The sequence below is a fragment of the Sceloporus occidentalis genome, unplaced genomic scaffold (genome assembly GCF_023333645.1).
Source record: "Sceloporus occidentalis isolate IW3139 unplaced genomic scaffold, rSceOcc1.0.p SCAF_4, whole genome shotgun sequence".
NCBI classification, from domain to species: Eukaryota; Metazoa; Chordata; class Lepidosauria; order Squamata; family Phrynosomatidae; genus Sceloporus; species Sceloporus occidentalis.
The window spans coordinates 177670910-177959267 of NW_028316984.1; the positions used below are offsets into that span (position 1 = coordinate 177670910).

General features: G+C 41.5%; 4 protein-coding genes across 9 annotated transcripts; 1 reads left to right on the forward strand and 3 right to left on the reverse strand.

Annotated features, from left to right (window-relative positions):
• Window positions 1-768: 768 nt before the first annotated feature.
• On the reverse strand, window positions 769-42824 carry DDX24 (DEAD-box helicase 24). Of its 5 annotated transcripts, none has more exons than XM_089522448.1 (9): window positions 42617-42824; window positions 24514-25208; window positions 21790-22170; window positions 20195-20348; window positions 16740-17255; window positions 9924-9999; window positions 6253-6441; window positions 3496-3625; window positions 769-1394 (listed from the first exon to the last, which is right to left on the reverse strand). In XM_089522448.1, exons 2-9 carry the CDS (start codon window positions 25199-25201, stop codon window positions 1150-1152), a joined length of 2379 nt encoding a protein of 792 aa, XP_089378574.1. In that variant the 5' UTR covers window positions 25202-25208; window positions 42617-42824; the 3' UTR covers window positions 769-1149. The 5 variants fall into 5 exon arrangements, with proteins under 5 accessions (XP_089378574.1, XP_089378575.1, XP_089378576.1 ...); XM_089522449.1 differs by lacking the exon at window positions 42617-42824 and adding an exon at window positions 42281-42329; XM_089522450.1 differs by lacking the exon at window positions 42617-42824 and adding an exon at window positions 42273-42289.
• A 16920-nt stretch (window positions 42825-59744) lies between these two features.
• On the forward strand, window positions 59745-212311 carry PPP4R4 (protein phosphatase 4 regulatory subunit 4). 2 transcript variants are annotated; one of them, XM_089522456.1, is made up of 25 exons: window positions 59745-60070; window positions 61566-61639; window positions 106264-106366; window positions 126413-126560; window positions 128226-128299; window positions 137374-137480; window positions 140310-140417; window positions 155268-155389; window positions 155534-155656; window positions 159067-159236; window positions 161997-162116; window positions 164548-164625; window positions 166685-166768; window positions 170000-170182; window positions 173651-173756; window positions 180519-180666; window positions 182743-182887; window positions 185248-185289; window positions 185373-185447; window positions 187089-187164; window positions 188178-188258; window positions 189711-189804; window positions 191187-191254; window positions 193985-194138; window positions 211212-212311. In XM_089522456.1, exons 1-25 carry the CDS (start codon window positions 59951-59953, stop codon window positions 211234-211236), a joined length of 2628 nt encoding a protein of 875 aa, XP_089378582.1. In that variant the 5' UTR covers window positions 59745-59950; the 3' UTR covers window positions 211237-212311. The 2 variants fall into 2 exon arrangements, with proteins under 2 accessions (XP_089378582.1, XP_089378581.1); XM_089522455.1 differs by having other exon boundaries at window positions 193985-194130.
• Window positions 212312-219914: 7603 nt separating this feature from the next.
• SERPINA10 (serpin family A member 10) lies at window positions 219915-241305 on the reverse strand. The gene is made up of 5 exons (XM_089523588.1): window positions 241236-241305; window positions 232903-233628; window positions 221778-222051; window positions 220590-220737; window positions 219915-220126 (listed from the first exon to the last, which is right to left on the reverse strand). The coding sequence occupies exons 2-5, from the start codon at window positions 233600-233602 to the stop codon at window positions 219935-219937; spliced, it is 1314 nt and encodes a 437-aa protein (XP_089379714.1). The 5' UTR covers window positions 233603-233628; window positions 241236-241305; the 3' UTR covers window positions 219915-219934.
• A 14565-nt stretch (window positions 241306-255870) lies between these two features.
• LOC149315076 (alpha-1-antiproteinase 2-like) lies at window positions 255871-264975 on the reverse strand. Its single transcript, XM_089522459.1, has 4 exons — window positions 264357-264975; window positions 261083-261350; window positions 258743-258890; window positions 255871-256122 (listed from the first exon to the last, which is right to left on the reverse strand). Exons 1-4 carry the CDS (start codon window positions 264958-264960, stop codon window positions 255931-255933), a joined length of 1212 nt encoding a protein of 403 aa, XP_089378585.1. The 5' UTR covers window positions 264961-264975; the 3' UTR covers window positions 255871-255930.
• Between the last annotated feature and the right edge of the window lie 23383 nt (window positions 264976-288358).

The following is a 288358-nucleotide window of genomic DNA, read 5'->3' on the forward strand; positions in this document are numbered from 1 at the left end:
GCCTTCTTTTGCTTGCCATTGAGCACCACCTCTTCCCATGTAACCCTAGGAGAGATTTCAAAACTGTCAGAATGACATAGGATTCCAGCCAAGGTGGTGCTTAAAGGCATAGTGCCAAGAGTGGGCAACTGTGGAAGGGAAAAATGGTGGAAATATATTTCACACTCCTAGAAGGCTTTGGGGCATTTTGGAGAACTTTTTTCAGCAATATGATTTGACTCTTGGGGGGCTGTGGACTACACTTTGCCCACCCCAGGTCTAGTTTAAAACACAACACGGTATTTCTTGCATTTCCAAGATTTTCATGTAGGGCTATTAGGCATTTTCTAGAAATGTACATAAATGTAAGAACTAATTTTAATTATTGGCCAGAACTATCTTCATTAAAATGTGGGGAAATAATAATTTTTAAAACCCAGAAAAAATAAAATTGCTCATTCATATTTTGAATCTGTTGTCTTTGGTTAAGCTAACTGTAGTAGTAAAAGCATCACATTATTTTAATACAATCATTTAATGTTGCCCTAGCTAGAAATCCTGCATTGGGGAGAGGTTTGGCTATGATGGCACATGGAGCCCCTTCCAGCTCTATGATTCTGTGATTGTGATATAAGTTTATTATGAGTCATCCAATATACTGTCAATTTCAAGCTTCAAATAAGCTCTATCTATCTATCTATATGGACTGTGCTTTCTAAAAACACAGTTTTATATACTTGCTATAGTATTTTTGAAACCTGTTATTTCATAAAAAAATTAAATGCTTAAAAGATTTGAAAAATGTTTTAATTAAGATTTCAATAAAGATTTCCTGTCAAAGCAGGAAAATGTACATTCTCTACTTTCTTAGAGTTAACACTTGTTTTTATCTTTTTTCCCTTGTTTATTTCTCCTCTTCCACAAAGTGGTGAGCCCCACTGCTGTATGGAAGGTAAATATAAGCATCAAATGCTGCTGTAAAACTAAAGAACAGCAAACATCTTCTCTAGGGTACTCTCCAAAACTGGAATAAGAATCTTAACTCATTCTGCATTTATAGCTGCAATCATTCCAGAACAGGATGTGTGCATAAAAAAGGTCTAAGCACCCAATGGCTGGGTGGGGCTAAGATTTCCTTATTTTAAAGCCCTTCAAGTCCAGTCAGTTATTTTACTTGGCTCCACCTTGTTGTTTCTTCTTCATCTTCTTGGCTTGCATCTTTGACACAGTGCCCAAAGCTGACTGAGAAAGCTCCCTTATGGTATCAGGCAAGAGTAGCTTTCCAGACTGGGTGGGATATTTGGTCTTCATTAGGTTCTTAAATACGGGCTGAGAGAGCAAGTGCTTCAGATGCTTCTTCATCCCCTTGAGCATCTTCTGTTTCTCACTCTCTTCTTGCTCGCTGGGCTTGCCTCCTGTTGGCACACACAGACAAATAAATGGCAGTGACTATCCAAACTTCTGCATTATTGTTCAAAGATGAATTTTAAAAAGTGAAGACTATATAACGCCCACAATGTTACATTAACGAACACATTTTAAAAGGATTTACCTGTTATTTTAAACAGTATTTTCAGTTATTAAAAATTGTTGAGGCTTCCAGCACAAGCACATTCAGTCACCTCTTAATCCATACACACAGAGCAAAACAAATGGGTAAGTATACAGCTTGGAGCCTGAATGACTATTTCTGCAAGTTTGACAGTCTAGGTGCAATTTTCTATCTCCAGTGAAAGGTTACTGTGGATGGATGTAGATATTCTTTTTCAGTATTTTCCTTATTCAACTAAAAGGGAAATAAACAGTGCAGAGCCTGTTGTCTAATGGCAACCCTATGAATGAGAGACTTCCAACAACCTTGGTCTTCAGCTAGCCCTCTCAGTTCTTTCAGACTTGGGGCTGTGGCTTCCCTGGCTAGTTGAGTGCCTTCCATTCATCTTCCAGCACTATCTTGTTTCATTCTGGACTTGTCTCATCATAGAGATTTTAACATAAAAGGCATTCGGGAGTGCTTTACCATTACTGTGCCATTCCTTCTAAGACCGATAAACTGCCGAAACACGCTAAGCAACAGTACTGGTAAGAACCAAGTGTGTGTGCACGCGTGCATCTTCAAATCACCTGCAAACTTATGGTGACCCCATGAACTTGATAGGGTTTTCTCAAGCAAGAAATGCTGAGGCGATTTGTCAGTTCTTTCTTCTGAAATGCAGCCTACAGCACCTAGTGTTTGTTGGTGGTCTCCCATTCCAGTACTAACTTGAGCTGACTCTTCTTAGCTTCCAAGATCAGACAGCATTTGGTGCCTTTAACAATTAGGCTATGCTAAAATAGATATATAATCCATTATGAGTGTAATGGATGCCCATTAGGACACTTATGGCTATCACAGATGCTGTTAAAATGTAATAATGCTCAAGGAGATTAACCCTTGGATGCTTGCATGTTCATACATGACTGCATAGAGTTGTAAGGTTCTTCAACAGATAAGAATGTATACCTAAGTAGGCAAATGTTCTTCTATGTAACTACTTAAAATCATGTTAAAGAAATGGAGGAAGTACCAGTCCTTAGGAAAGTGTAACATCTTAATGGTGATACGATGTAACAACATAATGAATGGAACCTTATAGGCAATGCAATGTAATGTGATGAAAGTTCAGCACCCAGACACTAGCGTGTCTGTGCTTCTCCCTGAGAGGAATGTACATATTTGTATATCTATGAAAGGATATAATATACATCCTAAACAAAGTCTGCTCATTATCCCATGTAAATATCCAGAAATTTCAATACTTCAGAATGCTTAAGTGATGCAGTAATGTTAATTCTCCCGACCCTCCTGACCCTATCTGGTTTTAACCAGCACCACAAACTGGGCACTTAGGCAGCCAGCTTATAACAGATCCCCAGACGGAATCCAGATCACCTGACAAGAGGCAAGGACCCTTAATCTCTCAATCTAAAGAGATAGGGATGAGGAACCACCCTGGTTTCAACTGAAACAAGCTTCTGTTGTAGTGGTTGTGTGTATTAAAATCATTTTTGACTTATTACGACCCTAAGGAGACCCTATCATGGGGTTTTCTTGGCAAGATTTGTTCAGAGAAGCTTTGCCATTGCATTCCCCTGAGGCTGAGAGAGTGTGATTTGCCCAAGGTCATCCTGTGGGTTTCATGGCCAAACTGAGAATCAAACCCTGGTCTCCAGAGTCATAGTCCAACACTCAAACTACTATGCCACATTGAATGCCTATACTACCATTACATTGTAACACATCCTGCTGAATTTGTGGTTTAACCTCCCCACTCTTCAACCACAGAAACCCAAACAAGCATAACTACACTTTGTTCAAGTAGTTGTAGGTATTTTAGGCCATGACAGACATCAGGACTAGGACTCTCAGGTGAATAGATGCACCTTAGTTACTTCATTTCTCTCTTCAGTCAGATTTGACCTTTATGGCACTTCTTTGAATTGTTCCTCCCTCTTATGCTCAAATCAACTCCTACTTGCCTATTAGCTCATCATCATCCAGATCACGTTCAAGTGCTTCTGCAGCTTGCTGGAGCCAAGAGTTGTGCTGTTTTGCTCGGCTGTTAAAATATTCCACCTTCTCAATTTGTCTTGCCAGGTTCACCCGCTCCTGCAACAAAACACAATGGTTACTGACTTTTTTTTTAGGATACTATGCAAAGGCAGAATATGCATTCTCAAAATAGAAGATGCAGAAACACATTCCCTACACCTACTGGAATAGGCGGAAATAATAATAAAGACAGCAAAACATCTGCACAGTGTAGATGTACTAGTACAGTGGATCCTTGTTATACGCTGGGGTTTGGTTCCAAGATCCCCCGTGTATAACAAAATCCGTGTATGCTCAAGTCCCATTAAGTATAATGACATAGAAAAATGGTGTCCCTAATAAAAAATGGAACATCAAGGTAAATTTATACTTTTTTGGAACATTTTCAAACCGTGTATGCTTAAATCCGTGTATAAAAAATCAGTGTATAAGAAGGTCCGACTGTACTATGGACTGCATAGAGTTGTTGGTCTCCATTCTTCCAATGACCTATTTTACCTTCCAGATGGACAAAGAAAGGTGGATGTGGTCTGTGCAATTTCAATAAGCTATTTTACCGATGCATTCTTCACCCATTTATATTGTACAATTACTTTTATTTGAATGTTGCCGTGGACAGCTGCTTTAAGTGCCATTTTTGTCAGCAGGGTGGGATATAAGTTTAATAAATAAACACATGTACTTTGAAATTAGACATCAGATATCTTCTGTATATTTTAGATCAAAAGTGGGAATAATCTGGCTCTCCAAATGTTGCTGGATTGAAACATCCAGCATTACTCACACTATTGGCCAGGCTAGCCAGGACTGCTGGGTGTTGCAGTCAAACAACATCTGGAGGGTTGCATGAGTCCTGCAAATGTTTTAAATTGACAAATAAGTCTGGATTTGTACATCTGTTTCAAAATGTGTAGAAAGACCTTTTCAAAATTACTAATGGTATGAAGAGGTGGGGGTTATTTTACTTAGTTTTTGAATTACAGTTCATCCTAAAATGCTGAAGGGCAGTAGGCATATGAAAGAGCTTCTTCACACATCATGCAGTCAACTTTGGGAATTCCCTAATACTAAATAAATTTAAATAATTTTTTTAAAAAGGACTAGACATATTCACATGGAAAACAAATATGTTAATAGCTATTAGTAATGATGGCTAACTAGGACCTCCATTAGAGGCAATGTATCTCTGAATATTAAATGTTTAGTATAAACAAGAGGCCACTGCCTACTCCCTCACTACTGAAAAACTTTCAGGAGCATCTGGTTGATCACTTCTGGAAAGAGGATTCTGGGACAGAAGGCACTCATTCAAGTCAGCCATTGCAACAAATTTGCTGCACTAGATAGTCACGAGAGATACAACAAAATCTTGACATTTCACATAATGTGGTTTACATTATGTTCTTCATAGAGGAATCTCCATGATGAGTAGGAGAGGGCTAATTCATCAGAATCCTTCTTGTGTGTTTTCTGTAAGCACCTAGTTGATCACAACAGAATATTGAATCCTGGACTGAATAGGCCTCTCTTCTGATCCAACTAGTTTCTTACATGTAACAAATCTGGAAGCAACCCACTGCAGCTCAAGAGCAAGTTTTACATGCCACTTCTCCCATGTTGGAATCATATGTGATTTTCCATAATCTGTTTCTCATGCTGAATTGGAAAACTGCACAGGCAAAGAGTTCATCTTCAGAATGTCAGGACAAGCACCATTGTTCAGTGGTAGAGGATATGCATTGCAAGCAAAAAACCCTGGCTCACAATCCTCAGCTTTTCCATGTAACGCTGAGAAATGATCTTATGCAAAACTCAGCCAATGTCAACAGTGCTAGGCTAGATGGACCAACTTTCCAGTTCAGAACACAGGAGTTTCCTATTTCCAGACTGTAGTTAAATTTCTCAAATTTATTATCTTGAGATCCAGTCTAGGTCTATTATAGAACTGGAAAGAAGGTAGAATGAGAAAAACATGTAAGTAACAATTCTTTATTTCAGTTTTGTTGTTGTTGGGTGCCTTCAAGTCATTTCTGACATAAGGTAACACTGAAGAAAATCTATCATGGCATTTTCTGAGCAATATCTGTTCAGAGGGGTTTTGTCTTTGCCACCCAAAGAGGCTGAGATCTGCCCAAAGCCACCCAGTGGGTTTCCATGGCCGAGTGGGGATTCAAACTCTGGTCTACAGAGTCATACCACTACACCAGACTGGGTCTCCTTTGTTTCAGTTTGCATTCTAGAATTTTCTGTGCACCTTTAGATTTATAGAAGCTGTTAAAACAGAGGATGCAACAGGTTGCTATAGGAACAGTTATTGAAAACTGAACTACTGCTACAACTAACATACATTCTATGACCAGGTTCCCAAATGTGATGTTAAAAATGTTGAAAACCTCTTGAGTGACTATGAAGAGCTTGGCATTCACACGCATACACACTATGTGTGTATATGTGCTTTTGAGTTGCCTGTTGGCTTATGGCAACCCATGAATTTCAAAAGATTTTCTTAGAAAAGGAATACTCACAGGTGGTTTGTCAATTCCCTCCTCTGAAATATAGCCTACAGCACCTGGTATTTGTTGGTGGCCTCCCTACCAAGTGCTAACCCAAGCTGACTCTGCTTAGATTCCAAGATCAGATGGAATCTGTTGCGTTTACAAAATAAACCAAAAAATACATTTTACCTGGATAGCAGTCATGCACTTTGTTTCAACAGGGAACAAAGGAAGCTCTTCATTCTTTTCCAAGGTCTTATAAATCCTTTTGAAATTCATCATGTCGCTTGGACCAATCAGCAACAAGCTCAGGCCCTCATTAGCAGCTCGGGCAGTCCTGCCACTTCTGTGCACATAAATCTCAGATGTACGGGGAACCTGCAACAGTACAAGTGATTACAACACAACCATGGTGATGAGTATGGAGCATTTAGAGAAAAGTATGTCACCCCACTGTAACCAGTGGTTTCATACCTTTTATTACACTGCTTTAGTCTCACAGGTTGCATGTGCTCAAACAGGTGAAGAGCACTTGGATGTGGGAGCAAAGGCCCTGTCCTTTGCTCCCACATATATGCTACAATTTGATGCAAAAAGAAGAAGAAAAATTCCAGGATTTGCAACCATATCAGAACCTAAGTGGTTGGGCTCCACAACCCATAAAGTAGTACGTGGTAGGCCAAATAGTCCAGAAGTAGACTAAAAGTCCAAAGACAGGTAAGGATCATGTCCCAAAGCATCCAAGATGGATACAGAAGTGCATATTGGAGGACTTAGTGTAAGGGCCCATTCTAGCAAGGAGAAGGAGCCACCCAGAAACGGGTTCATTCCAGGCATTGCCCATGTGAGGCAAGTGATGGTAGGTTAACTTGAGTTGTTCAATATCTTGATCCCTAAACCCTCCTTTCCAAACGCATATGGGGAAGTATACTTAAGTCTACGACAGCTTATGCTTCCAACGTTCTTTCAGAGGTGCTACAAGATCTCACTGCACACTGACTCTACAGACTAATATGGCTATATTTTTGAATTCCTCCTTTTCAGTTCTTTGCAAAGCTGAGAAAAAACAGGGAAAAGGAAAATCTTTTGAAAAGGAAAAGGAAAAACAATATTGGCACCAGAGGGTGGGGTTAAATGTTTCCTTTGCCTTGTATAGAACAGTAAGTCTTCCAATGCAACATTCTTAGACGGAGCCATCCACGAAAGGGAATTATCTTCCCTATGAAGGTTAACCAATCCCTGGGAGGGATGGCGGCATGAAATTATTGAAAAACAACATCCTATGACTGAAGGATGCATGATCTGAGGCAAATTTATCCAATCTGAGATGCTTGGTACAGGTGGAAGGAGTGACCCAGGTGGAGGTGCTACAAATTTCCTCTACAGGGACATTGTTGAGAAGACTACAGAAGTAGCTACTGACCTGGTAGAGTGAGCAGTACCATGTTGTGGCTTAGGAAGACTGAGGGATTCACAGGCTAAGAAGATACAAGACTTGACCCAGCATGTCAGAGTAAATGGGAAAACATGTCCCAAAGAGATAGGTAGAAAGGAAATTAAAAGTGCTTTCAACCTCCTAAAATGCCTGGTGCATCTAATATAGATTTTGGAAACTCGCTGGAAAGCTAATTTGTGCCATCATTTTTTAAAGGGTGGATTGGATGTGGACCAAAAGGAGAGGAAAATGAATGGTTGAGTCTTGAAAAGAAGAACTTACTTTTGCAAAAAATCCCAGATCAAACAAAAAGTAAACCGACAGAGCTTCAAACTTGCAATGAAAGGGTTCCACAGGCAGTGCTGCCTATTCTGAATTCCTCCTTATTGAAATTACAGTTGTCTCTCTATATTCGCTAGGGTTAGGGGAACAAGACCCCCGTGAATATGGAAAAACTGCAAATAACAAAAACACCATGTTTTTACCTGAAGGACACCTCTCTAGGAATCTCTAGGTCCTCCAGTGCAACTCTGTGGTCAATGTCCAACATACACTGACCACAGAATGGCACTAGAGTAGCTACAAATGGTCTTTCAGTGCAACTTTTAGTTAACGTTGACCACAGAGTTGCACTGGAGGACCTAGACAGTCCTAGAGAGAACATATTAATGAAATCCGTGAATAATCAAATCCACAAATATCAAAGCCGCAAATATGGAGGGATGACTGTATAAGGCTCGTACAGACAGGCCAAAATAATGCTGCTTCAGGTCATTTTGGAGGTATGCTGTTTCAATGATACATGTGTCCTAAGAGGCCAGAAGCCATGCTAAAGCCACGCTCCAGCCCTAAGAACTGGAGCGCAGTTTTGGTGCAGCTTCTGGCCTCTTAGGATGCATACATAATTGAAACAGCGTACCTCCAAAGTGACCCGAAGCAGCTTTATTTTGGCCTGTCTGTACGGGCTCATAGTTACCAGAAAAAGCACCTTAATGGAGAGAACATGAAGACGACTGGATTTTAATGGCTTGAAAGCTGGCTTGGCAAGGGCCGTGAGAACCTCACAGAGGTCCCAAGATAAGAAGCAACGAACTAATGGAAAGCTTAGAAAAGAGTCCCTTTTCAAAAATTTCTCCACATGAGGGTGAGAAAAGGGGGGATGCTGGTGACTTAATGATAATGTGCAGGTTAAGGCTGTGTCTGACTCCTAAGTAAGTTGGATTTCAGACAAGCATTCAGATCCCCTTGTAGTAATTTCCTTTACAGTGGCTGTGAGGAAAGAAATAGCTGATCTGACAGGCCAGCTGAAAAAAAGTTTTCTAAGGCCTGTTACAGACTGCCAAAATAAAGCTGCTTCGGGTCTCTTTGGAGGTATGCTATTTAAATGATGCATGGGTCCTAAGAGTCCGGAAGCTGCACAAAAGCTGCACTCCAGTGCTTAGGAATGGAGTGTGGCTTTGGCGTGACCTCCGGACTCTTAGGCAGTCTGTAACAGGCCTAAGTAGTCTTATATAGTCTAATGGTAGAACTACTCCTGAAGGCTAAAAGTGTGTTTACTATGTTATGTGAATAACCAATCCTCACATAAAATCTTTCATTTGCCAGATAGCTAGATGTAGCCAAGTTGGATTTGGGTGCAGAATAGGTCCTTGGCTGAAAAGACTGGACTTGATCGGAAGGAGAAGGTGGTCACAGGTTATCAGGGCTAGCAGATGAAAACCAAGGTCTGCAGGGCCAATGAAGTGCTATGAGATGCTCTTTCCTGAAGGACGGTGTGTGTGGCCATCCCTGTATTGTTGCATAGTAACTCCCTTCTATCTACCCACTGGTGAATTCTTGCTTGGATTGCTGGGAATTTCAGTCCAATAAATGCAACAATATTTAGGAGAAAACCCCTACAGGTGTATCTTTTCCCATCACTGAACCACGAAGTTGGGAAATGCTACTAAGTCTTGTAAATATGAAGGTTCTTTTCAGGGTACAAAGCTGGAAACCATCAGGAGCAGTGAAAAGGAAAAGATGAGTTTCAAACTGATCTGCACAGTCAAATCCACTATGGATGGAGGAGACAGGAAAACAGCATAAATTTTGGCCAAAATAGCCCTGCATTCCTCCAGTCAGATTGTGTGAGGAGGGACATGGTGATTGTCATAATTGACAATCTATTATTTGGCTGCCTTATGGCTCTCACTCCCACAGAGTAATGGCTAAAGGTGGCAGTGGCCCTCTTGGTCTGGGATTCTGGAAGCTAGAATCTTAAAAGGTAATTTTTCCAAGCTCTGCTCCAGTTCTCACCATGTCATTTCTTCCCTTCCTCTTCCCAAGGACAAGCCACATTTTAATATAAAATCCATTTTTTGTACCAACCATTTATGTATGGTATCATTTGCTAACGGGCGGAGGCAAGTGCATTTCCTTTTAGTACCTGGTAGTGAATAACATGTTGCACATGTGGAATATCCAGACCACGAGCGGCGACATCTGTCGTCAAGAGGGTGGTGCTGAAATGGCAGAAAGGAAAACAACAGCTGTTTATTCAACAGAGTGAAATACATTCCCTAAGTAGCATTAACACTAAATCTGATATTGCCACATGGCCAGGAAGATAGAAAATAGTGTTCATGATCATCTCACAAGCCTAACCAAGACCAAAAGAGTGGTAGAATGGGGTAGAAACCATATATGACAGTGTCCTACTATGCCTCTTAACTCTCCTATGCATTTCATGTTATAACTGAGAAACCAACAAAGATTATATGTTAATTTTGTATGTTTTCTTTGCATTTGCTTTAAATTTGCATTTGCTTTAATTCTGGGCCCATACAGACAGGCCAAAATAAAGCTGCTTTGGGTCACTTTGGAGATATTAGGACTGCAACGTAGCTTTGGCGCAGCTTCAGGCCTCTTAGGACACTTGCATCATTTAAACAGCATATCTCCAAAGTGACCCGAAGCAGCTTTATTTTGGCCTGTCTGTATGGGCCCTCTGTAAGCCACTTTGAGTCCTAGTGCTGAAGAAAAGGTGGGATATAAATAGATATAACAATAGATTTGGTGTTGTGTGCCCTCAAATAGTTTCTGACCCTATTATGGGCTTTCTTTGGCAAGATTTATTCAGAAGGGATTTACTTCCCTCTGAGGCTGAGAAAATGTGACCTGACCAAGGTCATCTACTGGGTTTCCATGGCCAAATGAGGACCCAAATCTTGGTCTCCAGAGTAGAAGTCCAATGCTCAGACCACTACACCATGCTGGTTCTATTATGACCAACAGGATATTTTAAATATGTTTTTTTACAAAACCCAAATACATACTATAGTCCAGCCTTCTGAAATTTGATGTCCTACAGATACATTGGACTAGAACTCCCACGATCCCTTGCTAATGTCAGTGGCTGATGAGAATCTCTCCTTCCATGTTCCAGCTCCCATGGCTGTGATCTCTGAGGTCAAAAGAGAGCTGTCAAAACTGGTGAATTTAATTCCCACTCTACAAGCCCCCCTTCCTTGTGTGTTATGTCTTATATACACTATAAGCATGCAAAGGGATCTTGTAGCATCTTTGAAACTAACTAAAAGAAAGTTGCATCTAAAGAGGTAGACTCAAGTCTATAAAAGCTCATGCTACCAGCTTCTTTCTTTCATTTAGTCTTGAAGATGCTACAAAGTCCCTTTGCATAGTGATTTTCCAGAGTAACATGGCTATTCTTTGAATTCTATTGACTATAAGCCTGAGGTCAAGAAACTGTCAAACTAATTATACTATAAGCTTATCTAGGGACCTTTGTGGTTTAAGGGTTGTGCATAAATACTCTTAAATAAATAACAACTATTAAGAGGAGTAAGATAAGAGGAGGAAGGTGAATGTAGGGTTAAAATAAAGGACAGAGTAGGAATCGGAAAGAATGGGAAGAGTAACAAGGGTAATGGAGGATTATTGAAGGGATAGGGAAAGAAAGGATAAGTAAGGTGAATGGAAGTATGAAGAAGTACAGTGCGCCCGTGCCATATGCGGGCGCACTATACGCGGCTATCAGCATACGCTGAAAGCCACAAGGGAGCCTGCGGGAATACGTGGGGTACAGTGTGTCCCATTAAAATTAATGGGGTGCGCGCCGCCACACCATGCATGAGCCCCATTACTTTTAATGGGGCTCAAGCATACACGGGGTTTTTTTTATGCGGGTGGTCCGGAACGGATCCCCTGCATATAAAAAGGGCACACTGTACGTAGGAGAGAAGAAAGGAAGGGGGGAGGGATCAATGGGGGAAGTTTGGTCAGGGCTCCCGCACCTGCCGCATGTGCTCCAACCACCACGGCCTCATCTGCAAATACAGCCTCAAACTGGATTAAATGAACACCTGGAGAAGCAGCTGCCAAGCCTTGGCCACGGAAGGACCAACCTTGGAGGTGGTACACATTCCTAGGATATGTTTTAAGAAGGGGAGTATTTTGAGTATTTGGGATGATTGTTGTTTGTGACATTGTTGTATTATTGTTTGTTTGTTTAATTATTTTAATTAATAAATTTTATTAAATAAAAATTAAATAAATAAATAACAACTATCAATGGAATTTATTTTTTTCAACTCCAGCTGTGTCCTCTGCTATGTGCCAATGTGATTTATGCCATACTATGTCAGCAATGCCCTTCAGCACTCTACATTGGGCAAACAGGCCGGTTTCCTGTGCCAGATTATAAATTGACATAAACCAGACATTAGGAATGGAAATACACAAAAGGTGGTTGCTGAACATTTCAATCTCCCTGGGCATTCCACCTTAAATCTCAGAACAGTGGTCCTTGAACAAAAGAACTACAAAGGAAGATTGGAAAGGGAAACAGCAGAGTTGTAATACAGTCGGCCCTTCTTATACACGGATTTTTTAATACACGGATTCAAGCATACACGGTTTGAAAATGTTCAAAAAAAAATATAAATTTCAATTATCAAACCTTGATTTTCCATTTTTTATAAGGGACACCATTTTGCTATGTCATTATATTCAATGGGACTTGAGCATGCACGGTTTTTGTTATACACGGAAAATCTTGGAACCAAACCCCAGCGTATAACAAGGCTCCACTGTATATCCACAGATACAGTCCATCAACAATGGGTTGAACAAAGATAACAGTTTCCTGGCACACTACACACAATTCAACACTACCTAGCCCCTATCCTCATGAGGGCACCCTTGACTCATTCATCACATTGCTCACCTACAAGCTACAGCTTCCACTGCCTTTGTTCATCAATGACTGTTCACCTTTCGTTAAAACTGGGCTTGCCATTTCATTTCCATACACAAAGGATTTTGAATTTGAATGAAAATTCTCACATGCCAATGGCATAGACAGGTCTATCCTTGGGCTTTTCACTCCACCAAATTCATCTGAGGAAGTAGACTTAAGCCTATGAAAGCTCATGCTGCCAGCTTCTTTTTTTCAGCTAATCTCAAGACTATCGATGCTACAAGACATAACATATAGCTGAGGTATCATTATTACTATTATGCTTTATTTATATAGCACTGTAGATTTACACAGCGCTGTATATACAAACAATAAAATAGATAACGTAAACATGCCCATGCCGTACAATCTAAGAAATAATAGCAGAATACATATAAATAATACATAACAATACAGGAATAGTCATGCAATGCCTGGGAATGCTTCTCTGAACAGGATGGTCTTCAACTCAGTTTTGAAACTGGTTAAAGAAGTGATGACCCGTGCTCATAGGGGAAGGAGATTCCAGGAGTGAGGGGCAGCAAGTGAAAAGGGACGAATCCGGTTAATCAGTTAAAAGAGAGTCAACATGGTGTAGTGGTTTGAGTGTTGGACTAAGACACTGGGATACTGGTCTGAATCACAACTTGCCCATGAAAACCCATTGGGTGACCTAGGCAAGTTGTGGTCTTTCAGCCTCTGAGTCTCATGGTCTCTCAGGAAGGCAAGGGAAAATTCCCTCTGTACAAATTCTGCCAAAAAAAACCCAAAAAACAAAAAACCCACCAAACAAACCCCAAGACAGGTTTGCCTTAGGGTCACCATAAGTCAGACAACAACAGCAACAAATCAGTTAATATGTTATGCGTGCCTGTTCCTCCTCCTCCCTGTTGTTTCCTGGTCTCCAGCTGTCTCTCCAAGACTGCTAGAAACTGGAAAATGGCACTGGGGAGAAGAGACAGCTGGAGGCCGGGGAAAGAGGGGGGAGGGTTCCTGCCCCGGAAGCCCTGCCTCCAGAGGACAAAAGCCCCACCCCTGGCACACAGCGCCCAAAAAGTTTGCCATTACTGCTATAACCTATTTCAGGGGTAGGCAACCTTTTTGAGCCGGGGGCCGGGTTGCTATCCCTCAGACAACTGGGGGGCTGAACTCAAAATGGCACCCAGAGCGGCACGGAAGCTACGGTGGGGGCGGCAATTGGCAGCAGGACTGGGCTGGGGCCAGTCCCAAGGCCTCGCCGGGCTGGATCCAGCTTGCGGGCTGTAGGTTGCCGACCCCTGACCTATTTCATGGAAGGGTTTCCTCTTATCTCCGATTCTTTATGGTAAATTATTACTAACTTGACACTCAATTCACATTAAGTTAAATATTTCTAATGAACTGAGGAAGGTTAAAAAGATAAAAAACCTTACTCAAATGTTATGAAACTAGCACAAATTTTGAATATAGCAGCATAGCAACAATGATAGCAGCTTCATTTATATACCGCTTCATACCGCCTAAGCAGTCTCTAAGCGGTTTATAACTGTAAGCTAGTTGCCCTAACGAGCTCATTTGTGTGACCTTCTCAGGCATTGCATAATCGTCACTTGCTATTTGATGTTCTTTTGGTGTCTGTTTTATTGAATCATTTCCTGTATTGCTATGTATTTTATATGTATTATCCTACTAGAGAGGCCCCTTCCCCACCACAACTCCCTTCTCCTTTTGTGTCGTGTCTTTTAGATTGTAAGCCTGAGGGCAGGGAACTGTCCAATTATAAAGATTGTATGTACAGCGCTGTGTAAATTTACAGCGCTTTATAAATAAAGGTTAATAATAATACCTCAGAAGGATGCAAGCCTGAGTCGAGCTTGAGCCCCTGGCTGGTATTCAATTTGTAACCTTATGGTTTGTGTGTGAGTGGCTGCAGTACAGGCATTTAACTACTGCACCACCAGGGCTCCTCAAATCTGTAGCATGAAAAATCAAAAGGGCATCTTGACCATCTCAATTCCTTGTTATATTCTATGGTGACACTGCAAGTCAGATGTGCGTTACCAGTTCCTCAAGGATATACTGATGCAAGGCAAATGACTAAGACTAACATTTCTAAAATTACGAAACAGGATTTCACTGTGTGTAGAGACTCAGGGAATGGAAGTAGTGCTCTTAAGGAAACCATGGAAACTATTTACAAGACTGTATTCTATCAATACATTACACCAATACTACAAATAGAATTCAGCATCCTGAAAAGCTACACTTTGATTCCGTCACTGGATTTATGTGTGAGAAATGGGATGGGGAGAAAATAGAAGAAGAGTATTTTAACTTTTATTTTAGGACTGTCACATAAATCTGAGTCCTAATAATTCTTATGAAATTTAGCTAAATCATCAATTAGTGCTGAATCCTAAATACACCTTTGAAGAACAAGGTGAGGTATATCTGTAAGTAAATATTTGTAATGCTTATTGATTTGTGCGCTGAAGATGGCTTTAACCAGAGGGTGGGTTGTTTTTTTTTTTGTTTTCACTGCTTTGTTTTAAGTGTGTATTTCATTTGTTTTTATGCTTTAATTATTAATTTTGCACTTTGTCTCTTACTATTGTTTGCTACCTTTTCTTTAGTAGCTAGATGAGATTATAAAGTTAATGAATAAAATATGCATTGCATTGTGCTGAAAAGCTGAACAGATTTGCATCCAGGAGAACAAGAGTTCTAAAAACAGAGTATGCTCTGAGAACTGAACAATGCAAGCATCTTCAAAGAAGCATTCCTCATAGTTCACACAGGCACTTAAGATGGCATTTACTGTTTGCAATATGGAGAAAAGGTTGTGAGCAGCAAAGAACACCCTGGCAGGTCACTCAAAAAGAAGTCTGGAGATGTATCCACACTACAGAATTAAATCAGTTTGACACCACTTTAACTCCCATGATTCTACCCATAGAATCTAGCAATTTGTAGTTTGGTGAGATTATTCAGGCTGATCTGTCTGAGAGCCCTGGTGCCTCACCAAACTACAAATCCCTGGATTCTGTATGAAGGAGCCATGACAGTGCATTAATTCTACAGTGTGGATACACCCTCAGGCACTCCTAGTCCTCACGTTCTGTTGGTTTTGCAGGACTACTAGTGATTGATCATACAATATTTTCTGCTATATAAAGATCTTGCCTAGCCTGTATGGTAGTGGTTTGAGCACTGGACTATGACTCTAGACCAGGGTTCAAATCCTGGCTCAGCTATGTAAACCCACTGGGTGACCTTAGGCAAGTCACACTCCTTCAGCCTCAGAGAATCGAGATGGCAATGGCAACCTCTCCCCCCCCCCCCATAGGAAACATGCCTAGAAAAACCCATGATAGTCGCTATAAATCAGAAATGCCTTTGAGCAACTCTAAGTCCTACCAAATTCATAAGGGTATGGAGCAAGAATACTTTAACAGACTCCATCCAAACAACTGCCCAGCCACTACGTTCAGTATAAGGCTCTGCTCTGTGCTCTACCTCCACTCCAATTATGTCTTTCTGAGATGTGAGAGAGGCCCTTCTCTACTATGACATCAAGCTGCGGAATTCTCTCCTTACAAAAGGTCAACGGCTCTCCCTCCTAACAGTTTATTTATTTTTCCTATTTTACATTTGCCTTTCCTTTTTCAAATCTGTGAGAAATTTCCTTTGGTGTTGTATTTTATACTGTCGTGGAGTTCACTGTATCTTTGTGGTTTCAACAAGTGCCTAGTGAGGGTTTTCTTTCAGGACTAAATGAGTAGCATACATGCAACAGTACAGTATGTAGCCTGGACGTAATTTAATACATATTTTAATAATTTTGTGCATGAAACAAAGTTTGCGTACATTGAACCATCAGAAAACAAAAGTATCGCTATCAGCCACTCATGAAAAAAGTTTTGGTTTTTTGGAATATTTTCGATTTCAAAATTCTAGGTTAGGGAGACTCAACCTGTATAATAAATAAGGAAAACCATTAAATATATTTAAATTAAATTAACTGACCTGTTGCGTTCAGCGAACCTCTCCAGGTTTTTTAATCTTTGCTTCTGGTGCATGTTTGCATGAAGAGGCAGAGGGTTGCAGTCCAATATCGTTAAGAGGGCAGTGAGTCGTTTGATGCAATCTATACTGTTAGCAAAAACCATGGTTCTCCCAGGGTATTGAAGGAGGAAATAATAGAGGTAATAGTCTTTCTCTTCTGTGTCGCAGTGAATTCTTGTCTCCGTGAGGGTCTCAACAGTGGCCTCTTTTCTTGTCAAGTCTATCACTTTCGGCTTGCCCTTGATCCCCACTTTTTGGATCAGCATTTCCAGTTTGGTTTTTTTGTCTATTCTAGTAGCATTTTTCTTCTGAAGAACTCGAACAGGAGCTTGATGGATCAGAGTCAAAGTGGCGGAGAAGACAAACGTCTGACGTTTTGGGTTATATTGGGAGGTGTTCAACATTTCCAGCAGCTGAGAGAGTTCCAAGAAATGTCCCCTCTCCACCATCCGATCTGCTTCATCAATCACCAGGCACCTGTCAGATGGACACAAGAGACAGCTTGAGGGTGTTTTATTCAAACTATGTGGAAATTCTGACATGTTTCCAAGGAGTTATGGAGCACAATGAAGATGACAGGCATGGCAGGCATCTGGCCTGATCCAGCAGGGTTTTTTTTTATACATAAAACATGGAACCTGTTACATAACATGGCTTCATCCATGTCCTTTTAAAAAATTCTGAAGTGGAACATGCTCCTCCAACTTGATGAGAGATCAAATGATATAGAATCAGAGAGTTGGAAGAGGCCATTGAGTTCAACCCCCTGCTCAATGCAAGATCTTTAGCTAGCAGCTACCAGCAGGTAGCACCTCTAGGCAATTGGTTCTATTGCTGAACAACTCTTACTGTTAAGAGGTTCCTTCTAATATTCAATCAAAATCTACTCTCCTGTAACTTCAAACCGTTAGCCCTGATCCTACTACCCTATGGGGCAGGAGAACAGGCCTGCCCTCTCCTCTTTGTCACACCTTTGGGATATTTAAAGAGTGCATTCACGTCACCCTTCAGTCTTCTCTTTACCAGGCTGAACATGCCCAACTCCCATAACCTTTCCTCTTATGTTTTGTTCTCCACACCCCTTTTCATCCTTCGTGGCCTTTCCCAAATCTTCTCCAACTTGTCTATATCCTTCTTAAAATGAGGTGCCCAGAACAGAACACATAAATAAAAAAATAATATATATTTTTTTAATTTCTATCCCGCTTTTTGCCAGGCAATCAAAGTGGCATACAACAAGTTAAAACACATCCATATATACATAGTGCCCCCTTTAAAACAAGATTAAGCAGTATAAGATTAAAAACTATATACTAAAATCCGAATAATCCAAATACTAATCATCATGGGCATAATTCAATACATGGGAAGTCTTATTCATGGCCAAGTATTTCCCCATGAGGCCTGACTAATGACAACTTGGAAACAATGTTTTCATTAATGCAGGATAAAATAGCATTCACCTTCTTTGCTTCCGCATCACACTACTAGCTCATGTTCAATTTATAATCAACAATAATCCCAAGATCCTCTTCGCAAGTAGCACTGCTGAACTATCTATCCCATATCCTATACCTGTTCATTTGGTTTTTATTGCTTAAATGCAGAATTTTGCATTTATCTCTATTGAATTTCATTTTATTAATTTCTGCTCAATTTTCTAGTAATTCAGTTCCTATCTTTCAATATATTTGCCATCCCTCCAAGTGCTATGTCATCTGCAAACTTATAAAGATCCCCTCCATCCCATCAATTCTAAGTCATTGATAAAAATGTTGAAGAGCCGGCATGCAATTCCCTGGGGTACTTTAGGATAGCAAAGCGCTGCCGGTGAACTTTAAAATAATAACAGATAACCTTTGTGCAATCATACCAAAGGCAGAGTACGAAGCATATAATGGTACCATTGGATTTCATTTTATGGTACATATTATTTCAGACAATGTTACACTGCTTGTCTCTATTAAAAACAAACAAACAAAAATGAGTCTACAATAATAAAAATCAACAAAACAATAAAAGTAATTACAAAATAATGGAACAAATAAACTATGGTCAAAATCCTGTTGAGGCACTATGCTAGAACAGTGGTCCCCAACCTTTTTTTATGCCCCACACCCTAGGAAACATTTGATTAGTATTCACACTCCCTACAAAAGTAATATTGCATTTGAAGATGAAGAAGGCTAATTTTCTAATTTTTGAACTACAAATTGAACCACATACAATACTGCAGATAAACAAATTGAACTTTAAAAAAATGATCTTTTGACTCAGTGCAGAAAATGCAAATCTAAATTGAGCAATTAGATTCTAATTTATACAGAAAAAAATGAACTCAAGAACACAAGTCATACTTTGTCACACCACAAGAAAATCCATCTCACACCCCTTGGGTGTGTAGACATCCTAGGTTGGGAATCTCTGTGCTAGAGTAACATTAGTTTGACCGTTTCACTTTCTAAGAAGTGTGTGCAGCCATTCCTTCTTCAAGTCAACAGTCCCCCTTTTAACTTGGCAGGTATGTATCCAGTCAACTGTTGCACAGTGGCTAGGTTCAAAAGCTTGGCAGTCATGACACAAGCAGTTATACTGTCTAACTATGGCATCCAGCAAAACTACTCTGATATCTATTTACACCAAGGATGGGGAAAGTGTGGTGCAGTGCCTGAACTCTTCTCACCAGTCCTCCAAACTCCCAATTTTTGCCAAAAAACACACAAAAATCACCACACAGACACAAGGATGCACAAAAATTTGACACATCCAAAAATATTGCAGAAAAAAACAGCCATCTTATACAGTGGGCCCTTGGTATCTGCTGGGGTTTGGTTCCAGGACCCTACTCCCAATCCATGGTTGCTCAAGTCCCACTAAATACAATGGCATGGTAAAATGTCATTTTGTAAAATGTCAAAATCAAGGTTTGCTTTTTGGAATTTATATATTTTTGCAGACTTTCAAGGTGTGGATGCTTGAATCAGTGGATAAAAAATTCATGGATATGGAGGCTGGCTGTACATAAAAATAGTTTGATGGAGTATGCAAGATTATTATAAGATGGCTGTTATGAAAGTTTACTTCTTTTTTTGCACAGAAAATAGCAATCTTGAAACAGAAAACTCATGTGGCTGTCTTGTCCAAACCCCCACAACTCTCACACACATATTTCCCAGCTGGAAAAAACTCCCCAAAACTCTGGATGTGTAAATGCCAGGCAATGACTGCATAAAAACATTTGTTTTCTCTGCAGCAGGGGAAATTATTTATCTTCACTGGTGAGGATGGAATAGTCAAATATTAACATCCCTAATTCAGCCCTTGATCTTCACCACAGGATTCTTTGCTGTGCTTCCTCCAACAGATGAATACAGTTATTGCTATGGAAATTAAGTAAGAGTAACTGTTTCAAAAACCTGAGCTGCCGTAGGCTTGCAAGATGGGGATGCTTCTCCTGAATTAACTCCCACAGGCGCCCTGGGGTCGCAATTATAATTTCTGGTTTCCTTTTCAAGATACGCTGTTGTTTCTGAGGAGCCATTCCTCCAACAAGAATGGCTGTTTTAATACCTGGAACATGAAATGGACAAGACATTAAGGTTGGCAGTCACTGTTTCAGTAACTTCACATCCCATTTACAATGATTCACCACATTTGTGAGAAACACAGATCTAATGAGCTGTGATGGTCACTGATCAGAGCATAAGACTGGGAATCCTCACTAAGCTAAGAAGCTCAATTTGTGACACTGGACTTGTTACTCCATTTTAGGACGAACAACCTTACATATAAGGTTGTACATATAAAGCAGGGAAGAGGAAAAACATGTATGCTGCATTGAATTCACTGGAGGAAAAGCAGGATATGATAACAGCAATTAACTAAGGACGCGTACAGACAGGCCAAAACAAAGCTGCTTTGGGTCACTTTGGAAATATGCTGTTTAAACGCATCTCAAGAGGCCAGAAGCTGTGCCAAAGCTGCGCTCCAGTCCTTAGGACTGGAGCAAGGCTTTGGCGTGGCTTCTGGCCTCTTAGGACACGTGCATCATTTAAACAGCATATCTCCAAAGTGACCAGCAGCTTTATTTTGGCCTGTCTGTACGGGTTCTAAATCAGGGTTGGCTGGTTTAAACCAAGTGAATTTTTTTTAAAAATCCACTTCTGTTTTTTAAAAAATTGATTATCCATATTTTTTTTTAAGTCTAGCTATTACATTTTCCAGCCATCTTACTGGAACAACGACTGTTTGGATTCAAACATTTTAAGTTTAACAGTTTATTTACTGCTGTTCATTGTTAGACCAGTATCCAGTGTTGCTTATTTTAGTCACCTTTTTAGTTCAAGATGTGCCATTCAGAAACAAATCCCTCAATTAATGTAAGTTGAACCAAAACAACTTGCTTCAAAAGACACTTTTTAAGAAAAATACTGCATATACTCATGTATAAGTCTAGAAATTCTAGTAAAAAGAGACCAAAAACCCCTCGACTCATGCACAGTTCAATGTAAGCACTATACTTTAACTCTTATAAAAGAAGGAACCATTGCTCTTTGGCATTGTTTTCCTCTGCTGCATCCTTCAGATCCTTTGTTACCCATAAGTTTTATCTTTGACTTATCCATGGGTCATGTCAAAATCTATAATTTTAGCCCCAAAACCTGCCCTCAACTTATACACGAGTCAACTGACAGTCAAGTATATATGGTATTCTTCAAGCTACTGTCCATAACATCTGAACTACACTGTGTCCCTTAATTTTCTGATTTCATTTAAATAAACAAAAATGGAAAATGTTCATAGCAGTAAGGGTTAGAAACTTGTTATTTATTTTATTTTTTAAAGAAAAAGAAATCTAAGGATTCTCTTAGGAAATTGGACCTGCTCTAAGTACACACATTTGCTGCTTTTCCTAAGAAGAAAATGGCATTTTGATACAGCCAGCAGCAAGATAAGAAATGGGAACCTGCCCCACATACGAAACTACAAAGCAACACAGGAACAGACCTACCTGTGTATCTGATCACTGCATCAATATGATGCTTTACTTGGACAGCCAATTCCCTTGTAGGAGTCAAGACCAATCCAAGAAGGGGATTACTTTTCCCTTGACCAGCATCACATTTTGAAAGATCCGAATCAAATTCTCCATCCGCCGATCCCTCCTCACAGTGGGTTAACAAAGGTTCAACACTGTTGGCAGCAGCACCACCAGCTTCATCTGAGTTCAGCCCTCCAGTTTCCTCATTAGCTTCTTGGTTTGACAGCTCCTCTTCATCCTCACCTCTATCTTCAGGCTGGCTCTTGCTTTCCTTTGATAAACCTTTTGATTTGTACCACTGGAGAATGGAATGGATCATTGGGATGGCAAAGGCAAGAGTCTTTCCACTTCCTCAAAACAAACATACAACCAAAGGTAAATGAGAGACTGGCTGAGGCAAAACAAACTGGGAGAAAGGGGAGGAGGGACTTATCCAGTATAGGAAGTCTTACATAGCCATTTCTCCCACATCCCAGTTTTCCTCTATGTCTCCTCCCACGTTCTTTCTCCTTGACCAATGTGATTTTCTCAATTGAACAAACCAAATCATAGTTTCACAAACCATAGCTAGCAGTTAAATTCAAATTAGTAGTCCAGTGCCAACTGTGGTTGTATATTCTGATTTGGAGGCTGACTCTAGTTTGAGGTAACTATGGCCCTGTACAGACAGGCCAAAACAAAGCTGCTTTGGGTCACTTTGGAGATATGCTGTTCAAATGATGCATGCATCCTAAGAGTCTGGAAGCCGCACCAAAGCCATGCTCCATTCCTTAATACTGGAGTGTGGCTTTGGCACGGCTTCCGGACTCTTAGGACGCATGCAACATTTAAACAGCATACCTCCAAAGTGACCCAAAGCAGATTTATTTTTGCCTGTCTGTACTGGGCCTATAATTCACTCAGTTCAGATGTTCCAGTGAACTATAGTTACCAAGAAGCAGGGAGGGATTGGGAGTACCGCCCTCAGGTGCAAAGTATGAGTGCCATGGCTTTGAAGATGAAGGTCATGCCATCTTGGTTGGGCCATTTTGATGATTACTAGAAATAAATTTCAGTCATACACACATATATGGACTTTACAGGATGCACCAATGAGAAGAAACAAAATTCTTCTCTTATACAACTGTACATTTTAGAGCAAAATACTTCACTGAGCAGAATAAGTGAGTTACTCTCTACTGAAATCATCTCAATTGGATTAATAAAGAAGATTTAGGAATAAATTAATACAGGATTTATTTCTTGTACCAACACTGTCAGAGATCATTAAAATATAACCCAACTTAATTATTTTGGGTAGCCCAGATCTATCTGAACAATATTCAGCAGCATACATCATCATCATCATCATTATTATTATTATTTATATAGCGCTGTAGATATACTTTTGAGATTTTTTAAGTAACTGATAAGTAATGGTGATTAGTATTAGAAGGATGGCATTCAACAATTTTATGTTTGATTGTATTTAATAACTGACTTGCAATGGTATTTATTATCTGACAGTGGTCACTGGGCATGTTAATTTATACCATTCATATATGATGTCTGTTAAAATTAGTTAAGATGTGTCAACGAATCTAAAATGGACATTTCAAAATAGAATGTCACTGTGTGCAATCAAGATCTCAGTGCCAAAATTCAAAAGTGTTAGTGCATTTCAGATTATTTGCAAATGTTGATTGATCTTCTCTTGTTTCTTCCTTTTCCTACATGGCCTTATTGTTAACGAAACAAACTAGTTGTTCCATGAATACAGCAACAGTATGAAAAGCAGCATAAGCTTAGTTCTGCTAACAGAGCAGCCCAGTTGAGCAATTAAATAAAACCAGGCAATTGTCTTCTACTTCATAGATTGTGGCATTCTCCAACCCCCTCCACACCATCCCCATATCTGATTAATTTTTTTTCTGCCAGCAGCAATAAAGAGATACAGCAGGAGCTATAAAGATCTCTGCTTTATTTGCCCTTGATGTCCTCCTTGGCCTTCTTCAGTTTTAATTTGACCTAAATATGTTAAAGGCACCAGATCCTGTCTGATCTTGGAAGCTAAGCAGGGTGACCCTTGGTTAGTACTTGGATGGGACAACACCAATGAATACCAGATGCCTGTAGCACAGGCTAGCTTTCAGAGGAAGAAACTGGCAAAACCATCTCTAAGTATCCCTTGCCTTGAGAAAACCCTATAAAATTCAAGGGGTCTCTGTAAGTCAACAGGTAACTTGAAGGCATCCACACATAGTCTGCATCCACACTACATAAATAATGTTGTTTGACAGTACTTTAATGGCTATGGTTGAATGCTATGAATTCTGACATTTGTAGTTTTGTGACAGATTTAGCCTTTTGTGTCAGAAAGCTCTGGTGTCATAACAAACCACAAATCCCAGAATTTCACAGGATGGAGCCATGACAGTTAAAGCAGTGCAGATGCAGCCACACATTTTTGCTTTTTTTACTTACATTATACTTGTTTTTTAACAACAACAACAAAACAACAACAACAACAACAGCTGTGATGCTACACTTTTGGGGCATACTTGTGGGTGTACAGAACAAATACCCATTTTCTTGGCTTGAAGAAAGATATTAGGGGCACTGCGCTCCAGTGGCCCCATTCCTACCTCTCGGGCAGATTCCAGATATACAGGACACAACTGTTGTACAGGACACAACTGTGGGATGAAAACATACCTGTTTCTGCAGCACCGAGGACATCCATGCAATCTCGAATTGCAGATGGCAGCGCCAGAGCCTGTATAGGAGTCGGAGCACTGAAACCCAATTCACTCAGTGCCCGAAGGACAGGCTTGGGAACAAAGAGACCTTTCCATGCAGAAATGTCCACTTTCTGACCTGAAGATGCAGATAAGACTTCTGCTGTCCAGTTTTTAGCCTTTTTAGAAGACTGAACTGGCTCAGGGGTATCTTGGGAAAGGCCCACTTTCTTCTTCCTCTCTCTCTTCTTCTTTTTCTTCACTTGTTTTCTTTCCAAGCTTATAGCATCTGCTGCCATACTCTCACAGCTAACAAGAGCATATTCATCAATTACCATTTCCTCCACTTCAAGTTCACTTGGGCGCTCCTGACTTTTCTCCTTCTTTCTCTTCTTTGGGGGAATGGTGCCGGAATCTTCCTCAGACTCTCTCTCCTCTTCATGCCTGCTGTTTGGTTTCCTCTTCTTGCTGCTTTCTTCCCCCACTTTTGAGGAAGACACCAACTTATAATCGGTGAGTTCCTCAAAACATACTAAGCCGCCAAGCTGCTCATCAGCAAATAGATTTGGGTCAATCTCGACAGCTTTCCATTGCCCTGTTATTTTGATGCCCTTCTGTTTAAATTTAGATGGCCTCTTAAATTTGTTTCCTCGTTTCAGCTTCATGACTGACCTTTGAAGAAGAACAAAGGAAATTATTGCAAACAGTGCTATAGGCACAATACAATTTGGGGTAGAAAGCAACAGCTGCTTTAGGCCGCATAATCCAATTTGATACCACTTTGACTGCCATGGCTCAGTGCTATGACATTCTAGGATTTGTAGTTTTGTGAGACATTTAGCCTTCTCTGTCAGATAGCTCTGGTACCACAAAGAACTGCAGTCTTAGGTCCAAAACACACTGAAGACATAATTCAATTTGAGACTGCTTTTACTGCTCTGGCTCAGTGCTGGGGAATCCTGGGAAGTGTAGTTCATTATGACACCTGAGCTCTCTGACAGAGGTTAAAGGTTTCACAAAACTACAGCTCCCAGAATTCCCTAGCACTGAGCCATAGCAGTTAAAGCGGTCTCAAACTGGATTATTTCTGCGGTGTGTTTTGGACCTTAGTTTCAAGTCAGGATAACTCCCAATCTCCTATTTTTCCTAGCTACCTGCATCTTATGTATCAATTCAGTGCTCTAGTTTCTTCTTCCCTCTAAATGCAGAGTTATATTAATGTGATACCACTATAATTGTAACAGATCCTTCCTAAGAAATTCTGGGATTTGTAGTTTAGTGAGGTACTTGGAATTTTCTGCTAGACATACTTCATTGAACCATATTTCCAATAGTAACCTGGGACACCTTCACGCTGCACAATTACAGCACAGTGATTCCATTTTAACTGCTATGGTTACATCCAATGGAAGCCTGGGATCTGTATTTCAGGGAGCAGTATTTGGAATTCTTAGTCAGACAGCTCTTATGCCTCACCAAACTACAAATCCCAGGATTACATAGTATATTGCTATGACAGTTAAAGTGGAATACAGTGTTATAATTGTGTAGTGCAATGGTTCTCAAACAGTGGGATGGGAGAGTTGCTCAAAGGGGGCATGAGATTTGGAGGCTCTGATCCCTCCTCCTTCTCCTCCCGCCCAACTTTTTATATGTAAAATTTACACACGCATTTAGTTAAATACTGAATTTACAGTCGGCCCTCTATATCCACAGATCCTTTATCCATGGATTCAAGCATCTATGGCTTTAAAATATTCAAAAAGTATGGTATATCAATTCCAAAAAGCAAACTTTGATTTGGCTCTATTATATAAAGGATACCATTTTACTATCCATCATATTTAATGGGACTTGAACATTCATGGATTTTGGTATCCACGGGGACTCCTGGAATCAAACCCCAGTGGATATCAAAGGCCCACTGTACCTAAATAAAACTGTTCTAATCTGAACCATGCTATTTCCTTATAAAATGTTGAAATATGAAAATACTCGATGTATGAATGAAAATATGGACACTAAATAAACAAACTATTCATATACTACATCAAGTGGGGATAATGGCCACATTTAGATGTAAATGGGGGTGCCAAGAGTAAATTGTCTGAGTACCACTGGTGTATTGTGAGAGGGATCCTGATTTAATTCTCAATCTTCCTCTCAGGATACCTTGGGAACTGATACAGCTACACCTTTGATTCTTTCATAGTTTTGGGCCATTCCATGTTTCCTTTGCCAGCAACTTCATGCTTCCCACTATATCCTGTGAATGTATATATGGTACTCCAAAAGTGATCATAAGGCCTAAATGAAACAGAGCCATGTTGAAGAAAACAGCTGGCTTAGACATAAGAAATGTTGTAAGTTCCTAGTGATTTCAAGTTAAACATGTACAAAATATCTTGACCATGTTCCAAAACATCTTGACATGTCTGGGTGATATGCTAAGACCTACAACACTGAAATAATATAAAAATAACAAGTTTGATGCACATAGTTTGCGAATTGATGAATTTGTATGTACAGTGGGCCCTTGTATGTACACTGGGGTTTGGTTCCAGCCCCCAGCCCCCACCCCGCCTGGAAATCAAAATCAGTAGGTGATTAAGTCCCAGTATATACAACGATGCAGTAAAATAGTGTCCCTTATATAAAATGGAAAAACCAAGGTTCACTTTTTGGGATTTAGTTATTTATTTTGAATATTTTAAAGCTCTGGATGGTTGAATCAGTGGATAAAGAATCCACAGAGAATGGCAGCTGACTTTTCAGACATCATAGTCTTTTTCGCTTAGTTGTAGCTACTACATGTTTTTGTAAGAATTCTGTACAGTATATAGTTAGTTTAATTGCTTGTTCTGGTTAGGGTTGCCATAAGTCAGGACCTCCAAACCGGGACAAATGTAGGACAACATTTTCAAATGTAGGACACTTTAATAAAATGGAGGACACAAAAATTGCTGGGTTTTTAAAAAATATATATAGGGTTAAATAGAAGGGAGGTTAAATAAGGGGGGTTGAGAAAGGGGGCTATAGAAGGAGGGCTACATGGGGTACCTAGAGGGGGTTAGGGTTAGATAAAGAGAAATAAGATAGAGAGGGGTTAGGGGGGCTTAGAAGACACTTAAATAAGGGGGTTAGATAGAGGGGGTTAGAGAGGGCTTAGATAGAGGGGGGTTAGATGGGCTTAAATTCTAAAACACCAGAGTTGTTCTCTCTGCAGGGCTCTCAGACTACATACACACTGCAGAAATAATCCAGTCTGACAGTACTTTAACTGCCCAGGCTCAATGCTATGGAATTCTGGGAAATGTAGTTCATTGTGGCTCCAGAGCAGAGCTCTGCTTGTTCAGTGCCAGGAGCTGATCTGCCTGTGTAGTTTGGCTATCTGTGAATTTCACAAACTGCTCGGATTCCCAGTGATTGGGCGGTATGTAAATAAATCCTATTATTATTATTATTATTATTATTATTATTAAATAAGGGAGTTAGACTGCAGTGGTTCCCAAACTGTGTCCTTTAAGAGATTTTGGACTTCAACTCCCAGAAGCCTCAGACATGTTACTCAATAGTCTGAGATTCTGGGAGCTGAAGTCCAAAATTACTTAAAGAGCACAGTTTGGGGATCATTGGGTTAGAGAGAGGGGGGAGTAGATAGAGAGGGGTTGAAGGGGGGTTTAGATGGAGAGAAGGTGTTAGATAGAAGGGGGTTAGAGAGGGTTCAGTTAAAGTGGGGTAACAGGGGGAGAGGGAGTCAGAGAGAGGGTTAGAAAGGAGAGAGGTGTGTGTTTGGGGGGCCTTGGGGAGGGGGCTTCCAATGTCCGACGGGGGCAATCCTGGGTGGAGCCTGGGGCCCAGGAGGGGCCTGGAAGGTGCCCTCTTGCCTCTCCCGGGTGCCAGCCCCTTCCTCCTCTTCTGAGCCTTGCCGAGGCTCTTCCTCTCCAACGGCTGGGTCCCTGAGGCGCCCCTCCCCTTTAGTGAGGCAGCTCTCCTGGCGCTTCAGAGCCCCTTCCTTGCAAGAGCAGGAGGAGGGCTGGGGGGTAGGGGTTCCAGAAAAGGGCCCTTTCCTTCCCCAGGCCGGGCTGCCCCATAGGCCAGGGCCCTTTCCTCCCCTTTCCCAGCGGCCTGCCTGGATGGGCAGGGGCCACTGCTGTTGCCGACCTGCCTGGCCCTGCTCCTCCTCCTGGCGCCTTGCTGCCCTGCCTGACTAAGCCTGCTCCTTGGGAGGGCTGGCCAATAGGGGCAAGGCAGAGCAGCAGAGCCCTCCCCTGCCAGCTCCAGCCCTGGCTGTTGCGCTCATCACAATATAGGGATACAGCAGGGCCAGGAGCCGGGCAGCCACCCGAGGGCCTGACGTGACCGGGAACGCCCCCTAGAAAGCGGGGGAGTCACGCCTCCCACCGGGTTATGGCAACCCTAGCTCTGGTAGTACCAACCTACCAAGTCAGAGTCCATCTGGAACTGTGCTATTAGTTGAACTGCTGGGTTCAATCTACTATCAGACTCCACTCACTAACCTGAATGGGTTTAACTTTATGAGCTGGTTAGAGCTCTACAATAATCTAGAGAGACTATTTTCTCTGCCCCATCCCCTTCCCAGGTTTGATAAGAACAAAGGAGAGGGCCTTTTTGGTTGCTGCTCTCACCCTTTGGAATTCTCTCCCTAAAGAGACCAAGATTACTCTGCCTTTGGTCTGCTTGTCAGCGAGTAAGAACAGTTTCACGACAATAGGCTTTTTAAAAGTGAGTGGGATGGGGATTTAATGCCGTGTGGTAGTGTTTTTAAGGTTTATATATGGTCTTTTAGTGAATTTTAATGTTTTTACTTTATAAATTATTTAATCATTTTAAAAATATTTCCTATTTTTATACGTTTATTAATGACTTTGTTCTCAAAGCTAAGATCAAACTTTGATCAGAATGGGGAATGAAGACAAGAAATCAGAAGACGACTAGGAATGAGAAAGGCAGCCATAATAAATAATAATAAGCTGTTTATTTATAGCCCGCTTTTCCTTGGTAGATCAAAGCGGGTTACACAGCCATGAAAGAACTAGCTAAGATCCCAAAGTGTAAAGATATTAGGGATGCCAAAACCCGGCGGCCCTCGTGACAAACCCGCTTTTGGGGGCCCCCTCCCGGTTTGGCCCCTAACCCCCGGTTCGGCCTTCCCCTGCCTCCTCCCCGCCGTCCTGCGCGGCTGTGCGCCACTCTCCCCACCTAGCGCACTGGCATAGCCTACAGAGCAGGTCTTCAGGACATCTGCCACTCAGAGCTTTTGCCCGCCCACGTTAGTATATATGCCTTGCATGAGGCCTTTCTTTCCAGGTTACAGTGAGAAAAGAAAAAAAAGGCCATAAATCGTCCATGTTTCACTGGGAGTCTAAATGCCTCCTCATCTTTTAAATGTATACCGCGTCAGTATTCTTGTAATTCTTTATCACAGGATCGTTTTTGAGGCCCTAAACACCTTTACTTGTAATATGCAAATTTCTCCCAAAGCTGACCAATGGGAAAGAAGCAATCAGCCCTTCACTTGGGTTGGTTTTCAATGGCTTGGTGAAGGAAGAGATTTTGCTTTGGGCTTTGGGGTAGCAAAAGGCTGCAGAAATAGTTTGACCCCCCCTTAAACATCCATGGCTCAGTGCTATGGGATTCTGGGAATTGTAGTTTCTTGTGGCACCAGAGCTCTTTTGACAAAAGGAGGCTGAATGGTCCACAGAGGAGGCGTTGCCTGGGGGCAGAGCCTCTTGCCAGCAGTGAGGAGGCTGCGATGATGAGGAAAAGCAGGGGCTCCTCCTCCGGATGGTCCTGGCCACTTCCCTTGGCTCTCTCCCTCCTCCTCCTCCTCCTCCTCCAGCCGAGGTGAGCTTCTCATTCACACTCCTTGGCTTTTTTCTCCCTCCCCCCCCTCTGCACTTTGAGACCCCTTTAACTGCCAAAGCTCAATGCTCTGGAATTCTGGGGTCTGTGAGGCATTTGGCCTTCTCTGTCAGAGAGCTCTGGTGCCACAATCAACTACAATTCCCAGGATTCCATAGCACTGAGCCCTGGCAGTCCAAGCAGTGTGTTTTGGACACAGAGATCCTCCAAATGAATCCAGTCCCTAGCTTTTATATCTCTCTCACACACTGCAGGAATAATAACCCACTTTGAGACTGCTTTAACTCAGTGCTAGGGAATCCTGGGAATGCGAGTGTTTGGGAGACATTGAGACTTCTCTGTCAGTCATGGCTCTGAGGCCACAATAGACTACAATTCCCAGGATTCCCCAGCACTGAGCAGTCTCAAACTGGACCATTTCCTCAGTGTGGATGCACCTGGGGAGGAATTCTGGGCACTGCAGTTCAACTACATTTGGAGGGTTATGGGACTCCCTGTCAGAGATAGCTCTGGGGCCACAATGTACTACAGTTCCCAGCATTCCCCAGCACTAACCCAGGACAGTTAAGTCACTCTCAAACTGGATTATTTCCTCAGTGTGGATGCAGCTTTGGTGAGGAACTCTGGGCATTTCAGTCCAGCATTGTTTTATTTCTGCAGTGTATTTTGGACCAGAGACAAGGTGACCAGGCATCCTCCTCCTTTTCCAGGACATGTCCTCTTCTGTCAAATTTCAAAATGTCCTCCATTTGGATCATGGCTAAGAAGCATGGATTTATAATTACATGGGTGTTTTTAGCTTTTATTTTTGGCCATGTCCTACATTTTTTTGCTTGGGTGCCCTACATTTTGGGGTGAGTGCATTGGTCACCTTGGTCAGATAGCTTTCCAGGGGTTTAACTGCCATTCTGCTGTGGAGCTGGAACAGAGCACCATTCCCAGAATTCCATAGCATTCAGCCGAGGCAGTTAATGTGGTCTCAAACCATATTATTTGTCCAGTGTAGATGCAGCCCAAGCCTTTTGCCTCTTTTATGCCTGAGATTTCAAAGCCCAGCCCTGGCACCACAACAAACTACAAATCCCAGGATTCCATAGGATGGAGTGATGAGAGTGAAAGCAGTGTGGCAGCAGCCTAAGTGTGCTTAATGCAGTTCTTAACATGGTGCATCTCTTGCCTACAGAGTCTCACAAGACTTTTTTGTTTAACTACTTGTACCCATTAACTCGTTTCATGTCTCCTTTATTTAGTGGGGAGGAATACAGACAAAACAAGTCAAAATGAAGGAAAACCAAAACTTCTGAGAAGTATACTTGGTGAGACATCTGAAACCGAGGGCAAATCCACTTTTTGTTTAACCATATTCTATATGCATAGCCATGTTAACCCATGTTCAGTGTTAAACCCAAAGGGTTTGGTTGTGGAATAAGCCTCTGAAATATGCAAGAGGCAATGTTAAAATAAAGCCATGTTCAATGCCCAAATGTGCTGTTTGGAATGGGGAGAGGGGGGTGGCCAGAAAGGGAAGTACATTTCTGCAATCTGTCTACGAATAATGTCAAAATGTCCTCCATTTTGATCATGCATAAGAAACATGCATTTATATTAACATTTCTAAAAAAAGCATCAATTTTTCCTCCATTTTAAAAAATGTGTCCTACATTTGAAAATGTTGTCCTGCATTTGTCCCGGTTTGGAGGTCCTGACTTATGGCAACCCTAAAAGATATACAACTGAGCACTAAAGTTAGAATTATCCAAGCAATTCTATTATCTATCACCCCATGTAGAATGTGAGAGGTGGACAGTGAAGAAAGCTGATAGAAAGGAAATCAACTTATTTGAGATTTGGTGCTGGAGAAGGGTGTGGAGGATACCACAGACAGCCAAAGAGACAAATAAATTGGTCCTTGAACAGATTAAACCTGAACTCTCCCTGGAAGCCAAAATGACAAAATTAACACTGTTGTACTTAGGCCACATCATGAGAAGGCCCAACTCACCAGAAAGGGTGATAATGCTAGGGGAGGTGGAAGGCAGTAGAAAGAGAGGAAGACCACATGGAGGTCACCAGTCTGAATCTACAGGAGCTAAGCAGAGCAGTGGGGGATAGGGAAGGGTGACCAGATGTTATAACTGCCAAGTAGGACATGGCACCACAAAATGTAGGACATTCAAAATTACAAAATACAAGAAAATGTAGAATGTTACAAAATAAAAGCTAAATATAAATTTATGCTTCTTAGCCATGCTCAAAATGGAGGATATTTAGAGATTCCTCCTGGACAAAAGTTTGAAGTGTAGGACATTTCCTGGAAAAGGAGGATATCTGGTCCTCTAGGATAGGGGTCTTGGAGATCTTTCGTCCACGGGGTAGCCATGAGTCGGGCGCAACTCATGGGCAGTAAACAACTAGAAGAAGATAGCTTTAATCCATATTGTTTTTCAATATATTGGTAGCTGCCTTGAATTTTCCCATTTATTGGGAGAAAGGTGGAATATAAATGAATTAAAACAATAAAGAAATACAGAAAATCCCCTTCAATTGTCTTCTCCAGCCCTTGAATCTCACTTTTGTGCTTCTCTTACCCACCTTCCCTGGATGATATTGGCTCCTCTGACAACACTTTTCCTAGATCTGAACAATCTACCAAAGAGTGATGTGTCCATCAGCCTGGCACCTGGCAGATTATAGTACCTGAACTGATGACTGCCTAAGGCTTCATCACCCCAACTACAAAACCCCCAAGTTCATTACAATATTGATTATTTACTCAAGAGTCAGATGACCAAACAGATAAGTACTTCCATTTTTAAAAACAAAACAAAATGTGGTTAGAAAATACAAGATTCTGGAGTTATTCTGGAGTTATTTAAAGAAAAGGACCATGGGTCAATGGTACAGTACATGTTTTGCATGCAAGAAGAATATTCTCACACAATAGCTTTATTCGCTTTTTAAAAAAATCCATACTGAGTACTTCAATTAGTCTTTAAAAAATTCCATACTGAGTAGTTCAATTAGAGTCTTGCTGATTAAGCAAGTAATTATAAAATTAATTATAAAAGCAGAACTAAGTACAACCACCCTGCCATTCCAGGTCATGAGGGAAATATAATATATAAGCCAAAATCTACCTTTAGTCGTTGTAGTAGAATGCGGGCCTAAAACTGTACACTTAGTAACAGAATTAACCCTATAAATTAACCTGTCAATTTGTTTCCCATTCCAGACAGGCTCCAGGTAGGGTTGCCATAGCTGAGGACCTCCAAACTGGGACAAATGTAGGACAAGGTTCAAAAATGTAGGACTTTTTTTTAAAAAAATTTCCTGGCTAGGAAATTAAAAAAAAAAGGGTCCTACATTTTTGAACCTTGTCCTCCTTCTCCTTCCCGGCTTGGGAGGAAGCCTTGGGCTGCTCCCAGGCCGGGAAGGAGCATGGGAGCCACCTGTCATCACGGCCATCGCCGCGGTGGCAAGCGGCCTCCTTCTCGGCCTCGCAGAGGCCTTGGAGGACCCCACAGCTGGAGCTCCGACCGCGGAGCCGCCTCTAGGGCCTCCAAAGGGGCCTGGGGAGAGCTTCTCCCAAGCCCCAGAGGCCTTGGAGGAGTGCTCCGCGATCGCGGAGCCGCTTCCAGGGCCTCCAAAGGGGCCTGGGGAGAGCTTCTCCCAAGCCCCAGAGGCCTTGGAGGAGTGCTCCGCGATCGCGGAGCCTCTTCCAAGGCCTCCAAAGGGGCCTGGGGAGAGCTTCTCCCAAGCCCCAGAGGCCTTGGAGGAGTGCTCCGCGATCGCGGAGCCGCTTCCAGGGCCTCCAAAGGGGCCTGGAGAGAGCTTCTCCCAAGCCCCAGCCTCCAGGCCCTCGCTGGGAGGGGGGTGTCCCGGGGGCGGGGCCAAACCGGGATCGTGTGGACCCGCCCCAAACCGGGAAAGTCCCGCCCCCAGGCGGGATATGGCAAGCCTAGCTCCAGGGAACTATGGGTCACTTTTTCAGGCCCTTTTCTTTTTTAACATGAGTCCAAGTACATCAACTAAAAATGGAAGATAATTTACACAGATGCCGAAGAGGGTGTCTTGTACTCAATCTGAACATCAGCCTGTCTGATGTTACACATAAACTCTCCTCGCCACTGAAGAACCCTCTAAATGTGTTGAACTACAGCTGCCATAACTATCCCATCAATAGTCATGTAGATAAGGATAATGGTAACTGCCTTTCTATGGTGATGAGATTGTTTACTCCTGTGAGTTAATACTCAGTGCATCTGAGGAACTAAAGTCTATGAAAGCTCATGCTGCCAATTTCTTTCTTTCAGTTCATCTCAAAGGTGCTACAAGATCTCTCCACATACTGATTCTACAGACTAACATGGCTATATATTTTAATTCTGTGCTGATGTTAGCATTGATATTAGTATGGTTCTCCCAAGTCAGACAGGCTTTTGCTGAAGAGACGGACTGTATGTGTAAAAAATCTGCCAGGCATAAGCACTGCACTAGAGGTTAATACTTGTGGATCTCTCAGAGACAAAAGCAGTGGCACCACTGTTAATTCTAACTACTGCAAAGAAGCAATGGTTAACAACTTCTAAATATCTTTTATCTTGAAAGCCCTATGATGAGACAATCCAAATTGAAACAAGAGAGAGTGCTAGAAGGTGAGACTTCAAGGTTGAAGGCATTCAACCAGGTACTGAGGTAGAGCAATGAGAAGTATGAGTAGCACCGTGATTAATGACACAAGCTGAAAGGATGTTCAGCTGCTGAGACACACAAAGGTAAAAGAAAAGCCTGGAAATACACAATATAAACTGTGGTCCTGAGTTTACAAGACCTGAATAGGGTTCTTGGAAGTCTTTCATTCATAGGATCACCATAAATCAAAGTTGATTTGATGGCAAATAGGAATTACAACAAGTTCAACTCATTTGCAGGACACCAGGTTAGGGAAAGACAACCTACACTGACTGGCAGGGATTGTCTGCCTTTCCCATTCTTCCTAGGGCTCTCTTTAACACTATGCATTATAGCACAATGATTCTACTTTAACTGCCATGTCTGCACCCTATGGAATGGATTTGCAGTCCGCTGAAGCACTAGAGCTATCTGTTAAAGAAATCTAGACAACTCTCCCTAAAACGCAAATCCCAGGATTCTGCAGGACAGAACCACGGCACTTAAAGTAAAATAATAATGCTAGAATTGTGTAGCCTGAAAGAGCCCAGTAAACTCAACATGTGAATTTTCACATGTAAATTACATGCACTCTGCCCCAGCAATGATCTTTCCCTCTAATGGTCACAAACCATGAGAGCATATATGTCAGGAACACCACCTCTGAGTATTCCTTGCCTTAAAAAGCCCTATGAAATTCATGGGGTTGCCATAAACCAAACTGTGAATTAAAGACACATATGTACACACAATGGATATCATAATGGCTCTCCCTAACACAGGGGTACATTCTTCCTATGATAGTCCTCTTATATAAAAAGTTGTAACAGCTATTGGGACTTTATTGATAAATTTTTCATGTGTGCAGAAACTGAAATCATCACTCATCTGAGCAACTCCTACTGCAACATGCCTCAATATGCCCTTAATGTGCTTGTCTTCTCTTCCTGGTTTTGGAACATTTGGTTCCACATATTTTGTTCTGAACATATTTTGTTCCAAATTTGGTATTAACGGTATTGTTTTTAAATACTTTCAGCAAGCACATGTAACTTATGCTGTAACTGGCAGCTGCCACCTTGGAATTTCTGGACTTGGAAGTTGGTGGAAGACACCGATAAAAGGTTGAAATGGGAATTATAGAAGAAATACATTTTTAGCATTACTTCTTAAATACACAGACAGAAAAATAAGACATGGAAGGATGGATAATCTTGGAGATGTCCTCCCATAAAACATTTAATGGAACTTACACAGGACTGGACATGTGATTGATCAAATACTGGCCAAATATTTTGACTGTGTTAAATGAGAACAGAAGATATCGATCAGCAGGTATGATACACAAGCAAATGATAAAATAATGTTAGAATCCTGATGTATTCTATCAGATGTATTGAAACTGTGGATGCTGGGGGGATGGGTTGCGCTTTGGCTAGGCTTTAGAGCAGGGGTAGGCAGCCTTTTTGAGCCGGGGGCCGGGTTGCTGTCCCTCAGACAACTGGGGGGCCGAAGCCAAAAAATAAATAATTAAATAATTTTTTAAACAAAATTAATTAAATAAATAAACCAGGCCAAATGTAGGACAAAATTTTCAAATGGAGGACACATTTTAAAAATTGGAGGACACGGAAAAAAATTTGCTGATTTTTAAAAAAATGTTACTATAAATGCATGTTTCGGAGGCTTCTATAGACAATTGCCCCCCTCGCCCACCTCCTCCTGATAGGCCAAAGGCCCCACGTCCTGACACAAGAGGCCAAAGGCTCCAGTGGCAATCGGCAGCAGGACCAGGCTGGGGCCGGTCCCAAGGCCTTGCCGGGCCGCATCCGGCTCGCGGGCTGCAGGTTGCCTACCCCTGCTTTAGAGATAGTGAGATGTAGTGCTAGGCTGGACCAGGTGTGGACTATCTGGTGTCCTTGAAGATCTGGCTCACCCAGGCTGGGAATGCAGTTTCGTTTCTGTGAGAAGAGCAGCTCAGGGAAAGGAATGGAGGATGGGAACTAGTGAGGGGAAGGAGGGGTCCAGTTGCACGGGCTTTTGCTAGGGGTGGAGCAGGGGGGGGGGGAATTTATGCATTGGTTTGGCTGGGAGGGGTCAGTCTCAGCTAAGAAGCTGAGTGATGTGGAATTGCTGATTCTGGAACTATCAATAAAGTGCTGTTGATTTATCAATCAAGCCGACTGGTTGATTGTCCAGGATTCTGGTCTCGCACTCTGACAAATAACTAGACAGTTATTCCTTTGAAAGGATGGCAGTAACTGCAATGTATTTTACTATACAGTGGTGCCTCGGGTTACGAAATTAATTCGTTCCGCTGTCAATTTCGTAACCCGAAAGGCTTTCGCAAGCCGAATTCCCATAGGCGCTAATGGGGAAAAGCCGCGATTCCGTGTGAAATCGCGCAGAAAAGCACCAAAAGTTTTTTCGTAACCCGAAAAAACTTTCTTAACCCGGAACAATAATTTCCTATGGGTTTTTTTCGTATCCTGAAAATTTCGTAACCTGGGTATTTCGTATCCCGAGGTACCACTGTATTTGTATTCTGTCTACTCTATTTGTATTTATTATATTTGTATTCTGTCCTAGATCTTGGACTGAGTTTTACCTGTATTTTGTTTTAACTGATATTGTGGACTGCCTTAGGTCTCATATGGGAAGAAATGTGGGGAAATAAATAAGCATGAACTACAATTTCCATAAGCCCCGAACAGCAAGGTTACGAGAGTTATAGTCTCAAAACATAACATTTCCTATCTCTATTTGGTCTTTTCTCCAAGGAGTCCACAGCAAAAAAAACAAAGGTAAACTCCTCCCATTTTATCTTTACAACAGTACTTCCAGTACGGTAGGTCTGAGTCTATTTACTTGAATTAACGTCACTTAATGAGTCAGTTAGCAAGGATTTGAATCTGGATCTTCCTATTCCTAGTGTGATACTCCACACACTAAACCATGGTAGGAATCATGTAAGTCTCCAAATGTTGTTGGAATGCAACTTCCAGCACTGTTGAGTAATGCTGGAAATTGCAGCCCAATAGCCTCTGGAGCATCAAATTATTCCTACCCCTGTAATATTGGGGAGCAACATTCCTCCAATTGGAAACATTGGTATGATTGGGGTCTATTTCAGGAGTAGCATGAAAGCTGCTATCACTCTTACTTATGTTTCCATACAGAACATTAGGTTTCCATACAGAGTGGCATCCTTGTAATATTTGTCCACAATGCCAACCAAAATGCAAAACTGAATTCTGGTTGAGTTTCCCTTATCCAACATGCTTGGGACCAGAAGTGTTTGGGATTTTTGAATATTTTGGAATATCTGCATATATATAATGAAATATCTTGCTGATGGGACCCAATTCTAAACAGGAAATTCATGTATGTTTCATATACACCTTATACACATAATCTGAAAGTAATTTTATGCACAATATTACAATTATGTTGTGCATTAAGCAAAGTTTTTGTACAACGAGCCACCAGAAAGCAAAGGTGTCACTATCTCAGCCATCCATGTGGATAATTTTGGAATTCCAGAAAAGGAAGACTCAATCTGTACACAATAATAGTGCTATGATTCTACTTAAATTCCATTACCTGCATATAATCTAACTGGTCTAATTTGCACTGCAGAATTAATGCAATCTGATACTGCTTTAAATGCCAGGTCCATCTTATGAAAACCTGGGATTTTTAGTTTGTTGTGGCACCAGTTCTGACAGAGAAGGCTAGATATCTCACAAAACTATAAATCCCTGCATTCCACAGCATTGAGCCAGGGCAGTTAAAACGGTGTCAAACTGCATTATTTCTGCAGTGCAGATTAGACCTATGGAATCCTGACTTTTGTAGTTTGAGGAGGGGAAAATAAATTATCTGCCAGAGAGCTCTAATGCTTCTTCAGATCCCAAAGGAGAAAAAAGAGACTTTGGCCTGTTACAGACTGCCAAAATAAAACTGCTTCGGGTCTCTTTGGAGGTATGCTGTTTAAATGATGCATGCACCCTAAGAATCCGGAAGCTGCACCAAAGCTGCACTCCAGTGCTTAGGAATGGAGTGTGGCTTTGGCGCGACCTCCGGACTCTTAGGACCCATGCATCATTTAAATAGCATACCTCCAAAGAGACCCGAAACAGCTTTATTTTGGCAGTCTGTAACAGGCCTTTGATTTTTTCCAAAGAAACTACCCAACAGCAACATAATGTCAGTGTTATCCATCACAGTAGCTGCATGCAATAACAACATTAAATTGTATTTGAAGATACATTAAAATTGACATAAAGGAGTCCAGTAGCACCTTTGAGTCTAAAGGGGAAGAAAAAAATCTAACAAAGATGTGTGGACTACAGCATTAATCTACCAGTACATGTTTTGTGTTGCTGTTGTGCACCTTCAAGTAGTTTCCAATTTATGGAAATTACTTCTAGAAAGCTGAACCTATCATGGCATTTTCTTGGCAAGATTTGTTCAGCGGAGGTTTGCAACTGCCTTCTTCTGAGGGTGAGAGAGTGTGACTTGCTCAAGGTCACTTAATGGATGTACATGGCTGAGCAGGGATTTGAATCCTGGTCTCCACAGTCCAATGATGAAACCACCACAATAACCTGGTGCTAGTGTATTTCTAGTCAATATAAAATCAACTCCATATACAATAATCAGGGATATGCAACTCATCCTAAGCGTTATTTTCTCAGATGTTTTATAGTCTTCAATGGGGATTTGCTTTCAAGGGCAAGTCTCAACTCCACGATGAAGCTGAGTTGAATCTGGGCTACTCATAATTTCTTGGAGCAATCTATCCTAAAGCCTTGTTGCAAGAGGAGGAAAAAAAATCAGAGTTTCCTGCAGTTTTGGAAGAGCAGTACATAAATGCAAATAATAAACATTTAGAAATGCTTAGAGACAAGACCCTACAAATGGTGTGATGAAAAAGAGACATTTCTCAGAGTGATCTACCTTAAAGGCTTGTTATGGGAGGATTTGCCCTGAACTCTTGGAAGAGCAGTATATAAATTCAAATAACATATCTAAAAAGGCATAGAGGCAGAGTCCTAAAATGGTTTGATGAAAAGGGGACATTTCTCAGCGTGATCTACCTTAAAGGCTTGTTGTGGGGCGAGAAAAAATACCCATATTTTCCTCCCTGGACTCTTGTAAAAGCAGTAAAAGAAGGTAAAGTTGAGGCTATCATACTTTGATCATGTTATGAGAAGGCATGACTCATTAGAAAAGACAATGCTAGGAAAGGTAGAAGGTACTAGAAAGCGAGGAAGGCTAAATGCCAGATGGATGGACTCAATCCAGGAGTTCATGAGCCTACAGGGCAATGGGGGATAGGGGACTTGGAGATGTCTCATCCACAGGGTTGCCATGAGACTGACTGGAGGGCAGCAAAAAAGAACAATAAAGAGAGCACTACAAATGGTTTGACAGAAAGGGACATTTCTCAGAGATCTGCTTTAAAGGATTGTGGCGGGAGGACAAAAAGAAAAAGAAATCAGTGGAGCAGTACATAAATGCAAATACTAAATATTTTAAAATGCTTAAAGATAGAGCCCTACAAATGGTGGTAGAATTCAAAGACATACCCATGTTAGTTTGGAAATTCACTATGCAAAAGGATCACATGGCATTCTTGAGACTAACTGAAACAAAGAAGTTGGTAGCCTGACCTTTCGTAGACTTGAACCTACTTCCTTGGGTTTATTTGGTGGAGTGGAAAGCTCAGGGACAGACCTATACAGCAGTCTGTGTCCTCAGCAATGCAACACTTTCCTGACACACTACACACATAACAGTAGCTAACCCCCCGGGCTCATGGAGGGTCTCTTGGCCTATTCATCACATCATCTTTTAGCTCCCACACTACCTCCCAATATCATAGGATTATCTACTAACCTTGGCTTTAGGCAAACATCCTTGCTTTGTCCCCCAATGACCATGAAATGCTATGAAATTGATAGATATAGGATGGGGGACACCTGGCTTAACAAGACTTCCCTGATTATGTACTTAGCTAGAAAAAAATGAAAAGCACAGATATAGGATGGGGGACACCTGGCTGAATGAAACTACGGGTGAAAGGGATCTAGGAGTCCAAGTAGATCACAAGTTGAACATGAGTCAACAGTGCGATGCGGCAGCTAAAAAGGCCAATGCAATTTTAGGCTGCATCAATAGTGTCTAGATCAAGAGAAGTAATAGTGCCACTGTATTCTGCTCTGGTCAGGCCCCACCCGGAAAGTGTTTCAACGTTTGTGCTGTTGACAAGGAAGTACAAAAACAATCCACCTCAGCCAAACATAGAGATACGTATTAGCATGCTAAATCCTTGAGACTGGGAGCTAACACTTAACTGGGAAACAATAGGACCAGAGATCAGGGTGACCAGATAGCCTCCTTTTCCAGAACATGTTCTAAATTTCAGCCTTCTGTCCAGGAGGAATTCCAAAATAGCTTCCATTTTGAGCAGGACTAAGAAGCATTGATTTAGATTTGTGGTTTTAGCTTTTATTTTGTAATGTCCAACATTTTTTTCTTGAATGCCCTGCATTTTGCAGTGCCTTGTCCTCCTTTGCAGTTAGGACACCTGGTTGCCCTGCCAGAGATTGCTATAAAGGTGATATCCCACTGACACTGAAAAGACATTGAGAAACCAGAGCGTGTCCAAAGGAGGGCGACTAAAACGGCAAAGGGTCTGCCCTTATGAGGAACACCTTAGGGAGCTGGGTATGTTTAGCCTGGAGAAAAGAAGGTTGAGAGGTGATATATTAGCCCTGTTTAAATATGTGAAAGGATGTCATATTGAGGAGGGAGCAAGCTTGTTTTCTGCTGCTCCAGAGAACAGGACCCAGAACAATGGATGCAAGCTACAGGAAAAGAGATTCCACCTGAACATTAGGAAGAACTTTCTGACAGTAAGGGCTGTTCGGCAGTGGAATGCACTTCCTCGGAGTGTAGTGGAGTCTCCTTCCTTGGAGGTCTTTAAACAGGGGCTGGATGGCCATCTGTCAATGGGAGTGCTTTGATGGGAGTTCCTGCATGGCAGAATGGGGTTGGACTGGATGGTCCTATCGGTCTCTTCCAAGTCTATGATTCTACAACCATCCTTAAAACATAAAAGGCCACCTCATCCCCACACCCACAAAGTTTTGCATTCCTATGCATTCTCACACACTGACTGGAATATATATAGGTCTGTCCCTGGGCTTTCGACTCCACCAAATGCATCTGAGGAAGTAGGTCCAAGTCTACAAAAGTTCTGTCTTTCCGTTATTCTCAAAGGTGGTGCAAATGGTGCGATGATGCCCAGAGGCAACAAATCGGAGAGGCAGCGTGGCCTAGCAGTTTGGAGTCTTGGAGTACAGCTCTGGAGGTCAGGATTTGATCCCCAGCTCGGCCATAAAACCCACTGGGTGGCCTTGGCCAGTCACACTCTCTCAGCCTCAGGGGAAGGCAATGGCAAGCCCCTTCTGAGCAAACCTCGCCCGGAAAACTCGGGGAGCCCCTTTCCTTACCTTCAGCCTCAACAGCTGCACTTCCGGAAGTCACAGCCACGCGGGCGCCTCGCGGTGGCAGGCGCGGCCCACTGACGTCATCACTCCGCGACCGGCAGCCTCCAAACCTCCCCTGTACTGGAAAAGGAAAGGCTGGCTGGGAGAGTCCCACATAATAATGAACTCCAGCCTGTTCATTTAGGCCAGTGGTCCCCATTCTGTGCCCTTTATAAGGCATTTTGGACTCCATCTCCCAGAAGCCTCAGCCATGTTGGCTAATAGCCAGGGATTCTGGGAGCTGAAGTCCAAAATCCTTTCAAGAGCGCAGCTTGGGGACCAGTGCTCTACATACTGGGTCTACATCAGTGATCCCCCAACTGTGCTCTCTTTAAGGGAATTTGGACTTCAACTCCCAGAATCCCAGGGTATTAGCCAGCATAGCTGAGGCTTCTGGGAGCTGAAGTCCAAACTCTCTTCTAAAGGGTACCGTTTGGGGACCACTGAAGAAGCCACAAGATCTCTCTACATGTAGTAATTTCATATAACATGTTAATTTTTAAAAACATGAATCCTGGAAGCTGAAGTCCAAAATTATCTTGAGACCTAAAACCATTGGCCTATAGTGGTTCCCCTCCCCCAAAGGGTGCTCTTTAAGAGATTTTGGATTTCAGCTCCCAGAAGCCTCAGCCATGTTGGCCAATGGTCTGGAATTCTGGGAGCTGAAGACCAAAATCTCTTAAAGAGCACAGTTTTGGGACAACTGGTGTAGAGAGATCTTGTAGCACCATCAGTGGTTCCCCAAACTGCAATTTAAGAGGTTTTGGACTTCAGCTCCCAGAAGCCTCAGCCATGTTGGCCAATATTGTGGGATTCTGGGAGCTGAAGTCCAAAATCCCTTGAAGAGCACAGTTTGAGCTTTCCTACACTTCAGTCCCATGCTGCCAACTTCTTTCTTTCAGTGAGTCTCAAAGGTGCTACAAGATCTCTCTACATACTGATTCTACAGACTAACACGGCTATATCTTCAAATAACAAAATCCAGGGATACTCAAGTCCCATTAGATAAAATGGCACAGTAAAATAGTGTCCATTTTCTAAAATGGAAAGTCAGAGTTTGCTATTTGGAATTTAGGACTTTTTTGAATATTTTAAAGCCCTGGATGCTTGAAAGGAGGGCCGACTGTAGTATATTTTTAACATATATGTTTCTATATAAAAACAGTCTGGGAGCTGAAGTCCAAAACTCCTGGAGGGGGCCAAAGTTTGGAAACCACTGATTTAGTCATATGTCATGGCTCCAGTTTATGGACCACTGTGGAAATAATCAGGTTTAACAAAGCTTTAACTGCTGTGGCTTGATGCTGTGGAATTCTGGGAACTGTAGTTTGTTGTGGCATCAGAGCAAACTGCAATTCCCAGAATTCCACAGCATTTTGAGTCATGGCAGTTAAAGTGGTGTCGAACCAGGTTATTTCTGCAGAGTTGGATGCAGTCTATGACTCTGGAGACTAGGGTCCAAAACACACTGCAGAAACAATCCAGTCTGAAACCGCTTTAACTTCCCTGACTCAATGCTAGAGAATCCTGGGAATTGTACTTTATTGTGGCACACAGAGAAGGCTAAATGTCCCACAAAACTACAGTTTCCAGGAAGCCCTATCATTGAGCCAGAGCAGTTAAAATGGTCTCAAACTAGAATATTTCTGCACTGTGTTTTGGATGTAGGGTTCAAATTCTGGCTGAGTCCTGGAAATCTCCTAGCTGACCTTGGGCAAGTCACACTCTCTCAACAAATCTTGCCAAGAAACCCCCAGGATAGATTCACCTTTGTTGTTGTATGCCTTTCGGTCATTTCTGACTTATGGGATCTTGAGGCATTTGCCTATCAGGGCTTTCTTGTCAAGATTTGTTCAGAGTGGGTTTGCCCTGGTCATCCTCTGAAGCTGAGAGAGCGTGACTTAGGGCTATCATAAGCCAGAAATGAGTTGAAAGCACATAACAACAACAAGGGGTGCTGTTACTGCTCCTTTTGCTTTCTGAAAGACTGAAGTCACTGAATTGTCTCTACGATTATAATTAGAGGAGGTTGGGGCTCAGAAACAGAAAAGGTTAAAACATTTGGGGGGGTTGCCTTACTGGATAATTTTGGATTACAAGTTCCACAATATTATTATTATTATTATTAACCTTTATTTATATAGCGCTGTAAATTTACACAGCGCCCCTCCCGGTCCGGTTTGGCCCCTAGCGCCCCTGGTTCGAGCTTCCCCTGCCTCCTCCCCGCCCTCCTGCTGCGCACGGCTGTGCGCCACTCTCCTCACCTGGCCACTGGCGTAGCCTAGAGAGCAGCTCTTCAAAACATCTGTCACTCAGAGCTACTGGCCAGCCCACTTGGTATATAAACCTTGCAAGAGGCATTACTTTCCAGGTTACAGTGAGAAAAGAAAAAAAGGCCATAAATCATTCATGTTGTCTGGGAGTTTAATTGCTTCATCTTTTAAATGTATATGGCGTCAGTATTCTTGTAATTCTTTATCACAGGATCGTTTTTGAGGCCCTAAACACCTTTACTTGTAATATGCAAATTTCTCCTGAAGCTGACCAATGGGAAAGAAGCAATCAGCCCTCCACTTGGGTTGGTTTTCAATGGCTTGGTATAGGAAGAGCTTTTGCCTTGCTTGTAAATAGGAAGGGCTTTGGGGTAGCAAAAGGCTGCAGAAATAGTTTGACCCCCCCTTAAACATCCATGGCTCAGTGCTATAGGATTCTGGGAATTGTAGTTTCTTGTGGCACCAGAGCTCTTTTGACAAAAGGAGGCTGAATGGTCCACAGAGGAGGCGTTGCCTGGGGGCAGAGCGGTGGAAGAGAGGAAGCTGCGATGATGAGGAAAAGCAGGGGCTCCTCCGCATGGTCCTGGCACTTCCCTTGGCTCCCTCCCTCCCTCCCTCCTCCTCCTCCTCTTCTCAGAGTAGCCACAGCCTGAGCTGCTCATTCACACTCCTTGGCTTTTCTCCCCCCCCCCCTGCACTTTGAGACCCCTTTAACTGCCAAAGCTCAATGCTCTGGAATTCTGGGGTCTGTGAGGCATTTGGCCTTCTCTGTCAGAGAGCTCTGGTGCCACAATCAACTACAATTCCCAGGATTCCATAGCACTGAGCCCTGGCAGTCCAAGCAGTGTGTTTTGGACACAGTCCTCCAAATGAATCCAGTCCCTAGCTTTTATATCTTTCTCACACACTGCAGGAATAATAATCCTGGGAATGCTAGTGTTTGGGAGACATTGAGACTTCTCTGTCAGTGATGGTTCTGAGGCCACAATAGACTACAATTCCCAGGATTCCCCAGCACTGAGCAGTCTCAAACTGGACCATTTCCTCAGTGTGGATGCACCTGGGGAGGAATTCTGGGCACTGCAGTTCAACTACGTTTGGAGGGTTATGGGACTCCCTGTCAGAGATAGCTCTGGGGCCACAGTGTACTACAATTCCCAGCATTACCCAGCACTAACCCAGGACAGTTAAGTCACTCTCAAACTGGATTATTTCCTCAGTGTGGATGCAGCTTTGGTGAGGAACTCTGGGCATTTCGGTCCAGCATTGTTTTATTTCTGCAGTGTGTTTTGGACCAGAGACAAGGTGACCAGGCATCCTCCTCCTTTTCCAGGACATGTCCTCTTCTGTCAAATTTCAAAATGTCCTCCATTTGGATCATGGCTAAGAAGCATGGATTTATAATTACATGGGTGTTTTTAGCTTTTATTTTTGGCCATGTCCTACATTTTTTTGCTTGGGTGCCCTACATTTTGGGGTGAGTGCATTGGTCACCTTGGTCAGATAGCTTTCCAGGGGTTTAACTGCCATTCTGCTGTGGAGCTGGAACAGAGCACCATTCCCAGAGTTCCATAGCATTCAGCCGAGGCAGTTAAAGTGGTCTCAAACCATATTATTTCTCCAGTGTAGATGCAGCCCAAGCCTTTTGCCTCTTTTATGCCTGAGATTTCAAAGCCCAGCCCAGGCACCACAACAAACTACAAATCCCAGGATTCCATAGGATGGAGTGATGAGAGTGAAAGCAGTGTGGCAGCAGCCTAAGTGTGCTTAATGCAGTTCTTAACATGGTGCACCTGAGTCTCTCACCAGTCAAAAACTGCTGGCTAACCAACAGGAGTCAACAACAGTAAATTATTATTTCTTACCTGTCTCTCCCCATGGATCAAGGTGGGTAACAACAGATTAACAAATCCATCAGTGTAAAACGGCATCAATTAAAAGCACACATCAGTGTAAAAGAACAAACACCACAATATTAAAACAATCCACATTTTAAAAACCATCATTTAAAATTAACAATTTAAAAATCATCAGGATAGGCCTACGGGAAGAAACTAATGCAGTTATCATATACAGCTGCTGAATCTGTTCCAGCAAGTCATTCCACAGTCTAGGAGCAGCTGAAGAAAAAGTTCTCTGGTTGACAGTTGCCAACTTAGTCCTGCCTGACTGGAGTAAATGTCTCCCTAGAGGAGGACCTGAGTGTAAAGGCTGGCTTATACTGGAAGGGGCGATCCCATAGGTAGCCTGGACTCAAACCATGTAGGTCTTTAAAGGTAATAACCAACACTTTGTACATTGCCTGGAAAATAATTGGCAGCCAGTGGAGTAATTTTAATATTGGTGTGATATTATCACTCCTGGATGTTGCAGGAACCAATTTAGCTTCCCTGTCCATGTTTTGAACTAATTAAAGTTTCTGAACATAGTGCAGAGGTAACCCAATGTACAGCACATTGCAAAAATCCAGCTTTGAGCTTACTGGTGTGCTTCAAGCCATAGTCTATTTTCTGGTTTGCAATTTTAGTTGTAAAATAGTGGCTTTTCCCAGGATTTGGGAGGTAATGGGGACCAAGAAGAATACAAACACATCATTGTGATTTGGGAACATTTAAGGCTGAAAATTTGGTTATTAAAAAAATTGGGTGGGTTGGGGGCTTCAAGCATTGCAGATTAAAGCAGTAAATGAAGCCCATGCTGCTTTCCCTCTTGTTCCTGAGAATTTGCCAAGCTCTTCTGTAATGCCAGGGAAACTGCTAATGTTAAGAACAATCATGTGCCGCAAGTCAAGTGCCTGGCTTGGAGAGCTGCAATGCATTGTACCAAAAACTTAGTGGCTGTGTTTCCACATCAACAAGTAGATTTTAAGAGTCTGAAAAGTTACTTTTTGGACTATAGCTCCCACATTCCTCAGAAATCTCTAGTGCGATGATTCACAGTCTCTGGACCTTCCTCAAGACATTTTGGACTCTCCGAATTCCTCATCATTGACTTTTCTGTAAAGCTTATGGTACTTCGAGTCTAAAGCATCTGGAGAACCAAAGACTGTCAAACACTGCTTAAGCTTCTTCTTCTGAAGACAGCCCAGCAGCTCTTCAGCAGAAAATCCTAAGTACTGAAACCACAGGTTTCCACTGGATGCAGACATGGAAGTTAAAACAGTATCAACCTGCTATGATGGTGTAGTTTACATTCATTATAAAAGAAGAAACAGCCTTTCTAAGCCTTGTTTGAAGACGTTGGAAACTGAATTTGGAACTGCTTGCCCAAAAGAGTGTGCTATGGTACAAACTAAACCCTTCCCTATATTCTATAGGTTGCAGATACAGCACTTAAAGTGGTGTCAAACTGCATTATTACTACAGTGAAGATCCACCCAACATCTCAGTGTTAGAATGAATAACTGAAATCCAGTTGAGAGTCCCTGCTAGAGAAGACACCTGAATCAATGGGCACCTTAGTTTTGACTTATTTATGGGACTTTACATAAAGTGGGCTTTATGCAAGTTCCCACTTGTGACTAACAGTTGGAATTAGGCCAGGAAAAGTGGCTGGCGTGTTTCTTTCGTGCACGAAACACTTATATCACTTTTCTTTAATCGTCAGACATTCTGACCCAGCGAGACTATTAGTGATCTTAATACAATAGCTGTATGAATTTAAACATCACCTGAATAAGTACCATGTTATTTTCTCTTACTTTTTCCATTGTTCTACTCCTTCTGCCCTCTCCCCCATGCTTTTCATTGAGAGAAGTGGCATGTGTGGAGTAGCACAATTGGTGTGTGTGTTGAATTGGGGGGGGGGGGGGGAGAAAATTCCAAGTAACTGTAGGTGGAAAACACACTGCAAGAAGACACAGCATGTTATTTTCTCCTGTGTGATAGAGAGCTCTTTGCAGGTTTGTTCTTGGCATAGGAGAAAAGTACAGTTTAAATTATACGCTACGATAATGGAGGATTTTTTTTAAAGTTCTGCATGAAGACAGACAGATGGCTTGAACAGCTTCTCTTACAATGTGACACACAGGCAGAGACAGCAAACAGGAGGTTTCTGGAAGAAAGATGTTAGAGCCAGACAGCGCAATAGAACTATTGCAATATTTAGCATGCTTTCCAGTACTGGAAAAATTGGGAACTATAGTATGGTATCTACTGTACAGTTGCTTCTTAGCCATCTTAAATAGGCCAGGGTGTTCCTGAAGTTTTCATCAGTGCATCCATTCTCTACTTAGCAAATTGTACCATCCCATCAACTCAAAACACATCTAAAATTCATACATAGTTACGTAAAATCATTGTTGTGTATTAGTCAAGAGCCATAGTAGCATCAGCTCTTCATAGAGAGGGAGAGGATTTTGTTTGGATATAGGCTCCCGCAATATTGGCATAATGTCTTTCATTTCACAGCAGAGTTTTAGTGATAGGTAATACTAGCCCTATTCAGGTATTCCCATTCATATGGTTTATAAATATATACAGGAGGGAATGTGATGTTTGACAGTACATGTCAGCCAGTTATTTCCCCTCTAACATTATTTATGCACTAGAAGGTACTGTAATCTGTAAATGGAAGCCTGCTATGTGTGCATAGGTCCCTTTGGCTGCTGCCACACCACAGAATTAATGCAGTTTGACACTGCTTTATCTGTCATGGCTCCTCAGAATCCTGAGATCTGTAGTTTGTTGTAGCACCAGAACTCTCTGACAGAGAAGGCTGAATATCCCACAAAACTACAAATTCCAGAAGTCCATTAGCATTGAGCCATGACAGTTAAAGCAGTGTCAAACTGCATTAATTCTGCAGTGCAGATGCAGCCCTAGTGATGTTGAGCCCCGTATGATCCTACATTATGAGAGGAAGTTCCATATGCATATACAGCAGGTTTGCCACTATGAATTGATCCTGTTTGACCAATGCAGTAGAGAGTAGAAGTGGTGAGGTTGATGCACCTTTCTTCCCCTGAACTGTGCAGGGGACGATAACTGAATAGGATTACTGTGCTTTTTTAATACAGTGCAGTCTGAAGTGTTTAACAGGGTAGGAGGTCTTGCATTTCAGAAAAAAATGAAGATGTTGACATTGAAATTAGTCAGACAGATTTTGTGACCAATCACTTCAGTAGAGATAATATCTTATATGTAAAGAACAAAATGAAGACAATACTTCTAAGGTTTTTTTCTGGATGAGTAAAACTTTTCACCTGGTAATTTAGATTAAATACCCCTTTTGACTAGGAATGGGAAGGGTAGCTATGAAAGAACTAGACAAAATCTTAAAGGTTAAAGATATATAACTGAGCACTAAAGTGAAAATCATCCAAGCCTTTGTATTCTCCATCACCATGTAAGGATGTGACAACTGGAAAGTACAGAAAGCAGAGAGAGGGAAAATCAACTCATTTGAGATGTGGCACTGGAAAAGATTGGTTAGGATACTGCGGACTGCCAAAAAAGCAAACAAAGGCGTCCTAGAACAGATAAAGCCAAGATGATCAAATTGAGGCTGTCTTAATTTCACCACATAATGAGAAGCCACAGATCACTAGAAAATACAATTATGCTTGGAAGGTAAAGGGTAGGAGAAAGAGAGGAAGACTCCATGATAGATTACTATACTAGTCAGGGAGACCACAGGCATGAAATTTGCAGGACCTAAGCGGAGCAGTAGAAGACAAGGGATCTTGGAGATGTCTCATCCATGGGATCACTTCACCATGAGTTGAAGTTGAATCGAGGACAGTTAACAGCAACAAATGCCATTATGGCAATTTTAAAAGGAACAGACCAATCAGAAATTCAAGAGGGCGTGTTGTTTCATTTTTTATTCTCAACCTACAGGGAAAAATAGCTATGATAGAATTTCAGTATATGGTTCAATTATTAAATATAGAGTTCCTTTATCAGGAAAGGAGTAGCAAGCCTATTATCATCCATGCCTATATAGCTATATCTACATATCTATTTAAGTGTTTAGGTAGGTGTGTGTGTGCATGCATATATGCACGCATGCACATGCAATCTTTGAGTAAAGGGGGGAAAAACTGAAATATCAGCCTGCACATAAATACCTGGCACAGAGAAACTATACTACCAATACACACAAGCCTTGATAAAAATAAGAACATTACTTAACACAGTTTCCAGTTTGTTGCTAAGAAACTGCTGCTTCATAGTTTCATTCTTGTCATTTGCAGAAACATTTCTGGTTGTTCCCTTGTATCCTAATGTCTGTTTGATATAAAAGTATAATTAGAATGCGCGTGAAGTCAAAAAACAGGCCATGCAGTTTAATCCCCCTTCCCCCAAACACTTGGGAGAGGGGTTAGTCGGTTTGTCATTTCTTGTTCTGTGGCAAGTGCTCTTCCAGAATATGACATAGAGGCAAAGAAGAGGAACAGAAGAGGTGATGCTCCCCCACAAAAAATTGTACTGCTGCGGCTGTTGCTGCTGCCATAAACCTACTGAAATAATTTCAACAGGGCTTTCAGCAAGTGCAGAATTGTTTCAGACTTGTAGCCTTAGGCTCTAATCCTGAACCTATTTGCATGAGGGGAAATTTACTTAGATCAATCCTGTTCTATTTGTACTCAGCACCATACCATACAACAACTGAGTCACTCCTTATCCCCACTTTAGCCTTTGCATGCATGCCATTCCAGTACCAGCTTCCACAGCATACTATTTATTATTTATTTAATTTATATGCTGCCTTTCTCCTGGAAAGAGACCCAAGGCGGCTCACAAATAGATAAAGTATTGTTTAAAAAAACCATTCCAATAAAATTTGGAAAAAAAAACAATTGAAATAATCTTGTTAAAACCATACAAAATCATATATATATATATATCAATAGAGCACACATACCATTTAAAAGCTTCCCTACGATGATTATATATTAAAAGCCTACTTGAACAAAAACATCTTTGCCTGCTGACAAAAGGAAAGCAGGGAGGGAGGGAGAAAGTGATGGATCTGGTGGCACTAGATAATTGGATAGGCTATGGTTAGAGAAAAGCAGGAAGCCATTTTAATGGGGAGGTGTTGTGTATTTATGTTTGCATGTGTAAATGTTACTTTCCTTTAATAAATTAATTTAATCAACAACATCAACAAAATACATTTCAAAAACATTTTCTAGTGTCGAAGCAACTGTAGCCACATAACCAAGAACGGATGTGAGAGCTGGACACTGATGAAAGCCAATAGGAAGAAAAAACTCATCTGAGATGCAGTGCTAGAAAAGCACCGAGAATACCATAGACAGCCAAGAAGACCAAAAAAAAAAAAAAAAAAAAAAAAATTAACTCTAGAACAAATCGAGCCTGAATGGAAGCCAAGGGCCCATACAGACAGGCCAAAATAAAGCTGCTTCAGGTCATTTTGGAGGTATGCCATTTAAATAATGCATGTGTCCTAAGAGGCTGGAAGCTGTGCCAAAGCCATGCTCCAGTCCTAAGGACTGGAGCGCAGCTTTGGTGCAACTTCTGGCCTCTCAAGATGCATGCATAATTTAAATGGCATACCTCCAAAGTGACCCGAAGCAGCTTTATTTTGGCCTGTCTGTATGGGCCCCAAGATGACTAAATTGAGGCTGTCATACTTTGGCCACATCATGAGGAAAAATTAATAATTACAAATGATGCTGGGAAAGGTGGAAGGCAGTAGAGAGGAAGCCCAGCTTCCAGGTGGTCAGTGACATCATTAGGGTTGGCATCACCCAGTGTAGTAACTCATGATGACACCCCTTATTGACCTCCTCCCATTCCATACCATACAGAATCCTTAGTAATGTTTCTGTACTAATGCTACTGATAAATCACCAAATGTAATCACCGTTTCTGCCAAAAGGCAGATGTTTGGGGAACAGTGGTCACCCCCTATTAGGTTGTCACCCAGTGCAACCTGAACTCCCTGCACCCACTAGTGAAGCTTTTGCAGATGGTTAGATTTAATCATGGAGGACATGGACCTTAGCCTGGAGGACCTGAGCAGAGGAGTTGAGGACAGGGGGTCTTGGAGATGTCTCATCCACAAGGGTAGTTAACAACAAGAAATTCAGATGTCTTTCCTAATAAACTTTCACAAAATGTTGATTTCTCATTATTGGGGCAATAAATACATGCATTATCTTGTCATTCCAGTTGATTCCCACAATTACACCTGTGCCTTGTGTCTCTTCAAATTTCAATTTAGGTTATTATGTTTGTGTGAAATATTAGTCTGTTTAGTCCAAAATACAGTGGTCTCAAACTGGATCATGCCTGCAGTGTGTTTTAGACTTATGTTTTACATTTCTCAAAGGCAAATAATTTCATATTTCGGTTTTTTTAAAAAGGAAATGCCATTTCTTTTATTTTCTGAGGTGAATTTAGTCCATTTTCATTTCATGAAATTACAGTGACCACTCCACATCCAGACTTGAAAATCCAAAGAGTGGCAACCGCAATTAACGCCAATGGGGCACGCACCCCATTCAAGCCTATGTGGCTTGAATATGCTTGAGCATCTCTGACATTTGTATGTGTGAAACATGTTCGAGAGTGTAATACAATTACATCCAAAATCCACAAGACAGGGATACCTTTATTGGACCAACCAAAATGCATAAAATACATGTTGTGAGCTTTTGAAACTCCACTGGCTTCTCCATCCAGCAAAGATGTTTACAGGAGGAAAAAACTAGGCCTGCATTTTTCAAGATGGTGGTGGTCTTCTGCATTGGAGTGTGTCCAGAGGAGGGTGACCAAAATGGTGAAGGGTCTTTGTATCTCTAAACTTAGGAACAACCAAAACCCTTAAGTATTAAAGACACAGCTGAAGTTCTAGAATGGACGTGTCTCATACAGGCTTTCCAGATGTTGATGGACTGCAGCTCCCAACATTCTTTCCCATCAGCCAATAGTGATGGCTCTTGGGACTTGTAGTTTGACAATACTCAGAGTGCTACATGTTGTTGTTGTGAGCTGGGTATGTTTGGCCTGGAGAAGAAAAGGTTAAGAAGTGATATGATAGCCCTGTTTAAATATTTGAAGGGATGTCATATTGAGGAGGGAGCCAGCTTGTTTTTTGCTACTCCAGAGAAGAAGACCCAGAAGAATGGATGCAAGCTCTAGGAAAACAGATTCCACCTCAACATTAGGAAGAACCTCTGGGCAGTAAGAGCTGTTCAACAGTGGAACACACTCCCTTGGAGTGTAGTGGAGTCTCCTTCTCTGGACGTCTTTAAACAGAGGTTGGATGGCCATCCGTTGGAGATGCTTTGATTGTGAGTTCCTGCATGACAGAGGGTTGGATTGGATGGCCCTTGGTGTCTCTTCCCACTCTATGATTCTATGAGACTGTACTGATAGATATTTATGCTGACATATTCCTCCTCTTTAATACTTTTGCCTGTTGAAGAAGCCAGTGGAGCTCCGAAAGCTTGCAAAATGCAAGACCCGTGACTAACATTGTAATTTTTCTCTCTCTTGTGCATACTTTCAGCTCCAGAAAACCCTGTGATAAGTTCTGCTGCCTTAGGGTCCCAATAATAATAATAATAATAATAATAATAATAATAATTATTCATTTCTATCCAGCCTATTCAATAAGATTGGAAACGACTTGAGGGCATTAAACAACAAATGATTTTTAACACCGTTGCCTAATGAAGAAGCCAGCAGAGCTTTGAAAGACTACGACATGTATCTTATGTATTTGGTTGACCTACTATAGGGAGACAGCCTGATATAGTGGTTTGAGTGTTGGACTATGGTTCAAATCCCTGCTGGGACATGAAAACTTACTGGGTGGCTTTGAGCGAGCCACACTCTCTCATCTTCAGAAGAAGGCAATGCCAAACCCCCTCTGAACAAACCTTGCCAAGAAAAACCCATGATAGGTTCACTTAGGGTTGCAACTAAGTCAGAAATGACAAGAAGCCACACAACAACAACAACATAGGTGTCCCTGTTTTGTGGATTTTGGATGTTGTTGTACTTTTCAAAGCCAGGTTTAGGATCTGAATCCTATTTTCCCCAACCTTGCTCTTATACTTTATTGTCCCATAAACAGGGTGACTTAAAAAAATGTATTTTGTCAAGAAAAATGTAGGCCATGACAAAATAAAAGCTAAAAACATTAATATGGATATATTAATTGCTAGTCACGCACAAAATGGGGGACATGTTGGAATTCCTGCTGGACGGAAGGTGGAAATGTAGGGCATGTCCTGGAAAAGGAGGGCATCTGCTCACCATGTCCGCCAGTGGTGGGAGACTGGTTTAGTTATGAGAAGATATTCAAAGCAGATTCCCTCAGCAAAGTCCACATCAAAAACAGAAAAGTTAGCCATCCAGGAGGAGCAAAAAATCAATAGTGACCCACTAGTTGGTAAAGTAAGGTCCAAAACACACTGCAGAAATAATCCGGTTTGAGATTGCTTTAGCTGCCCTGGCTCAGTGCTAGGGAATCCTGGGAATTGTAGTTTATTCTGGCGCTACAGCTCTCTGACAGAGAAGGCTAAATGTCTCACAAAACTACAATTCCCAGAATCCCCTAGCATTGAAACAGGGCAGTTAAAGCAGCCCCAAGCTGGATTATTTCTGCTGTATGCTTTGAACTTAACTTTCCAAGACGAGAATACTGTTTCCCCCCGAAAATAAGATACTGTCTTATATTTATTTTTCCTCAAGAAGACATACTATGGCTTACTTTCAAAGTATGGTACAGCAACCTACTTTTATTCAAATATAGGGCCCATACAGACAGGTCAAAATAAAGCTGCTTCGGGTCACTTTGGAGGAATGCTGTTTAAATGATATATGCATCCTGAGGCCAGAAGTTGTGCCAAAGCTGCACTACAGTCCTTAGGACTGGAGAGTGGCTTTGGTGCAGCCTCCGGCCTCTAGGTATGCATCATTTAATTAAACAGCATACCTATCCAAAGTGACCCGAAGCAGCTTTACTTTGGCCTGTCTGTATGGGCCCATAGTTGTCTTCTTCTGGAACATCGCCATAACTCTCCAAACCCGGAATTTCATCCTGAATTTCTTGTAACTCCATCTTTCTGCTTCCTTCCCTCCTTCTGTTCCGCGCCGGGCCTATCACTATGTCTTATTTTCAATGTATGGCTTATATTGTGCAAATGCTTAGAAATCCTGCCATGGCTTATTTATGGGTATGTCTTATTTTCAGGGAAATGGGGTAGATGAGGGAAGGGAGGAGGGCCAGTGTGGTGTAGTGGTTTGAGCACTGGAGAAGGACACTGGGAGACTAGGGTTTGAATCCTGGCTCGACCATGGAACCCCACTGAGTGACCTTGGACAAGTTACTCTCTCTCAGCCTCAGAGGACAGCCATGGCAAACCCTCTCTGAACAAATCTTGCCAAGAAAACCCTGTGATAGGTTGGGTTTGGGTCACCGTAAGTGGGAAACAACTTGAAGGCACACAACAATCAGTATATTATCAGCATATATAATTATTCACACACATATATATATATATATATATACACACACACACATATATACACATACTAATTATATATACTGATTATATATATATGTGTATGTATATATCCATACACACACACATTTATATGTGTATATGTGTGTATATGTATGTGTATGTATATATATATATATATATATATATATAAAATTATAATCAGGGAGACTTGTATAGGGAGTGTGTGTTGCATTTATGCTTTTAAACTTTTGTATGTTCAAAGTGGAGAGTCAGTGTGGCATCACGGTCCGAATGTCGGACTCTCACTCTGGAGGCCAGGGTTCGAATCTTAGCTCAGCCGTAAAAAAACCCATTTGTCCAAGTCACACTCTCTCAGCCTCAGAGGACGTTAATAGCAAACCCTGAACAAATCTTGCCAAGAAAACCCAATGAAAGGTTGGGTTTAGGGTCACCAAAAGAGGTAAACGACCTGAAGGCACACAACAACAATCAATATATAATCAGTATATATAATCATTCATATATATGTGTACACACACACACATCGTTCATATATATATATATATGAATCAATATACTGATTATATATTGATTTATATTCATATCTATCTATCTATATATATGTGTGTGTATATATACATACATAAAACATATGATTATATATACTGATTATATATATATACAGTACATACACACACACACAAACACAAATGTATATGAATAATTATATGTACTGATTATATATATATATACATGTGTGTACATATACATACACACAAACATATATGAATACTTATATATTGATATATACATATATCAATATATATATGTGTGTATGTATACACACACACACCAATAACAAAAAAGGCAGCAGAGTAGGTCCCCCTCTGCCTCTAGGCCGCGTTCGGATATTGGCCGTCCTTTTTTGCCCCGCCGAGGCCACTGTAGCGGCCGGTTGCTCAGGCAACGGCCTCCCCTTCCCCGCGCGCTCTCTAACTCTCCACCTGCGCGGCTCCCCAATCCCTCGCTCGTCTTTGGGGCTCCCCCTCTAGCGGCCGGAGAGGGAGGGAGGCTGAGGCGCAGGCGCAGTGGCTGCCTGGCTGGGCGCTCACTTAGGGGAGCGAGGGAGGGAGAGCCGTCAGCCCGCCTGTGGCCCATGACGCCGAGGCCCTCTTGGGAGGGGCCCTGAGTGGCCCCCGTTGCCAAGACAACCGAGCCCCCCTCGCCTTCCCTCAGGGAAAAAGGGAGGGAAGAAGGGCAGCAGCAAGCCCTTCCTCCTCCTCCTCCCACAGCCGTCCATATTGCGCTGCAGGAAGAAGGAACCAGGGGGAATAATAATAATAATTACCACTATTAGTAATATTAATTAATTAATTAGTAATCTCCTCACAATAATAAATACTGTACGTTCCCAAACAAATTCTGAAACCCTTCCCCTGACTCAGCCGTCTTGCCCTACTCTCTCTTCCTCCAATCCACTCCCAATTACTTCAGTTTATAGGGAGAGAATCCCAATTCATCCCCAGCTATTGGAGCTGAATGACAATTTACTTTTGATTCTTGGGACTGAATCCCAATTTATTCTCAGTTATTGGGAGTGAATCCCAATTTATGCCCAACTATTGAAACTGAATCCTAATTTACTTGCAATTCTTGTAAGCGAATCCCAGTTTACGTCCAACTATTGGGACCGAATCCCAAATTACTTTCAATCCTTGGGATTGAATCCCAATTTATTCTCAACTGTTTGGAGCAAATCCCAATTTACTTTCAGCTATAGGGACTGGATTCTAATTTACTCTCAACTGTTAGGAGCAGATCCCAATTTACTCCCAACTATTGTGACTGAATGCCAATTTACTTTCAATCGTTGGGACTGAACCCCAATTTACTCTCAACTGTTAGGAGTGAATTCCAGTTTATGCCCAACTATTGGGAGTCAATCCCAAATTTTCTCCCAGTTCTTGAGAACAATTCCCAATTCCTGGGAACGAATTCCAACTTACTCTGAACTACTAGTTATTCGGAGTGAATCCCTATTTACTCCTCCCTTTCTCTTTCTGCTCCCAGAGGAAGATTTTTATTTCTCTGGCCTCCTCTATTGCCCTGCATGGCCCACTAACTGCAACCCCCCCCCCCCCAAAGTCACACACAACAACAACCACCCAACAACAAATTTCCTTTGCACTCTTTGCACGGGGAGTTCTTTCTTCCCAGGCCCCCCAAAACAGCTGTTCAGAGCCTTCCTAGGGACCCCAAAATAAAAGTTAAAGAGTCCAAAGCCTTCCCAGGAGCCCCCAAACCCAAAAGTTAAGGGGTTCAGAGCCTTCTCAGTGGCCCCAAAGAATTAAAGCCAAAAGATCTCACAGCCTTCCAAGAGACCCCAAAACAAAAGCTCACACCTTTCCCAGGGACCCCAAAAACAAACTTCAGAGTTCAGAGCCTTCCCAGGGGACCCCAAAACAAACCATAAAAGAGTCCAAAGCCTTCCCAGGGACCCCAAAAGTTAAAGAGTTCAAAGCCTTCCCAGGGACCCCCCCAAACAAGGAGTACAGTGCCTTCCCAGGGACCCCAAAAGTTAAAGAGTCCAAAGCCTTTCCAGGAGCCCCCAAACCCACAAGTTAGAGTCCAGAGCCTTCCCAAGGACCCCAAAAGGAGTTCAAACCCTTCCCAGGAACCCTCCAAAACAACAGTGAAAAGAGCCCAGACCTTCCCAGGGACCCTCCCCAAAACAAACTTAAAGAGTCCAAAGCCCTCCCAGGAACCTCAAAACCCAAAAGTTAAGAAGCCTTCCCAGTGCCCCCCCAAAAAGTCGAAAGAGCCCAGAGCCTAGTTCCAAGGGACCCCAAAACAAAAGCTCACACCTTTTCCAAGGACCCCCCAAAAAACTTCAAAGTTCAGAGCCTTCCTAAGCCCCCCCAACAAAAAGGAGTTCATAGCCTTCCCAGGGACCCCCAAAAACACAACCCCAAAGAGCCCAGCCCCCTTCCCCAGCCTCTCCCTCCCTCCTTCCCTTGTCTTGAATCCGGACTAGTGCCAGGCGAGGGAGGAGGGCGTGTGCATGGCAGAGGAGGAGGAGGAGGAGGAAAGGGAAATGTTGGTGTCTCCTTCTCCCTGGAAACGCTGGGGCAGGGACTGAAGCAGCCAAGGGGGAGAAAGTTTCCTGGCCTGGAGGCGCCTGGGCTGCAAAGGCAAGGGATGCTCTTGGCGGAGAGACACAAGGAGGAGAAGCAGCAGCAGCAGCAGCAGCAATAGCAGCATTGGGCTGCTCTGGTGCCGCATTGTGTTTGCTGAGCCTCCTCCTGGGCGGCGGGGGCTCAGTAGCATCCTACCAAGAGGAGGAGGAGGAGGAGGAGGAGGAAGCAGCAGCAGCAGCAGCAGCCTCTCTGCAAAAGCAGGCTCTCTCTCTCCCCCCTCTCTCTTTTCATTCCCTCCTTCGCCCACTTCTCTCTTCCTCTTCCTCAGTGCAATGTGAAAGCTTTGCACCACTCAACAACAACAATAACAACAGCAGCAGCAACAGAAGCAGCAGCAGCAGCAGCCCAAGGAATTGGAGGAGCCTCAGCCTGGTACATGCATCCGATAATCATCTTCTCCTACAAAATGGATTTCAGCCAGAACAATCTGTTCGGTTACATAGAAGACCTGCAGGAACTTACCATTATCGAAAGGCCGGTGCGCAGGAGCTTGAAGGTACCTTTGTTGGTTTATTTTGTTGTTGTTATTATTATTGTTATACATTTTCTGAAGATGCCAGCCACAGATGCAGGTGAAACGTCAGGGCTAAACTCTTCTAGAACATGGCCACATAGCCCCAAAACCCCACCAAAAACTATTATTATATTTATTTATATATATATCCTGCCCTTCTCTCAAGACTGGGACTCAGGGCGGCTTACAACATTAAAGAAACACCATACAGTTAACAACATACAAAAACAATAAGTTAAAATAGGATTTAAATTACTACAATAAATACTACAGTAATTTTGTTCAACACTACAAACCCTTTTCTCTCCCACCCCTCTTTCAAGTCCCAAACGCAGGTTTTTCTCCCCTCCCTTCTCTCTCTCTCAGACTGGGAGCTGTTAAGCCAAGGATGCCTTTAGAATCTGCTCTGCTGCTTGTTTTAAATTAAAAAGATGGGTTTTGCACAGATAAGGCTTTCTGAATTCCTCTGGGCAATCCATGGCTTAACATGCTTTCAGAAATGGGGTTTGAGATGGGGGAGAGGGAAGTCAATCCTAGGTACTAACTCTTTGACTTTCATGGTTATATAATTTAGGATCTATCTTTTTATTGGTTGTAGGGCTATAAAGTACATCAAACAAAAAAAAAGCTGTTGTACATTAAGGAGTGGACTGTACAATGTTAGCAGAAAATCTGAGGATTAAAAACCAAAGGCCTGGAGTCAAAACCATCTACCCTGGAAGAGTTCATGGACCCCCAGGGGACTGTTCTGGCTTAAAATTTACAGCCTGTCATTTTGGTTTGGAAAATGAGGAAGGGGGCAGTGGGAAGCATATGCTCTGCATGCACAAAATACTAGATTCAGTCCTTGCCATCCCCTCTAGCTAAGCCAAGAAGAAGCCTTATCTGAGACTTTGGTGAGCTGCTGCTGGTTGGTATAGAAATAGATAGTTCTGGGCTAAATGGATCAATGCTCTGACTCATATAAAGCAGCTTCAGAGCCAATTAAGCAGGGACACTTCAATTCGTTTCCTGTTGGCGTCTCTTTAATTCCACGTACTCTGCTTTAACTTACTTGTCTTCTGGGCTGTAATACATCATTATCACAGTAGTTCCAGGTGCACTTGCTCTGGAGTAAATCACACTGATCCTGATGCCTAACAGTGTAATCGTATGCATCGGTTGGATTTGGATTTAATCACACTTAGAGTAAACCTACTGACAATAGTAGGACAAGTTAGTTAGGAATAACTTCAGCCCTACTTATTTAATTACTCTATTTTAAGCATGGTTAAGTCTGGACCCAACCTTACGCTATACACATGTAAGTCCCATTGAGTCACTAAAAGGCTCACTACCACATATGTGTGTATGGGATTGCAGCCTAAGTATCGCAATGATTTTGGCTTTAGAATGTCAGGATAGAGGCAATGTTTAATATCCCAAGCCCATGTTTTTAATTTCTAAATAATATTTGTTTGTGTTTCTCACTTGACAGACACCTGAAGAAATAGAGAGACTAACAGTTGATGAAGAACTGAATGATATTGAAAGGGCCGTTTATCTGCTCAGGTATTCCTTCAGAAACTGTTGTGGAATTTTTTGTTTGTTTTAGATGGTACACTTTAAAATTTAAATGTTCCCATCCCCGCACTCCATGTATTTCCCTTTTTGGGTTGGAATACCACTACAGAAGGAAGACTTGAATAGTGTGCGATAGTAACAGTTGATGAAACTTGCATGCATAATGTAGAAAAGAAATGTGCTTGCACAGCAACATTTTCTTGACTACATTGGCTGCCGTGGTGTAAATCAATGGTGGTATCAAAATAACAAAAATTAAGTATTTTTGTATTCATAGTAAAACTTGCACTATGATTATGCAGCCTTTGAGTTAATTGTCTGCCTCAGAAAATATAAAGTGACTAACATTTAAGAAAATTTGTTTGTTAGGGCCTGAGAGATTCAAAGCAGCAGATAAAACTGACAATTAATAATGCCTAGCTTTTAAAAATCTCATACCCTTCTTCCCATTAGCTTCAAATGCCTATACAGTACTTAGCAGCTGTGTAACTGCCTAGAACGTTAACTGTCCAGAACTTAGATTTCTTTTGATTTTCATGTAGATGTCATCTTTGAAGGAGGTGCAGTGCTGAAGGATTTTGATTTAAATTTGCACTTTTATACAATGCTCACTAATTGAAGTGCCAGCTGTAAGCTTCCTTTCAATCTGATAGGCTATTTTTAGAGCACTCAAGATCCACATCTTTTTCTTTAAAATGCAATGTGTACTCTTCAGATATTGGATGTGTCACTCTTCTAAGCCAGCACTTTTGCCAACTTGGTTTATATTTATATTAGCTCCTATCCAGTAATATATCTGTTATCTTCAACTGCATTCAAGTCGACCTCGACTTATGGCAACCCTATGAATGAGACATCTCCAGGATACCCTATCCTCAACTCTGCTCAGCAGATTTAGGGCTGTAACTTCATAGAATAATACAGTTGGAAGAGACCACAAGGGCCATCCAGCCCAACCCCCTGCCATACAGGAAATCCAAATCAAAGCATCCCCGACAGATGGCCATCCAGCCTCTGTTTAAAGACCTCCAAGGAAGGAGACTCCACTACACTCCGAGGGAGTTTGTTCCACTGTCGAACAGCCCTTACTGTCAGGAAGTTCCTCCTAATGTTGAGGTGGAATCTCTTTTCCTGGAGCTTGCATCCATTGCTCCAGGTCCTAGTCTTTGCAGCAGAAAACAAGCTTGCTCCCTCCTCAATATGACATCCCTTCAAATATTTAAACAGGGCTATCATATCACCTCTTAATCTTCTCTTCTCCAGGCTTCCTTGATGGAGTCTTTCCATCTGTAATGTGGTCTTCCTCTTTTCCTACACCCTTACCAAACATTATTGTCTTTTCTAGTGAGTCATGTCTTCTTATGATATTGCCAAAGTATGACAGCTTCAATTTAGCCATTTTGGTTTGTAAGGAAAGGTTCAGGATTGATTTGTTTTAGGACCTATTTTTTGTCTTTTTAGCAGTCCATGGAATCTGCAAAACTTTTCCAGCACCACATCTCAAATGAGTTGATATTTTTCCTTTCAGCTTTCTTCCCTGTCCAGCTTCAACCATACATAGTGATGGGAAATACAATGACATAGACAATCCAAACTGAATTGATATATCTTTGCACTTTGGGATCTTGTGTAGTTCTTTCATAGTTGCCCTTCTGAGTCCTAGTTTTCTTCTGATTTTTTTTTTACTGTGATCTCCATTCTGATCAGTGATTGAGGCAAGATGTGGAAAAACTTAACTATTTCAGTTTCTTCATTGTTTACCTTAAAGTTATATAAATCATCTATGGTTATCATTTTACTAATGGTTAGCAGTCAACCTGCATTAGCACTTTATTCCTTGACTTTCTTCAGTAATAGTTCCAGGTCTTCACTATTTTTGCTAGTAGTATGGTGTCATCTACATATTTTAAATTGTTGATGTTCCTTCCTCTGATTTCCATACTTCTGTCCCTGAATCTAATCCTACTCTATGTATAATATTTTCAGCATACAAGTTGAACAGATAGGGTGATAGGGTGCAGCCCTGCCTGACCCCTTTTCTGATTGGAAACCATTCTGTTTCTCCATATTCTGTTCTAACAGTAGCCTCTTGTCCTGGGTAAAAGCTATTCATCAGGACCATCAAATGTTGTGGCACACCTAGCTTGCACATCTGGCATTTCTTATTCCATATATGATAGAAGTCTTTGGTGTAGAATTTTGGTGATGATTTTGCTTGCATGAGAAATTAATGAAGTGGTCCAATGGTTACTACAGTCTTTTGTATTTCTGGTTTTGGGGACAGGAATGCATGTTGAGTGTTTCCAATCTTTGGGCCATTGTTTTGTTTTCCATACTTGTTGACAGATTTTAGTTAGAACTAGAGTTGATTCTGTCTCTGTAGACTGAAGCAGTTCTATTGCTATGCCATCTGTTCCTGGTGATTTATGCTCTCACAAATGCTCTGAATGCCGCTTTTACTTCACTTTCTAAAATTTGAGTTTTGTCTTCATATGGTTCTATTTCAAATGAATCTTTTATATTTTCACCTCTTTTATATAGTTCTTCTCTTTTCCACTGTCTTTTTACTTAATCTTCATCATGTATTGTGTCCCCCTGCTGACTGTAGAGCATCCTCACTCTTGGTTTAAATTTCTCTTTGATTTCTTAGATTTTGTGAAAGAGGTCTCCTGTTTTTTGTTTGTTTTTTGTTACCTACGTCTTTCTCTCTGCATTTTATTATAGCAGTTCTCCTTATCCTGGCACACTAGTCATTGAACAGTTGCATTCAGGGTTCTGGTTCTATATGTGTTACCTTTAATTTTTGCCTCTCGTCTATCTTTTGCTGTTTGAAGAGTTTTGTTTGTCAATCATGATTCTTTTTCTCTTTGGCTACAGATAGCATATTTCTGCATTTCTTCTTGGCAGTGACCATAGTTCAGTCCATAGTTCATTTGGTTCCCAATGAATTAAATTTGATAGTGCAAATCTATTTTTCAACAGAAAAGAAATTTCCTGTTCTGTTAGATACCAAAGTGCATCTTTAGGTTTTGGCCACTGTGTCTTTTCATACAATGTTAGCATATTGAAATACTACAGATACACTGTAGATGTTGGCAAGGAATTCTGTGCATGTGAGTGAGTGGGATGGCAGAATTGGGAAGAGTGTATGTGTCAGCCCCTGTTAGCATACTACTAGCCCTTTAACAAGGTAGTAATGAACTTGCTGTAAATAAGAAAACCATGTCTTGCCCTGAACAATTTTTCCCCAAAGTATTTTTTGTTAAAAGTAATTTCCCCCCAATCTGTATACATTTTTTTGAGGTGAGGTGGGAAGTGGGTATCAAATTTTTGTATGTTTTCATTGGGGGTGCTTTGCAGAACAGTGTCTGTTTGTCAGCTAGTGTAATAAAAGCCATCTTTTTGATAGTCATAAATGACTCATTCCCCACACCCACTTTTTTCTTAGTGTTTGGTCAGTCTGAGGATGCAAGGCAGGATTCTGTTGCTTTATGTGCCTCCAGAATAAAATAGGTGTCTGTCTGTTTATAATGAAGAACAAGGATAATGCTTTTACACTTTTTTGGCATTTAGGCCTTTAGGCGTTTAGATTATTAAGAGTCTTATTACTTGAGAGTTTAATAATTGCTGAGCTAGCAAAAGAGTGTTGAAGATTGATCTGTATGGCTTTTGTCTTTGATTTTTAGTTTAGTTTTGTGGTCTGCTTGATGTTTTCATTTCCTTCTGCTTTACCTTCAGATTTATTTGAGGCAATAATAGATATTTGATATCTGTTAAATTGTATTGTGATATGGTGTGGAAGACAAGCTAATTGAACCATTTACTTTTCCAGTTCTCTGCTTGAGATGTATGCATTTCATCTTTAACTCCTTTTACTTTCAAGCCATAGAATCATAGAATTGGAAGACACTACAAGGGTCATCCAGTTCATCCCCCTGCCATGCAGGAAAACACAATCAAAGCACTCCCAATGGATGGCCACCCAGTGAAATGTCTGTAGTGTTCAGCTGGGGATAAAGCAATCCTTAAAAACTCTCAATATATTATAATTTAGGAAATAGATCTGCTCCTTTTACATTTCCTTTCTTTCTGATAGTGACGTTGAGCTTATCTTCCAGTCTATTAGTTCCCACCTCCACCCCTAAATATATTCCATGGTATGTGGACTACATACCATGTAGACAGACTACATTTTTCAAAAGAAGCCTTTCAGTAACTCCTGGGGGAAAAACAGACATAACTTGGGTCCAAAGCACATTGCAGAAATAATCCCATTTAAGACCGCTTTAACTGCCCTGGCTCAATGCTAGCAAATTCTGAGAACTGTAATTTTGTGAGACATTAAGGCGGGTTACAGACCGCTGAAAAGCGGTGCTCTGCCGCCGCCGCCAGTTGATGCGTCCAGGAACCACAGCAGCCAAACCGCGCAGTTCCTGGACGCAGCGAAGAAGAAGCGCCAAAATGGCGCTTCTTCTTGCACCCTGGATGGGATGACGTGAGGCGCTACTTGCGGCGTCCCATCTGGGGTGCAACATACAGACGCTATGCATCCGATACGTCAAAATGGCAGCGCCCGTGTGTATAGGGCGCCACCACTGTTATGCCCCCATCACGTGCTAGGGGTGAGGCCGGTATGGACGCTAGCAACCCCTAGCACGCCGCAAAGGCCCGTTTGTAACGGGCCTTAGACTCCTCTGTCAGAGAGCTCTGATTCCACAATAAACTACAATTCCCAGGATTCCCTATCACTGAGCCAGGTCTCAAACTGGATTATTTCTGCAGTGTTGTTTTAGACCTAAGCTTGATAAGGTCAGTTGAAACCTAGCACCATGACTAATTTTAAAATGTGTATACATGCCTGCATGTTGTGCCGCTGCTTAGATCCTTCTTATGGAGGGTCTTTATTTGAGGTCTTGAAGTTCACTGATAGGTTTGGGGGACATATGGAATGCCCCAAATTCTGTCTTTCTTGATTTGTTGAGAATGCCAACAGACCAGCTCTCAATCACTTGGTATTCAGCAAAATAGAGTCAAATGGAGTCCATCTGTTAGGAGCATGGCTGGAACCCACTTGTCTTACTTCCAGCTCTAAGTGGAGAGTACATGAAGCAGGCCTACCTTAAGCCTCATGAGAACAGGGGCCAGTCATGAGAGTTCTGGGCTCCTGTAAGATCTCAAATCTCATGGGAACCTGGAACTCTTGTGAAATCTACAGTGGGCTATGTACTGTGTAGTATGCCAACTATATACTAACCAGTCTTGAGCTGCCTGGGAATGGAGGAGGTTGTCCTATATCAGGGTTTTAAAAAACCCTCACAACCCTAGCAGCTACACAAATATTTTTTTTAAAAATTCATTCTTGTCCTCCCCCCCCCCCCCCCCATCCAGTTGTTAGCAATAAATATTGCGGCCTAAATCAAGGATTTGAGTTGTGCAGTCCTCCATACCCCTCATCATTGGCTGCATTGGGGAGGCAATTTAACAGCATCTTACTCCAAACCCTTGCCTAAATCCAGTAGTTAATCCAAGCTAGACAGACAATAGGAGCTTGGCATGTTAACATTTACAAAATTATTGATTCAGTAGGCCTAATCTAGTTGGAGTTACCAATTGGATTTAAACCCATGAAATTGGGGGCAGGGGTCACATGCTTGAAAAGCTTGTTGTTGTTTTTATCATCATTATCATCCGCCCATCTCTGGGACTCAAAGTGGCTTACAGCATTTAAAGCAAACACAGTCACAATGGCTTATTAGTACCGTTCTAATCTAAACATCAGTCTTTAAGTACCATACCAGTCCTTACACTGGATATTATTTATTCCCATCTAACATGTCCTGTCTTTTTTGTGTTTTTGCATAAACTAATTTTGTTTGGTTTTTTGAAACTTCCTATTTTCTATTAGTTTGCTAATACCCATGAATATCTGTTGTCACATGTCTGGTTGATTACCACCAGCATTCTATTGGCTTGTTGACTTTTTTTGCTTTTGGATTTGTTACATTTTTATTTTCTAGTATTTTTGCATTTTATTGTTGTTATGGACTGAGTCACACTGTGGCCCAGAACTCAGGTTCTACACGTGGTATGGCAAGAATGACCTTTGGAGTGGCAGGCCACTGTGCATATGAACTATTTAGAATTCAGATTTAATCATTTATTAGCTTATGAAAGTAGGTATAGCTCATATGATCCATCTGTTCCCTATTCTACAGCCATATAAATCTTACAAGCCTAAGGATTGTTGCCTTGCTTGAAACTTATTCATGCAGAAACTACACTTTGGGGTGCTTTGGGAACTGGTCCAAGGTGAACAGATTGCTACTATCTACCACTGTCAGCCTATAATCTGAGTAGAGTGTGCAGATGACAGACTAATGATGCTGTATACTGACACCTTTCTCCAAATTAGGCCCAAGGCAGTTCACAAAAGATGCTTAAAAACAACAACAATAAAACAGCACAATTTTAAAACACAGTTAACATACCATATTAATATAATAAGTTAAAAATGTAAAATCCTTAAAAATACTAAGCTAAAAATATAAAATAATTAAAAACCTACTGAAGTAAACACCAGAATGCTTGAACAGTGGTCTTTTAAAAAAAATATTTTTGCCTGCCAGCAAAAGGAGAGTGGAAAGGGGGCCAGCCTAGCCTAGTCTCCTGTGGGAATACCAAAGGTGGTGGTGGGGGAGCAGCCACAGAGAAGGCCCTCTTTTGTGTCCTCATCAAACAAGCCTGTGATGGTGGTTGGACTGAGAGAAAGCCTTCCACTGAAGATTTTAGGGTTCTGGAAGATTCATATGGGGAGATAGAGTCTTTGCAATAGTGTGGACCTAAACTGCATAGAGCTTGCTTTATAGGTCGTGACCAGTACTTTGAATTGTGCTGGTAGTCAATGAAATTGTTTTGAAAAGGGAGTTATATGCTCCCTATAACTGGCCCTGGTCAGCATTCTGGCCACTGCATTCTGAACTCACTGAAGTTTCTGAACAGTTTCCAAAGACAGTCCCATGTAGAGTACATTACAATAATCCAAACAAGATGTAATCAAGACATGTTTCACTGTATCCAGACCTGATGTCTGGAATGAGTGCAGCTGGGGAACTAGTTTTAACTGCAAATGCAATTGCCACTGCTGAAACCTCGGCATCCAGGCTCAGAGTTGAATCCAGGAGAATACCAAAACTACAACCTGAGATTTCAGGGGGTGTCTAGCACAGGTAGATTCCTTGTTCCCTGATCTGTTTTTCAACTGACTAGGAGCACCTTTATCTTGTATGGATTAAGTTTCAATTTGTGTGCCCTCATCCAGTCCATTACTGACAACAGATGTTAGTTCAGCATGGAGATAACATCCTTGGAATCAGTTGGGAAGGAGAGATAGTATTCAGTGTCAACAGCATACTGGTGACACCAAACTCCTAAACTCCAGATGGCCTCTCCCAGCAGTTTCATATAAATATGAAACAGCATGGGGGGCAGCACAGAACCCTGAGGGATTCCACAGACCAATGGCAAGGGCATCTAACAGGGCTCCCTCAGCACCACCTTCTGTGTTTGCCCCTCTAAGAAAGACTGGAACCACCTCATAACATTGCCCCCAAGCTCGTTCTCAGGCAGCCACCATTGTCAATGGTATCAAAAGCTGCGGAAGGGTCCAGCAGAACCAACAGGGACATAGTCCCCCTGTCCAGTTACCCTTGTAGCTCATCCACGAAGGTGAACAAAGTTGTCTCTGTCCTATAAACAGGACTGAAGCTGGGTTGAAATGGATCTAGATGATCTGTTTCATCCAGAAACCCCTTGAGCTGGGAGTTCACTTATGCTCCAGAACCTTACCTCAAAATGGTAGGTTGGACACTGGTAGATAATTATACAAAATGGTGGGATCTAAGGAGGTCTTTTTTTTTTTTAGTAATGGTTTCACTGACATTTGTACTTATTTTTCCTACAAAATAAGTAATGATTTATATTTTATTTTGAAGCTCCAAATACTTTAATGTGAAATGTGTACAGATAAATTTTATTTCTCAGTTGCTGAGGAGTACACATGTGAAAGTAATTTGGCAGCCCCAATGGTTTGCTTGATAGAATAATGGATCTTTTGTTTCCCTTTTGTTACTCTGATTACATGTTTTATAAAGCTAGATAGGAATGCTATTAAGTTACTGAATTATCTATTTGTTAGTAGCTGCATCCCTTTTTTGACTAAGGCTAGATGATAGCATTTTGAAAGGATTTTAACACTGGTGAGAATTGTGTTTTTATCATTCTCACATTATTTTTATGGTCCTTTATAAAAAAAAAATTATCAAGACAAGTAAAACACATTTTTCTGAATACTAAAAATAAAAACCCAAAATCTAAATAAAACTCTTTAGTTGAAAAATACTTTAAATATGAATGTAAATCTATAGTTTAGTTCTATAATAAAATGCCATATACAGTATCTTTTAATAATATCTTTTATTAACGCTTGGATATCTTATAGTTGTATATCTGTAAATTAACTGGTGTTTAAAGTGAAATTATGTGAGGGTTGACATGGTGTAGTAGTTTCAGTGTTGGACAAGGACTTTGGGAGGCCTCCATTCACCCTCTGCTGAAGCATAGAAACCCACTTGCTGTCTTTTGGTACCATAAATCACATTTTCTGAGCCTAACAGAAAGGAAATAGTAAATGTCCTCTGAATAAAATTTGGCAAGAAAAACCTAGGATAGGGTCTTTATGAGAACCAGTGTGGTGTAATAGTTTGAGTGTTGGACTAAGACTCTGGAGCCCAGGGTTCAATTCCCTGCTGGGCCATGAAACCCATTGGGTGACCTTGAGAAGTCACATTCTCTCAGCCTCAGAAGAAAGCAATGACAAACCTCTGAACAAATCTTTCCAAGAAAATCCTATGATAAGTTCTAGGGTTGCCATAAGTCAGAATTGACTTGTAGGCACATGACAATAAAAGGGTATGGCCTCAAACAGATGGGCCAAAAGAAGCGGTTCCAGTCCACTTTAGGGGTATGACATTTATTATTATTATTATTATTAAACTTTATTTCTAAAGCGTTGTAATTATACACAGCGCTGTACAAAGTCAGTAAAATTAAAGAGTATATAAAAGCCTGCCCAAGGCGTACATTCTAAGATAACTATAAAAGAGGAATAGATAAAATTACCATATAGAAAAGAAAAAACAAATTAAAAACATCAAATATAAAACAAATCACATCACATCAAATATTATCAGACATTTAGATGACACATGTCCCAGAAGCATCTGGGAACAGCTCTGTGGCTTCTCTAAGGGGGGGGGGGGGAAGCTGGATTAAAAAGAGCCAAAAATAAACCGCCTTAGCAGGGGAAGTGTGCGCCTTTGACCGTGCATATGCACACCCCAATATGAGACCAGTCCCAAAGGAGCTGTCCATGCCAACCCTAAACTTAAACCAGCATATGGTGCAGGTGTGCATTTAAAAAGGACGAGCTGGCGATTGGGGTGGCAATGCAAACAAGGGAAAGTATGACACCTCCAATGGCAGTATGTACAAACCAGACAGTCCAAGAGGGGGCATGGGGTGAAGTGGGTTGAAAGGGGTATGTAAGGCGGGGGGGGGGGCAGGATTTTGCATTGCTAGTGTTTTACTGGGCACATCTCTGCTCCGATTGCAGGGTTGCAGGTGTGACTGTGTGTACGATCAAAGGGGGCAGCTATCCAGTGGGATGGCATCTAGGCAGAAACCTGTCGCCGGTGGTGTGTTTGTGCAATGATGTGCAGGGATGGTGGTGGTGGAGAATTAAAAAAACATACCCTGCAGCCTGTGGGAAGGGTGCTCACACCCTGCAACATATTGGACACACGTGTGTTCCAACAAACTCTCTCTTATAGGCACAAATCCACAAACATGCTTCACAGATGCTTCAAACTTTACTTCACAGAGTTCACAGATTCCCACCACCTAAATAAACTCTGCAATCAAAGGCAGTCTCTAGTTTCTTCACTGAGATTTCTCTTCGACCTCTCCCTTCTGAGTGGACCACGTCTCCAGGGTTTCTATTTCTTCCTTGCCTCTCTTGCTGAGCCTCGGACTTTGTTTTCTCTGTTCAGTCTATAACTCCCACCACTCTCCTTGTAGTGTTCCTTTCTCTTTCTGGCCAAGCAACTTTTCTCTCAGTGATGGCCCAGCTCTTAGCAACCCAGGCTTATCTTGCAAAGACCCTCAGTGTCTTTCACTCCCAGGACTCCTAATTACCTTCTCTGGCCTTGTCCAGACCGCCTCTTCGCATCCATCTCTTCCGCCTCTCGCCCTCCTCTCCACGTTCGCCTCTCCCTGACCTTTTATCCCCCTCCCCCAAGTCCACAGCCCTTCCTCCCGGGCCTCCCCTGGGTCCTCTCTTCTCTCCTGTTGCAGTTCGGCCCGATCAACCCTCCCCTCGCCCTCCCCTCCCTGACTACATAGCCATAGCTGATGACAGGCACACCTGACCGTCGCATTCACCTGATTCTTCATCTGAAGTGATGAGTCAAGAAGCACGCCCTTTGAAGAGAGCGTGAGCCCCTCTAGGACTGGAGATTGCAGCTCAATACCTGATTTGGGGGCCCCTAGCGTAAGTACCTCCGTTTTGTCTGGATTCAACTTGAGCTTGTTTTCCCTCATCCAATCCATTACTGCCTGAAGACACTGGTTGAGGGGAGAGATGCTATCTGTCGTTGTCGCTGATGACCGGGACATGGAGAAATACATTTGGGTATCATCAGTGTACTGATAACACCTGGCCCCATATCCACGGATGATTTCTCCCAGCGGCTTCATATATAAATGTTAAATAGCATCGGGGATGGGATGGCGCCTTGAGGGACCTCACAGTTAAGCTCTGTTTTTGAACAACAACTGTCCCCGAGCATCACCCTCTGGAATCTGCCCGAGAGGAAGGAGCGGAACCACTGCAATGCAGTGTCTCCAATTCCTAGCTCTCTCAGGCGCTCCAAGAGGATGCCATGATCTATTGTATCGAATGCCGCTGAGAGGTCTAGAAGCACCAACATGGTCACGCTCCCTCTGTCAATGCCTAGACGAAGGTCATCAGTTACATCGACTATGGTAGTCTCCACTCCATACCCAGTCCTGAAGACCGTTTGAAATGGATCAAGAAAATCGGCTTCATCCAAGACCACTTGGAGCTGAAGAGCAACCGCCCTCTCGATCACCTTACTCAAAAATGGTAGATGAGAAACAGGCCTATAATTTTTCATGTCCAGAGAGTCAAGGGAGGTTTTTTTCAAGAGCGGTCTAACAATCGCTTCTTTCAAGGAAGATGGTATATGGTATATGGTATATAGAAATGGTACAACATATATCATTTCACACACACACACCTAGCAAAAATTACTATTAGTCACAGTGCTGCAGATGTGCTGTAGCACACCAACTTTAGCTTTGTCATCTGTTCCTCAAAAGCAGAGTTACACCTTGTTTTTCCCCCTTAATGAAAGCTAAGATTATAAGGAGGTGAAATTATAATAGGAGACTATTCTAAAAACAATTTGTTAGTTAAGACATTATTGTAGGGAAAAGTATATAGCCTATGAGATTTTCCTATTCTTTGATTTGACTTTCATTTGTTTTACCTTGTTATTAACAGCCTGCCCCATATGTATTTTGAAGAGCCAATTTAGCCTCCGAGACAATCTAACTGTAATACATGCCCTAATAAAACTTTCCCTTTGGGGCTTACCTGCTGATTTGGGAGAGCCTCAATACATTTATTTTCTACTACCTGTCACGTGTGTTTCCTCAACCCTAAAACCAATCTAAGAAGACTTTATCCTTTTAAAGATTAACATAACATTTGTTTGGAAGGAAGCCTCTTGGGATATTTTGCCTTCTTATTAAAGATATTGAAGGAGAAACTGTACATTGTTCAGTTATTCTATGATGAATCATTAGAAGTGTCACTCAGAATAACAAAGAGGATGTTTATCTGGTCATACATTTATGACCCAAGATCATGTCATGAATATTGTGCTTCAGATAATCCAAATACTATAAGCAGTTCCCCCCTCTTAGCTCTTGTAACAGAAATGGACCACTTTCCTTATGCACTGTGGCTTTTTAGCTCAAAAAGGGAAAATAATTAAAAATGAAGGGGTTATAAAGCACAATTTGGGCAGAGAGAGTGATAGAGCAATATTATTTGGTCTCTTTCTGACAAAAGTATTATTTCATAAAAGGAAATATTTTTCTAACAGTGTGCATACACATTGATGAAACTCATGCAGTTTTCCACAACCTCAAGGGCTGGGGATACTCTGATTCAGATTTGTGGTGTAGAGGGATGCATGTAAGAGAATGAAGTTATGTGTTGTCCTTTATCTAATGCATATGTATTGTTTCTTATGCTGTAAGTCCCCTACAACTATTTTTCATTTTTCTGATATTCTTTTTAAATCCTACTGCCATAGCTTTCCAGTTGTATCATGTATTTGATTTGGCTTTCTTATATACATGGCACTTTGGAAAAGGTTACAGCTTCATTTTAAAGACTACAAGGCAACAGAACTGATCATAAAGGTGCTTGTAATATTAATACCCTGGGTGAACAGAATGGGAATCATGGCAAGGGAGGTCTTATTCTTTCACAAGATCTTCATGAATGATTGTGTGTTACTTTGATATGAGGACATCCAAATAGTTGGAGATTGAGAAGGATTAAAAATGGAAAACCTTGGTCAGTGTCCCCCAATTATATCCTGGTTTACTCAGGGTCATATACAGAGCGAGTCATGATAATGTGGACATTTCCTTTTAAAAAGGAGGGGACTGACATATTTGTTCTTCCTGCTAAACTATATGCAAAGGTAGTGCTCATTTGTTGAACAATACCACAGTAGCACCCATGGAAAATAGTGAATCTTGTTTTCAAAAATCACTGTTACTAGCAAACAAGATGTGTACACCTTTGCTTCTTTTTACCAACTTTGTTTCCAGGTGCAAATTCAGTGTTGGTTATGACCTAGATAGTCCTAGGTCAAGGCTAGCTGACAGATTGTATCACCCAATATAAACCTACCTAGAACTTGAGATCCATAACAGAGGCCCTTCTTCTCACTTCCACCACCTTCACAGGTATGGTTGATGGGAACACAAGAGAGGTCCTTGGTGGCTGCTCCTACACTTTTCAACACTTTTCCCGAGGGAGGCTAGACTGGCTCCATCCTAGCTGTCCTTCGTTTGGCAGGCCAAAATGTTTTTTTTTTTTTTTCATTCAGATAAGCATTTAGAATTGAAAAGGGGCTATAAGTGCAGCACTGATTGCCTTGTTTATTGTGGTTAAAATCTTTCAGAGTTGTTTTTTTAGAGAATGGGGTTCCTAGTTTAATTTGGTGTTGATGTGGTTTTTTGTATGCTTTTAATTGTAATGTATTTAATGTGTAAGCCACCTTGCATCTCAGTCTGGGGAAAATATGGAATGTATGCAAATAAAGGTGGTGATGATGATAGATGATGATAACAGACTGACAATGTTTGTTTTGTCTCCATTTCTTTTTTCTTTTTAATTATTTTTTTATTGATTTTCAAGTCTTTATAAGATAGTCAAACATTACAGTACAACATAATAACAAATATAACAATAACCGTAGGATATGATGTTACTCAGTGATTATCAGTTTGCAGGATTCCGTGAATGGGATTCATCTGGAGTCAGTTCAGTCTTTGCACTGAGTTGTAAATGGTCCTTCCAGAAGTTGCTGTGAGAGTGTGGAGGTTGGAGGTGGTGTGAAGGTTCATTTACAAATTCTATAAAGAGCCTCAAATTCTCATAAAAAGTGTCATTTTGAATGTCTGTTACAAAGTTTCATTGCAATGGAAATTTTTTCCATTAACCATAGGTTCCATACCCTTTCCCACCAACCTTCAATAGACAGATCCCTGTGTTTCCAGCATTTAGCCACCTCAAGTCTTGCAGCTGTGATGGAAAAAGCAATCAGTGTTCTATACTTAAGCATGGCATTTCTGTCAGTAAACATCGAGAGTAAAATCAGGGCCGGGCAAACGTACAGTGTTTCACGTATAATACATGAAATCTGGGGTAGAAGTAGGCACCAAAATTCTTGTAACTTGAGGCATTCAACCCACATGTGAATATAGGAGCCAGTGTCCTTGCACCCTCTCCAGCAGCTCATTGGGAGACTGTTGTGTCTCCTTTCCTGAGATTGTTCTAGATCCCACAGACATGATGAGCCTGGTGTAGATTAACATTTGAAAAAGCCATGATAAAATAAAAAGTATAGTTCATAATAATAACAGGCTGCCAATATCTGTTGCGTCCCATTTCTGAGATTGTCCTAGATCCCAGGGGCATGATGAGCCTGGGATAGATTAACATTTGAAAAAGACATAGAATAATAAAAAGTGCAATGTGGCAATGAAAGGAAAAAGAGATTTTATGTTTGCTATAATTAATTGTCACTTTTCATGCTGAAAAGAAATTAATTATCACTTCAGAATACATACTTTTGAACTAAGCAAGGGGGAGGAGAGAGGGAAGGACTCATGTGTATGCAGTGTGCATGGGCTAAGTATTAGTTATGTTGTCATGCTGGTATGAAGATGAAGCAGTTAATGTTTGGAGGAAGCTCAGAGAAGAGGCTTCTGATACTTATGCAGCTGAGATTTTGGATCACGAAGCTTTGCACTGATGTCAAGCAGTGGATGAATCACCAGCTCACTTGCTTGTCCTGAAATTCTACTGATAATTTTAAACAGTAGAATTCTTCCAATTGTTTTGATTAAGTATCATTTTCAAGATTAGTGGATGTACTAAGATGTTTCTACTCCTTAGTGTGAGTGGTGTTTAAAATGTATGTACACAAACAGATATGCATTCATGCACATGTACGCACATAGTATGCATGCATGCACACATATAACTGTTGTATCCTCTTCAGGAATCCAGCCAGCCAGCTGTTCCCCTTTCCATTCAATTCCTCCTTTTTTTCTGGTTTTCTAGTCTTCATCCATCCAAAATTCAGCATTCTGTAGCCATTGAAAATGCTCCAGTTCCTATTGACTGCTTTTATCCCCCACCCAATATTTTTGAGGGGGAGCCTAGCAGTAAATATTTTTTGTAGTTCTGGATACACTGGAATATTCTTAAGCTTGCTGATAGCTGCCTGTTGTGTTTGGATGGTGCTCTTTGGTTACATAATAATTGGCAGTGAAAGAATGACTATTGCCATTAATATATAAAATATATCATGATATGCAATGTATTTTGTATCAAGATCAAAACTCAAGTACCCCAAAACATATCTAGATGGATATGAATAGAATTTTCTTTGGCATATTCAAAATATAATGTTAACATATGTATTAACACACACACACACACACATGTATGTATATAGAGAGAGTTAAATGCACTTGAGTAACCTCGACTCAAGGCGATCCCAGGACCTCTTCTCCTCCACTGCTCGCTCAGGTCTTGTAGGCTCAGGCCCCTGGTCTCTCTGATCGAGTCCCTCATTTGGCATGTGATTCTCTCTCTTTCTACTGCTCTCAACCTTTCCTAGCATTATTGTCTTTTCTCACGACTCATGTCTTCTCATGATGTGGTCAGAATACGACAGCCTCAATTTAGTTATACTGGCTTCCAGGGAGAGGTTGGGCCTGATCTGTTTTAGAACCCATTTTTTTTTGAGTTTATCAGACAAGGGAAATTGGAAGTATAATCCAATGGCAATCCGAACACAATCATGGGGTTTAACGTTATTGCGTGATAGACTACCACACACAATTTTGGGCAATGGGAAGTCAGTCCGAACACAATCATGGGGTTTCATGTTATTGCGTGAGAGGTGACCACACACAATTTTGGTCAATGGTAAGCTATTTTCAGGCAATGGGAAGTCAGTTCGAACGCAATTCGAATTCACATAAATTCACTGAACTAGTGAATTCATGTAAATGTATTCTGGCCCCACTTTCTTTTCATTCAAAATTAAGAGAAATTCCTCCTACGTGATAAACTCTTTTGTCTTCTTGGCTGTCCATGGTATCCGCAGCAGTCTTCTTCAGCACCACATCTCAAATGAGTTTCCAAATACCTAAGTAAGCTCATCTTCTTCATTTTGCTCATTGCTGGGAGCAGACATCTACCAATGTTTGAGTGGGTAGGATTATGAGGGAAGGTGATACCACTGATTTCATTCAAAAGCCTAAAACTTTCTGCAGTTTCACATTTCCAGGTCAGTAGAGAAGCACTCTCAGATGCTTCAAGCTATAGAATATTTGCATCAGAAAAGGATTATATTATTATTATTATTATTATTATTATTATTATTATTTATTCCATTTATATACCGCCATTCCTACGATCATGGCGGTGTACAACAAATACAAAATACAAAATAGCCCAATCAAACCCCCTTATTAATACCAAACAGTACAATTCATAAAATCCATTATAGATTATAGAACTGGTTTCCTCTCAGGAGAGATTTTTAGGCTCTTACTCTCTTCTATTCTTGGTCCCAAAGGGGAAAAAAAGCACTGCAGGACCATTCTGAACCTTCACAGAGTCAATAGCTTTGTGGACAAGTGAAGATTCTGTATGGAAACCTTGCAACCAATTCTGGAAGGGATGCAAGAGAGGAATTTTTGGCATCTCTCAACTTCTGGGAGACATGCTTACACACTGCAATACACCTGGCACTAAAGAGGTACTTCAGGTTTGCTTGCCTGGAGGACCACTTTCAGTATAGGGCCTTCCTTTTCAGTCTGACAGCTTCTCTGTGCGTAGCCTTGGTGGCTCATCTGAGCTTAAGAGGAATGCATGTATATCTGAATGGCCTGTTGGTCTGTTCACCTTCTCTGCAGAAGGATGAAGAGGAAGTCTGAATCACCAGGGATTGTCTAGGGCAGTGGTCCCCAAAATCTGCTTTTTAAAGGATTTTGGACTTCAGCTTCCAGAATCCCAGGCTATTGGCCAGTGTGGCTGAGTCTTCTGGGAGCTCAAGTCCAAAATGTCTTAAAGGGCACAGTTTGGGGACCACTGGTCTAGGGTATCATCATTTTGTTATCAACAAGGAAAAGAGCCATCTGAAGCTGCTTCAGTGTCATCACTGTTACTCTGTTACAGATATATCTCTACATAGGATTTTTTTTCTCACGACAGTGCTGAGTCAGTCATCAGCATAACTGATGGCATTAGCCAGAGTTTTAGGTCTGATATTGATTTGTTTGGACTTGGTTCCTTGGGCAAGGGTCCATCTGAGGAATCTCCAGTGGTTTCTCCTGCCATACCAGAATAGGATTGTGAAGAAATAGCACCTGTGACTAAATCTTCCCCACATAGTGAAATGATCTTTGTGTTGATGCCCATTTGGGGCCTGAGGAGAATGGTAGTTATGACTCATGCCAGTTTGTGGGGTTGGGAGGTGCACTGCAATAGGCAAGTGGTGTAAGGCCTGGGGGCATCCAGTGAGATGTCAACTGACTGGAGCTACAAGCAGTGCATTTGGCGCTCCTCAGTCTGCAGTTGGAGGTTCAGGGTAAGCATGTATTCTTCTGGAGGGACAACATAAATAAGTGGCCGGGAGATGAGGATGCAGTTGTAGTTCCTGATGCGAGAGCCAGTGCACTTATTGCACTGGTGAGACTTATCCTTCTATCAGAAGGGAGTATCTGAAGGGTCAACTGAATTATCAAGCTGATTGGCTGAGTAGGGAAAGTCTGTGCTAGAGAGAACGGGTCTTGAACTGTCTGGTGTTTCATAGGACAGTGCAAGTGTTTGGTGTTCCTTGAGTGGACGTTTTAGCTTCTCAGGACAATCACAAACTCCTTTGGTTTGTATTGAGATTTTGGACAGCGGGGACATTGGTCTTCAGTGCTCTCACAATAACTTGGCTGAGGGTGTTTTGCTGCATCTTTCCTGCATTAGTGATGTTGTTCAGGATATTACAAAAAATAAGGATGGAGAGAGTGGAGGTGATTTTGATAGCATCTAGGTGGCCCCGTTTCCAAAATGATCAGCATGCAGGTTCAAGAGGTTTGGCCTCTTCCACTCTGTCCTGACCTGTTGCATCAAAACGTTCTGTTACATCCTGATCCAGTCTGGTTACAGTTATACTCCTGGAGGTTGAGCAGGAAAGGCTAGTTGCTGAGAGGTATGATGATGATGTCATTCAGATCATCTTTTCAGCTAGCAGGCCCTCCACTAAGCGCTTGTACTAGTCTACTTGGAGATCAAGGACCTTTAATTATTTAAATACCCATTGCCTTTGGGAAGGGGGTAAAGAAAATGGAAACTGAAAACCTGTTTCAACTGGTCAATTTCAGTCTGAAAATAATAATAAAAAAGAACAATGCTGTAAAATGCCAAGGAGAATAGTGCATGGCAGTGCATTTTAGCAGAGAACTGGCAGATAGGTGGGCAGATGAGCATTATTACTAACATAGTTCTTTGGGTTTAGATGCATATAGGGTGTGAATACTGCTCATCTACCCACCTGTCTGCCAGTTCTCTGCCGAAATGCACTGCTGTGCGAAGGCATATGAAACGGTCATGCATCCGATAATATGCACTCTCGCTGATACTCGAGTAAAAGTTCCAAATCCATTTTCTACAGACTTTGAGGAGCTTTCTGTCCTCCCTCCTCACCAGAAATCCCAAACACCTGTGAAGTGCATGTAGTGGGATCACATTCTACTTCCATAGAATGTGAATGGATTTAATTATGTAGACAAGCCTCATGTGGTTGTTGCATTGCAGGCACCTCCCCAGAAATAGCATGGCAATTGACCTATTTGTTTGAGCCCACTCTTTACCAGCCATGTATAAAATATATGACAGAGATTTTTTTAAAGAACAAAGGCAGTTTGTAGGTGTGTGTGTGCATGCACGTGCTTTTAAGTTGCCTGTTGACTTATGGTGACCTCTTGAACTTCATAGAGTTTAGTTAAGCAAGGAATCCTCTGAGGTGGTTTGCCATTGCTTTCCTCTGAAATATACCCTATAGCGTCGGATGTGCCTTGATGGTGCTTCATCCAAGTATGAATCTTAGCTCTAAGATCATATGGGATCTAGTGCCTTGTGGGTGAAGGTACCTGAACCTCCCTGCACCTGCTGTTCACTTCTCTATGTCCTCTTCCCCCAAGTCTTTTTCCCAATTGAGTTTATGTATGGTGTAGCATAAAGAAATAAGCTACAGGTAAGGGAAGACGGGTTGCAGTCTCCATCAGATGGCCATTTTACTGTTGGAAGATCCACCATATTCTTTAAACAAGTCAGTCTGATGCTATAACATATATGGAGTTTGAGCTATACTGTGCCACTGCATAAGTGACAGTGGGGTGCCACAAGGTTCTGTCCTGAACCCAGTGCTATTCAATATCTTTAGCAGTGACTTGGATGACAAAATTAGGGGCATACTTATCAAATTTGCAGATGACAGCAAATTAGGAGGAGTAGCTAACACCCCAGAGGACAGGATCAAAATTCAAAATGACATGAGTAAACTGGAAAGCTGGGCCAAAGCTAACAAAATGATATCCAACACAGAAAAATGTAAGGTACTGCACTTAGGGCAGAAAAACAAAATGCATAGATATAAGATGGGAGACACCTGGCTTAAGGAGACTACATGTGAAAGGGATCTAGGAGTCCAAGTAGACCACAAGTTAAACATGAGTCAATAGTGTGATGAGGCATCTAAAAAGGCTAATGCAGTTTCAGGCTGCATCAATAGAAGTATACTGTCTAGATCAAGGGAAATAATAGCGCCACTCTATCCTGCTTTAGTCAGGACCTACCTGGAATACTGTGTCCAGTTCTGGGCACCACAATTCAAAAAGGATGTTGAGAAACGAGCGTGTCCAAAGGAGGGCAACTAAAATGGTGAAGGGTCTGGGAACCATGCCCTATGAGGAATGACTTAGGGAACTGGACATGTTTAGCCTGGAGAAGAGATGGTTAAGAGGTGATATGATAGCCCTGTTTAAATATTTGAAGGGATGTCATATTGAGGAGGGAGCAAGCTTGTTTTCTTCTGCTCCGGAGACTAAGACCCAGAATAATGGATGCAAGCTGGAAGAAAAGAGATTCCACCTCAACATTAGGAGGAACTTCCTGACAGTAAGGGCTGTTCGACGGTGGAACAAACTTCCTCAGAGTGTAGTGTAGTCTCCCTCCTTGGAGGTCTTCAAACGGAGGCTGGATGACCATCTGTCGGGGATGCTTTAATTTGGATTTCCTGCATGGCAGGGGGTTGGACTGGATGGCCCTTGTGGTCTCTTTCAACTCTACGATTCTATAATTCTATGATTCTATAACTGTCTGGAGTTGTTTGAATGTGCCATAATCTTTGTGTTTGTCAGGAAATGCATCTCCTTAGGTACAAGCTTTGCTGAGCTCTGAGATGCTTTCTACATTCATATCGTCCTAGTTTTGTTCTTCAGATGGCTCCATTAGTAAAAATTTTATGGAGTGTGATGTCAAAAGATGAAAATGGAATAACTAGATACAATCAATTTTTATGAAATAGTTACTCATATTATAAGCATGTTATTCGGAGATGGAAATGCAATTGAGCAGTAGCGCAATGTAAGGAAGTTTGAAAGCATCTGTCAGCAAGAGGGCCATGGCTCATTCGTACATTTAAGAATAGGAGGCATTAATGGGATAAATGCTATGCCATAAATGAAGGCATGTTGCATGTATAAAACATTGCACTGTCCAACATTGCTTCTCTGTATGATCAAGATCCTTCTACACTGTTCACTCTCAAGCAAGGTTTTGTTGGGCAGAGATTCATTTTTATACTTACTAGTAGCAGCCTTTTATTAATTCCTCCTCAATGTGATGAGGGGGTTCATGGGGGTGCTTCCATTTCATAGACTGTTAATAAATGATTTTACATCATTATTATTTTCCTTTCTGAGCAAAATTGATATCACTGTACCATCCTGAACAACTTGATCTTATCTGATTTTGGAAGCTAATCAACCTCAGGCCTTTTAGTACCTGGATGGAATATGATCAAGGAATTTAGAGTAGAACTAGGAAAAAATCCTCTTTGAAATGCTGGGAGCTGCTCCTGTCAGCCAGGCCCATAACACTGGGTTAGATCGACCAAAGGTCTGATTAAGTATTAGGCAGCTTCCTAAGGTCCTAAAATATACCATACAAAGAAAAAAATATGGGTTGACTCTAAATTCAGATATTTTTATCTGCTTAATTTCTTCTCATAGCAGTTCCTCCAGTCCACTGAAACATGTACATGGAGTATTGAGAGTTCTGATAAATGAGGAGAGTTATGATGGAGAATGTAGAGCAATTTCCACACAGTTGGTTGGAGGTATTTTCTTTTGTTGAACAGAACCCTTGAACCTGAGGAAGGCAGATTTCTGTATCTAACCCAGTGAAACAAAACTAATTGTTAAAGCCCCCTCCCTGTGAGGAATAGAAGCTGGTTTATGAAGGGAATAGATCTCTGATCTCAAGTTGAGAAGAAAGCAATTAAAGTAGTGAACTGCAGGGGGGAAGATTTTGATTATTGTAGCTCAGAGAAGTTTCCGTATCATTGTCCCACTGTATTTTCACAGCACACTTCAGCTGTACATTAGGATAGAATTAGTTGGCCAAAGGTAAGGGCTGAGTGCAGACTTGAAACCCAACCATCTTAAATTCAGATCCACCCTTCCTTTATACTACAGTGCTACCTCGGGTTACAAAATTAATTCGTTCCGCGGCGCCGTTCGTAACCCGATACATTTCGCAACCCGAAAAGGCTTTCCGTTAGCGCTGGAAAGCCGCTAGCCGCGCTTCGGATTTGAATTTCGCGCCGAAATGAATTTCGTAACCCGAAAAATCTTTCGTAACCCGGAACAGTTTTTTTCAATCTAACTTTTTCGTACCCCGGAAATTTCGTAACGCGATCAATTCGTATCCCGTCACAAGCGTATGAGCCCTAATCCTGTAAACCAGAATTATACACCAAGGAGGCATTTGATTCTGTAGAATTTTTCAGCACGCAATTGTGTCTCCAATGAAGATAAGGAGATTAGAGCAGATCCATGCTTACCAACTTTGCCCTGCCTCTATTGAGTCAATATTTCTGAGGTAGCAAAGAGAGCCTACACACATTTATTTATTTATTTTATATCTTACTTTTCTCTCGGCATGGAAAACTCTGTACTTTCCAATTAATGTATGGAAATCTAAAGTGGCAATGGCAAGTCTATTCCTTTCTCTCCAGTTTTTGTCTAAGTGTGTAAAAAAGCAAAAGCAAACAAACAAACAAACCCAACAAAAAACAAAACAACACACACACACACACACACACAGAATTCACAGTTTAAGAATTAAACCTCACATAAGCATGTTGGTGTATTCCATTAACTTCTACAGTAAGGAAGCAGTATACCAGCTTGACTAGTGCCATTACTAGTAGAAGCTAAGCCTAATGCTTTCAAAGAAAAGAGAGAGTTAATTTCAGTATTTTCTTTTAATGTTACAGTAGTATTTTTCTGCCTGTTATCAAACAAAAATTAGTGTTTCAACTCTGTTGGAATAAACTATGAAAAAAAGAAATAGGTTACCATTGTATACTTAGTTTGGCAATGTCTCAAAGTAGTCGTTTGTCTGAAATACCCCATCCTTGCTGGCAGGTCTTCAGTCAGAAAACAAAGGAGTAGGAAACTTGTATTGAGCAAGCTGATCTTGGTAAACAAGGTTACCATGATACATAGTTACAGTAGCAGGCAGCCAGTTCTTGTTTTTATTTAATCATAGTTAAACAACAGTGGGCTAATCACGTTGATTATCTAATGGTAAATTAAACAAACCATTGAAATGTAAGGAGTCCCTTCTTTAAAACTGAAGGAGTAGGAAACCTGTGTAAAATTAGCCATTAAATAATTCAGACACCATCTCTGTGGAAGGAAAAGGGCAGTTTGTAACTAGATATCTTAATGAGAGTTAAGCTCAATAGAGAGCAGTTGTTCTAGTTCTGGAGACCTAAGAATCCCAGTGTAAGTAAAGAAGGTGAAATCTTTTGTTCTAAAGGTCTTCTAGCATTCATAGTGGGAAGTGGACGTTTTCCCAGAAAGATTGTGGAGGGCTGCCAGGTCGACTCATTTATTTATTTATTTATAATACTTACAAATTGTTTTTTTGGCACAAGTATTCTTGAAGTGATATACTTGAAAATAGTAGAACATTTAACACAGCACTGCATATATAAGCAAATAAACAGCGGTAGCTATGTTGCCACCACCAGCAATTTAAAAGCCTGAACTCCCAAAGGCATAGAGAATAAAACAATCTTTTCACTTGTCTTTGGAAGGATATATGTGAGGTGGATGAATAAGCCTCCTGTGTGAAGACTTTCTATAGTGCTGGGGCCACCACAGTGAAAGGAGATTTTTTTTTACCTCCCTCAATGACTGACTTGGGGTCAAGTCAAACATACAGAAACAGCAATATGACGAGGTCCTTCTTGACAGTACCACACCAGGCTTATTATATAGGTTTTTTTAATCATCGTATCATCAGGGGATTGACAGGGTTTCCTTCTCCCCAGTGTGCTGGGGACTTTATACTCGTTGATTATAGCTGTTCCTCTAGAAACTTTCTGTGGCCTGGCAGCTGGTAGCTTACAGACTTGCACCAGTCCAAGGACTACCACTTTTGGTAGCACAGCTCTAAAATAAGGTGTGTTCCCTCACCTTCTTTTAGGGAATAAAACCCTAAGTGCTATTTGAAAAACTGAAAATGACCTTCTGTTTCATTTGAAAGGTCTTGCACTGGAAAAGGGCTCCCCAGAATTTCCCCATTCCTGAAATATATCATCAGATCCCTGCAAATGCACCATGTATTATTTCTACACATTTTGTTTGGCTGCTGCTGCCAAAGCAAAATACAGTCATAACAGTTAGGTATAGTAAGATGTGTATCCATTTATGCTGAGTTGTGATATCCAGAAGGCAGTGGTCTGTTTCTCCATGCTTTTGAGTTCTTGTAATTCTAGAATTTCAGATATACTCCTCCCTACATTCCCAGAGGTATAGGCTTGTTCATTTGCAGGAACCAAAACAATAGAAAGTCCTATGGCATCTTAAAGACTAAAAATATTATTGCACTATTAAATGTCATTACTATAACATGCAGTGCCTGAAATGTTACTCAGAATGTCTCTGTCTCTCTCACACGTTATGCATTTATTGGGAGATTAGAGTGGAACTAAACACAGAAACTTATGAGAGTGATATATTATTAACACACTGGCCGTTTAGAAATTGGTTATGGTGAATATAAACCTCTTGGCATCACATAAGGGAATTCACACATGTGGCAATAAAAGAAACCATTATCCTGATTCAAACTGCTGAAGAATGACTAGGGATCTTTTGACACTACAGTTATAGCACTGATTTTCCATTTTAATTGCTGTGGCATCATCCTGTGGAATCCTGAGGTTTGTAGTTTGGTGAAGCACTAGAGCTCTCATGAGAATTTTAAATCCCTGAACTGCAAATTCTAGGATTCCACAGAATGGAACCATATCAGTTGAATTGGAATATACTGCAATAATTGTGTAGTGTGAACAGGCTTTGAACTTTCTGCTGAATTGTAGCTCAGCAGTCTCTTACTCTAATCTCACATGGAAGTTTCTTTCTGGTAAACCAGAGGGCCCTACTGAACCTATTGAAGGAATTTTATTAAGTAATGCAAAAACAAATCTACACAGACCAAACCACAGCTGCCTTGACCAGATATTATCCTCCAATCTGTTTGCCCTCAGGCTGAAGCCGAGTATGTGAAGGGAATCCTGTCAAGGGAGTAGTATGTTTGTAGGGCAATTGTGTTTTTTCTTCCATGAGCAGTTTCAAACTGTTGCTTTATTACCCCAAGGAAGCTCAACTGAGATTGAGCTTGCTTGTATTGCTATAGCAATGTGGACCTTAATTAACAGAGCAGGGCTCCTTCTCTTCTTTCATCTATTTTAATAGGGTAGGGGTTTAAAGCTCCCAAGAGGGGTTGCACTATGTCATTAATGATGCAGAACACCCTAGGGTTGCTTCTAGACTCAGGCTTTTGATGATGCAGAATGCTCCAGGAGTGCTTCTAGTTTTAGACAAGCCTGTTTAGAATCCCTGTTGAAAGCCACTTAAAAGACTGCATTGACTCCCATGAAGATTCTTGCTAGCCAAAGTAGACTGGGCATTAGTAGGATTATTGTGGATTGTGCAATCATAACCAGTTGAAAGAGTTTTCTCTTAGTGCTTTTCTAGATTAAGTCCCTAGTATATGTGGCTAAAGAACCTGGAAAAAGACCCATGCCTGAATCTTTGGATTGCCCCTGATTATGCCTGATATGGTAGACAGGATTGGACCAGATGGACCAGTGAAACTCTCATTCTCTTATATACATATACATGGACACAAGCTTATGTATACAGGTACACACAATGTGTTTAATCTGTATCTTCCTTTGAGTGATGAATGGGTCAGATGTGGGAACTATATATTATTGACAAAATAGTGGCAATAAATTTATAGTATCTCAGATAGTTTGAAACTGATACTATGGTTCTGTGCTATTGTTATCTATTTATTTAAGGTAAATAACCTCAAGGCATCGGATTGTGTCAGATTTTGGAAGCTAAACAGGGTCAGCCCTGGTTAGTACTTTCATGAGAGACTGCCAGTGCATACCAGATACTGTAGGCTATATTGCAGAGGAAGGAACTGGCAAAACCATGTTGAGTATTCTTTGCCTAAGAAAACCCTATGAAATTCATGGGGTCCTTATAAGTCAACAGGCCACTGGAAGGCACATACATACACGCAGCTCATCTTTTATGACCATGCCCTTAGCGAAGCAACTTCTAATGTAATTACAGTAATTTTTTGTCTATAAATCACTGTAAAATATGCAGTGAAACAACCCAGCAGTATTAACCACTGAAAATCAAAATTAAAACATTTTCAGAATCAAACCAGACATGAAGCATAATAAAATAATCTCAGGCAAAGGTGGCTTAAAGCTCTAAAGCACTGATGCCATCCATATCTCAGCTGGAATAATGTTCTGCAAACACTGAGAAGGCTCTGTCCCTCATATCTGTCAGTCTAATTGTTCTTACTCATGGGCACATAAATATGGACTCTGAGGGGATCTTTAAATGTGGGCAGGTTTGTATAAATGGATAAGATTCTTTAGCTAAATTAACCACAAAACCGTTTAGGGAAGGGTAGGAATTGAATGCTCTTCTACACAATGGTCTGCAATTTCCAGTACCCTAGCCAGTATAGCTAAAGGTAATGAATGCTGGGAATTGCAATCCAGCAACATCTAGAAGGCCTCATAACTTCCCTGGCTTAAGGTAAAGTTAGAAATTTGCACTTGGCTCAGAAATTGTATCAGAAAATAATGCAATTGATGCTATACTGGTGTCCCAAACTCCTTGGTAGTTCCTGATTCTAATATTTGCTTTAAGTTTACATGGAGCTGCAACCACATTTGGCATAACCTTTTGACTTTTCGTGGTGACATTTGTTGTTCTGAGTGCATCTGAATTAGAATAATTATTCTGTGAAGGAAAAATCCATATCTGTGTTAGCTTGACACCCTTGGGAAAAATTAGTGAAAGAAATGTCAGCCTTAAGTTTTTCTTGCCAAATGCATTTTGTAGTCACAAGTGATTGACTTGGCAGTAAGGGATTCCATCATGTTTAATACTTTGTTCATAGCTTTGTGAATTAAATAAACTAGATGTGAAATTCATGTTAGAATTCAAAGGCATCTAGTCATCCATAAACTGTTTTTTCATGTAAGCTGCTGAATCATCATTCCAGTGTCCATATACTTGAGCTATTATTTTAAAGAAGAAAAAAACACCCACATTTGCTGATGTTATAAAGGGCAATAATAGATTTTGATCTGTGCCAAATATCCAAAGAAATGGTAAACCTTAAAAAATCAACAACCAGGATCTGCCTAGATCCTTTTAGAATGTACCGTATCTACTCAGCTATAAGTCAAACTCATTATAAATTGAGAGCAGGTTTTACTTGAGAGTAAAACTTAGGGGCATATAACAAAGGATATAAAGGATGAAGCAAAGGAAAACAGTGCCAAAGAATTTACAAAATTCCGGCAGGCATAACTGTTTGTGCTCACAGTAAAGGCTGGATGAATGAGAGAGCAGAGGAGGTCAGTGCTTCCAGGACAGATTACCGTATTTTCTGGCATATAAGATGACTTTTTGACCCTCTAAAATTGGGTCAAAAGTCGGGGGTCGTCTTATATGCTGGGTTAAGCCTGGCAACAAGAGAGCCTTGTGGCCCGGTGCACGTGTGCGCTCGGACACCAGCTTCTCAGGTCTCCGGAGGCCCCTTGAAGCTGGGGCGCACGCTCTCGGGATTCTGAGGAAGAGAGGTAGCCTTATACGGTGAGTATATCCTAAACTCTATATTTTTATTCAAAAAGTTGGGGTGTCTTATACACCGGAAAATACGGTACACTCTTGCCATTCTTCAGGGGATTGGTCCTTTTTAAAATGAGAGTTAAAGTCCAGTACCTGCATTGATCCATGGATAAGTCGACTCAGATTTTTGAGTCAATTTTTGATTAAAACTTCTTGATTTATACATGCATATAAACAGCAATGATAACATAAAGGGCTGAATAGAATTGCTACTTTGAATGTGCTTGTTAAAAGTTGCCAAGTCAACTTTCACTGATGGTGATCCTAAGAATGAGAGACCTCGAAGTCATCCTGATATCAACACCCCTGCTCAGGTCATGCAGACTCAGGGCTGTGGCTTGTTTCATGGTCTTCCTATTTTCCTATTGCCTTCTATTTTACCATGTATTATTGTGTTTTCTAATGAGCCCTGTCTTTTCATGATCTGTCCAAAGTATAACAGTCTCAATTTAGTCATCTTACATTCTAGGGAGAGTTTAGGCTCTTGGAACCATTTATTTGTTTTTGAAATAAGTTTATTTTCCTCCTATCAACTTTCTTTGTTGTGCAGCTTTCACATCAATACATAGAAATCAGAAATGCAGTGGACTGGACAATCTTGACTTTGGCATTCAGTTTTATATCTTTACACGTGAGGATCTGGTCTAGTCCTATGCATTAGTCTAACTAGAATAACCAGTTTGTGAATGGTAAATCTTCATTTCTGTAAATCCCATTTACTCAGTGGGTCTGCTACAGTTGGGACTAGCAACTCGAATCCAGTCCATAAGCATTGATCTGCTTCCTACATTATTTTTCAAAAAGCAACATAAAGTATAGACCTTGTTCCAGCTGAGCATAGTCACAGTGCATTAATATTGGAAGATCCTTGTCTTCCTAGCAGGGAAGTACATGTACTGAAAATGCTCCATTCGCACAATTGCCATTGTGAGGCTAAATGCCTTGTCAGTGCTTTCAATTTATTCTAATGGGGCTGTACATCTGCATGAATGTAGGCTGGCTTCATATGTACTTCATATACTATTAAATTGCTAGGGAACTCCAAAGAGTTTGCTTTCAAAGAAAATGCTCAGTGAAAGAGGTTTTGCTATTGGGACTGCAAGATAGGAGTGTAACTGGAGGATGCTTTCCTCTACAGTTGATGAGGTAGAAAACTATACAGTTCTCCCTTCCTGTTATTGACAAGGGTGATAGTGAAACTACAGAAGGATCAAGCACCATTGCATTCTGGTGGCTTTGCCAGTGTGATTCATGGCTTTTCTTTGGCTGCCAGAAGGCTTTAGTTTTGTCTTTCTTTCTACCACAACAGCATGGATAAGTCAGACACCTAGACTTCCAAACATTGTTTCTCACAACATAGTTGATTTGCCTTCACTGAAGCTTAATGACAGGGCAGTTAACATGTTAGAAATGCTTAGAAAGCTGTCTATTAAGAAATCCTATATATACAAATGGAGAGCCTTTCCCACATTTTTGAATAGTAGCAACTCTTCCGTCTTTAATAGTAAGTACATTTAACATGCAAGTTTAGTATGTTCTTGAGTTCCTCACACACTTGGTGGAGAAAGGTCTGGGGCATTAATTTTTAAAAATATCTAAAAATATCTTTTACATAGTATTTTCGAACGGTTTACTTGTTTGTGCAGTTTCCACCTCCATCACTTCTTGATTTGTCCACCAACAAGTGAAGTCTTTCCTTAAAGGGTTTGTTGTTGTTGTGTGCCTTCAAGTTGTTTCCAGCTTATGGTGACTCTAAGGCAAATCATCGGGTTTTCCTGGCAAGATTTGATATATAATTATTATTACAGCCATCTCTAGTGCCTGTGTAGAACTTGCACATTGTCTTGCTATCCTTTCTAGGCAGACCATTTGAGCCCAGGGCTACATGTGACTTAGGTCTTCTGAATATTTAGACTGTATTTCTAGTTGCAGTTGTGTCTACTAAATGGGTGAGTGAGCTTGCAGTGTCTCCACAAGGTGGTGCACTGTCCAGATATCACTTCCCTCCCTTAGATAGTGTCCAAATTTAATTTGTTTCAGGATGACACACTTTAAGTGTTTTTTCAGAACTCTACCATGTGAACCGAGTCAGACACTCTGCACATATTTGGGGGGATTTGGCCTTTTACATAGATAGAACCAAAGGCCTTCAGTCTATTAACAGATTATTTATATGCTCTGAGGGCCCTAGGAAAGGTCTACTAGGAAAGGGTTATTAGTGTCTTCTCAGTGCATTTCCAAGTGGGTAGGTTCAACAACATGTTTCTGTTATGAATTAGTCTCAAGGTCTTTGCCTCTGGCCGTGATGACCCACTGCACCAGGCAGTTTTTATGGCTTTCCTGGTAATGTGCCTCTGCTACAGATTTATAAGGCTACAACATGTGCACAGACATTGACTTTCATCAAATACTATAGAATGGATGTCAGAACTTACAAGGATGCCAACTTCAGGAGAGCAGTCCTTACCATCTGTGAACTCACACAACCCAGATCCACCCACTGTGACTGTTTTTGCTTTGTCTCTCATGTTATCACCTACTGTGCCTTACAGTGTATGGAAACTGAGGAAAAAAGGGAAAGCATGCACATCACAGAAGGGGTGGGGCTACCACCAAAAATGACTTTACTTAGCTCTGGAAGTCTCTGACAAGCTCTGTGTAGACATGGACGTCCATATGTGTGACTTCATAGGAGACCATTTGAAGAACCACAGTTATACATAAGCAATCTTTTCTTTGCATTACAGCTGGATACCCTGAAGACAATTATTTAGTTTTACAACATCTAGCTGGTTTATAATATGCCGTCAGAAGTTAGCCTCCCTTCACCTTTCTATCATGCATATTTTAGCTGAGTGTTTGATCTAGTAAGATTTTATCAGCTGAATGCTACTCAAAATATACGGTGTAAAAGAAGATATAAAGTATAGGCATACCTCAGTTAACAAAGGCTCTGACAAAGAAGCTCCTTTTTACAAAGTCTTTTAATGACTGCCCTGCCCCCCCTTTTGTCCTTCTGTCTAGTTGGAAAGGCTCCTTTTTCCTTTTCTTTTCTTTTCAAGTTCATTGTCATTTGGAGGATGATGAAGGAGGGCTGAAGAAACACAGAGCTTTGGTGCTAGGGTGCAGCAGCCTATTTGTGGTAAACAATGCAGTAAAGCTTGAGCTGGGGAAGAGTTGGATTCTACTCTAGCCAATTCTACCGTAGTTGTGAATGCCTGTCTGCAACAGGCAAGATAAAATGCTCCAGAATCTCTGTGTGAATAGAATAGCAAAACAGAGCGGGCAAAAAGGAAAGCAGATTAGCCTACCTCACTAGCCTACCCCTAGCATATTAAAAGAACACACATCTGTAAATTTGGCCACCAAAATAGAAATATTGTATATACTCATGTATAAATCTAGAAATTTTAGTTAAAAATTTGACCTGAAAAGCCTAGGTCGACTTATCCACGGGTCAATGTAAATACTATACTTTAACTCTTGTTAAAAAGGAAACCATCCCCTGTTGAAAGGCAAGAGTGCAATCTGTCCTGAAAGCACTGACCTCCCCCTACTCTCTCTTCCATCCAGGCTTTAGTGTGAGCCAAAACTGTTATGCCTGCTATAATATTGTAGGTTTTTTGACATTGTTCTCCTTTGTTGCGTGTCCCTAAATTTTACCCTTTACCAAGGGTCATATCAATACCCATAATTTTGCCCCCAAAACCTAACCTCGACTTAGACTGTACATGAGGTTGACTTATAGTCGAGTATATATGGTAAGAAAAGTAGAGGCTGGTTCAGAAAAAACAAAGAAACAAAAACCATTCCTGAATGCATTTTGGAAAAAAGATTTCAGGTGGTTTCCAAAAAGTCAAAATATTTTTGCTTACTTATGGATGGGTTACTATGGCCCAGTTGTTTAATTTTGCACATGCATATTATTAATTTTGAATAAAAAGTTTGCTGAACTTTTTGTTGAACAATAACTGCTTGCTTCTGCTGGTGTCCTCCTCCTCCTTCATGGTATAAGAATCTATATCCCTAGTCTTTCCATGCTCTTTATGACTCTGGTACCATGTTACTTCATGTTATTTTTGCTATCTATGCATCTATGCATATCTCTCTCTCTCTCTCTCTCTCTCTCTATCTGGGACTTAGAGGACCGCCTCTCTCCATATAATCCGCCCTGCATTCTCAGATCGGGTGAAAGACATCTTCTAAGAGTTCCAGATGCTAGACGCGCCACCACTATACAAAGGGCCTTCTCCATCTCGGCCCCTAAGCTCTGGAACTCGCTCCCCGACGAGCTCCGCTCGACCCCCTCCCTAGAGCAATTTAAAAGAGGGCTGAAAACACATCTTTTCCAACAGGCATACCCCCAATAGCCCTGTTGTGATTCCTCTCCCCCTCACTGTTGTTATCACCGTTGTTATAACTGTTGTTATATTGATATTACATCCTGCTAGCTTGGAATTGTTATTGTCATTGTTATTTTTATACTGTGTATTTGTGATATTGTGATCAATGTTTTTATTGTAATTTTTGTGTTGCTGGATTGTAAAATCCACTACTGTAACCCGCCTTGATCTCTGGAAAGGCGGGCTAGAAATAAAGCTTTTATTATCTATCTATCTATCTATCTATCTATCTATCTATCTATCTATCTATCTATTGTGTGTCCTGCCTTTCTCTCAAGATGCTATTTAAGATGGCTTACAATAACTTAAAAAGATTATGCTAAAACATTAATTTACTAAAGTTAAAAAAGAATTAAAAACTCTTAAAACATATGTAAAATATAATTTCTTTTAAAAAGAGTTAAAAAATTAAGCCCACCACCTGACACACATATTTAAATTCAAAAGGACTGCTTGAATAGTCTTCCCAGCCACCAGAAAGAAGGCAGGGAGGGGGCCAACCAGATTTCCCCATGGAAGGGAGTTCCATCCACAGCCTGGGAGCAGTCACTGAGAAGGTGTTCTGTTCCAAGTCCTCACCAGCTGTGACTGTGAAGGGGTAGGACTGTGAGAAAACCCTCCCCTGCAGATCCAAAAGCACACACTGGCTTGTATAAGGAGATACAGTCTTTCAGATTGTCTGGAAAGAAAGGGTCAAAACTGGTTTGACTGTAGTGGCTGATGCCTGCATATACCTCAGACAAAGGGATTATCCCTCTGGCTGTCAAGCCCTTTTGTCTTACTAGGAGCTAATTCCATTTTCCTGACCATGATCTCATCACCCTTTCTCAAAACAAAAGGTGGTGTTGGAAAATTCCAATGATTGATTCTATGATTTCACCAAATGGGCGCTCTGCCCCCCACCCCACCCCCGCTGCTATCTTTTCAAACTTGCCGCTTTTGCTGTGAAATATTTCTGCAAGTCTTCAATCCAGGGTCAGCTTCAAAAGGGGTCAAATACAAGTCACACAACCAGTGTCCCTTTTAATATACATTTGATATAAAATATGAGGGGTGAGTGAGAGAAAGAGCTTGGGGTAACAAAGGATGTACCACCATAGCCAGATCTGACTTCTCAAGGAACAGATACAGCTGGCACACTAGTTTTATCTGTGCAAATGCACTCCTGACTCCAGCCAACACCTGGACATCCAGGCTCAGATCTGAGTCCAGAAGTATGCCCAAGCTGTGAAACTGAGATTTCAGTCTGTGAAAGATCCCTGTTCCTTGATCTACTTGAGCAACATCAGGGACTGCCTGAAGGACGAGACTTCTCCCTCCTTTAACTGTCACATTGTATTTTGTATTGTATTGCAATTTTTTACTGTACACCGCTATGATCATTGCGGAATAGCAGTCTATAAATAAAACATATGGTAAGAAAAGTAGAGGCTGGTTCAGAAAAAACAAAGAAACAAAAACCATTCCTGAATGCATTTTGGAAAAAAGATTTCAGGTGGTTTCCAAAAAGTCAAAATATTTTTGCTTACTTATGGATGGGTTACTATGGCCCAGTTGTTTAAAATTATATTTTATATTATATTATATTATAATATATTATATTATATTAATAATATTAATATAATATTATATTATAATAATATAATATTATATTATAATATAAATATTATATATATAAACTGAGTTGTTTAACGTCTGGGCAGCAATTACTGAAGGTGCCTGGGGCTAGGTTAGCCTCCACCACACGGAGGACATTCTCCACGGCTGCCCCAGCCCTTTGGAATACGCTGCCCACTGAGCTCCGCTCGACTACCACCCTGGCCCAATTCAGGAAGGACCTGAAAACCTTCCTGTTCCAACAGGCATTCCCCGACTAAAATCCTGTGGGCCTCCCTCCTCTTCCGTGGCCAAGAGGTTGGGCTATGGGGCTTTTATGCCTGTTATTTTAAATGGAGGGCTGATGTATTTGTATTTTAATCTTTTGTATTGTATGGATTGTTTTAATCTCTGTTGTAAGCCGCCCTGATCGCAGGAAGGGCGGGATATAAATAAAAATTTTATTATTATTATTTATTATTATTATTATTATTATTATTATTATTATTTTCTGACTGACCAAGGACATCTCTGCCTTGTGTAGATTAAGCTTCAATTTGTTCACTTTCATGCAGCCCATTACTGACAGCAGACACTGATGTAGTACAGAAACAGCATCCTTGGAATTGTTGGAAAGGAGTGATAGTTGTGTGTCATCAGTGTACTCCAAATCTGAGTCCACCCCACCAAGAAAGACTGAAGCCACTGTAAAACAGTGTTCTCTTTGTGGTCTCTGCGAAGCACACAAATGGGTTATTCTGCGCCTGTGCAGCATTTCCGGACCCTACTGGAATTGCTAGGGAAGACTTTTTGGCCATAGCTCCGCCCACCCTCTATATAGGCAGGAGGTCTTCCCACCCCTTCTCAGTTCCTTTTGTCTGCCTCGTGAGCAGCTTAGGAACCTCACTCAGGAATTACTCCTTCCTTAGCTTTCGCTTTCACTTACTGCGTTTGCTCTGACTTCGTTTTGCCTTTGACAACTCTTTGGATTATGATTTAGACTTGGTTTTGGACTCTGACTAATGGTAACAACTCAGACTCCTTGACCTTTCTCTCTCTCTTTGTCCCTTGGCTTATTGAAAAATGTCCGCACACTTCTTTAAAAAGTGCTCTGACTGTGGGACCAACATCCCGGCACTCTACGGACACTCTTTGTGTTTCCTTTTCCTGGGCGAGGGCCACGTCCCTGCATCCTGCCCTCATTGCGTGGCCTTCACTCCATAGGCCAGGAAGAACAGGGAGATGCACTTGAGATCCATGCTCTACGTGCAAATTTTGAGGCCTCCCGCTTCCTCCAGAGCCTCTGCCAAAGCCGCTGCCGCTAAGGGCAAGCTCTTATCTTTGGCTTCTGGGATCCCTGCCAAGGCTATTGCAGCCGAGGGCACTACCCCTTTGTCTACTCCGAGGGTCCTTGCCAAAGTTACTGCAGCTGAGGGCAAACCCCATACAGATGTCTCTGGGTCCCAAACCCCAGACAAACCAAGGTGCACGGACCAGGATGTGGCTGGCCACCCATCCTCATTGAAACGGAGTAAGTCTTCTGAATCCTCCAAACCGGAGAAGAAGAAACACAAGTCCTGGGACAAATCCAAGGACTCATCCCACCATTCCGCAAAAAAGCCTTGTCTTTCTGTGGACACCGACCGCCGGTCCCACACCGACATGCCACCCCAGCCAGCCGACACAGACCTGGCTTCAGTACCCAACCAGCACCTCTCACCGAGACGTCTCCTGATCCCAACTCCTAGGCCCGACTCGAGACCACCACCTTTTTGCACTCCCTCACCAAGCTCTAACAACTCTCGGAGGGCGAAGAGGAAGCTTCCACTCTTACCCATGTGATCACAGACAGACTCTCCCAGACTTCGGAGCTTGTGGATTTCGAGGATGGACAAGATTACGACACAGCCTCTGTCATTGCTGAACCCCCTAGATGGGATGTCATCTTTGATCAAGCTAAGGGACTGTACTTCCTGCCTCTTGATCCATCTGAAGTTCGTGGTGGCCGGTTCGTCTCAACCTTCCAACCGGTTGAACCCGCCTTGCCTCCACCAAGGTCAACTGAAGGATCCATCCCTCCGTCCCGCCTCTCCTCTGTCTCCCGAGCGGAACCGGCCTGGCTTGTGCAGTTGACCTCTGCCGTCTCCTTGCAAGTCTGCCCTTCGCTGCCGGTACCGATAGCCTCTCAGGCCCTCTTGGCCCAGACCAGAACAAGGTCACTTTCCTCTGAATCTGGGGATCAATCCCTTTCAGATTACACCCGGCCTCTCCAGCCCCGGTCCTTGGTGCTCCTTGAGACTCCCTCCTTCTCCAACGACATCTTCTCCTTTCCTGAGCAGATGATCCAGATGGGGAAAGCTATCAACATCAAGATCCTCCATGCAGACTCTCAAGCTCTCGACCCTATTGACGAAAGGGTTTGTGACAAGCTTCCAACTCCGACCTCTATTGCATTCCTGCCTTCTATGTCCAGAACTACAAAGAGTTTTTGGCCTACTTTGTCTACGGCCCAACCATCCACCAGAAAATTGGAAAATCTCTACCGGAGATCTGGCTTTTTGAACACCCTCGCCCTAACTCGGCAATCGTGGAAGCCTCCCAGGTCCGCTCTGCTTCAAAGACGGCTCTGACCCCGAATTACAAAGAGGGTCGCAAACTTGATTCCATGGCATGAATGTTCTATGCCTCTGCAGTCTTGAACCTTAAAATCCAGAACTATTCAGCGTGTATGGCTGCCTACCAGCAACAACTCTGGGAGAAAGCTCTTCCCCTTTATGAGCATCTCCCTGAGGACAAGAAACGGACTGTCATGGCCATCCATGCGGAGACCCATGCTTTGGCCTCACACCAGATTTCATCAGCCCGACACTCTGCTGACTGTGCCTCCCGACAGCTTTTGAGCTCCTTGGCCCTTCAATGCCATGCCTGGCTAAGGACCTCAGATCTCACACCTCAAGCCAAACAGGCTATTGAAGAGCTCCCCTTCGATGCCACAGGACTCTGTCATAAGGAGACTGATGAGAAATTAGATTTCAAAAACAAAATGAAGAATACTGCCCATAAATACGGTATGTCTTCTTCCTCCACCTCCTTTCTCTCAACGTCGTTCGGGATGGTAAAGACCCCCCCTACCCCCCAACCAGGGTATATCCAGCCAGTCCTCGGACTACCAGCAACAGCACTTCCCTTCCCAGCCATAGCACAAGCGCCAACAAAAACAAAAATACAAACAGCCCTTCCACAAGAAGGAAAAGTCAGACCAAGTCAAATGCTGTTTCTGAAGTTCTCCAGCGCACTCTATTCTGTCAACCCCTTTCGGGGCTTGCTTGGGCCACTTCCACCACGCTTGCGCCTCTATAACAACTGACTCCTGGGTGCTTTCAATCGTCTGTAGGGGTTATGCTCTGGAGTTGGAATCCCCCCTCCAAAGGGTACCATCCTCACCACCCTCCCCTCAGACACCCTTCTCGACGAAGTGCTTTCTCTGTTGCAAAAAGGGGGCCATTGAGCCTGTCCCCCCCGCCCCCGTCCTGGACCCAACACCATCTGTTTTCCAGATATTTCATTGTCTCCAAGGCTTCAGGTGGCCTCCGTCCTATCCTGGACCTACGTTTTTTGAACTCTTTCATGGCCTACAAGCGTTTCTGTATAGTAACCCTGGCTTCCATCTTGCCTCTTCTACAGGAGTCAGACTGGTTCACCACCTTGGACCTTCGGGATGCCTATTTCCACATCAGCATCCGAGAAGACAACCGGGACTTCCTTGCCTTCACTGTCGACCTCGACTGCTTTTGGTACCGAGTACTGCTCTTCGGACTCTCCTCCGCACCGAGGGTTTTCACGAAGTGCATGGCGGTCGTAGCCACATACCTCTGCCGACGAAGCATCATAGTCTTCCCGTAATCGGATGACTGGTTGTTTGTGACCCCATCCAGACGGATGCTCCTTTCCCATCTCGACCGGGCACTCTCCGTCCTTCAGCACTTGAGACTCATGATCAACAAAGAAAAGTCCACCCTCTGCCCAGACCAGCGGATGCGCTTCACAGGAGCCACCTTGGACTCAAAGACTTGCAGAGCATACCTCCCTCACGACAGGTTCCTCAATCTCAGGTTTGCAATCTGTCGTTGCCTTCTCTCCTGGCGCATCACTGCCCAAACAGCTCAGGTTGCCCTCGGCCATATGGCGTCCACCACATACATCACGCCCTGGGCCCGTCTCCGCATGCATCCTTTTCAGTCCTGGCTAATGGTGTTTAGGAGTATATATTCTTATTCTTTAATTTCATTCCATTTTTATTTCTTTCATTTTCCTGGAGTGGCTGCGGAGCACCTGGGAAGTGCTCCTTGGAGGACATATTGGGAACCAGTGATCTAGGCTGAATTTGTTTAAATTCGCTATGCTCATTATCTCTGTTTTCTTTATGTCCAACAATAAACCTGCCTTTGCACTTTCTTCCTTGATCTTCCTCTAGGTGTGTGAAGTTTTATGCTAGTAATACTGTATCATCTGCATACCTTAGATTGTTGATATTCATTCCTCCTGTTTTCATTCTTCTTCTGTGTTGAAGCCTACTTTTTGTATAATGTATTCTGCATACAAGTTGAAAGGATGCAGCTTTGCCAATTGGGAACCGTTCTATTTTTCTGTGTTCTGCTCTGACTGTAGCCTTTGGTCCCCAGTGCAGATTTCTCATCAGGACTATCAAATGTGTTGACACTTCCACATTTTTAAGGGAGTTCCTTAGTCTTTCATGACCTATGCTGTCAAAGGCTTTGCTATAGTCTATAAAGCACATGCTGATTTTTTTTTAAAAAAAAAATCCTTGGTGCGCTCTATTAGCTACTGTATGTTGCAGTGTAGTTCTTAGTGCCTCTTCCTTTCCTGAACCCTACTTGAACCTCTGGGATTTCTCTCTCCATGTACAGTTGGAGTCTATGTTGCAGAATTTTAAGCATAATTTTGCTTGCATGAGAGATTAGTGCTATGGTCCTGTAGTTGCTACAGTCTTTTGTGTCTCCTTTTTTGTGGATGAGCATGTACAGTAGAGTCCCGATTATCTGACATAAACGGGCCGACTGATCGTCGGATAACCCAAAATGTCGGATAATCCAATGATGGCACACACGCAGCGCACCGCCATTGGGGACAGAAGTCCCCCTCCCTCCCTCCCTCCCTCCCCATCTCCTTCCCTGCCTGCCTCTTAAATCCAGTTTCCTCTGCGGCAGCTTCTCCTTCCTTCGGGCTAAGGGAATCCAAGCCTCGCCAAGGACAGGCCTGGACTGGCGAGGCTTAGTTTCCTTCAGCCCCAAGGGAGTCCTTGGACTCCCTTCGGGCTGAAAGAGTCCAAGCCAAACTGAGGAGAGATCTGTGTGCTCGGCCCTGGCCTCTTCTTGGCAGCTTGGATTCCCTTCAGCCTGCAGGGAATCCGCGGACTCCCTTTGGGCTCAAGAAATCCAAACCGCGTGTAGGAGAGGACTCCCTTTGGGCTGAGGAAAACCGTGCCATTATCTGACGTCTCATGCTTCTTCATGAGCGCACACGCACGCTCACAAAGAACCATGAGACGCTGGATAATCTGGAAGTTGGATAACTGAGATTCGGCTAATCGAGTATATTGATCGTTTCCAATATGTTGGCCATTGTTTTGTTTTCCATATCTGTTGACATATGTTGGTTAACACTAGAGTTGACTCTGTCAGTGTGGATTGCAGCAGTTTGATTGGAGTATCATCTGTTCTTGAAAACATAAAGGACCTATAATCTTAATTTCAATACATGTCATTTGCCACCTTCACCAAACAGCCTAATGTGGATTGAGAATGCTTTCTTCCATGAGGTGCTAATGAAAACATGGAAAATTGTGTGGGATAAATGGAAGAGCTAGGAGAGGAGAAACACAGATATTAAAAATTTAGAGATAATACACCTTAATGCCATGAAAAAGCATTTCCTGGTTCCCACTGTGAAGCTATTGTGTGATGCCTCTAGGATTGTGGAAGTGATAGATGCTTATAGATGTCAATAGCAAAATCCAGGATTTTAATATAGCTGAAATTAGGCATATGTGTGTCTCTGCCTACAAATCCACCACATAAGCGTCAAAGAGAACTTCCTATTCTTTCTAAATCACTTTCCAGCAGTCTGAGACATAACAGTAAATGGTGAGGAATGCTGGGGGTTGCTGTCCAATACATCTGAAAGACTGCGTGATTTTCACCGCTGCTCTAGGAGGAAGCCCTATGTTGTAGGAGGAGCCAAATGAGGATGTAGTTTTCTTAGTGGCTGTGGAATTCTTACTGCCAATGAAGGTGATAGTAAATGAAGGAGAGCGGGAATGGAAAAAGGAATGAAGTGGCTGCATTCAGAAATGAATTTATTTCAAGATTCTTTGTTTGTCCTCTATATCCGTAATATTCATAGTGGTGATCCATGGATCAGTGTCAGCAAGCCATTGGCTGATGGTTCCTGGTGAGTTTCTAGGAAAGAAAAACAGTTAAGGTCAATGGGCACAAATATGGTACCAGGCTTTGGCAGGCTTATTATTATTTTAATTGGCAGTCTTCCAAATTAGATAGCTTGGAAGGCACGGCTTTGTAACACAATTTACACACTGCATAATGACTTTTGAAAAGGTATAAAAATATTTATCTCCCTGTTGCTTCCACAATATATACTTGCAGTACAATGGTTCAGAAGAGGTTTTTTTAATGTAAGGATAGGCTGTGTGTTACACTGAACTTGCTTCACCCCCTTTACTGAACAACTATCCTGTGAATATTTTGGTAGTTTTACATTGTTAAAACTGTGTGTCTGACCATAGTGTGGTAGATCATTTTAAATCTGAATAGCTAAAGCACAGAGGGTCACCAATTCTGCTATTTCAGTAGAAATAAAACTGAAATCTTCCACTGATGGAAAATTACAGCTTGTGTGGGTGTAGAAAAGCCTCTGCTTCACATTTTAAATTGGCAGCAAGCCAAGTACTCAGAGCCCTCCACCCCCCTTTAAGGAAAGGCCTTGTCTTTAGCATTGTAAAGTGCTTATCACAATACCACTCTTTTGCTTCAAGATTCTGTTTACACAAATCTTGTTTCCTCATTGTGCAAAAATAAATGACTGTTTTATCCCTCCCACTTAATTTATTGGACAATGCTTGATGCATGTGTTTTCAGTGCTTTGTGCTCAGGTGAGGATGATGTACCGTTTAAAGTGTGTAGGGTTTATCTAGTATACAATTGATAACAGGCTTATACATGAAACTTCAAGATAAATTTTGAAAGCAATTTAGTTCTTTGATATGGTGTCAGTAGTGTGCAGGGGATGCAGGCCACACTGAGTGACACCCCAGAGGGGGGTGAGGCTCAGATGGCCCCCCTGCCTCACCCCCAGTGCTTCTGGCCGGAAGGGATGGGGACTTCCGGCTGGAAGGGGTGGGACTTCTGGCCAAATGGGGCGGGATGTCTGGCCAGAAGGGGCATGCCCCCGCCCCTCCTTGCAACAGCCTGGTTTTCTGTGGCAGTGGGAAGGAGCCGGGCTAGCCACTGATACCTCCATGCCCCTCCTTGCCATGGCCCAGTTCTCTCTTGAGAGCCGGACCTAGCAAGGAGGGGTGTGGAGATGCGCACAGCCAGCCCGGCTCCTTCCCAAGGCCCAGTTCTTCCTCAGGGGAGAACTGAGCCACCGAAAGGATCCAGGCTGGCCCATGGCCCTTGAGGAACAACCATGCCACGGGAAGGAAGAGCATGGAGGCACTTGCATTCGTCCCAGCTCCTTCCCACAGCCTGGCTGCAGCAAGAAGGCATGGGGCACGCCCTTCTGGTTGGAAGTCCCACCCCTTCTGGCACTTGGTACGTCACTGTATGGTGTCACTGACAATATATACTTAACATTTCCAGCTGGCCTCCGTATAAATATGCATATGAATTTGCTTTTTGGGTGACATAGTTTGGTTGCCTCTCTCACACTATGTCTAAAGTCTCAGATAGCGGTCTTTCTTAGAAATGCTCTTTGAGTCCCCTTCCTTTGGTGATAGCACAAACTGGACCTTTAAGCTTGTATGTTCTGTGTCACAACAGTTTCTTAACACTAGTACAATGAGCCATCCACATTCTTGGGGTTAGGGGCACAGTGAAAGTGGGAAGATGGCAAATAAAAAAAATACCAATTTATTTTACCTGAGAGTAACACCTCTCTAAGAATTTTTGAGTCTTCTAGTGCAACTTTATGGTCAACATCCAACAAATCATGCTGGAGGATTACAAATGCCTAGAGAAGCATTTACTCTAGTAATATCTGAACAAGCAAGGATCTTAGACCACTTAATAAAATAATTTGTAGTTGGCCTACAAGTTCTGAGCTTGGCTACTTTAAACCACTATCCAGTGGCATCTAGCAGGGTGTGCAGACCACACTGGGTGACATCTGAGGATGGAGTGGTACACCTGGAGGGACTGGCATGGCTATTGGCTGAGTAAGAAATGGTGCTTTTCCGCTCACTCAGCAGCTGCATATGACTCTAAAAGGGCCCTCTGGAGTCTGCAGTGCCACTGGGGTGGGGTGGGGCGGGCATGTTTTCAGGTTCTGGCGTGACTGCAGCCACACTAGACCCTGAAGGCCTTTCCAGGTGGCTGGCCAGGGGTAGGGCAAGGCCGTTGTTTCTCCACCATCGGGTGAAAACATCCTCAGTGACACCATTGCCACTATCCAGATTCTCAAAAAGTGTTGTGTCTTCCAACTGTATGTATTCCCATGTGCCTCTATGATTCTATGATTCTGATTGGGGTCTAATAGTTGCTACTGTTGGAAATTAAAGAGATGGAAGTAAGTTTCACTTGACCAGAAGAAGTGCTTCTCTTGAGGCACAGTTAAGATGTGAAATTCAGTCATAGGATGTGTGAATGGCTACTACCTTAGATGGTGTTGAAAAATGGTTTAAGCAGATTCATCAGGATTGCAACTGCATTGCATTATGGAGTATTCCTATTCTTAAGAGTAGTTGAATATGGCAAGAATTTTTTGCATATCTTTCTCTGTTAAATCTATGTATATACTCTAGGATAGGTTTGTTTATATTATGGTGCTATTTATTTTCTAAAGATACTATCTTAAAAATACTTGGAAAGCATTTAATAAGTTGCTTGCTGACATAGATGGCAGATGAAGAACGTGTATCTTATTGCTAAAGCATTGCTCAATTTATTTGACTTTGAAATTTGAGTATTGTCTTCTGTGTAGTTTCTCTTGTGTAATTCTTTATTACAGATTAAGGTGATTAGTTGGCACAATGCTTGTGATTCAGGTATTATTGTTTCAAACCATATTGTTCCAAAGCCCATTCAGATTAGAAGTTGCTTAATTCATGATGTAAAAATATTTTTTGCTGCACATAATTTACAAAATATGTAATTTATTAAAATAGTCTCAAAATTATGATTGATCCATGATACTGTGAGAATAAATATATGCTACAGGAAGGTTAGAGGTGATACAGGCCCCCATTCCCACTGGCCCATTTGCCCTGGATGGAACTGGGCAGATCCGGGTCCCCCCTCCCAAATCTCTCTGCAAGCAAGTACCCACTATAATTTACCTTAATCAGGGTAATTTAACCCTGAATGCAATTGTAGGTCTTTGCAGAGAGTTCACATTTGCAGGTACCGGTTTAAAAGAAGGCTCTTTTGCTGTCAATCAAATTCAGTTCCTCTTTCGTCAAAGGTGACGTTTCCTACAGCAATTGGGCAACCGGATGGGTGCTTCCCCTCCTTTTTTTAAAAAAAACAAACTGGTGGCAGTGTGTGCATATTTTGTCAAATTTAAAAACCTCCAGGTGTGTGTGTGTGTGTGTGTTGTGTGTATTTGGGTCACTACAGATTATGGATCTTCCTCTGCCTCCGTTTTCAACCCGAAAATGCAATTTAATGCCATTTCTGCATCTTCCCTCCTTGTGACCCCAGAATGCCTCATACATATACAAGGGTAATAATAATAATAATAATAATAATAATAATAATAATAATAAATTCCTCACCTCGGAATGCCATCTCTGCATCATTTGCTTTCCCTCAACCACCCCAGAATTCTTTACAGAATGCAAAAGCATTCTGTATCAATTTGCCAAATTGAAAGAGAAACATTTGTAACATTCTCATTGTAGCATTCGCATATAAAAAATAATTTAGAAAAAAAGCCTCTTGCAAAGTGAGGTGCCTGTGCTGGGAGCAAGCTAATGAAAGGGAAATTTAGAACAAGCAGACACATTCTATCTATATATGTATCTACGTGTAGAAGAAGTATTTGCATAGTCTGTCAAAATAAAAATACAAGAGAAAGAGAGAAAGCTGCCTGCCAGAGCGTAGGCATGTTCCATTCCCTGCCCTCCCTCTGACCTAATTCCTCCCCTGAACTTGACCCTTCGCCCTGCTTCTTCTTTCTCCTCCTTAATGATTCTGCCCTTCATGGCCCCTTCTTTCCCCCAGCTCCTTCTTCCTCCTCCTTCGCCCCGATGAAGGGGAGGCATGTTCCGCCCTCCCTCTGACCTAAATCCCTCCCCTGAACTTGACCCGATCATGATCGGGGACAAGTTCATATTTGCTGGACCCGTTTTTTTCTCAAAAGATTCAGCTTTTACTCCACTTTCAAAAGACCTGTGCCAAGGGGCACTTGCCCCTGAACCGGTGTGAAAGCCTTGTTTTCACTTGTGGAAGGATCGAGGCCAATATGAACTTCCCATCGTTAATCCGGGATCTGATCCGGGGTAAAAGGTAGTCTGAATGGCCCCACAGTTTCCTGCTGTAGCTGGATATTGCTTCTAAATTGAGTAAATTAATTACAGTGGTGGTTTGAGGAGGTCTTGTGATTCTGTAAATTGAGATATATTGAATATATTTAAAGGACATTCCACTGTAAATAAAATACTTCTGTTGTGGTTTATGATAGTATTAGTAGATATTTAAATATTTCTGTTCTAGATGTTTGTCATATAATTACAAAAATGTTTCTATGATTTCTAAATTTGGATGATGTAAAGAAAAAGATTTACGTACAGTTATGTTTAATCGCTGTGTTGAAAGTGATTTCACTGCAAAACATTTCAAAGTAAATTTATTTGTTTTTAACAAGTTCTGGCCAGGATATCCAAGGAACAAGTGTGGTTGCAAGTCTTCCAGTGCTGATGCGACAGAATCCTGCAGAGACATTAAGGAGAATTTTGCCAAAAGTTCGAGTAAGTGCAACATGCTTATTTTGAATGCTTTCTTTTGTCTTCATTTTTAAATGATTCTCTTTCTCATTTTGTTCACGCTAATGAGACATCTCTCATTAATTTAATAGTAGTTTTAATAATTTAATAATAAGACTTTCAGTAAGGAAGACAGCAAAACAATATATCTTGTTCAGGTTAACCTCACCTCCCTGTATTGACAATTTATATATCGGAAACTTTTCATAACACACACACACACATACAGCGCGCCCACGTCATATGCGGCTTGAGCATACGTGCTCAAGCCGCGGGGCGCGCGCAGGGCGGAAGGGGCGGCGCGTCCCATTCAATTGAATGGCGCGCCCGCCCGTTGCGCCCTGCGTGCCGCCACGCCGCCGTGCACGAGCCCCATTGTTTGCAATGGGGCTTGAGCATAGGCGGAATTCGGAGGGATCTGGAACGGATCCCCGCGTAAGGCGAGGGCCCACTGTGTGTGTGTGTGTGTGTGTGTGTGTGTGTGTATTCAGGTTTTTGTGAATTAACCATATATACAAAGGCAAAGTTGCTTATATTCTATTTAGATGCATCTGTTCATTGCATGATACAAAGATAGTTTAATCTTTTTGAAAGTTCTCAGAATATAATTTCAACAGTGGTTTATCTGTGTGCAAGCCTATTTGTCCTATTGAAGTCAGGGGGTAGATTACAAAATACACAGTTTTCACACACACAAAAGAGGAACTGACTGAGCAGGAATTGCAATCCCCCCAATGAGTATATGTCTAGGAGAAGAGGTATCTTATATTGAACACGTTGAAATTCTACCAAAGGTTTTGTGGAAATTTACATTTCTTCTTCCAAGTCCTGATTCCCACCTAGGGAAACCTCTTCCTTCCTATTCAGCCATGCTACCTGTTTTCTGATATATGTCTTCTGTATATATATGTTGTGGGAATGCGGTGGCTCAAGTGGCTAAGACGCTGACTCTGATGACTGCAAGATCGGCAGGTTGGCAGTTTGAGGCCCAGGTGCTGCATGATGGTGTGAGCTCCCATCACTAGTTCCAGCTTCTGCCATCCTAGTAGTTCGAAAGCATGCAAATCCAAGTAGATAAATAGGTGCCACTCTGTGGGAAGATAAACAGCATTCTGTGCAATCATGTTGACCACATGATCACAGAATAGTCTTTGACACGACTTGACAACCTTGTCAACGGGGAATACCTTTATCTTTTGATATACGTCATGACTGAAAGAGAGGTGCAGGTAGCTCTGGGCACTCATTGTGTGAATCTTTAGCAGTAGTTCTCCATGCCAGCATTTGCATGAGTAACTGAACTCACCTGACTAGCAGAAAAACTGTAGAGATCAGTTTTTATTTTAGACCCAGCTATGTAGCATGCCAGTTCTACTGACTGAATGATTGTTCCAATGTGCTTTTAACTTGCAGGATTGTTGCTATTGTTCACAAACAGTCACTGTATACAGTTCTACTAGAGTCTCTTGAGGGGAAAGGAGTTTGTATACACACACTCATTGTGCTCTGTAGTTCCACCTGTCTTCAGTGAAACATAAGCACTGGCTATTAGTTGCACCACTCCACCTTCGCTCATTTTCTTACCAATACCAAATGTACATCCAGGTTCAGGAACTTTGTTATCCAGCTGCTTTCTGAAAATAGATTTTTGTGGGTTTTTCGGTCTATGTGGCCATGTTCTAGAAGAGTTTCTTCCTGACGTTTCACCAGCATCTATGGCTGGTATCTTCAGAGAATGCTTGCCTGGAAAGGACTGGGGTATATACTGTATATTGTGTGACCTGGAAAGGCAGGAGTGATTTGCATTTATATTGTTCTGTTGCTAATGGCAGGCCTCAGGGTGGGAGGGTATGCATAGGAGGATTAGTGTCTGCTTGATTAGTGCTCGTCTGCTGGGAAACCCCTGACCCTGGGAGATTTCTCATTTGCATTTTTTGAGTCTTCTTCTTGCTGTTTTTCAGGACTGGTAGCCAAACCTTGTTTACTTTAAAGGTTTCCTCTTTGCTGTTGAAATTGTCCAGGTGTTTGTGGATTTCATTGTGCATCCTGACATGGTAGTGGTTGGCATGGTCTAGAATTTCAGTGTTTTCAAACAGTATTTTATGCCCAGGATGATTTATAACATGCTCTGCTACTGCTGATTTTTCTGGCTGACTCAGTCTGCAGTGTCTCTCATGTTCCTTGATTCATGTTAAAACACTACATTTAGTGGTCCCTATGTAGACTTGTCCACAGCTGCATGGTATTTGTAAACTCCTGTGACCACGAGAGTGAAGAACCGAGGTGCTGGAGGACCTAGAGATTCTAGAGAGAACACGCTTCTAGGCATTTCTAGGTCCTCCAGCGTGGCTTTATTCTCAACGTCCGTCAGAAGCATACCACAGAATTGTGCTGGAGAACCTTGAAATTACCTAGAGATAACTTTATTTTCAGGGATGGGTGAGTGAAACCGTGGGTACCAGTCCCATTGATGCAGGAGCCATACTGTATTTACATTTCCAAGGTCAGGTTGCTCATTTCTCAAGCCAAGAATTACCTGTTTATAACTGGCAGGGCTCTGTAGGGCCCTAAGTACCATACATCAAAGGAGTCACAGACAGAATAGGCAAAGTGATGAGGAAGCACAACCTTCAAATGGTTTACAAACCGATGAAGAAAATCCAGCAAATGCTTCGCTCAGCCAAGAACCAGAGAGACCCTCTCACAGCCACAGGAGTTTACCGCATACCCTACAGCTGTGGACAAGTCTACATAGGGACCACCAAACGCAGTGTGCAAACAAGAATCCTCCTTTGCATACCCTCCCACCTTGAGGCTTGCCATTAGCAACAGAACAATACACATGCAAATCACTCCTGCATTTCCAGGTCACACAATATATGTACCCCACTCCTTTCCAGGCAAGCATTCTCTGAAGATGCCAGCCACAGATGCTGGTGAAACATCAGGAAGAAACTCTTCTAGAACATGGCCACATAGCCCGAAAAACCCACAAAAATCTATGGATGCCGCCCATGAAAGCCTTCGACTTCACTCTGAAAATGTTTTCTCTTATCTTGAGAAAGCATTGTGAGGATGCTGAAGAAACTGTGTTGGTACTCCTGTTGATGGGACTGTGTGGGAGAGCTCTTTTATGCCTTTCCCTCCTTTCCAGCTGTGTGTATTCTGTTCATCAAAGGAATTTAAGGGGATCTGAACTTCTGCTTGAAAGGTTTCGTAGAGATTGATAGCAGCAGAGTTATTGCAGGCCGTTGCAACTGATAATGCTGTGGTGGTATTATGTGTGATAATACATGGATCTGGGAACATGTTTCTGAGTACAATGGCTCCTACTCGCTCAGTTACTAATTGGAGAGCATTGATGGAATTTCCAGGAACTGTGTGTGTCATATTTGTACTGTTTCAAAAATTGTCCATGTTGTATGCTTTCCCTTGCTCTCAAAACACATTGGATGTGGCAGCAGTTCTGTTGGCACAGCAGATGTGTTTCTCTTTTGTTGTTGTTTTTAACTGTCCTTGAGCTGTCTCTGACTCAGGGTGACACTGTGGTAGAGGAGTCTTTCCCTACTTCTCATGTGATATGAGCTCAGGACTGCATTGCCTATTTTCTCAGTCTTCTTGTTCTGTCAAGAACCATTTAGATCAGAGGTGGGATTTGTGCAGTTCTCCAGATGCTGGTGAACTATGATCCTCAGCGTCCCAACTACCATAACCATTGTTAAAGAATGTTGGGAGTTGCAGTTCAACCATGTTAGGAGGACTACAGCAGTTTCCCCCTTCAGGTGTTCTTTTAGTGTTTTATACAAACTTTCAGTTGTACTTATATACTCATGTATAAGTTGACCTCATGTATAAGTCGAGGGCAGTTTTTGGGCCAAAATCATGGATTTTGATATGACCTGTGGATAAGTCAAGGGTCAAACACTGGGATATGTTACAAAAGATCTAAAGGGAGAAACAAAGCACCATTTCCCTCCCTACTGCTCCCTCTCTGGACCTTTCTCAAGGGTCACAGTCTTGGCATGGAAAATGGGGAAACAAACCTCACCATGCACACAAACATACTCTCTCTCTCTCTCTCTCTCTTCCCTTCACCCCCAGGATTTCCAAGGTTCATAGCTTTCAAAATGGGGTACAAGCCTCAGCATACTCTCTCTCTCCCTTGCCTCACCAGCTGTTTGTTAGCTCTGGCTAGGAGGGAAGGCTAAGGCACACAGAGAGAGACAGGAGAGTGTGCCGGGACTTAAACAGGGAGGCAACCTCCCCCCGCCTAGGTCTCCCATGTCTCACCAGCTGTTTGTTAGCTCTGGTTTTTATTTTTTTATTTATTAAAGTACTTATATCCTGCCCTTCAGCCCTAAAGGCTATCAGAGCAGTTTACAATTACAGCGGACCCTTGTTATACGCTTGGGTTTGGTTCCAAGATTCCTCGTGTATAACAAAATCCATGTATGCTCAAGTCCCATTAAATATAATGACATATCAAAATGTGTCTCTTATAAAAAATAGAAAATCAAGGTTTGATGTTTGAAATTTATACTTTTTTTGAACATTTTAAAACAGTGTATGCTTGAATCCGTGCATAATAAAATCCGTGTATAAGAAGGGCCAACTGTATTATTTTTAATTAGACAGTTCTCTGCCCTCAAGCTTACAATCTAAAAAGACACAACACAAAAGGAGAAGGGAATGGCGGTGGGGAAGGGATCAGGCCCAGCAGTTCTTCTCTCCCTCTGAGGCCTGGACCAAGGCAGATATGATGGAAGGCTGAGGGATAAGACACACACACGCACAGAGGAGAGCACACACGGGGACGCAAATAGGGAGCTGTTTAAAGATCCCTGGCTGTGAAGGAAGGGTGGGCACTTCTTTTAGGAACTTTATAAGCAGTGTTAACCTATTGCTATGTATATAAGTTGACCCATGATTTTGGAATCCATTTAGGGGCTTAAATTTCTCCACTTATAGTTGAGTATATACGGTATGTCTGACATCTACAGAAGCATTTAATCCGTTGCTAATTTTTAGAGAAACGGCCTTCTAGTAAGGAAGCTGTAGGAGTTCTGTTGATAATTTGCTCCTTTTTAAGTGGCTGAATGTATGTGACATTTTAAATCCTGCTGATTGAACTTCTGGAACACATTGGAACATTTGTTTGTTGGTTCTTCTTTCATTTAATGTTTGAATAAAGTGGCAGTTTTCTAATTGAGTCTAATGCCTCTTTAATACTGATATTTCCAGCTTATTCTTATCGACCTCTTGCTTTCATTTCCCTGAATTATTTGATAAGACTTTAAAGGACAACCATAATATGACTGTGGAGGCTTTGGGGGAAAAGATTGAACAAAACGAAAAGAAGCAATAATTGTAAGTGCCTGCAAAAACTTCAGAGTATCATTTTTAATCATCTGAGCTAATCTTTTGCACATTATATGTTATCCTTATCCAGTGTGGTAATAGCAAAGTACTTTATAAAAGCAAAGTACTTTATATGTTGTTTATATAAATGGCAGTATCAGTAGGAATCACTGACAGAAAAATGGCAGTTCACTATGGTACACTTTTAGGACAGGGATATTTTTGACTGACTTCAAAGAAGGTAGAAGTTTTGAGAACCACTTGAATGTAAAGTTTCTACTCTTGAAGAAAACTTATTTATGTTAGGACTGACTGCCGTTAGGCAGAACTGGTTGCCTTATCTGCAGATATTGGGTGGCATGGAGAGGACAGCAGTGGCATCCCCTTACTCATTCCCTTGTGTTGAGAGACAAAGCTATGTCTTCTAGACAACTAAAGCAGCTTTCTGGAAAGCATTCAAATTATATTGGCTTATATAGAGACAGTTTGGTCCTTGAGATTTTACTAAATTGAATTCAGGCTCGCTTGCTCAATCCCCCTCCTGCCTTCTTTTCTCTCCCTAGATAAAATAAGGGAACCCTTCTGCGCTTATCCATACAAGATAAAACAGTACAATCCAATAAATATTTGGGACATTCTTTATTTTCTACATGTGTTTAGTCGAAGGACAGAAGAAGTGTGTAAGTGTGAGGCTTGCTTCACACCTTTCGCTTAATAGAATCTCAGGACAAAATGATATCTGAAAGGGTGATGTTGTGACTTCTGGGAATTTTTTCTATTCTGAGTGGAACAGTGCTGCCATTAGTGATATTGCTCAAAGTTTGAGAAAAGCTTGTAATTACTTGTTACTTGTAATTACTTATTTCTTTCCTTTTGTTGTTGGATTTTTCAGAACTGTGACTCCTTGCTTATTGTATTTATTTAAATGTGTACCATATATACTCATCTGTAAGTAAAAAACATTAAGCCCAAAAATAGGCTCCAAAATCCTAGGTAGACTTATATATGGGTCAGTATGGTAATACTTCTCAGTGAGCCTTGTGAAAGCTGTGGAGAAGGGAGGAAGGAGGGGAAAGAGAGAAATTGGAGATCTGAGTTCCCCTTTTTGTAAGTTGTGAGGAAGGGAGGGAAATCAGAGGTCCGAGTCCCCCCTTTTGCAAACCATCAGCCTTGCGGAAAGTTATGGGGAAAGGAGGGAAATTGGAGGTCTGTGTCCCCCTTTTTTGCAAGCCATCGGCCTTGGGGAAAGTTGTGGGGAAAGGAGAGAAATCGGATGTCTGTGTCCCCCCTTTTGCAAGCCATCAGCCTTGGGGAAAGTTGTGAAAGGAGGGAAATTGAAGGTTAGTGTCCACGTTTTGCATTCCCAGACTGTGACCCTTGGGAGAGGTCCAGAGAGAGAGAAGGAGGGATCAAAATTGTGTTTCCCCCCCTTCCGTTTAGATCCTTTGTTACATGCCCCTGAGTTTGACCCTCAACTTATCCATGGGTCATATCAAAATCCATGATTTTGCCCCCAGAACCTGCCCTTGACTTATACATGAGGTTGACTTATGCATGAGATGCATGAGATGATCTGTTCTGTAAGCTCTGTGTGTTTAACTAGCAATTATTTTAAAAATCTAGTTAAAATGGAATCCAAACTAGCTTGAAGCACAACACATTTTGGATGCTCGGGTCTTTTGCACTTTTATTAATGCATTGTAATTCTTTCAAAATATTCACAGTTATTTGGGAAGGAATTTCATAGTTCATGAGAAGTTTTATGAGAAAGCCATAGCTGAGTTGAAATGGTATTTAAGTCAAACAGTTTAAATGCATCTTAGAATAAAGTTTCTACTTTAGCCATGAGTGTACTTGACTGTTTGATAATCCTGTACTTGCTTTTTCACAACAATAAATTAACAAGTCATCTGCTGTGGAACATCTAGGTAATGGCTCATTCTTAGGCAGTGAGCAGCAAGTATGATGTTAAAAACTATGACTAATTTTGCTTCTCTTCCCTTGTAGATGGCACATCATTCTGTTATGGCTGTAGTCTTGTTGGTATTATTTTGTAGTGTGGTATAGTGTGGTGATGTTGTCTTTATCATGGATAAAGAATGGCAGAGTTATGCCTGCTTGTGTACTTGCCCTTCCATTCCTGATGAATCATGGAAGGACTGTGATGAAAAACTTGCAAGCTCCTTACTTCACAGTGGTGTTTCTGTTTTCCCTTGATAGCCAGGTATCCTTCTAAATATTGGTATCAATGTCAATCATTAAGAACTTTACAGGCAGTTAAATTATTAATCAGTTTCTTTGGTTGGACTACAGTGTGCTCTTCTCTTAGACTAGGAAGTTCAGAGACATTGCAAGGCTCAGAAGAAGCAGACAAAGAAAGTTTGAGATTTAAGCTGCCTAACTAGGTTCAAATGACAGAGAACAATTTAAAACCAAAATATGTCAAGTCCTGTACATGATCATTCATCAAGCAAAAGCAAGAATGAATTATGAAGCTAAAAGTGCTTTGAAAAAGTCAGGATATAATTAAATACAGCAGCTCCTCCCCTTACGCACGAGATCCATTCCGGATCCTCCCGTGTATGGGGAAATCCACGTAAGCTCGCACCCCATTAAAAACAATGGACCACGTGCTCGCAGCTCGGGGCAGTGCGCAGCCCATGGGGCATGCACCATTGCTTTGGCGTACGGCTTTCGCGTAATCTGGAAGCTGTGTATATTGTGCCCATGTATGGCACAGGCGCACTGTATTATGATACTAACACTTTAAGTTCAGTTCAGAGTACTTTCCTAGACTCAGCTTCTACCCTTTAACTATTGATCCCTTTATAAAATAGATCCTCTGGTATCATCTGTCCTTTCCACATATTCTGCTATTCTACAGAAATCAGAAAATTGTGCCATTTATGCCATTCTTGCTTCTCTGCCCTCTAGCTGACTTTTCAGTACCAGGACCAAAGAGCAATTGCCAACTCAGAGGGACTGTCTGCTATTATAGAAGCATCAGACAATAGGGCCATCCTGGAATCAAGTCTGAATATAATGCATTATAAATCAAATCTGTAACACACCACTTTTGTTTGTGTGTGTGTAATGAAACTGTAACAGTTTTCAGTTTGCAAAATAACATGACTATTTAAACATTCTTTGGGGCAAAAATATTTTGATAGATATTTTGAAGACTTTGCCACCGCCCCTCCCCCCAAAAATGTTGGATCCTTTGCTTTCTTAATTCTGCTCCCGACCCCCCGGGGAGGGATCAAGAACGAATTAAGAAACAGCAAAAAGAAATGGGTAGCTTAGGTGGGGTGTAGGATTCTGCAACACATAACTCCAGAAAACTCCCTTTCTTTAAACAAGAAGAACTACTTTCAAAAAGTAACTTTCCAAGATCTAACTGGTACTAACCTCTTGATATTTCCTTCAAGGTACATCCTTGGCAAATGTCATATTTCTCTAATGGACAAGCCATTCTGAATTCCATGATATTGCCAGCTAGCCAGCTGGTATGTGGGAGGAGTTTGGAAGGACACATTTATACAGATAACTGTGAGCGAGCTAAATAGAAACTTTACTGACAAGAGGGTTTTGAGGCACTTGTGGTCCCTACCAACAGTGATAGCATTTCCTTGGTATTTGGGGTGAATTATTAGCTCAAAAAGATACCTGCATGAGCTGGGTAACTTAAGGGGATCTTTCCATAATACTGTATACCAGTATTACTGCAGAGGAACTCTGGTTTCAATGAATAACAGAGTTTATTTAGAAATGTGCAAAGGTGCAGGCAAACACACAAAACCTATCTCAGGAACCATACAAGGCTAACAGAAGCAAAGATGTGCAAGGCTGGAAAACAAAACTTAGAGGGGGTGATAGTTACCAGTTCTGGAAAAGGGGTTCCATGGAAAATAAAGAGTGGCTCAGAAAGAGTCTGAAACAGAGAGTGAAGCTCCATTCTGTGAAACACAGCCTCAGTCTGTAGCAGCAAATTGGCTATGTGTGGGGGAGATATTTATATCCTCTTTTGCACCCGCAAGGGGTACTTGAGATTCCCACATAGTGTAACAGAGACCTGATGGTTTTCTCATGGAATTGATAAAAGGAATTTGGAATGGCTGATAGCTTTAACTCTGGAGTGACAAAATATTGATTGGATTTGAGACAATCCCAGTAGTCAGACAGGAAGGGTGAATAGGGACACAGCCTGGGGTGAGGTATAGTTATGTTCTTTACCTGCTTTGTGATAGGACAGTCTCCATTGTAAGAGGATATGCAGAAAGCCTGGGGAAGGATAGAATAATCAGCAAACCCATTTACTTTTTATTTTAGTAACATCTAGGTCTTCCATATGTCTTCACGCCAGTATGCCTTTCCCATGTGAAATTTCCTAGTGTTCCAGAGGTCATCATGACTACTCAAAATCATGCCTGATGCTATCAAATATTTGATATCAAATACAAAACCATAGAGTTGGAAGAGACCATAGGGGCTGTCGAGTACAACCCCTTTGCCAAGCAGGAACATCAATCAGAGCACCCCAACAGATGACCACCCAGCCTCTGTTTTAAACCACCACCACACTCTGAGGCAGCATATTCCATTGTTGAACAGCTCTGACGATCAGGAAGTTCCTCTTGAGATTTAGGTGGAATCTCTTTTCCTGCAATTTGAATCCATTTCTCCTTGTCCTAGTCTCTGGAGCCTTTGGAAAACAAACCGGTTCCCTCTTTGATATGACATTGCTTCACATATTTAAAAATGTCCATTATGTCGCCTCTTAACCTTCTTTTCATCAGGCTAAGCATTCTCAGCTCCCTAAGTCTCTCCTCGTAAGGCTTGGCTTCCAGACCTTTCACCATTTTGGTTGCCCTTCTCTGGACACGTTCCAGATAATCAACATCCTTCATGAATTGAGGTACCCAGTACTGGACACAGTATTCTAGGCCTGACCAAAGCAGAATACAGTGGTACAATCACTTCCCTTGATCTAGACACTATCCTCCTGTTGATGCAACCAAGAATTGTGTTGGCTTTCTTGGCTGCCACATCACGCTGCTGACTCATGTTCAGCTTGTGCTCTACTAAGACTCCTAAATCCTTTCAACAGGAACTGTTTTCTAGCCAGGTGTTTTCTAGCCAGGTTTTTTAGCCATTCTATATCTGTGCATTTCATTTTTTCTGCCCAAGCATAGTATCTTATATTTCTCCCTGTTGAAATTCATCTTGTTAGTTTTAGCCCAGCCCTATGATCTGTTAAGGTCATTTTTAATTTTAGCAACCACTCCCAGTTCAGTAATATTTGCAAATTTAATCAGCATGCTCTCTATTTCTTAATCCAAGTAATTGATAAAGATGATGGACAGCACAGGGCCTAGTACAGATCTCTGTGGCACTCCACAAGTCATCTCACTCCAGGAGGAAGAGAAGCCATTGGTGAGCACCCTTTGGGTTTGGTCAGTCAGCCAATTAAAAATCCACCTAACAGCAGCACTGTCTAGGCCACATTTTATTAGTTTCTTTACAAGAATATCATGGGGAACTGTAACAAAACCCTTACTGAAATCAAGATATTCTACATTCACAGCATTCGCTTCATCTATCAAGCCTGTAACTCTATCAAAAAGGAGATCTGTCTGGCATGGTTTGTTTTTGAGAAACCCATGTTGACTCTTAGTAACGACAGCATTGTTTTATAAGTAATTACAAACCTCCGTTTAATGATCTACTCTAGAATCTTTCCATATAAAAATATGAAACCCCACAACCAGGGGTGTAGGGTATGCTAACACTGTGCCTCACATAAATGGGTCTTATGCTTGTGCAGAGCCACCACCAGAATGTTGTAGAGTCAGGTAGTAAAATGGGAATCCCACTTTGTCCTCTCTCCACACATATTCAGTTCTGTCAGCACTCCTCAGTTTCTCTCTGTTCACCATGAAAGTAATACCATATGGAATGATTCATATGAAATAGAAATCATTATTTACCTCTGCTTCTTATTATGCTTATTGATGTCATTAATTTTTTTGGCATAAGCTCTATAAGCCCTTTAGAGCAGACTGACCTTCCTATTGGGTTTGGCACAATTATTGAAACTACCACCATTGCAGATCATAATACCACTACCAGTATCAGAGTCACATTTGCTCACCTTACAAATTGGAACATCCTCCTGCTCCACCTCTGAGGATTCAATGATTTTGCCAAGACCTCTACCTTCACCAACGTCTAATTGAACTAGAGTGGTGTTGTAGCCTCCTCAACCTTCAACGTACAGCCGTCATCACTATAGTTAGTCTGATCTCCATCTCCACGATGACATTCTTCCTGTAGATGTGCCTCTGATGTCATCCTTGGTTCTGCTTGCTTCAGCCTTGAGAGTGCCCTCTTTGAAGTTCAGAGCCCTATGGTCTTGATGACTCCTGCCATCTCAGTTTTCTTAGCTTTGACATTGGTGTGTGCCTTGGTCTGGACCAGCTGATTGCTTCTTCTGAATACGACTGTGATTCATCATCACCATCATCTCCTTCATTCCTGACAATTTCTCAAATCTGGTTGTTGAGGATGGTAATCCTGTTTCCCTTCTAGACGACCTTCACCTTTATACAAAGGGCATAGTTTTGTGGATGGCCAAATCTTAGGGGCTAGATTTTGGGGCCGGATTTTTACACACACACCCTGGTGGATTCTGAAAGGACTACAGTATCGGAAGGGACTTCTGTTGATTGCTCTTCTTATTCTTATAAAACAGTTATGCCATAAACCAGCATTATTGCCTCCTACCTCTCATAAAATCATAGAGTTGGGAGAGACCACAAGGGCCATCCAGTCCAACCCCCTGCCATGCTAGAATACACAATCAAAGCATTCCTAACAGATGGCAATCCAGTTTCTGTTTAAAAACCTTCAAAGAATGAGACTCCACCATTCTCTCGATGGCATGAAAGGTTATATTTTGTCCAGCACCCATTTGACACCAAATTTAGTTGTAGAAGCTTTGCAGGCCAAAAAGAAAAGAAAAAAAAGCTCTTTCAACACTGATTGTGAGAGGCCATGATGGACATTGTCAGCCACAGATTCTATTCTTTTTCCACCTTGGCCATCAGAGTTGCTAATATGCAGGCATACTTGTGTGCAGATCAGAAATTTGTTTGGGAAAAGATGGTTTTATTCATTTTGTACCTTCTGGATGATTAAAAGAATGCTGCTATGCTTTTCCAATAGGAAGCTCACTGGTTAGCAGACTAACAGATTAAGACCATGTATCATGCACCTCATTGTGTGACAAAGGCTGGGGCTGTAGCCCTCAACACTATACTAGCTTCCATTCTGTGGACATTTCTGAGGACATAAGGAGGCAGGCACACGGAATACCTGTCTTCTGTCACAGGTGGGCCTTTCAATATGAAGACAACAGCCCCAACAGGAAGGGTTCTCTAAGGATCTATATAACTTGTTGTCCATTGAGACATGAAAGAAAGGATCTGCAGTCTGTCACTGGTGTAGGGACATGAAGTTTTAAACCTTTGCCCTCCGTTGAATTTTATCCAGATGAGTTTCCCATCCTTACTATTTTCTTGGGAGGGGAATCACATTGGCACAAATTGAATTTTCCCCCACATGCAAATAATAGTATTGAGAAAGCAGAGTGGTCATCTGTGCCCTCACAACCCCCCCTCGTGCTGACTTTTTCATGACCAGTGCTGCACTCTCAATGGACCAAGGAACTAAGGAAAGAAGTAGCCCTAGCAGAACTGAATATATGTGGAGAGAGGATAGGCTGGGGCTCTGTCCAGGGTTACTCTGCTCTAGAATATTATGTTGGTAACTGTGCACAGGAAGAAGACCCATTTATGTGAAGGCACAGATGACCACATGAAAGAACACAGTTAAGGGTATGCAGCCTGTTCTCTATTTGAGAACACAGAAGATGCACTGGAAACTTTAAACTTGTCTCTGACGCAGAACTCACAGACCTCTTTGTTGGAATGTAGGAGTGAGTTCCACAGGTAGTTCTCTATATTTTGAGGGCTGGAGGTGAATTTTGGTGCTACATCAGGCAAAGCAAGTGACTAGAAACCAATTTAGATAAATTTACCTGTGGTTGGAGTGAATAAAGTTCCAGTTTAAGATGGTATAAACTCTTCTTTCTGCATTGAAGAATACCATTGTTGGGAAGCTAAATTCAGTAATCTTTAAGCCATACAAATGCATTGTTTGCCATCCACATTTGTGGGGGTTAGGGGTTAAGACCCCCGCAAAAGTGGAAAAAACATGAATAAATGGGGGAAGGCAGGGAGATGCATGCACACACCCTTTCCAGCTGCTCCCGCCCTCCTGGTCTTTTTCCCCTGAGGGGAGAAGCCTAGGAAGGAGGAGGAGGAGGAGTGTGTGTGTGGACAAACTCACAAATAATCAAATCTGCGAATGTTAATCCTGCAAAAGTGTAGGGCTGACTATATTGATAATACTGTGTTTGGTTTTGTTTTGGGAAAGCCTGAGTTAATTTCTTTGGAAAATCTATGAAATAAGGTTAGTATGTTTTACAATCATTTAGGCAGTTAGGAACGATGGCACTTTCTCTTTAAACATCAATTTTTTCAAGAAAAAGGAGAATATTTTTTTTGTTTGAACCCTCCTTACTGATTTAATGAAACAGTCTTTTGTATTAGCTTTAAAAAGCAAGGATGTTAAAGATAGCACTTTCATTTATAGTCATAAAGAAGTCACTATTCTGTTTCATAGTGCTTCTGTAAAAGAAATTTAAGCTAATGTAAGTTTCAGTAAACATCAAACTGGGTTTATAATGCATGCCCATTATTTTAATTGAGATTTGATTTGAAATATAATTTACACATACATGTATACTCTCAGAATAATAACAAGAGCAAACATTCCACAATTAATGTTGCATGTTTTGTAGCAAGGATGTGTATTACTCAGTTCCTAAATTACATTGCACTTCTTAGGAGTTAGCAAAAGGACCACTGCATTTGTGATGGGTCCCTTGGAAGTTCAGTGCATGTACAGGTATGTTAGGGTTTAATCTCATGTTGTGTTAACCCTCATCCACCTGAACAAGACACTAGTCTGCCTAGAGCAGGGGTTCCCAACCTGTGCTTCAAGGAGCCCTTAGGGCTCTGCGTGCACTTCACAGGTACTCTGCAACCGCTCCAGGAAAATAAAAGAAATAAAAATTGAATGAAATTAAAGAATAAGAATGTATTCCTATATATACTACTAAACACCATTAACTTGTAAGACATAGTGTAGGGGCTCCGCCAGAGAAATAAGGGCTCCACGAGTCAAAAAGGTTGGGAACCCCTGCCCTAGAGACAATTTTTGTTGAAGACAAAAATAAAAGTAGGCATTTTACAACATTTTTACTTGTAGAGTTCCAGACAGTATGCCTACATTTTCAGTTACTTCCTATGTGTAGATTTTTAAAAAAACATACCAGAAATGGGTAGGTCAAAAAGTGGCCCCACAAACCTTGGTCCCCTTCCCATTGGGATACCTTTTTTGTCCCAGTCAATGTATTGTACTGGGACAAAAAAGTCCCCTCCTATTTATCAGCACGCCATGATGTTGGGAAGTATAAGTGACATATTTGCACTGTCAGTATTTGGGATGCCACTGTCATAATAAGTTAGGAAAATTTGTCTCTTCCCCTAACTCAAACCTAACTAGCCCTCATCTTTAATATATCAAAATTCCAGAGAATGCCACTATATTTACTCAGTAATTTTTTTCTGCATTTTCATCCCATGATTTGCTCTTCAGCCCAAGTCCTCTTGTGGCATTCAGCCTGGATTGCTCCACCCAGTGCTGTTACTGTGTTTGCATATGTGTGTGTGTGTGTGTGGGGGGGGGAATCCAGTATGCTTCAGTTTGGCTTTCTCTCCCAAGTGAATAATAAAGATGGGGAACTGATCTGGATAAGATTCAGCAGAAAGTGCAGGTTTAAAGCCTCATGCCTCCACAACAAAGTCCTAGTCTGTGGCAGCCCCCTCTTAAAAGAAACATCCCAAAATATGAGCTTTGGTTTGCTAAAACCCCCATGGGTCATAGTGCCAAAGCAGTCAGTATCCTTTCTTGTGGAAATATAATCAGATTATATTTGTAGAATAACTGCAGATTCTGTCTTTCTTGTCCCAAAAACTAGCCAATTACAGTATATGAATCCTTAGAGAACCCTTTCTCTTGAGACTGTTGCAGTGCATTTAGCAACAGCATTGTCTCCCACTTTTCTCTTTCTCTTTACAAAGTAGCTCTTACTCATTGGTACAGTCACAAAATATTTAATGGAATTCAGAGGTGCAGTGCCAGTGTGCATCCCTTAGTGACAAGCAAGAACAGGAGAAATTGTAAAGAAATTATTGTACTATGTATTTCATCCGGTAAGATGCTAAAGATAGTTCTAAATTGTACCAAGGCATGTGGGCAGTTCGATAAGCACACCTAAACCTCCTTTCTTAAAGGTGTATAATTGTTTTTCCTCGCAGTTACATATTCGTATTTGTAATTTTGGGCTGACATTTTCCTACTGAGCTGTCATAGCGGTTCGTCTTGCAAGGAGAAAATGACATTCACTTTCTGTTCATATAACAGCTGTGAGCAAAATCCTTAGGTCAGGTTGTTTTCTCGTGGATGTCAGATATTTTAATTTTCTGCCATCAAAATCTACTTAGGCCCAGATCTGTCTAAATAACATGTTTATCAAAGAAGGTAGAAACACTGATGTTATTATTATTTGATTATCTTTCTATCGATTTAAAAGGGCTCGACAGCTATATTGTCAGCTTTCTTTCTGGAAATATTCCAGAAATTAATGCTTGCTTCATTTACTTATTGTTAACCATTTAAGCAGGTTATCTTTGTTGTTGCCTTCAAGTTGTTTCTGACTTATGGCAACCCTAAGGTGAATCTATCATGGGGGTTTTATTGGCAAGATTTGTTCGGAGGAGGTTTGCCACTGCCTTCCTCTGAAGCTGTGAGCTTATGACTCATCCAAGGTCACCCAGTGGGGAATCAAATCCTGGTCTCCAGAGACATAGTCCAACACTCAAACCACTATACCACACTGGCTTAGAATATATAATTGCTATAATACAATTATACAATTATACAATAATACATAGAATCATAGAGTTGGAAGACTGTATATATACAGTGTTACTGTATATTAAAATATGTCTTGGGAGAGCCTATGTGGTGTAGTATTTCTACTGTTGATCTAGGACTTTGGAAGACAGGGTTCAAGCTGATGCTCAGCCATGGAATTTTGCTGGATGACCTTGGAAAGTCATACTCTCTCAGCCTAAGGAGAAGGCAGTGACAAGCATCCACTGAATAAATTGTGCCAATAAAACCCTCTGATAGGGTCATCATAAACTGGAGTCAGCTTCTGGGTACATAACAACACTGTCTTGCCTTCCCACATCCCAAATGTTATAACACCAAAACAGTAGCTTCTCTGTGGATTTGTTTTTGAGGTATGTGGTACATTTACATCTTCAGTTTAGAGGCACTGTGGTTTTTTTAAAAATAATTAACAATGCTATTCAGCGTACTGTACTTTAATTCACCAAATATCAGTTTGAGCTTTGAAGATGCTCAGCACGATAGCTAAAGCTAAACTTAACTGCCAGAATTAACATTTTACTAACATGCTATCAGTAAAGTCTCTGTCCTGGGCCTAGTGCTAGTCAACATCTTTATCAGTGACTTGGAGGACAAAATTAGGGGCATACTTATCAAATTTGCAGATGACACCAAACTAGGGGGAGTAGCTAATACCCCAGAGGACAGGATCAAAATTCAAGATGACCTGAAATAGACTAGAAAGCTGGGCCAAAGCTAACAAAATGAAATTCAACACAGAAAAATGTAAGGTACTGCACTTAGGGCGGAAAAATTAAATGCACAGATATAGGATGGGCGACACCTGGCTGAATAAAACTACACGTGAAAGGGATCTGGGAGTCCAAGTAGACCACAAGTTGAACATGAGTCAACAGTGCGACGCAGCAGCTAAAAAGGCCAATGCAATTTTAGGCTGCATCAATAAAAGTATAATGTCTAGATTGAGGGAAGTAATAGTGCCACTATATTCTGCTCTGGTCAGGCCCCACCTGGAATATTGTGTCCAGTTCTGGGCACCACAATTCAAAAAGGATGTGGAGAAACTGGAGCATGTCCAAAGGAGAGCGACTAAAATGGTGAAGGGACTGGAAGCCATGCCCTACAAGGAACGACTTAGGGAGCTGGGGATGTTTAGCCTGGAGAAGAGAAGGTTGAGAGGTGATATGATAGCCCTGTTTAAATATTTGAAGGGATATCATATTGAGGAGGGAGCAAGCTTGTTTACTGCTGCTCCAGAGACTAGGACCCGGAGCAATGGATGCAAGCTACAGCAAAAGAGATTCCACCTCAACATTAGGAAGAACTTCCTGACAGTAAGGGCTGTCTGACAGTGGAACACACTTCCTCGGAGTGTAGTGGAATCTCCCTGTTTGGAGGTCTTTAAACAGAGGCTGGATGGCCATCTGTCGGGGATGCTTTGATATGGATTTCCTGCATGGTAGGGGGTTGGACTGGATGGCCCTTGCGGTCTCTTCCAACTCTATTATTCTATGATTCTAAAGTGGCAGCACAGACTATATAATGAAGTGAATTCTACCTGGTTCACAATACAAGTTAAGTATCCCTTATCTGGAATTCTGAAATCTGAAATACTCTAAAATCGTCCATAAGGGTTGCTGAGATAGTGACTCCTTTGCTTTTTGATAGTTCAATGTACACAAACCTTGTTTCATGCACAAAATTATTAAACATATGATGTAGAAAATTACCTTCAGATTATGTTTATATGTATGTGTGAAATATATATTAATTTCATGTTTAGACTTTGGTGCCATTTGTAAGATATCTGATTATGTACATGAAAATAATCCAAAATTTGAAATCCAAATCAGCTCTGTCCCAAGCATTTTGGATTAGAGAGACTGAACCTATAACAGATTTATCTATTATAGAAAAACTATAATAAAGTTGGAAAACACCTAATGTTTAGGTTTACCAGATCTTATGGCCTGGCCCTGAATCTCCATTTTTCATGGGTCATCTCCATGTGGGAGACAAGTGTGCAAATTGTTTAAGATGCCAGCCACAGATGCAGGCAAAATATCAGGAATTATTATTATTATTATTATTATTATTATTATTATTATTATTAACCTTTATTTATGAAGCGCTGTAAATTTACATAGCGCTGTACATACAATCTTTTTATTTAGACGGTTCTCTGCCATCGGGCTTACAATTAACTCTTCCAGAACATGGCCACATAGCCCTAAAGCCCCACAAAAACTATGTATTCTGGCCATGAAAGCTTTTGATCTCTGTTTATGGTGGGCTCAGCTCCAACCAAGAGGAAAGGACTGTGTGCAAATCTTCAGCTCAGCTGAGAACACCAGCTTGATACAATTTACAAGGTTTAATTTGTTGCCACTGCTTTCAAACTCATTTTTAAGAGTCTGTATTTACTTAAGTTAGCTTCCTCCTTCCCTTCCATTCATTGTGGTGCCAGGACTCACCCTCCTTTCTGCTCTTCATCTGCCTTTTGGCTAGAAGCTAGTAGGGTACATTAAATGTTCCTAATCCTGTCTCCCTACATACTTGAGAAAGAACAAGCTGCTCATTTCACCTTGATTTGGAAACAGTCTTTTAAGCTAAGGCCTGTTACAGACTGCCAAAATAAAGCTGCTTCGGGCCTTGTTGGAGGTATGCTATTTTAAATGATGCATGAGTCCTAAGAGTCCGGAAGTCGCGCCAAAGCCACACTACATTCCTAAGCACTGGAGTACAGTTTTGGTGCAGCTTCCGGATTCTTCTGATGCATGCATCATTTAAACAGCATACCTCCAAAGAGACCCGAAGCAGCTTTATTTTGGCAGTCTGTAACAGGCCAAAGATTTCTCTCTTAATTTCCAAATAGGAAAATATGTTCTCTCCATGTGTACATTTGAAAGACAAGCTGAAAACAACCATGGTTGATCCTTAATGCTTAATGATATCACCAGGAAACCTCAGAGTCTGGGATGACCTGAACTGTTAACTATACTAAAGTTATACAGTTAATGATACAGCCAGAGGCTAGAAACTTCATGTTGAACAAACTGCCACTTCATATGCCCTACTGGGGTCACTGGCAGGGTGAATGACTCTTTCCCCCTTTTCTCTTCCTCTGTACTTTTTTAATTTAAAAAATGTCTGACGCTGATCATAAAGGGAAAGAAGATAAGGCCCATATCCTGTTGAACACCACTGGATTGGAAAGCATAGTAATATGGGATCAGCACTGCACATGTAGTGATCCACGTTCAGTGAGGTCATTGTGCAAGTGTTAAAAATTGTGCAGACCGATCACACTACAGTCCACTGCATTAATGGTTTGACTCAACAAGATCTTGGTCAAGTACGACAGCAAATATGCCAGCTCAAGAGCTGAAATAAGCTTCCCCCAGTCTCACCATATTCTTTAATACATGTTATTTAACTTTTACAGATAGGTTTTGGCCCAACCATGTCTTTTCTCTGACTATTGTATTTGCTTCTTATATAAATATATATCTTTTGCTTGGATTAAATCTTTCTTTCTTGATTACACAGGAGGTCTTGCCTGTTGCAGGGGTGGAAATGCAGTTAACCGCTGCTGTTTCACTTTTGACTATTCTACAAGAGGAATCAATATCCATCCATACTTACTCCCACTCCTTCCTACACATCATTTTACAGAATCTGGAGCACAGAGATGCAGGTTAGAGGCACACCATACTGCTGCTTTCTTAGTTTCTGATGCTTTTCTTTGTTAAGTAATATACATTTTAAAGCAGTGCATGAACCAAGAAAAACAAAACAAATTAAATGGTTAACCGTGTGTTCTGGCCAATGTTCTATGATGCAGTTTACATCTGATTAGTCATAATTTTCCTTCATCATAGTTAAAAATACATTAGAGCTTGACAGGCCTTCACAGAAGGTTTTTGGGTTGGAATCCCACAAACACTAACATGAGAGTATGCACCATTGAAAGTGAAGTGTACTTCTAAATGGATGAGCATGGGATTTTACTTGGGGAATGCAATCCTAACTCAAAGATGTGTTGTCTCAAGGAGATCAGGAATAGTCAAAAGTCTTTTGTGTGGTTGAAGTACCTTTAAGCCAGAATAGCCACCTTCTGTTGACTGATTTCAAAAATTAACTGTCCTGTTGATTAAAATCAACTAACGGAAGAGCCAGACAAGGGGTGGAGTGAGGGAAATGCTCAGTTATGCTAGTTTCAAACCCCAGCTACCTTAGGAATACAGCCATTATATCAGCACAAAGGCCAGAAACAGGTTGGTGCTAATTCATTTCCAGTACATCTTAGGCTTAGCACAACTTCATTGGTCTAATGTTAGCTCAACTGGCCCTTGACCTCCTTTGCCAACTGGATTGCATTGTTACTCTGTACCTTTTTTAAATTTATGATGGTCTGTATTCAAATAGCAATGACTTGTATCAGCAGATTTAAACCTCTCACCAAGTTTGTTAGAAAAACTGACTATTTCAATTAGAGCCAAATTTATCCTAAGAAAACTTAAGTAAATGGAAGTTAAAATGTGTGATGCCATTTACAAGAACAGTTGGCCCTTCTTATACATGGATTTTTTATACATGGATTCAAGCATCCACGGTTTGAAAATGTTCAAAAAAAGTATAAATTTCAAATACCAAACCTTGATTTTCCATATTTTATAAGGGACACCATTTTGCTATGCCATTGTATTTAATGGGACTTGAGCATACACGGATTTTGTTATCCACGGGGGATCTTGGAACCAAACCCCGGTGTATAACAAGGGTCCACTGTAAAATTACTGAGATTTTACCTGTAAAATGAGAGCCATTCAGCTGAACATACATCACAAGGTAAAGCACAAAAGTAAGTCAAATCTAATCCTATGGTTTGTAAAATAGCAACATTCTGTTAACAAGTACATAACATCATTATAACAGCATATATGTATGAGTGCAGTAAGTTGAGAATTACTACTAATAACTACAATACATGTCACATAGACTACAAAAATAGGAGTTAAGAAGGAAATCCTATCATTCAATGGGGTTACTGCTAGGTTAGTGTGAATAGGACTGTATCCTTATAGGGAAGTTCTCTACATCTACTCAGAAATAAATTTCATTGTGTTTAGTGGGGTATATGCTCAATGGGTATAGAATTGGACCTTTAATTGATTTTTTTAGGAGACTCTCTTTCAAATTCTAACCAAAAATTTGCCAAACAAAACTTGTAATAGATACTTGTTATTTAAGAACATTGTTAATTGAGGTTACAATCTAAAAACATGCTACAGATCCTTGTTACTTAAGAGCATCGTTAATTGAGATGCAGATGTATCTATTGATTATTTGTATTTTACAGGTGTTAGCAATGCCTGGTTGGAAACTCTTCTTGCTGCATTAGAAGCTTTGCCAAAAGAAACCATCAGACATGAGGTAAAGTAGGTTTCACTGAATGTGATTTAGGCAGGTGATATGTTGTAATCTGTAGTTTTCTGAAAGCTTGGTGTAGTTGTATATTCATTCAGGATCAAACCACAAATGATCCTCAGTTTTCAGGTGCATGCCCTATCACCCCCCCCCCCCAGGGATGTTAGTCTCTGATTAAATTTACCCAAAAATGATTTTTTGGGGGAAGGGGTGTGTCTCCTTACTGTCGGATGATGAGATTTGCGGATTTATTTTTACTTATTTTTCTGAGAGAAAATGTATGCATTCTCTAGACATCTGTAGGTCTTCCAGCATAATTATGTGGTCAATTTCTGGCAGATGTTGACCATAGAGTTGCACTGGAGTACCTAGAGATTACTAGAGAGGTTTTTTTTATTTGCAGTTTTTCCACTTTCACAGGGGTCCTATACCCCTAACCCGAGCGAATGTGGAGGGCCAACTGTACTTTGTATTTTTATCAGTTATTCTATTTCAGCTGATGTTATGTTCAGCTGATGAGACAGGTCTGATCCAACACAGCATTTCTTAGGCACTAAGAGCTATCTCATTTCTACTGTTTAGATATTGTGAAATGTCACATAATTTAAAAATGCTGGAAAAATAGTGAGCACTGCTGAGCTTATCCGCTTTGGCAGCGGGCCATGTATTCACTGTAGTCCCAGCCTGATTGCAGCCACTCCTTCATGGCTGTCTGCTTCGGGCTCTAGAGTTGTCAACAGTATGCTTGGAAAGGGACCAGAAGGAGAAATTGCATGTGTGTGTGTGTATGTGTGTGAGAGAGAGAGATTGAGAAAGATAAAGAGAGTTAGGGCCTGTTGTTGGGTGGTGTTTTACTCTTTTAGAAAGGAGACCACAGCTGCCATCATTTCTAGACAGCATAGCCAGTGGGGATGCTGGCTATTTTGACTGGCCATGATGGGAACTATAGTTTAGCATATCTGGATGGTCCTAGCTTAAGGCAGGCTACTTTAGATGTTTTCCCAACTGTAAACATCTTGTTAGAGCAGGTGCTGTCACGCAATTACGAAAATGTCTAAATTTTATGTTCATTTTATGAGAAAGACTGATGCACTAAGTTCCATATCACTATTTTAGACATAAGCTGTTCTTAAACAGACTTCTCTCACACAGTACACAGCTCAGAAAACATTTAAATGGCACCCGTTGCAAAGTCCAATTCATGTGAATGGCAAGTCTAATTTTGTCTGACTGGTTGTTGTGAACCAAGGATATACAGCTGACCCACTTAGCTGAACAAGTACAGTTCAGGAGCCCCCTTTTTATAGCTTGATGGACAGCCTCCCCCCCCCCCCCATTCCAAATAAAACAGGAAAAATAGGTCTGTTGGCAGCCCCCCTGCAGGTGCCCAAATGGCAGGCAGATGAACTGTGCTTTTTCAGCTAGCTAGGTAGTAAGTTGCTCAGGCTTTTTTTAAATTTATAAATACTGTAGGGAAGATGCAAAAAAATTGCTTTTAACACTTATTCTAATTCTAATATGTCTAAGATCCAAAACACACTGCAGAAATAATCCAGTTTGAGACCACTTTAACTGCCCTGTCTCAGTGCTAGGGAATCCTGGGAATTTTAGTTTATTGTGGCACCAGAGTCCTTTGACAGAGGCATCTAAATGTCTCACAAAACTACAGTTTCCAGAATTTCCTGGCACTGAGCCAAGGCATTTAAAGCCATCTCAAACTGGATTATTTCTGCAGTGTGTGGACCTAATAATTCTTTATCTTTCTTCTTTCCTTTCTTTTTCAATGAGGCTTGTAAATGAAAAGATATTAGTGTGTTATACACTTTCATTTATACATTTCTAGAGGTTGGGATGGCCACTTTACCAAGGAAAACTGTAATTCTCTGTATGACTTAATGAGCAGTTCACACACAATACTTTATCCCTTCACAAGAAGCTTGAGGCATGAGTCTGCTTCATTACTGCATTTAAATGGTTAAAGAAAAAAGATAGCTAAAAGCATTGGATTCAGGAGGTACAAACCATTTCTGTCTAGATTTCTATAATAAAATTCCACTTAGGAAAAATAATTAATTGACTTATTACATTTCCTCCCTGGAAGATTGTAAAACAAGATAATATTAACTTGCATAACTTGCGTTGTGCAGTATATAATTGTGTCAATATGGTGTGTAGGCATTTTCATAATCTAATTAATTAGAGTGAGGAAAGCACTCTCAAATTTTCATTTGCTCTAAATGTCAAGTCTTTCTTTGCAGGTTCATTTCTGATTTCACACTTTTCATTCACTGGAGTTTCTTGCCATGCCACTCATGAATGAGATAATAAAAGGGGAATGGCTTGTGTGATGCACCCAGGCCACTATAACTTTTTCAAATGTGTTTTTAAAGAGAAAATATCATGAGCAGTGACTTTTTTTTAGCAATGGGTTTTCTTTTGCAAATACTTGTATCTCATTAAAGAGGTGAAAATTTTATCTAGTTTTTGACAACATTCTGGTGCTGTCCTTCTTTTGAGTTGTTCTGTTCCCATTTTTTTTAAATGCCATTATATGTCTGTGCCCATTAATTAATTTTTTTAAAATCTAGCTACTTTAGTTTCTTGGAAGTGAGCTGAATCACAGTTCTGCCAATGAGGACTAAAACTGAAATTAATAAGGAAACACATATTTATTGAGAAATGTATAGATATATTGGTTTAGAGTGCAAATGCATGGATTTTGTATTTAGCAACAGCCACAGTTCAGGGAAGAAGAAACACACAGTGATAAATATGGTTCCTGGAGAATATATAATATTCTATTTTTTTAATTCATGTCCAGGTAGATGGGACATTTTAATCCCCAAAATTACTTTATGTTGCAAAATTCATATGGAACTAGAACTACAAGGTCAGGCTTTTATAGCATTGCCTGCTGAAGAGTTATAAACAGCATCTTTGAATTTCAGTAACCTATCATGTGCAGAAGGTGTTTCTAAAAATAAAAAAATAGGTGGAGGAAATTGCATTTGTATTAATTACATCTTTTTGAAAATAAGGAGAGCTGACAGCGCTATAGAACATATATTCCACATTGCTCATCACGAAAAAAATTGGCGTCCTATTGTGGCTTACTGGAATGATATATGGGGAATTAATAAAGAGTTGTTTTAGATTCTTTTTCACGGATGCTAATTAAGAAGGCGTAGAAACCCTACTGTATAGAAGTACTTGTTTATTTGCAAGGGACACTACCATGCCTGACTGATAGCAGGTATGGTGGCACCCCCCTTAAATTTATGTTCTCAAATGTATGCTATCATCTGTCTTTTTGGGTTGTATTAAATGGGGAAAAAATTAATAAAGATATGTTTAAAAAAAGAACATATATTCCACATTATGTGTACATGTATTTTTTGACTCTTGGTATTGTTTTGGGTATTGTAGAATTTTCTTAATTCTAAACCCACAAAACACTTCTATTCACATTTTTATACTGCACTATAGACTGGGATTCTCATTGGGGTCAAATATACTTCAGATTAAGGCAATTAGTGGAAGTTTTTTTTTAAAAGTATCTTCATTTGCAGTCCTGACATTAATGTCTGTATGACTGCACATTCTCCAAATGTATGCATGGTGTAGTGGTTTGAACATTGGATTATAATTCTGGAGAACAGTTTTCGAATCTCTGCTTGGCCATGGAAACTCACTGAGTGACCTTGGGCATGTCACACTCTCTGAGTCTCAAAGGAAGGTAAAGGCAAACATTCTCTAAATAATTCTTGTCAAGAAAGCTGGTCACTGTAGGTCAGAAACTACTTGAAGACACAACAACAACAACAGTTCTTAGCTCCAAAAAGTTAACACTAAAATAAGTATATGAGGGAATATTACATAAAAATACACATATTAAGGAAGGATGCACACAAAATGTGTATATAGAGAAAATAGCATGTGAAAATAAATATGATGGTACAGTTTTTTAAAAATGTAAAACAATGATGAAACTTATCAGAACACATTTACAATTAAATAAATGTAAATCACTGCCAGCCAATTAATCTGCTTATGTCTAATTTCTTTTCCCTTTTGCTCATCAAATCTTTCTATTGATGCAGCCCCGCTTAGCCCAAATAAGAACTTCTGTTAACTGCAAGAACTAAATAGTAGCTCCATATTCAGAAGCTCTGTACTTCTGAATACTAGGTGCTGAGAGCAAATAACAGGGGGATTCTGCTGCCTAAATGCCCTCTTTGTAAAATGCTTAAAGGTATTTAGCTGGCCCATCTTGGAAGCAGAAGACTGGATTAGATTGAAATAGATAACTTGCCCAAGGCTACAAGCTAAATGCAAGACAAAAGTATTTCTGAGTCTCCAGACTTTTAAATCCTAGATGCCACTTCCCCTTTTATTACTTTACCTGAAAACAAACAAACCCAGTTTAGTGCCCCCAAAGCAGTTCCCTTCCAAATAATTCATTTTGCCCTTCTTCTTCCTAACTAGTTTAATTACTCGTTACATTTAGATGTTACCTTTCTTCTGAAGCGTTCAAGGTGATATACTTGGTCAATACAAAAGCAATAGTGTGGCAAAAAGAAATGGCTAATAATTTTCTTAATAGACGTATTTGAGTCATAGTTTATGAATACCGCTGAGACTTGAAGTGTGGTCCTTTCCAGTATCTTCACTCCAGAATCTGCACTCTTTTCAGTGGGTACAAGATAGTCCAAACTAACAAGCACCTGCTGCATATGTTAAAAGGCCTGAATTTTCTCTCTCAGCTACCTGTACTTAGAGCCAGAACAGAATGGCAAAATACACCAACTTCCTGGCAGCTTGGGAGCGTGGTATGTGCACAGTGCACTTCCGCATGCTGGCAGGAAGCCTCTGTGAAGCCGCCCGTCCATTTACACGGTGGCAGCTTTTCGGAGTTCTGGTGGCACAGTGTTTAGACACCGCATGCTGCAGGAGCACCAAACAGACACAATGGAAAGGGCACCTTTTTCTGGTGCAAAAAGGAGTGGTATTTTGTCACTTCGTTTTGCACTAGAAAAAAGCCGAATTGGGGCTATGGCGTGCAGTTGATGCCCCTATCTGGTGCTCAAAGGGCCAGAGGCCATATGTTTCGGCCCTTAGTTAAGTATGCTCAACTAGTTAGTTAAGTATATTGAAGTCAGCACTGATATAGACCAGCACAATACCCTGGCTTCCTGGTGGTGTGGGGCATGGCGTACGAATAATGCACACCCCCATGCTGCCCCGAAGCCGGTGTCATAATGAACTCATTCCTAAATGCTGCATACTGAAAAGGCACCACTGCGACAGAAAAGCATTTTGCTGCCTCTTTTTGTGCTGGAAAAAAGCTGGAATGGGGCTGCAACATTAAGTTGTCGCAGTGCCGATTCGGCTCTTTGAGAGGCAGCGTCATGCCATTCCTTTGGGCAGGTCTGTTTTGGGTCTCAATAACCTTTCCTAGCCTGACATTTCCCCAAACCTGATGAAAATGTAATTCATCCTTGCTTCAGTGACTTACAGAATGGACCTCATTCTCGCCACGAAACTGATGTCTGGTAAAGTAGATTGTGATGGAGGAATTGTAATCATAGCAATAGTGTCAAAATCATGACTACATAATTATTTCGAATATGAAATGTTCGTTACTGTTTTGTGTTCTCAATTGCTGTTTGGTCACCATTTTGACATTATTGCCATGATCATAACTCCCACCCCAGCTACTTTACTGGGCATCAACTACATTGGAGGAAGGATTGGAGCATGGGTGAATGATGTTTCTGTCAGGTTTGGTGGGGTTGGTCCAGGAGACAGTATTTCACTAAAATATGCTTATCTAAGGGGCGAAAGAGATGGGCGGGAAAAAGCAGCTTGAAGCTGCCTTTCTGAAGCTGCATTGAAACCCCACCACTGGCTCCCAAGATGGCTGGAGCGTGCATGTCATTACCACAATGCGTGGCTTCAAGCCGTGCTGCTGGGTGCTGTTTTTTTTTACTCTTACTCCACCATCCCTGTGCAGCTTCGCGCACTGCGGTGTCACAAAGAACCTGCTTTTTATGGGTTCTTTTTGCCGCATGAGGAAGCTGCGCGGTTTGTCCGCTGCGGCTTCCTCATGCAGCAAAACAAGGTGCCAGCAGACGGCCCTTTTTGGGCGGTCTGTACCCCACCACAGTTTCTCTTTTGAGCATTGCTGCCTCCACCTCTTGGGTATGGTAGCTCCATCTCTTTTAAAACTGCTCCTGTGATGAGGCGTTTACATGCACAATTAGAGTTAGGTTTTGGAAAGAGCGCCCCTTTAGAGCCACCCTCGCATCGGTGCATGTATATGTACATGTGAAGGTGAGCACTTTCCAGGAAGAAGCAGAAAAATCCAGCTCCTTTTTAGTCTGGTCTTTCCCTCAGTAGCACAGCTTGGATGTACTTTCCAGATGGCTTCAAAATGTGCATTGTCTAAACGCCCTGGAACCAGATGGAAACCTGCTTATTTTGACCATCCGTTTCAGCACTCATCAGCTAATAGAGAATATAGGCTCAATTTTTTTTTTGAAATATGGCAAAATTTGGTGTTGCTTTTCAGGTCATTGTACTTGAGAGAAAATGGCTGCTCCCATGAATCAGTTGGAGCCATGATATTCCTCCCCCCCCGAACTGTGGTGAGCTAACACTGACATCATGACTGGTGTATGCGTATGTGTGTGGAGTGGAGATGACTGGTGTCCTTGGTACAAGGGGACAGACATCTCCACCTCCTCTGCCTCTCAATCTAATACAGTCCGTCCTCGCCTTACGCTGGGGATCCGTTCCGGATCCCTCCGCGTAAGGCGAATTCCGCCTATGCTCGAGCCCCATTGTAAACAATGGGGCTCTTGTGTGGCGGCGCGCACGCGCGCAGGGTGCAACAGTAGCACACACCCATTCAATTGAATGGGACGCGCCACCCCTTCCGCCCCGTGCGTGCCCCGCGGCTTGAGCGCGTATGCTCAAGGCCGCGTAAGGCGCGCCCGCGTATGGCGCGGGCGCGCTGTAGTCCAAGGGGTAACAGCACATCATAATATATGGTCAGTTTCTGCTATGTTTGCAGAACCGGTTTTAACCCATATGGCAGACGTTACACTTTTTAGTTGCTCCAAAGAACTTGAAATTTAAATGAAAGAAAAATGAAGGACAGCAGTTGGACCGCCCATATTTTTAAAAGAAAGTTTAAAATGCTTTAAATTTAGGTGAAGCTGTTGAAATGTTAAGGTTTCCCCCTTTAAAAAGTTGTTGGAAATGAACAGAACAGTTGAGGTTGGACGTGTGAAAATGAGATGGTAATGGACATAAATAGTTTGTTTGTCCTTAACCAATGAATTTTGTGGCCAAAGCAGGTTTGAACTTAGTTTTCTCACATATAGTCCAACATTCTATGCCACTCTGGCTCCCCCCCCAAAAGAAACATCCCCATCTCCTCCCCACCTGATCAGTCCAATTCTCTCTTCTTGGATCTCATAATACAACCACTAGAAAGCTGTGCTCTCGGCACCTCCTTCGTACTGAGCATATTACATGTTCTACCTTAGACATCCATCTACTAGCATGGCAGAGAAGTTTATTTGTAAGGCTTCCTCACTGCAGACGAATACACTAATGTATAAAAGATCTAGTGACAAGGCTAAGACTAGAGTCCATTTCCCCAGTGATGTTCCTTCATGTGACTAATGTGTCTTCAGCTTTAATAAGTTGAGTGTCAGCAACAAGGCAGAAAGGGCAAGTCCAGCAAATTGGCAGTTATCCAGGATATTTGGAGGGTATCCTGAGAGCCCCTCTGCCTCCATCACCATCTGTTTTTCAATTTGCAATAGTGCAGGTGTCCAGGTGACTTTCAACACTCTTCCATAATGGCAGGCAGGGGGAAAACAGTAAAAATCAATGCCCTATTTTTCCCTTTTTTTCCCCCTGGCTATCAAAATGATGGCTTAACATGCTTTGTGCATTGTGGGAGCATTGCTGAGTGGGGGCATATGTGTTAGGACTTGTAGTCTAGATGCATAGTCAAAACAAGAGGTTGGCCATAGCTGAGTAGGGCTGTGGAAACGAGTAAAGTAGACAATGAACAGGGTTACTGGTAAGATGACCAAGCAGGTGACGTGTACAGCATCTTGTTCTTTCATCTAAAAATAAATTTATCACCAAACAGCAATACCATTTTTCTGACCATTTGCTTTGGTGGTGATCAATTGTAATAGAGAGCCCACCAGCAACTTCCTCTTCCGTTGCGGCTGCCATGGTGAAGGCAGAGCATAAAATGCTTTGCTTGACTCAAGACCCCAGGTGAATTGTACAGTGTTAACTGTGTCATTGAGAAGCCAATTGAAATAAAGAGTGTTGGTTTAGCTGCATCTGTAAACTCCTGTCTTATGAAAGTGCGAAACAGAAAAGCCGAATAGTGTGGATCCTCCGCCATGAATTCTCATGGAATAATTTGCTGGAAATGGTCTTCAGTTTATGTATAATTTTTATTGTAGATAACTTATATCCATGTAAATACTGAGATCATTTATAGTATGTTAGTCGCAATTAGCAGACATTCAGGAGTAATGGAAGGTAAAAGAGCAGTCAGCAAGAAGGTATGTAGTTGAATATCGTATATACATCAAGTGGTGTTTTTGAACCTGATGATCTCAACTCATCTCTTAGTGAACAAGTTCACATCTTGAAAAAGTGTGGGAAGTGCTAATTTTGCAACATAATTACAAATGCCCTTGACTCGTGTTCTTTGTGATATAATAAGATGGAGAAGAACATCTCCTTTACATCTTTTAGTCTGTGCTTTAGAATTCTTTATAGCAGTTTTGCTAATATGAACATCCCACTGATTTTTTTCCCATGGAGAGCCATTTAGCTGAACATGACAGCATGTTGTAACACACAATTATTTCAAATGCAATGCAAGTGTTTGATTTGCTTTGCATACTCTTATTGGAAACCTGATACACGTGAGTATTTTTGCATTTGAAGTGTTTCTTAGTTCACATTAATGCGTACTTTGCTTCTGTTAAACTAATCTTATATATATTTTTAATTTCTTCTCCTCCTTCTCTCTATAGATCCTGAATCCACTTGTTTCCAAGGCACAGCTTTCCCAAACCCTTCAGTCTCGCTTAGTTAGTTGTAAAATCTTGGGAAAATTAGCTAACAAGTTTGAAGCTCATATGTGAGTAACTGCCATTTGTTTTGCATGTGCAAATGATTACAGTTTCTGTATGGTGATATAAAGTGACCTGCTTTTATATTGTGGGAAAAGGAGAGATACTAAAGAAACTTGTGAGTTGTCTTTGGTATAATATGCATCAGACCCAGTCAGCCAAATGCTGTTGTTTGTTTTCCTCACTCCATCTTAACTGCTGGGGAGAAATATAGCTTCCTGAACTGAACCTATAATACATACTGTAATACATGTTTTCTCACACTAAATGCATGATCCATCCTCTCCCCCAATTCTTCAGATGGTCATTTGCACTGATAATAAATTTCTGCGTCTTTTTAACATAACAGCTAATTTCAGCTCTATTTCCATAATTTCCCTACTATGTCTAGGTAGGTTTTTTTTCCCCTTTCCATGCCATGTCAGAGATTGTGAACTTGCATGAAATGGTTGCTTTCAATCCTGTGTGGAGGCAGTTTCAGTAACAGAAGGTGTATTTTTAATCTGCATATACCAACTTGTTTGCTCCTTTCATGATCTGGAGATCTGTTTTGGTGTTTTTAAATTATTAACAATCATAAGTCTTGATTGTATAAATGCCACACTAGATGGCCTGGGATTTATAAATGCTGCATTTTGGTTCCTGATGGTTTTGTTCATTTTCTTCATGTCTTAAAAGATGAAAGCTCTGGTTGTTCAAGATGTTATGGCTGTTCATTTTGCAGTTCTATATAAAGCTCCATCATAATCCCTCATAGGCATGACTTCAGCTGTGATTTATAGAATCTAGCAATTTATTCTCCATCACCCTGTGAAACATAAGAACTCACCAAGTATTTGGATGTGTTTCTTACATTGATTTGACAGTGGAATGCAGTTAAACTTGGGTATATTTTGCAGACAGTATAAAATGCTAAACATCTGTGTTGGTGCATTGCTGTGTGACATTGTTTCACCTGCAGGAATAATAGTAATAGTAATAGCAATAGCCTCATTTAATTACCACTATACCACCAGCAGTCTCTAAGCTTCCTTCTCTGATCACCTAACACCACTTCCCTGGTGCTGAAAGAGGAGCTTTTAACTTTGGATTGGAACAGGAAGGAGCTGTAAAGAAGTGCGGTTTGATGATCAGAGAAGGAGGAGGAGGATGGGGAGAGTAGGTTTTAACATCAGATTGAGAAGGGAAGGGAAATGGGGTTTGGTGGTCAGAGAGATCCAGAGACAGAAGAGGAAGATGGGCAGAGAATGTTTTAATCCAATTGAGAAGGGAAGGGAAGTGGGTTTTGGTTGTCAGAGAGATCCAGAGAGGAAGGGGGAGGATGGGGAAAGTAGGTTTTAACATTGGATTGACAAGGGAAGGGAATAGGGGTGTTTGGTGGTCAGAGAGATCCAGAGAGAGAGGAGGAGGAGGGGGAGAGGAGGTTTTAACATCAGATTGAGAAGATTAATCACCTCTTTCACATATACTCCCTGGCGAGGCAGTTCTTTCAGAAATCACTGCCAAGGCAGGGAGAGTGGGGCATTGGAGCAGAGCTTCGTTCAGGACCTTTCTCAACCCAGGATTTTAAGGTCAATTTTTGGGCATATATTTTTCTTTACTTATAGTCGAGTATATATGGTAAGCCAAGGTTAGGTGGAATCCTGAGCATGGTATAAGGCACTTCCTTCTTTGTACTGACATTAATTTTGTAACTGCAGCTGCAGCAGTGTTTAAGGAATATGATCTCAATAAATTCTAATATGAACCGACCTCATTCTCAATTTGCAGCTCAAAATGTGTAATACAGCTCGGACACCCATTGGGTTTTATACTTTCCCAATGGTTATGATACAGTTTTCAGTCAAAAGAAGATTCCCAAATGTGTATTATGACATAAAGACTATATTTTAAAACTGTGTTTTAAGAAGAATATAGTTAGAGATTTTATTTTGTGAGAGAATAATGCAAAGCAGGTTAAAATGTAAATTTTAGTGAGTACTTGAAAAACTGATGCAGAGTGGAAACAGACTGATCTATTTATCCTGTGAAGTTACTGTATCCTTATTCTCCCTTAACTAGTCATCTCTCCCAGTGAATTCTTAATTTTATTCACTGTTAAGAGCAGATTTTTCTGTGTACTGAATTATTGGAAGCTAAGTGGAGATATGGAAACACCAAAGAGTAGAAAATTATGATGGGACTGAAATAGCCTCATTCAGTTCCCTAGCCTCTTAATGGACAGTGAAGAAGCTCCTTTGGTTTCTGACAGACTGACTGGTATTTTCTGATACTAATCCTGGAAAATAGTGATCACAGTTGCTATTCTGTTTCTTCCTTTCTGTGTCAAGACTTAGGGTGGGAAGCATTGCCTGAAATAATGTTCATGATAATGCCAAGTATCATCAGATCCAGTGTGAATACTCAAGTAAATTGTTCTGTTCTAAACAAATACATCTATGGTTATTTTATGCCTCTTCCTAACCTTCAATTTAGTAATTTATATTTACCTTTTTTGTTGTTGTTGCAAATACTTAATGGTGACAAAATAGTGATCTGTATTTCTGCTTGTATGATAGCATTCTGATATTCAGCAGTATTTCATTATTAAACATTGTTTTAAATGTAATGATAGAAATGCTTTTGCATTTCTAAAATCTGAGGAATATAACCTTAGCACTTGTAACAATAACCTTTCCTTACTTGCTGTGCAGAAACCAAAAAATTTAAATATAATCCGTATATAAAATGTGGTGTGAAACACAAGCTTTTACCATGACATAATTTGAATCAACTGTCTCAGCTAAGTGGAATGAGATTTTCTTTATGTTAAATTATAAAAATTATTGCCCTTTCAGTGTTAAAAGAGAAATTCTTCCACTGGTGAAATCTCTCTGCCAAGATGTAGAATATGAAGTTCGTTCCTGCATGTGTCGGCAACTGGAGCTCATAGGTCAAGGAATAGGGTAAGCGCAATTTGTATTATTACTGTACATTGTAAATTATTCTGTTTTCTTTTTCTTCCCTTCTTTTGGTCATAGAAAGCATTCTCCCAGGGTGGACATTTCAGCAGAGGAATTTGAAGAAGTGGAGAGGATAAAGCTGCTTAATCCTTCCCCTTCCAACCATTTTTCCATTGAAAAAAATCTTCCCCAGCTACTTCTCATACCTGTATCATTTGCACTATGATATAGCTGGGGGTGGGGTGAGATTTTGAGGAAAATGAAATAAAATGAAAATAAATGGCCAAAAGGAAAAGACTGCCAACAGACCTTTAATCTGTCAAAGCTTACAGCCTCAAAGCCTGCTTCAAATTAAGAGACAACAGAAGATGTTTAGAAAGGAGGTACAGGTTGCTCTCTATAGACTGGCCCTTATTCTCAACCATTTTTGACTTGTCTCTTTTGTTAACCAACCATAGTCTTATCTTTCTATTTCTAACCCCATCCCCATACCTTATTTTCTAGCTAAATTCTAAAGGAGCCATCTCAAGTCCTCCATTTTAACCTGACTGCAAGCCCTTTTATACTACTGAAAATGTTATGTTTCTTTTAATTCTTGACTTGTCCTATCTTCTTCAAGCAGACCACCAGCATTTAGCTTGTCTTGGTTATTTCTTCTCCAGTTTCTGTGCACTCTCATCTTCCTCTTTTCTGTATCCAAAACAGCTGCCTTCTCTAAATTTGCCAAGTTCCTTTCTTCTCTCTGGTTACTGTATATACTTGACTATAAGTCGATCTTGAGGCCAAAATTAGGGATTTTGATATGACCTGTGGATAGGTTGAGGGTAAAACCTAGGGGCATGTAACAAAGAATCTAAAGTGCATGAAACAAAGGAAAACAATGCCAAAGAACTTACAAAATTCCATCAGGCTTAACTATTTGTGCTCATACTAAAGGCTGGATGGATGAGAGACTAGAAGGGGGTCAGTGCTTCCAGGGCAGATTAAACTCTATCACCATATATATATATATATATATATATATATATATGAGAGAGTTAAAATACAGTACTTACATTGACCCATGGATAAGTCGACCCAGGATTTTTGGGTCAATTTTTTAACCTAAATTTCTAGACTTATACATGAGTATATACAGTAAGTCTTTCCCCAGGATCCTGTTCTTCAGAAAAGCCTTTCTTGTACCTGTGTAATTCCATTGTATCTGCTGATCTTTTTCAACTTTTTCTCATTCCCGTTTACATTTACATTGAATAAAAATTACTGTTTCTAGTGAAATTTATTTCTAAATCAAGGCAAATTCACACAATGCAGATTTAACACTCAGTGACTCCACAGTTAAGTGATTTCCTAATGTGAACAACCCACACATATCAAATACCTTGAGCAGAAGTGACATAGGTATGGTCTGATTACAGCTCATGCCCTCCAAGTGCTAGAAAATACATTCATTTATGGGTCCTGCATTTATTTATATTTTTCAGAACCAGAGTGGTGCAGTTATTTTAACAGGGATGAAGAAGTTTTGACTTGCAATATATTTTGACCTGTGACTTCTACAGTTCCTTATCATTGGTAATGATAGTGAGTCTAGAAGCTGAAGTCCAAAATGTCTCAAAGGCCAAAGTTTCCCTATCTTGGAATAGATTAGTCAGGAGGTCCAAGTTTCCTACTGAACCATAAATCTCCCAGAGTTGGGTCAATTCATAACCCCCCCCCCCCCAACTCTGCTTTTCTTCTCACAACAGTTCTGTAAAAAATTGACCCCAAAAAACAGTCTACTTATTTACAGGTCAATGTCTGTATTATACTTTAACTCTTATTTAAAAAGGATCATCCGCTGGTGAAAGTCAAGAGTTAATCTGTTATTGAAGGAACTTCCGGTGGCATGGCGGAGTGAGAAGCACCCTCCAGGAGAAGCTCTGGAGGGAGAGAGCTAGTTGCGGGATGGGAGCTGTCGGGGTAAGGTAGCAACAGCTGAAAGTATCCCCCTCGGTAAGGGGGAGGCAGAGGGGCTCAGCAAGGATTCCCCCCAGGCTCGAAAAGGTTGAGTATAAAGAGAAAGAGTGAAGGAAAGAAACAACGAGCCGGGAAGGGGGCCTGAGCAACCATGCCCGCAACAGCAGTCGCGAGCTGCGGCTTGGCGACAGAGGCTCCGCCGCCATTATTTTATTATAAAGACACTGAATCAAACAAAAATTACCTACCTGTAATAAATCTTTCTACATGAGGATCTATCCCCGAGAAGGGATCGTGTGATCTGGGAGTGAGGAGAGGATTGGCGGAGAGGTTTGGAGAAGAGGAGAAAGGGAGAAGATGTGGTGGGGTGCGAGTGTTTGAGAGGACGCTGAAGAAGAACACACATGGTTGGGGGAGAAAAGAATGCGCAACCCAGGAGATTTACTACTCAACTTCATGCTCCCCCCTTCTATCGAGCTGGAGACTTAGGGTTTTGACTTTTCGGAGATTCTGGCTTGGAGTGGGTTTTTGTTCTGTTTTGTTCTGCTTTTTTGGGGTTTATATTTGACTTGGGGACCTGCGTTTCTTTGACTCTAAGACTGGGTTTTTCACTTAAAGAAAACTATGAACTGAGGAGAGGGAGTCTAAACGGAATAGGTTCGAAAACAAAGGAGGAACGTGAGAGGTGGAGTGTTTCGGTGAAGGCACGAAGAAATTGCTGAAGCAGAAGGAAAGAAGGAGAAGGCGGTCTGGAAGAACTGAGAGATACAGGAGAAAAGGGAAAGGAGCCAAAATAGGAAGGAGAAAGAGGACTGAGAAATAACTGAGAACTAATTGAGAAATAATCTAGGTGGCGAATTTGTGTAATAACCTTGGCAGTTCAAAGTTACAGGTTGGTGGACTTTAGGTTCTTGTGAAATTCTGGGAGGGAGAAACAGATTGGGAGTGAGGAAAAATGGCGTTGGGTAAAGGAAACAGCGTTTGAATACCTGGGAGTAGTGGGGAAGTGTGTAAAATTTGTATTGAGAAATTGAAGTAGGAGAAAGCTACATTGTAATATGTCAGGAGAAAATTGGTAACAAGGACAGCGTTTGATTGTAACAAAGAAGGGAAAGTAAGCAAAGGGAAGGGTGTTTGGAGGGTTTGGAAGAAGCTAACTATTTAAGGCTACTGTGAGGTCCTGTATAGTGGGAAAGAAAAAAGACCTGGCCACTTTTCCCTGACATCCTTTGATATTGGGAGAAAGAAGTACTAAATAGACAAACACTACATAAAACACAAATGGAGGAGGGAAATAAATAAATAAATTAGAGGGGAAGAGGACATAAAAACTTTACATTAGAGTAGATTTTGAGAGACGGTGGATAACATACAGTAGGAGTAATTTGGAAAAATTTTAGAAAATTTTGAAATCTCTAAATTATACAGGCGAACCAATTGATTTTCCTTTTCTAATTAGAGCCCAGTATATTACGACGAAATTAAATTGAAGAACTTATAGAAAATCTAGAAATAGGAATTATAAAGATAATTCCACCTTTGTACTTGACCCTTACCCCCCCCCTTTCCCATACCCCCCACTCTGACCTAGAATCTCTAACCGAATTATAACAGTACTATCTCTTCTTCACTAATTTTGAAGATGGTAGTGGGAACAAGGAAGACAACTGCACAAGCAACATCGGCATCTCAAAGAAGACCCTCGCTAGAGACTGGTAATAAGATGCCAGAAAGCAATGCATCACTTCTGGAGGAAATGAGGAGGCTTCATCTAGAAACAAATCTGGAGATTCAAAAATCAAGGGACGATTTGAAAAATGAATTAAAGAATGAAATAGGAGAAGTAAGAATAAGGTTAAATAAGATTGATGAAGATCTAAATTCTATTAATTCTAAAGTGAAGAAACTAGAAAAGAAAGCAGAAGACCTGGAAAAACAAATGGAAGAGATGGTAAGAGAACAAAGAGAAGACCAAGAACAGATTTTAAGAATGAAACTTCATGGATTGCCAGAAAAGACAAATGAAAGCTTATATGCCGACCTCTCACCAATTCTAGCGAAATTCATCGAGGAATCTGAAATTCAATTCCCGTGGGAACTGGACCGTATATACAGACTAAACTCCAGAATTGCGAAAATGAGAAACCTGCCAAGAGACGTAGTGGTGTACTTTGTACGCAAACAGACCAGAGACATGATACTCCAACAAAACTACAAAACAAAACTAATAGTGGAAGATAAGGAGATAAAAATCTTGAAAGACATCTCTGGAAAAATTTTGAGGCGACGAAAGGAATATTATTTCCTGACTGATAAACTGAAAAACTACGGGATCTTGTTTAAATGGGATGAACTGGAAGGAGTGCAAATGTTCTGGAACCAGAAGAAAATAAGAGTGAATACAGTAGAAAAAGCAAGGAGACTCTTGGACGATCTGAAGAAAGACATCGATAGGAGAGACAAAGAGGGAGGAGAGGGAGGAGGGATTGTCAGAAAATAAGAAGAAGATGGAGAAGGAGAATACTAAATATTATTTGATGAAGTGGATACATTCTTCCCTAAACAATTAATTAATTACTGTACAAGGAACTTGAATATTTCAACGGGTGTGATTCTTGGGAAGCAGTGTAATTATATTCAGAATCTACTTATTAATAAAGATTTTACTTGTGTATAAAGCTTGTGAGTGGGCTATTTGATAAGTTGACTAGTTCTAAAGGTAAGAACAAAGTAAGTTGCAGATGAAATTGTTATCCTGGAACGTCAAGGGGTTAAACTCCCCACAAAAAAAGAAAAAAGGTTTTCTTATTTTTAGAGAGAAACTATGCAGATGTGATCTGTTTGCAAGAATCGCACATCAGAAATAGATATACGATTTATTAAAAATGGCAAATTAGGAAAGGATTATACATCTGCAATTGATAAAAGCAAATGAGGAATAATTATTTATGTGAAAAGCTACATAGAATTAAAGGAGATATTTAGGGATTTGGAGGGCCATTATTTAGGGGTGGAAATCAATTTGAAAGTGGAAAAATATTATTATTAAGTATTTATGGACCTCAAGAAAATAAGAGTAAATTCTATAAAAAGATTCAAAAGAAAGTAATTGAATGTGAATATGAAAAGATAATAATGACGGGAGATTTTAACAGAGTAATAGAACCCCAAGTTGATAGAACTTCAGATAAAATAATAAAAGAAACACAAGGGAAATTACCCAAAATCTTTTTTGATTTTGTAGAGAATTGGAGCTTAATAGAAATATGGAGACATTTATATAATAATGAAGAAAGTTTCACCTTCTTTTCAGAGAGACACGAGTCACTGTTGAGAATAGACATGTTTTTTTGTATCCAAGACCTTAAAGATGTGGAAAAAATGGAAACATTCAATAGGGTGATTTCTGATCATAGCCCAATAATGTTGAGTTTGAAGGAACCATGAAGATAAATAAATGGTACTTAAATGAGGATTTGTTGAAAGATGAAAGGATAATAAAAGAAACAAAGGAGATGATGTTTTTTTTTAAAAAGAGAACTTAAACAAAGGAGTCCAGATATCAACGGTATGGGATGCAGGGAAAGCTGTTTTTAGAGGTTTCTTTACCCAACAAAATATTAGAGTACAAAAACAAAAGAAACAAAGAGTAACTTTACTAAACAATTTACTGAAAGAAAAAGAGGAAAAACAGAAAATGTACCCCACAAACAAAAAAGTACAAGAAGAGATAAAAATGCTCCAAAAACAATTAGAAATCAAAGCAGTGGAGGAATTAGAGAAAAAATTGAAAATGGCCAAGCATAAACATGTTGATCAGGCTAACAAAATAAGTAAATGGTTGGCATATAAATTAAGAAAGAAGAAAAAAGAACGATCAGTAAGATCCAAAAGGGAGGGGAAATTATGACAAAACAAGAGGATATAAAAGAGGTATTTACAGAATTTTATCAAGAGCTATATGCTGATAATATCTTATCAGAGGATCAACGCCAATATTTAAACCAACCAAGAAACAAGATTGACGTTGAAGAAGCCATTAGTAATTGCAAATTGGGGAAAGCGCCGGGAAATGATGGCCTAACAAATTTATTTTATAAAACATTTAAAGAAGAATTAAGTGAAATTTTACAATTGGTGATGAATGAAGCTCTAGTAGGTAATATCCCTGATTCTTGGAAAGAAGCGAAAATAATTTTGATTCTGAAAGAGGACAAAGACTTATGTGACCCAAGACATTTTAGGCCTATATCCTTATTAAATAATGATTATAAAAAAAAATCCATCTATATTAGCCAACTGACTTAAGAATTGTCTGAAAAATTTGATTGGGAGTGATCAAAGGGGATTTTTCTCCCAAAATATTTCCCAAAGAAATATGAGGGACAATACAAGAATCTCGGTGGATATGACTGAATATTATGATTGTCATAATGAGAAGAAATTAGCTATGTTCTTTCTGGACCTAGAAAAAGCATTTGATTCGATCAATTGGTCTATATTAATGGCATTGTTACACAAAATACAAGTGGGAAGTAATTTCAAAAATTGGATACGAAAAAATATATAGTAAGCAGAAAGCCCAAATCAGTATATATGGTGAAAAGACAAAATTTATAAACATCAAAAGAGGAACAAGACAAGGGTGCCCCTTATCCCCCTTTTTATTTCTATTTGTGATTGAGGCACTTATAAAGGAAATTAAGGGAGACAGTCAAATTAAAGGGATAAACTTGAAAGATAACTTAAAAGTTAGAGCTTTTGCGGATGACATTATCTTATTTGTTGAAAATCCTAGGGAAAGTACCAAAAAGATTTTAGAGATACTGGAGAAATTTGGGGGAACAATGGGTTGCAGAATTAATAAAGGGAAATCTGTTATTTTGACAAAAAACATGGATGAGAAAGAAGAGAAACAATTGGAGGGGGAAGCTGGAATCAAAGTAGGTAAAAAAATTAAATATTTGGGATTGCAAATAACAAAAAAGACGAATGAACTATTCAAAAATAATTATAAAAATTTATGGAGTCAGATTAAGAAGGATTTGATTAAGTGGAACAAGTTGCAATTATCGTTATTGGGAAGAATATCTACAATTAAAATGATGGTATTACCTAAGATCCTGTTTGTATTTCAAACATTACCGATAGTGATGTCTGACAAAATATTTAAAGACTGGGCAAAAGATTTATCACATTTTATTTGGAGAGGGGGGGAAGGCAAGAATTAAATTCAAAATAATGCAGGATGCAAAAGAAAGAGGTAGATTGAATTTACCCAATTTAAAATTGTATCATGACGCTTGTTGCCTACTCTGGATCAAACATTGGATAACACTAGAAAACGATACCCTATTGGATTTGGAAGGAGATGGGATGACTTTTGGGTGGCATGCTTACTTGATGTATGGGAAAGATAAACAAAATAAATCATTTAATAATCATTGTATAAGAAAACCACTAATTAAGGCTTGGAATAAATATAAAAAAAGGGTATTACCAAAAATAAAAGGTTGGATTTCCCCACATGAAGCCTTCCATAGGAAGGAAATGATAAAAGAAGGGAATTGGTATAAATATAGAGATTTATTAGGAAAAAGAGAAGGTAGATGGGAAATAAAATCAAGAGATGAATTGGTAGAAGAGAGATGGAATATCAGTTGGTTCGCTTATAGACAATTATTAGGAAGATATAGAGAGGATGATAAAACCTATGGATTTGAGGAGAAACAAGAGAAATCGGAATTGGAAAAAATTTTAATAGATGAAAAGGACAAATTGATTGGAAAATTATATCAAGTGCCCCAAAATAGATGATTGGTTGATGAAATTATACGAGGGGAAAGAAATGGACAGATTGACACAAGCTATGAGAGATAGGCCCAAGTGAGAGATGATTGGATGGAGGTTATCAAGTTTTTGGAACAAAGATGGGGAAAGGTAGCTGTAACAAATTTGTAAGATAAGAAGTTAGCCAATCCTAACATAAATAACTATCATGTAATTGAATGTGTGTAGGGGAAGATGGATCCGCAGATAAATAAATGGATGTTAGAAAGACAATCTTGAACACGATTAGACCTTAGCTGGTAGAAAGGAAGTCAATTGTATGTGATAGGTGATAGTTGTCAAGGTAAATAGAAGATAGATAAATGAAGAGTCAGATGAGAAGAGTCTGGATGGGAAGATAAAAGTATAAGGGATAAGTAGGTGTAGAGGGTTAGTGTAGGTAGGGAAAGTATGAGAGTAAGGTAGATAGTGAAGAAAATAAAGGGATAGAAGGAGGGAAAGATGGAGGGGAAGTGTGAAGGGATAAAGAAAGTTAAAGATGGAATTTAGAAAGGTTACTAGTAGAGGGATACAGATTCGAGATAAAGACAGGGAAAAGGGGGAAGACTCTTCATCTGATAGTTAATATTGAAGACTATTGTTAACATGAGTGTATGTGACAACTACTTGTATGTAGGTATGTTGATATGTATATGTATATGTTGTTTATATTTCTTTTAAACAATAAATTTTATAATAAAAAAAATCTGTTCTTGAAGCACCGATCCTTCTCTATTTTCTTATCCATCCAGCCTTTAGTGTTATGCCTGCTGTAATTTTTTAAGTTCTTTGGATCCTTTAGATCCTTTGTTACATGCCCCTAAGTTTTACCCTTGACTTATCCATGGGTCATATAAAAATCCATAATTTTGGCCTCAACACCTGCCTTCCATTTATACATGAGGTTGACTTATAGTCAAGTATAGAAGGTAGATGAGGCTGAAAGATACTATTCCAAGGTCATCCAAGCCTGAAACAGATGGGCCAACAGCACCAGTTTTGGGCCAGTCTGGGGGTGCAGTGTATATATGATGTATGCCCTGGATCGGGCCGAAGTTGTACTGCAGCTGCTTAAAGTGGCTCAAAACTGGCCACAAAAGGAGCAGAAAAAAGCGCTCCCTCCTGTCGGTCTGTTGTGGACCATGGCGGCAGCCGGCCTTGGAACTGCGACGCTTGGTCACCGCAGTCCCGTGCCGCTCAGGGTGCGCTCGGGATTAGAGTGACCAGAGGCTACTCCAAGCCCTTCGTCTGCTTGAGGCCCTAATGAGTTTCATGTCTGAAAAGGGATCTGAACTTTGATTTCCTCAGACATAGTTTTACCATTTGAACTACACTGGTTGTCAGTTGTTTTAAGAATTTATTTCATTAATTTTGCTTTGGGATGTTTCAGCATTTGACTGCTACAAATTTTAAAGCAGCTAAAAATAATATGTCTTTGGATGGAAGGAAGATACGTAACTTAAATCTATCTCTGTTTTGTTCCATGTTATCTGAAATATGTGTTTGTATTTTCCCCTGCCCACAAGGAGAATTGTCAGTTCTTGATGCAGGGAAATAGCATTCACATATTTTCAGTGTAAATTGTTCTGGATAGAAATATATGACACCTGAAGAATCGTGTTTACTTTCAGAGACCAAAGATTTATCTGAAAATGGCATAGAATTGTTCTTTATAGGAAACTGTTTGTTGAACAATACCACCAATGGTGTTAATTTACTGCTCTTCCATTTTTAATTTCCTTTTTCTTCCTTTCCTGTGTTTATTTGGAAAGTATGAGTGCCCCCTACTCATGGCCATATGTGCCCTTATTTCTTTACAGACCAGCCATCCAACAGCTTTCTGATCTCATTCTCTTTTTTTCTCTATTTCTGTGCATTTATGGCTCAGCTTAGATTCTTCTTGTTTCCTCAAGCATTTCACTGAGCCTCTCTAGCTCCACAGGGTAGGATTAAATCATGATGACTTAGAATTGAAAATAACCTGAAGGTGACACATTCTTCTGCAAATAGTTCATTTTTAAAGAATACAGATCATGCTGATAAAAATACTGAATATGGTTTAAGCAAACTATTGCAGGGAGAATCTAAATGTACATTATAATCACTGTATGTGTGAACTGTATTTCTGTTGATTTTACTATTTGAACTTCAGTATAATTTTTGCTTAATGTTGAATGCTGTCCTAAGTTTTTTAATAAAGGGGGATGGATAAAATATTCTAAAGGAGGAAAAAGAGTTTATTTGGTTTTGATGTGCCCCACCTTTCTTTCTCTCAGTAGGGGACTCAAGGCACCTGACAGTATACAGAGCAAATTATAAACTAAATTATTTTATAAATTATAAACTAAATTAACACATGTGGATTATGACACTGCTAAAATGGGTCACCAAACTCTGGTCCTAAACACACTGCATAAATAATCCCATTTGAGACCACTTTAACTGCCCTGGCTCGGTGCTAGAGAATTTTGGGGATGGTAGTTTTGTGAGACATTTAGCCTTCTTTATCAGAGAGCTTTGGTGCCACAGTAAACTACATTTCCCAGGATTCCCTAGTACTGAGCCAGGACAGTTAAAGCAGTCTCAAACTTGATTATTTCTGCAGTGTGTTTTGGACCTTAGTCTCTTTTCTTTGATGGTAGAGCCACCAGTTTTAAGGACAGAAAGCACACCAGCCCCTAATTTTAGTGTCTTCAGTACTACAGTGTACCAAAACACCAGGATTTAAGACGGCAACTTGAGTTTTCACCTGAAGGCAGTGGAGGAACTAAAGATATTTATTTATTTTGACATGAAAGTCATACTTTAATCAGAACTCATAAGGTACTTTGGTCCACCTGGGACTGTTTGAACAGTTACCTTAGAACTAAGCCTTAAACAAATATGGCAAAATTGGAAAGTTGTGTTTCTTCTTCGTGGTCTCTGTGAATCACACAAATGGGTTATTCTGCGCCTGCTCGGAATTTTCTAGAATCTCTGGGCAGAATGCAATGTATCTTTCTGCAACTTTTTGGCGGTAACCCCGCCCATCCGGTATATAAGGCCCCTGGTGGCCCGCTCCTCTCCAGTTCCTTCATTCCACCGCGCTAAGCAGCTCGAGGAACTTCGCTCTTTAGGTTCTATTCAATCTGACTATCCTTACGGACTGAAATCACTGGCTATTACTGGAACGGACTGGACTCTTGACCACTCTTTGGAATCTCCCTTTTGGACTTGTTTATTCGGACTCTCTATTGGTGTTGACTTCGGACCGGTAACGACTACCCTCTCGTCTACCCGTGTTGCTCATGGCCTCCTTCAAGAGGTGCGCCAAGTGTGGGGTCAAAATACCCATCTCTGACAGGCACGACAAATGTGTCCTCTGCCTTGGCGAGGGCCATATTCCCAGGACTTGCAGACATTGCAAGCCATGACGACTCAGGCTTTAAAAAACCAGGACCAGAAGCTCAAGGTGTACCTGTATGAGAAGGTCTTTCAGCCCGCGGCTGCCTCCGCGGAGGACCCTGCTCAGCCCACTACTTCAGCTTCTACCACAGACAAGCCGGACAAGTCTTCCAAGAGGAGACATGCCTCTATTACATCAGACTCTTGGGTACTCGACATTGTCCGGCGGGGTTATGCCCTAGAGTTCTTTGAGCTCCTGACCACTGGAGCCTTTACTTCCGCCATCCCCTCGGACACCCTTCTTGACGAAGTGCACTCCTTGTTTGATAAGGGCGCTATCGAACCCGTAGACCCCTCTCGGGTCCGATACTGCTTCTTCTCCAGATACTTCACTGTCCCTAAGAAACCAGATGGACTTAGGCCAATTCTGGACTTAAGTGCTTTGAACTTTTTTATAGTGTACAGACGTTTTAGGATGGTAACTCTTGCTTCTATTCTGCCACTCTTGCAGAAGGACGCCTGGTTTGCCACACTGGACCTGAAGGGCGCGTACTTTCATATTGCCATACGAGAACAACACCGCAGGTTCCTCGCCTTCGCCATCGGCCCTGACATCTTCCAGTACAGAGTCCTTCCATTTGGTCTTTCGTCGGCACCGAGGGTCTTTACAAAGTGTATGGCACCCGTTGTCGCCTACTTCCGCCATAAGGGAGTCACAGTCTTCCCATACTTGGACGACTGGCTTTTCACCGCTTCATCCGAAGGAGTCCTTCGACAGCAGGTGCTGTTCGATCAGGAGCTCCTCAGCTCGTTGGGACTCCGCATCAACCTGGAGAAGTCAAATCTCACCCCATCCAGGAAGGTCGATTTCATTGGGACACTCTTGGACTCGGAGTCTTCCAGAGCTTACCTCCCCCAGACGCGGTTCCTTTCTCTCTGCTCAGCCATGCGGGCTTGCCTCAGCCGGAGACGTCTTCCGGCCCGTATCGTCCAAGTGGCTATGGGTCATCTAGCTTCCACAACCTTCGTCACCTTGTGGGCAAGACTTTGCCTCAGACCACTACAGTCTTGGTTCCTCTCGGTCTTTGATCCCGTGCAAGACCCTCCAAACAAGATGCTCACCATCCCGAGGAAGGTTCAGAAGTCTTTATGATGGTGGCTCCAGCCCGACAACATCTGTTCAGGCGTGCCTTTTGTTCCATCCCAACCGGACGTCACATTGACAACAGATGCCTCCCTACAAGGATGGGGAGCCCACGCGTTGAGCTGTGCCATCAAGGACAAGTGGACAGAGACAGAGTTCGCCTTGCACATCAATGCGCTCGAGATGCTGGCGGTGGAGAAGGCCCTCAGAGCCTTTCAAACTTTCCTCTCTGGCAAGGTCGTACGTCTCCTGACGGACAACACCACGACAATGTACTACCTCAACAAGCAAGGAGGTACCAGATCGAGGACTCTTCTATTCATCACCCTTCGTGTGTGGGACTGGTGTATAGAACACAGCATTCTGCTACAGTGCATTCATCTTCCTGGGGACCAAAACGACTTGGCCGACCAGCTCAGCAGGTCTCCCACAACATGTCACAAGTGGAGGCTGCACTCGAGCGTAGTAGCCTCCCTCTTTTGACGGTGGGGTTCGCCAACGATAGACTTGTTCGCCTCCCCCAACAATGCCCACGTTCCAAGATTCTGCTCTCGGGTTCAAGGAGCCGGTTCTCTGGGAGACGCCTTCCAATTCCAGTGGTCGCAAGGCCTGATCAACACATTTCCTCCCTTTCCGCTGATCACCAGGGTGCTAGCAAAAATGATGGTAGACCAGATGGATGCAATCATGGTCACCCCATGGTGGCCCAGACAGCCTTGGTTCGCTCCCCTTCTGCAGTGGGCCCAAGAGAACTATCTCCGGCTTGAGTTCCGTCCCGATCTCCTGTCCCTACACAACAGTTGGATACTCCTGATATGCAGTCTCTGCCATTGGTAGCATGGCGGATTCAGCATTGACGTCTTTGCCACCTGATGTCCGTGAAATCCTACGAGCAGCGCAGAAACCTTCCACTCAAAGGTCTTACCACTACAAGTGGGACAAGTTTTTGGCCTTTCTCAATGGCAAGGACGTGTTGCCATCTCAGGTATCCATCCGGACAATCCTGGAGTTCCTGATGTCCTTGGCTGATGCAGGTCTCTTGCTAAGCTCCATTAAATGCTATTTGGCAGCTATCTCTTCGCACTATGTGTTTGACAGTAAACCTTCTCTGTTTAGGGATCCACTTGTGAAGAGGTTTCTTAAGGGGTTTAATAATTTGCATCCTCCCTGCTCCAATACCGACCCCGGCCTGGAGCCTACACCTGGTCCTATCCTGGCTTGCACTCAAGCCCTTTGAACCTATGGCTACTGTGGATTTGAGGCTAGTGACTTGGAAGACAGCCTTTCTGGTGGCTATTACATCTGCTCGCCGGGCTGGGGAACTTTGTGCTCTGCGGGTGGATCAGCCATATCTTCGGTTTCATAAGGACAAGGTGGTCCTCCGGACCGTCATCTCTTTCCTGCCGAAGATGGTGTCGGCCTTTCACATGAACCAGGACATTGTTCTACCTACGCTTGCCCCGAACCCAACTTCTGAGGAGGAGCGTCGGATTCATGCTTTGGATGTTAGGTGGGCATTAGCCTTCTACTCGGACAGGACCTCGGGCTCAAGGTCTACTAATAGATTTTGTTTGCTGTTCGGAGGCCAAAAAAGGCCTGCCTGTCTCTCCTCAGAAGTTTTCAAAATGGATAATGAATGTCATTTACTTGTGTTATGAACTCTCAGGGATACCCTGTCCCGAATGGGTTCGGGCTCATGCAACTAGGGCGGTAGCAGCATCCTCTGCCTTCTTAATGGGGGTCCCTCTAGAGGATATTTGTAGGGCTGCAGTTTGGTCCCAACCTTTGACATTTGTTAGGCACTACAGGTTGGATGCCAGGGCTAGACAAGATGCAGCTTTTGGGAGGGCAGTGTTACTTTCTGGTTTATACTGATTGCGTTCTTATAATTGCACTGATTTCTTAACACAGAGATTTTTGCAAACACTGTTGCTTATACTCTGTTGATGTATGTGAATAAATTTGAGATTTCTTAAGACACTTCCTCCTCCATTGACTTAAGCTTGTTAGTCTAACCCATTTGTGTGATTCGCAGAGACCACGAAGAAGAAGGACAGGTTGCTCACCTGTAACTGTGTTTCTTCGAGTGGTCATCTGCGAATTCACACAAACCCACCCATCCATCCCCTCAGTGTCTCGCTCATTAACAACGCTTGCTGCCGCACCGCTTGCAGCTCATTCAGAACTGGAGAGGAGCGGGCCACCAGGGGCCTTATATACCGGATGGGCGGGGTTACCGCCAAAAAGTTGCAGAAAGATACATTGCATTCTGCCCAGAGATTCTAGAAAATTCTGAGCTTTGCTGCGCAGGCGCAGAATAACCCATTTGTGTGAATTTGCAGATGACCACTCGAAGAAACACAGTTACAGGTGAGCAACCTGTCCTTCTACCAGCCTGGTAATACTTTTTGTGGGATTTAAGGGGGAAATTCTCAAGCCCCCTGCCTCTCACATGTCTCTGGATGGCACAGTAGCTAACATGTCTTCCCATCTTTGTTGTTTTACTTTTGTTATTTTTATTCCTCTTGTCTTTGTAGGACGGAGCTAACAAAAAATGTAGTGCTTCCTGAGCTGGTAGAATTAGCAAGAGATGAAAGTAGTAGTGTACGTCTTGCAGCTTTTGAGACCTTAGTCAATCTTCTAGAAATGTTTGATGCAGGTAAGATTGGGTTGATTCTCCAGAATGTGGAGAAAATTACTTTGGCAGTTTCTCTAGCTGTCACAATGTACTAATGCTTATGTTTTGATTAAATATTGTAAATGGCTGCTCTGTTCACCTTTTTAACCTTTTCTCATTTTTTAGATGATAGAAGTCAAACTGTCCTTCCATTGGTGAAATCATTCTGTGAAAAATCCTTCAAAGCAGATGAATCTATTCTGGTTTCATTATCTTACCACTTAGGGAAGCTTTGTAATGGACTATATGGTAAGACTGAGAGGTCCTTAACATTTTTGTTTGCTTGTATAAAAAGAAAATGCTGGGTAATGTTTGGGTTATAGTTATTTTAAATACTGCATTCACAAGCATGCTGTCCTTTTAATGGCATAAATGGGGCTGAACAGCCAAGATGAGGCAGAAAATCTAGTTTAATTATATGATTTAATTCACTGTAATTTTCTACCAAGAGAAGAATGATATTATGTTTAGTGATCTATTTGAATCTATAATCCACATTTGTCTCAAAGATTAGAGTTGCATAACAGCAGGATTAGAAAAAGATATTTTAGATATCCTGTTCAGAGCCACTTATGGTGTCATGGTTTGAGTGTTGGATTAGGACTTTGGGAAAGCAGGGTTTGAATCCCTGTTCAGCCATGGAAACCCATTGGATGACCTTGGGTAAGTCACACTGTCTCAGCTTCAGATAATCTTTTTATAGTATGGATTGAACTTTTTTCAGTGAAATATATTTTGCCCTGGAAATTAATGTGTGGAATTGGTGTACATGTGTAGTCACTAATAGCTTGGTACACATAATGCAGAGGCACAGAAGTCATTGAGCATTGAGTATGAAGACGCAAAGCAGAGGCAGAAAGAACCAAATGCCATGGCAACAGTCCTGTGCCTCCACACATTTGCTTATATCCAAGTAGCACAAGATCATACCAAAGACTAAAGTGAGTTTCCAGCAGAGTACAAGCAAAGATGTTCCTTAACTGATATGAGGAGGTGCTTCTGGGAGTGATGATGGAAAACCCATTTCCTCTTATGCTAACATTTCCTGATTCCACATTACGTATACAAAGGTCATAAATATATGTGACTGTCCAGAATGTAGAGAAAATTCCTTCTTTCGATATGATGTTTAGATACAGGTTTGCTGATGCTTGTCCTGTGTATGCTTAAGATAACCATACAAATGCTTTTGCCAAAATGTTGTCTCCACACAGGATGAGGGTTCAGCCAGATCCTTTCAACTACATTCTTTCAAACAGTGTGGCCAGTGGTCATGTAATCTGGGGGATATTGTGTCTTGAAATTCTGGGAATGGATACTTGTCAATGTGCTACTTGTCATAACTAGTGCAGAGGTTAGCTTTAAGACAGAGGTAGGGAAAGGGCATTTCTGAGAGGCCTCCATTAATCCCCTCCCAAAAGGCTTTGGAAGTGTGTGTATTTGTTCTATGGGATGTGGGCAGCAAATCTGCCATTGTTTATTTTGCCCACTGGGGCCATTTAATGCTGTGGGGAGGGACTGTTTTCAACAGTGTGAATGACTTCTGTTTTACTTGCTGGAGTAAAAAGGCCTCATCTCGTCTTAAAAGAGCTCCCTTTCATGGCAAAATTGCCCTACTCTTCCTACAGGATTTATGGGATATTTTAGTCATTTTTTTTAAAAAAAAAATTGGGAAAGCACAGCTCTCTGAGGGCTGGAGAAGGGTGTATGAAGGTCTTGGACCATAGGTACTGTGTTTGCTCATGCCTGCTTTAAAGGTTAGAATCATAGAGTTGGAAGAGACTACAAGAATCAGCCAGTCCAACATCCTGCCATTCAGAAATACACAATCAATACACTCCCAACAATGTCTGCCTTTGATATCTGACTTCTAAGAAGCTCCCATTCATCATGAACTCCCATCTCTTTTAGTATTCCTGACCAAGTCTAAAATGGGTGTCTGACTATACTTGAATTTCCTGTTCCTCCATATAACAAATTCCAGGAGAACATAGTCACTCCCACAGTTTGAATCAAATTGTTCCTGCAATGCTGTTTCACTCTCAGAGCTGTAGTGGTGTAGGACACATCCACACTAATTAAAAAGAACAGAAATTCCCAGATTTTGTTCCTTTTATTTCTGATTTTATTTTGGAGATTTTGGAGATAAACATATTTTATTTATCCCTGAATATTTTCTTTCAGCTCCTGGTACAATCAGCTATCTTTAATACCAATTCCCTAGGTTGATTTATTTTAACCCAATATAAAATTGGAAAGAGCAGAAACAAAATCTGGGACTTTCCAATAAAAGTGGATGCACCCATTGTTGTTTTCTACTTCGGCAATACATCAGAAAAGCCCCAGAGCGGAAATTAATATATACTTCTTGCATTTTAAATCTCCAAAAACTGGAGCAGCCTTTATGATTACTATCTAAAATCACATGCAAAACTAATTATTTTTAGATTTTTGCGGAATTGTTAAAGTATGTTTACAGTGTGATATGGAGGTGTTGGAGAAGAGAAGTCTTATTGGATATGAGGAAGCTGTCCCTATGCCTCAATGTGCTTGTTTGAAAACACTGAAGTTCTGGACCATGCCAACCACTACCATGTCAGGATGCACAGGGAAGCCATTGAGATCCACAAACATCTGGATAATTTCAACCAGAAAGAAGAAACCCTTAAAGTGAACAAAATTGGCTGCCAGTCCTGAAGAATAGCAAAATAAGGATTCAGCAAATGCAATTGGGAAACCATTCAGAGTCAGGGGCTTTCCCAGCAGATAATTTATCACCAATTAGCAGACATTAATCCTCGTTTGCATTAGCCTCCCAGGCTGAGGCCAGCCATCAACACAGAACAATACACATGCAAATCACTCCTGCATTCCCAGGCTCACACAGTATATATACACCCAATTTTCCCAGGCAAAGCATTCTCTGAAGATGCCAGCCACAGATGCTGGCGAAACGTCAGAAAGAAACTCTGCTAGAACATGGCTACATAGCCTGAAAAACCCACAAAAAACTATGCGCTTGTTTGTCTTTGGCCTTTTAATTTGCAGATGCCCTGTTTAAAAATGTAGAGATAAGAATATTATCCCTGCAGATTAATACTTCGATTGCTTTATTGCTCCTTCACAGGGTTTTCCCAGAGGGGATAGTCACATAAGAATGAATGAGGGAATTAGTTAGAAAAATTTGTTTTGGGTGATGTCTCTTGCCCATGGTTCCGAACTGGTACCAACTGGATGCAGGTGCAGTCTTCTCTGGAACTCAGGATCAAAGCAAATTCTAACACAGACTTCAGCTTGCTGGAACAATGTCTAGTGAAACAGCTGCTTAATTTGACTTTACTGCACACAGAACATTCAAGATGATTCGGACAAGAATTCATTTTAAATTCAGGACAGAATTGAACTGTAATTTCTGGGGCTCAGGAATTCATTTCTTGTTCCAGACTGAATATATAAACCTCACAACAACTGTGTGAAATAGTTTTAGCAGGCAGAGTGACATAACCCAATATTGGTCAATGAGAAGAGTGATTTAAATCCAGATCAAAAGGACCCCAAGTCTTATACTATCAGCTACACTAACCCAGCTCTCTTGACAGGTTATTCTTGCACCAGTATATGAAAGTAAAATATTGAACAAGTATTTTATTTGTTTAAAGGGATTTTTACACCAGAGCAGCATTTGCGATTTTTGGAATTCTATAAGAAGCTTTGCACACTGGGATTAGAGCAGGAAAATGGGCACAATGACAACCAGGTACAGCTCCAAACCCTAGAACAGGAAAAGAAGTACATATCAGTGAGGAAGAACTGTGCTTACAATTTACCAGTGAGTGAACTGCTATTTTATTTAATTTTACATTTATAATTTGTGTAGAGTCTTGTAAAACTACTCCTGGCTTTTAAAGAGTTGGAACATCCCCCTCCCCTGAACATATTGTTTCATGAATGAGAAAGAGAACCATAAGATTATTTTATGATGGCAGTAGCAGGGAGTGGGCTTCGAAAGAGAACCCTGGGCTGCAACTTGCCTGTTCACATTGTGACCTTTATTGCACATCCCAGATGACCAGGCAAATGGTAAATTACATTTCTCCCTGCTATTTTGCAAGAACAAGTAGAAAGAGAGACTTCTTGAAACCAGATCACACCAGTTGTCAATCAAGGAAGCCACTACTACAGTGGCTCTTAGGAGCTCTTAGCACCACAGAATTGCTTCCATATGTTGTGATAGCAACTGTTGTATAGTTTTCAGTTGTACCACAAAACTAGACTACCTTGGTTAGGGTAACTGTATGATGGAAGAATTCCTTTACTAATACTTCTCCATAAACATATTGGTATGGCAAGATTGAATACCAAACAAGGGTCCCAAAGGACCACATCAAGGGTCCCAGCCAAATACCTCTGGAAAACTCATAGGCAGGTGATGTGGAAAATAACCTTCTCACATTGTTGCTACTATTCAACTTGTTTTTGGTGGCACACTGCCTCTTGGCACAGAGGTGTTAGATACATAGAATCGAAGAGTTGAAAGAGACCAGAAGGGCCATCCAGTCCAACCCGCTGCCATGCAGGAAAACACAATCAAAGCACTCTTGACAGATGGCCATCCAGCCTCTGTTTAAAAACCTCCAAAGAAGGAGACTCCACCACTCTCTGAGACAGCATACTCCACTGCTGAACAATCCTTACTGTTAGGAAGTTCTTCCTAATATTTAGGTGGAATCTCTTTTAGTGTAGTTTGAATCCATTTCTCCATGTTCTAATCTCTCGAGCAGCAGAAAACAAGCTTGTGCCATCCTCAATATGACATCCCTTCAAATATTTAAACATAGCTATCATGTCACCCATCCTGACCTATTCTTTATTAATTTGTCTAATCTTTTTCTAAAATCTTGAAGTAGTGCCTGTTGTGGATGAGCTCTTGTAAGTTAATTATTTATTGTGTATAATTTTTTTTGGCCATTCCTGAATGTACTGACAATCACTTTTATCAGATGAATGAGCTTTAGTATTTTGAGAGGGAGAAGGACTGTTTTCCATCCACCTTCTTTAACATACATGATTTCACTCAGTTAGCTTTCGCTAATCCACTGATTAATTTAGGCCCATTCCGCACGGGCATAAAGTACGTCCCCAGGACGTACTAGGGTTAGGAAAGGGCGTGCTTTACGCACGCCCCTAACCCTAGTACATCCTGGGGACGTACAAAATGGCAGCGCCTGTTCTACACGGGCACCCCCATCTTGACGTCGCGGATGCCTAGGGTCTGCACATCGCGCGGCGCTAATGATGTCGCAAGTGCGTCATTGGCGCCTCGCGGCGTCATTAGTGTGCCGCAACAAGAAGCGCCATTTTGGGCTTCTTTTTTGTGGCACGGAGGATCTGAGCAGTTTGCCCGCTGGGGCTCCTCCGCGCCTCAAATGACGGCGCCGGCAGACCGCCGATTTCAGGCGGTCTGTAACGCGCCTTAGTCTTAGCAGTTAAGTAGTAGGAGATTCAGAGCAGATAAATGGAAGTACTTCTTCATACTGAAAAGAGTCAAACTCTGAATTTCACTTCCAAAAGATGTAGATATGGTTCCCAATTTAGGGGCAAAACAGACCACTCAAAAAGGGTCGATTGGGGGTGCCGTGACAACCACGGACCAGTGCTGCTATTTTTTCCTGCTCCTTTTCAAGCCGGCTTTTCTGAGTTGTGGTGTCATCATGGCAGCTTCAGGCCATGTTTGGGGTATGCATCGTCTAAATGCCATGCCCCCACTTTTGGCCTTTCTGTTTCGAGACTTAGATGACTTTAACAGGGGATTGTACAAAGTCATGGAGGATGGGGCTATCAATGACTACTAGTCAGGATTATATATAGCCTCCAGTATCAAAGGCAATATACTTCATTTGTTGTGGAAAACAAGATCAAGGGTGCACTTTCATGCACATCCTGCTGGGTGGGTGTTCTAGATTGATTGGCCATTTTATGAACAGAATGTTGGATCAGATAGGCCTTTTGGCCTGATCCAGCTTGTTTCTTCCTATATTCTTCTTTTATAAATTTCTGTCTTAGGCGCTCTACAGACTGCCCAAAAGGGTGGTCTGCCAGCGACTGTGCTTGCTGCACGAGGGAACCACAGCAGACAAACCGCGCGGTTCCCCAGCGCAGCAAGAAGAACCTGCAAAAAGCGGGTTCTTCTTGAGGCGCCGTTGTGACTCGCAAGGTGCCAATGGCTCCCTTGTGGCGTCACAAGGGTGCCAAGACATGCGGACGCTAGGCGTCCATCACGTCAAAATGGCGGCACCCATCTGTATAGGGCATCGCTATTTTGACACCCTCGTTACGTGCGAGGAGCAAGGCGCGTCAGGAAGCACCGGCCCTCGCGCGTAATGACAGCGCCCAGTAGGGCTCGTCCGGAATGTGCCTACGAAATGTTCTTTTTCATATCCAGCTCAATGGCACTTGTTTTCATAAGATTTCTAAACAAAGGTTAGTAAGCCTTTTTAGAACTCTAGTTGCAGTGTTAAATATCCAGTTGAGTATTTAAAACCTGAATGTGTTACTCTTCACTAAATACTGCATCATTTTCTATTTGTAGGCCATGATGGTTTTTGTGGATCCAAAAAACTTCAATTTAGAATTGTATTCTACATTCTTCTGTCTTTGCCATGACCCTGAAGTACCAGTCAGACACACTATGGCTATTGGCTTCTATGAAGTAAGTTGAGGAATGACATGCACCACTGGACAAACATTTATTTCAGTTTATTATCACTGTGATTTTTTCCCCTCAGCTTTCTGGATTTTTCTCATGTAGCTAATGTGCTTGTGGCAAACATTATATGCACTGCACTATGAAAAGGTCTTCATAGATTAAAAAAAAAACAGTTGTGTTTCATATAAATGAAAAATTGTCTGCCAGGATTTTTTTTTTAAAAAATGCAGATCTTTGGTGCCTTCTCTTAAAATGGCTACTCTGGTATACCACCCATCCTTTATAATAACAATCTACATATTTGTTTTACACAAAGTATTTTAAATGGACTGCATTGTACAGATGACTACACATTCCTTTTGCCTGTTTGATAGTAATTATGGTATTTAAAGAAATTGTTTCATCAAGTAACATTTTATTATTGCTCTCACACCATAACCAGTCAACCATTTTACCTTTTAAGATTCTAACCCCCAATTTTAAATTCAGTTGCTACAAGACACGCACCAAGGATGCTTGGTGATATCTTATTCACAGGGTCTCCATGGGTTGGAGTTAACAAGAGGGCAATTAACAACAAATAAAAAATCATGTATGTGATATATATATCACATATAGTGTGTGTGTGTGTGTGTGTGTGTGTGTGTGTATACATACACATACAGAGAGAGAGAGAGAGAGAGAGAGAGAGTTAGTTAAATGCAGGACTAATAAAATGAAGCAAAATTTAACAATCAATAAAGTATTCTCTGAATCAGGTTAGTGCTGCACTAACAATATTGGATATTGGAACACCTTCATGTGCTGTATAAATAAAAGGAAAAACAATAACAAAATTGTTTTTCTTTGAGAATTATAAATAAATAATCTTCCTAGAACCTTGGTGGCGAACCTATGGAACACATAAGAGATGGCATACGAAGCCATTTTTTAGGGCATGTGAAGGGCGGAAAGAGGAGGAACGGGTGTGTTCCTGTTTCTTCTCTTCCTGGCTGTCCCAGGCTTTCAGCTGTCTCCAGAGAGGTAGCTGAAAGCCCAGGAGGGTGTTGGGGGAGGAGGAGGAACAGGCATGTGCCTGCTCCTCCTTCCCAGGCCTTCAGCTACCTCTGGAGAGGTAGCTGAAGGCCTGGGAGGTTGCGGGGGGAAGAAGTCCTGCCCCTGAAGTCCCGTCCCCCCCAGAAGTCCTGCCCCCAGCACCAGGTAACACCCAGTGCCAGAAAGCATTTTAGTTTGGGCACTTGGTCCCTAAAAAGTTTGCCATCACTATCCTAGAACATTAGTCTAAGGCTGGAGCATGTGTCACAAAGCTGTGATTACACCTTTAAGGTGCATATTTATCCTAAGGGATGAGCTGTAGCTCAGTGCCAAAATGCATGTTTTATATACAGAAGATCCAAAGTTCAGTCTTTACCATCTCCAGTAAAACTGTCATATTACAGGTAATGAGAACCCCATTAGTAAAGATCCTGATAGGTTGATGCCACTCTGACTAGACATTACTGGGCTAGATGGACCAATGTTCGAATTCAGTATGAGACAGCTTTCTACCTCCTGTAGTAGCAGATTTGCTCACTAGATGTAGATTTTAAATGTTAGAGTGTTTAAAAAATAACACATTTAGTATCTCTACTATGGGATTTCAACATGCTCTAGGCTGTTCCCCCATGCTAGTTAATATAAAAAAATGAAACTGCTGGGAGAGATTTGAAGAGGTGTGTATTCTGGGGATGTATCATCATCTTTCCTGCTCTCCTGGCATAGGTTATTCATCATGGTGGCCAAGGTAATTCCAATTCCAAACTTAAGCATGAATTCCTAGTGTAGGCCTGAGATAAATATTGGTTACCAACATCACCTTATAGATCTAGGATTGAGCAGCCACCACCAAGTTCAGTACTTTGACCCAAAAAGGAAGATGTGTGATTATTCAAGGTCTCTTTTCAAGGCTGTCATGGCCATTTCCTGTCTTAGCAAAACTTTAGTTACCTCCCACACCTTGCTGATCAGTATTAGAAATGGTTCTTACTGTGGAAATCTCAAACAACAGAATCATACATAATATATCTGGCCATCAGATATATGTATTAACCTGGAAGAAATTACACATCAGAGGAATATTAAACTGTCTGAAAGATTTTTTAGAGAATATTTGCAGTATTAAAAAACTAGCAAACTGCCATCTCAGTACTCAAGAGCACAATTCCAAGATGCAGAACTTATGAAGTATGCTTTTTTGATGCTTCTAGTAACATGATGCTGTATTAAAAGCTATGAGGAAACATCATGTCCTCTGTGGCCTTGAAGAATGCTTGTTGGTATTAGAGAGCTGGTGTACACATTTGTTTCCTGATGGGCATTCAGGCTTTGTTGAAAAATAAACATGACCACATTAAAAGGACTAATGACCATGTTTTGTTGTTGCTTTATTTTTCAGGTTGCTAAGCTTTTAAATACCGATGTGTATTTAATACATAAAGAACTGGTAGCCCTATTACAAGATGAGTCACTAGAGGTAATAACATATTTGTTGATTACGTTAAGATCACTTACAATTATCCTAAATGACTCTATAGGAAGACATAGTAAGAAATGCTTGATGAGATGAATCATTTCTGTTTGTTTTATTGTGCAGTCATAATGGTAGGTGTTCAGTATAATTTATCTTTAAGTGATGATTGAAATCTTTTACTTAAGCACAACCCCAAGAGAGGCTGAAAATGTGCTGCTAAGTGTACTAGCATATATTAGACAAAAAATGGCTAGAAGAGCCCCACTCATAAAGTAGTGTCTAGCAGTGGCATAGCAGTTAAGACGCCAGGTCTGATAACTGCAAGATCAGCAGTTCAGGACCCAAGCACTGCATGGCAAAGCGAGCTCCCATCACTAGTCCCAGCTTCTGCCCACCTAGCAGTTCGAAAACGTATATTATTATTATTATTATTATTATTATTATTATCCTTTATTTATAAAGCGCTGTAAATTTATATAAGTGCAATTAGATAAATAGATACCCCTTCAGTGGGAAAGTGACAGTGTTCCATACACTTTGGCATTTAATCATGCTGACCACATGACCACGGAGTCATCTTTGACAATGCTGGCTCCCTCAGCTTAATAATGGAGATGAGCACTGCCCCCTACAGTTGGCCATGTCTTGGTAATCACATCAAAAGGGAAATCTTTACCTTTTTAGTGGCCTGATATCAAACTAGTTGGGTTGATCTTGGTTCAATGTCCATCAGTCCATCAGGCTTTATTGATGACCCGGGAATTGATACAAATTAAGAAAAGATTGCAAATGATTTTACAGCAGGCTACAATACCAAGATGAAACTAACTATTCGACAGTGGAACACATTCCCTCGTAGTGGAGTCTCCCTCCTTGGATGTCTTTAAGCAGAGGCTTGATGGCCATCTGTCGGGGATGCTTTTACTGAGAGTTCCTGCATGGCAGGGGGTTGGACTGGATGGCCCTTGTGGTCTCTTCCAACTCTATGATTCTATGAATCTATGATTTTATTTGGAGTGCTGTAGTCAGTTTTGTCACAAAACATGATGGTAAATCAAAAGCTCTGGTCTGACATTGTAGGAAGAAAGTTATGCAAGGAATGATCTGAGCATGTTTAGAAAAGTTTATTATGAGGACATGCTGATGGTTTCTCAGTATTCATGTAACCGAAAAAAGAGAAATCATTTAAGTATAAAGGTGGAGTAGTATTACTCTTAGTTCTTTTCTGCTGAATGTTTCACAAATATGGTTTAAAATAAGATAATGAAGACTGGGATAATGAATAGACCCAGAGTATTATAGTGGTCTGAGCATTGGATTATGACTCTGGACACCAGAGTTTGAATCCCCTCTCAGCCATAGAGTCACACACTCTTTGCTCAAGAGGAAAGTAAAGGCAAACTCCTTCTGAGCAAATCTTGCCAAGAAAAAAATCATTATAGGTTTGCCTTAGGGTCACTATAAGTCAGAAATGACGTGAAGGGACACAACAGCAACAGTGAAGATTTATGTTGAATGTTACCCCCCCCCCCCCCCAAACACAAAACCATGTACCTATGAGTGCAGTCACTGAATGGAATAAGTCCTTTGGAATGGTTATTTTAGGAATGATTTCCCCTAAGATTGGAATTGGTGATGAGACATTCTGCAAAAAGGTTTGATGAGGCAGTTTGCTACTTGGAACTGCTGGCTTTTACTGCAGGGCAAGTTAAGACAGAGTTAAGGCAATTTCTGCTTTTACTCATAAGAACTAGGAGGCAAGCAGTGCCTCAGCACCTGTCAAAGAAACAACAATGCTAACAGAAAAATGCATGCATATTCAGGTAATGGTGGGAATCTCTTGCCCACTGCTTGATGGCAGTGACTGGTAGTTCTGACTCTTGATCTGCTTGACTTGCCATCACTAATTCTGTCTTTCAGCAAGATTTAGATCACCATACCTTCCTAATTCTTTAATTCTGTAACCAGAAGTAAGTAACAGGGATCAATAATGTTACATATTTGTCACACAAGGATGCAATGGATATTGGAAATGTGAGTGATACTTCTTTTCTTTAACTAGGTGTTAGATGCATTAATAGGTCACCTTCCCGAAATCCTTGAATTGTTGTCCACCGGAGGGGAAGGTGGAGGATCAGACAGTAAGGTAAATTGCCTAAATTGAAAAGATGCATGTTTGCTACTTTCAACCCAAATGGAGAGGCATTTGAGACATTCAATGGGAAAACAGAAGTGGGGTTGTGAGGAATGTGAAACTGTAATTTCTGCCCATATACACTTTCACCCCTAAATGTGATATAGTGAATTTTTTAAATTGTGTGTGTGTGTCTGTGTATACTTGTCCCTCCCAATTCACAGACTTGAGGTATGCGATTTTGGTCCTTTGCAGATGGCAAACAGGGAGGGACAGAATGGGTGGTGCGCCTGCTGTCCGTGTGGGAACGCACACCCGTTATAACCAATGGGGCTTGTCTATCTGCAAAATTTCCGATTCATGGGGGGGGGGGGGGCAGAGTCATCTTTGACAGAATCAGGGGAAAATAAAGGATGGAATAGACATCTATGCTTCTTGTTCTAACCTGAATAATGATGGTGGTTCATCTGCAGTGCCTTCATGTCTGAAAGATACTTGCTGGATGTGGTAATGGTAAACTATTAACTATCGTTATGCCATCCAGGAAGAAATACAGATATCACTTGTCTGAGCAAGACCTGGGTGAATAAGGAGGAGGGTGTGCATCTTTCTAGGTTTGTTTATTAGGGACACAATCAATTATAGTTCGAAGGGGAGGGCATCCTTAGTCTATCAATATGCTGACTCTTTGCTTAGGTTTTGCCAATTTTAGGTACCTTTAACTGCTAATGGGAACCAAGAGAGGACTGAGATTCTGTTAGTGTTGTGTTCAGTCTAGTCTCATTGCACAAGTTAAGGGAGTCTTGAGGTCATGTTGAGAAACCCAAGCCTGAAGATACTCAGAGTTCTGCATCTGCACCACTGACAACTTGTCTAGAATGGTGAATTTGAAGGCTTTCATAGCCAGCATCCATAGTTTTCTGTGGGTTTTTCAGGCTGTGTGGCCACTTTCTGGAAAAATGTATTCCTGATGTTTCACCTGCAACTGTGGCTGGCATCTTCAGAGGGTGGTGGTATGGAAGTGTGAGGAGTATATACACCTGGTCAGTTTCAACAGAAAAGAAGAAATGCTGAAAGTAAACAAGGTTTGGCTACCAGTCTTGAAAAACACCAAAATCAAGACTCAAGACAAGCAAATGAATACTACCCAGGCTCAAGAGGTTTCCCCGCAGATAATGGATTACCAATTAAATACACAACCCCTCTTCGCATATCCCCCACACAACACACCTCCAGTCTGCGCTATTCATCACAGTGCCACACACAAACTCCACCATTAATATATAAAATCACTTCCTTCCAAACAAAGATCCCACAGGTATATATACTCCTCACACTTCCATACCACCACCCTCTGAAGATGCCAGCCATAGGCAATAAATTCTTCCAGAATGTGGCCACACAACCCAAAAAACCCAAAGAAAACTATATCTAGAATGACTTTGAATTTCATTGCTGTTTTAAGGACTATGACCTTTCCTTATATACTTGTCTATAAGTCTAAAAAATTCTGCCCAAAAATTGACCCCAAAATCCCAGATCGACTTAGTTACAGGTCAGTATGATAATGTGATAGCAGTTTTTTCAGATTTCCCCATGCTGTGGAAGACAGTTTCTTTTTCTCTTGCACCAAACAGAAAGAGTCCTGAGAGATTAATTGTTTTTAAATAAACAGAGACCCTCTCCCACCAGCAATGGCTGGCTGAAACCAATGTTGAAACAAGAGCCTCAATTAGAGTCTCTCTTGCTGTACACACATACACACACTGAAGGAGCCTCCAAGTTTTACCCTCGACTTCTCCATGGGTCATGGCAAAAGCCATAATTTTGGCCCCCAAACCTGCCTTCAACTTTTACATAAGGTCGACTTATAGTTGAGTATATACGGTATCTCAAATAATAATTCGTATTGCCCATTGCGCCACTCACTCTCTACATCTGGTGATCTAGGTAGAATTGAAATAAGTATGGAAGTCAGCAGTGACTTCATTGTAGTGGGCATATCATTATCTGGTAAAATTGGTGCTTTGGACTAACTAGTTTTCCCATGAGCAGAGGGCTCTGTGACTCCTTTCCACAGGCTGATGCATCCAAAGGGCTTTCTAAAGGGAGGGCTTTTGCTGCTGTCATAGCTGTCAGTTCTGTTGATGTCCTGATCTCTGTCTGAAATGGCTTGGGCCATAGTTAGGATTTTTCCTTAATGTCTTTAACCATATCAGTTTCTTGGTATTCTGGGGAGATGATGGGAATAAAATATTTAGGTTGATGGTTAGACTATAAAATATTAAAGACTCTTTTTGAATCTGACTGTACAGCGACAAGTACCCAATTTAGGGCTTAGTTTGATGAAGATTGAAATGAAGGAATCTGACTTCTTCAGCACCATCACAGCCTCACAATGTCAGCTGATAGAGCTGTATTGAATGGTGGAAAGTCTTATTTGCCCAGGGAATCAGATGACGGGACCATCAAAAGCCTTCTGTGAGCAGTTTGGTTTGCAATTGGCAGATAATACTGCACATTTTTCACAGAGCACTATAGCTTGTGCTGTCAGAGATGGATGCAGTTTGCTCACCATTTCTAGTCATCTTTTAAGGGAAACACATTTCAGTTTGTACAATGTAAGGACGTCGATAAGCTGCTTTGGATGTTTGAGGCCTACCCCATGTCTTCTGAACTTCATGGTTATTATGCCAGAATGAGTTTGAAAATGTAATATCAATGACCACATAAGAACTCCCTCCTGCTTTATTTTTTGGGGGAGAAGGTGCTGGTGAAGGTGGACTTTCAGTTGGCTATTTAGATCTCTTTCAAACTGGTTTGGGGATTGAAATAGTCTCAATGATGTATGCCAGAGAGTGGTTGGTAGGAATGCAACTCTATGAGTTCTACTAGATCTCGTAATGCTTTTGATATCATGAATGATGCTGATGCCTCATGGCCCTATAGTCCAGACCTTCAAACTTATTATTCCAGACTGTCTTTCTCTAATCAGTGTTTTTTATGCTGATAGTTTGCTGAGACTCTTAAATCATTTTACTTTATATTCTGGAAGCATTCATGGTACAGCTCATGGCTCTAAGCTTCTGTTTTATAATTTTTGTATCATGGTGATTAATAAATCTTACTGTATTTTGTTTTAGCTGTGTATACCACTTTGTGAGGGCTGTACCCTAGAAGGTAATCTTAAAATACCTTTCTTAACTAATATATAATTAGTATTTCTTTCTCTTTTTTCTTCAGTTGTTAAATTTTCCAGAGTTGATTCCAGCACTAACAAGAGCAGAACAGAGGGCAGCAACCTCTTTAAAATGGAGGACTCATGAGAAGTTACTACAAAAATATGCCTGCTTGCCTCATGTCATCTCAAGTGATCAAATTTATTATCGCTTTTTGCACAGAATGCTGACAATCATTATGACAAATGTGAGTTCCTTGTGACACCCCCCCCCCCCCCGTTTTTTATTTATTTCTTAGGTACCATGAGTTGTTGTGCAATCTCTGCCTTCTTCTGTATTTGATTATTGCTAGACTACTCACCACTGAAATAGCAAGCCTATGTCTGGGCTGACTGTTTTCATCTGCAAAATTCTTATGATTTGATGATCTTCTGTACCAGGTAAAAGCAAATCCCCACACAGAGGATTCTGGCTTCTACTGATCCTCCTCTTGATTTATGCCCCACAATTTCCCCAAAACTAGTACTCAGCTAGTACTAGTCAGTAGTTTTCTTGGAACGAGCAATATTTGTGTACAGGAACTTTAAAGTATGTGTGCTGTTATCTGTGATTCAAAGTGTTACTGCTCAAAGGTTTTATTATTTCAGTTACTTGTATCTGAACTGGTATTGGAACCAGTGGACAAAGGCCAATTATTATTATTATTATTATTATTATTATTATTATTATTAACCTTTATTTATATAACGCTGTAAATTTACCATTAAATTATGTTTAATGGTTCTTGGTTAGTATAATGGTTGTTACCAAGTTATGATGGGATCCAAGTTAAATTAGGCCAAGATCCTATAATGTAAAAATTATTTCTGCAGTCATCCATTATGCAAGTAGTTTGCACTCTTTCTACATATGGTTTTCCAAGCCACTCCTGCCATAATTCTTTGACTCTGATGATTGCTTGAAGCCAGACATTCCAGACATATGTGGTATGGCCAGATGCTGTCTCCTCTTCTTTCTTCTTTTTTTCCAAGCTACTTGTTCTTTTTTTTAAAAAAATCTCTTTTCCAGCTGTCTTCTCTTCCTCCTTCCAGATAACTACACTGTTGGTGGTATACAATCTTGACCATAGCCCACTTCTTCAGGGGTGTCTATTTTGTTTCAGTCCTGGTAACAGTTAAAAGATAAGGGAGTGCACATTGAAATGTAATGTAGGCAAGATAGCTGTACTGTGGTTTGAGATTTTGGGGTTAGCTATTTCAAGCAGTGGTATAGAACTGAGCTTGGATAGGGTTGTTTTCTTCTTCATTAATCAAGTCTGCAGTCTGCTTGCTTCTGTATGGTAGTAGTAGCCAAGCATGCTTTTTTAAAAAAATTAGATTTGTTCACCAGCCTTGGCCCTATCTAGAACAGCCAGGTCTACGCTTAAGTTATCCACACACTTGTCATCCAAGCTAAATCACTGTAATACTGATGTGAGGTTATATCTAAAAACAATTTAGAATCTTCCATGAGTGCTAAAGGCAATTACCACTGATGTGAAGATACTGTTACAATTTTATGTAAATTTCAGTATATATACTTTGGAGCTCAATAATAACTGGTGCTATTAAGGGAGTGACCAGGTAGGCCCAGCTCCATCAGGGCTAGCCTGAAGGAAGAGACTCCTCCCTCCATAACTGCCATCTTTTGGCCTGCGAGGGAGTTGACCAGGCAGGCCCAGCTCCATCAGGGCTAGCCTGAAGGAAGAGACTCCTCCCTCCATAACTGTCATCCTCTGGCCTGCAAGGGAATGACAAGGCAGGCCCAGCTCCAACAGGGCTAGCCTGAAGAAAGAGACTCCTCCCTCCATAACTGCCATCTTCTGGCCTGTGAGGGAGTGACCAGGCAGGCCCAGCTCCATCAGGGCTAGCCTGAAGGAGAAGAGCCCTCCCTCCAGGCCATCTGCCTTGGTCCAGGCCTCAGAGGAAGAGTAGAACCACTAGACTTCATCCCCTTTCCCACCACCATTCCCTTCTCCTTTTGTGTCATGTCTTTTAGATTGTAAGCCTGAGGGCAGGGAATCATCCAATTAAAAATAATAATTGTAAGCCGCTCTGATAGCCATTAGGGCTGAAGGATGGGGTATAAATATCATAAATAATAATAAATAATAATTAAATTCTCTATGGGATTGTTCAGACTGGCACTTTGGGCCGGCTTGGGGGGAGAGTCGGGGCGTAGCGTCTCCATGACGCACACCCCAGCTCTATCCTCAGGGTGATGTGATGCTACATGCCGTACTGTGTGGCATCACGACATTCCTCCGGCACTGCGTACACACAACATAGCCCCAAAGGAGCACTACCAAGCTGTGGCAATGCGGCTATTGCGCTATTTGCAGGGCACAAAAAAGAGCTGCTTTTTGCAGCTCCTTTTTGTGCCCTGAAAAGGCCAGATTGGGGCCACGGCATGCGGTTGCTGCGGCCCCGATCTGGCTGAAACAGGAGCTGTCTGTACAGCCCCTAAATCAGTTTTCTTGATCTTTTTGTGGGTCATGGACCTCTTTGAAAATATGATGAAAGAACTTTTTCCCCCCTCTCTAGAAAAATATAGAACTCTCCGTAGAAACCAAAATGACTAAATACACACAGAATTTTACACATAATCTGTTTTATTTCATTGGAAATTCATTTCTTTCACATAGGCAATCTGGAATGAAGAAATTAAAATAAATACTTGAAAGATTAAATTTTGTTATTAACAACCCTGCTGAGGTCTGCAAACTCAGGGTGTGCCATCTTTGATTGCATCTTTCCACATGTAATGCAACAGGCCTCATTTCCCACTGTCTTCTACCTTATGAAGCATTATTGTCTTTTCTCATGTTTCTTATTAGACCTAAATCTATTCTATCATTGAAATAGTATATAATAAGTTTTGAAAAATAAAAGTTTAGAAGAACTTCAGTTCTTTCGAGAAATGTGAAAGATACTGTAAGTTCTAATAATGTCTTGAAACACACACACACCTATGTTTTAAGCTTCTGAAATATTAACAACTCTATTCTCAATCTGCTCATTTAAAATTGAGACATGTGTGAGTTTAATGTCCATGATGGATAGGTTTAGGATCATGACATCAAAGGCATATGTTTTATTGTGTTAATTTCTGCAGAGAATGAAAATTGGAAACACAGGGTTTGCATTACTGCACAGTTTGCCTCTTTCACTTCAGCGAGTGGGGAAGATCAGCCTTTGCTCATAAATTCCACTGCTTTTATCTCTCCACTTCCTGACTGATTCATTAATGTGCAAAATTAAAACTCCCACCAACCTAACCCCCCCCCCCCCGATTCTCTTTCCATAGGAAAAATGTCATATTTTGAGAACTTAAGCATATGTCTTATGAGTAAAATAAGAGAAATGAAGCAAATTGTAGAAAGAAATAGATAAGCTGTGAGTGACTTTGAGAATTTACCTGCTGTCCCATGCTTGTGCTTCACATTTTAAAGATTATTCTTCTGATTTACTTGTGAAGTGAGAGTCAGTGGGACAGATTCCATACAAAGTCATATTTTAATCTTTCTGAAACTGGGCTATCAATGCTGTGCTCACTGTCTTTTTCTACACTATCAGCTAATATCTGCAATTCATTTTTTCCATTTAACAACATGTAACATTGAATACCTGTAGACGGTGTTATAAAATTAAATTTATTCTTTTCCTTTTCCATGAAGAATGTCTTACCCGTCCAAAAAGCAGCTGCTCGAACTCTGTGTGTCTACTTACGTTATAATCGCAAGCAAGAACAAAGACATGAAGTTATCCAGAAACTGATTGAACGTGAGTCCTGATTTTCTTTGTGTCCTAATGACAACAATGGAATTTTAACGAAATAGAGGGGAATTGTAGGGTACCAGGCTTTTCATGCTAGCAAAGCACTGTGTAGCTATACCATCTACTTTGAAGTAGTAATCTGTATAGCTGAACAAGCAGAAGATATTTACGGAACCAAATGTGCACTAGTGAGGGAGAAAATATTACACTGCCCCAATCCTATAGAATTATCAGCAAAGTGACTGCTATGTAGGAAATTTACAATAGATCTATCCAGCACTGAGATGCAGTATTTTAGGCAAAAATTCTCTGTTACATAATTATGGTAGCTTTCAAGAACTGTTTTTGTTGTTGTTGTTGTTGTTAATTGCTCTCGAGTTGAACTTGACTCATGGCAACCCTGTGTGTGAGACATCTCACACATATCTCCCAAATCCCATATCCCCCACTGCTCTGCTCAGATCGTGACTTCCCTGATTGAGGGGCTCAACTGATTGCCTCAAAAGGGTGGGTTGGAGCCGCCCGTTTTTGCTCCTGAGGGACTCCACAGCAGCCAAACCATGCAGCATCCCTCCACACCAAAAAGAACCCAGAAAAAACGGGTGCTTTTAGGTGTGCATGGCTGACGCAACGAAGAAAGCTGATAGCAAGAAAATCAACTCACTTGAAACGTGGTGCTGGAGAAGAGTTCTGCAGATACTGTGGATTGATAAAAAGACAAATAAATGGGTCCTAGAGCAAATCACGGCTGAACTCTCCCTAGAAACCAAAATGACTAAATTGAGACTGTCCTACTTTGGACATACCATAAGACATGACTCACTAGAAAAGACCATTATGCTTGGTAAGATAGAAGTCAGTAGGAAAAGTGGTGGATAGACTCAGTCATATAAATCACAGCCCTGAGTTTGCAATGACAGGGTGACTTGGAGGTCTCCCATTCATAGAGTTGCTGTAAGTCAATGTTGACTTTATGGCAAACAGCAACAAGCTCTTCAGAGTCATGGCATGTGCACTTGGGGTCTAAAGTGGTCCTGTAATGTTGTATCACTGTCTTTCACAAAAACAAAAAAAATAGTTTATTCTCATACATGTAAGTATGTCACCTGCATACTTACCTCAGTATCTGCAGACTTGTCATCCACAGATTTGAGCACCTGCGATGGCAAGCTCTTGTTGTCCCCAATGGTGGCATGTGCACACAGCTGCGCTGCCATTGGAAACAAATGCACTGAAGTCCTCCCTCCCATCCTCCTTCCCTCCCCTCCCCTCCCAGGCTTGCCTTCAGGGGTGGTTTGGAAGTGGCTTGGGTCAGCTGGTGGCTTGGGTCTCAGAGCCTGGAGATTTCATAATAAGTATTGGGCCGGGGGGAGACCCAAGCTCCAGCTCTCTCTGGCCAACGGGGTTCCAGCCTCTGCCTCCAAACTGTCCCAAAGCCAAGTTGAGGACAGAAGCCTTGGAGGGGGAGAGAGGAAGGAAGATAGGCAAAGGTATAGTTTTGCAGCCCCTGTCATCTAATATTAAATTGTAAATATTTCTCGTTCCTGTAATCTAATAGTGAACAATGTATAGTTTCATACTGAAATTATTGAAAAAGAATTAGTCTTTTCAGCTCCTGCCACCTAGAACTCTAACAGTCGAAATACATATGAGCAACATGCATTAGATTAGACCAGTCCCTGAGCACAGCACCTTCATGGACTTGTCATCTGGCAGTAAACAGAAATGGTCAAATTATATCTTTGTTCTTTAAGCCATCTAATACATGAGCTAAAAAAATGCATACATCTTGGTGGCTCCTCTTGTTTGTTAGTAAAACCATCCAAAAATTTATAAATAGCTCTGTCGTCCAATAGTCAAACCATTGGTGCCCTTTCATAACTCCTGGCAACTAAGAGTTAACTTTTTAAAATACGTAGCCACTATGGATTCTTTTTTCTTTGACAATCATTTTACCTCTTAGTTATGCCTGCTTCTCAGTCTTCCTTCTCAAGCTTACACAATTCTCTCTCTCAGTTTAACAGCTGAAGTAGAATTGCTTTATCTGTACTATTGCTGTTGTGCTTATTTTCTTACTTTGTGTTGCCATCTTCATTGTGTACAATTTGTTGGGTGCATTCTTTCCCTGTATAAGTACAGAGGGAAAACAGTTTGATTTGTCCTGCTTCCTTTCCAGTCACCAATATAATACACAGTACACTCTGTACCAAACAGTACACTCAGACTAAGTATGGCACTACCATAAGACTAGACAAAGCTGAATGCGGGAAGAATAGCTGTACAGCATTGGCTACAACATTTAAGCATCCACTGTGGAGTTCTGGAAGCAAAGATCTGCCTTGTATGTTCTGGCCCAATCAGGGTAGAAGAATGCTACAGCTGAACATCCTTCTTCTCCCCTGAAAGGATATAGTTCTAAACAGAGTAATAGTGATGTGTCCTCAATGCTTGAATGGCTTCTTTTCTTTTAAAAAAGACTGAGTGTTGTTTTATTTTGTTTTATTGATAAAATAAAAATAATTAAAACATCACAAAATCTACAGCACAAAAGTAGAAACCTCATCTCTGTGGTTCCAAGCTAAGATAGATATTAATCCATAAATTGTGGAAGTTGAATTTTTCTTTGTGAGTGTACTGTAGTTTACACAGTTTTCTCACACTCAAGGACATAGGTAGAAAGATAGATGACAAAGAAATTAACTTTTTGTTGTGCAGCTCTATAATAAAGCAGACAGTCTTTCACAATTTATTCCCCTTGTGTAGTTCATGTGTAGTAAAACCTTTTCATCTGCTGTTCCCTGACTGTGGAATGACCTGTCGGAAGTGATATGACAGCTGAAGGCATTTAAAACAACATTAAAGACACTTATCTTCCGGCAGGCCTACCCAGTTTTAAAACATGACTTTTTAATTTGTTTTATGTGTTTTCTTTTTAATTATGTTTTTATTTTAATATACTGTACCCCTCCTTGAGGAGAGGAGAGGGAAAGAAATAAATTATTATTATTATTATTATTATTATTATTATTATTATTATTATTACTACTACCTGTGGTCCAAGGTACAAACTGGGGAGGGAGGGTTATCCCATGTCAGGATTATGTACCACCTGCTTGGACTTGGTTATTGATGAAAAAAATACTCCCTTTGGCATGGCTCCAGGCAAAATAATTGAACCCTTTACAGTTGATTATGCTCACATGCCTGGCTGTGGACTGAAGTATGCTTAGAAGACTCATGCTTAAAATGTAGCGATCAGGTTTGTTAACATAATAACCCTGTTGCTCATTTCTGTAACAGAGATGATTTTTTCAGAGGGAGAAGCATGGCTTGTCCTTTTATGTCCATCCTCATTTAGCTTTTATTTGTTTATTTAGCGTATTTATACTTTGCCTTCAATCATAAGTCACTCCAGCATGTGTTCTTCCTATGAGGGGTGTCACTAGAGGGGTGCAGGGTGCACCAGGTGACACTCTAAGAGGGGTGACACTGCTCCCCAAACATCTTTTGGCAAAACAGTCTGTGATGTTTGCCTGTATCCCTTTAAAATGCTGTAGAGATGGTATGAGTGGGGTGAAGTTCAGGGAGAGGAGACCGAAGAGCCCTCAGTGTGACATATGAAGTGTTTTTGCTTCCTGCCTTCCCTACTATATCCTCAACAAGAAACAGAACTTAAGTAAAAGTAATAATAAACATTTAATTAATTTCATGCTTCATCAATTAGCCACAAAGGTTTCCATTGTGGGATTCTGTAGCCACTTCTCCATCAGCGCTGGACACCTTGTTTATGACCATCGTGACCAAATGGTACCACTGATCTCCAACTGTTGGATATCGTTAGCACCATCTGGTAGCCACAGATGAAAATCAGAGGGTCCTTTCAAGTTTCACCACAGGTCTCTGCTCACAACTGTAAACAGCTAGTTCAGGCACTGGTACTGCTGAGTATGCAGAAATCATCAGGAGACATGGAGCGCAGCGATATCAGTACGCTGATGGCACCCAAATCTATTTCTCTATGTTTCTGACTGCTGCAGTGATTAAGGATGCCACCTCTCCTTTGGATACTTGTCTTGGGGTGGTAATGGGCTGGATGAGGGAAAACAAACTCAAGTTGAATCCAGAGAAAATGGAGGTATTAGCGATAGGTACCTCAGGTCTAGGGACGGAAATTTGCCAACCAGTCCTGGACAGGGTCACACTTCCCCTAAAGGATGAAGTTCACAGTTTGGGAGTACTCCTGGAGCCATCTCTACAGTTGTCATCTACATTTGTAGATGCGATGGCCAGGAGTGTTTGGTACCAACTTCGCTTGATACGCCAGCTGCATCCCTACCTGGACCAAAAGGACCTTGAAGCAGTGGTACATGCACTGGTAATCTCTCATCTAGATTTCTATAATGCACTCTACTTGGGGTTACTCTTGTACCAAGTTTGGAAGCTTCAATTGGTTCAAAATACGGCAGCCAGATTGGTCATCAATACATCTAGGTTTGACCATATAGCACCAGTGTTAAAATCTCTTCACTGGCAGCCAATTAGCTTCCGGGCACAGTAAAAGGTGTTGGTTATTACCTTTAAAGCGTTACATGGCTTGGGCCCAAGTTACTTGCGGGAACACCTCTCCCTACATAATCCTTGCCGCACACTCAGAACATCTGGGAATAATCTATTGGAACATTATAACACAAAATTAATATTGACTTCCTATAGAGAATTCACAACCGCAGCCGCCACATTGTGGAATAGTCTACCGGAAGAGATCCATCTTATTACCACCATGGATGCCTTCAAGAAGGCACTTAAGATGGATCTCTTCCGCCGGGCATATCCACCTGATTCTATATAAAATCATAACTAATGCTCCACTCTTGATGACGTTTATAGGATTATAGTTGCTTGTATTTTAAGGAACTAATAGGAATGTTTAATTCAGTGTTAGTATTTTATAGTTCATATTTGTATTGTATTATATTTTTAAATGATGTAATCCCGCTTCGATCCTTGGGAGAAGTGGGAAATATAAATAATAATAATGCAGGGTCATATGTTCTGCTGGCCTTTTCTCTCATATTCCTTTAACCCCCAAAGAGAAAAGAAAACTCCAGTAATACAACATGTACTTTTCTCTGTTACAAAAGTGGCTAGCTAGGTAGGGTGCCAGCTAAAAATCAAAACCACATCCCACTCCAGTAGTGTGAAACAGGAATATTGCCCCACCCCTCTTTTTAGACTAAGGGATTGGGAGCCTTGCCACTTGTCAGTTAATTTGGATTCTGTCTGGGGCTCCATTGCCACCTTCTGACCATCTGAGTGCCCAGTTGATGATGGTTAAAACCAAACAGGCAGAGTTAACATCAACATTCCACTTACTCATTCTTAAATCATGGAATTTTAGTATATTTATACGGAGAATGAATAGGTTCCTTAGAGAGACCTGTTAGATGACTTCGCTTTGATCTAATTACAGTCTGTCCTACACATACGCAGGAGATCCATTCTGCCCCCCCCCCCCCCAGTGTATGGGGAAAATACCATATACTCAAGCCCCATAGAAAATAATGGGCTGTGTGTTCGTGGTGGCGCGGGTACGCACCCCATTACTTCTGCCTGGACTTGCCTTCCGTGTAAACTCAGAGCCACAGAAGGCAAGCCCACGTATGAGGAGGGCTGATTGTACATAGCATGTAAGGTATCGTACGATCATTATGTTACATCATGTGTCCATTAGGATGGTATACTTACATGAGGGCTGAATCTTTATCTTTCTTAATTTCTTGAACAATCTTTTTAATACTGTAGTTAATAGGAAATATTGCTTTCTTAAACAGTATAACTGTCTGTCTGTCTGTTGCCAGGTTCTTTCAAATTTTATGAAGGCTTTTGTATGTATAGTATTCTGTCCCTTCTATCATATCCATAACCATCTATAACCATCTATCCAACAAAGACTACGGTCTCATCTGTTGAGGCATTATGCATCTTTAAACCTGCATCTGCAAACACATAAGCATTCAAGGAGTTAAGATTCTTGATCAGCGCTATATATTAGCAACATCTAAACGTGCTAATACTAAACACGTTTTACACTCACAATGGGACATATGGCTACTCTATCATTAGTCTAGATATTTGTTTTACCAGTACCATCTTTTTCTTACCACAAAAATCTGTCGTTAATGGCATGACTGGGCAGTTTACCAGATATCAGGAGCAGCACAACTGTCACAGTATTCTTAATCTATTCAGACTGACAAAGGTGGGATACATACCTCCATTTTGTAGCATGGCAGCGGCGGAAGTAGGGTTAGGGAGTGCGCACCATTCACACTCTCCCTAACCCTAATACGTACTAGGCTAACCCTAGTACATACTGAGAGCGAAAAATGGTGGCGCCCTGTCTACATGGGCACCACCATTTTGACATGACGGACGCCTAGTGTTTGCACATCCAGCCGCGCTTGTGACAAGCACACTGCAAGAAGAACCCGCTTTTTGCGGGTTCTTTTTCTGCGACGGAGCTGCATGGTTTGGCTGCTGCAGCTCCCTCACGGAGCAAACCAGGGCAGCGGGAGACCACCCTTTTTGGGCGGTCTGTATCCCGCCAAAGACAGCCTAATCTGTTCTATTTTGACTTCTTTCATTCACTCCCTATCCTCACCCAGGCTGTCAGTTGTCCAGTCAAGACAGATACACTGCAAATTAAATTAAACTACAAATTAAATTGCATCGGTGATTATGCATTTCTTTTAAATATGTGTTTTCCAGAACTGGGCCAAGGAAAAAGCTACTGGAACAGATTGCGTTTTTTAGATACCTGTGAATTCATCATAGAACTCTTTTCCAAATCATTTTTCTGTGAATACTTCTTTCTCCCAGTGCTTGAACTTACACATGATCCAGTAGCAAATGTGAGGTAATGTATAAGCTGTGCAAAAATGATATGAGTGGTTGCTCAAATGGTTGACGTTATGTAATAATGCAGGTTGTTTAGAAGCATTTTACTTGTTTTTAAAATGTGTATAACTGGCATTAACATCCCTATATATTGACATGCTAGACCATATATGCATAAGCACATATACAGCTGTACATGTGTGGATGTGGATATTTTTGTATAACTAATTCCAAAGTTTCGTCTTTTTGTCAAGCCCTAGCATAACTATGAAGTTTACAAAGATGAACAGACTTAATCCTTTGGATACTTCCAAGTTGATATCTCCAGTGTTACCCTTTCAAATTAGGAGTAGATTTATCCCTAGCTCAGTAGGTTCCTAAGTAGATACCTGCATTTTTTTCTAATATAAGAGAATGGTTGTGGTGTATTTCTTTGTAGAAAAGAAAAGTGCTGCATTTAGAAACACAGTTAATGACAAGCCTAGAGAGCCACTGTGGGAACAGAATCCAGGATAAAATGAACCTTTGGTCTGATAAAACAAGACTCTTCTTATGTTCTTAGGTGGGGTACAGGCTGCCCAAAAAGGGCAGTCTGCTGGTGCCTTGTTTTGCCACGTGAGGAAGCTGCAGCAGACAAACCACGTGGCTTCCTCGCACTGCAAAACGAACCTGCAAAAAGTGGGTTCTTTCTGTGGTGCCCTTGTGACGCCACAGTCCGCCAATGGCGCACTCTCAACATGCGGACGCTAAGCATCAGTCGCGTCAAAATGGTGGCACCCGTGTGTACAGGGCGCCACCATTTTTACGCCCTTGTCATGTGCTAGGGGTGAGGCACGTATGGGCTGTGTGCCCTCGGCCAACACCTACACATGACGAGGGCACCCTATAGGCCCGTCTGTCCAGGGCCTTTTTCAGTTTTTAACCATCACTGTCTACAGCCTAGTGTTAGCGTTTCTTTTTCTAATGCACTAAATACAGCATACTGAAGAGCTGATGGGGTTTGATGCAGAGAAATAACTTGATTCTCAGAGAAGCTGGCTGTTCTGAATACAGTGGGACCTCAGTATCCACAGGGATCTGTTCCAGACACCACTGCCACCCCACAGATACTGAAAACTGCAGGACCTCAAGTCCCGTTGTCCCTAGTGGTGATTTGTGCTTACGACTGTGCCAACATTAGGGACAACAGGTAAGCCCTTGTTGTCCTGAAGTCCTGTTGTCCCTAATGGCAGTGTGGCCACGTGCACACTGCTTAACTCCTTGGATGGAAAGCCCGCAGGTATCGAGCCTCTACTTTACAGCTCTTTTGAAATCAGCTTCTAATATTTGTGTGATTTTATGTAAGTTCAGTGTTGACTTTCTAGCAAATAGCTATTTAACAGTAAAGAAAGTAAAACATAGTTGGAACATATACAAAACAGAATGCCTCATTTGATTGGAGTTGGTTTGAAGAGGTGGAAGTATTCACCCTTAGGTGGACAAATACTGTGTCACCCTGAAATATTCAGAAAGGTATTGAATACCTTGCCTATTTTAGCAAACATTAATCTTCCTATTGGTAGCTTGTCTGTTTCTTTATCACTTTCTACTGTACGCCAAATGGTCATTAAACAGCTGCCCAGATGTATTGAGTTCATATTCAGTCTCAGGACAGTGTGGCTCTCCAGCAGCATATATCATTTATTACCAAACATTTCTTTATTGTACAATATCTGTCACACTGTAGGGAAATACAGAAATGACATGTCTTAGCCTTTGAGGCTCTAATGTACAGTTCAGTGAGATAGGACAATACCCTAGGGAACAAAGGACTTTCAAAGTAGCAGCTAGAAAGGAGTTTAGAAAGGATTTGACCTGGAAAGTAGATACAAACAGGAAAGGTATATTTGAAGTGAAAATTTATTTAAAGAGAAGTACACTTGCTTCGTAGTATAGGTGTGTAGACATCTATACTATGAAGTGTTAATGGTGAATTTGCTTGAAAAACATCAATAATGTTTTTTATACACAAAAAATGCTGATATAGTGTTGCTGTTCTAAATGAGTTGCCTGTTATTTTCACTGTTTTCATATAATTTTACTTTCTCTCCCATAGAATGAAGCTTTGTTATTTGTTGCCCAAAGTGAAGTCTACCCTCAAGGTTCCTACAGATAAACATTTACTGCAGCAGCTAGAACTGTGTGTAAGAAAGCTGTTATGTGAGGAGAAAGACAAAGATGTCCTGAGCATTGTAAAAAAAGTATGTCAGGTTTCTTCTGTCATTTGTCCACTTTTTTCCCCCATTTCATTAGTACTAATGATAATGTAAGTTATAGGTTTCCAGAATCCTGTTCTTGATCTTTGGGAAAATGAATAAATTGAAATGTAGTTTTTTGTGGATTTTTCAGGCTATGAGGCTGTGTTCTAGAAGAGTTTATTCCTGACATTTTGCCAGCAGCTGTGGCTGACATCTTCAGAGACTGCTGGCAGGAAGAGAGTGGGATATATATATTGTTGTTTGAGAGGAAGTGATTTACATGTTAATTTGTTTATTGTTCTGTTGTTGGATGGCAAGGTGTAATTAATGATCCTTTGTCTGCTAGGAATACATCTCACCCTGGGTGGTTTTCATTTGCTGGGTCTTGATTTTGGCATTTTTCAGGACTGTTGAAGTTGTCCAGGTGCTTATGGATTTCATTGGCTTCCCTGTGCATTCTGACCTTGTAGTGTTTCCATGAATTGTAAATTTGAGCAACTGGTATTGCGCTATGGCCAGAAGTCGGCTTCATGAACTCTGGCAGCGTGTGGCATGTAAATACTGAGCTGCTGGAGTGTCATGAAGCTGTCCCCATGTGATTGGCTGGATGGCTTCCAGGTGGCTTCCAGGTGGCTTCCAGGCAGCTTGGGAGTGTGCAGCGTTTAAACACAGTGTTCCCAAGAAAATTTATGGTGGCTTAACTTGCTGGTCTGTTCCCGCCCCAAATTTAGTTTGAATTAAAATAAAACACAGTTCTTCAAGTTCAGACATAACAGGAAATGGTGATTTGTTTTAAGAGCTGAAGCAAATGCCTGTCCTCCCATGAGTGAAGATGTTGGAGATGCAAAAGCCAAAGTCTCATTGTGACTTATTCATTTGGGAAACATTTTTTTTTTCTAATTATGCCTGAATCAGCCCATTGTGTCTTAACTCATGACAAAGGAATGGAAATGAATGTTTTAAATTTTGTTTTGTTTGGAAAGCAAGGAAAAGGTAAACCACATTTTGTAATAGTGGACTGACTTGGTGTTAATAAAGTGCCTCCAAAGTGACTGGGTAAGAATATGAAATGTGTGTCAGTGGAGAATGTTGAAGTTACAGCCAACTCAATCCAGGCTGCTCAAAATGTTTTTTCTGACCAAATTTTATTACAGTGGACCCTTGTTATACGCTGGGGTTTGGTTCCAAGATCCCTCGTGGATAACAAAATCCGTGTATGCTCAAGTCCCATTAAATATAATGAAATAACAAAATGGTGTCCCTTATAAAAAATGGAAAATCAAGGTTTGATATTTGAAATTTATTCTTTTTTTGAACATTTTCAAACCGTGTATGCTTGAATCTGTGTGTAAAAAATCCGTGTATAAGAAGGGCCGACTACATTTCAGCACACAAGAATTAGAAACACTCATCAAAGTACTTCACTGTGTTTCTAATTGTTGTGTGCTGAAACCCATTCCAAACACTACACAAGATCCCGTTACTTCAGTGTGCTTTATGATAATCTGAATTGGGTTTTATAATGTGGGGCAGTCTAAATAATCTTTAAATTTGTCAAATGAAAGACTACATCATCATCCATTGGCCGTTCATTACACCAAAGATCTTACTTAGAATTTGGTCTGCATGATGGAATATAAAATATATTTCACTTATTTGATTGAGTATGATTTAGGTTTACTTACTGGAAAAGACATTTTTATTATGGTACCACAATCCAAAATCAGTATGCAAAAAGATCTTATAGCACCTTTGAGACTCAATGAAAGAAAGAAGCTGGTAGCATGAGCTTTTACAAATTTGAGTCTACTTCCTGAGATTTATGGAGTAGTGGCATTACTGACTGAGGTGTCACCTGGTGTGGTGTGGGGCTTCCAGGGGCAGGACTAAAAAGGCACTCCCCTTTACCTTGCTGCCAGGCTCTGGCTTACATATGGGTAAAGTGGTACCCGGCAGGGAGGGGGTGCTCTGGGCACTCTCCCTCCCTGCTGGGTGCCATTTTACTGATGAGTAAACCAGCATGCAGCAAGGTAGTGGGTGCTCTGGGCTCTCTTCCTCCCTGCTGTGTGCCAGTTTACTCATGAGTAAAATGGCGCATGGCAAGGGGTGTGCTTGACCCGGTGTCACCCCTCTTCTGGGTCCACACACCCTGATCCCCCCTCGTGATGCCATTGGCATGGAGTGGACTCCATGTATCTGAGGAAGTAGACACAAGTCTTTGAAATCTCATGCTATCAGTTTCTCTCTTTCAGTGAGTCTCAAAGGTGCTACAAGATCTATTTGCATACTGATTAGGAGACTAAACTTAGTTAGATTTTTAAAAAACTCATTAAAACATTAAATATAAACTTTTTTTTAAATAGATGGTGTTAGAACTGGACAGAATGGAAACTTCTTTGGATGCTGTAAGTATTTCTTAAGATGGCAGGAAAGAATAAACTGACACCATCACTATAAATCCTGACTGTTTAATTTCACCTTCAAACAGTTTCAGAAGAGATTTTATGAAAATGATCTGTTGGATCAGCAAAAGGAAAGAGAGGAACACCTTCTCTTAGAAATGGTATGTTTATTACAGTATACTTAATGATTCAGTGGTTAGTGAGCAAATGTTTAAAATTATAACTATTTACCCATAAAATTGGGTTAAAAAACAAAATTCCTCAAACATTTCCCAAATATATACTATGGGAGATGTACTGTGTCACAAACACTGTGTTTCTGAGGGGAAGGGGCCTTAAGTATGGATTGGGGAGCCTTTGGTACTACTTAAGATTTGCACTTCAATTCCTAGAAATTCCAGCTAGCACAGACAGTGAGAAGGGATTTGGGGAGTTGTAGTCAAAAACATTGGGAGGAAAAAAAGGTTCTATACCTCTTTTTCAGTAGCTATAGCCTGACCTGTGCACACATATTTTAAGTTATTGTTAGGAAGAACAAGGCCAAACAAGTGTGTGATAATATATTCATAATGCATTTATATAGTGCTTTCTGAGCATTCCAGATAATGTTATCTTAGGCGGGTTATAGACCGCCGCTTTGCGGCGGTCTCCTGCCGGCGCCATTTGCTCCGTGAGGGAGCCGCAGTAGCCACACCGCGCGGCTCCCGCGCGGAGCAAAAAAGAAGCTCCATTTTGGAGCTTCTTTTTGCGGCGCCTCTATGACGTCGCGAGGCGCCTGGGGCGTCCGATACGTAAAGATGGCGGCGCCCGTATGAACAGGGCGCCGCCATCTTGTACATATTCTATACGTACTAGGGTTAGGGGGGTGCGGAAGCACCGCCCCTTCCTAACCCTAGTACGTATAGAATACGTACGAAATGGCGGTGTGTAACCCGCCCAAGTAATTCATACAACAGGTCCTATAGGTACTCCTCAAGGTTTGTTGCACCATTCAAACACCAATTCTTAGCCTCATCTACTGCTGTCACACAACACCAAGAGGAGGTTTTGTCCCCCTCCTGCAAAGCAGGCCTTCTTTGTGGCTACAGCAAATTTTCATTTTACATTTTCAATCTGCATGTTACACATTTTTTGGTAAAAAAATCCAAATGTTTTGCCATATTTGTTTGGATCAAACATTTGAGAGCGCGTTTAGGTTGCTTTTAAAAGGCTGTAGAAATGCTTGCTGCCTTCAAATGGAACACCTGATTAAGGAGAACAACTGGTTAGCAGGTGGCTGATATACAGTAAGTGGGGAAGCTGATGTTTCATTTTCAGACTTTTCTTTATATTAGGAGTGAGGAAAATGTGCCTCTCAAAACTAGTTTTGGCAGCTCCAGCCTCCCGTTCCAATTTTTTTTTTTTGGGGGGGGAACCCCTCAACAAACAGTTTTGCCATCCTCTGCACTTTAGACTCTGGGGAGAAAGTTACCTGAGCTAGGGGATATGGGAAACCTTTGGGGCATTTTGGGGGACAGTTTTGGCATTCATTTTTTATGAGGTGTGGCAGGCTGGTGTGGCTGTATATTTAACTGGGTAGTGAAGTTTCCTGATCTGTGACAGTTGCCAAGTCCTGCTTTGTATACAAAAAGCAATGGCACCTCTTTGGTACTACTGGAATACCATGAAGGGACAGGGAGTTGGTATTTCGGCCTGTGTCCTTTCTCCCTTAAGACAGATTGATTTATGAAAGCAAGCTGCACCCAACAAAATCTAAACATCAGATTTATGTTACTACTCTTATTAAATTATTTCCATAACAGGAACAATTAGAAAAAGAGAAACAGCAAAATGAGAGCAGGTCTACCAGTATGAGCGATAAAATGTATGAAAAGAAGCGTAAGTCCTTTCTCTTTTGTTTCTTTTTCCCAAAACCTTAAATTCCTTTACTGGGGAATGGAGTATGCTGGGGTGGAGGTGAACTGTTTCTAAATTTAATTAATATTGCATTAGGGAACAGTGAGAATTGAAATTTTAGTCAGTGCGATCTTTTGGTTGCTACTAATTTATTACAAGAAACATGTTTCATAGCATTATAGACATTCATATCCTGACCTTATGAAATACTTCATCTGGAGTGGTCCAAACAATAGCTTGTGTGATTGAAGTGGAATTTCTTCCTTGGTAAATGGGCCAAATTTAATGCTTGTCAGGTGAAACGTTCAGCCGTCTAAATCAGATAACAGTAGAAGGCTTTTAGAAACTCTGAAAGCGTACCTGTTCTTAGAATGACATGTAATTTGGTTTGCTGGGAGATGTGGTAAATGAAAGACCTTGAACTTGCACCAACTATATACAGTCAGATCCTAGCTCTCTTCCTTTACTTGTAACATATATGATTTTGTGTGAAACCTTGTTTCAGATTGTAGTGAAGAGGCAACATATAGCTGGTACCTTCAAACTATGGTTTGGTGAGAGCCAGTGCTAATCTATAGCCAATGTCTTTTGTTCTGCCAACAACCAGTTCACAGTTCAGCTATAAATCCAGACCAAACTTTGCTAAGTGCTTTAAAGCATCAACTATATGATTGGAAGAAGTAATATGAGGTACCTAATCCAGTGTGAAGCAGAAAAAGCTCATATAAAAAACATAAAATCGTGTTCTGTTCTTCTACTGTTTTAGTCAAGTTTATCAGTTTTTTGCTGTGGTTAAATGCATGGTACTAATGAGTGAAGTGATAAGGTTTATTCCAGGTTAATATATTATATTATCTGATTTTTGTTGAGTTTCACTATAGTTATGTTTACTTAAAATAGCAGGATTATCACCAGTTTTGTCCAGTCTTTAGCTTTCCATTTAATCTGAGTGAATTGCTTTAAAAAAATCATTGTTTTTTGTTTTGTTTGTTTAGGTAGAGACAGTAAAACAGCAACAACTTTAGCCAAAACTATGTCAATGTCTGTTTCTGGAAATCCTTCAGGTGCTTCATCAAGTAAGGAAAAAAAAACTCCTCTTCTGTGCATTTAAAACACTTTCCATACTTCAGTGAACATAAGAAAATACAGGAAGAAAAACATTAAGACAGATAATCATATGGTACCTGTGAGTGATAACACAGGGGTACTTTAATTTCAGATTTTTCCTCTTTGATACTTGATGAAATACTCAATAATAAGGGATCAATAGGGCAGACCCATAATATCCCAGTTCTGGTGCATGTCCTTACAACTCCACACTGCTCAGAGAATGTGTGCTTGTAGTCACAGCTTTGTTATAGCTATGATTAACCACCAAGTGGTTGGGAATCAATGGGTCTCAGCAACCCCATCCACCTGTCGTCTTTGTCTGAGATTCAAGCAGGTTGTCCCTCATTTAACAATTTATTGTTGATCTTCAGAAAACCATACCAGCAGTTTCTGCTTCCTGATTCTCTTTACTTCCCCCTTCCTAGCTGATGTGCTACAGCTATGTATCCAAGTCATACAGTATACTGGTTGCAGATAGATCTACTGAGTCCATAGCACTCATATAAAGTCCTGCAAATTCTAGTAACTGATGCTTATATTGTCATTAGCACCTCTTCAGTGACCACAGCTTATGCAGTTTCCTAAGAATCCCATGCAATTATAATGGGAACTCTGGAGTAATGAAAACAGATTGTCAGAGTTCCTTGTCCTTTTTCCTGTCTGCCATTCCAACTGTTGTTTCACCCTAATGCTCAAGACCATTAGTTTATTAACACTTTGCTCTCATTGCTGTTATCAGAAGTATAAACTAAAGTTGGGAATAATGAAGCCCTGCAAAATGATGTTGGACTGCAGGGTCCAGCAGTCTTGACCAGCATAGACAATGCTAAGGAATCCTGGAAACTGCAATCCAACATCTCCTGGAGGGCCACAAAATTACAAGTCTGGTATAGACCATGGCCTATATCCTATTGTTAGTCCCATCCAGAGTAGATCAGTTGAATCATTTTTTTTACAACTCAGAGGACACTTCCTTATTAAATATTTGATTATGATATGATGGTTTGACCTCATCATTGTTTTTATTTTGTTTCATTATATTCCTATCACCTACATAATGCCATAAGTATAAAAATTTCCTACCAATATTTATTTCAAAATGATGGAAGTAATTTGAGAAAAAGAAAAAGGAAAGAAAGAGAAGGAAAAAGAAAATACCTCTCCTTCAAACTTAAATTTTGAAAAAGATGAGATGGGCATGGGATTTGCAAAAGTGTTGAGTCACAATTCAACAGTCGCTTCCATGGATCTACTCTCATTTGAATTACCAACAATATTCAGGCGTCAGTCCCATTTCAGACACTTATTATACTGGGGAGAAAACGAAGTGCTGATGTTAGCCATTATAAAATAGATATTTCTTGCTTTGTGTATTTTGTTTCTGTTATTATTTTTAATATGTTTCATTCTGGTTTTAGGCAAAGAAGTAAAAAAGTCTAAATTGGTTCGAAGCCAGTCTTTCAGTAGTCAGGCCTTGCACTCAAAATATAGCAACATAGACAAGTGTGCCAGGTATGTAATACTTGTTTTCTCTGTGTATCTACAAGAACGACTGTCTACCCATTTTGCACAGTAAAAGCTTGCTGGTGTTCTTGGATCAAAATGTATAGAAATGTAAAACAGTAATATATAAACAGGTCAGTTGAAAGTCTGTGGCCCCAGATTAGTACACAAATTATTCCAATGGAATCTAGCTCCACAGATTTCAATAGCATACCCCATCTTGACAATAAAGAATCAGGAATCAGAAACAATGAGGAACAAACTGGTATGGAGCTATCCCCCATTTCATACCTAAAATGCAAGTGGAAATCCTGGGTAAAATCTGGCATCCTTGGATAAATATCAATTGGAAGAACAAGACAGGATTTCTGCAAAAAGCCAGAAGGGAACTTATGCAACAGCTTTAAGTTCACAGGACATCCAGACAGACCCACAGAGATCAAACCATTTAAGAAAGCTTTTATGGGAAAAGGTTGCCTTCCTGTTTTCCTTGAATGCCCTGCCTAGTTTGTAAAATATAGACAAGACTTAAAGAGAATTCTAACAACCCAGCCCTACACCATGCCAAATATTATATTACCTAAAAGAAAAAAAAAAACCCTTTAGATGGCTATGGATATTTAACATCGGCAAATTTTAAAAAAAGCCTTCCAGCCATAAATTGCAGGACGTCACCTTGGAATATACAATTCACATCATTAGACAAAAATTTGGATTCCTTCATAAGGCTGTGCTCTATGTCTCATGGCTGTAAGAGGCTGGCTGAATCTGTGCTCTCTTTGCTGGCATCAAGGTTAGAATTGTTTTTTTTTAGGATGTACAATTGGCCTCACATACTGACATTTCACAAGCTAAGGTCTCTTTGTTCCATTGTATCTTCAAGTTAGTCTGGTTACTCCCTCCTCACTTTTTATAGTGTGATATTTTGGGTCTTTTTCATTTTAATTTATTCTGTCCTTTCTCATTGCTCTGTATAGTACATTGTGTTTTAAGTCACTCTGAGGGTCTTCAGACAGAATAGAAAACTTCACAATTAAAATAAATGAATAATAGAGATCATAATGCCAGCCTTCCCCTTTCAAATCAACTAGACAAGCTTTGTGCCAAGGAAACGGAATAGTGGAAAGGAGGGCAGGGGACTTGGACCTTATCATCCTTTATAATCTGACTTCAGTAGTGCACTGGGACTCAAACTTTAGAATAAGACCAGAAATAATACAAGTTGTTTTCCATTATCAGGGATTTGGGGATGTAGAATATCATTGGAGTGAGAATGTAGAATAACTGACAATATTCTAAAATTAAATGTGTAATGCGGGAGGAAACATTGTCAAATGTACTAATTATAGTGATGCCTTCTGACATCATCACACATTTTTATACCCCTGCAGCAAAAGTTCGTCAACAGGATATTCGTCAATGTCAACAGTAGGAAAGAGCTCTATGTTCTCTTTTGCAGGTGAGCAGCTCAGTTATCTTTTAAAAGAAATTTTATTACAGCTCTTCTGTTGGTTTCCCACTGTGCCTATCTACATTTAAAGCCCAGTTAAAGGGTAACATTTTGATGAAATGGCAAGAAATAAATAAGTACAGTTCTTATTTATTTATTTATACTATTAAATTACTACTGTATCATAAAAGTTTAGGTCCCAGCACAGAGAAAAACAAGGTTTAAATCAATATAACACATATAAACCAGTTTAAATAATTTTTGAACATTAAAACGATTCAAAACCACACGTACAGAAATAAACCATATATTCAGGCCAAATTCTTAGACCACAAAGTGCTTGGTAAAGATCCACTTTTTAACTTGGTACCAAAATGAAGCAACACAGACATCCATGTAGTGTATTGCTCCCAGTAGTGCAGTAATTCCCGAATGTTTTTGGGTTGCTGCCCCCTTTTCTCTTGAGTGAAAACCCTAGTGCTCCTGAATGCCATTTGTTCATATTAGGTCTACTGTTCTTGATCACTGCTCCCTTTGCATTCAGCCACCTTGGGCACAGCAGCCAAACAGCTAGTTGAGCAGTGACCAACAAGCTGGCTTTGTGGCAATCCAGTCTAGCCTTGTAGCAAAGGCCAGTGCAGGCAAGAAGCTTCTTGGTCACTGGTCAGCCAACTACTCGGTTGCTGCTCCCAAGGTGACCAGGTGCAAAGGGCAAAAAAGCTTTGCTCTGGTGAGGAAGGACTCTCAATCCTCATTCATCAGGGTGGAGAAGGGCACAGATGGTGTGTGTGTGTAGTCTTACAGTGAAGACATGCTGTGGACTGGAAACTGGCATGGGGAAAGGGAGATACTTTAACTATAGGAGCTGCTCCAAGGTGAAGGAATCTTTCCAAGGCCTGTTACAGGCTGCCAAAATAAAGCTGCTTCGGGTCTCTTTGGAAGTATGCTATTTAAATGATGCATGGGTCCTAAGAGTCCGGAGGTCGCGCCAAAGCCACACTCCATTCCTAAGGACTGGAGTGCAGCTTTGGTGCAGCTTCCGGATTCTTAGGATGCATGCATCATTTAAACAGCATACCTCCAAAGAGACCTGAAGCAGCTTTATTTTGGCAGTCTGTAACAGGAATCATCCTGGATGTTCCTCCTCCTTCTCAAGAAACATATCTTCCCCAGCATCAGGTGTCCTCCCCACCAAACATTGCTTCTTCTGCTTCTTCTTCTCTCAGGGCCCCAAATCTGAAAGCTCCCTTTTGTCACTGATTTTTCCTCACCATCATATGATCTAACTCCTTGCTCCAGTCAGTCAGTCTGTCCCAAAATGGTGCTGCTCTAAACCGCAGAAATGATGGCTTGCACTCAAGCCTTGCAGGTTTCCTGCCACTACTAGTGAAAGACGCAGCTAAGAGAATGAGTTTACGCAAGCAGAGCAAGAGCAGAAGACATCATCACAAAAAGTAAGGCTTCATGGTGGTTTTAAGGGACCTGAAAAGAGGTTCCATGCAACCCTCATCCCCACCATATTCCTAAAGACTGTTGGTTCCCCTTGTCTTTCTTCCACACCAGTATTTTAACTGAAGGCCCACACACTGCCCCCCTTTTCCCTCACTGCCCCCCTGATGTCCCCTTTCCTCATCATTGTCTACAGGGGAAATATACCGCCCACTTTGGGACTCACTGCACTAGTGGGACACAGAAAGGGACCTCTCCACAGACCACAATGTTCTGGAAAAAATATAGAGAGAGTTATGACCCTTGAGATATGGAGGTTTCAGCTGTGTAGGACTTAAATATCAGTACCTTGAATTTAGATTGTAAGTATATTGGCAGCTACTGCTATTCCTTTAAAACATCTTTGGTTTACTTTCCTTGACAGTCTTTTCATCAGTCTCCTGCCACATATTGCACTAGCTGCATTTTCTATGGTGTCTTCGAAGGTAGTTCCCATAAGTAGACTAAATAGGAAGTTACTAGCCCAGAGATTTGTCCAGGTTATCCCTGCCCAAGAAAGGCTGCAGATGGCAGAGCAATCAGAGCATCATCAGACACTGATCCATTAAATTTACCTGTCCATTCAGTGACAGAGTTGAATCTGGGAATATTCCCAAGCTGTGCATCTACTACATCCAGAGCAGGATGCTTACTAAGGGCCTGTACAGACCACCACTTTGGGGTGGCTGGAGGGCGGAGTTGGGGTGCAGCGTCTCCATGACACATGCCCTGGCTCCACCTCAGAGGTGCCATGGTGCTGCACGCTGCTCCACATGGTGTCACAGTGCTCCTCTGGCACTCCATCCATACGATGCCGCACTGAAAGAGGACGAAAAAGCTGCACCACGGTGGCTATAGCACCCTTTCTGCTTTTTGCAGCTCCTTTCTGCACCCTGGAAAGACCGAATCAGGGCCACAGCATGCGGTTGCCGTGGCCCCAATCTGGCTGAAGAAGGGGCGGCTGGAAGCCACCCCTTTGGGGCTGTTTGTACAGCCCCTAAATTTCCTCGTCTGAGAGCCATCAATCCATGTAGCCGCCACCTTGTTGAGATACAAATTAAGTTTATTGGCCCATTATAACATCCAAGCATTGGTCCAACATGTGCATGTCCCCACTTGACTCCAACAATGATATGATATTTCAGTAAGGTTTATAATATAATGTTGCTGTGCCCAACTACCGAAACTCAAAAATCCAACAACATCAGTGTTCCCCTAATGCTTGACTGACTTTTACTCCTTATCTTTCAGATGATTCCTTCCGTACTCGGCCTGGCAACTCCAGTGGGACTGCTGCTACTTTTTCCTCTACTACTACTTTACCATCTTCCTCTCGTAATGCAAGTAATTCAGTTGATCAAAAGAGCAATGGGAGTAAAGAAAGCCATTCGCGGAAGGTTAGCTTGTAAGTGCTCAACTAAAGCTAGGACAGAATGACAAACTGAAACAGGAACTTTGCAGCCTCACATTTTTAGTTTATATACACACACACACACACACACCATAAATGATGAATATTCTCAGTATAGACATTTTTCTCTGCCCCCTCTTCTCTCTCTCTCTCCCCCCATATATTTCTTCTTCGTGGTCTCTGCGAATCATACAAATGGGTTGTACTGCGCCTGCGCAGTGCCTTCGGAAACTTCTAGAATCACTGGGCAAAGTACTCTTTGCAACATATAGAAACTTTTTGGCGGTAGCTCCGCCCATCCCTTATAAAGCCCCTGCTTTCCCGCTCTTTCCCCAGTTCCTTTTTTCCGCCGCGTTTGCTGCCTTTGGGAACTTCGCTCTTCTTATTGTCATCGGAATCACTGGTAGCTTGACCACGGACCGTTTTTTTGACCATTCTTTGCTTGACCCTTGACTGCGTTCTTCTCCGGACTGACTCTCGTTATTGATCTCGGCTTGTTGACCACGAACTGTAAGCGGATCATGCCCTCGGTGCCTTTCAAAAAGTGCACCGTTTGCGGAGGCAAAATCCCCGGCCAGGACCCTCATTCGGCTTGTCTTCTTTGTTTGGGAGAGGCGCACATCCCATCATCCTGCGCCTTGTGTAAATCCCTCACTCCCCAAGTGAGAAAAAATCGAGAGACCAGACTAAAGGCGGCCATCTATTCCAAGGTCTTCGCCGCTGGTGCCATGTCTTCTCTAGGGCCCCCCTCCTCCACCGGGTTGGCGCCGTTACCAGCTCTTCCCGAGGCCCTGACCCAACTCATGGCCAACCTTCCAGCTCTCTCTGAGGTGGCTCCCCGCGAGGGACCGGACACCGATACCCCTTCGGTGGACGTTTCCCGGCCGTCCAAGAAAAATAAGCGCCCGAAGAGCTCTAAGGAGAGCCGCGCTTCTGAAAAGGACTCGAGCGCCCAGAAGGGGTTAGCCTCGAGATCCTCGGCCCCGAAGGCCTCGACCTCAGCGAGCTCAACTAAGGGCTCGGGTTCCACACCTTCGGTCCCGAAGCCTTCAGCTTCAGCGGACTCGGCTTCGAGGTCTTCGACCACCAAGGTGACGACTCCGGCTTCGGCTATCGCATCGCCCTTGGCCTCTAAGAGGACACATACGTCTCCCTCGGGAGACCAGCACCCATTGGCCAAACGACACCGCTCTGACAAGCGAGATTCCGATGGTTCCCGGCACAAGGAGACTTCTCGGGACCGCCCGGCCTCCAAGCGCACACCCCGGGAATCTCGCCCTGTGGACAAGGCCTCCAGGGTTGGGAGCTCCAAGACTACAGAGGCCCCCTCTATTCGTCCAGATCGCCATCGAAGCTCTCCCTCTGTGGGTCGTGCCCTGCCTAGTTTTTGCCACATGCCGGATGACACCATAGACGTCATCTCGGAACCCGGCCCCTGGCTCAAAAAGATTGCCTACCCCTGCTCTACAGGATTGCTCCTTCCACTCCCTCATGGCTCTTTGGACACCCGAGGCAAAGTTCAGCTATCGTCGAGGGCGCCCAGCGGACATCGATCCCAAAATCGTCCGTGATGCCAGGGGACAAGGAGGCAAAGAAGGTGGACGCTTTGGCCAAGAAGGCCTATTTCTCATCTGCCCTGGGGATCAGAGTGGCCAACTATAACGCCTGCATAGGGGCTTATATCCAGTGGCTGATGGAGAAGATCTCCCCGCTTATTCCCGACCTACCTGATGAGTCCCAGGCCACTCTTTCCGAGGTCCGGGATGAGGCGCACTCCATTGGGAGTTGGTTGATAACGTCAGCCAGGCACTCCACGGATTGCTCGGCGAGGTCCATGGCCGCGGCGATTGCCCTGCGCAGACATGCTTGGCTGAGATCTTCGGACCTCAACCAAAATGCCCGTATCACCATTGAAGACATGCCATTTGATGAAGACGGCCTCTTCCACCGGGAGACGGATGAAAAACTCAATTTCAAATACCGCATGCGGACCGCCGCAAAGAAGCACGGTATGTCTTCCTCTCCTCAGACTTCCTGTAAGCGTTTCACCGGCGTCCGCCCTTGGTACGGGCAAGGCCAGAGATCCTACCAACAGGATCGCCCCTACCAGCACCAGGATCAGCCCAGGCAGAGGTACCCTTCGCAGTCCTCCTCCTCTTCAGGTCGCCGTTCCGCTCCCAAGTATAAGAAAAATTACCGGAGGCAGGATCCCGACCAGAATAAAAAGAGGACCTGAAGCGGTGCCGCGTACTCCGTCGCCTCCTCTCCCCTTTGTTTTCTGGACAGACTGAGGCCCTTCTCCAACATCTGGGCCTCGATCTCTACCGATTCTTGGGCCCTCACCATCGTCTGTAGGGGATATGCCCTTGAATTCGAAGAGCTCCCTCCGACCGGAGCTTTCTTACCCACCCACCCCTCAGACACCCTTCTCGACGAAGTACGCACCTTGTTGTCCAAGGGCGCCATCTCGCCCGTCGCTGTTGCCGACATTCCTAGATGTTTTTTCTCCCGCTATTTTACGGTTCCTAAGACTGATGGGGGCATCCGACCCATTTTGGACCTGAGAGCCCTGAATACTTACCTCTCCTACCACCGGTTCCGGATGGTAACACTTGCCTCTATTTTGCCTTTGTTACACCAGGGCCTGTGGTTCGCGACCATCGATCTGAAGGACGCCTACTTTCATGTCAGCATCCGAGAGAGCCACCGCCGGTTCCTAACCTTTGCAGTCGGGACGGACGTCTATAGCTACAATGTTCTGCCATTCGGCCTAGCCACGGCCCCACGGGTCTTCACCAAGTGCATGGCACCGGTCGTATCCCATCTCCATCGCCGGGGCATCAGGATCTTCCCGTACCTGGACGACTGGTTGATAGTAGCCCCTTCAAGTCAAGAGCTTCACCGACACACCTCGGAAACCCTAACGCTTCTAAAGGACTTAGGGCTAGTGGTCAACCTCGAAAAGTCACAGCTCCTTCCCACCAAACAAATAAGGTTCATCGGATCCATCCTAAACTCCAACAACTGCATGGCCTCCCTACCCCTCGACCGTTTTGGGGCCCTTTGCGTCGCCATCCGACGGTGCACGGACCGAAGACGAGTTATCGCCAGAGACGTCCAGGTGGCCCTCGGACACATGGCCTCGACAACTTTCGTCACACCGTGGGCAAGGCTTCGATCCCGAACCCTCCAATCTTGGTTCCTGTCAGTCTTCGACCCGGAGACCGACGCTCCATCCCGTCGTCTCACCATCCCGAGACCAGTCGCCCGTTCCCTCCATTGGTGGCTCGACTCCCGGAACATTTGCGCAGGCATGCCATGTTCACAGCCTCAGCCAGAAGTGGTGTTAACCACGGATGCGTCGGAGGACGGGTGGGGAGCCCACGCTCTAGATCTCTGGGCGAAAGGCGTGTGGTCACCCGACGAAAGGACCCTACATATCAATGCCCTGGAACTAACGGCAGTGGAGAAGGCCCTAAGAGCATTCAGATCCTCCCTCTTCCACAAGGTCGTACAGCTCCGGACGGACAACACCACGGTGATGTACTACCTGAACAAACAGGGAGGCACCAGATCACGCACCCTCCTCGACATTACGCTCCGAGTGTGGGAGTGGTGCATCGCCCGAGGCATCCTGCTTCAAGCGGTACACCTGCCAGGGACACTGAACGACTTCGCGGACCTCCTCAGCAGGTCCCCGTCTTCATGCCACGAGTGGAGGCTCCATCCAGACACTGTGAGGGACCTCTTCCGTCGATGGGGGACCCCTCGGATAGACCTGTTCGCGACTGTCCACAACACCCATTGTCCCCAGTTCTGCTCCCGGACGCGAGGTGAGGACTCCCTTGGGGATGCGTTCGGATTTGACTGGTCGGGGGTGCTGCTGTACGCCTTCCCCCCATTCCCGATGATCACCAGGACAGTGTCCAAGATGGCATCAGAGGCCTCCAATGCCATTCTGATCACCCCGTGGTGGCCAGGACAGCCTTGGTTCCCGAGCCTCCTTCATCTCTCCCGGGACACCTTTCTCCGGCTCGAACGCAGGCCAGATCTTCTCACGGTTCAGGGAGGTCGAGTCCGCCACCCCGACATCGACACCCTTCCCCTGGTAGCATGGAGAATCCATCCCTAGCTTGCCTGCCAGAACTGGTACGCAGAGTGATCCTAGCTGCCCAGAAGCCGGCCACCTGCAAATCTTACTCCCAAAAGTGGACCAAATTTCTCAAGTTTCTGGCTGACAGACACCTCTCCCCTGCCCAGGTATCGACGCCGGTGGTGCTGGACTTTTTAATGTCCCTGGTCGACTCGGGCCTCTGCCTCACTTCGATTAAATGCTACCTGTCGGCCATTTGTTCTTTTTTCCAGTTTCGAGATAGACCTTCCTTTTTCAAAGATCCCCTTATTAAGGGTTTTCTCAAGGGCTATAATAACCTGAACCCGCAAGTGTCCTTGCCACCCCCAGCGTGGAGCCTGGAGGGGGTGTTGGGAGCCTTACAGTCTAAGCCTTTCGAGCCCCTGGCCACGACGGACATAAGGCTCCTGACTTGGAAGACGGCGTTTTTGGTGGCAATTACCTCGGCTCGTCGGGCTGGTGAACTTTGTGCTCTGAGACGGGACCAGCCATTCCTCAGATTTCATTTGGACAAGGTAGTCCTTAGAACTGACATTTCTTTTTTGCCCAAGGTGGTGTCACTGTTCCACATGTGTCAGGACATTGTGCTTCCTACCCTGGCCCCGAACCCGACCACGGATGCGGAAAGGGCCCTCCACACGCTAGATGTCCGAAGGGCACTAGCCTTTTATTTGGACAGGACTAAGGACTCCAGCCGTTCCGAGCGGCTGTTTCAGTGCTACTCGGGACCGAAGAAGGGATTACCGGTATCGGCCCAGAGACTCTCTAAATGGGTGTCAAACACCATATATTTGTCTTATGAACTCTTGGGTAAGCCTTTACCGGTCAGGGTCCGCTCCCATACCACAAGGGCGGTAGCAGCATCTTCTGCCTTCTTGTCAGGGGTTTCATTGGAAGACATTTGTAAGGCTGCTGTGTGGGCACAGCCCCTGACATTCATTAAACATTACAGGCTGGACACCAGGGCCAAGAGAGATGCAGCTTTTGGAAGGGCCATCCTGGTTTCTGGATTGCACTGATTTCAGCCTCCTTTAGGCTTACCAAGTTAATGGTTTAACACTTACTCTCCCTTTATGGGTCAAGGGTTTACAGACCTATAACTCAGGTTTCAATAGACGAGTCTTGAGACAATGTTTGAGCTTTTTATTATTGTTGTCAAATAAACAATTGTTGGTTATTTATGGTGTCAGGACACTCCCTCCGCCTTTAACCTTAGCTTGCTAGTCTCAACCCATTTGTATGATTCGCAGAGACCACGAAGAAGAAGGACAGATTGCTTACCTGTAACGGTATTTCTTCGAGTGGTCATCTGCAAATACATACAAATCCCGCCCATCCTCCCCTCGGTGTCCTGCTCTAATTTGGCTCACTCCTTGTCACCTACACGGCGGAAAAATTGTGGAACTGGGGAAAGAGCGGGAAAGCAGGGGCTTTATAAGGGATGGGCGGAGCTACCGCCAAAAAGTTTCTATATGTTGCAAAGAGTACTTTGCCCAGTGATTCTAGAAGTTTCCGAAGGCACTGCGCAGGCGCAGTACAACCCATTTGTATGTATTCGCAGATGACCACTCGAAGAAATACCGTTACAGGTAAGCAATCTGTCCATATATGGCGTGCGCACACACAGACACACACACATTTTATACAAACACACACATACATGCACAATTAACAAGCAGGACTTAAAATTATCAAGAGAAAAATATTTCTGCTTCTTCAGTTGCAAAAGAGGAAACTGGGCTGCATATGAGGTGGCAGTTTAGAATACTATGTCTTCAGCATTCTTGGTGGATTTTGGTATTGTTCTCTAGTTTTTATAAATCCATAAATTGTAATTTTTGTCCAAAATGTCTGAAGGAGACATTTTGTGCCTGTGTACATGCTTTAGGAATCATAAGTCTGCTATTCTAACCAGGAGGTTAGAGCAACCGATAGTCAAGCATTTCAAATTGGAACATCACAGCCAGTGTGATGTGCCCCTGTTTAGCATTAAGGTACCATTCTCTTCAGACTTTTTTGGCAACTGAAGAAGGCAGAAGCCAAAATGTTTTGCTCTTGGTATGTATTTTTAATTATGTTAATTGCTTTGATAAATATATATTTCTCCAATTATTAGCTACATCCATCTTGGTTCAAGGAAAAACGTGGAAGAAATGCAGTTGGTTTGCTTTTTAATCACACGCACATACACTCTAGTTAACCACACCTGTAGAAAATAAAGTCATGGGTTCACAGCTGTTTTGCTACCAATTCAAATTTGAGTGCTCTGCTCTATTTTGGAATTTCACACTCTGGAGCTAGTGCTTACTCTGATATTCTGTGAAAAGAAGGGAATAGATTTTTCCCCCAGATATGGGCTTGTTTCAGATATGAGAACTAGGACACTGGCAACCTGGCCAGCATGTAGACTGGAATGATCAGTGAAGAAGACTTCATAATGTTGTGGTCAGTAGAAATACTTCTATATTATTAAAAAGATTTTCCTCCTTCCATCTGAATCACAGGAAGTGTAATACTGGGACCTAGGCATCTTTTCACAGAATTCCTAGCACTATTAGCACACCATGATTTTCATGATATCTTCAGAACAATCTTTATCATTGTGAAGTATGCCTACTTCTTCTTCGTGGTCTCTGCAAATCACACGGGTTATTCTGTACCTGCGCAGCAAACTTTGCAAACTTCTGGAATCACTGGGCAAAACTTCAATTGCAACTTTTTAGCGGTAGCTCTGCCCACGCTCTTATAAGCCCCGAGTGTTCCTGCTCTTTCTCAGTTACTTTCGTCCACCATGACTAGCAGCTTAGAAGGAACTTCACTTTGGAATCGCTTACTTCCGTACTGTTAATTCGGATTGACCTCTGATTTTCGGACTTGACTTGGACATGGTGATAGACGCAAATTGATTCACCCAGACTGTCTGACTTTGATTTCGTTTACGATTTGAGAGACTTCTAACGGTGTGGAAATGACCACTCGATCTACCACCTTTAAGAGGTGCAATAAAAGTGGGGGCAAGATCGCTGGACAGGACCCCCATGCTAGATGCCTTCTCTGCCTGGGCGAATGTCACAATGTACAATCTTGTGCCCATGACCCCAAAAGCCTGTAAAAACTAGGATTGGAGGCTGAAAGCATCCCTATATGAACAGGCCTTGCGCCCTGCTTCCGCTCCCCCTGCATAAGCAGGACCCTGAAAAGTCTCAGGTCAGAGAAAAAACTAAGGAAGCACTGAAGGACAAGCCTTTGAGGAAGGATAAGGACAAGAAGTCCAATAAATCTGATTGTAGCTGGAGTTTGGGTTGCTTCAAGGCCAAAAAGGTCTCATAACGGAAGCATTCTGATGAAAAGGATTCGTTCCCTAGACAGAAGTCCTCCAATTGCTCCTCTAAAAAGGTGCACCCCAAACCTCATACTGTGGTGTCTTGTTCCTGCCTAAGACTTCATCAACAGCTCGGTACCAATGTGGATTGAATCCGTATGGATAGGCCAGCAACTTCTCAAACTCAAGAAACCTCCCCTGATTTGCTCCAGATTGTCCATGTCAATCTCGAATCCAAGTTGGAAGGGGAGGTTGTTGATACCAGTTTTAACTCTGAATCTGGATTTGTCCTTGTCTTCCCAATGTGTTTGGGCCCGATGCTCTGCATTGTCACAACCTCAAGCTTGACTCTCCGACTTTGTTGAGTTGCCTTGGCAGGACCTTCCACACTATCATCCTGATCCCATCCTTCAGGCAATGATGAGATGGTGAGACTGAGCACTATTTCATGCCTGTCAATGCTAAGGTTCTCTGCCATATGAAATGCCGGGGGTCACGCTTCCCTAGGCACCCTGCCCCTACCACGATCATCAACCAGGTGCAGGTGATCTGAGAACCTATGCCTACTGAGACCACACCAAAGCAGGCACTTTTGAAAGATATGCCCTTGCCGGTAACTCCACAGGTGTCTCCTCGATCCCGACACTCAACATGGTCGTCTTCTGTGGATTTGGATCTTGAAGCACCTTATTCAACTCAGTCGTTGTTCATCCACAATCCAGCCTCTCCTACTAATGATATTAAAATGAACAGGTAGTGAGGATGGCAAATGCTTTGGAAACTCTTGAAAATGATTGCCAAATGTTCTTGGGACACCCCCCGCCACCATCGCATCAACCTTTTAAAAGATTGCGAATTTCTACCGGATCTCTCCTTCAGCTTCATCCTGGTTATTTGAGCATCCAAAGCCGAATTTGGCCATTGTAGAGGGATCTCAATTAGCTTTCACTTCCAAGACGTCCACTACACCAATGGAGACAGAAAGCAAGAAGGTCAACAGCTTGGCCAAGAAGTTTTATGCGGCCTTGGTACTAAACCACAAGGTGGCAAACTACTTGGCTTGTATGGGAGCTTACCAACAGCACCTTATGGAGCCTATGTTACCCATTTTGGACAATCTCCCTGATGATATGTGGTCCTTGGCATTAGCACTTCAGGTCGAAGCCCACTCAACTGGAGGCCAACAGATCACTTCAGCCCGCCATTCTGTGGATTGTGCTGCAAAGATTCTTTCAGGAACCATTGCCCCTAGGAGACGTGCTTGGCTTAGGGCCTCAGATGTTACCCCGCAGGCTTGAGCTGCCATAGAGGATATGCCCTTCGATGATTCCGGACTCTTTAATAAAGAGACGAATGGGAAGTCAAATTACAAATACAGGATTAAGAGAGCTACCAAAAAGCATGGTATGTCAACCTCCTCCTCCTAGTCCAGTGATGGTGAACCTTTTAGAGGCCGAGTGCCCAAACTGCAACCCAAAAGCCACTTATTTATTGCAAAGTGCCATGTCCCTCTGGCTTTCTAGTAACAAACTGTGGCAAACTCTATGCTGGGGCGATGGCACATGTGCCCACAGAGAGGGCTCTGAGTGCCACTTCTGGCACGCGTGCCATAGGTTCGCCATCACTGTCCTAGTCTCCCTCACATTGGCGGTATAGGGGATAGCATCCTTGGTATCAACAGCAAAGGCAATACCATTACCAGCAATAGGAGCAACTCTACCAGGTCCTTGACCAACCTTGACAGCGTCATCCCTCACAGTTGTCTTCTTCCTCTGGTTGTCGGAAACCCATTCAACCTCTGTGCCAACAGAGCTACTGTAAGAAGGATGCAAACCAGAGAAAGAAGAGGCTCTAAAGTGATGCTGCATGGCCCTGACTTGGCCCTTTACAGACCAGTCTGAAAGGCTGGCCAGGAGCAGAGTTTGGATGCAGCATCCTGACGACGCATGCCTGGCTCTGCTCCCCCCAGGCAACCTGATGCCGTGTGCCGCTCCAGACACACACAACATCAAGGTGCACCTCCAGCTCTGCATTCAGATGATGCAGCACTGAAGGGGCACTATACAGCCATGCCTCAATGGCTAGGACACCCTTTACAGCTCCTTTTTGCGCCCTTGGAAGGCGCGACCCCGATCTGGTGCAAAAATGGGCGGCTGCAGGCCACCCCTTACTTTCAGCTCCGTTCAGGGATTCACTTCGGCACTTTTTGTACGTCTGGGTCATGATTACGTCCAACTCATGGGTCCTTGAGATCATCTGTAGGGGTTATGCTCTCGAGTTCGAAGAGCTCCCGAACACCAGGGCTGTCATCTCTACCCCCTTCAGACACCTTACTCGACAGAGTGTGCACTTTTGTTAAGGAAAGGCACAATCGAACCCGTGGATCATGCTCAGGTTCATCAGTGCTTCTATTCCCGATATTTTATTGTTCCCAAAAATGATGGAGGCCTTCAACCTGTCTTGGACCTCTGTCTACTGAACTCTTCTCTTGTGTACCGCCACTTCCACATGGTAACCCTTGCTTCTATTTTGCCCTTGTTACAGAAGGATCTCTGGTTTGCAACCCTCGATCTCACAGATGCATATTTCCATGTCGGGATATGACAAGACCTCAGGAGATTCCTTGCCTTTGCCACAGGGACTGAGATGTTCCATTACAGCAGTGGTTCTCAACTTGTGAGTTGCAACCCCTTTGGGGGGGGGGGTTGAACAACCCTTTCACAGGGGTTGCCTAAGACCATCGGAAAACACATATTTCCGATGGTCTTAGAAACCCAGCCACCATGATGGGTTTTATGGTTGGGGGTCACCACAATATGAGGAACTGTATTAAAAGCTTGTGGCATTAGGAAGATTGAGAACCACTGCATTACAGAGTGCCTCCCTTTGGCCTTTCTACAACACAAGAGTGTTCACCAAGTGCATGGCTCCCATTGTAGCCTACCTTCATCAACAAGGGATTATGGTCTTCCCCTATTTCAGCGATTGGTTCTTCACTGCCACATCCCAAGAAGACCTTCAGAAAGACATTGAGTTTGCTTTGCCTCTTTTGGACTCTCTTGTACTCGTAGTCAATATGGAAAAATCCAACCTGGCTCTGTCCAGACAGATCAGGTTCATCGGGACCATCTTCAATTCCGATGAATCCATTGCGTTTCTGCCATCAGATAGGTTTCAGACTCTCTCCAAAGCAGTTCGGAACTGTCTATCTCACAAATGAATCAGAGCTCATACTGCTCAGGTGGCATTAGGACACATGGCACCGACGACCTACCTCACTCCATGGACGAGGCTCCGGCTGAGACTCTTTCAAGCCTGGTACCTCTCAGTTTTCAATTCCTTGGAGGACTCCCTAAGCAAATGGCTCATGGTACCGAGGCCTGTGGCCCAGTCTCTTGGCTGGTGGCTTGATCCCGAAAATGTATGTATCAGGATGCCCTTTCTGCAACCTCAGTCTCAAAGCACCCTGACTACGGATGCATCCATGGATGGCTAGGGAGCGCACACCTCCAGCCTGATCAGAGATGTCCCTTCACATCAATCCGCTCGAGATGCTTGCTGTGGAGAAAGGTCTTCAGGCCTTCGAAGCCATCCTCCTAACCAAGGTAGTCCTTTAACTGACAGATAACACTACTGTCATGTACTATCTGAACAAGCAGGGAGGAACAAGATCCCAGACACTTCTTGAAATCATCCTTCACATTTGGAACTGGTGCCTCCCGAGGGATATACTCCTGCAAGCTGTCCACCTCCCCAGGGAGAAAAACGAATTGGCAGACCAGCTCAGCAGATTTTCAAATCATGCCATGTGCTGTGGCTCTATCCTGAGATGGTTGCCAACTTGTTCCAAACTTAGAGGAGACCAAATATCAACCTGTTTGCCACTCATGTCAACAGCCACTGTACTCAGTTCTTTTCCTGAATCTGGTTACCAGGCTCCCGAGTAGATGCCTTCCTGTTCAAGTGCTCAGGAAAGATGGTTTATGCCTTCCCTCCCTTCACACTCATTATGAAAGTTGAAGCCAAAATGAGAGTGGACCGCTCCGAAACCTTCCTCACCACATCATGGTGGCGAAGGAAGCCATGGTTCGCTCCTCTCCTTCACCTGTCCCAAAGAGAATTTCTCCACCTTGAGCTCCGTCCTCACCTCCTAACACTTCACAGAGGCTGAGTTCACCAGGATATCGAGACCCTTCCCCTCGTGGTAGGGAGAATCCATTCCTAGAGGCCCTCCCAGACTCAGTATGGACTGTCATCCTGGCTGCTCTGAAGCTATCGACAAAGAAGTCCTATCTAATCCAGTGGAACAAGTTCCTAGACTTTCTTTCTGCTAAGGACCTCTCTCCATCCTGTGTCTCGGTCCCAACTGTCTTAAGAGTTCCTAATGACTCTTGCCGACTCGGGACTCTGCCTCACATGCCTAAAGTGCTGTCTATCTGCTGTATGCTCTCACTACCACTTCAAGGGCCAGCCTTCCCTTTTCAAGGATCTTCTGGTAAATAAATTCCTTAAAGGATTTAGCAACCTCCACCTTCCATCCTTGGTACTAACCCCAGCGTGGTGCCTGGACCTTGTGCTTTCAAGTTTAATCAACCAAGCCCTTCGAGCCTATGGCAACTCAAACAGAATCCAGGTAAGACAGAGGTACTCGTTATAGGAAACCTGAGCCTGGGTATGGAGTTATGTCAGCCAGTTCTGGATGGGGTCACATTTCCCCTGAAAGACTCTATCCGCAGCTTGGTGGTGCTCCTCGACTTGTCGCTTCACCTGACAGCTCAGGTAGATGCAACAGTCAGGAGCCCTTGTTATCAGCTTCAGCTGATATGCCAGCTGCGCCCGTTTCTGGAACCGGAAAACCTTGAAATAGTAGTACATGCACTGGTAACCTCTTGATTGGACTTCTGTAATGCACTCTACATGGGGCTACTCTCATGCCAAGTTTGGAAACTTCAACTTGTACAAAATATGGCAGCCAGGTTAATTACAGGTACTTCTCGTAATGATCACATAACACTGGTTTTGAAATCCCTTTGCTGGCTGCCAATTAGTTTCCGGGCAAGGTACAAGGTGTTGGTGATTACCTTTAAAACCCTACATGGCTTGGGTCCAGAATACTTAAGGAACGCCTTCTTTAGTACTGTCCGTCCCACACTCTAAGATCCTCGGGAAAAATCTACTTCAGCCCAAAAAATCTAGACTAACCTCAGTTACACAGAGGGCCTTCTCCACTGCTCTCCGAAGCTATGGAATGACCTGCCAAAGGAGATCTGCCACATTTCTACTCTTACAGCCTTTAAGAAGGCTCTTAAGACAGATCTCTTCCAGCAGGCCTTTCCTACCTAGTTCCTCTCCCTGTTTACTGTGACTCACGTCACTCTGTCCACCAATTCTTCTCTTAAATTTAATGAGAAGAATTAAATTTAAATTAATTAAAATTAAATTCTTGCCTCAAGAAGAAGAGCCCTCCCTCCGTGCCAACTGTAATCATCAGATCAGAGAGGGAGTAAAAAAGACAGGCCCAATTCCATCAGGTCTAGCTGTGAATTCTGTGACTTACGTTGCTCTCTTTTATTTTATTTTATTTTATTCTCTGTATTTTTATTGCTGTAAACCACCCGGATTCCTTGTGATTGGGGGGTGTATTATTATTATTATTATTATTATTATTATTATTATTATTATTATGGCCATGATAGACTTGAGATTGCTGACCTGGGAAACAGCTTTCCTTGTGGTCATCATATCTGCTCGACGGGTGAGTGAACTCTGTGCCTTGCGTGTAGACCAACCTTACCTTCGGTTCCACAGGGACAAAGTGTTCCTCCATCCCGATATCACTTTCCTTCCAAGGGTGGTGTTGTCTTTCCATATCAATCAGGACATTGTTTTGCCTGCGTTAGCCCCGAACCCAACAATGGATGCCGAGCTCCACCTCTTGATGTCCGACGGGCGCTAGCATTCTATGTGGACAGAACCTCGGGTTCAAGGCGCCTTGAGAGTCTTTTTGTCTGCTACTCTGAATCCAAGAAGGGACTGCTCAAAGATTGTCTAAGTGTGTGGCAGGTACCATCCACCTTTATTATGAACTCTCAGGGAAAACACCTCCTACTTGGATTCAAGTCCGGGCTACTGACAAAACAAATAACACTGACAATTGTACTTTCAAAGTTCAAGAATTTATTGTTGTATAAATAAATACAACTTGTTTGAACTTTACAACTGGTGTCATGATACTCCCTCCTCCACTGACTGAAGCTCGTCAGTCTAACCCATTTGTGTGATTTGCGGAGACCATGAAGAAGGAGGACAAATTGCTTACCTGTAACTGTATTTCTTTGAGTGATCATCTGCAAATTCACACAAATCCCGCCCATCCTTCCCTCACCCGTGTCCTGTTCATTTTATTTCCTTTCTATCACTGCTATGCAGCGCACTTATGGAACTGAGAAAGAGCGGGAACACTAGGGGGCTTATAAGAGGGTGGATGGAGCTACCACCAAAAAGTTGCAATTGAAGTTTTGCCCAGTGATTTCTGAGGTTTGCTGTGCAGATGCAGAATAACTCATTTGTGTGAATTGGCAGATGACCACTTGAAGAAATACAGTTACAGGTAAGCAACCTGTCCATCTTCAGTGTATAATATGACTGCAATATCCATTCCAGACAGTAGTACTTGTATTTCTGATTTCTATGCATGGATGTGAAAGCTGGACAGTGAAGAATGCTGACAGGAAGATAATCAGTGTATTTGAAATGATGTGCTGAAGAGTTCTACAGATACCATGGGCTGCTAAAAAGGTTATTGAATGGGTCATAGAGCAAGTCAAGTCTGATCTCTTACTAGAATTGAAGATGACTAAAATAAGGCTGTCTTACTTTGGCCATATCATGAGACAGTGTGACTCATTGGAAAAGACAGTAATACTTGGTAAAGTGGAAGGCGGTAAGAATAGAGAATGAATACAGACGGATTGATGCAATCAGTAAAAGCATGGCCCTGACTTGGCAAAGACTGATCAGGGCAGTTGATGATTGAGCACTTGGTGGTCTCTCATTCATGGGCTAGCCAGTATGTCAGAGTTGGCTTGATGACAAATAATAACAATAAAGGATACAACTTGAGTGGCATCACCTTTGTGAACTGCTTTGGTGTATGAATGCTGTAGAAAAATGTGGGATTGAACATTTTAGTACAACAGCCTCTGGGTTTACTAAGTAATCCAAGTTTACTAATTATGTGTGATTCCACTTGAAAGTCTGTGTAATACTGCAGATATATCCCAGGGTGTATTTCAGTTCTACTCAGCGGGCAGCATTGGGAATTCCCAGATGTCTGAATCAGCCCTCAGTTTCTGTAGGTCCATGAATTTGTAACACATCATAGAACATAGAAGGCTTTCATCCAGTAAGTGCTTCAACCCACAAGAGACCCCTTCACATTAGAGTGTTTTTGGAATAAAACATGTTCAAACCCATTGCTAGCAAATCGACTGGGTGAAGTGAGTCATCCTCAAATAGACAGCAGATGTGAATCATAAACATTGGGAATAACAAAAGGCTTTATTCTGCTACTATTATGCAGTTACACTGGGTTTGGTTATATTATCCATTAGCGTCTCTGCTCATTGTGGAGAGCTTTAGAATTTTTCTTTCAACATAAAAGCTTATACTTACACTCCTACATAGCCACATATTCAAATATATATCTAGAGAGGAATCAGGTGTCCTTGCTTTGCAAGATGAATCACTGCAGAGAGGGTTAGGGTGAGAATGTGTGTAATAATTTGCAACATGGGCATACAGTTCTGAAGTATATGGCAACATTCTAATTAATTCCAGGAAGAGAGCATCACATTTCAGAAGAAATATATCTTTGGTGGGAATTCAAGGCAGATGTTCACATATAAGTGATAATCATGTTGCTTTTCATGTAACATTAAATACACATTTTTCATCAGGAAAACATTTGAACTGGAAGTTGAGAATTCTTAAATTCTTGGCCCTTCTGTCTAACACACTTGGGTTCATTGAAAGCCTTATGTTCCTTATTGTTACTGGAAGCAGCAGAATCTGACCAAAACCAGGAGGCAGAAAGTACCACATCATATTGCGACATCCTATTGTATACATGGAGTGCTGGATCCCCATTGATCTGATGTTGTGAGGAGAGAGTGACATATAAGAAATGAATAAAATATATGCATAACTAAGACTATGATTCAGTGAACTAATTTAGTCACCCTCAAGGGCTTAGACTTGTCTTTTGGAATTACTAATTAGGTAACATGTCATGAAGAAAGGGTCCCTACAAAACAAAGCCTCTCCCATTTCTAAAGCAGTTTGATGCAAGGTACAAAGCAGAGCCATTTAAGAAACACCTCCCGCCCAGCATTGAGATCTAGGTATGTTCTTTCTTGGATCTCAGCCAGAATTATACGTCCTTTAGTGAGGCTTCAGTCCTAGACTAAAGATAAAAGCCCTGGAGTAAAGATATAAAAGGCCATGAAGCACCTGCAGCAGTACTGTGGATGACACTATGCAAAAGCTGCAGAAGTACAGAAATGACCTTTTATAGTTCTTATCACTACCATGTCATATGTTTCCCCCAGTGAATGCTATCTTATATTCAGTCACATTTAGTCTAGATTTTCTACCACCAATTCTCGAATCAAAATAGCCCCTTTTTGCAAGCCAGGGAAATACGTGTTGCCTAGCTACAACTTCACTCAGATGCCCACGTGGTCCTGAGTGGAATTTCAAAGGGTGTCCACACTTTCTGCTTATATATGCACCACAGTATTATTACTGATCAATTATAAAACAATAATTTGGAAAAACAGAAATTTAAGATGCAGATGCTACAGTCCATTATAGTTTACTACCACATCTCAGAGGCCTTTAATCTGCCTACATTGCTTTTGCATGTGCCCCATCCCCTGAAATGAATAAACTCCCATATCCTATATAGTGTTTGAACTACAATTCAGCTTTGCTGAACACCCATCTGCTCTAAAGAATTAAAGTGACTGAAGTTTTATATCTCTCTTTTTGAGGTACCAAACTGATGGCCTTGGGAATTGTAGATCAGGGGACTGAACCAGAGCTCGCTAGTAAAAAATTCTAAATGCCTCACCAACTACAAATCCCAGAACTACCAATTTTAGATGGAGCTGTGAGAAACTGGAATGAACCTGATACAGCTTGTAGTGCAGATACATCCTTATTTTCGGGATGGTAATAGATGGACAAGTTATCTTCCACACAAATGAGAACTCTACATACAGTTTGGGAAGCTCCCTAGAGATTTCTGTGTGCCAAAGAAAGCATAGCAACTGAAGTGAATCTGGAATAGAACTGGGATGGGAAGAAAGTCTTATCAAGTTTGGGTCAAGGATATTCACATGTTTTCCCTGCTATTTTTAAGCCTGGTAAGAGAAGAGAAACCTTAGGCATTTTACTCAAAAGAAATATGTTCAGGATTTCAGAGAAAAGGTAACTGAAGTACATATGTCAACAACATTTTGTTGAGATATTATAGAGCAGTGATGTTCAGCAATTCTGTTTTATGCTTTTCCAGACCACATGTGGGTTCATGAGTTTTGTTTTTTAATAGGAAAAACAGGAAGTCCAACTCGTAGAGCTGAGGAAAGAACGAACGCACACCAAAGACCGCTGGGGGCAACATGGCTGAGGGCTTGGCAAAAACTGGAGTACAGTACAACCTTGAACATATGGACCAGAGAGGAGAGACTGACTGCATCTCACAGTGTTAACATCTTCTGTCAGTTAAATAAATTCCTCTGTTGTAAAATATCTTCATAGAAATAATGTAATATGTGCAGAATTCCAATGTTGTAAGTGAAGTGTTTAATTCAATGTTACTTTAGCAATGTGCTTAAAAACTGTTGCAGCTAAAGAGACAGGGTTTCCCTTCCCTCTGCCTTTCCCCCTTTCAATTATGCCTTTTAACAGTTCAGGTTATTCGATTTGGAATACAAGTGCCCTCTACTTTAAAACATACCTATTTTATGAGCTATGGGGCTCCTAATATGCCTTTGCTATGGAACTAGGACCATATAAGTGAAACTGCTCTGCATATATGATTAACTGACCCTTGACACTTTAACAAAAGCTTTTAAATATCCAAGAAGCTTTAACGTGGAGCTTGAACGCATGGACAAAGAAATATGGAGAAATGTATTCATATAAAATACAGTTGTGCTATAATTTTAAATAGGATTGCTTATCTGGTGTATAAAAATCTCAAGAGGATTTCTTTTAATCTTTTAACAAGAACAAATACCTCCAAAAACATATAAATTATTTCATTAGTTTCATATAGCAATTTTTGTTGTATAAACACATTGTTTTATCTTCTGGTATTTCAGGTTGTAGTTTCTCTTTAACCAACACTTTAAAAATGATGAATTAGTTTTTAATTAGTAGTTATTTCAAGCTATCATGCTTTTTGCTATGTCCACAGCATTCTGTTTGTATTCATGCTAACATTTCTATCAAAATTTGCCTGCAACATGCAGTTCTATTTAAAGAGTTCTATTTATGCCAATACTTGAGAGAGACTGTATGAAGCTATTGTCAGCTTCTCTATTTCACAAATGCAATCAGCAAAACTATATTGATATCAGAAATCTGTTTTTTAAAATATATTGGTGTATGATAAAGATAATCTAATTTGTGAATGAATATGCGTGTGGTTACTTTTTATACTGTGAGATAATGAATGCTTTGCATACAATAAAATGTAGGAGATTATAAAATATTTTTCTGTTCTGGGTGGTGGGAGAGATCAAATTTTCACAATTTAAAAAAATTATTTTTTTTAAAAAAAAAGATGGGCAAACTAATCCTATGTTCACTGTACCAGCAGCTATTCTTCCTGGCCTAAGAGCAGTGTCATAAATTTAGGATTCTGTAACCAACTACCAGCAGATTCAGCACTACCACAATAATTACTTGTAATTAAAAGCTAATTTAGTAATGTCTATAAAGGCTGTAATAATAATACACATGATTTGTGTACAGAAGGGCTCAGTTCAATCCTAGGCATCTCAAAGTAGATCTAGGAATCATAGAATCATAGAGTTGGAAGAGACCGCACGGGCCATCCAGTCCAACCCCCTGCCATGCAGGAAATCCAAATCAAAGCATCCCCAGCAGATGGCAATCTAGCCTCTGCTTAAAGACCTCCAAGGAGGGAGACTCCACTACACTCCGAGGGAGTGTGTTCCACTGTCGAACAGCCCTTACTGTTGGGAAGTTTTTCCTAATGTTGAGGTGGAATCTCTTTTCCTGTAGCTTGCATCCATTGTTCCGGGTCCTGTTCTCTGGAGCAGCAGAAAACAAGCTTGCTCCCTCCTCAATATGACATCCTTTCAAATATTTAAACAGGGCTATCATATCACCTCTTAACCTTCTCTTCTCCAGGGTAAACATCCCCAGCTCCCTGAGTCGTTCCTCATAGGGCAAGGTTTCCAGACCTTTCACCATTTTAGTCGCCCTCCTCTGGACACGCTCCAGTTTCTCAATGTCCTTTTTGAATTGTGGTGCCCAGAACTGGACACAATATTCCAGGTGGGGCCTGACCAGAGCAGAATACAGTGGCACTATTACTTCTCTTGATCTAGGCACTATACCTTTATTGATGCAGCCTAAAATTGCATTGGCCTTTTTAGCTGCCGCATCGCACTGTTGACTCATGTTCAATTTGTGGTCTATTTGGACTCCCAGATCCCATTCACATGTAGTTTCATTCAGGTCATTGATAAAGATGTTGAATAACACTGGGCCCAGGACAGAGCCCTGTGGGACCCCACTGGTCACTTCCCTCCAGGATGAAAAGGAGCCTGGAAGTGCCACAGTTTTTCTAGTTGTGGTTTACAGTCCACACAATCCCTTACCATGGGCAGTGCTGGCTGAGGCTTCTAGGAGTCTTGAGAGTTTTAACTACCAAAATAATAAATAAATAAATTGGGAATGTGAAGATTTCCTACTCCTTCTATAAACAGTAATGAATTAGAAGGACCAGTGCTCTTACTCAGTACAGTGAACCTACCTATTTTAATATATTTATTTATCTGTATGCTGCCTTTCTCCTAAATTGGACCCAAAAGATGCTTAAAAACAATAACATTTTAAAACAATTAAAAACATCAGATTAATATAACAAGTTAATAATATGAAATCGTTAAAAACACACTAAGTTAAAAATAAAATCATTAAAAACACAAAAGCAACCATCCTAATAAGAAGCCTCCCTGGGTGCAATGACATATTAAAAGTCTACCTAAAGATAAAAGTTTTGGCCTGCTGGTGAAAAGAGAGCAAGGAAGGGGCCAGCCTAATTTCCTGTGGAAGAGAATTCCAAAGGGTGGGAGCAGCCACTGAGAAAGCTCTCTCTCATGTCCTCACCAAGTGAGCCTGTGATGGTGGCAGGACGGAGAGAAAACTTTCCCCTGAAAATCTTGAGTTTTAGCAGGTTTGTGTGGAGAGATACAGTCCTTCAAATACTTACATGCCTTTGAAACTGTCACCACCCACGAATCATGGCACTGAACATCAGCCACATGTCACTTTTACCCATAAAGAGAATTATTGTTGGCATGCACCTTCAAATTGTTTCAAACTTATGGCTACCCTAAGGTGAACCTATCATGAGATGTTCTTGGCGAGACATGTTCAGAGGGGATTTGCCCTTGCCTTCCTCTGATGCTGAAAGACTAAGACTTACCCATGGTCACCCAGTAGCAAAGTTGTAGTCCGACAATCTAAAGATTACCCGATGCTGGCTCTTCATTGAGGGAATACAAGAATCCAACTATGGGAACCTGATTCTTCTACTGTCTAAAGCAGTGGTTCCCAACCTGTGGGTTGGGACCCCTTTGATGAGGGTCGCCTAAGACCATTGGAAACCACCTATTTAATTACAGTTATGAAGTAGCAACAAAAATAATTTCATGAAGAACTGTATTAAAGGGTTGCGGCATTAGGAAGGTTGGGAACCACTGGCCTAAAGCAAAACTATTGAGTACCTAAAAAAAAATACCCATGAGGATGAGTAAAGCATTTATTTGTGACCTTTCAGTCTCCCTCTGCCTCCAAGGGGATGCACAGCAGATAAAAACATACACACACAGAGTCCTAAATGCCCATGCTGGCTTTAAAGAGCAGAGATCATACAGAATAATAGTCTCAGCTGTCTACCTAAAGCTCAAAGCCAGCCTGACTCATCTTGGGGGGGGGGGGGGGGAGTTCCACAATTTGAGGTGCTACTGAGAAAGCCTTGTCAGATACACTGATCAATCTATCCTCTCAAATTGGTGGGATATCTCAAATTCTGTTGAATATCTTAGATTCTGGGCAGGTTTGTATGGGAGGTTTTTCCAGATAGCTTGGCTGCAAGCCATTTAGGGCTTTGTTGGTCAAAATCAACACCTTAAATTGAGCTCAGAAGCAAACCTGAAGCCTATCCAGTTAGTACAAGACCAGTAATACGTGTTCTCTAAAATGCATACTAACCAGAGTCTGACTAATGCATTTTGCACTAGTTGAACCTTCTAAATTCTTTCCAAAGACAGCCTCATTTAGTGCTCATTATAGTAGTCTAATCAGGAACTAATGAAAACAGGAACCACTGTGGACAAATCCATCTTTCCTAGAAAAGGATGCAGTTGGCAAACCAACCCAAGCCTGTAAAGTCATTGCTCACTGCAGCAGGCATGTGGCCTCCCAAAAACAATGCTGTGCCCAACTTGGCATTTCAGAGGGAGTGCAGTTCTAACAGAAGTAACAGGGACTCTCCTATCTAGCATCAAGGAGGGGAAGAAGTGTCTGCTAGCTGGCCTGAAAATGGAGGAAAGGGTAGGGTTGTGTGAAAATCTTTGCAAATGCCTCCTACACAGTGACATACTGAGCAAATGCTAAAGCTCATGAAAACTAGGTACAGCAATAATATGGTTTAATTCTGGAAGGGTCTTCTGAGGTGAAAAGGCATGGTGTTAGTGCATACTACAAAAAAATCCAAAATTCACAGAAAGAATGATACCTTTATTTGCTAACTGAAATGCAGAAAATACACCATTCAAGCTTTTGAAACTTCACTGGCTTTTCATCAGGCAAAGATGTGAAAAATCATACAGGAGAAAACAAGTGAAGATGTTATATGTCACAGGCCTACGTTCTTTCTCAGATGTTACTTTGTTGTCAGTTATGATATTGAGAATTTCAGATGCTGACAGAGCCCGCTCCTTTTTGTTTTTGGCTGTGTAAACACCAGGGGCAAAGCACGATAAAAGACAGGTAATAAAATTTCAACTTCAATAGAAAACTAACGGTGGTCGCCATCAGCTACACAAATGGATTCCTGCACTGTGCATCTTTTACAAAAGCATTTTGGTGGTAGCCTCCCTCCAACTCCAGCAGCACTACACAAGGGCCATCCTGCTGAAACTACCTATTCCTTTTCTACAGCCCCTGCAGCAGCATCGATAGGAACCATGTTCTTTAGTTTTGGCCATTCGGTCCTGGGAATACATCTGGTAGTTTGGTGGCGGTATCGGCGTTCAAGGCCATGTTCGCTCTCAAGGGCCTTTTTCTTGCTTTCATTCTTTAAGAAATGCATTTCCTGTGTCACTAACTTCCCAGAGTAGGATAGGCACCGGAAGTGTCATCTCTGCCTTGATGAAGCTCATGTGTTTGCTTCCTGTGTCCACTGTACTGCCTTCACACCTCAAGCAAGAACGAATAGGGACTGCGGTGGCAAGGCTCTGGCTACAGGTGTAGCACTATGAAGGCATGCTTGGCTTTGCTCTTCTATATTTTCTGATAAGGTGATCAAAGACTTTCACTTTGATGATGGGAGCCTGTTCAGTGCTGATACCAATGCAAAACTGGAGTGCACACAGAAGATGTGGTCCACTGTCAAAAGGTATGAGTTCTGTCCCTTTTTACAGCTCGGTACTGTCCAGATCTGCTGGAACAGGTATAGTTTGACCTTGAAGGGTGCCTACAGCTCCGCTTGAACTTGGTATCATCATACCTTTCCACTGCCTTCCTCTTCTGGACAGACGTCAACTGCTCCTGCCCCTAAGTTCAAGTCTGCCCATTTCAAGAGGCCCAGAGAGATTCCTCCAAACATCACTTTTGACTTCCTCCAGGATGACTGCCTTGCTGCCACTGGATCACCAATGACAATGTCACCATTTCACAACAGGCTCGAGAAATTCTACCCTACTGGGGCCACCATAACTTCATATTTGTGGGTTCCCGACATCATCACAAGAGGTTATGCCATCAGTTTCTTGAAGTGTCCGCCCTCAGGCATTTTTTGTAACCACACTTGACTCATCCACATTACTTCAGGAGATGGACACTCCTGCAAAAAGGGGCAATGGAACCTGTGCCTCCTCCTCAACTTTATAGGAATTTTGTTCCTGGATTCAATGTGGGAGGTTGTGTGGAGATGCCTTCCTGTTTCATTGTGAAGGAGTCACCATGTATGCTTTTCCTCCCTTCCCTCTTCTCACAAAGGAAACACCCAAGCTCTGCTGAGATAGAGTGACTTACATCCTGATCATGCAGTCGTGGCCCTAGAAACCATGTTGTGCCTCTCTTCTCTGCTTCTCTCAAGGAGTCTATGTTCGACTTCAATGTAGATCAGGTCTCCTCATCCTGTACTGAGGCAAAATTAGGCATCCCAACCTTCACACCCTAAACCTTCCAGTGTAGAGGATTGTTCACTAGCCTCCTTGCCAGTTGCTGTCAGGGACATTATTACTGCCACTCATTGACCTTTTTCAAGATTTCTTCAAGACTTCTTGAACCCCCTTCACATTTCTCCTTTGAAAACCAGGGATGCCAGGCTTTGCTTTCAATATAGCATACAAGAACAATGGGGGGGGGGGAGTTCACTTCCAACTGGGAAGGAAAACAAAAGATTTTGCTAATTTCTGATTACTTTTTTCGTTTTTTTCGGGTTTTTTTTTTTTTTTTTTTTTTTTTTTTTGTATTTTGTCTCTTTTCATGAAAATTTCTTGAAGCTCTCTGTGTGTGAAATTTCTTGGTGGGCTCTTCTTGGTGGGGTTGTACAAAATAAGTTTTGAGCAATATACAATAATCTTGACTGTTTCTATTATTGGCAGAAAAATACTTTTTTTTTTTTTTGGTTTTTGTTTGTTTTTGTGCACAATTTGTGTGTGTGTCTGCTGACCGTTTCTTCAAGGAGGTGTCTTGAATGTCAAGACTTAAGATACCCCTTTCCACTGAGAATGAGAAAATTTGTGAACATTTATTACACCCGTAGAAGAGATACACAAACAACATGATTGGCATTGATACCAGTTGGTTCAGTTGCATAACTGATTAATTTGTGCCCAGGTTGCCTTACAACTTCACCACCTTCCTCCATTTCTTTCTACCACATCTCTTCCAGGTAATTTTATTTTCTGAAAATACTTTATTACCTCACCATCCCTGAGCCATTCTGTGCCATACTGAGTGCTGGGGTTATTATCCCAGCAGTCATCCTGCATGAGAAGAGTGCAGAGTATTAGGGGAATGCTAACCTGCTAGGACAACTGTCAGCAATGCAGTGGGCAAGATATGGATGTCCATCCTTGGAATGTTTGTATAGTTATGGAAGGTCCATTTCCTCTCCCATTTTGTGCCCCCACTGAGTGGCATCACTGCGGGTGGTGTCACCTGGTACAGTAACTCATGGTGTCATCCCTCCATTGACCTCCTCCCATACCACACCATATAGAATCCTTAGTAATTTTGTTTTGTACTAATGTTACTCATAGATCATAATTCTCAACTATCACTGAATGTAATTGCAATAGTTGTGACATAAATAATTAGCAAAATTAAAATTATATCTTTAAATGAAAGTATCATGTGCACAGTGTGAATATATTTACAAGTACATAGTTTCATGTGGTTAAAGTAAACATTTGGTAAGATGTGATTTTTTTTTTTAAAAAAATTAAAGAATATTTTTTAAACGGAGGCCTTTCTCTTCCCACTCAGCCTTGCCCCACTTACACATTCTCTTCCATTGAGCTTCAGTGTTTTAAAGGGTTGCAGGGAATGCCACCACCTATTTCTGCCAAAAGGCAGACGTTTGGGGAGCACTCCAGATCCAATGGTTAGCAGTGGTACTCCTTGCATACCTCCCAATTGTCCTGATTTGGCAGGAGCAGTTCCAATTAATCCTGTGTTGTCCAACTTTTTCAGCTACTTTTAAAATGTCTCAGTTTCTCCACCTTTCCTCCTTTGTCCTCAGCTTATTTTAGGTGCTGCAAAGAGAATTGAAAATGCAAAACAGTTTGCACTCAATTAATTCAACTGAGGGGGGAGAGGAGATGAAGGGCAGAATCTTGCCCTTCCCAGTAGCTTTAATTTAAATCAAACTACAGCAGCCTCTCCTAGCTTGTGAATCTTCTTTCATTAATAACTTATGCCATCTTGACCACATTCTTATGTTGTTTAGCCACATGTGACATCTGGGAAATGTAAGAGGGTATGCCTTTGATTTTTCAGAGACAAGAGTTTAAGAAGGCTACTTTTTAAGACTACAGCACCCAGAATGCACAACCAGCATGGTCTCCAGCCAGCATGGCCAAGGTGAGCTATAGCCTCGAAACAACAACAACATTTCCAAAATGCTGCTCAAAAGAACTGGGGTGTGTGAAGAAGGAACTCAGATGGCTATTCACAATACTCGCCACCAGAATAAAAGGTCTAGTTGAACTTAATCTTCCTCTTCTCAGATTTAGCCACCGCACCTGAACAGTCTTGTGTTGAAAGAGGCATGCCATCTGATTTTCTCAAACATAGCTATACTCTAATCCCAGCATGGATAGAAAACCTCAAACCATATGTTACATTGCATGTTTAAATGTGCGTTGAACTGTGTACTCACACTCTTCCTTGAAGAAGCAGCCATGTGTGATCCTGGTTTGGGTCATGACATGGGAGGCAGTTAAATCTTTTCCTCTCAACTGCATTTTCTTGCCAAAAAATGCACTCTTTCCCAAGCTGCTATTCCCTCTACCTCCCATTTGCTGTTAACTGAGAACAGCACCTCCAGAGTCAAAGAGCAGCTTGTAGGTGGTGTTCCAAAGGAATGAGGTGACCTCTTTTCCCACAAGCTATTGCTCCAACTCGGATCAGAGTCCTTTGCTTTTTAGGGAGGGGAGAGGGACAGACAATGTGGCCATTGCTAAATCCATTTTAAAAATACCTTCTCAGGGTAACACATAGTTTGACTCTGAAGATTACAGAAATAGGAAACACCAAATGAAAATGTTTGGCTTTTATTCACAACTCAGTTGGGTTGATAACTCTGCCCATAAACAGCAAGGCATTTGATGTCTCTTCATAAATCATGAAAAGGAATGGCCGATTCACCCGTACTGTAGGAGGCAAGGAATATGCTATAATTTCTGAGCCACTGATTGCTGCGGCTTCGGTTCCTTTTTCATCCACTTCAATAACAGCTCTTTGGAGAACCTATGAAGGTTGGGAATACAAGAGAACACTCAGCATGGTGACTATATATCTTGTGAACATTTTGGTTCTTTGCTGCTACTGATCATCATTTAACCGATTCAAGATAAACATGGGAACCGTAGTCCCATTCCTCCGGTGTCACACCTACAAACATCGACTGCGCCATTTTCTTCACAAGAGGATGTACTCATGATACACTTGTGGTTCCCAAGTGAGGAACATCTTGGGGCCTGAGATTTCAAAACCTGAGATCTAGGGGTGAACCCTGGTGTTGCCATTAAGTATTATACATTAAGCATCAATCATAGTTCTTCAGAGCATTTGTTTGACCTATGGAGCCATTTGTTTGACCTGTGTAGCCTGACAGAGACTATGGTTTGATAGGGGAGGGGAGAACCATGTGGACAGTCTAGAGGGTCTATAGCAAAAAAGCCAGCAGCATGCAGTGAGAGGAAATACTTACCTGTGATATTTTCACGTATCTCTGATCTGTGAGGTGGCTCAGGTCTGCTTTGTAAGAAAAAAGGTCTTTAATTCCCATATCTTGAAGCAACTCTTCTATATGGTATGATTGATCTAATTTGAACTTTGGAAAGTAGATGTCCATTTTCCTGTAGTAAAAAAAATTGAAATGAATGGCAGATGTGCATAAAACCTGACCACTGTGAATATTGACTGACTAGAGATTGTAGAGAATATCCACAAAGGAACAGTCAACAATTGAAATTTGATTATTGCCAATGGGATGCACTAATGTGCTTTCCATCTTGTGGAACTGCCCACCAAGACAAAGATGAATGGTACTGAGACCAAGTTCTATGAAGAAATGGTAGGTTTATTTAGCCTGGTGGAAGAGACAATGCAAAAAAAGTCTTAGGTTATAACACAGATGACAGAACAAAAGAGGATTCTGAGTAAACATTAGGAAGAGCTCTCTGGTGGTCCAAGTAAACTGTTCAGCAGTGGAACAGACTTCCTCAGAAGGTAATGGAATCTCTTTCATTAGAGGGTTTTAAGCAGAAACTGGATAGCCATGCATTAGGCATGCTGTAGTTGTGGGTTTCCTGAATTGTGGCTTATTTGATTTCCCCCAACTATTCTTGGGGGAGAGGTGTTTTGTATACCAGTATCCAAAACAAGATTAAAGTGGTTGGGGTCTTGGAGTGTTTCCTCAAATAGGGTTCCCTTTGTGAGTGAGCTGTTGTAGAAATGATGATAAGAATTAAAATAGTACAATAGTACAAATCTTTCTGTGTGAACCCATTTTAGACCAGCAACATTGATAAAGGATCCCAGGAATATTTGTTCAGTTGTTCAATCAGCACACTGAATGTTAATAACTAAGTGAAAGGAGCTCAAGGAACTCAGAGCATTTGCACCAATTGCACCACTGAACCTTGCCAACATGTGTCCATTTTCAGAAGTACTGAATACAAAAAACTTGCCTTTGCAAGAGATCAAAGGGAAAGGATGAACCTCAGTGACCCATTCCTACCAACACCCATTTCTCTCCTTGTTTTACTGTCCTTCTGTCCTTCTTTCACACACTAGACCTATCATTCCATTTTGAGCACTATTCCAATTTGCACCAACATATTCTGTATCTGGAACCTAGCAAAGAAAAGCATGCCATTCCTGCCACAACTTGTACCTGATCTCCATGGCTTTCAACCAAGACTCCACAAGTTCAATTGTTAAATGGTCTTCAAGGTCCATAAAATCAGCTTCCTCCTCTGGCATGACAATCAGCATGTGCGCACTCCCTTTATAGGGAAGGTTTAGTACAACACACTGCAAGTTCTTATCAAATGTGGAGGCAACCCTCTCCGTTTTGAACATCATTGGCACCTGGACACTCCTGTAGTTATCTATATAGAAGGTTTCTACTTCTGTGAACCTGGTAGAAAATGGCTGTAGCCAGTTCCCTGAGAAAATAGAGAAATAAAACCTTTTATTTTATAATAGGGAAATTATCCATGCTTTTTGTGAGAAATGCGAGGGATCATCTGAATAAAGTCCCATCTATTGCAAATTTAACATGGACTGAACTCTCCTGTTGAAATCAATGGGACTTAAAAGAGTGTAACTGTGGCTAACTCATACTTACATCATTAAATGTACTTACCTGAACCTTAAGATCATCCTCAGAGACCCTATTCCGAGTGCTTCCCCATGGGTACAGGGGAGGAAGCAAAATGAGAACATTGTCCCTTACATAAGCATTCTGCCCTTCAAGGACATTTTTCTGCAGTCCCCAAATTTCTAGCATTACAAAAAATGAAATATTGAAAATGATTCACACCTGGACCTCTTCAATTTGCTGTATGGTGGGATCTTGATATCTTCTGGGGTTGGGTTTCAGGATCTTTGCATGGAAACCAAAATCCATAGATGCTCAAGTCCCATTAAATACAATGGCATAATAAAATGGTGTCCCTTATATAAAATGACAAAATCAAGGATTGCTTATTGGAGTTTATGGGTTTTCTAAAAACATATTTTCAAGCCATGGATGGTTAAAAACTTCATGGATATGAAGGGCTGACTGTATTTGCATTCCTTTGGTCCTCTGCCTGCCCCTTTCCTTTGGATTCTTAAACTGTATTTCTGAATGCTCAACTAAAGTTTTAATTTACTGCAAATCCTAAACATTTGGGGGCTAAAGGAAAAATTAATTTGGGAGCAGAATTCACATTTGTGGGAGCAATCTCCTCATTTTGCCCTTCCATAGCTACACGCCTATCTCACCACTGGGGGCTAGTGACTTCCATGTCAGTGTGGCAGTGAATCCATTCTCTCTCTTTTTTAGCCCAAACATAAAAGGCACTACATTGCATAGCTTCTTTGAAGATCCGATTAACATCTGGACTGGTTTTGCTGACATAGAAGCCACCAGTGATTTCCATGCAATGGATTGAAGCAAAGGACTTTTTCAGTAGTGGCACCCATTATAGAGCAGTTCTAGTCACCACACTCTGTTGTCACATCTATAGGGTTCATTTCAACACAAAAGGGAAAACTTTTTGGTTCATCCAGGCCTCCTTAGTAACTCATGTACACTGGGCCTCACAGCTTTCAAACCTTGGACGATATCACACGACTGAAATTGGAAGTATAATCCAGTGTCATCCTGAATGGAATTATGCGTATTCACATTATTGCGTGAAAGGTTACCACACATGATCGCTGGCAGTCCAAATGCACTCCAAACACAATCACGCGTCAATCCACAGTTAAGTAAATTTGGTGAACTAGCGAAGTCACAAACCCTGTTCCTAGGCAACTTCGCACTTAGTGCACTGTTGTTTGGTGTGATGTACATGTCTCCTTTCATCCTGTCCCCCCCCCCCCAAATCTGGAAGAGGGGGTTCCCATGGAGCCACGCTGCAATTCCACTTCAATTTTGCTTCCACTTCTCCTTCAGAATTGCTGGTGGAGGGGACTGGTGCCTGCTAATTAAGAGGCATGGACCCAGAGCTATTGGATAACCATTATATTCACGTTTTAACTTGACAAGAGTGAATATATGCTCATTTTAACGTGAATAGTGCATGTTCTTTCAACCATTCTTCTCACCGCCCCTCCAACCTCTTTTGTAAATTGTGGGGTTCCTTGGTTCCTCTCTCTCACTTGCCTAAATATGCTATGCTCCAGTCATCTGGAGTCTCACTGAGCATGCGCAAGAGTGCCAATTCGCAATTAAGAACCCACCAATATGATGGCTTACTTTGCACAGAATCTGGATCGCATTCAGGGAGGCCATTACAGCGAATTTAAGGTGTGATAAGTAATCACGTAATTGCGTAAATTTTCAAATTGACCTCGCTATCTTCTCTTTTGAAATTGAGAGCCTCCCGTCCCGTTTGATAAACTCCATAGTGTTAAATCTGGGATTCAGTGAGCTTTGTTCTATTGTATTTCATATTGCTTGTTATGGTATGGCTTTATGTGTGGTATGATTTTATGTTCTGTTTTGTATTTAATTTTTTTAATCTGCAGTTTTGGAGGTCATCCAGAGAACAAAGTCTTACAGGTCAGCATGCAAATAGTGCAAATAAATATATAACATGGAAAGACTGTGCTGTTTTCTGGCCCTGATCTAGTTGGATGGACTAACAGAGGCTGCATGTGAGTTTCCTCGCCCTCAGCCTGCTGTTCACTTGGATTCCTATTTGAAAAGAAGTGATTATTTGAGTCCCACCAATCAAGTAAGCAGTTCAAGAGTTGCCCTGAGTTCTGCAGCTCTTCACACTGCAGAAATAAAGTAGATTGACACCACTTTACCTGCCATGGCTCTATCTTATGGAACCTTGGGGTTTATAGTTTGGTGAGGTAGTCAGCCTGGTCTGTCAACTATGGTGCCTCACTAAACTACAAATCCCAGGATTATGTAGGTTAGAGTCATGACAGTTAACTTGTCAAACTGCTTTATTTCTGCAAGCAGTTTGCAGTGCAGTGATCCTCCAGTTTGGATCCAGAGTTTTTATTCTGTTGGAGAAAGTGACTTCAAACAGACTTCTAAGACTGTCCCCCTTGGCAGAGGCTGGTGAGTGGAATTTTGCCCCTTTTCCTTTGCTCTAAAGATCCCAATGGCATCTCCTATTGTTCCAGAGGGTCTCTTGACCACCAAAATAATGTGAGCAAAGGAACTTCATGGGAGGGGAAAATCAGGTCAAAAGGCTTCCACTGAAGAAAGCCTCCCGCTATCCACAGGAGGATTTTTCCTGGCTCCAATCTGTGTACATTTAGGCATACAGATACAAACTGACAGGCTGGCTCAAACCCACGTCTCATGGGTGCAGGATCAAACTGTGTGAACTCTCGCTAAGCAGAGTGAAAAACCCACATCCCATGATTTGTCAGGTCTGTGTAGACAGCAGCCCCATATGCATGAAAAGCACAGTCAAAATGGCAGTGATCATTTCACACTCAGGCACATTTTGCAGCCTACCCACGGAAATGAAGCAGCAGATGATCACGTTTGGACAGTCTCTCTCTCTCTCTCTCTCTCTCCCTCCCTCCTCTCTCTCTCTCTCTCTCTCTCTCTCTCACACACACACACACAGTCCCAGGATCCACATAAATGTAATACATTTATTATGTCAGCTTAAAGGACACAAAACGGTATGCAAGGAAACTTCCAGTATCCCTAACAGTTTCTGGGTGAAACTAAAAACCAGCCTATCACCTGCTGCAGCTTCATTTTCAAAAGTCTACAGCAGAGGTGGGCATTATGGAGGAACCTGCACCAGCTTCTCCTGAGAACTTTGAGGGCTGCACCGACCTCTGCCATTTTCTTCCCTACCATTTGTCTCCAAATTGGCCAATCAGGCATAGCCAGAAGCATCCAGGGATGCAAATTGCCATTTTGAGCAATTTTCTGCCAGGCGCTCAGCCATCATCATCATCGTCGTCATCATCATCATTTTCACCACTATCATCATATTCGCATACTCTCCAACTGTTCTGATTGATCAGGTCCTGATTAATCTTCTGCCATTCCACCTTTTCTGCTGCTTTTCAAATGTCCCAGTTTCTCTCTTCTCCTCCTTTCTCCCTTTGTTTCAGCTTGCTTCGTTTGGTGCAAACCAAACTGAGCTCAAATTGTAAAAGTAGTTGGTAGTCACTTAACTCAATAGAGGGAAGGAGAGAAAGGGGTGGAATCTTGCCCTTTCCAGGAAGCTTAGGCAAAAGCAAACTGCTGCAGTCTCTCCTAGGTTGTCAACACATGCCACGGTTTTCAATTTTAAAAAGTTGAAGGGTATGGGTACCACTCCCATTCTATTACAGAAACTAGCCACTCTGGTTGTTGAATCTTACTGGATACACCATGTGAAGGCAGCAGGCTTAGGAGGGATAACCAGGCTCATCCACCCATCAACTGTCTGCTATGCTCTGAACCAACAACCTACCTCCCCTCACCCTGGATTTGCTCCTTGAAACTGCTGATTCGCTTTCCTTAATGTCTGGGCCAGCCATATCTGGAGCTAGACAAAGAAGACATCTTAAAAAACAACCTGAGAACTGAGGATGACATGTAGTTGGCCTTGTGCATGCATAACACAACTATCCCATTGTTGCCATCCTGTTAGTAGTTTATGTAGGCATAGAGTCCTTGAGGATGTCTCATTGCTATGTGTTCAGCTATAGAAAGATAGCTGGATGATACTCTGCCAATTCCTTGCTCTCCTCTGATCAGTAAATTTGTGGTGGTGGGGTTTGGTGGTGGTGGGGGATAGCCTACAGTAACAAAAAGGAGTGTTTGTGGGGGGAAATAGAAGGGAGTTCCACCTATGTGGAATTTTACAATAAGTCTGCTGACCCAGCCATAAATATTCCAGAACTCCTGTGGGAGGTCATTGCTGACAATCTATAATCTACCAATCTACCATACCTTTGTCTGATTCCTGGCTCCAAAGATGCTTTCAAAGTACCTTGGACTCTGCATCATAAGCTGACCATGCTACTGGACACTTCCCTGGATTGACACCATGGATTTATTGCTATACCCTAATGACCTGGACTGCCTAGACTCTGAGAACTGTATATGTCTGGCTGGTAAGCACCAGTACATGACTGCAGCTGCTTCTGTCTCGGCTCTGACAGACTTTGTTTGATATTTTGCCTCTGGCTGGCCTCCAAGGACAGGACATTTCCTTCTACCCTGCTCTCCACCAGCCACAGAATGGCTGTTCAAAGGCGCTTCACAACACAACCGTGAGCCCTGGGGATGGTGAACAAGAAACATAGCAAAGTTCAGCCTGTGGAACTCTGATGCTACACTGACTAATCTAGACTCTCAGTCTATAGGGCACTATTTTAAAATCAGTCACCTTGTCTTTTCCAGACTAGTAGTTTAATTGCAAAAGGGGGACATCCTGCACATTTTGAGGCCACTTCAATTGCACTGAAGCCAATGGGATTTTAATCAGCCTCACTGTGCTGAAGATAGCAGCAACACTTGTCCTTCCTCTTGCCGCCCCAGCACACTTTATTGCAACTCAGCAATTAGTGAAGGACTGAGAAATCAGAACGGGAGCTAAAAATACAGAAGTGAAATTAGGGGGATATTTAATTGCAATGTCTTTTTTGGTTGCCATGGAGCCCTTTTAAAATATTCCTGGCAAGCAACACCTAGTGGTGGAAATCTTCATTTCAGCCCCCCTTTTCGATTATTAAATGGGTAGATAGAAACTATGGCAGGGAGGAAGCTTAGATCTTGATTGTTATGTGAAATGAAGTCAAGATATAGAGGCTGTAAAAGGTCAGTCAGGGTGTATTTGACATAGTCAGCTCCTACCCTAAAAACTAGAGGGAAAGTTATCATGTGCCTGCCCCTAAGGGCTGGATGTGGCATTAGGCAATTAGGATTGGGCATTAGGCAAGGTGCTGGAGAAGATGTTGTGCTGGTGAAGAGTGTTAAGGATACCATGGATGGTCAAAATACAAACAAATGGGTGCTAGAACAAACCAAGCCCGAATTCTCCTTGGAAGCCAAATTATGAATCTGAGACTCTCATACTTTGGCTGCATCATTAGAAGAGGTGACTCGCTAAAAAGATAATAATAGCTAGGGAAGGTAGAGGGCAGTAGAAAGGAGGGAAGACCACACTCCAGATGGATTGACTCAATCAAGGAGACCATGGCCCTGAGCCTACAGGAACTGAACAGAGCAGTTGAAGGTAGGGGGCTTGGAGGTGTCTCATTCATGTGCTTACCACGAGTTGAGGCCAATGTGAGGGCAGTTAACAACATTAGACAAGGACATCTCATATATAGGAACTTGTGGGAAAGGGGGGAGGAGAATTAAGGGGGAAGAGAAGGCTAAGAGGTGATATGATAGCCCTGTTTGAATATGTGAAGGGATGTCATATTGAGGAGAGAGCAAGCTTGTTTTCTGCTGCTCCAGGGACTAGGACCCGGAACAGTGGATGCAAGCTCCAGGAAAAGAGATTCCACCTCAACATTAGGAGGAACTTCCTGACAGTAAGGGTTGTTTGACATTGGAACACACTCCCTCGGAGTGTAATGGAGTCTCCCTCCTTGGAAGTCTTTAAATACAGGCTAGATGGCCATCTGTTGGGGATGCTTTGATTGAGAGTTCCTGCATGGCAGGGGGTTGGACTGGATGGCCCTTGTGGTCTCTTCCAACTCAATGAACTTTATTGCATGGGGTTAAACCGTTCCTCAGCGCGTTCTAACGGGGGCGCGCACGGAACGCGATGAGCACGGGATGGGGCCCAGAACGCGACTTTACCACACGGGGGGGGGGGGCGCTGCAGCCACCGCACATTCCAATTCGGTTCCAGAGGGCGCCATTTCTGGAACTGTTTCAAAGCGTCCCCAGAAATGGCGCCCTCTGGAACTGAATTGGAACGCGATGGGAATGTGCGGCGGCGGCGGCGTTCCCCCATGCGGTAAAGTCGCGTTCTGGGCCCCATCCCGTGCTCATCACGTTCCATGCGTGCCCCCGCACGCCCCCGTTAGAACGCGCTGGGGAACGGTTTAAACCCCATGTGATAAAGTTCAATGATTCTATCCATTCTTCCTGATCCCTATGCCCATTCTCCTTTGTTGGAGGGCAAAGCTATACATGATATACAGTTTGTCCCGCCCATCCTAAACTGTGGCTAGAAACTACCGGTGGCCATTACACCCTACCATCTGCCAGCCTGCTTAGCCCCCCACCAACTTTTAGCAAAAGTTTCTTTTCCCAAAAACCACACCTTTGCAGCTGACAATTGATCCCAGGGTTTTCCCCTGAGGACTCCTTTCTGAAATTGAGGAGGAGGAGGAGGAGGAGAAGAGAGAGGTGTTTTTCTAGGGACTGGAAGGGGGTTTTGGTTACGCAAAATGTGACCAGCGGAAATACTGCTGCAGGCTGCTAAGAATTTGGAAAAAGTCAAAAATCACACTCTGACATCTGGAGCATGCCTGCCCTTTCCCTGCTCTAAACTATTCTCAAGGGTAGTATTATTGACCCTTGTGTCACAGCACGGAAGTAAAATCCAAGTTCCATACCAATTTTCTTCTGGATTAGATTCTTTGCCTCAGGTATGCAACTGTCTTGGACTGCTCCTGCTACACTCTTAAGAGTTTAGAGCACAACTATTAAAAAAAAAAGCAACTTACTGTTGGAACAGTAACAAGCTCTACACTTGAGTCATTACAGAGCTGGTAACCACTATAAGATTAAAGCAGAGTTCCTGAGTGCAGATGACTTTCACCTGTGTGTGCATAGCTCTAATCAAGTTTTGACCCTTAATAAGGCTAGCCTTGTAGTGAGCTCTCTCTCTCCCTTTTTGCTCACTCTATTCTCAGCTTTCTTTTCTGTTACATTCTATTTGTGTTATTTGCTTATATTATGCAGTTTATATTATTTGCTATTTGTTATTATGTCTACCATTACTATTATGCTTTATTTAGTATCTTTTGTATATATGGGTTTTGTGTGATTCTGTTACATATATTGTTTGTTATCCTTTTAAGTATTTAGATAAAAGCATTTTATAGTACCTTGTCTGATTAGTCTCTTTTCAAATCCATTGTTCTAACACTTACCACTGCCGAATTCAATTCTAATTTGGGATGTAACCTGATTTTATCACCTGGATTTTGCTGCCAACATCACCAGCTTGGTGAATCCCAGATAAGTTCTGGGTAGGATATAAGCTCAGCCGGCCAATTTGCAAAGCAGGGAGCTTCCCAGTTTTGAAAAAAGGCTGGCTGAGCCTGGATCCTATTTGGAACTTACCCGGGATTCACCTGGCCGGTGGTGTCAGCGGCCAGATCCAGACGATAAAATCAGAATACACCCCGAATTAGAATTGAATTCTAGGTAAGTCACTTTTTTTTTTAGCTGTGCACTAAACTCCTTAGTCGAAGCCCATTTCCCACTTCATATTCATTGAACAGTTGGAACCCCTGACAACTTCTCTGCTTTCATTAGCCACTGTGGACTGAGCTTTATATGTGCAGTTTTTCTCACCTCTCTCTATGTGCATGGAAGCCAGGAGCAGAGCCAGTATGTGCAAGTCTACTTCACCCACGATGCATACACTAAACATAGTTAGAATGTAAGAACAGATTGCAGTATCATATATTTTAATGTATTTAAGCACCCTCTTTCCTATATTTCTGCAGCTAAGTTTTTTATTCTGGCACGCCTTTGGGGACTGATTTGTTTTTTTTTTGGGGGGGGAGGGGGGAATGGGCTTTGTTTTTGTGTGATATTTTTAAAATGGATTATATTTTAAATGGTTTTAACTTTAATTTAATTTAATATTTTTGATAGTTTAATTACTTTTTTGCCTTTGCCATATTATATTATATTATATTAATTATATTATATTATATTATATTATATTATATTATATTATATTATATTATATTATATTATTGGGGAAAGAAGATTTAAATATATTGGGGAAAGCAATAAAGAATCATGGAAAGATAAATGGGAAACTGTGATTAAGAACATATAGAAGATAAAATGGGATATGAAGAAGTAAAAAAGATAATTAATGATATTTTTCACATCTCCGAAAATGATTGTTAACTTGATTGGAATGTATTGATTGGAGAAAAGTATATTATGAAATATGGATTGTACAATTTGTATTATGTACTGTGTAATAAAAAAATTAAAAAAGGAAAAATATTATATTATACTAATTTTTATTATTATTATTATTTTGCATATGATTTTGATTTTTTATGTTTTAGCTATTGGAAGCTGCTTTGAGTCCTGAACTGGGGAGAAGATGGGATGATGATGACGACAGCAACAACAACAGCAACAACAACAGGATATCAGCGATGTTTGAATCTTGAGGGTTAGGTTTATTCTTTGAATTTTCTTGCTGTCAATGAGATAGGAGTTTTTTTTCCTGAGTTTTCCTCAAACATTCACATTGCCAGGTCTGTGAGTAATAGATGCAAAGAGACCTGGGATAAATTGGGATAAAGTTCTGCATGCCTTGAATGAGTTTCAAATACAGCTGCATCATCAACTTGATCTTTATTTGAGCGCTGACATGTGTGAGCAACAGAACTCATGGAGATGCACATAGATACAGTTCCCTTAAAAAAATAGTGTGACCAACAAAATAGGAATGGGTATTTATGTATAAAAAATAGAATTAATTAAAAGGCTGAAAGATTAATTTCCAGTCCAAAATGTTTGAAATATGTTAATTAAAAAGACAAAAGTAGAACTAAGTAAAGACAAGAGTTTAGAACTCAGTTGTAATAAAAGAGGATTACTAAAAAATTGTTCTAGATTTGGATGGCTTGTCTTTAGTTGTATTGTATGTTTGTATTTGTGTTATGTAATGTACTGTTATGATGTTGTGTAATGTCTGGAAACCATGTCCGATGAGGAGAGACTTAGGGAGCTGGAGATGTTTAGCCTGGAGAAAAGAAGGTTAAGAGGTGATATGATAGCCCTGTTTAAATACTTGAAGGGATGTCATATTGAGGAGGGAGCAAGCTTGATTTCTGCTGCTCCAGAGAACAGGACCTGGAAGAATGGATGCAAGCTACAGGAAAAGAGATTCCACCTCAACATTAGGAGGGACTTCCTTGACAGTAAGGGCTGTTCAACACACTCCCTCGGAGTGTGGTGGAGTCTCCTTCTTTGGAGGTCTTTAAGCAGAGGCTGGATGGCCATCTGTCAGGGATGCTTTGATTGAGAGTTCTTGCATGGCAGGGGGTTGGACTGGATGGCCCTTGTGGTCTCTTCCAACTCTACAATTCTATGATTCTATGATTTTTTAAAAAAGAAATGCATGACTGGGATTACTTGGATAGCCATGCTAATATAGCAATAGCAAGTACATTTCTATACCACTTATCAGTGCACTTCAGCACTCCCTAAGCAGTTTACAACTGTAAGCTAATTGTGCCCAATAAGCTGGGTACTTATTTTAGCGACCTTGGAAAGATGCAAGGCTGAGCCAACCCTCAGCCCCTGGCTGGTATTGCACTCACAACCTTGTGGTTTGTGAGTGACTGACTGAAGTACAGGCATTTAACCACTGTGCCACCCAGGGCTCTTAAAAAACAACATCTGAATAACCCCTCAGAAGTAGAAGTAATAATAGGGTTAGAGAGGCACGGGACAGATGGTCCCAAAGTGCCATGCTGTCGGTGATTCTAGGGTTAGGGACCGTGTACCAAACACACGGTACCTAACCCTAGTACGTGCGGGCGGCTTCCTGATGGCGGCCTCCTGTTCACACGGATGCCGCTATCTTTACGTAACGGATGCACTGCCCCGACGTGTCATCAGCACTGGATAGAACTCAGTTTATTTATATATTTCGATTTGGTTAGATGTTTTTGTAGATATTTAAGCAGAGCTGGGAAACATTACTTTTAGGACTGCAACCCCTAGAATGCCCCACCCAGCCTGGAAATTGGCCATGCTGGGTGGGGGATTTTGGGAGTTATCATCCAAATAAATAACTTATCCATGCTCTACATTTAGAGTTGCAATGCTGACTTCAAAGAAATTTGTTTGGAATTATCCTGGCCTTGGGACTGGCAATACCTGGGCATCTTGGATCCTTATGGCAACCATCTTGTCTTTCACTTTAAGAAAAGTATAAAATTCAGAGCAGTAGTCCTCTTTGTGAAATTTGGGAAGGAATATCTTGCTCACAACTCTTCATTCCAGTTTCAGAATAACTCTCCTGTTAAATCAGATGTTTCCCAGAACTCTCCCCTCTTCTCTTAAAGCAACAATGAGAATCTATGACAAAATAAGAAATTACCTCTAAAGAGAAAGTAATTCACCAGAATGATTTTAGCTTGCTGATCAAATGCATCAAACATTGCAGGTATTCTCCCTCTCGTCTTTTGTTTGATGTGCTCATTGACAATGTTTTTGGCAAGAGTAGAGTTGTGGAAATCCACCATCAGAAATTCCATATCAAAGTATTGTTTGGACAAATTGTGAAAGGCATCCTTGATTTGGAAGTCCTTCTGGATGAAAGAGAAGCTATTCTGCAAAAGGCTGAACTCTTGATTTTTGGTGATGTTGTCCCTTAGTTGTTGGCAAAATGCTGGGAGCTGGTTTTCTTTTCCTTTCAGAAGATGGAGGTTCAAAGAGTGAACTATTTGGTTGTGTGTTTCCCCATTGGAAGCCAACAAGAAGATTGACAAAACAAAGGTTAGTGACAATGGTGAGAAAAAGACGTTGTTGTCATGCTTCATTGCTATTTTCCTGTAGAGATTGAATCCAAAGTTGGTGTTCATTTCAGTGAAGCTGCTCATGGAGAATGCTAGTTTAGACTTTTCTCTGGACAGATTTGGCACTGTATTATGTGGATATTGTTCATCAGTGTGATTTGAAAGCAAAAGGCTTGGTTTGAAATTTTCCTGTGTCTCCACCACTGGGATTCCAGCTGTTTCATTTGATAAACACATATTGGCACACAGTTCAAATATGACAAGCAGAAATCCAGCTTTCATGTTTCAGTCCTGCAGTGAGCTTCTTTCTGAAAAATAAAATGTGGACAGACAGAGAAAAGCAATTTTCTTGTAATAAAGTAAAATAAAATAAAAAGCTAGACCTGGAAACAGGTAATTTGGAGACCTACCAGATGTCTGATACAAGTTAGTTATATTTTTCTAAGGGTTGTGTAATCCTTCTAGGAATCTATTGAGAGAAATTAATATGAGAGACATGCCTAAAGCTAGTAAATCCTGCATTTAAATGCTTGGCCTTGTGCTGATTGAAGACAATGCTAAATTGTCCAAATTATTTTATATTTAAAAGGTAAACTTTATATTTAAAATGAAAACCTGTGAGTATAAAACCTCCTGGTGCATATCCAAACAGGAAAGACTTGTATAGCCTTCACATCAAGGATCAGAAATAAATGTTGGAATTATACAGAAATAGGGATAACGCTTCCAGTTTGATTAGAAAACACTTTGTAATGGAACATTCTACATTTGGGCTTTGGAATATGAAGTAAGGTGTTGTTGAACTGTGCCAAAATACTTGTGGAATGGAAGGTAGGTGTTTTCTCCTTCTGAGGAAAGAGAGGGGATAGAGAAGAACTTGGTTTTAAAAAGCTGTCAGCTGTGTTCAGGTGTCAGTCAAACTCACTTTTTTAAAAACAAACAAACAAACAAACAAGGGAATGTGAAGTCAAAGGCTTTCATGGCTGGCATCCATAGTTTTTTGTGTTATGTGGCCATGTTCTAGAAGAGTTTATTCCTGATGTTTTGCCTGCATCTGGCCAGCATCTTCAGAGAATTCTCTGAAGATGCCAGCCACAGATGCAGGAGAAATGTCAGGAATAAACTCTTCTAGAACATGGCCACATAGCCCAAAAACCCACAAAAAACTAAACAAGGGAATGCCTAGCTCCCTAGTTCTCTATTGTTGTTTTCCTCAGATGGAAAGAAATATTTATGAAGAGAAGGAGGTGCTCCATGGGAGCAAGAATTCAGGAATTTGGTACACTTGAATAGAGCTAAGAGCCTTTCTGAATTAGGTGTCTGATGAAAGTGGGAAGCAAGAGGATGTAGAATAGGGTTATATACAGTATATTACATGGATATTTAAAAAAAAAACTGTGTAAGTACACATGCAGCTCCCACCAAATTGGAGTGTGGTGTAGTCTCCTTCTTTGGAGACTTTTCAACAGAGACTGGATGGTTATCTGTCAGGAGTACTTTAATTCTGCATTACTGCATGGCAGGTGGTTGCACTGGATGGCCCTTGGGGTCTCTTCCAACTCTTTAATTCTATGAAATCCTGAGCCTTTTAGCCAGTCTGGAGGAGCTCTGTGTTGCCTTCATGGAGTTAAAAAAATATGTATATACTGAAATACATTTCCACATATCATGAGAAGGCATGACTCATTTGAAAAGAAATTGTTTAGGAAAGGTAGAGGAAGACCACATGCCAAATAGTTGGACTCAATCAGAGAGGCCATGGGCCTGAGACTGCAGGACCTGAGCAAAGCAGTGGAGGACAAAGGATCTTGGAGAAGTCTTATCCATGGGGTCACCATGAGTCAAGATTGACAAAAGGGCAGTTAATAACAACAATACACAGATACTTGCTGGGAAGGTCACAGCACACACTACCAAGAACCTTATCAAGGTAGGTGAACTGATTCTATATTGTGCCATAAATTCAAAGGGAGCTATTTTTCTTTTTTTTTAATAGAAAATAAAATACATTTCAATGTGAAACTGAATTGAACAGAACTGAATACATGTGACAGAAAGCAAATATGAACTAACCATAGAAGAATCTAATACACTGATTTCCCCACTGGATTCCCCCTCCCCTCTGCAAATCTGCTTCCTGGGTTGACTCTCACATCTTTTATTACAGAAAAAGGAGAAAAAGAACATGCTAAACATTCCATCTGCTTTCTCTATCCTAGAAATAATTGTAGAGACCTTTTCCCTTCTCTTCTGTCATATTTTCTTTCTAAAGCTTTTTTTTTTAAAAAAGAAAGAAAAGGTCTCAGACAATTTAGCCCATCTAAATAGAGAAGGCTATGTATTCCAGAACCTTGACTGTATGCAGTCTTCTCAGATGTTTCACCTCAGGGGAACCCTCTCAACTTTACTTTGTAGCTTGAGGCAACATTTCATGCAGCAGTTCTACACAGGATGCATTTTTCAATTTACTCAGGACAAAAATATCCCCAAAGAAAGTTCACTACTAAGATTTGGTTCATCTTCTAGTGGTCTCAAAGCTACTTGTGTAGGTTTGGTGAGGGACTGGGCTGTTGTTGTGCTGAAATTTCAAGAAAGTTCCAGAAACTAGAATCTTGATGTGATGAGTGGTGATGTCTGTGTGCCTTCAAGTCACCTGTCAACAAATGATGACCCCATGAATTCCATAGGCAAGGAATACTCAAAGTGGTTTGCCCTTGCCTGCCTCTGAAATAATAGCCTACAGTACCTGGTATTCCTTGATTGTCCTCCATCGAAGTTCTAAGTAGGCATGACCCTGGGATTTGGTGCCTTCAAGGTATTTAGGCCTTAAGAACCTTGTAACAGATGTAGACTATCCAAAATTATCTCAGTTCTAATGGTAACAATCCCTACCCTTCTCCCTGCAAAGCTGCTGCTAATATCTGAGGAACTGAGATGGGCATGTATGCACAGTCTTCATTTCATACAAGGAACAACACACCAGTGTAAGCATGGGCAAGAAATAAGCCTTGAGCAGAGGTGGATGAACACCTCCACTACCCTCATTCGCAGCTATTGTCAAAAGTCCGACGCAGCCTAATTTTGTTACAACATTGAAAGCCCTGTTTGCCCCCTTCCCTTCCTAGAAGGAGTCTCTCAAAAGTGCAGGAAGATATAGTCAGCCCTCTGTATCCGCAGGGATTGCATTCCAACCCCGCCCTCCCCAGCACACAGCAAAAAGCACTGGAACTCATCCCATTATTGTCATTAGATGTGTGCTGTGCACAGACATGATCACATTGGTGCAGTCGAATGCATGCACCGTCATTAACAATAATGGGGTGGGGCCATCCATGAATGCTCCAATCCATGCATGGCTATCCCACCGATACTGAGGGTCAACTGTACTCATATTCTGATTATCAAGGTAACAAGGACAGAAGTTTATTCACTGTATTTGGAAAATATTGACAATAGATTAATTTTACAGAGAGGTCCATGGTTAAGTTAATTGAAATGAATACTTTCATTTTATATTTATGTAGAGCACAAGTTTCTTAACAGTCACTTCCTGATTGACATGAATTTTGACATGAATTTTGACTGTCCCTGTTTTGAAAGACTGGCAATCCTAAACTAGTTCAATGCAATCCCTAGCCATGGGGAATGACCCTGCATTGACAGTGGACCTTATCGCACATACTTTGGCCCCCGATCTGGGCACTGGCAGGGGACATGTGTGGCTGAATGAAAATGCATTTTATCGCATGCCACATTGTCCTCAAGGTGACCCCATGTCATCCCCCAATCCCCAATCAGGGCTCAGGCATGTGAATTTTGAAAGACGGAAGCTTTCCCATGGAGCAAAATCATGCAGCTGAGCCCTGATCGGGGATGGCTTAGTGCTGGGCAATGGCATAGGGCTGCCTTGAGGACAGTGTGGTATGTGATAAAATGCATTTTCACTCAGCCACACGCGTACCCTGCCCGTGCCCAGATCGGGGGCAAAAGTATGTGCAATTATGCTTCTAATACCAGACCAAGCATCAACACATACCATCAGTAAGTAGATGCTGATATCCTGGAATCAGCCCGCATATATTGCTGCTAACTCCTGTCCCATTTCCACTTGAAGAAACATCTGGCTCCAGGAGCCACCATTTATTTTCCCCCCCATGCCCTGGAGCAATCCTGCTTTGGGGATGTAGTGACCTATCAGAGGATGCTCTTTTAAGGACAGCTTCTTTGTGATCACTGTGTCTGCATGTCACTTCATATATAAACTAGCTTTAAATTGGTAGCTAGCCTGGCATTCCAGAAGGAAGCATTGATAGATTCCCAAGAGTTATGCTAGCTGCTTCTTCTGCTGTGGCAATGCTGTAGTAGAGCTAGGGATTGTAAGCAAAGTGTCCTTGGAGGTGGACACCAAAGTATAAGCACCCCACCCGCACTTCCTAGTCTGACAATAGGCCTCTCAAAGCTAGCCATCTGAGCTTAGCTGGACCTGTGGAAAATGATACTAGTGCTAGCTCCTACATGGATCCAGCCCTGCTCGCCACAGGAACTACAGGAAGAGTTTCCACTTCAGCATTAGGAAGAACTTCCTGATGGTAAGAGCTGTTCAACATATGCCTTGGAGTTTGATGGAGTTTCCTTCTTTCAAGGTTCTTAAATAGAGGCTGGATGGCCATATGTCAGGAGTGCTCTGACTGTGTATTCCTGCATGGCAAGAAGTTGGTTTGGATGGCCCTTGTAGTCTCTTCCAACTCTATGAGTCTGTGAGGAACCAGCAACTAGTTGAAAGCAGCTCACTGTTTTTGGCCTGAGTTGATCTTTTTTTTTTTAGCTGACCAGCAGCTAGAAGAGACAATATGATCCTAGGCTGCATCAGTAGGAGGAGTATACTGCTTAGATTGGGTGAAGTAATAATACCACTCTATTGTGCTTTGGTCAGACCTCATCTGGAATATTGTGTCCAGTTCTGGGTACCACAATTCAAGAGGGATATTGACAAGCTGGAATGTGTCCTGAGGAGGGTGACCAGAATGGTGAAAAAGCTGGAAACTACGCCCTTTGATGATTGGTTTAAGGAGAGGGGTATGTTTAAAGTGAAGAGAAGGTTAAGAGGCGACATGAAACTCATGTTTAAATATATTTGATATCGTCATCATATTGACAATGGAGCAAGCTTGTTTTCTGCTACTCCAGAGAATAGGACATGGAGCAATGGATTCAAGCTAAAAGAAAAGAGATTCCGCCTAAACATTAGGAAGAACTTCCTGATAGTTAGAGCTATTTGACAATGGAATGTGCTGCCTTGGACTTTAGTGGAGTCACCTTCTTTGGAGATTTCCAAGAAGAGACTGGATGGCCATCTGTTGGAAATGCTTTGATTGTGTGCTCTGGCATGGCAGGGATTTGGACTGATTGGCCCTTGTGGTATCTTCCAACTCTGCGATTCTAGATACAGCTCACAGCCAGGAAAGAGCTCTGGAAAACCTTTTTTTATAAAGCAAGTATCTTCTTTATTTCTCCAGGACAGAACCAGTGAATGTTTCCTCAGATAATTCCTGGTTACTCCCAGAAAGCACTATCTCTTGCTAATGTATCTAGTAGCGCTTTCATATTGTTGCAGAAATTTCTGTCGATTGCTTTGTTTTCATGCATATTTTTATGCATTTCTTCATGTTCCACCAGCACAATAATGATCAACCTCTGTTACTCTTTGCTTGTAAGATATTGGGCCTCAAATATTTTTCTAGAATAATTTTTTAAAATTATGGCTCAGGATGTATACACACTGCAAAATTAAAACAGTTTGACATCACTTTGGCTGTTATGGCTCCATCCTGTGTAATCTTGGGATTTGCAGCTTGTTGAGGTATTCAGCATAGTCCGCCAGAGAGCTTTGGTGCCTCAATAACTATAAGTCCCAGGATTCTGTAGGATAGCATGATGGGAGTTAAAGTGGTGTCAAACTACTTTAATTTTGCAGTGTGGATATGCCCTCAGATCCTATATCACAGTCTAAATTTCATAACTTTACCAATCTATAGCTACCAAAACCAGAGTAATGGCAACTTCCCAGAGGGTGTTTTCCGCTGCTGCTCCCGGGCTATGGAATGCCTTGCTAGAGGAGATTCATCATATAGCCAACCTAGACAGCTTCAAAAAAGGCAGGCCTTCCCAGAATAGTTCAATCTAATTTCTGTATTCTCCCTACTTTATGTAACCACTGCTTCTACTAGAAAATGGCTGTCATTTTAACAGGTTGAATTTTTAAACTGTATTGTATTTAATCCTGTTTAAAAAAAAAAAAGGGGTGTGCGTGTGTCAATTTATTTATTCAGAATATGTATTATTCCAATATATTCTAGACACGTAAGCCGCCTTAATTGCTACAACAGAAAGGCAGAATATAAGAATAAAGTTTATTTATTTTATTTATTTACATTGTAGAAATGCAATTAATCCCTACAAGTGAATTGCAGAGATCTACATCTGGGCACCAGCAAGAGTGGTCTGTTACACATTGGTCACTTTTGATGTGCACTGAGTACATTTGATGCACATCAAGCACTTCTGGTGCACACCACACACATTTCTGATATGTATTGGGAGCTCTGTTGTGCTCTGGCACTTCCTAGTTAGAGGCTCGATGTGCTTAGGGGAGCACCCCTATGAGAATCAGTGGCCATTGCACATCAGTCCATGGCACATCACTCATTCCACTGGCTGTCATTGCACAACAGACTCTAGTACACTGTGGCATCACAGCTGCTCCTAAATGAATACAAATGCCCAAAGCTACTCAGTTTCATTTTGAACAAACATACAGTAGAAGATGCAAGACCTAAGCAAAATGCTAGTCTGTGCTTTAAATTCTTGGTTTAATGACCAGTGCCCCTCAAAATGCTGTTGGACATGAATTCTGATCAGACATTGACAGCTTGAATAATGCTGAGGGGTGATAATGTGACTAATGGATCACCCACATGTGGAAGGCCACATATTCTTCAATATCCTTTTCATCTGGAACCAACCCAGGACTCCAGTGCTTCACTCATGCATGAAAAGCAGAAAGATTTCTGTGCCCAGAACCATTAACAGCCGAAAAACCAACCCACAGAATACCTGCATTTTATATTGAAGGGCTGCACAATCCACCACTTAGGAATCTAAGGCAAGGAAAACATGTTTAATTAAACCCACGTTGATCCAAGAATATTCACTTTTATTCATTTTCCTGGCCAAAAAAATGGGAAGCCCTGTTGGCAAAAGTAACACAGAGGCAAGAATTTTCAGCTTGGTATTTGTCCATGCCAAAGTGTTTTGAGAAATTGTTCTGCACATCAATACCTGTAGCAGTGTGTGCAAAATGGTATTTTGATGTGAAAATTTTTTTTTCATGCATACACAGAAACACAAAACTCTGTTTCCAGAAACCCTTTGTTTTTTGAACAAAAACATTGCAGAAGACAGAAGACAAAGGGGAACTTTAATCTCTGTTTCTCTATGTAGATCTTGACCATCAGTTTTATCCTGTAGTAATGGGGGACAGCTATGGAAATTATTCATCCTTGCATGTGAGTTCAAAATAATTGAAGATTTATGTTCCTATCTGGAATATACTACTATTCCTTGGGGGAAAAAAGAGCGCTCTAAACAGGAAAAGCATGTTGACATATTTTTTTTCCTGATAGTTTTTACAGAAAAATTGAGAGATTTTTCTGAAGGTTACAAGTCCCTGGGGCTACTAATATTTTGTCCCCTTGAAAATATTAAGGCGTTTAAAAGTAGAAGATACATTTGAAAATAAATTTGAAAGAAAAATCTCAGTATTTTAAACAGATCAATACATTAACTAGGGACTGCTTATAACTTATTTTCCTTCTATTGTATCTTTTAAAAATGAAATTAAATATATATGTCTTACCAAGAGGACAGCTTCTTTTACTTTTCTGAATCCACTGCCTGGAAAATAAAACATGTTACAAAGATGTTTTTCCCAGCGGGTGGGATCTTGAGAGGTAAATATTTGCTATTCCAAAGTGTAGCTCCATACTTTTGTCTGTTGTAAATTAACAGAATGACAAACAGAGATATACCAGAGTGTATTTTCTTTTTCTGGAGGAGTGGTAAATGCTGGAATAGCTGGGTTCCAGTAAGTACTTAGATGAGTAATAAAATATAAAGGTCTTTTAAGAAATGTAAAGGAAGCATGTCTAGGAACATAGCCTTGAATCAGTTTCCCATCTATACAAAGAACTGGGTGTTTTCAGTTGGCAACCACATTTAGGACAGCCAGCACAGTATAGTGGCTTGATAGATCTGAACAAAGTAGAATAGAGTAGTACTATTAGTTCCCTTGGAGGTATCTGTCCTAAGGGCCAGCTCTCTGGAGCCCTGTTTAAGTATTTGAAGAGGTGTCACATTGAGGATGGAGCAAGCTGGTATTCTGCTGCTTTAGAGTCTAGAGAAATTATCACACAGCCATTTTTACCTGCCATGCATGGGACAGGATGAGGCTAGAATGGGGAAGAACGGGGGATATCACACACAAAATTGCTGCTGTACTGCCACCCAACCATCACCCATCCCTCAGCCACACTTCTCCCAGCAATTTTGGTGGTATGGAAGCTTTTTGTACTATCAAATCGACTGGCAGAGTGCGGCTGGGGAATGGGCAATGGTTGGACGGCAGCGCAGCACCAATTTTGTGTGTGATATCACCCATTCTTCCTCATTCAGGCCCAATCCTGTCCCATGCATGGCTTGGGCAAAAATGGCCATGTGATAATCTCCTAGAACACAGAACAATGGATGCAAGCTACAAGAAAAGAGATTCCCCCTCAACATTAGGAGGAACCTCTTGACAGTAAGAGTTATTCCACAGTGGAACATACTCCCCTGGAGAGTGGTGGAGTCTCCTTCCTTGGATGTCTTTAAACAGAGCCTGGATGGCCATTTGTCAGAGATGCTTTGATTGAGAGTTCCTGCATGGCAGGGGGTTGGGCTTGATGGCCCTTGTGGTCTCTTCCAATTCTATAATTATGTGATTCTATAATTCTATGAACATTGGTTTGAAACACTGGAGACCTAATTTCAAACCTCACTTAGCCAAGTCATATTCCCTTAGCCTCAGAGATGGGCAATGGCAACCCCTCTTTGAACAGATCTTACCAAGAAAACCTTGTGACAGATTTGCCTTAGGGTCACAAGTCAGAAGTGACTTGAAGGCTTACAACCACTAGGATCACCACAACCACATTTAGAACTTTGATTCTCAAGGACCTGAAACTTTAGGCTACATCAATGCCTTTCACCACTGATGTTTCCTCAAGGCTGACTTGAGGAAACATCTCTGTTGTTTTTATTAGCACGATGAGGCAAATAATCTCACTCATGCATTCCGGGTTTGTTATTCATGCTATGGACCCACATTGATTTACATTGATCTGCATCTCTGAGAGTCCAGTTGTTCACACATGCAAGCATTGGAATAAAGATGGACCTATGATGATGTGAGTCCATTTGAAGCCCCCCTTTTTTGGGAATTCAGCATTTTATCCTGTGTCTATTTGGGTCTATTTGCATTGGTTATTCACACTATTGACAATGCAGATCTTTTTTAAAAACTTGGGGGGGGGGGAATTCAATATCAATTATCCCATATTAAGTGGGTTTTTGGCACCCCCCCCAAAAAAACTTAATCGGGTGGATTCAGGATGTGTGTGAACAACAGAGATTTGACCCGGACTCATCCTGAGTTACTTTCACAATGTGTATAACGCCTAGGACAGGCCTGCACAACATATGGCCCAGGGGCTGCATGTGATACACCAAAGGATTTTGGGTGGCCTGCATGGATGTGGAATGACTTCAAGACTCCTCCACTGCTTGGCCTCCTCCTGAGGAGAGGGCCATGTGGAGGAGGAAGGGCTGGGCAGAGGAGGATGGAATAATTAATTAATTAATTAATTAAAACTTATTTGTGGCCCTAAGAAGTTTAACCTATTTGAATTTTGGCCCCTACCTACTGTCAAGTTGTGCAGGCCTGCTCTAGGACATTAACCAATGGATTCAAATTATGAGCAGAGAGATTCTACTTAAACATTAGGAAGAACATCCCGATGGTAAGAGCTGTTTGACAGTGGAAAAATATATTGGCTCAGAGAATGCTAGCATCTCTTTCTTTGGGTTTTTTAAACCATTGGATGACCATCTCTTGGGAGTGCTTTAGTTGTGTATTCCTATAGGACATGAGTTTGGATGAGATAGTCCCTGTAGTCTCTTCCAACTCTGAAATCTATGAATCTACGATTCTAAGGGTAGACTTGTGCCAAACTTGGACTGCTTTCTCCTCATTGCTGCCATCTCTGTCATTTAACTTGTTCTCTTTCTTTAGACCCAATTCACACATCTGCTAGAAGGAAAAGATAAGGTGAAAGGAGTTCAATGTTTCTTGAATTTACTTTTTTTAATTGCTTCCATGCTTGGAGTGATGAGTGAGAAGAAAGATCAAAGGAAAGACGTGACAAAGAGGAGTAGGGTTTGGCTGTGAGTCCTCATTTGGGATGTAGGTCTCAGTACATGTTTAATGATGCCCATTTTGATACTAGCTTTGTCTTAACATATGCCCAATATGAACTGGATCACTAATGTCACTGAGCAAGTAACAGGATCATTGAAAAAAAATGATGTTATTTGCAACATGAGCACTGGTGAATCTTATGGAGTTTCTAAGCAATTTGGCTAAAACTTTCCATAGGCAGAGCAGTGACTAAGATGGTCATCTCCCCAGCTGCCAGTCACTAGGCTTTTCCTATTATGAACATCTGAATAATTGTTCATTCTCAGTATCAGTGAGTGATTGCCTCAGGATATGTCCACTGTATAGACTAACAACATGTCTTCCAGGAAGGCTATTTTGCCAAGATGTGAGACTGGTGTGCACTTTTCCATAAGCCAGAAATGGAACAGTGGTGAGATACTTCAGTTATTGCTTTCCTCTTCCATTCTAATCCTCTTTTACTTCTGTATCATGTCTGTGCCTGCAAAGGGACAGTCTTCACCTTGTACTATCTGTACAGTGTCTAGTAAATATTTAGAACTGAAGGAAAAAGAGGAGGAGGAAGACAAGAAAGAAACAGAGAGAGAAGAAGAAAAAGAAGGAGGAGCAGAGGAAGAGGGGGAAGCAAAAGAAGCAATATTTTGGTGGCTGCTGTATGTGGAAATCATAATCTAGCAATCAGGCCTGGATCTAGGAAAGACTGGTCTTGAACCCAGTTATAAGATTAACTCTAAGGATTAGATCACATTGTTTGTCTTCTGGTATAAGCAAGGCATGGGCTTATCCTCCCAAAGCTGGACACAATAGGCTTTAAGATTAAGTGCGATTTCATTTTTAAAAAGAGTATCTTTGGAAAACAGCTGGAAATGCCATTTAAAATGCTTTCGTTTATTGCCTTGTTTCTAGGGAAACTGCAGTTTCATGGTTCTTAAAACTGCATCATGCTTAATCACATTTTACAGTTTATTTTAAAAAGAATGCATTCAAATACATGCTGAGCATCTTCTGTAATGCATTGCACCTCACTAAAACCCTCTGAACAAAGCTGTAATTTTGTTTAGCTTTATATAATCCTGAGACAGGAGCATCTAAAACCTTTACTACGCAGCTTTAACTCTTCTATTTGCACTACTGCAAACTACTTTAGAAAATGGAGAACATGTACCCATCCAAATGGACAATATTTTAATATATAATATGCAGTTGAAATTCCATGCTCTGAGAGCTATAGCCTAGAATCCAGCTGGTGTTATATACAAGAAGAAGTATCCATATAACAGTGGTTGTACACCCTTGCAACATGCTTCTACTCTGAATTCAAGATGCTGGTAATGGCAGATGCTGGTAATGGCAGTCAAAGATCTAAACATATTGGACCTTGATACTTGAAGGAGTACCTTTCCCTATATATGCCTGCCGAGGATTTGAGGTCTGAGTGAAAGGTGTACCTCTGTGACAATACATTGTGGGAGGATGTGGGAGAAGGTCTTCTTGTTGTGACACCGCAGTTATGGAATATCCGCCTCCCATTAGAGACCCGATTGATGCCCATGTTGCCATCATTCCAACAAGTTAAAACATTGCTATTTCTGATAGCTTCTGAAGTTTGATTAATTTCATCAAAATATCTGAGTGGTTTTAAAAGGTTTAAACTATTTTTTAAGCTATCATGTTTTAAGTATGAAACAGTTTAACATGCTTTTGGTCTTTGTGTTATTTTTGTTGCTTTAAATGGTACAACGTGATTTTGTTGAATGCAACCCTGAGCCCTTAGATATAGGAATTTACTGCTTTTGTTGCTGTTAACTGCCTCGACGTCAGTATCAACTCATGACAACTCTTTGAATAAGACTTCTTCAAGTTCCCCTGTCCTCAACTGCTTTGCTCAAGTTTTGGAGGCTCAGGCCCGTGGCCTCCCTGATTGAGTGTAACCATCTGGTGTATGGTCTTTCTCTCTTTCTGCTTCCTTCCACCTTTCCTAGCATCATTGCCTTTTCTCATGTTGTGGCCAAAATATGACAGCCTTAATTTAGTCATCCTGGCTTCCAGGGAGAGTTCAGGCTTGATTTGTCCTAGGGCTGTTTCAATGAATTGACTAAGCAAATGCTTCTTTGGTGGTGGCACACTGGTTGTACCCTGTTCATTGTTGCATAAGCAGTGCAGCACTGTGTGCAAAAGATGGGAAGTTTAATACTTCCCTCCCACCACCACATCTTTCTCATGTGGCAGTTAGCAAGAATTTTTTAAAAGAAAAACTTCTCATTGGCACTAATGTGTGTGATCTTTTTTCTTTTTCTTAGCTGCTGTATAGAGGAATGGAGCCTGGAACTTTTTTTTTTGGGGGGGGGGGGGGAATTCAGCCCAAAGCATTAAACTGCCTCATCCTCCACACTGCAGTTTTAATCTGTTCAGGATCTGGGCTTATTTTTAAGCAGAAGAAAGTGCCATATGTAATGTGCACATGTTGAACTTAAGAGCCTGAATCCTATTGCTCCTGATTTTGTAAGGTGCTGCTGTAATCAAAATGACTTCAATTTATGGTGGCCCTATGAATGAGAGACTTCTAAGAGCCCTGGTCATCAGTAGCTGGGCTCAGGTCTTGCAAACTCCGGTCTGCGACTTCCTTGATTGAATCAATCCAACTCTAGTGTGGTGTTGCTCTTTTCCTACTGCCTTCCACTTTACCAAGCATCACCATTTTTCCATGAGTCATGTGTTCCCATTAACCTGTCTTTTCAGCAGTCCATCGTATCTGTAGAATTCTTCTCCAGGACCACATTTTAAATGAGTTGACTTTCATCCTGTCAGCTTTCTTTGGTGCCCAACTTTCAAAACCATATATATATAAGAATATTTGGGGCTGCTCCCAGAGTATTCTGGCCCTGAAATTGCCTCAAATTCCCCGATTACCTGCCCATTCTGGAACAATGCTGGGTGGCTATTTACACATACATCCTACTTAGTTGACCACATGACCTATCCACAAAGGAGGACAAAGCACCACAAAATGTAAGACATTCCAGAAAAAATGTAGGATATCCCAAAATAAAAGCTAAAAACATTAAATATAAATTCATGTTTTTAGTCACGCTCAAAGTGGAGGAGATTTTGAAATGTAGGACATGTCTTGGAAAAGGAAGACACCTAGTCACTTTGATCCCACTGTGCTGCCTAGTGCCATCACCGAAGTCTGAGTCACTCCTTATCAAGTAAAAAATGAGGCACCCAGTGGTGATCACATCGCGGGATGCTTTGTTGTGACCTCAGAGAGAGTGACTCACAGTGGGCTGGCATGGTGGGAACTGGTGCCCGGCATTGCTCCTGAGTGCTCCAGTTTTTCCTAGATTAAGATCCAGACTAAATGGTGAGTGGCCCAGATTTTGTGTAGAACTGGCTTTTCCACGTGAAGAATTGTGTCTTTGATCCTGCATCATCTGGACAGGGCAATATGAGAGCTGGAGGAAGCCGATGTAAATGGCCCATGTAAACATGCCCATATCCCCCTTCACAAAAAAGCAAAGCCCTTCAGTTTCCACCAAAACCAGGGAAGGATATTGACTACTATTAGTCTGCAGTTTGTCAGAGATTGTTCATCCTTGGAGATAAAAAAATAAATAAATCCCAAGAGTGTTGTCAGGCAATGAGACACAAATGAGCTTCATATTATCATTATTTTCAGGGTTAAGATTAACACTGCTTTTTGGGCTTCTTTCAGGTTTGGAAAGAAAAAGGGCAGTTGCTTTTCAGTCAGCTAAAGCCACTAGGTGTCACAGCAGACCTTTCTCTTTCAGTATTTGCTTTGCCAAGCCAGTTTGATTAGATACCCTTTTCTGGCCAGAAACAGATCACGGCCCCATTCATACTGGTCTAAAAGACCTGGAAGGAACTGGGCTGATCCGGATGCCCCTCCCCCGAATCGCTCCGTTAATAAGTGCCCACTACAAATTTGAAATCGAATGCATTTTGACCTGCAAATTAGAAATCGAATGCATTCTGTGTCTGCTGGCGAGGTGGCTGCTGCCAATCAAGCTATCGTCATGGTGACGTTTGCAGGGCATCGGGGAAAGTGTCCTCCCTTTTTAAAGAGCCAGGCACAGGGGTTTCAGCGGCTGAAGCAGGGAGAGAGATGCCTCTGTCTCTCTCTCATTTTTTATAAACCTGTGGGCTTTGGGGTCAGATCTGCCCCTGTCCCAGGCAAAGGATGGGATTGCCATGCATTTTTTTTATGCTTTTAAAAGCAACATTAGCTTTCCCTTTGCTTCCCTTGCTGTATCTGCTCAAGAAGACAAATCATGCGCATATTTGCTCCAAAAAAATTGTTAAAAATGTAACATTGATTGTTTGCAACATTTGTAGCTTCCCCCTCTGCAGAAGGCAAGGAGATCCAAGGATATAAAGTGCAAGCCCAGCTCCATCTGCCTCTGGAATACAAACATAATGTATTCAATGCGCATATTTGCTCCAAAACAATTGTTAAAAATGTAACATTGATTGTTTGCAACATTTGTAGCTTCCCCCTCTGCAGAAGGCAAGGAGATCCAAGGATATAAAGTGCAAGCCCGGCTCCATCTGCCTCTGGAATACAAACATAATGTATTCAATGCGCATATTTGCTCAAAAAAAATTGTTTGAATTTGAAAAGGGGGGGGGGTTGCCTGACGTGAGCTCCGTTCGTGACCTGAATTTTTTCCTCCTGCAAGGGAAGGAATGCCCAGCGACAGAGGGCTTTGGGCAGGGGATGCAGGGAAAAGAGGCTCCTAAAGAATGCCTTCCCTTGCTCTCTTCTTCCCAGGGCTCTTTCCTCCTCCCCCTCCCCTCCGATGAGGGGAGGAAATGCCTTGCCCTTTGCCCACCCTCTGACCTAAATCCCTCCCTCAATTTGCCTCGATTGTGATCGAGGCCAAGTTCTCATTCCAGGATCCGGGGTTTTCAAAAAGAAACGGTATTTGCGCCGATTTCAAAAACACCGCGCTAGGGGCCATTTACCATGGAACGGGTGTGCAAGCCTCGGATTCGCTTGTGTGAGATTCGGGGTGAGTATGAACTTCACGTGATTGAATCGGTTTGAAAACCGATTTTTTTTGTAGTGTGAATGGGCCCCACATTTGCCCCCTCTGCTCTGAAGTGTTGAAATGATCCAGTCTTCCCCAGTCTGGTGTCTTCTAGTTTTGTTGAACTACAATGTTCATTTCTTGGAAAAGCACAGGCCCTGAGAAAGCAGTGATCATGGTGCCACATTAATGTGAAAATTAAATTTATGATTACATAAATCTGCCACAGGACAACAAGCAAACAGATTTTACAGCTTTGATGACTTTGACACAGGAAAAGAAGTAACCTTGAACCTATAGTGGAATAGAATATGTGAAAAATACACACACACACACACACACACACACACACACACACACACAGGGAGAGAGCGGGGTGATATGTATACAGTCAGCCCTTGGTATCTGCAGGGATCCGTTCTGGGCCCTCCTGTGGATACCAAAATCTGTTGATGCTCAAGTTCCATTGCCCCCAATGGCAGTTTGTACACACAGTATAATGGGACTTCAATGGCAGCGAGGCCACATGCATGCACCACCACTGGGGAGAATGGGGGCTTGCCATCAGCAGATCCTTGAATCCATGGATGGCAAGTCCATTGATACTGAGGGCCAACTATATAGTGGAATATATATTTTAAACATATATTAAATTATATATATAATTTTAATTTTTTAAAATTATTTCTTTATGACAATAACAATAAAAGCAAATCACAAACATGTGCTGGCATCCTCTTTAGTAATTACAATGTTGTATGCCAAAAGTGCCCTCCAAATCCTGTCTTTGAAACCTTGCAGCTGCTCCAGCACAGCCATACCTGAGGTGCTGGAGAGCAAGGCAATAAATAATGAGATAGTCAGTACTCTCCAAGCTGAGGGGCCTCCTGAGACAGGCATCTGCTGCAGGATCCTGATATGAGCCTTCAGGGGTCTCTTCAGCTGCCTATCTCAAGCAGTGCTCCAAAACTGAGAGAGGACTAGACATGTCATTACCATAAGTTGGAAATGACTTGAAGACACACAGCAACAACAGCAGCAGCAGCAACAACAACAACGATATTAAAAAGATCATAAAGCCAGTGTGGTATAGTGGTTGGAGTGTTGCACTACAACTCCGGAGGTCAGGGTTTCAATTTCCACTTGAACATAAAAACCCACTGATTTTGAAGGATGATTTTGAACCATTCTTCAAAATTGGCTGCCAGGAATGGCTGGGGAACAGATGGGGAACAGCTTGGGGACTCTCGGCAGCATCAGTGGTGTTCTGTGTGGTAACACCCATTCTCCCACCACTACCACCACCCCGTTCCGTGCCGTTCCATTCTGTTCCCATTCTTGCAAGTGCCGTATGATAAACTTAATAGTGGTGTAGTAAAATGGTATCCCGTATATAAATTGGTAAAATCAAGGTTTGCTTTTTGGAATTTATATTTCCAGCCCTTGCGGTCTCTTTCAACTCTATTATTCTATGATTCTATGAGATGGTTCCCCAGACATTGCTGCTGCCACTATCAGGGGAGGTGGAGGAAAGAGGCACTGGTCATAGGGTCATGCTTAGTGAAGGTACCTTGCAGATTTCTCTTCAAAGGACCTAGCCTTTGGTCTTCTTTGCTCTATGTGGTTCTACCACTTTGATAGCACTTTAATTGCCATGGCTCCATCCTATGAAATCCTGGGATTGGTAGTTTTGTGAAGAATTTAGAATCCTTTATCAGAGAGCACCACAAAACCCAGGGTTCCATAGGATGCCACCATGGCAGTTAAAATGGTACCAAAGTGCTACATGGATGTAGTGTGAAAGAGATTCTGGTGGCTAGTGTTACACTCTTAGGGTTAGTCAAGCAGAGTGAGGCAATTAATTCAGATGGCAGCTGTGAGACATAGCTAGGGCAGTCTCTTCAGCTATTCCTCCAGAGTCCATTGAATCTTACCCTCTCTTGAAGGACAGAGGTTGATGTTCCAAACAGCCTGGAACACCCTAACCTAGTCTGCTGCCCTCAGGTGTGCAGAAAGACTCAACCCATTCCTGATGTTGAAGTAAAATTCAACAGTTAGTCCAGTCAGCTACTGTATATTGAATGCTGGGGGGATGCCATTTTGTCCTTTGACTCAGGCAGCAAAATGTCATTGGTTTGGACCTGTATGGCATGGATTAAAGTGACGGTGTTGTTGTGATGGAATGCCTCACCCTGGGCAGGATCTGTCCCTCATCCTGAATAAGCCTCCAATGGCAGCACGTGTAGATGTGTGATTTCTAGCGTGGGCTGTGCAACAGCAGAGCCAACAGTGTCCACCTTCTGTACAAATGGTTGTGTACTGGGAAAGGAGTTGTTACAATGTGGGAGTTAGAGTGGGAGGGTGTGAAGAAGAGCTGGTACAGAGAGGAAATGCGAAGAACAAATGTGATAGATAAATGTGTTCCTCCCAGGTGGCAGGAGATGTGGAACACAAGGCAGCAATTAGAAGAGAGGGAATGAAGCACAAGCACTAATTGCAATGGGCAGTGTGACTTTTGGCAGAGAAAATACAAGTGATACCTCAGCTGCTCATTTATGATCTGTGGTACCTGTGTCCAATGTACCAGCAGGAAAAAGAAAGATGCATGTAGAGTGCTTTGTTTAAATGCAAGTAAATGGGAAATAAAGGAGCAAGGGAATGGAATTGCTGCATTCTGCACATTAAATAATAATAATGTAACTGAAAGTCCATCCAAAGGACAGCAGACACACACATCTTTTTTCTTTTCAGAAAAGGGTAATGCTATCCTACATCTATCGACAAAAGCAGAAAATTAAGCAGTGAGGTCTTTTCATGACATTTCTGGCTTAAAGGAAGGAAGGTGTTTGATTTTAGCAAGACAGAGCAAAGGAAGGGTTGTTTTTTTTTGGAAGATGGTTCCTGTTACTCCTAGGTAATATGTGATCAGGGATAATGAGAGCTGAGGCCCAACAGCATCTGGAGGTTCACAGATTGCTCAGCCATTCTCTCCTGGAATGCACCTTTCATTTCAAGTTTCCATAATTCAATTTTAATGTTCACTTTTCATGTTTTAAATTGCATTGTTCATCTAAGTTGTAAGCTGCATTGGGTACCAATTTTGTGAGAAGCTGGATACAAATAAATATCATGATGATGATGATAATGATGATGATGATGATCATCATCATCATCATGATCATCATGATCATGATCATCAATATCATCATGTATTTTGAAGGCAGTCAGTGCTGTTGATCTTCCTTTGGGGTCCCTGAGCCATGAGGCAAACATCACTGTGGGGAAGGCAGCTGCTTGTTGACCCCCATGAGAGGAGAGAAGACCTGGGGCATTGAAGTGCAGGGAGCAAAGGAGGAGGCTATTTACGGGTCATTCAGCCCCTCACATGCCCTTTCTCTGGAACTGTCTCCACAGGACATGGAACTGTGGGACTGGTGAAAGAGTCTGCCCTTGGGACTGATATGGCAGCTTACTCTCTCTTGCGACATGACATCCTCCTGGAATGCCTGAGAGAGTTAGGAATTGGAGGCACTGCATTGCAGTGGTTCTATTCCTTTCTCTCGGACAGATTCCAGATGATGATTTTTGGGGACAGTTGCTCTTCAAAAACAGAGCTTAATTGTGTCCCCAATGCTATTTAACATTTACTTGAAACCGCTGGGAGAAATCATCCGTGGATATGGGGCCGGGTGTTATCAGTATGCTGATGACACCCAAATATATTTCTCCATGTCCTGGTCACCAGTGACAACGGCAGATGGCATCTCTCCCCTCAACCAGTGTTTTCAGGCAGTAATGGATTGGATGAGGGAAAACAAGTTGAAGTTGAATCCAGACAAAACGGAGGTACTTACGGTAGGGGCCCCCAAACCAGGTACTGGGTTGCAACCTCCAGTCCTAGAGGGGCTCACGCTCTCCTCAAAGGACTGTGTTCGCAGTCCGGGCGTGCTTCTTGACCTGTCGCTTCAAATGAGGAATCAGGTGAATGCAACGGTCAGGAGCGCCTGTCATCAGCTACGGCTGATACGCCAGCTGTGCCCTTTCCTGGAACAGGGTGACCTCGAAACCGTAGTACACGCACTGGTAACCTCAAGACTTGATTTTTGCAATGTGCTCTACATGGGGCTAGCCTTGTGCCTAGTCCGGAAACTCCAGTTGATACAGAATATGGCAGCCAGGTTGGTCACAGGAACAGCAAAGAATTACCATATAACACCAATATTGAAGTCACTCCACTGGCTGCCTATTAGTTTCCGGGCACAGTACAAGGTATTGGTTATCACCTAGAAAGCCCTACATGGCTTGGGCCCAACCTATCTAAGGGATCACCTTCTTCCATATAATCCGCCCCGTACACTCAGGTCCTCTGGGAGGAATTTACTACAGCTCTTAAAGACCAGATTGATGGTGACCTCCCAGAGGACATTTTCTGCATCCGCTCCCAATTTATGGAATGGCCTGCCGGACGAGATACATCAAATTACCAATCTAGAGAGCTTCAAAAAAGGCATTAAGACAGATCTCTTCCAGCAGGCCTTCCCGGAATAAAATACTCAGCCACAAATAAGACTTCCCATCTGTTGAACTCTGCCTATAGTTATTATTTGGATTATTTGGATTTTAGCATGTTAGTTTTAATTTTATACTGTTTAATCTTGTTTTAAGGGGGGTACTGTGTATATATGGATGTATTTTAGCTTGTTGTACGCCGCTTTGATTGCCTGGCAAAAAACGGGATAGAAATTAAAAAAAAATTATTTATTTTATTTTACAAAGTTGTGGGGCTTGAGAGGGAGCCCTTAAGGTTGGACTTCCAAAATGACTGTCTGAGATAGCAACCAATGTCTTTGGATTATCTCCAGGGTCTAGTGTAGTGTTTCACACAAGGGTTGCTGCGGAGGTGTCATAACTTGATATTTGTGCCTCAGTTAAACCCTTAGCAGGTTGCTTTGTTTGCTCAGCCCCAGGCCTCAAATATTCAAATAGGTTCTAGGTCAATAAAAATGCCCCTTGTTTAAACCACAAATATTGTATATGGTCTCATTATTTCATGGTTGGTCAATAATTAACTTTCTCTTCTTTATTTCATCTAGGTGAAGTTTCTTCATTTGAAAATGTACACGATTTTGCTAACAATCTTTGAAAGTTGGCAATTTACAGATTTGTTGTATCTGACAGTTTTGCAATTACCATTTTCATTTTTTGTCAATAAAATTTATTTCTTCTATCACATTCTTGGTTCCATGTAGGATTAAGACCAGGGTCTCCTCCCCCTTGGTTGCTCAACTGTTCTAGGGCACAATTGTCTAGTGTCCCTTCTTCAAAAGACAAATTTGATCTACATGAGCCAATTAATGAAAGCTCATGCTAGCAACTTCTTTATCTCAGTTAAGTCTCAAAGATGCTACAAGATCGCATTGCATAATGATCCAGACTGATCTAGATTAAGAGAGATTAACATGAACACAGATTAACACATTAATTTTATCATCATGAGTCAAATCATTCATCTTGGTATCAATTGACCTATTATTGATTCACATCATTCTGACTTTTAGTAACAATAATTTCCTTTTTGAATTGTGTTTTCCAGTACTTCATTTATTCTAATTTTTCTTGGAAATAGAGAGTTCTTGCAATACTTGTTGTAGTGTGTTTTAGGTACCTAGATGGTATCATTTATGGTACATGCTTCCTTTACCTTTTTGTAATGGAGGGTAATCTAGCATTATTGTACTTTATCTTTTGGTTGCCTCCCAGATTTCATTTTTCATCTTCAGATCACCATCACTGTTTTGGTCAAGTGGCATAAGTATGTCTACATAGTACTTAATTGTTTACAAGCCCTGATATTGCTACCTGTAGCAACTCTGTATAGTAATTCATATAGTGTGACACCATATCACTGTTTTCTATTTGTCCTTCCTGCAGTGTTTATAAAGCATGTCATTCACACATTGATTTGATGTGTCTTCCAAGAGCTGTTAAAAAATGGGAAGCCAAACTTTTGAGGCAGCTGTGCACTTCTCTCTCTGTGTATGTAGGGATACTTCAGTTAACATAGATGGAAGGACAGTATAGATGTCCTTATGTAATCCTACTCAGCCAGATGGTTGCTAGTGTGAGAAGAAGCTGACAGTCTTGTGCAGCCTCTGTAGAAGTTAATAGCAGGAAGCCCAGCTTGGAAGACTGATACTATGATTTATCATGCACCTACTATTGAACTAATACCATCCCTGGAAAGTAGAGTATTATTGAAGAGCACTCCCAATCTCTTTGATATTTTTTTAAAAATACCACAGTTCTGTGTAAGATGCTCCCTATCCATCCTTAGAGGGACAGTAGCCATCCAAAGATTAAACTGTATCATATATACTGCTTAGTTGGCACTTAAGTATGATATTATTGAAGAAGCATGCCCTGGTAGATGCTGCCATGTTTAAGTGTGACCTCCAGCCAAGGTTTCTCTGTGGGGAGCATTAAAAAATCATGTCAGAACCCTATATGACCTGTTACATTTTGTAACTTTATGTATACCTTGCTATGCAACAGCAGCACTAGGAAACCCTTTTACTGAATTGCAAAGATGCATAACAGCACACTAGCAAGAGTGATCAAAGCACATTGATGCTCTATGTGCATTGGGACTGATGCAATGCACATCCTGTTGTGCATCAGTCCCATTGTGCATGGGTCCCATTATATACCAATCACTTTTCTAGATTTGCTACATAACAGCAGTCTCTTCTGGATACAGACAGTATGGAACTGCCCAATTCTAATTTTCACAACAGGAATAAAGATATAAGACCCCAACAGGATTCTGGCCCCAGTCAATTAACTATAATGTGTGGCCATTTATATTTTTTCCTAAACACATATTGAGTTATGATCTCATTCTGGCTTCCTTTTGGTTTATGAGAATGGGAATCAGGGAGCAGGATGGCTTCAGGTTCCAAAGTGTTGTTTATTTTCAAGATGTATTCAGAATTTACTGTATTTGTTGCTTAAGGCTTAGTTGGGTCTACTATTTTGCCAATAAAAAGTGTACTGTTGGTGACTTCATCATACATCAGCATGTGAAAAGGACGGTTGAACTCAATGGTTGGAGGCAAAGACATGGGAATGATTTCGACTGCAGTGGCTGCAGCTGCCTCAGTACCCCTTTCATCAACAGTCAGCGCAGCTTTATGGGCAATCTAAGAAGAAACAAAAAAATGAGTCAAAGTTTGGGAAAAAGAACAAGATCATTTACATGAAGCTGAACTGGGTTGCTTCTTAAACAGGGTTGTTATCTTCATCTTTCAATCTGCTCAGATTTGACAATCTGTATGATTATTGTTACTAACTAAATTTCCTGTGATAGACTCACGGACAGTAATAGGGTGGCATCTGTTACTGATATACATAGATGTAAGTCCACCTTACACCTTCATCTGTCCTTTTTTTGGCTAGTGTCGACACTGGTATTCTATTCCACCCATCACGACTATCAAAACCCACACAGGATACACCGGTTTGCTGTTTTGTTTTCCATAAGTAGAGCAGGGTCTCAGAGAAGCATCTGGCTATGTTCCTGTAGGCAGACACAGAATGATTAAATCATCTTCTGAAAACTCAGGAGGACTTGGCAAATCTCAGTGGGATCATCAGTCTGCATCTGGCTATGGGATATAGCCAGATGCTTTGCTGATTTCCCCCAGTCTCTATCAGTCATGGAATGGTTATTCAGAGGAGCCATCACAGCAAAACTGCGAGTTCTTGGTGTGATGAGCCCCTAGTTGAATTCCATTTGCAAAACATTTACAGTACTCAGAACAGCGTTGAATCTCAGACACAGACAATAGTGTAGTGTTGTTGTTGGGTTTTTGTTTGAAGTGTAGTGCAGAAACAAATGCTCACTCTCAAAGAAATCCCAATAATGCAGAAAGCTTTGTTGATCTGTGTCAACAAACTAGTTCTAAGATTTTTATATGTTCCAGGAGCTAATGAAACTTAAATCATCAAATGAAGACCGAGGCACCCTTTATGAGAGGTATAGCTCCCAGCAATAAACCATTGCTGGAAAAATCCCTCTTTTCTCCCAGGCTGTTCTGTACATTGCAGTTAAGCTCTAAGGGAAAAAGAAGGCATGGAAGGAGTAAAACATGTCATCATCTTTGTTGTTGTGTGCCTTCAAGTGATTTCTGACTTATGGTGATCATAAGGCAAACTTATCATAGAATTTTCTTGGAAAGATTCATTCAGAGGCTGCTTTGCCTTTGCCTTTCTCTGAGGTTGAGAAAGTGTGACTTGTCCAAGGTGTTTCCATGGCTGAGCAAGGATTCAAACCCTGGTCTCTCAAAGTCCAGTGCTCAGACTGCTACACCATGCTGGGCATCATTCCTACATATAAAAACATCCTGATATTTTGACTTGTGCACCTTGGTTCCAACATAATAGTCAGAATGTGCTACACATTTATCTGTATTGCATACCTGATAAGAATTGTATGTGTGTATATGTATTCTGTGGAAACTGTTGGTTAAACTGGAATCTTTCTGGATCAGGACAGAGAAGGGTTAAATCATTGGTTGAAAGGAAATCTCTCTGATCCTCAAGGGAGCTTCCAGGAAAAATAAATGACAGGAATGTAATTTCTAACTGCTAACTACTCACTATACAATATTCTGATTTATGCACATGTTGTCTGTTGAGCTTAGACTCTTGAGTTCAGGCATCATATTAATATTGGTAAGTGATTTAATTTCAACAGAAGTGGAGAACCGATCGTCTTCTGGATGTTGTTTGACTCCAGTTTCTATTAGCCTAGCCAGCATACTTAATGATGATGGTAATGTAATCCAATGACATCTGAGACCCACAGGTTCCACATATCTGATTTACAAGTTATATTCTCACAGGTAAGCTAGTGAATTCTGGGCTAGACAATGCTACTGCCAGGTGGATTTGTAACTGGTTGACAGGTTGAACCCAAAGAGTGCTCACTGATGGTTGCTTTTCATCCTAGAAAGAGGCAACTAGTGAGGTGACTCAGGGTTCTATAATGGACCACGTGTTGTTTAACATCTTTATAAATGACTTACATGAGGGAATAGGAGGCATGTGTATCAAATGTTCAGATGATGCCAAACGGGTGGTGGTGGGTGAGCTAATACTCTAGTGGGATAAGATCACAATTCAAAATGACCCTGATATATTGGAGAGCTGGGCCAAAACTAACAAAATAAATTTCAATGGGGTAATTGTAATGTACTACAATGAGGCAAAAATAAAAAATAGAATACACAGAAATAGAATCAATGACACCTGTCTTGAAAGTATAAATGCATGGGGGGGGGGGGGGTTAGAGAGGTTTTAACAGACCACAAGCTTAATGCAAGTCACCAGTATGATGCCATGGCCAAAAAGGCCAATGCAATTCTGGGCTGCTTCAACAGGAGTATAATGTCCAGATCAACGGAAGTAGTAGTTCTGCTCTATTCTGCTTTGGTTAAACCTAATCTGGAATACTGTTTCCAGTTCTGGGTGCCACACTTCAAGAAGGTCCTTGATAAGTTGCAAAGTGTCCAGAAACAATCAAAGATCTGAACACAACACCCACATTTTATTAATTTAATTTCATCCAGTGCAGAAAGCAAGCCAGCTTCCAACATATATTAAAACAAAATACAGCAAAAAACCCCAAAACAATCAGTTATATTGTTATAACATGGGGAGGGAGGCCTAGAAGACAACCAGATGCATTATCGTTCTAAAACCAAGATTTTGGCTTAAATGAAACCACATGAATAATGGCAATTATTGTGTTAGACTTACTTTTGATACTTTCAAACTTTCCCCAGTGATTCCAGAGAGATCAGCATGGTCAGAGAATATATCAGTAATACCCAGTTTGGAGAGGGGCTCCTCTAGGTCATAGCTGACAGAAATATTAAACTTTGGAAGATACACGTTTGCTGTGTGACTGTAAGAAACAACACAGAGAGACAATAAAGTGATATTGATATTTAATTTTTTCAAATTAAATGATGAGATCTAAAACATCTCATGTACCCTTGAGTCACTAAGAGTGAAGTGGATTTAAATTACATCATTGCCCAACTAATGTTAACACAGTTTATGTAAGACTGCCCTTCCTAACAATTCAGGTTCTTTAGCTAGTGTAGAGTGCTAGGGTCACCAGATTTCATGGCTAGGCCCTGAGTCTCCAGTTTTCATGGGTCATTTCCACCTGGGAGATAAGGATGTATATTCTCCAGTTTTCATGGGCTCAGCTCCAGGCAAGAAGAAAGGGCCACATGAACATCTTCACCTCACCAAGTAGAGCAGCAGCTTGCTCCAATTTGCAAGATTTAATTGATTTGTTGCTCCAATTTGTAAAGACTCTCCTGGCAGTCTATGTATTATTACTTAGCTTCCTACATCCCACCCAGTTATTCAGATGCCAAGGCTCACCCTCTGCTTTGCTCTGCATCCACTGGAAGCTAGGAGGCTAGATTAAATGTTCCTTGTCCAACCTCCCTAAGTAAGTGAGAAGGAATAATCCACACATTTCACCTTGATCAGCAATATTCAGAGGCCTTTAGTTAAGATTTCTGTTTTAATGCCCTAACAGGAAAATTTGTTCTTAGTGTCTGTCTGTCTGCCTGCCTGCCTGCCTGTCTGCCTGCCTGTCTGTCTGTCTGTCTGTCTGTCTGTCTGAGAATGACAAGGTATGAACAATTGTGGCTGGTACATATTGTGTAACTCTTAAATATATCACATGGAGCCATCACTTAGCTCTCAGATTTTGTCCTGAACTGACAACCTTAATTGTAACCTGCCTTCTGATGAGGCAGGTCTTATCAGCTCATGACATTGGGAGCTCATAACAGTAAAGTGCCAGTGTTTGTGTTGGCTTCTGGGGGCCATTTGAGCAATATTCAGAGTCTAGTGCTGACCTATAAAACTTTGAATAATCTGGTCTAGTATACCCAAACCCTCCTCTACCATTTGGTTTCATCACAACACCTACAACTGACAAGGCACTGTTATCTTATGTACACCATCTGTGTACCATGTGGTGAATACAAGAGGCTAAGGTGATCTCTGTGGCTCTCTGCAAACAAGTCCCCCTGACCACTAAGCCTTACCTTCTAGGCCCCTGAGAACAACCCAGAGAAAAAGAAACAACCAGGGCCCAAAGAAAGAACTTTCAAGTGATGGCAAAAAAACAACAAGAAGAAAAGGCAAGTGTTCCCATGGTGGTGAAGCTTGCTTTTCAGAAGGACTTTTCTACCAATGCAAATAGCAAATGCAGGCTTCTTGTCTCAGGTGATAACTGCAGCCAGAGATTAAAGCAAGGATGGGTAAAGTGCAGCCCTATTGATGTACTGCCACTGCAACTCCTAGTCATCCTAGATAGCATGGTCAAAATTGAGGAATGCTAGGGTTTTCAGTCCAACAACATCTATCCCCTCCTGCCATGGGACAATAGGTTACAGTTTTCTTTCATCACCATCCAGATGCTAGTTCAGACTGAGCTCCTTGCTTTTGCTGTTTGCTTTTTAAAGCTGTTTACCCAGAACCCAGGGAGAGCTTGTATGAACAGTGGCACATCTAGGTTCCTTCTCAGAAGGAAGAGCCAGTGGCCCAGATCTTACACATTTGTATATATGCTTAGGATCACAACCTTTGGTGGTTTTGATGTTGCCTTGAATCCTAACGTTTGTCTCATAGAAGAGGATCAGCACCCTATGTCTTGGAATGCTTTGCTTTACAAGACCAATCCTTTTGACTCAACAGTTGAGTTGGAGAGACCTGTAGAAATCCCTGTTCAGTCATGAAAATCACATTGGGCAACAATAGATTTGCCACTGTACTCTTGGGCAGGGAAGAAGGAATGGAATCAGGCATGCTAGCCCTAGTCTTAGCCTTGCGGCTTTTGAAAAGAACCTATCAGTTGCAACTTGTGGCTTTCGTGCAGGTCAGGGATTTCACTCAAGTATCTAGTTCAGGGGTGACCAGTGTGTATCCACCAGGGTAATTTTTGGGGCCTTCATTTCCCTCCCCTCGTAGCTACAGTCTTCAAAAGGTCCAAATCAGGAAGAAAGATGGCTCTGCTTGTAAAAGTCCTTTTGCTATAACTATCTAGAATAATACATTAGTAAATATTACCGTCGAACACGTTCAGCCCACTTGGTCAAAACACCAAGTGAAATTGCCTTATCCAGTTCCTTGCTTTTCCCAGCTTCAGGTAGGACAAAAAATGCTGTAGCAGTACCATTGTAGTCAAGCTGTAGCACTGTGCAGGAGAGCTCAGCATCAAAATAGTAGTGAAACCAGCCCAGCCTGTGCATCATTGGGACTTTGACAGTTGTCTCATGATCTACAAAGAAGTCTCTTTCTGTTGTCATTGCTGGATCAAAAGGTTTCTCCCAGCTGCCTAAAGGGACACAATCAATACATGATCATATTTAGGAGGAATTATACTGCTTCTCCAACCATTAAATGGACATAATTGCCATGTGCTTAGAGCAGACATTGGACTGTTTCACAGCAAGAGCTTAAATGAATAGGTGCTTTAGACTGCAACTTCTACAGTAACTTGTCATTGATTATATTGGCCAAGGCTTCTGGGAGGTGAAGTACAAAACATGAGGATGAAATGTTATCCCTTACTGCTTCAACCTATAGATTTGTTCTGTTTTCAAAGATTCAAGGTAAATGACAATTTTTAAACCAAGGTTCACCTGACAAAGAAAGGGCAATCCACATGCAAATGGAAGGGACAATCCACATACTTCAAATGTTCAGCATTTTTTTCTGGTTTGAGACATACAGCCAGTTAAACAACTGGTTTGCATAAAGAGGTCTCCAAGACCTTCCTTGGCAAGTGTTTCCCCAGGTTGCATAACAGCCCACAGTCCTCTTGGAAAGAAGCATGGGCATTACTCTGACCTCTTTCCACAAGTCTGGATCCCTCAATTACCTTTCAGTCCCATGGAGTTACTTTGACATAATGTAACACTATACCAGTTATCAACAGGAATTCAGAGTGTGGTCAGAGCATTCCTTATGGAACTTAGACCACTTTTATAATGCTGAGAAGACAATTGGTGCCGACACCATGCCAACTAATTTGGAACAGGAAAGGTTGTGTTTTGTCTATACTTCTGATTGGTTTTGTCAAGACATACACCACTTACTATGTGCAACCTCAAAAAACAGTGATTTTTTAAAAAAAATGTTGTTGTGTGTTTTCAAGTCATTTCTGGGGGTTTCTTGGCAGGTTTCTTCAGAGGGGCTTTGCCATTGCCTTCCCCTGAAAGCAAGAGAGTGTGACTTACCTATGATCACCCAGTGGGTTTATATGGCTGAGCTTGGAGTTGAACCCTGGTCTCCAGAGTCCTAGTCCAATGCTCAAACCACTATGCCATGCTGACATTATACCTATTACAGAAAAAATGTGACTGAACTAGACTGGATGGTGGAAATCTGTGGATTTCACTACATTTCACCTCCCCCCCCCCCACACACACACCTTAAAAGAAACTCTAGAAAGGAAATTAAAATGGAAGTACACTGCTGGAGAAGGGACCTCTAATAGTTTTTTGTGGGTTCTTTGGGCTATGTGGCCATGTTCTAGAAGAGCATGGCCACATAGCCTGAAAAACCCACAAAAAACTATGGATGGCAGCCATGAAAGCCTTCAGACCCATAATAGTTCATTGTTTAGCCTAGCAAGTCATAAGGGATTTCCCCCTACTCCAGGAAGTGGGGTTTTCAGGAGGAACATCCCCAGCTCCAGTTGCTTGAACGGGAGAAAAGCTAGAAAAGTATATAGAGCAGATTCTAGGTCTTTTATGTGTGTTTGACTAGTCAAGCCTTAACTTACTGCCTCGTTTTTGTATACTGGCATCAGCAGTGATGAAGGATGAACTGGGAACCTGTATAGTGTCCTGGGATCAGAAACATCTGAGGAAGTATGCTCAAATCTACGAATGCTCACGCTACCAGGTTCTTTCTTTCAGTTAGTCTCAAAGATGCTACAAGATCCCTTGACACATAAATCATAGGCTAGTTTTCAATAAATGGAATGATTTACTGAGGTGATTGATTAGATTTACTCAGTTTGCTGTGAACTAGTTGCTGTGTACAATCCCACCCTACCTTCACTAACTGAAGAGCTGACTCTGGTTTACTGAATTTCAGTACATAAGGACACCAGAAGCTATGTTCTAGTGCGCTGCTGTATTCACATAGTTGCCTATGGAAAACCCACAAATAGGGTAGTGAATATAACAGCAACCTCACTCCACTGCTTCCTGTTCCTCAGCATTCCTGCTCTTCACATTGCCTCTCTCTCATCATGACTAATACATCTTGAATACAGATCCATCTTTCATGAATGGACTTGATCCTCTTTGCAAATAATCTCTCCTGCTCGAGGACCCCTCTTTGTAGGGGATCTGGCATCCCCAAAACAGGCAAATCTCCAGAACTATTCATGCCAGAGCTCTTGGGGGGGGGGGGCAACAGAGCATCCAAACCATGAGTAAGAAGGTCAGGATTCAGAGGCTGAAGTGGAGTGAATATGGAGTCCCTGAGAGCATCAGCACCTGCAGAATGCAGATGCTCCTGATAAATGCTCAACTACATCTTACACTGGTATAAGGGTCATGGATCCCATGTCAGGGGGCAGTTGAATCCTCTTCAGGTTTAACACATTATGTTAAAGGAATTATCCAAGGTGCTGAACCTATTTTGAGAATAGGGTTGAACATCATGGATAAGTCTTTTAAAGGTCTGGTTAAAATGTAGAGAGAATTCATCACCCCATCAGCATGCTGAGGAGGATTTAAGAAGCCTCAGTTGTTGAGCCTTGTGTGGATCTTTGCCAGTTCCTGCTTAAAACCCTCAGCTGAAGAAATAATGCTCCTCTTTCTAATGTGCTGCTGTGTCTTTGTCCACCTTGCTGCCATAGATCATGGCTATTGCCTGCTTGTTTGTCTGAACTTAATTTCTGAAACATTTGCTGACTTGAATCTCAAGCAGCTTTTGACCTTGCCTCTTACCCGAACCTTCTCTCTCTCCCACTGTACTGTTTACATCTTGTATCTGAATTTTCTACTTGCTTTTGATCTCAGGCTGCCTTTGACATGATTGCTGCCTGAACCTCAAATAAAAATCATCTCAGCTTTATGGAAGGGACTACTACGCACCATCCTGGAACCATTCAAGTTTGAAACTCTTTGCTGAATTAACACTATCTAAGTTGGCAGCCATCACTACACGTTGTGGTTGTGAGTTCCAAAGTTTCTAGCATTTTACAAAGAAGTATCTCATTTTACCTGTCCTGAAACTTCCACCATTCAACTTAATTGGATGACTATAAGAAGATTTACACATCAGTTTGGCTGAAGAATCTTCTCAGATATTCATAATTTACCTTTAAAGAATATGTAGTTAACCATAACTATAACAGTGGTTGGATCGAGACCTTTGACCAGTTCCACAATTTTCCCATGGGTTTTCTTCTCCACATATTCATTGATCTGCTTCTCAGCTTCTTTGGGCTCCTGGAAATTTGCTGATAACATTTCTGCTTCATAGAAGGCATGGGCATCATCCAAAAATTTCTGTAGTGGTTTTTGGTCATCTTTCAGAAACAGAGCCTGACCAATATCAATTTTGACCGCATTGTCAGGGTTAGTTATCACAGAAAAGATGTTATGAAACCCATCATGGATTTCCTTTTCCTGGATTTGTGTCAGGTTAAAGCTGAGGCCTTCCAGAATCTGAGTGTGGGTGGTTGATCTTGCCCCCAGTGACAGAAATGCTAAGATAGAAGAGATGCTGATAGGTGAGAAGAAAATATTCTTGCCAGGTGATGCTGAAGAAATCTGTTCATACAAATTAAGTCCAAACTGCGCAGTGTTGGTATAGATCTTCAGAGCTGCAATACTTGAATTATCATGACCATTGAGATGGTGGCCATAAGTGATGGTGGGAAGGCCAACCAATAGCAAACACAGATAGACAGCAGAATTCATTCTTCTTACTGGTTTTTCTGTGAATTAAAAGAGAGAGCAAGAGAAAGATTATTATTATTTTACCATCTTGTAACATTCAGGGTCATAAGAGCATTTTGACTCTTGAAAGCCATCATGAAAGAAAGATAGAAAATACATTGCATATTGATCTATTTCAGACAATACTGCAGCATGGGATGATTATATCTTTCTGATTACACTCCTAATACAGAGCAGACATCAACACCTGCATTTTCACTCATGATTTGCATTTTTTGATCCATCTGCCTGTTTACATAGATTGGTGATGTATTAGTGTGCATTTGATGCTTAGCTACAGATCAGACTGGGGTGTATCTGTACTGCACAACTATATCAATTTGATACTGCTTTAATTGCCATGGGTTCACTCCTCTGGAATCCTGGGATTTGTAGTTATGAGATATAGCGAACTCTCTTTGCTAGAAATCTCTTGTGAACGCCCCTGATCTACAGCACTGAAGCTCCCTATCTGATAGAATTATTTCAGAATGCCAGAGGAAGGAGCCATAACTACAAATCCTTTGTTCCTGCTGTGATACTCATCTAGATTCAATCACAATATCTGTTTATTTGCACTTCAGGGAAAACTTATTTTTGAAGCAATGCAAGTTACAGGTGTGTACCATGAACAGATCAGGACCAAAATCTGTATGTGTGTGGAGTTGCCAGGGTTCCATCTGGACTCTGCTTTTCCTCAACTTCTTGTTTGGTATTTACTTTTTAACAAGCATTAAAAGGCACACTAATTGTTTGGCTAATAGATTGTAAACCATGATCATAAACTGCTAAGTGTTTTTTGTAAAGGCAGTGCATTAATGCATTATATGAAGAAAGCACTGACTGATAGCAAATGTACTCAGAAGGTTGTTAGCCATATCATGCATATTCTACTTGGATTTCTGCTCATCCTCTATAATGAGAGAGGTTTTCAGCTCTTACATTGATAGCTCACATTGATTTAGTCTCAGAGTAGTTCTGTTTTGGTTAACCTATTTGTTCAGTTTTGGGGGGCTTCAATGGAAACATTTCTTCCAGCAGTCTAATCTTAGTGAACTAATCCTGACATGTTGAAATTTTTAAAACAAATAAACCCTGAGCAGCTTAATCAAACTCACCCTTTGTTCCCCTAGGTACATGTGCAAATATTTGTTACAGGAAACAAATATTTGACTCTAGGAAATACTTTGAAAAACATCTTACATGGCATCATTTTTAGAAAGACAGCCATACCTTTGGATAACCTGCCTGGTGCCACTGAGCTGTTGTTGAGATGATTTAAAGTGACAGACATGCAATTATTACAGGTTAGGAAAAAGCAAATTCTAGTGAGCCAATTAACCATGAAAACATCAGTCAGTCAGTTTCCTGACATGAATCAGGATTTCTTAAAGGGTTCGACAAAGTTTATTCTGTATGATTTTTTTTAAAAAAAATGGCTTTGACTTTTCATCTGTAAATTCACTACTAAAATTTTACATTAATTTTGTGATGAAAAGCCAAACACACAATTTTTTCTTGTATTTAATTTTTTAAATATTTTGATGATTGCACCACTTAGAAAAATGATAGGAAATGTGGAGATTTTAGGGAATGCACATTTTTGCACTTTTTGAACTGGATGCCAATTTTTAAAATGTCAAAATAGAGTGGTGGCTTTTAAAATATGTGAAATATATATTTATGTGAGCTTTTAAAAATCTGTAAGAAAAGTAACTGATGTTAAGGAAATTTAAGAGTCTTTCTCTTTTGATTGCGTGTGCCTGCACACCCTTCATGCCAAAGAGTAACTTAGGTCCAGGCTATTTGAAAAAACTGTGTCTCCTCATATGAACCTGCTAGAACTCTAAGATCTTCAGAGGAAGGCTTCCTCTTGGTCCCATCACCATCACAGGTGATAAAACTTTTCCCAAATACTGAATCTGCTGAGACATAAAGCCAAACTGTGACAGTAGCTGACCTATGCTGTTAAAGATGGGACTGCTTTCATCACATATAAAGCAGAGGAAAAGGTGTGATGCAAAGTGTGAGATGCATATGTGAATATGTGGAAGTACGGTGGTGCTGCACAAGTCCTTCCTGCCTTTCTCTCCCTCTTTCGCTTTACTGCCACTTTCCCAGATATGTTCTTACTCACTGTGTTCACTTCCAGTACTACAGTGCAGTTAGGAGAGGGGAAAAGACTTTGGGAGGCTGAGTGCATGGGGTGGGCAATTCCATGTGCATATTTAACAGCTGCCCCTTCAGCTTCCTTACTTTATACATGACAGACCTGAGTTCAAAACAGATGAGTCACCACTTCCTTCAAATATGACATGGTTCTTATAAGATGTGCAGCTTCTGATCATGTGTGTCAGTCCAATAACCTCAAGTAACTAGTATAGAGGTTTTTACAATGTTGGAAGTGCCATTGATAAGGTTGTGTGTGTGAGAGAGAGAGGGGGGGGGGGTTGTGTATAGGGTTGCCATAACTGTCAACCTCCAAACCGGGACAAATGGAAAAAAATGCTGGACAAATGTAGGACAAATTTTAGCCCCAAATGTAGGACATATTTTTAGAATGGAGGACTCATGAACAACTTTAAAAAAGCATTAATATAAATGCATGTTTCTTAGGCATGCTCAAAATGGAGGACATTTTGGCATTATTTCTACTGAAAGGAGGAAGAGGAGGAGGGGAAAGAGGAAGAGAAAGAGGGGAAGAAAAAGAAGAAGAGGAAGAGGAAGGGAAAGAGGAAGAGAAAGAGGGGAAGAAAAAAAAGAGGAGGAGAAAGAGGGGAAGAAAGAGAGGAGGAGGAGGAGGGGAAAGAGGAAGAGAAAGAAGGGAAGAAAAAGAAGAAGAGGAAGGGAAAGAGGAAGAGAAAGAGGGGAAGAAAAAGAAGAAGAGGAAGGGAAAGAGGAAGAGAAAGAGGGGAAGAAAAAGAAGAAGAGGAAGGGAAAGAGGAAGAGAAAGAAGGGAAGAAAAAGAAGAAGAGGAAGGGAAAGAGGAAGAGAAAGAGGGGAAGAAAAAGAAGAAGAGGAAGGGAAAGAGGAAGAGAAAGAAGGGAAGAAAAAGAAGAAGAGGAAGGGAAAGAGGAAGAGAAAGAGGGGAAGAAAAAGAAGAAGAGGAAGGGAAAGAGGAAGAGAAAGAGGGGAAGAAAAAGAAGAAGAGGAAGGGAAAGAGGAAGAGAAAGAGGGGAAGAAAAAGAAGAAGAGGAAGGGAAAGAGGAAGAGAAAGAAGGGAAGAAAAAGAAGAAGAGGAAGGGAAAGAGGAAGAGAAAGAGGGGAAGAAAAAGAAGAAGAGGAAGGGAAAGAGGAAGAGAAAGAGGGGAAGAAAAAGAAGAAGAGGAAGGGAAAGAGGAAGAGAAAGAAGGGAAGAAAAAGAAGAAGAGGAAGGGAAAGAGGAAGAGAAAGAGGGGAAGAAAAAGAAGAAGAGGAAGGGAAAGAGGAAGAGAAAGAAGGGAAGAAAAAGAAAAGGAGCCCTCTCCAGCCCTTGGCCCGCACGAGGGACGAAAAAGGAGAAGCTACTCCTGTTGAGGCTGGCTGGCAAATGGGGGAGAGTGGAGCTGGAACAGCCCCGCCCCCTGCTAGCAGTCACAGGCTCCTGCAGCAGGGGGCCTGGGTAGGCTGTCCAGCCATTGGCCGGCCAGCCTGAAGAGAAGGAGCTTCTTCTCTGCCCTGCGTGCGGCTGCACAGAACAGTAAGCGCGTGGCATGGGGCAAGCGCGGGGATTGTGGCCAGGCGGCGGGCGGTGAAGGTCATGTCAGTGGTGGTGGTTAGAGGTCGCAGGCCACAGCAACAGCCACATTGGTGGTGGCGGTGGCTGCAGGAGTGTCTGTTACGGTGGCCAAAGGCACTGCCATAGTGGCGCCCTAACAAAACCTGGGGCTGGGGGTGAACCCAGGACAAGGAGCAAACTGGGACAGGACCTTTGTGACCCGTCGAAAACCAGGCAAGTCCCGCTGCCAGGCGGGATATGGCATCCTTAGTTGTGTAGAAAAACGTGCAACTCCTATGTAGTTGAGCCAATCAATCAGAAGTCAATCAGAAGTGTACCCAATCATAGAATCATAGAATCAAAGAGCTGGAAGAGATCACAAGGGCCGTCCAGTCCAACCCTCTGCCATGCAGAAACTCACAATCAGAGCACCCCTCACAGATGGTCAAACTGCCTCTGTTTAAAAACTCCCCCCAACACCGTCTGAAGGAGTATGTTCCACTGTGAAACAGGTCTTACTTTCAGGAAGTTCTTCCTAATGTTGAGGTGGAATCTCTTTTTGTGTAGTGTGAATCCTTTGCTCTGGGCCCTATTCTCTGGAGCAGCAGAAAAGAAACTTGCCCCAGCTTTAGTATGACATCTGTTCAGATATTTAAACCGGGCTATCATATCACATCTTAACCTTCTCTTCTCCATGCTAAACATACCCAGCTCTCTAAGTCGTTCCTCATATGGCATGGTTTCCAGGCTCTTCAGCATTTTGGTTACCCTCCTCTGGACACACTCCAAATTGTCAACATCCTTTTTGAATTGTGGTTCCCAGAACTGAATGCACTATTCCAGATGAGGCCTGACCAAATGATTGTACCAAATAGAGCTGGAAGAGACCACAACGGCCACCCAGTCCAACCCCCCTGCCATGCAGGAACTCAGAATCAAAGCACTCACGATAAATGTCCATCCAGCCTCTGTTTAAAAACCTCCAAAGAAAGGTACTCTACCATTCTCTCAGGGAGTGTCTTCCACTGCTAATCAGCATTTACTGTCAGGAAGTTCTTCCTAATGTTGAGGTGGAATCTCTTTTCCTGTAGCTTGCATCCATTGTGCCGGGTCCTGCTCTCTGGAGCAGCAGAAAACAAGCTTGTTCCCTCCTCAATATGACATCCCTTCAAATATTTAAACAGGGCTATCATATCATCTCTTAACCTTCTCCAGGATAAACATACCCAGCTCCCTAAGTCTTTCCTCATAGGGCATAGTTTCCAGCTCTTTCACCATTTTAGTCGCCCTTCTTTGGACACGCTCCAGTTTCTCAATGTCCTTTTTAAATTGTGGTGCCCAGAACTGGACACAATATTCCAGGTGGGGTCTGACCAAAGCAGAACAGAGTGGCACTATTACTTCCCTTGATCTAGACACTATACTTCTGTTGATACAGCCTAAAATTGCATTGGCCTTTTTAGCTGCCGCATCACACTGTTGACTCATGTTCAACTTGTGATTTACTAGGACTCATAGATCCCTTTCACATGTAGTCTTGTTAAGCCAGGTGTCCCATATGCTTTATCTATGCATTTCATTTTTGTGACCTAAGTGCAGTACCTTACATTTCTCCATGTTGAAATTTGTTTTGTTAGATTTGGCCCAGATTTATAATCTATTATGGTCATTCTGAATTTTGATCCTATTCTCTGCGGTATTAGCTCCTCCTCCTAATTTGGTGTCATCTGAAAATTTGATAAGTATGCCCCCAATTATTTCATCCAAGTCACTGATAAAGACGTTGAATAGCACTGGGCCGAGGACAGAACCCTGTGGGACCCCACTGGTCACTTCTCTCCAGGCTGAAAAAGAGCCATTGTTGAGCACCCTTTGGGTTCAACCAGTCAACCAGTTACAAATCCATGTAACAGTTACCTTGTCTAGCCCACATTTTACAAGCTTGTTTGCAAGAATGTCATTGGCGGGTTACAGACGGGCAAAAAGGGGTGTGTTCATGACGTCATGAAGGTATAGCCTTCAGACAGCCCTTACCTGAATGCCGCCATGAACACGCCACCCGCACGCCCCAAGCGGGAAGAAGCGGCATTAAAAAGGTGCTGCTTTTCCCCGCTTCTTTTCTATATACTGCGCAGCTGCGCATCTCCGTCTGTAAGCTGCTGCACCGGTACGCCAGAATTGTTACGCCGCTAATTTAAGTTGCCCATTTAAAAGCTCCAAGTCAGCTGCGTCGCATAATGAGTCGGGGTCCTGGAACATGCGCAGTTTGCACCGAGGCTCTAATTAGAGCGTCAGATGCCATGCAGATGTGGAAGCTGCAGCACAGTTGCACTCTATTTTAATGCTCGTAACCCTAACCCTAACCCTAACCCTAACCCTAAGCCTAACCCTAACCTTAGAGCAATATGTACGCATGCGCTGCTAGAATTGGGGAAAGTTTGGACTTTAAAGTGAGCCCCTACACACATTCCTGTGCCATTTTCACCTAACAATAAAAAACCCCTAAAACTTTAAATATTTACATATGTACAAGGGAGGTGATGGGGGATGGCAGGGGGACAGCGGTGGCAGCGGCGACAGCTGTGGCTGTGCATTGCAGATTCAGCAAGAGCGTGGGGACCAAAGGAGAGGAGGCATCCATGATTCTGGTGACACTACCAACGTGCAAGCGGACAAGGATGCCAACACCAGCTGATCACCAGCTGGCAGGAGACCACCATTGTTCTTGGGCAGGGCGAGGAAAAAAGTTTAAAGGGGCCTGGGCACTTTAAATGTGCACATAGGCTTTCTGCCGCCGGTGCTGAGCACCGCAGTTGCGCAGGTGCGCATCCGCCAGCCGGCAAAAGAAAAAAAAAGCCCCGTTTTTGGCCGCCCGTGCAGAAGCTGCCTCTCTCTTTGCAGCGTCCTCCGAGGCGGCGGTATGGAAAGTGCGGGTCAGAAACGACCCCAGGTGAGGCGTCTTCACTGCCCCCCATGTGGAAGCCCCATACACCTGAGCCACGCCCCCAGGGCGGGCGGTCTGGAGGCTCCGTATTCAGCAGAATACACCTCCAAGACGTCTTCCCCTGTCCGTCTGTACCCCGCCATTGAGAACCTTGTCAGAGGCCTTACTGAAATCAAGATATACTATATCCACATCATTCCCTTCATCTACCAAGCTGGTAATTTTATTAAAAAATTGATTGGCAGAATAAGCTATTGGTAAAAATAGAGTTAGAAGAGGAACAGATAAAATAATGTATGATCCAATAGGCCCAGAAGTTTGGCTATAATATTGAATTGGAAATATGGGAAAGGATATGGCAGAGAGGCTTAAAGTTTACATTGTTTAATAACCTTGAAGAGACTTGTTTTAAGATGATGTTTAGATGACATTTAAGTCTGGAAAAATGGCTAACATGTACAAGTGAAAAACAAGTGTTGGAAATATGAATCACAAGAAGGATCATACTATTATATGTGATGGATCTTCCCAAAAGCAATAATAGTAATAATAATAATATTTCTATTTCTATTATTTCTATTTCTATTATTTCTATTATTATTATTAATAGAAGTTGATGAGGTGTATCATGAGGTGATACAGAAAATCCTCAAGACAAGAGTAAGCTTTAAGCCTGAACTTTTACTCCTGGGTTTGACAGATAAACAAATAAAAAGACAATGAGGAAAACAAATACCACAGTATATGATTACAGTGGCAAAGTTGTTATATGCAAACAGTCAGAAAAGTACAGAGATTCCCTTAATGGAAGATCAGATACTTAAAAAATGTTTGATTTGGCAGAGATGGAGGAACTGATTACTTTATTGAGAAAGAAATCAATAGATAATTTTGTGAAACAGTGGCAGCCTTTCTTGCAATTGATGCAAGATAGAGGAGAAAAGATGACATCTGCAGGTTTTGAGAACTAAGTATATATAAATGTTGAGTTGTTAAGTGTAATGAGACTTTTCTATTAATATAAATTCCAATGATGAGAGAGTGGGAAATTAAACTGTATATTTGTGTAAATATGTTTGTTTATATGTATATATCTCTATTTTCTGAATATATGTTAATAAATGGAATATTAATAACAATATTTTTTAAAAAAAGAGAAACTGTGTAGAACTTTGAGAAACTGTAGCTTTGCTATAAAAATCTACTTGTGCAGTCTTTCCCCTGTTTATATAAAATGAGCAGCTTTTTGAGAAAATAACCCCACTCGCTTTCATTATTTTTCACTATGTAGTTGCAGTACAAAAAATGTAAAGTTTCCAAGCAGAATCTGAGCATAGTAATGTAGACCACAAATATTATAAATATCACTGTAAGATTTGGGGTCACTTATATGATCTCATTTAAAGGGCAATTTAATTAAAGGACTGGAAACAAGCAGCATTATGCAAGGAATGACACAGACCATTAAGAGGAAAAGATGAATACTTACAGGAATGGCAGAGAAACAGCTTGCATTCAAACAGGCCTCTGATCTTTATGTTCTGCTCTTTATATCTATTCAATTGTCCTGTGAATATGGAATGTCCAGTTAAACATTAACCAGGAATGTTCAAAGTATTTATTTTAAAGCATTGCCCAAATATTGGCAAGTGAAAGTCGCTTTTGCAGATTTGGCATGCACCAAAGGCCTAATTTTATTTTATTTTTTTTAAAAAATGGCCTTGGTACAGGCAAGGCTTTCACAAATAATTGCTTATGTAGCTACTCTGATAGAGAGGTAAAAGGTAGAAGGGCACTTATACATTTCTTTGAAAAGAGATAAAGCTTCACCCAGGATGGACTTTGTGGTCTCTTCCACTGCTATGATTCCATGTTTCAAAGATTAAAAGAGACACATATTAACTTAAAATGTGCATACATTATTTTATATACACAGTTGCAAATGTAGGAGCAATCATCATAATTGACATAGAAATACAATGTGTATCCTCAGAGTGCAGAAACCAAGACTGGATAACCAGTATGCTCTTCAGTTGCTAACTCTTGCTGAGGAATTTCATGGCTTTTCCACACTGGTAAAAGATCTCAAAAACTACCACGAGCAAAGCTCACTGGGGAAAATCAAGTTTTGCTGCTCCCTCACATTTCCCTATCAGAATATTAACCAGGACTGTTCAAAGGTATGGCGTGGCCAAAAGGAAAAACAAGTAGAAACAATCAGATAGGAAAGGTGAAGGAGGCATGAAACACACTCAGCTGGTACCCCAAGTTGCCAGCCAATAGATGCACTACTGAGTTTGTTTCTCCTTAAATCTTGACTACATAGGGAAGATGAGGAAGGAACAGAATGGCATGGCCTGAGAGTGTTTTGCTCCCTCTCCCTTTTTACAGAGGTGGAAGAACAAAGGGACTGTACAAAAGTTCAGTATTCTAAATAGCTCCTTTGCAATTTGGATTAAAACCCAGAACAAACTCACCGAGGTCCAAAACACACTGCAGAAATAGTCCAGTCTCAGACCTTTTTAACTGCCCAGGCTCAATGCTAGAGAAATCTGGGAACTGTAGCTTTGTGAGATGTTGAGCCTTCTCTGTTGGAGAGGTCTGGTGCCACCAAAAACTATAATTCTTAGGCTTCCCTAGCACTGAACCAGGGCAGTTAAAGCGGTCTCAAACTGGATTATTTCTGCAGTGTGTTTTGGATCTGAATCTCCTAAATCTCTTCAGTCTGTCAAGTAAAGGATGCAGAGTTTTTCTATAAAATGAACCATTCAGCTTGGGATGGCTAGATGGTTTACTGATCAGATAGAGCAGAACAAACACTGATGAAATATAACTGGCACAGCCACCCACACAGATTTATTGAGTTGCAAAATACCTAGCAACTGAGTTACACAATGCTTAGTAGATTATAAAAATCACCGGATTACTGCCAGACAGCATGACCAATGGTATATAGGCAGTTACAGACATAGGATTTCTGGGGGGAAAAAAACCTGGGGCCCATTCACACTGTGCAATTATGGTGCTATTATTCCACTCCCATGGTTCTGTCCTTTGGAATCCTGGGATTGTGAGTTTAAGGAGGGGTGTTTAGAACTCTTGCCCAGAGAGCTCTAACGATTCACCTGTTACCTCAAGGTCTAGCTTCCCTCTGTACCCCCTCTTTTTGATAGTAATTTGATATTAAAGGGATGTTTTAGGCAGGAAACTAGCCATGCCATATCAGAACTTCCATGGGCATATGTAGAGATCCTGCTGGTTCAGCATGGGGGAAGCTTGGGCTCTTAAGGGCTATACAGATTCCCCCTAAGGGGCAGCATGCAGCTGCCCCATTCCTGGCCAGATTGGGGCCGCGGCGACCTCATGACGTGGCCCTGATTCAGTGGCTCCTTATTGCGTCCTCCAAGGAGCACCATAGCTGCAGCAGTGCAGCTTTATGATGCCCCTTCGGCACTGCATCATGTGAATGCAGTGCCAGAGTCATGCCATGATGCCATGCGTCATGACACTCTGCGGGTGGAGTCCAGTGTCAGTACACTGAGCCCTGACTCCACTCACAGGCCAGTGCTTTCTGCCAGTCTATACAGGTCCTTTGCAGGGATAGATAAAGTAAAACCAGAATCTGCACAATCCCTTCATTGATAGGAGTGATGTTGGGTGATAGACCTTGGTCTTACATATGAACAGAATTCCAAGATTGCCTCCCTCTGGGAGTGAGAATCCTTGTGTAGGGACATTCACAGTGATTGTCCAGCTATTTACACTCTTCCTGTTCTATTCTTTCCTTCTGGGAACTACAGCTTAATCCCAAAACTGCCCTGGAATATGTTTTGGCCTGTAAATATATCTGCTCAAGCACTACCAATTTGGTCTTGTTTTGAGGTCAGACAGACACTCTGTCTGTAGATCACCTGACTCCTCAGCAATTATTAGCCCCCCAGATCCACAGGCAGTGTACTGAGCCACTTTCCTCTCACATAAGACCCCAAATTGAGCATTTGTGCATGGAATTGTAGAGTATCATCCTATGCAATCCTAAAAATCACTATATGATACAACCTTTTATATCGCTAGTTCTTGTATGTGTGTATGAGTGTGTGCTTTGGTGTTAAAGTTGATTTCCTCCTTTGCTGTTATGAATAAAACTACATTTGGACCTTGTATTCTGGAGTTCTGTTTCTTGGAACTGGTATACATAGGCTTGACTTGAGCTAATAAAATTCCCCTGATTAAATACTGGTTGTAGGTGCCCTCTGGGACCCTGGCATTTTGGGAAACACACCAAACTACAATGTAAAAGTGGAATAATAACATTATAATTATATAGTGTGAAGGGCCCCCCAGGTCTATGAAACAACAAAGAGAACATGAGGGCTCTCTGCTGTAAAAAACACACTAGAGAGGAGAATTACCTCACTTTCTTTGCTTACTTTACAACCTTTATTATGCAAAAGGATTTTGCAGCACCTTAGAGACTAAAACTGTGCAAAAGAAGTCATAGCAGGAGGTTTTATAGCCTTGGTCTACTTCCATAGATGCATGGGGTGAACTGATGCCCAAGAAGGACCCTTACTGACTGTATGAATACCCATGGAAATGTAAAACTGTGGGTATAGTGATGAAGTGACAAATTCAGTTTTTAAACAATGGTGTTGAGGGACAAAAGCAGGAGGAAAGATATTGCCCAAGGCCAGGGTAGGTGGCTGTCCCCCATGAATGGTGGAAGGAGTTTTGGAATGTGGTGCATTTAGGCTGGAAACCACAAAGGAGGCACAGTATGTTAAATTGGGTAGAATATCCAGCGGATCAGAGGCAACTGTAATGTGCTGCTCATTTAAATGGTGGCCTAAGATGTTAATTTACAAGGTTCCCATTTTTTTGAGGGTGGGGAATGGAATTATTATACACAGATTTTGTTCAGAGACATTTGGTCCTCAGATCCATTTCTGAAAACAAAGCTGAACTTTGGGAAAGTTATATATGCTCATGGAATACCTGCATCTTTTGGAACTCTTAAATATTATGTGAGGTGAAAAGTAGTGAAGAAAAGGGGTCACGTGGTTCAGAAAACACCTTGGGTTGCCTTTCTTGCTTAAATGTAATAGTGTATGCCAATTCTACTGAAATACTTTTTGTTAGTTTTGGTTCAGTTCTCCAATTTCTTAGACAGAATGCTGACGGAAAGAGGTGACATTGGCCGTGCACTATGGGCTGACAAATAAAGATGTACAATAGGACACATTCTCGGTACATTTGCATCACAAATGGAAGGCCCAGTGTGATAACAACCGTCCTCATGTCGTCTAACAAATGGCACATTTGGGGGACATGGACGGAACTGGAAAAAGGCAGGTGTGATAAACTCCTAAGTCTGTTTCAAGCTTTTGCTATAGTTTAAAGGAAAAACTGGAAGCAGTTCTATAATGGATCAGTGTGGCAGTATGCACCTGACATTTTGGGCTTTGTGGTACAGAAAAAGATTACTTTGTGTGAAGTTTATTAGAGTTTTTCTGCTTCAGTTGGAGAAGCTTATAGTGCCTACCACCTAAATCAGAGTGTACAATACTCGAGGCTAACCATGTTATTGTAGTACCTAATGCACACAGTCCCACAAATTCATCTCCAGCATTAAAATACTCCTCCTCTTGTACTGTATAGTGAACAGTTTGGAACCCTTTCATGACACTCAAAATTAGTAGCCTGTGGCAATTACTACATTGTGTTTTATGGTAGGGCCATGACTCCTTCTTTGGTCCAAAGCACACAGCAGACATAATCCAGTATGAGACCACTTTACCGGCCTGGCTCAGTGCTAAGGAATCCTGGGAAGTGTAGTTTATTGTGGCACCAGAGCTCTCTGACAAAAAAAGGCTAAATGTCTCCCAAAACTACAGTTTTCAGAATTCCCTAGCATTGAGCTAGGGCAGTTCAAGCATTATTTCTGAAGTGTGTTTTGGATCTTTGACTCCTGGGCTTCTTATATTAATCCCATTCTTATCTCAATACATATACAGTCATGCCTTCTGATTCACGGGGGATCTGTTCCAGACTCCCATGCAAATTGGGAAAATTGCCAATATTGGAGCCTCACTGATTACAATGGGGGCATGCTCCCATGCGTGGTGCTGTGTGTGCACCTCAGGCACGTGCGTCACTATATCCCTACTGGCTTACCATTTGCAAAAGACCGAGGCATGTGAATGGCAAGACTGCAAATTGGGAGGGACAACTGTACATTGAAAAATATTTATGTTACCAATAGTTCCTGTATGAAGATTTCTCCTGCAAATGTACATACTTGTCCACAGGATGGCACTCTAGGGTTGCCAGAGTGGAAACTTGGAGCCTGCCCCTGTGACTTTAACAGCTGTGTAAAACAGAGAATTTCAGCAGTGTTGATTGTAACCTGGTTGTGACAAGCAACCACTGCAGAAATTCCCTCTTCTATAGGAGAATTAAAGTTACAAGAGCTGTATCCAGTTTTCTATCTGGCAACCCCTTTGCATGTGATTACAAAGAAATATTCATATTTCTCAATATGAAAGCAGGTCATAAGACTTTCCTTTATTTTATTAAAAGACGGGTCCAAAGCAGGGATGAAGAAGGATTTCATTTGCCCCATATTGCAAACAAATTAGCCGTTTAAGTAAAATGCATGTGTGGAGGTGAAAAGTGCTTTGTGAAAATGTATTCAAAATAATATGAATGTTCATGTACGTATCTTTAAAAAAGAAATTCACAGATTGATGCAGAAATGGGATAGAAGTCTCTTATGAATGTACATACACAAAACAGATATGTCTGTCCATCTGTTGCTTGACAGACATAACCTGACATATTTGTAAAATCCAAGCACCAAATTATGTTTTATTTTGGTTGTAAAGGAAAAAGTTCTGTGTCTGAAAAACACAGAAAGGGGCAAGAAAAGGGACATAATAAAAAGGGGGAAGGGGGAACAATTTTTTAAAAACATATCTGCACTGAAGTTTTAAAGTAATGAATACTAGGTTAAGGAATATTTTATAAAGAAATTGTATCTCATTTTTATAACAGTGGAAACATATTATAATTGGATTATGTATTGGATTAATAATACATTCAGCATAGTTTCTGTGAAATGTTTTATGCAAATAAAGAAGTTAGAGATATGAATAAATCTGATGGATATATGTATTCAATGATAAAAAGAAAAGTAAAAATAGCGTTAAGGATAAAAATGTTCTAAAGGGAATTTTTGTGGAAAGGCTTAGCAGCCCTACATAACAGGCTTGCTTCATGAAACATAATTTATTTGGATATGTTGATGAAGAATTCTGTATAGTATAATGTACACATTTAAATTATCATTGTTTGTGCTCATTAGGGATTGGACTTGTGAAGGCCCTCAGTGGTCATTATTTTTCTTTTCTTTGCACTTCCTTCTTTGATCTTCCTTAGTAGGTGTTTCATGTCTGTGAGGTTTTCTGCTAGTATTATGGTGTCATCTGCATATCTTACATTCTTGATATTCCTTTCTACCATTTTCATTCCTCCTTTTCCTGTGTCCAAGCCTGCTTTTCTTATAATATGTTCTGCATACAAGTTGAACAGATAGGTTGAAAGGATACAGCCTTGTCTGACTCCTTAGCCAATTGGGAACCATTCTGTTTCTCCATGTTCTGTTCTGACAGTAGCCTCTTGTCCTGAGTACAGATTCCTCATCAGGACTATCAGATGTGTTGGCACTCCTATGTCTTTAAGGGCATTCCATAGCCTTTCATGATCTATGCAGTCAAAGGCCTTGCTATAATCTATCAAGCACATGCTGATTTTTTTTTTAATTCCCTGGTCCTCTCCATTAGCCATTGTATGTTTGCAATGTGGTCCCTAGTGCCTCTTCTGTTCCTGAACCCTGCTTGAACCTCTGGGATTTCTCTGTGCATGTATGGTTGGAGTCTATGCTGCAGAATTTTGAGCATGATTTTGCTTGCATGGGAGATCAGTGCTATGGTCCTATAGTTGCTTCTGTTTCTTGTGTCTCCCTTTCTTTGGATGGGGATGTATATGGATCGCTTCCAGTCTGTTGGCCATCATTTTGTTTTCCATATCTGTTGACATTTGTTGGTTAGCACTAGAGTTGATTCTGTCAATGTGAATTGCATCAGTTCAATGTGGATTGCAGAGTAGATTCCCCACTACTCTTTTATACCTTGATAAATTAATTCATGAGAGCCAGTGTGGTTTAATGGTTTGAGCATTGCACTATGACACTAGAGACCAGGGTTCAAATCCCCACTCAGCCATGGAAACTCACTGAGTGACCTTGGCACTCTTTCAGCCTCAAAGGAAGGTGTGGGCCAACCCCCAGCAAACAAATCTTGCCAAGAAACCCCCGTGATATTTGCCTATGGGTTGCCATAAATCAGAGATGACTTGAAGGCACACACCAACAAAATTAATTAATTAATTAATTAATTAATTTCATATATATATATATATATATATATATCTCCAACTTTTTCCTTGTACAGGACCCAATGTAGCCTGATAAATACTAATTAATAATGCTAATGACTAATTAATAATATAGCAGGAGAGAAATAGCAGAGGGAAAAAAAGGCTTACTCATGTGGAAAAGTTGTCAACCAGTTAGCCATTCTCCACTTGTTGCATTTTATCTTCATCTGGGAAGATGAACAAAGATGTTACATTTCCTCTGTAGGGCTTTGCCACTACCCAACCAAACAGTTCTTCATCTTCCAAATACCTATGATAATGTACTTGGTACATCATGTTAACTTTCACTGTTGTTTTTTATGGGTTTTTCAGGCTATGTGGCCATGTTCTAAAAGAGTTTCTTCCTGAATTTTTGCCAGCATCTGTGGCTGGCATGTTTCTCTGAAGATGCCAGCCACAGATGCTGGCGAAATGTCAGGAAGAAACTCTTCTAGAACATGGCCACATAGCCTGAAAAACCCACAAAAAAACTATGGATGCCAGCCATGAAAGCCTTCAATTTTACTGTTGTGGTTGCATCAATAAAAAAAACCCCTTCTTCCTTGGTTAACTGAGGGTCAAAAGGCTCTTTCCAGGAGTCTTAAGAAAAAACAGATAACTGAGATGCATAAATACCAGTACCTATTTAATTAGACACACACACACACACACACACACACATGGAGACTAGTAGCACATTTTACTGTGCTAGTGAAGTAAACAGAAAAGGCCAGGACTTCTGTTGAAAATCTGAAATTGAAGCAGGGAGAGCTGGTGGATTCCTGGTCAGTGGTGCAGTCAATCTGTTCCATATTTTCCTCCACTCTTTATTATTATTATGTTTTTATGTTGAAAGGGGGACATTTTTTAATATTTATTAACAAAAGACATATTACAATAGCCAACAACAAACAAAACAACAACAAAAAATGATAAACAACCAAAAAAAAAAAAAAAGAAAGAAAAGAAAAGAAAAGAAAAAAGAAGAAAGAAAAAAGGCTTCCCCCCCTCCAGACATTAAGGGAATTATCCAAAGTGTTACATGGAAGCTTCCCACTGTGGTGGAAATATTCCCTGTTGAAATAAAAAGCTATAGAAAGATGGAGTCACCTTTGTCAGCCAGAGAGATGGTTTTTGAAATAAAGGCTTGGAGTTTAGGAAAACTAGAGCAAAGGAATAAGGAGTGCATCTTGACCTGGATGGAAGCTGGCACCAGTAAAAAAACATAACATAAACTACTGAGATAAGGACATTCAGAAGCAAGGTTAGGAGGAAAGCCACTGAATTCCTACAGGAGGGGGTAAGGAGTGATGATGCAGTTTTAATGTATGCATGTATTTCTGTTCTGATTGTAAGAATTCTGTATGTTTAAATTGTAATTAGCCAATCCGGTGTATTGAAGAAGCTTCTTTGTCTTGAATAATATAAAAAGAGCCATTTTGTCTTGTTCTGGGTCTCAGCTTTTGGAACTTGAATTCCACTGAGTTCATTGTTTTCCTTTGTCGACAATTGGAAATAAACTTATGGATTTTCAATTACTAGGTCCTCTTGCCAATCCTATTGCTCTGCAAATCCTAGAAATTTAAGTTTCCTGAAATTTCTGTTACATATTTGGCGAGCCAGCCAGGAGTAAAGGCAAGCAAGAATTGGCAAAGAGTGGAAGAACTTATCTTCCTGCAGGCTCTGTGTGTTTTTGGCATTGAGCGGACCCTTGTGAGAAGGCCCTGGCGCCATCCAACATTTTGATTGGAAGGGCTGAACATAAGGATTGGCTCAGTGGTAGGAACAGAGTTTAGCCTATGTGAGACCATTTAGTAATTTGAAAATTCACTGGGGGAAAAGGAAAGGGAAAAAATAGAAAAAGAATCATCTCTTCAGGAACAGGTAAAGTATAAAATATAGGGAAAAGTGCACTAAAAAGGGAGCCTCGTTGACCGGTCCAAATCTTTGGATGCGAGTGGGAGAAAGGACCCCCTCCTTGTGTTAGCTGAGCCAGTAGCAAAGGTTCTGCCCAGAGAAGCCTTCTTGCCAAAACTCAGGAACCGGGCCCCTAGGGAACATAAGCAAGGAACTGGGAACTGAAAGGAGGTAGATTGTGGTGTAAGTATTGATTGCCAAAGTGTAGGATCAGTGTGGAAGTATAAGGCACTTGCTCAGTTGTGCTGGGGGTAGTTAATCTACTGATCTCCAAGTGCCAATAAATTGTTTTACCTTTTGTGTGGTGGCAAACCTTTCCCTTCTGTGGTATTTTGTTTTAAATAGCTAGAAGTTAGGTGCTGGTGGAGAGTTGGAGGAGAGCATTGGTCTATTGTGAGTATAAATTATGGTTGTGATATTTTGTTTCATTCTGTCTGGTTGTGGTGGAGGCTCCAGTAAAGACTGTTGAGCTCCAGTAAAGAGTAAAACGTGGGTATATAACGTGTGGAATTTGTCTGTATGTAGTGTCTGAGATTTGTGGGTTTTGCAATCTGTCCAGTGTGTACTTTTAAATCCTAATCCTATAGTGTTTGCGCCTGTTGAAATTGTGCTTGTGGTCTTTTGTTGTTTTGTGTCTAAGGATGGCTGAGGAAGGTAAAACTCCTTTGGATTACATGGTTGGTCATTTTGATGAATGTTTTAGGAAAGGCATGGGGAAACATTTGAAAAAGGAGCGATTAATCTTTTTGTGTAAAGATGTTTGGAGTCAGATTTTGCGAAATTGGCCGAGAGAGGGTAGTGTAGATATTGACATTGTCTTGCAGTTGTATTCTAAAACATTGGAGCCAGAAAGAGGGTTACTCAATGATTATTTGTATATTTTCTATTGGTATAAGGCTAAAGGAAAAAGCCCACCTGGGTTGAATAATTGCAGAGAATTGGTGTTTAAAAAGGATGAGAGATTAACTAGTATTAAAGAAGCTGTGTTCAAGGTTCAGATTGATTTGGCCCAGATTGTGGAAGAGATAGAAAAGATAGAGATAGACTCTGTAGAGAGAGGTGCAAATCAGGGAAGAAGGCCCCCACATGACAAGAAAAGAGGATTTTGAATTAGCTTTGTGTGTTAGACAGTGGCCAGGAGCAACCCAAGATAGAAACTTGTTGTTTGGGGAAATTGAAATTGTTTAAATTATAAAAATTGGAAATTGCCTTTGTGTATATTGTAGATAAATTTTGGAAAATTGGTGTTTTAACTTGAGGTTTTCATGATTTTAAATGATCAGTGCCTTTGGGAAAGTTCTGCCCTAAATTTGAATGCATACCCATTTAAAGCCAAAGGAAAATCTAAATTGAATATTAAGCCTGTGCCTTCCCAGAGACATTGCAAATTCTTTTGTCAGTGAAAGTTTTAAGAAGATGGGCAGAAATAAGTGCTTTATAGTGGTGGTGTTGTTATGGCATAGTAATAATAAAATAGTGAGTTTTAAGCTTAGCCAGTAAGCTTCAGCTGTGGCCTGATTTTGTGAACTGGACTGTGGTTGGAAGTTATCTAAGAGTGGAGAAAATTGTGAGAAAGATAAAAGAAAGTGTTTGAAGGTATGAGGATGTGAAAATGATGGTGTGTGAAAGGAGAAAGCTTATGGAGCGAGTTAGCAAGCAAAATGGTTGGAAAAGGTTTACAGAGGAAAGTATAAACAAGGTTTGAATTGAAATTGAAGGCTCAAGAATGTTGCAGAAGGTTTGAGTATGTTTAAGTGGCTGAGAAAGATTTAGAAATGAGTTTGGTGCAGATGGACAAGCGGTTTGAGTTCTGGCTGGAGTTAGAGAGAGAAAGGGGGGTTAGGGAAAGCCCACGGTTTGCATTTTAAAACTTTTCCTTTGGCTAAAGCTAAAGCAAAAGTAGAAGCTATGTTGGAAAGAAAACCTGGAATGGAGTTTCGTGTTGCCAATCTGGTGACTTTCACACCAAAATGGGTACTTTTCAGAGCCTTTGGTGTGATTTCGGTGATTGGTTTTAATAATAATTTTGAAAGTTAAATATTTGGTGAGTTTTGGCCAAACGTTTGGGGAATTATCTTCGAGGCTTGTTGGCTACACTGTTTGTGAGAGGTTTTTTCCTGGCTGTGGCTAAAGGAGATGGAGCAGCACAGCGTTGTAAGTTGTAAGTTCAAAGCTTGTTTTTTTAAAATTTCTCTTCCCCTCTGGCTGAGATTTTTGTAGACTATTTTTAAAGGCAAAGGATTTTTTTCCCCCTTAAGTTCATAGAATAGATGTTGTGCTTTAGACTTAGATGAACAAATAGTAAATGTCTTGTTAAGGGTGATCTATGAAGATGCTTGTTAAAAGAGATTGCATTAAGATGGTTTGTTTTTCTTTGAGTGGGAAGTGTGTGTGTTTATAGAGAGAGTTCATATTACATGAATAGCAGCCAGCCAGACTGGATTCTATCTGACCAGAGAATGCAAGCTTGTTTTTGGTATTTTTAATTTAAAGGCAAGCAGCTTTTTGCTCAATATTTTGTTTTTATTTTCTGGCCTCAAGATGCTCTCATGGGTTTTTAAAATGAAGTTTAAGTTGTGCCTTTGGGAATTTATATATGTTTTTTAAATGCAATTGTTTTTCATTGTGCTTTTTGGATTTTAAATTATTGACCTGCAATCTTCTGATTGGCAATCCAGCTAAATTATTTTTCCAATTAAAGTTGATAAGATTAGTGTGTTAGGCCTGAATTCTTTTGAAGCCTGGGGAAAAGTTAGGATGTTTTGGTTTTGTAAGGTTACAGCTGTGCTAGGCTGAAACAGTTGTTGCAATCATGAGCATTTGCCATGCAAAGTTTTGCTGCTGCTACCTGGTTAGAATTGGTTTATTTTTTTATTTTTTGAGTTTTAAGTTGTGATCCATGAGTTTCCTTGCCTATTCCCTGGCCTATTGAATTTTCGCTTTTTCTGAATATTGTGTGCTTGTTTTGTACTTATTTCAACTGCTAATTTTTGAGGCCATAGCTTTTGTATTTTTGAGCTCAAAGATGCCTGCAAAGTCTTGCCAATGTCATGTTGTGCACCGCCCTGATTTATTATTATGTTAAATTGGCTTGTTTTAAATCATTTTTTGTTCCTGGTTTTAATTTTTAATTTTGCTCTTGAATATTTTGATTTGTTTTGATTCTTGCTTATTGACTGCAATAATTGTTTTTTTGTTTTAAATTTCTGGCCTAAAGTTTTTGAAATGATTTCTTGTTATAACAGATGCTGAGAACTATTTTTATATTTTTAAGTTTTGAGAATGGCCCATCCAAGAGGTTTTTGTATATTGTTTTAGCTAGAATTTTTATTTTTATTTTTATAATATCTAAATGTATTTTTGAAAGCACCCGAAGTTTCTTTTTGTGATTTTGGAACCCAGAGATCCAGAATATAATTGTTATATTCTGGTTAATTAGTGATTGTCAATTTGATTTACACTCATTGAAATTTATAATTTTTGTTATTTTGAAAAAATAACATGGCGAGCCAGTTGATCCTATGTTGAATTATTATGTGGTTCTGGAATGGAATAAGGAACAATATGAAAGTATTAAAGAGATTGGTATTCTATTATATTGTAGCAAGAGAAAATTTGGAAACATTTTACAAATTTAAATTCTGGTTTCCACTGCCAGACGTAATCAAAATTAATCAAGTTAAATTCAAGCCAGCATGTGTGAAATTGTATCCTAATTCCAAGCTAGAATATATCATTTTGGCCTGAGAGGAGTGACTAAAAAAAGAGCATGAACTGATTTTTTGAGTCTTGAGTAAAAAGCAAAGAAGTCCCTCTATCATAGTTTTGTTTTTTCCTGTTCCCTGTTCTGTTGTCAAACTGTTGTGGATTCAAATGAGATAAAGCTGTGAGTACATTGGGTCAGAGTTAAAGTTTCATATTCAGTATGTACATGTAAATGCAGTCTGTAAAATTAAGGTTACATATGTATTTAAAAAAAGCATTCAAAAGGTCCAAAGATGCAGGCATAGATAAAAACCTAAAGCATAAAGAGCTCAGAATGACCCAAGAATGATCCAGGGGATCTGTTGTTAGTTAGAGTTAGCAGTGAGACATAAATTCTAGAAGAGAAATATCTTAGCAAAGCCTATAAGAGGGGAGTTAATGAAATGTGGCTAAAGTATACCTTTAATGTATTCATAACATTTTAATAACTTGTCAATTAGTATTTTTCAGTTTTTTGCTTTTCCTTTGCCTGGGAAAAGGGGGGGGGCACAGACAAGAGGAACGAAGTTTAAGCCCCACTTACAACCGGAAGCTGAGTGGGCTCTACTTCGCCATCAATCAAGAAAAGCTAGGCTGCACCTTTCCAGGACTTCAGGTGCTCTACGCCAGCTCCTCTGAAAGAAAGATTTCAAATGCTCTCTATCACCCCTTTTCTCTTTTATGATTTCCTATATGTTTGTTATAAGTGATGCACAAAAATAATAAAAAGAATACACATACAGGTGCATGTCCCATTTTCACACCCCGGAAGCTGAAATGGGCACCACCTTGGACTTCAATCAAGTTTGAGCTGAAGCTCCATCAAAATATTATTTTTTTTCAGAGACATTGCCTCTTTTTCTTGTCTATATTCCTTGTTTGTGTTCTTTATTTATGTTTCTGTTTGTTGTCTGAGGTTTTTATAAGTGATTAATGCTAAAAGTGATAAAGTTCAATCATACATATTCTCAAATCAAATCACATCCCAAGACATAAGCCTACATATACATGCACATATGTTCCTGACATAAGCAATAACATATGATTTTCACAATAAAGTTAATAAAGCAATCCTATTGAAAAGAAGAAATAAGCTTATCAAGCTCCATGATCAAAGACATAATTGTGTTTGTCGTCAGGATTCCTATTGTTAACTGTGGAATTGGCATAAAATTCAAGTCAAGCATGGTAAGTTTTTTCTCAGGACGCTCTTTGAAAGGAGGGAGACTTTTATACATCTGGAGATAGTCTTAAAGTGTGAAGGCCAGATCTATTCTGATTAAATGGCATTACACAACAAGAGCTATTCCATAGTGATCTCCCTGAGGAAACGTGAGATGGAAGATGCCCCTGGAGTGGAGGAACATCTGAAACATGCGGCACCCTGGGCATTCCTATTCTGTTATGAGAGTAGTCCAGAGAAGCATAGTAACAGTTGCTTGGCAAGAGTCTGTAACCAGGCTAAAAATTATAGTTTCTCAATGAGATGTGATTCTGACAGCAGATACAATATTCTTTATAGTGGAGTTTTCCTATTGAATCATGAAACAAATACACAATACATCACTATTAGAAGATTAGCTTGGTGGCAAGAGTAAACTCCAGAGAATCAGATCCAACAAAAGTGTCAAAGGGTTAAAAGCAATGAGAATATGTGTGTTTAACTAATGCTATACACTGTCTTTCTGAAATTGGACCGACTGGAAGATGTTATTGCCTGGTGATGGTAAGAATATTAATATTTTGGTAACTGCTAGACAGGTTTGTTTTGTTCTGAGTTTAGAGTGTCATATAAACATAGTTAATAGTTGATAGTATCATGCAATATGAATATTGATGAAACATCAAAAGGGGGGAATGTGGTGGAAATATTCCTTGTTGAAATAAAAAGCTATAGAAAGATGGAGTCACCTTTGTCAGCCAGAGAGATGGTTTTTGAAATAAAGGCTTGGAGTTTAGGAAAACTAGAGCAAAGGAATAATGAGTGCATCTTGACCTGGATGGAAGCTGGCACCAGTAAAAAGACATAACATAAACTACTGAGATAAGGACATTCAGAAGCAAGGTTAGGAGGAAAGCCACTGAATTCCTACAGGAGGGGGTAAGGAGTGATGATGCAGTTTTAATGTATGCATGTATTTCTGTTCTGATTGTAAGAATTCTGTATGTTTAAATTGTAATTAGCCAATCAGGTGTATTGAAGAAGCTTCTTTGTCTTGAATAATATAAAAAGAGCCATTTTGTCTTGTTCTGGGTCTCAGCTTTTGGAACTTGAATTCCACTGAGTTCATTGTTTTCCTTTGTCGACAATTGGAAATAAACTTATGGATTTTCAATTACTAGGTCCTCTTGCCAATCCTATTGCTCTGCAAATCCTAGAAATTTAAGTTTCCTGAAATTTCTGTTACACCACCACCTCTGATCAAGGAAGTGGACTATGAAAATTATTGCCCAGATAATCCAAGTCCCTCCTGGGTAAGGGGAATATGCCTTCTACCTGGGATGCCCCACTCTAGCACCCACTGTCCATGCTGTACCCATGGACCAAATGGCAAGGGAAATGAGCCTTGCCCTCACGGCACCCAAAGTACCCAAAGGGTTAC

Excerpts from the sequence above, each read along its gene's own strand:
- DDX24 (XM_089522448.1), bottom strand. The coding sequence starts at position 25,201 with ATGAAGCTGAAACGAGGAAACAAATTTAAGAGGCCATCTAAATTTAAA. Across the intron at positions 22,171-24,513 it reads CCTCGGTGCTGCAGAAACAG|GAAGTGGAAAGACTCTTGCC; the intron begins GTATGTTTTCAT and ends GTTTGTTTTGAG. Across the intron at positions 3,626-6,252 it reads AGTGCATGACTGCTATCCAG|GAGCGGGTGAACCTGGCAAG; the intron begins GTAAAATGTATT and ends GTTTTGTTGCAG.
- PPP4R4 (XM_089522455.1), top strand. The coding sequence starts at position 59,951 with ATGCATCCGATAATCATCTTCTCCTACAAAATGGATTTCAGCCAGAAC. Across the intron at positions 61,640-106,263 it reads AGGGCCGTTTATCTGCTCAG|TTCTGGCCAGGATATCCAAG; the intron begins GTATTCCTTCAG and ends GTTTTTAACAAG. Across the intron at positions 182,888-185,247 it reads TCCTGAGCATTGTAAAAAAA|ATGGTGTTAGAACTGGACAG; the intron begins GTATGTCAGGTT and ends TTTTTTAAATAG.
- SERPINA10 (XM_089523588.1), bottom strand. The coding sequence starts at position 233,602 with ATGAAAGCTGGATTTCTGCTTGTCATATTTGAACTGTGTGCCAATATG. Across the intron at positions 222,052-232,902 it reads GAATTACTTTCTCTTTAGAG|GGAACTGGCTACAGCCATTT; the intron begins GTAATTTCTTAT and ends CTATTTTCTCAG. Across the intron at positions 220,127-220,589 it reads GATACGTGAAAATATCACAG|GTTCTCCAAAGAGCTGTTAT; the intron begins GTAAGTATTTCC and ends CAACCTTCATAG.
- LOC149315076 (XM_089522459.1), bottom strand. The coding sequence starts at position 264,960 with ATGAATTCTGCTGTCTATCTGTGTTTGCTATTGGTTGGCCTTCCCACC. Across the intron at positions 258,891-261,082 it reads TGGGCTGAACGTGTTCGACG|TCACACAGCAAACGTGTATC; the intron begins GTAATATTTACT and ends TGTTTCTTACAG. Across the intron at positions 256,123-258,742 it reads AAAGTTTGAAAGTATCAAAA|ATTGCCCATAAAGCTGCGCT; the intron begins GTAAGTCTAACA and ends GTTTCTTCTTAG.